Here is a 288,358-nt window from a genome sequence, read left to right on the forward strand (position 1 = left end):
TAATACCAGATATATTTACATTTTTCCTTATATTACATTGTAAAGTTTCAGCTGCTAAAACATAGAGAAGAGCACTTATTGGACACCCTTGTCTTATCCCATTATCAACACAAAAATAGGGTGTCAAAAATCCATTGCATTTTACACAGCTATTAATTCTTGTATAGAAAATCTCTATCCACTTGATAAATACATCACCAAACCCAAATTTCTTTAATGTTTTAAAAATAAACTCATGACTTTCTCTGTCAAAAGCTTTCTCTTGGTCAATTTTAACAATATAGCCTTCAAGTTCATCATTTTCAACTAAAGTAATTATATCTCTTACATTAGCAATATTATTACTAATATCTCTACCAATAATACAGCAAGTTTGGTTTTCTGATATAATAGTTGGTAATACCTTTTTAAATCTATTTGCCATTATTCTTGCCAATATTTTATAGTCAACTTGTAACAAAGATATTGGTCTATAATTTTTCAAAATTCTTCTATCACCTTTTTTCTTATAAATTAAGCTTAAAACTCCTGCTCTCATAGACCTTGACAAAATATTTTCATCATAAATACTATTATAAACATGACATAATATATTTCTTAAACAATCATAAAATTTACAGTAAAACTCTGTTGTAAGCCCATCTGTACCAGGACTTTTGTTTTTTGACATAGCCATCAAAGCTTCAGTAATTTCATCATATAATATTTCTGCATCACACATATCTTTATCATTTTGATTTATTTTTACATCAATAGAACTAATGAATTCTTCCATTTTCACATTATCTACATTAACACAAGAATATAAATTTTTATAAAAAGAATATTCAATATCTAGTATACCATCAGTATCACCAATGACATCACCTTTGTCATTTATAAGCTCTTTTACAGCATTATTTTCTTGCTTGTATTTTTCTAAATTTAAAAAAAATTTAGTATTCTTATCACTTTCAGAAGCCCATGTTGCTTTGGATCGTAGAACTGCTCCTTTGCATTTTTCTAACTCATAATTATTTAACTCAAGCTTTAAGTTTTCTAATTTCGTTACATCTATAGCAATACCGTCTGCTTGCATGGCACATATTCTTTGGATTTTATTTTGCAATTTAAAAAAATCTTTCTTTTTTTCTTTTGCTAAATTAACTGAAAAAACTTGTGAGAACTTTTTGATTCTAAACTTAAGATTATCCCACCATACAAGAGGTTCAACAGTATACAATGAACTTTGAACAGCTTCATTAATTATATTTCTTACTTTTTGAACATATTCATCATTATGTAATAAGGTGTTATTTAAAACCCATAATCCAGGTCCTTTTTCAACAGTACAAAAATTGAAATTCATTATAACATAAGTATGGTCACTAAAACTAGTTTCGTTATAAAACACATTTTGTACATTAGATGACAACATTCGACTAATAAGAAAATAGTCAATACGACTTTGTTGTAACATACCATTTGTAATTCTTTTCCAAGAAAATATCTTTTTATTTTCATTTCTACTTCTCCATACATCATATACATTACATGAATGAATTATTTCAAATAACTCTTTATAAGCTTCATCACAGACATGTTTTGATAAACCACCTCTATCTAAACTACTTAAAGTGGTATTAAAATCACCTCCAACAATGAGGTTTTCTAAACTTGATATATATTCTCTAACAAACATAAAAAAATCTTTTCTTTCTGAATAATTATTTGGAGCATATAAAGATACTAAATTATACACTTTTCCTAGATAATCATATGTAACATGTATAAAACGACCATTGTCATCTTTAAAAACTAACTTAGAACTTTCTTTATAGTTATTACTTATCATAATAGCTACACCTTGTCGACAATTTTTACCATTACTTTCATATATTACACCTTCATACATATGTCTTATTCCATTAACATAGTCATCATCCCAAAATGTTTCCTGTAACAGGGAAAAGCTTATATGCCTATCGTATAATACAGACACATAATTCTGAAAATTATTTACATTTTTCAGACCATTACAATTATGTGTACATATTAATACCATTTTTAAAAGTAAGAACAGTAATATAAATTTAAACATTGCCATCATTTTAAGTATCTGAGGCCTTCTTACCAGCATCATGTTTCCCATCTAATTTTGACTTAACCCTTTCATTCCTTCTTGCTTTTTTACGAACTCTTCTTAATTGTTTGGCAGTTAATGCCTTTGTGTTTTTTGAAATTACCTCTATCTCATTATTCTTAACAAAACCTCCTCCGTCCGAGCTTTCATCTCCATCACAGACGGAGGAGTCTACATTCTCTACCCCGGCTGTGACCTCATCACAACCCGAGGCATAATCACCACAAGTGTCACTGTCCTCTCCCCCTGTATCCATTTTTTCACCAGAAGGAGAGGCTTCTCTTCTAACCTTTTTATTGTCTATATGCTCATCTCTCCCTGTGTCATTTACTTCACACAGAGAGATGACATCATTCATCTCTGTCTGACAAACAGCCTCAACATTATCATCATTACAATTTTCATCAGAAATTACAATTTTCCTTTTTCTACTGTCTACATTTTCAGAGTTATGATTTTCAATAACAACATTCAAAGATACATCATTTTTACATAATTCATTTTGTTCATTCATAGGTTCATTGATATTTTCAACAGTTCCATCAAAAATCAGTACAAAAAACTATACCTGATTACTTCAAAAATAAAGCTACACCTGTTATTTCTTATACCTACACCAAGTCTATTGCATCTAAGATTTTCAACCACAAGAGAGTTTTAGAGGCTTTTAACCTCAAAGATACAAAATCCAAGCCTCCGGATTGCTCATGTGCATCTTCTCAATACAATTATAGTCCAGCTGGTCATATTATTACTGGTGACCTTGGTATTGTTACCAATGAACAACTAAGAGAGTTGCTAGCCAAGGGACCAAAGTATAGAATCCCCCAGCCCATCAACTGGAAAAAGAATTTCAAGTTACTGATGGATGCAGTTGAGGACTATGCAAGAAAATGGGTAAAGCGCGAACCAGACGAACCCGAACTGGACACTTTGTCTGAATGGATCAAAGCCATTCGATCATGCATTCAGAGGCGCATACAAAAACTACGATGTAACATGAGTACTAGAGTTTCTAACCCTTTCAAGAATCCGGAGGTTGTGGATGCTTTATCCTCTTTGCATGACAAATATGTCGTTGTTCCGGCAGATAAAGCCTCCAATAATATTGTCTTCATATGTAAAAAACATTATTTGCAATGTCTCACTACAGAGCTTGGAATTGATAAAACTACTGGTAATCCTACATATTCTTTAACATCATTTACCAAGGATGAAATTTTACAAAATCATAAATCTGTCCTTCTTTCTTTTGGTATCAACATCAAAGAAAACGAAGAAAACTTGCCCTCATTATACTGGATACCTAAATTACACAAAACTCCATATAAAGAACGATACATAGCTGGGTCTTCAAAATGTTCGACTAAACATCTTTCTAAAGTATTGACTACTATTCTTTCTACAGTTAAAGATGGGCTGCAAAAATATTGTGAGGAGATATATTCTACCAGTGGTGTTAACCAGATGTGGATTCTCAAAAATTCGAAAGATCTACTGCTTAACCTTCGATCACAATCTTTGCAATTTTGCAGCAACATAAAAACTTTTGATTTTTCTACGCTATACACTACTATTCCCCATGCTCAGTTGAAAGATCGACTTCACCATCTCATAAAACAGAGCTTTTTCTATAAAAATGGGAATCGTAGATACAAATTTCTTGTTTTGGGATACAATAATTCATATTTTGTAAAGAATCACACTGAATCTTCCAGAAAATATACTGAAGATGATATTATTAAAATGCTGGACTTTTTGATCGACAATATATTTGTTGAGTTTGGAGGATTTATATTTCAACAGACAGTCGGTATTCCAATGGGTACTAATTGTGCACCCCTGCTGGCTGATTTGTTTTTGTATTCGTATGAAGCAGAATTTATTCAGAACCTTCTAAAAGACAAAAAGAAAAAGCACCTTGCGAAATTCTTTAATTTTACTTTCCGATATATTGATGATGTTTTATCATTGAACAACCCATACTTCAGCCAATACTTACATCTCATATATCCTAGTGAACTTGAAATTAAGGATACTACTGATACTAGAAGGACTGCTTCATACCTTGATCTTTTTCTAAATATTGACGTAGATGGACGACTTCACACGAAAATCTATGATAAACGGGACGATTTCAACTTCCCAATTATCAATTTCCCATTTCTTAGCAGTAACATACCCTCTGCCCCTTCGTATGGTGTTTACATATCACAATTGATACGTTATTCACGTGCTTGTTCACACTATACGGACTTCATATACAGGAGTGTGCTCCTTACGCAGAAACTGCTCCAACAAAGTTATGAGGAGGACAGATTAAAATTGACACTTCGTAAATTTTATGGACACCCTCACGAATTGGTGGATCCATATGATGTCTCTTTAACCAAACTAGCTAAGGACATTTTTACCACATGGTAGATTGTGGTTTGTCATTATTTCGTCTTATCTTTTAATTACCAAACGTGACTTATTCCCGATTGTGACTGTTTTGCTGTATGTGAATTCGTATTACTATAAGACGTGTTTCTGTACTTGTTTATCCCAAATTCATGTATTTAGTTTATATGTTTAATGTTATATTTGTAATTCTCATCTTCTCATTTTGTCAAATGTGTTGACGTCTTTTTATTATATTTAGGTGTTACGGATAGAAAAATTAATCACCGCCTTTATTAATTATATTTAATTTTGTACGTTTAATTACGTTTGAAGTTGGATTCATAACAAACTGGACATATATATATTACAGTTAATTGCTATTAATATGTATTGCAATATGCATTTTGTTTTAATGAATTATCAGTATTTAGTTTTAATATAATCTTAAAGCAATCCTAATTCTAGCTCACTTTTAAATTATAGTTTTTCATAGTTATCAAAAGTACCAGGATTCATGTGTGACGTCATGCTGTTTCTAAATTTTATAAATTCAAATGTAGCATAACGTTTGCCTTTTCGCCATCGTATGTGACGTCATTTTTTTAATTGCGTCAACGCCTGGACTGATTCTGGTGTGTCTATGCTGTATTGAACTTGGCATTATGTATTCGGGTTTAGTTTTCTGTAATAAGTTAATACTTTAGTTTCATTATGAATATATCTTTCACATTCATTTGTTAAAATTTACTGTTTGCAATAGCATGAATCGTTCTATATAATAGGGTTCTTATCCCGGGCACAATACAATGCCGTATTTAGTAAAACCTTTTCAACTTTTGATCTTCAGTGCTGTACAACTTTGTACTTTTTTCACTTTCGATCTTGTATATCTGGGCGTTATGTATTCGGGTTTAGTTTTCTGTAATTAGTTTTTACTTCAGTTTCATTATGTATATCTCTTTCATATTCATTTGTTAAAATTTACTGTTTGCAATAGTGTGAATTGTTTTATATAATATGAATGTTCTTATCCTGGGCATACAAACAATGCCGTATTTGGCAAAACCTTTTCAACTTTTGATCTTCAGTGCTGTACAATTTTGTATTTTTTTCGTCACTGGTGAGTCTCGTGTGGACTAGACGCGTTTTTGGCGTATTGAATTTTAAACCTGATGCTTTTTGTTATCTATTGATCATGCTTTTCTTTGTCTAATATGTTCTGCTTTTTATTTGTATTGTAGTCCTGTAATTTTTTGTTTTCATTTTAATGTTATATTTAACTGTGCCATTAAAGTGCGAGGTTTGGCATGCCTTAAAACCAGGTTTAACCCACCACTTTTATTTCCCTTTAAAAGTGTCCTGTACCAAGTCAGGAAGATGGCCATTGTTATAATATTGTTCGTTTCTGTGTGTGTGTGTTGCATTTTAACGTTGAGTCGTTTCTGTTTTCTCTTATTTTTGAGATAAGACGTGGCACGGTACTTGTCTATCCCATATTCATGTATTTGGTTTTGATGTTATATTTGTTATTCTCGTGGTGTATTGTCTGTTGCTTGGTCCGTTTCTGTGTGCTGTTGCGTTTCGGTGTTGTGTCGTTGTTCTCCTCTTATATTTAATGCGTTTCCCTCGGTTTTGGTTTGTTGCCCCGATTTTGTTTTTTGTCCATGGATTTATGAGTTTTGAACAGCGGTATACTACTGTTGCCTTTATTCATCATTTTTAAATGCTACTTCTGTGTCTTCGTTTTCATCAGAGTTTATACAATTACAAACAGTTTGTTTACATTTTTCACATACACACTCACAAGGAGCATGTTTACAATCTGGACATGGACATACACATGGATCATTATTACAATGATAACAAACATTACTACATTGACATGGAAATTTTTCACATTTTCCACAAGGGCAAGTGCATTCAGCATTACCACAGCTGGTGCACTCACAAATACATACCAAATGCCCACAGTATGGACAATCATTCTCATGACCTTGATTGTTTGCATCTTTTTTTGGGGGTCTCCCAAAACCTTGTCTATCATCTTTGTCAAAGAAATCGTTGGCTCCTACATGTACCTCATCCTTATTTCCACCATTAGAATTACCATTTACGTCAACTGCTTCACATACGCACTTTAAAGGCAGATTTTTGCAGCCATCACATTTTTTAGCTCTACATTTCCGAACTGAGTGTCCATGATTGCCACAACCATCGCAGACATAATGCGGACAGTCACGTTGAATATGATCAGGCGATAGGCAAAGTGAACAGACCTTAGTCTGATTATTATGAACAACACGGTAGTATTTCATTGTTGTACCAATCTCGAATCCCATTGTCCATGGTAAGGCAACAAATCCTGGTGGGAATTTACATTTCACAAACCTTGTTCCATCTGCTACTTGCGTTCCCGGTATAGCACGGCGATAGATGGGAGATTTAATAAGTATTCCCTTTTGACGTAATTTGTCTCTAATTTCATCATCTTCAATAAACGACGGTAATTTCATGAATGAAACAACGGTTGTATCAGAAAAGATAAGACTACAGTTGTAGTCACATCTATTGATCTCTATTCCATTTAATAATTTCACGGCATCCTCTTTCGAATCAAGAGTTACATCATAAGACAATGCATCATTTTGAACAACTGCCAAAACAGTATTCAGACCTGTGACTTCCTCAATTGATTCAATAACAGTAATATTTTTCACATTCTGAGTTTGTATACCTTCAATTCGAACAGTACAATCTTTAGAATATTGTTTCTTTCCAGTGACATATGCTTGGTTCCCTTTTGAACTCATATTTCTACTTATTCCATTATTTGAATTCCGATTTTGGCTATCTGACAATTCACCGGCACTTTGCATTGTTTATCCGAATGCACCGGTTAAAATGTTGGTATTAGGATAAACCCGTATTAAAAAGGTGCCTTATCCATTGGGCCACGGAGGCGTATGTAGTTGTGCATTTTAATACCCATGTCATTCGTGGACGTCGTTCCTGAAATTCGCACATATCCTTGAAATCAACATTCTAGTGAACTTGAAAATTAATAATAATGAGGACAGAAACTACAAATACAAACTGTATTTCATCGATTGATCTCATATCTGTATCAATTTCATCAGTTTCAGAAGTTTTCTGTATAAAAATCTCATGCCGAAATTAATCAGATTCTATTTTCAATATCAAAGTGATGATTCCATATACATGATATACTTCCGGCGTTCTTAGCTTTATATGCCTTTATTTTAGTCACTTTAGGAGGCCGGTGCCTTTTTTTTTATCATTAAAATTATTTATTTACTATTTACATAAAAACACCAAGAGACAAACCTCTTTGGTGCCATCTTTGGTATGTACAGAGTTGTTAGTATTAACCTTTTTGTTAGTAATGATTTCCATCTAGATATATTCTTTAAAAGACAAGTGTTTGTAAAACAATGGCAATAAATTCAATGTATATCCAAAGAGAGATAACTCTAATGTTTTCTCAAAAGTCAAAAAAATTTGACAGCGATTTTTCGGACACTTCCTTTTTCCTTTTTTTCAAAAATTATAATGTTCTTTGAACGGTTCTAAATAAAATGTTCAGAAACTGCTAGTTAACAATTGTTATCAGTTTGATATAGATTTATAGATATAAATTGACACTAGTGACACCAAATGAACTTTTGTGCTAAATTTTCACTTCTGTTTAACAAAACTCAATTTTGTCTACACAAAAATAAACACAAAATTGGACTGTGTCATGACAAAAATGAATTTTGTCTACAAAAGTGAATTTTGTCTACAAAAATGAATTTTGTCTACAAAAATGAATTTTGTCTACAAAAATGAATTATGTCTACAAGAAGGAATTTTGTGATTACAAAATTCAACTTTGTGCCAAAAAAAATTTTTTGTCATAAAAGTCAATTTTTTCAACACAAAAATAAACACAAAACTGAATTTTGTCATGATAAACATGAATTTTGTCTTCAATAATGAATTATGTAATGCAATTTTGTATTTATTTTTGTGTAGACAAAATTTACTTTTGGACACGAAATTTACTTTTGGACACAAAATTTACTTTTGTGCTAAATTTTCACTTATGTTTAACAAATCTCAATTTTGTCTACACAAGAATAAACAAAAAATTTAATTTTGTGACAAAATCTCAGTTTTCTATGCAAGTTAGTTCACAGAATCCAAACTATACTAATTTGCATACAAAATTGACTTTTGCCACCAATTTTTCAAATTAGTTAATAAAAGCGAAGTCTGTGTTACAAAAATGAATTTTGTCATGACAAAACTAACTTTTGTCCACTGAAAGATAATTTTGTATGACAAAATTTAAATTTGCAGTATGCTTCTTTTGTTCAACTGAACTAATTTTGTTAAACAAAATTGAATCTCGAGTCCCATTCGGCGCCCCGTACGTAGCGACGTTATGTAATAATGTAATGTCTCGAAGGTTTATATATAATATAGAACCTTTCTTGTAATAATCAAATATATAACAGTCATCCTCAACTTTGAATTAAAAAGGAATATAAATTGAAATTGAAAAGTCAGAAATAAAATGTGTATAAAGAATTGTATCTTTGTAATGTTCACTTATACTTTTGTTATTGAAATAAAGTTCATCTATTTTCTGTTATTCACCTGTAATCACATAACATAATCTTCAAAATGTGGAGGTGCGCATCCTTCTGTTTCTGGTCTAGCATCTTGTTCTTCTTGTTAAGTTTCTTATAAACCCTAAACCACTAATTTGACAGTGTTTGTTTTCTCTCTACTTGTCTGAAGAAGTTTGTGGAGGTGGTTAATTACCTTTGTCGTCCGCTCCTTCTTGCACCTTTCTTTTAGGGGACCATTTTATTTATCTTTTTAACCTCTTTATTCTTATCTTCATTTTTATTTTAATTCTTGTCAAATTTATTTCGGTATATCCCATAATTTTGTCCTAATAGGTCTGTTTGTTTTAGGCCTTTGCACTGTGATATATTGTTGTATCTAGGTGAGGTGTTGACCGGTTATCCATACGTATCTCCAATTTTAGTTGTTGCACTATTGATCGCTTGGGTTTTTTTTGCTCTTTAGTCTGTTTAATTGATGATTTTCTTGATTTCTTTATTTTTGTGATTTTACTTTCTGGAGTTTACACAATTTGATTTTGATTGTTTTCTACACTGGCCTCCCCTATATATTTTTTAAAACTTGAATAAATTAACTCATTATAGATACAATGATTTTGTATTTGCACCAGACACGCTTTTCGTCTACCAAAAGACTCAGCAGTGACGCTCGAGTAAAAAAGTAGTTAAAAAATCCCAATAGAGTACAAGGTTAAAGAGCATTGAGGACCAACAACTCTTTAAAGGTTTGCCAAATATAGCTAAGGTTATCTATACTCGAAGTAGAAAAGCTTTAATATTTCAAAAAATATAAGTTTTGAAAACATTTAATTTATAAATTTGACCTTACCAATGCAAACTATAATGAGTTGGTGATTCTCTTGGGGAATAAAAACTCAACCAGCGTCGGCATCGACCCACTAGTTTCTCGTCATTTACTTACTTTCATATCTGTTCTACAATAGATTTCCACCATATCATCAACATCATTCCATGTATGGCCTCCACTTTGTGTATTTTCATTATGTGCTTGGTTGTTTCTCAAAAATAATCTTCGTCTTCTCGTTATGTGATATTATCTGCATTTGAATCTTCCGTTTTTTCTTCCAATTTCTTCTTCTTTTAGATCTGTTCTGTTCATGATTATTTTATTTTATTTACTTTACTTTTCTATCCAGCATCCTTTTGGAAATTGCTATTTCTTCCACATTTTTTTCCATATTCTTGACATCGCCATCATCAGCCCCACAATAACTAAATTCAACCGGTGTCGTCATATAATCATCACTTTATAGATTCTAATATGTTTAGATACCTGATATCTGTTATAAAACATGTTGATCTGTATTTCATTTTCTAAACTTATGATGTGATTTCTTTTTTCCGTGTCCATCATCTTTAAGGAAATGTCATCTGTTTGTCCTGCTTCGATAAATGTATCAAGAGTACAACCTTTGCTTAAAACTCTCTTTTTTAATTCCTGGTTGATTATAAAACTGAGAATGGTAAAGGGGAATGTGTCGAAGAGACAACAACCTGACCAAAGTGGAGAAACCAGTCAACGATCGCCAATGGGTTTTCAATACAGCGAGAATGGTAAAGGGGAATGTGTCGAAGAGACAACAATCTGACCAAAGTGGAGAAACCAGTCAACGATCGCCAATGGGTCTTCAACACAGCGAGAATGTCCCACACCCAGAGGCCAGTTTCAGCTGGTCCCTAAACAACAATTGGTACTATTCATCAATCCAATGTATAAAAACAAACACACAGCAATGCGTACAGTAAAACTAAGTTTAAAAGAAGTCAGAGTCCGATGTAAGAATAGGAAACAAAAGACACCACTAGTATATAATAAGCGATATGATAATGATACATTTTAATTAACAAAGGACTATCCGTTACTGACATGCCAGCTCCAGACCTCAATTAAATATATTAAAAGATTATTTTAAGACTGGTTTTAGAATAAAAGGTCCGATGCAAAGACCAAGTATATATAAGTGAATCAATATTTAGTCAAAACATGCCATCTTTAGTGATCGGACAATAGCACGTAACTATATCCCTTCTTAATAAATCTTTTGAAAGGTTTGGTTAGCTTTAGAGTTGAACGCATACATTGTTGTGCTCTGCAAAGAACATTACCATAAAAGATTGGATATGAAATACATGAACGTATAAGATGTCTGCATGTCGATTTATATTCACGAATGATGTCCTTGTACAGTCTGAATATTGATTCAGGAGGTCGTTATTTTTTGTTATTTTACCTTTTTCTTCACATGCTGCTTCATACTAACATTCATGTGCCTTTTCTCTGAGCCTTGTCACATATGTCACTGTATTGTAATCTCTTATTGGCGTCATTTTCGAAAAAAAAATACCTGGCGTGATAACTGTTCCTTTTTGCCATAGTTTGATGTAACCTAGCATTTATTTAAGTTGTTATTCAATATGGTATATTCATTGCCTCCTTCTTCGTCCTAAATCAAAAGAGAGGCGAAAGATACCAGAGGGAAATTTAAACGCATAGATCGAAAACAAACTGACAACATCATGGCTATAAAAGAAAATGACAAACAGAAGAATGATAAGTAATCAAGACACAAAATAGAAAACTAAAGACTAAGCAACACGAAACGCACCAAAAACAGGGCGTGATCTCAGGTGCTAAAGAAGTGTAAGCAGATCATGCTCCATCATGTGGCACCCGTCGTGTTGCGTATGCTATTACAAACCCGATAAATAGTCTAATTCGGTAGGTCATATTCGTGATAAGAGAACGAGATTGTAGTTTCTACATAAGGAACATATCTGATATAATCTGTGAAACGGATATTCCGAAACCAACTAGTGATGACAAACTTGACTGTATCTGTTGTATCCTTTATCCCTAGTTCGATGGGATAAATGCGTTCAAAATAGTCATCAATTTTTTAACAATTTAGTGAGAGAACATCATCTATAAAGCGGAAAATTAAATTAAAGGATATTGCTAAAAAAAATCTTTCTTCCTAAGAAGTTCCTGTGTGACGTCAGCCTCATAAGAATAAAAGAACTAGTAGGCAAGAAGAGGTGCACTATTGGTTTCCATGTAAATGCCGAAAACACGTCCCCCAAACGTAACAAATATGTTGTCAATCAAGAAATCAAGCATCTTGATAATGTCAGTAATCAAGTATTGCTCCAATCTCGTCGTAATTGTACAATCGGTTAGTTTAACAAATATAAAATGTGTAAAGCAGTAGCAACGTAACAAATGCATGCATGCATGACCCATTTATTTTTTGCTTGTTACCTTATTTGAATTAGCAGATGCACCAAATGATCCACAAATCACTACACAACAACAAAATGGTCAAAATATAAAATACTTAGACACAAACAATAAGCAACAAAACACAAAACACTAAAAAGATGCAAAATTGTCGAAAGATAAAATACGCAGACAAAAACAACAAGCCACAAAACACAAAACAGAAGCAAAATTGTCGAAAGATAAAATAAAGCTACAAAACACTAAAATGCAAAGTTAAGATTGAGCAACACAAACCCTATTTTTAATCGACTCTGAAAGCATAAGAAGTTCCTGCTTAACTCAGCATGGTGATCATAACCATTCAAATCCAGATGGTAAATCACATTTGAAGCCTTATTCTGAAATGAGTTAATGACATAAACTTAATCATTAAAGATCCAAGGTATTTCGTCAGAAGCAACCCTAATTTAGTAGTTGTGAAGTTCTTAAAATGGTATCAAGATACGCTGATTATCTGCCTATAAATGCAACGCTTTGACGAATGAATATAACAACAAATAATGAGTGTCAGTTATGTTCCTCAAATGCGATTGAGGATATCTTTCACGTTATGTTAGATTGTCCTTCTTTTTCTTCTATCAGAAAAAGAACAAGTACTAACATACAAGCATATTTCGAGAGTTGTCACCCTTATCACAAATACAGTTCATGATAGGTGATCTGGGCTACTTGTTTTCTTCGGACTCAGGTAATAGTTTAGATAAGATCGTTAAAAAATACCTTGTAGACGTAATGAATGAACGTTCTTTTCAAATTGATATTTCCATTGTATAATATCTTTAACTGTGTTCGAACGTATTTAGTTTCAAGTTTGATTTTTTTTAATCTTTTATGGATGAAAGATCTCCAAGTATTTATGCATATGAAATCGTCACTGTAATGTGCTTTTACGAAATATTATGATATTTTAGCTTTAATGTATTTATAAGACTTTAAAATACAGCCTTTTGCAAGTATCTTATACCATTTTAACTAAAATCATATAATGTTGTTTGTAAATACTATGATGTGCATTTTTGATGGCGCAAGTGTCAGTACAACACTGGCGCTTGCCCCCGTTGTAAAGGGGTACTTTCACAATAATATATATTCAATGCTAGGCGGTGTTGTCGTAGAAGTTAGAAAAAAAGTACAGGTTTCAGTCCCGGCGCCGAGGAGTAAGTTACGAATCAAATCTACTCTAACATCGTTTAAACATCAACCCAACAATGTTAGAACTGTAAATTTGCTTTCGCAAGTTTTTTTGTTCTTCCCTCGAAGGGATTCGAACCCATGCTACTGAGATATCGTGACACCAAATCGCCTGCACTGCAGCCGTCCCGCTACACTACACGTCCACCTGGGCTTCACAAAAATAAAGCTTTCGGTGGCCGTGTGTTAGGCTTTCCTCGTCAGTTTTAATCTAGCGGCGTACTACAGTACGTGATATATTAGGCATGGAGATGTTATTGTTACAGATCAGCTCAATTATCTATAGTAAAGGATCCTACAAATTAATGCAAGATACAGTAACAGAAGATAATTGTATTATGTATATCTATCATATATTTAGTACAAAATACAGCTATTTTGTATATCTAATAAAGGTTCTTTTTTCCAGTCTTTATCGCCTACCCTGTATCGCATATAAACCCGTATCGCATACCCCGTATCGCATGGTAAAACCCGTATCGCATACCTTTTTTTTTTTTTTTTTTTTTTTGCTTCAGATTTTTTTTTCTAAAAATAGGTATTTTTTTGGAATGACGTCATTGTTTTGTATGTAACGTCACGTACATCAAGTTTTCATATTGTATGTGACGTCACGAACATCAAGTTTTTACAACAAATTTTTTGGCACACTCAATGCAACTATAAAAAATACAAAACACTTAAATATATACAATAATAAACAAAATATTTTCAAAACAACAGATTGTAAGGTAACCTAGGTGCTTCGTATAAATAATTGAGCAGTTATTTTAAAGCTTTGAAACAAGACAAAAGCAGAACTGAAGGTAACCCAGTGCTATGGATCAGAAAACATTTCATATACTATAATACTCTTCTGTTGAAATATATGATAAAGCGTATAATACATGGCAAAATCCGTATCACATGCCGTATCACCCTCGACCAATATCATCCCTCGGGCCTAAAGGCCCTCGGGCTGATATTGATGTCTCGGGATGATACGAAATATGATACGGATTTTGCCATGTATTATTCTCTATATATACGAGTCTAAATTGAAAACTACGTTCAAAACTATGATTGCGTTGGATAAAAAACGCAATTTTTATACGTGTGCAGTTAAAACAAATTCGTCGTAGAAGGTTTAATACAGCACAAACAACATTTCAAAAGACCAAAAAAGTGAAAAAAGAATATTTAAACAAAACGCATTTGACTAACAGGTCGAACAACTGATGTTCTTTAGCTGACTGCCATTGGCGATTGCCAAATAAAATTGATCACGAGATGTAACAAAATGGATCTTAATATAAATTTAATACTAAACAGAAAACGATAAACTTGTGGCTTAGATGTTATGCCACAAAGACAAGGTGTCAATATTTTTTTGTACACCAGATCTAGATTTCGACAATATATGTCTCTGCAGTGATGTTAGGGATCGAAACGGCATTTGGAAGGCCATATAATGTACCCTCAATTTCAAATAGACTCTTGAATTTGAAGAGTCAATATAGGATGAACGGATCATATAAACTGAAGGGAAAATGTGATACAAGCCCAAACGAAAAAATATAAACGAGTCTAAATTGAAAACTACATTCAAACCTATGATTGCGTTGGATAAAAACCGCAATTTTTATACGTGTGCATGTAAAACAAATTCGTTGTAGAAGGGTCTAAATATATATATATATATTTAACATCTTCATGCCGTATATATCATGTACTGTAGTACGCCGCTAGATTAAAAAATGGCGTGGAAAGGTAACACATGCCCACCGAAAGCTTTATTTTTGTGAAGCCCAGGTGGTCGTGTGGTCTAGCGGGACGGCTGCAGTGCAGGCGATTTGGTGTCACGATATCACAGTAACATGGGTTCGAATCCCGGCGAGGGAAGAACGAAAAATTTAAATTTGCGAAAGCAATTTTACAGATCTAACATTGTTGGGTTGATGTTTAGACGAGTTGTATATATATATATCCTTTGTTCTGCTAGTATAGTTGCCTGTTGTAAAAAATGTAAGTAAATAAAAGTGGGGAAAATAGCTTCGTATAGCCATATTGAGCTATCGATTTGTTGCAAATGATTAGTTCGATTGGATCATTTCAACAAGAGAACCAAAGGCAGGGTTATTTCAAACTGGTCAGGTATAATTTTCAAAATGTGTATGACCTTTACTGAAATATACAGTATGCTAGCTTCGTTTGGGTCTTTTGTATAAACGATTAAAGATTGCATCTTTGGAAAATTTCAGAATAGTTTTTAGTTTACAAAATCATTTTTATTTTCATTTAACTTAATACATTTCATCGACACAAAAACTCTTTCAAGATGAATTTCAAAAATTGAACGCCTCCTCTTGAAAACGAATTCCAACCAAAGGAGTGGAGAAACAACCCCTTGACGGTTGAAAATACCTTATGAGCAAATCAATATTGATATCAAAATTTGCCATCTTACTGAATAAGTCTGGTTAGCTTTTGAGGTGAATGTCGAAAGTTTGTGCTTTTGTATAGAATGTTATTATAAAAGATTTGATGTGAAATCGACAAATGAACGTAGAAGATGTCTCCACATTGATTTATATTTACCGAATTGTTTCCTTGTATAAATGATAGAATTTAGTAAATGTTTTGAATACCCTGGTGTAATAATTTTTCAGTAATACAGAGATTGCTTTGGTTAAAATCAAATACGTTGTTACAAATGTGCATACACGAGCGAATCGATCAAGTTGAGATATAAATACCAAAAAATGAAAAGGGAACGTCCCCATCTAAAAATTGATAATTTACAATAGAGAATGAAAATTCGTCGACTTTATCATTCATTTTGGTATAAAGCTTCCTATAAACTAGATATAGATGTCAAGATCTAGGAAAGGGCAGGGTTCATTACTAGTATAAGCGTTACTTAACTTGAAGTCAGTTCAGTGGATAAATCTCTTTAGTGTACATACTGAAGTCGCCATTATTGAGAGCCAATATATCATCCAATTATATAACAGTTTTATTAACTTTTTGTACCGCGGGCCTTTGTTTATTTTAGTCATAAATTATGACTCATAGCAATACAAAAACAGGGCTTCAATTAGTGGTTCGCAGTTAATTGCCATTGGAATTCCGATAACTCAACATTGACGATAATATACGAAATCTCCATTGCGAACAAGAATGTCATCTAGTAAAAATGCAATGGCATCAAACATGTCAAAGCAGGTATAATTGATAGTTCTTTTGTTTGTTTTTACTAAAAAAAAATACCTAAAAGAGTTTGAACATATTTATTCGCTTTCTGACTTTTAAAATCCCCATTTGATAAGGAGAGTGATTTTTTTTCTTCATAAAAGTATGAGGCAAAGTGGTATATAGGGTCAGGGTATAGTAGAGAAAGTCCCTGATACGGTAGAAAAATCTAAATTTCGTTTCGAAATCACCATAATAAGAAAGCAATTTATCAAGTACAGGCAAACCTGTTTTAAGAGTTGGCGCAAAAAGGTGGTCTTTTAAGACAGGTAGAGTGGGATGCCCATTTTCGCCACATCTTTCCATGTTTTCTACAGTTTATGCTCAGGTCTATATGTTTTTGAAGTATACTGATATTTCTATATGAAGATAACTACAAATGCAAAAAATTCCTAAGCTTAAAAACATGTTTGTTTGAAAATAATTATCTATAAAGTTCGAACAAAGGGTGTTTGAAATTTCCTGATATTTTGTCAATGGGGGACACATATTCGCCGTTTTTACACATATATTTAAAACCAAATAACTGCAGCTTTATATAATATTTATCAAATAAATTTCATTATAGATGAACAGCAGACATTTCAAAGGTGTAAAAAACAGAAATTTAGGCCAATCAGTCAAAAAATTACTAAGAAAAAATTCTTTGAAAATCCTGTTTTTCATTCAAGAAATTGACCGAAAATCGTTGTCCGTTTTTTGGCCCTCTTGCAGTAAGTCCTGTTATTTTGTTTAAGTTTAAAAAATAATCATATTTGTTATAAAATCATTATTTATCGGCATATTTTTTCCATTTCAGCCATCCTTTGAAGAGTTTACACCCCAAAATCATAAAACGGCGAAATTGTGTCCACGGCGAATATGAGCCCCCCACTCTATTCTTTAAATACAGGTTCAATTTATACGAAGTACTCCAGAGGTATCTTTTAAAAAAATGTACTTCCAACGACTTTTCGACACTCAAATACTATTTTCAAAGCCTAAATTGAACAATGTATTAGTATTATCATATTTTTTTTTTATTATACCTACATTTATTCATCATATTATTTGTCTCTGATCAGACCATCGATTGTAAATGATTTTTTGGCAAATGATAAGAAAAGACACGTTAACTCGAAAAATTCAAGCCCTTTACGTGTCCGATTTTCTCCCACACGTTAATGTAGCCTTGGGATCAGCGGAATCATAACGACTGAATTATTTGGGTTAAAGACACGTAAACTTTTACATATTTCTGTTAAAAGTAGTAAGAGTTATTGTTCTTATGTTAACGCAATACGTTGCATGTGTCATTTTCTCTGGTTAACCAACGATAAACTTTTGTCACAAACTTAACCAATTCAAAAATCAATATTTTGAAACAATGTTTATTCAAATCAGAGACATATAAATTATATGTCTCTGTTCAAATGTATAAGTTTATATCTTAACACATTTCTTAGCTTGATGAGGAAATGTATTTAGAGGTCTTATCGAGAAAACGACGAAATTTATATTGTTGTGTACCTATTTATATTAAGCCAAATACTAATAACTGCATGATTTTCAAATTTCCGACCATTTTATTCTCTGTTGAACCTGCGAATAATATAACCTAAGAATACCATATCTTTTTTTATGTATCTGAGGGTAAACCAATGATTTGTTAAGTGTCTCACTATATAAATCCTTGATTGAACTAGTTCCAGACTGAAACTGTATATAGCCCGGACCAGCATTTAGTATTGAAATGCAAGCATTATTGTGTATTGCCGTATATTTTGTTTTAATGTTTACTTGTAGATGTGTTTTGATCTACCAAAGTATCTCAATTGTCTATGTGACGAGAGAGAACCACCACGAACAAAGCTCAAGAAACGAGACTCGATCCATCCATTCATTTCAACTTGGCGATTTTTATAAAATTGAGAGACAAAAATAATTTTGTAAATCATATATAATTGTATAATCACCTTATTGTAAGACTCAGTCGGATCAAACTGAAAGCCATAAGCATAAAAAAGAATAACATGAAACCGCCGATTATATAAAATTATATAATTCTTTCAAAATAAAACAGAAGGTTCACAACAACTTTATGGGTTAAATTGTGAGAAAGTTTCAGTAAGTTGTAATGTGTACTAAGATAAGATTTTTTTTTATTAGTACAAAATGTAAGTGTCACCATTCATTACAGTATCTTCATATATATAATACGGCAACGCATAAAGTCAGTAATTAAGAACCTAACATTTAGGAAAAGGATGCCAGCCGAAAACGACTTATTACAGACAATAGCATTAAAAAACCCCATCTAATACCTACATAAAAGGCCAGCTATTTTACATTTAAAAAGTATTTCGTAAATAAAGCAAAATAAAAAAGATATATAATTTCTAGATGACATGTTTTCGTTGGTAAAACATAGAATAAAGGGAACTAGCTAAAGGAGTAACCACATTTTCATTACACTTAAGATAACGAAGCTTTTCAATATCGCATAAATACTCATAATCAACATTTAAGAGACAGGCATATGGATTATAATTCATGTCTGATATCAGATAAAAACAACAATTACAAAGAAAGTGTTTTTTATCTTCAATTTGGCCACTATCACAAAAAATACATAAAGATATGCGGTCTTGGAGGCCTATCATATCGACATGCATGTTTTAACTTTAATTTGTAACGAACCAGCTCTGAAACGCGAAAAATACGTCGGTGGCATCGTTTATCAACAACATTTGCTGAAGGCTCCGTGCAAATACAAGTTTTGAACAATCTTTAAAATCTTACTTAAATACCAGAATCTTATCCCAATGTAAACCCCATACATTAGGCTATGATTCAGCATGCATACATCACTGAAGAATGAAAAAGACTGAAATAAAAACTCGGCTAGTACATCATTAATATTCTTTGAAAGCTTAGCAAATTCTGTCACAATATAGTGGCTCGTGAGTTCGAATCCCGGCCAGGAAGAGCAAAAATTTGTTCCGTATAATTATACTATATTATATGTATACTGAAAGAATTGTCTGCCTATATTCTAATCTGCATGTTATGTATATATATATATATATATATATATATGTAGCCCCCCCCCCCAGTATATCATAAATATTATTCTAAATTCGGCAAAAGGCTCCAAAGAGTCTGAGCTTATGTTGATCTCTATGTTTGTATTGTTATACATTTGTGTATATGTGAACCTAACCAAAATAAAACTTTCGTATAGGCACAAAAGGTAGATATTATATATCCCACTTTATATTACCGTTCACATTAAAAAGGGGGTATATATTTTTCCATTGATGTAATTTTGTTTATTTTTTTTTCTGTATCAAAGATTATTCCACTTATCAATCAAGAAGTTTACATTAAACCTGTGTCACGTATAAATGTGCTCGTCACTAGTCGGAAGCCACTTACTAAGATCTTACATGTGATTATTTTTGTATTTTAAAAAAAGAAGTTATTTTCAATCTTTGTCATCACCAGTCAGCTTAATAATGTGTGCAATATCATCAGAAACTGGTAACAATGATAACTAAAAAAAAATACATGAAAGAAATAAATATAACAAGTTTAATAACTTCGGGGAAATTTGAGATATAAATAGTACTACACATACGGAGTGCGACCTTTGACACATTTGCCGTCATAAATATCAGCCAATCAAACATCACCACATCTGGTTTCGGTCGTTTGTAAACATTGGAATATTCCATTACAGTCATACTTTTTTAATCATTATTTTTATAAAAGAGCCAACGCAAAAATTTAAGGATCAAATTAACAAATTCGTATTGGCTTAGATATTGAAAAATACACAAAAAATTACATAATTACTCCCAAAAAAAATTTTCGCAGTTAACTCCCCCTTTTTGATGACGTAGATTCTTCCTTTACCTAACACGGCAGCGATTCTGCGATACCAGTGTACGGTGCTCCACTGTTCTACATCGAAAACTCAAGCCAGAAATTATAAAATTTCTCGCTTGAATTTTCAATAAGCTTCCATTACATCAATACTGCAGGAAAAGGTCCACCAAAGTAACAAATTCTATGATTTGAAAGGATTTTCGTGAATGTTCTGACTTGTCTTTCGTAAAAACTGATTTACATTTCACCGAAGTATGGAAGCTTCACATACAAAATCCGTGGAGGAAGTGTTGGATTTTTTTAATGTTGGGGAAGAAACCGGATACACAGATGATCAAGTTAAAGCTGGAATAGAAAAATATGGCCCAAACGGTAAGAATTTATTAAATCGTCATTCACACATGTGTTTGTCAAAATTCTCCATTACTCGAGTACAAAGTAAATACACAAGTTTTTTATGACACGTTGTCGCGATACCATATACCATGTGTATGTTTTTTTATTGGGTTAGATTTTCATGTTTAACAAAATGAATTTTAATTTCTCTTTCAGAATTACCAGCAGAGGAAGGTATGTATTGTCACATGTTATCTTTTAGTTTGTGCTAAATAAATCGACTTCCTATTTATAAAAAAATATGACAACATTTCAGTGCACATGTTCACAATTATATGTCCTGTAGCTTGGGAGTAAAGAGTTGTTAACAAGTGTATGTTTCCCTATTGTAAACTATCAAAATTGGCATGAAATACAAATTAAGTTGTAACAGTATGTGTGTACAGTGTATTCTTGTAGGCTGAGGGGGTCTCTATTTTTTAAAGTGCAGAGGACAGTACTAGAACGACAAAGAGGGATACACAGATTTTGTGTATTCAGAAAAAAATAGTATTCTGATGCTTATTTGATTTTTTGGATTAACTCAAATTATGCAACCAAGTCTATGGTATATTTTTTTCAAATTGTGAGTTGTCCATTGGCACTCATACTACATCTTCTTATACATTTATCTATAGAAAGATAATATTGGGTCTCCAAGGAATTTACCAATGAAATCTGTCAAATTAAGCAATAATTAATGCACAAATAAGTATGAATCCACAGTTTTCAATTGTAGAAAATGCATCAAATATTTAAATATATACTAAACAATTTAGTGAATTTTTGTAAAGAAAATGAGAAGGTTAATGTATATTTGATTTTATAACATTCATTTCAATTTTTACTGGCATACACAGCAGTGGCGGATGCAGGAATTTTCGAAAGGGGGGGTGCTAGCCCAGGGCAAAGGGGGGGTGCAGGGGGGGGTGCAAAATTATCCCGATTCAAATGCATTGATCGGCCAAAATAAAGGGGGGGTGCGGACCCCCGGAACCCCCCCTCTGGATCCGCCACTGCACAGTTTACCTAAATGAAGTTGGATACAAACTCAGCTGCTTTGTTACATCTTTAAACTGGAATGAACATCAATAAGATATTTAGAATAATTACCTTTGCTTTAGAGTACCTTGAAATGGCTCATTCATCAAGATAAATTTATGTAATGTCTTTTGCAGGTAAACCTCTATGGGAATTAATTCTAGAACAGTTTGATGATTTATTAGTCAAAATTCTTTTATTAGCAGCTGTAATATCTTTTGTAAGTATATCTTGTTAATTAAGCTAGAACAGGAATCAGCATTTCCATAATGAAGTCTGGTTATGCCAAACTCAAAACAAAATGCTTGTCTGGTGATACATTTCTTGTACAATGTACATTTTATCTGAATAGGTTGGTAGGTACATTGTAGATACATTTACCCCTACATAAAAATATGCTCACTTTGGTGTTTTCTGTCAAGACAGACAGTAAAAAGCTTGAACCAAGTAAGGTCTCTGTTTTGGGATGTGCACTGCTACATCTCGCAGAACAGGACACTTAATCTGATGCCCTGTGTAAAGAGTGCAAGGCTATCACATTTAATTATTGGCCACTAAACAGTAATTTGTAATTCAGTTTACTGTCATATTAGGATTTCTTAAAATGATCTTTTTTTGCCATGGTATGTTCAACAGAAAGCATACTAACTAAAAATCAATGGCTTATGAAAAAATAGAGTAGTCATAAATGACAGCTGATCCCCACAGTCATAATTATTATTATTTTATTCAAATCATTAATGAAGCTAATGATGGCTTAATTTTGTTGTAGATATTATTTGTCACTAAATTAGCTAAGAAAATGCCATTGCTCTATGATTTAAGTTGCTTAAATCTGAATTTCAAGGTAAAAGTTACAGGGTTGGATGGAGAAAACACTTCATTGTGATGTATATATATCTTGGACAATGAGATAATTATGCCTATTGGTCAAGGCAGAGCAAGACTAGTATATGTAGGGTAATCTTATTATAGATAAACAAATTTAATCAATTTATTAAAAAAAAAACGCTTAGATTCAGATTGAGGAAAAATTTTGAATATTTTAGGTATTAGCTTGGTTTGAGGAAAGTGAGGAACAAGTAACAGCATTCGTAGAACCATTTGTGATATTGACTATTTTAATTTGTAATGCTGTAGTAGGAGTTTGGCAGGTAAGTCAAATTTAAGCACATGTACATGTATATACACAGTAACAGTAGTGCATGTGCCGATTTTGCATTTGTTTACACCCTATTGATGTATTTAATAACTCAGGAAAAATCATTAACAATTAAAAAGGAATAGATTTAAGATGTATGACACATGCTTGCTTTAAAGACCTTTTTTTTAATAAAAGATTGTCACTTTTCTCATTCCTACAGTGGGTCGGGTTATGAAAACACATTTGGGATGATCAAATTCTGCAGAATTTCCATATCATTGTCAAGTCATTCTGATGAAGGACGGTAAAGATGAATTCATTCTTTTCAAGAAAGGACTCAAGTAATTTGTATTATATAATGGATACAAGATATAACATAAATAAATAAATGAAATGTGATATTATGATTTGGTTACAACAATCCTTCCATGATTCCCTCTGTCAGGGACACTTATATAAAACATCTTCTGAAAGTATACATGTAGGCAGAGTAACATTCTCAATAATGAAGAAGTCTGCCTTTGCGGAAAGATTTAAAGTGTATATTATTCTCACTAAGGATTTTTGAAGGCGAGTCCAGGGACTCGTCATTTTTGGCCATGGTGAGTCCAACAGCAATAAGAAGATATTTTATTGCAATATAATGTAATATTTTAGTCTCCATGGCCTAACAGAGCAATGAAATGACATTAAATTCAGATTACTTTTTAACTTTTTCTATAAAATGAAGACATTTGTGTTCAGTTTATTCAAAATGTTTCAATCTTATTGCATCTCATGATCTGTGGACTCACCAGTTTTGAAAATGGTGAGTCCAGACAGATTTTGATGAGTCCAGGACTCATGGACTCGCCTTAGTGAGAACCCTGGTATATATATCATATGAACTGCTTGTTTCAAGTTCTTTAAGTCATCAGAATGGGTACAGATTTTATTTTATTTCTTTTAATTTGGTGAAAAATTTAAATTAGGTACTTGGACAAATAAATTATAAAACGTTATTAGACTTGTTTAACTTTATGAATGACATTAGCATGTATAAGAAGTCTGGTGCGAAAAACGTTTTTTGATAGGTGTTTCTTTAAGAATACATGTATCCCAGAAAAATTATTCCAATAGATTTGATTACAATGTATCTCTTATTGTTAAATGTTAATTTAAAGTTCAACACATGTACATTTTTATGTTGATTGGAGATTTATATCTACTAGTCACATTCAATGTATTAAAGGGGTTTAACAAAATAATAAACAGCTTTTGAAAACAATTTAAATTATTGTCAAAATAACATCGTTTTAAAATAGTGTTCCAAAGCTTTGATAATGTTATTGTTATACACACTGAAAAAAAGTATTATTTATACTGTATATACGGTTTATGATTAATAATAAAAAGATTGATTACAAAAAATGACAAAGGAACTAGTACATTTTTTTGTACATACATATATTAATAAATCATCTTAAACATTAATGTTACATAAATGCAAAAGATACAATAAATATACGTTAGTAAAATGTGTGTTAGGCAGATTGAAAACAAAATAATTGAAATTTAAAGATACATAAATTCCTTCATTAAATTTTGAATCAGTCATGATCAATGCAAGTATGGTCAGGGCACATTGTAAATATACATGGATTGTCTTGAAGGTCTTCATGAGTTTTGAATAATGTCAAGATAAATAAGTGGTGTACATACATGTACAAACTAACCACACATTTTGTGTTATTTTTTTTTGGATTGAATAAAGGATAAAACTTAAGTTAATGTTGGACATAAATACAGCCTGTATGTCTTTTTCAACCTAATTCCTTAGGCTACACAAGTTGTACAAAAATATTAATTAAAACTGAGTGAACTAACAAATTTATATGTACAAATGTAAAAGATTTGTTCTTAGGAATTTGTTTAGACATTTTTGTTTTAAATAATGAAATCAGAAAAAGTGCTGAGCAATTGCAGTTATTAATTTGCTTCTAAGGTTTATGCTGCTTTCCTTATCTTTGCGAAGAAGATGGAAAGTTCATTAGAGGGACAAATATATGTGCTTACACATGACCAGGATGGTATCATAGCAACCTAAATATAAACAACATTTTTACACCTAACCAATTTGCAAAGTTAATTTGCTTTTCACTTACTATTACAAACAATGCACCAGTAAGAACATGCGAGCGAGGATCAGAGAATAATATACGACAAGTGTCTGGAAAAGTCATTTGATTACATGTATACAAGATGGAATCAATGACGTAATTATTGTATGCCACATACATTGTACATGTATGTGACAGATTTTAAGTCATATCTAAATGGAATTTCCTATTTCCGTTTAATTTCAAGTTTCCTACCACCAGGTCTTTGTGAAGTTTAATTTGTATAAGGAACAACTTCCCTGTGATTAAGCTAAAAAGTTTACCAATAGTTTTTGAAAGCGTTATGAGATGACATAAATGTTAAACCAAATGCTAGAAGACCCTTTTATTGCTTGTTAGTGTTTAACTTTAATTTTTATGTAGAGCTACATGTGACATTGAAAAATATTTGGCCTGAACATGCATGAAATATTTGCCACTGGACGTTTAGCAATTAACAATCAATCAATCTATAAAAGCTACATGTACAAAATAAAAGAAGAACTGAATATCCACCACTTCGAAATGTAAACAAATTTGTTAAATTAAGAATTTATTTGTATAAAGCTCAATACTGCAAAATATTATCTTAATTTTACTACCTTTTACTGGCCCACCTCAAATTTCAATGGCCATGTGCCAGTGCTTACATCCACCCCTGATCAACTACTAATAGTTAAGAATGCAAAATTTGCAAACATAAGGGAAACTTCCTATCTAAATGTATTACATCATAACTGATATTTGGAAGCTAATACAGTCTTTTGAAGAAGTGCAGACTTCAGAAATTGAACTTTACATGTGTTACTTGTTACATAAATAAACATTTTCTGACAGATAGTATCAGACAGTATAACAGATGTTCATTATGACTTCATATTAATGAGTTTGATAAATAAAAAAAAATGGATAACAATATAGATATATTCAACATATTGGGAATTTGATTTAGTTCTTCTCAAGTAGCTTACATGGTCAAAGTTAAGGGCCCAATTTACATGTTTGCATTATTGTGTTCCTTTTTCTTTTAACTTGATACATTGTGAAACCTTCAATAAAGCCAAGTTTAAGAATTATAGTCCTTAATAAAATGATACCAGTGCTTATTCAATGCTCTTTTTGTATGCATTTCAAAATCTTTTTAACATAATTTTCATAAGTGGGCTTCAAAACCAACATAAATAAAGGACAAGAACAACTGAAAAACAATTAACCGAAAAATGTTAGCAAAAAGATTTGCTAGAACCAGCTAAGGATCATTGAATAAAAACATTACATCTTTGTTACCTGATCAAATTCTCAATTATTATAATGAATTTATTAAGATTATGTATAAGTATGGTCTAAATCATTTGTTTAACAACTATTTGGTACCCTTCAGAGACCTAACACTCCATCAGAAGTGGTATATAGTCTATAGACTTAGATTTTCTAGGCTTTGATTGGATGCGCCTTATGCATCAATGGCTGGAACAGGATTCATTTTTGGTGCATCACAAGATTAAATGTTTAATCAATGGCCAGAAATGTTTAAAGCCAATTATCTTTGATAATATCAATATGATCTGTTATCCAGCTGAGAGGAACTTCTGTAGATAATTCAATTACTAGATAGAAATGTATTATCAGATTATTGGCCTTTTATTGATGAGGGTCATCATAGAAGTTCTAAAAAATGTGTTGGACAGTTTACCAACAAGTTTGAAAAAATGTATCCAAGAGAATGAACTCGCAGTTTTACACTTTACTAAATTTAATGTGTCCGAAGCCATGAAGGTTGGGTTGGACAAAGTCCAAAAGCATTGTCTGGAATTGCGATTGGCAGCCAGGAAAGTGTGTACCCAACACTTCCATATGTTAATAATTTGTGTACAACTAGTTTTCAAACCAGATCCCTGAAACTCGCAGGAAGAATGCAAATAAATTTGAAGTTGCATTGTGCACTGGCTATGTATATGTATGAATTTATTTCTCATTTTTTTCCAGACTTGAGAACTTAATATTTTCAACATTGATTAGTCTTTCTCAAATATTGGGACCCAGCCATTTGAGGCTTTGACCCATTTTCAGGATTTTTCATCATCAGGTACACTTGGTGAATTTGGTTAGACTTTGTAATTTTTTTGGATAGAAATGTTATTGGCTAAATCAATGTCTGAAATTTGAGTCTAATGACAAAAAGGTAAATTTTAGATTGTTTAAATTCACTGTTAATAATCCTTTCTGTTGAGTTGAGACTCATCACAGATGTATTAGAACACATTTCTTTGATATTTGATGATACTGCTCTGTATGTCTGATTGACTTTGAAATGAACCATCAAGGTTGTAGAAATTATTGCTGATTGCATGTGCTTTCTCTGTATGTTTTCATGCTTTTGTATGATGCATTTTCTGACATTTCAAGGTGATCAGAATACATTAGTATACACACAAGCCACTGTTACAGAAATAGTACACCTGATAAGATTACTGTCTTAATTTGTTGCATTCTTTACTCTGCAATTTGACGTCATTGTTCTTAGTGTAATGATAAAGATATGAGAAATTATGACCCAGGCAGGCAAATTTTACAATTTTGACGTCAACTCTGTTAAGTATAGTCATAAATATTCATGAATTGTATTTGTTTAAAACCTATATACATGATCTAGTTAAGATTATCCTGTGCAGAGATTTAATTTTATACCCTGATGTTTATTTTCATGGAAAGTTTTTATTTATTAGTCTATTCATCTTTATTTATAGTACCTACATGTACCCTGCAGTCATCCTAAACTTATTGCCAGGTCTACCATTAGTCAGGGTGTGGTCATTGGAATATTCAATTACTGCTGATCTGGTGAACCATTGATTTATTTGGGGTCAATTTCTAATAAATTCATCAAAGTAGAGAGTTCATGAATAACCTAGATTTATCTTTAAAATAAAAATAAAAGATATTTAACTCATGGGGGACTATAAATCTACAGGTTGTACATGTACAAACAAGTACAATGCATTTTGATAAATGCAATTTAAATAAATAAATCCTTTTTTCTCAATTTTGCTGGTTTTAATTTTAAAAATCTTAGAGGGAATCAGGGTTAAATTGGCATTGCAGCAAGCATGATTCAGGGAATTCTACACAATAATTATAAAACCTTCTATCGCAATTAGAAGTGAAAAGCAAAAATGTAATTGTTCCAGTTTAGCTTTAATAGTTTAATCATTAAAGAACAATACCATTTCAATATTAAGCTTTCAAGCATGAAAGTTAAACAGCTCTTATTTCAAGCATGTAATTAACACACTTGTAGTTTGTTAAAAAGCTCTAGATGGAATATAGAATTAGAAACGGTGAATAGTTTTTGTCTAGTTATGCCATTGGTCTTAGAGTATTGGAAACCTATTTGTTTAATTTTAAAGAAGCTCAATATTTTAAAGCTAATATCTTCCCCCTTTCAAAGTCAATAAATTATTTCAGAAATAATGAAACAAAATGAAAAGAGTTAACTTTTTTGTCTGCCCAGATATTTATTACTAATATTCTAATGAGCATGTGTTTTAATGATGATTAGAAGGAACAGTTTATATTCTCATCAGATATGTAATTGTGAATGTTGGCAGAGGTTTATATTGGCCAGGTTATTACTGTCCAGAAATATGTTGTCTAAGCACACAACAGTCCAGTTTATTTATCCAGTACATTGTAATTTGTTCAAGCACAATGACCTACAATGTAAATAAATGCAAAATGTGTATAACACAGTAGTAAAGATTTGACTTGCATTTACAATATAATTTGTTTAGTCAGTCATGTTTTATCTTATCAGGTCTTTTCCTGGTTTATTTAAGGCAAATTTCTAATTTTATAGACCCAACTACTGAATTTTTTCATATGAAATATCTACCTCACAATTCACAATGACAGAAGATTATGGTTGTATACAGACATATTCCTACTTTCTTTTAATATGTCAACTCAGAATATTGATTATTAAATTCAATACTGAATATCCACTGTAAAGAAGATGTGTTGTCTGTTAGAACTTCTGAAAATCATTACTTTTATCCACATTGTTTCATTTTGAGTATCTCTTATCAAAAGTCAAATTAATGCCTTTAATTAAAATATTCTTTATACTATTTATGATGTATACTAAAATTATTGTCTTATTGGTTGCCAAGGTGAAACAGTTCTAGCGTTTCAAACTGAATAGATGTAGAAAATGTATAGCTCGCTACTTTCCCAATGAAAATAACTTGACTGCAGGGAAAGAAAAATAGAATAAAACCATTTTTTGATGCAGCAACTTCTTGATTTTTTTCAGTTAATAATAAATATATGTATTTTGATATAAGTTAAGGCCTTGTATTCAGCTCTTTTTTTATGACAAGAGAAACAGTCTCGTTAATAAGGTGAAGGAAAAATTGTATTCTAGAGGTGGGACTCTAATTTATTACAAGAAAACATTGTTTTTTTTAAGTATCAAGGTGGTTCTGAACGTTTGGGAAGACAACTACAAGGTGTAAAATGTATTTCTGTGGAAAAATTATCACATTCTTTGATTGGTAATAATTTTAGTGACACTTTATCTTTCTTTTTGTCTCTGATTCTCACAAGTTTTTCTTGATATTTATATCTTTTGTAAACATAAAACTGTAGACAACGACAGAAAGATTGATAATATTTGAAGAAAGTTAGTGTAAATTTACACCTGGTTTGTCTTTGAAAACGGGTTTTCTGTTAGTTCATGCCTGTAAACCAGCACTGATTATTTTCTGTATTGATTTTAATCATCTTTGGTTTTATATTTTGACGCTCCATGGTAACCCCTCACTTGGACATGATTGTGAGCTGCACATTTGATATAAAAAGACAAGTATAAGGACCATTTCAGTGTTCCTTATATTTGCTTCTTTGTAACTGAAAGCTATATATTAAGTTATCATTAGAAAGTCAATATATTGTTCCACTTGGTGAATCAATGTTAATTTATATATATATGGTTGAGTTTCTGGATAATTTTGCACCAATCTGAAGTTTATAATACACTGAAATAATGCAATAAGTTGACTATTTATAGTAGGTGGTGCAATTGTTGTACTTATCTACCCAACATATAGTTCTTGTTTGTTCATAGATTTTCAAGGTCCTAAATATAAATAAATTGTAATATAACTTTGTAAATTGTCTTGTTTTAAATGAAAAATTTCTATCTCAAGTATTATTGAACATTTGAGTACACATATATGATAAAAACTAATTTTCAATTGACAAAGTTGTGTGGATAGATTTCTAAATATGAACCTATGAAATAAATTAGGTTCCCGCCCAACCAGTTTTACTGCTGAATTATTTATGAATTATTTTCAAGCCTTAGATCTATGTCAACTGATTTTCATCAAACTTTTATAAGGACACTTAATAAAATTAACAGCAATACCTATATAGAAAAATATTGTGTTGGTTGGGGAAGTTATATTTATTTTTAACAAGTCATTGTCAGCAATAAGCTTCATATAGTGAACTACACCTCACAAATATTTTGGATTAAGCATTGTTTATGAGTCTTGGAATAATAAATATCCACCCTTTCCCAGGGATCTTTTAGTATTGTACAAATGCAATGTTTAAATGTTTTTGAATCAAAAGTATGAAGCATCCAGGTCTTATAAAGCTTTTAAAAAGTTAGCTAACACCGCCGCCATTGTAGCCGCCGGATCACTGTCCCTATGTCGTGTTTTCTGCAACAAAAGAAGCAGTCTCGACAAAAACCAAGTATCATATTTTAAAAGCAGTACTAGTATTTACTATGAATTGTAAGACTTTGACCTTTCATACAAATCTATAGACAGGTGTGAAAACAATCTTTACAAAACAAGTAGGTGACATTGATTTTCAATTCCAAGAAATCAGATCTAATATCAGTAAGGGTATCATTATTAACAACATATATATCAGTGTTAGAACTTATATGGCAGAAATTAATTCAAATGAAATGGAAATTAATATTGTTCACATGATTTAATTTGCACTGATATATATTGAACAGCCACAAAATGTTTGCAAGTGTAACATGGGTTTTGTTCAAATCTAAATTTAAGAGTTAACAATAGATGTTTAAGAGTTTACCTTTATTATTTAAAGACTTCAAAGAACTTATTTTATTTGCTTTATGATCTACAACTGGTATTTTAAAATTGCTACCTTCAGATGTCTTTTTCATGTAAAACCTGTAATTTGTGTTGTAAATTATGTTTTTGATATCCAGTTCTATATTAGATATTTCATATCCAGTTTGATACAGAATACATTTTGTAAACAGGTTTAATGATAAAAAGATAAAGTTGTTGATGTAGATGAGTTGAAAACCACCAAATTTGCTGTGTTCAAAGTGTTTTCAATGTAGAGTTGTATTGCTCAGAATAAATGTTGAACAAGCCAAAGTTGTATAAACACATGCATGTATGGGTATAGATACTTGTATGTCTCATAATTAGATAATCTTGATAGATAAGGATGCTTTAGAATTCAATAGGGAGATTAGTATACTGATAAATATATATATGTTAAATATGACTGATTTCAATGGACTAATGGCATACTGGGTGGAGAAATCATTGCTAAATAGTACATGTACATGCATATTCTTGACAGATAACTGAATTTCTATATGCTATCACACACTAATTAGTTTGATTAGCATGTGTTTGTACATGTTTTATAAATAAATGATCTTGTGGCATTACACAGTGATTGCCTCATACAATGTAATACTGTTTAAGGCCACATGTCAAGATGTACCTGATCAAGTCAGGTTATTATTTTTATATAATCATATTTATGGTTACATGAATGAAAGTACCTACTTTAAAATTAAAAAAATCTGTTAAAGAAAATGTAAGCAACACTATAAATTTCATGTGTTGGAAGGTTTTTTCTAGATACTTGGTTTTGTTGTTTTGCCAAAGTCAGCATAGAAGCCTATAAAAAATGTGTCCTGCATTGAACATTAAATTTGTGGCTCACAAAATAATGAAACCACAGTATTGCATTTTCCCAATGTCTTATAATGTTTTTCTAGATATCAAGTGTTTGGTCCTGACAGGAATATCTTAAACCATAGCAACCACATAAACATTACATAAATATAGGCTTAGAAATATGTCTTCTTAACATGTGTTACATGTATAAGGTTACTGGGTAAATTTATTTCTGGGATCATCTACAATAGTTAGTGATTTTACATGTGCATACTGCACCAATTGTGAGCGCAATGTAATAATAACTATCCTCATGTTTATTTTTGTCTACGAAATATTCACATTTTATTGACAGAGATCACCATGATATCTACAATATTATGTTTGTAAGATGATGGTGAGAAAAAGATTTTTCTTTGAGGAGCAAATTAACAAATGACGTCAGGAGTGTCTTAAATTTCTGCTTACAGTATTATGTTGTTAGATATTTAAATAAAGATAATAATAAAGTAGCCAAGAGTACCATTAAACAACACATAAAAGAAAAATATAGTTTCTTTGTCTATTTTCAGGAAAAAAATGCAGAAAGTGCCATTGAAGCATTAAAAGAATATGAACCAGAAATAGCTAAAGTAGTAAGAAAAAGTCATAGAGGAATCCAAAGAATAAGAGCTAGTAACTTAGTCCCTGGAGATATTGTAGAAGTCTCGGGTAGGTGTTTAGTGATAAGTATGGGAGCTAGTAACTTAGTCCCTGGAGATATTGTAGAAGTCTCGGGTAGGTGTTTAGTGATAAGTATGGGAGCTGGTAACTTAGTCCCTGGAGATATCGTAGAAGTCTCGGGTAGGTGTTTAGTGATAAGTATGGGAGCTGGTAACTTAGTCCCTGGAGATATCGTAGAAGTCTCGGGTAGGTGTTTAGTGATAAGTATGGGAGCTGGTAACTTAGTCCCTGGAGATATCGTAGAAGTCTCGGGTAGGTGTTTAGTGATAAGTATGGGAGCTGGTAACTTAGTCCCTGGAGATATAGTAGAAGTCTCGTGTAGGTGTTTAGGGATAAGTATGGGATTGCATATAAAATCATGTTTACATAATACTGACATTACAAACAAATACTTGCCATTATTTTTAATAAAAAACCAATTGTCACATTTTTCTAGACAGCTACATAGTACCTTAAATGTGTTATATGGCTTCATGTCAACATCCTTTTCTGTGTTATGTGATTTCAAAATAATTTCTAGTCAACTTCCTATTATAAAGAGTACTTGGAAGCAGGTGTATCATTATTGGGCATCAAGTGCTTTCAATAAAGTTATTATTGAGCCAAAGCTCACATTTCTACATATTCACTGAGTAAATCAAGGATATAATGGACATACAAATAATTATGTGTTTTGTTGTCAAATCCTTGAAGTTCTTATTAGTTATCACATCCAAAAACATAGTTTGAATATATTTTGGTGTGATCATTAATGGTAATTTTTAAAACTATTCTGAATGAATATCTTTTTAATATCAAATCTATGTACATTTAGATAGCCCCTAATTCATAGCAGAAGAAAGGGATCATATATGTATGGAAATAAAACATAATAAAATGTCTTTTAAAATGCAATGGGCCGAAAAAATATCACAATACATGTAATTTATCTATGCCAGTTATATACTTGTTCTTGGGTTTTCAAAATAACTCACCATATTTCATACAGTTGAACAAATAACCTCAAACTTATTTGCATATATATATAATATAAAACCCAGTTCTATTAGATGAGTTCGATGATTTTAAAATTTGTACAATGCAATTTGTGAATGCTACGTCTGCAGGAAGTTTTATTCTGCATTGTATAACAGTAAAAATGAAATGGCTCAATAGTCTCAAATTTGAGTATCTTTCTAGAACAGACAGTTTATTATAAAGCTATGACTGTATATTACAGAGATGATTGAAAGATAAAATTCAAATAATATTTAAAATTTCTATTTATTTTCATGTTTGAATCAAAGTTATCTTGTCTTTTTCAGTGGGAGATAAAGTACCTGCAGATATCAGAATTAGCACAATTCATTCCACTACTCTTAGAATAGATCAGTCCATTCTCACAGGTAAGATATCAGAATTAGCACAATCCATTCCACTACTCTTATAATAGATTAGTCCATTGTCACAGGTAAGATATCAGAATTAGCACAATACATACCACTACTCTTAGAATAGAACCACTCATTCTCACAGCTAAGACTCCTCAAGAACGGGTAGAGAAGTCCATATCTATACTGATCCTAATGGTACAAGTAATGGCTTTGGGGATTATTATAACTGAGGACTAATCAGTTCTTAAAAATAACATAATATATTTAAGAACATTACTACTTTTTAAATATTTCACATACAGGTAGCACTAAAATTATTACTAAAATGGGTAGTAGGCTTCCTTTCTGAAACTACATTTTATATTTATTTTTTTAATCTTTAAAAAGTAAACATTCTAAAGACACGATGTAAAAAAGTTCTATGTTGACTGATTTCTGACCGTCCTAGAATTTTCTATTCTGGTCCTGGTAATATCCCCATTAGATTTTTATGGAGTAAAGTTTTTACACGTGTATATCCATTTTAAAAATACTATTTTTTCATGCAGCTCTGTACTTTACCACAATCTTTATAATCATTGAAATCTTCTGGATTATATTGCATCATTACAGACTTATCAATTTGTTGTCAGATCATTGAAATACACTTTCTTTTAAGAGATTTTAAAGTGATTTTGATATTTTCTAACAGCAAGCCTATTAAAATATTACAATCTCTTCTAAAAAATATTTTACCCAATTTTTTTGTTGTATGTAATTTAGACAAGTGTTTAAATATAAGTTCTCAAGTCTGATAAATCTTAGTTTTTGCTAAAGTATCATGTAAATATTTAATGATGCTATTTTTCTTGCTTATAATAGATTGAGAATTGATTGTGAAGTAAAGGGCCAAATGAGCTTTTCTCATCTGTTAAAGTCTGTCATCCAAAAACTTTTACAAAAATCTTCTCCTTTGAAAGAACTTGGTGAAATGAATTGTTGTAAATAAAAAAATCCTGTTGTTCTGTATTTTACTTATAAATGGACTTAGTTTTCTACCAGGAAACATTATATTCACTCTGTGGTTACAATTTTAAAACTTTCTTTAACTATTCTGGATTTCTACCAAACTTGGACAGAAGCATCTGTGTACTTGTTCACATTCTTGTTACAACGTTTATTAGATTTATAAACGTATAACTATCCTGGATTTTTACCAAACTTGAACAGAAAGTTCTTACAATCAAAATATAGTATTGAGAGGAATATTTTTATTAATTCTTTCCTCAATTTTTTGTTGAGCCTGAAATCAACAGAAAAGTATGTGAGACACTGGGTTCCGGGGAACCGTTACAAATTTTAAAAAATATTATAGATAGAAACTTTAAAAAAAAATGAACTTCAAATAGGTCAGCATGATGAAATATCAATATAGATGGTATTGCTTTTCCATAAATGATATATATAGTAAAAAAAATATTAATGTAAAAAGAGCTTTTGTTTTAAAACATTTACTAATTCACTGTTCTTTATTCACAGGAGAAAGTGTCAGTGTAATCAAGCACACAGATCCCATACCAGATCCGAGAGCCGTCAATCAAGACAAGAAGAATATTCTCTTTTCTGTAAGTTTAATTGTCCAAATAGGTCTCCTTCAAACAGAAAATTACTTAAAAGTATAAATAAGAGTGAACTATATAATATATATATACTACTTAGCATGGACAGGTCAAATATTTTTTACAAGAAAGTTATGAGAAAAATTCAACTGGAAAAATAAAAGTGTGACTTCGGTCACAAACATTTATGGATTTCTTTGAAATCAACATTGCAATAAATTGTTTAACTCAATAGACATATCATTCAAGGCATGATTTGATTATATTTCTGTAGAAAAATCTGTTTTATTGATGGAGTGTTATGCATTAATGTTAGCCTTTACTTCAATTAGTCAAATATTCATGATTTTATTTAGATGAAAAATAGATTTGTCTAGACATTTGGATGACACCTTATTTGTATTTGCTAATGTTTTAATCATTGCAGGGAACAAATATTGCAGCAGGAAAATGCAGAGGAATTGTAATTGGTACCGGACTCAATACAGAAATTGGTAGGTAGTCTTGTGCAATATCAAATGAATGTTTAGAATTGAGCATTGTCACAAGTGATCTTTTCAAAAGATCATTTTGTAAATCTAGTGACAAGCTTCTTCATTTATACCTGTCTTATCTAATTATAATTTCTTCACATATTTGTTGAACTATTGGACAAGAACTAATAGTATGTACTGGAAGTTATTTGAAAGAGATCCACAGAAAACATTGAATAAGTTTTGGTTTAATTCTTGCAAACTTGTAGGTTGTGTGAAATAGTAGTAAGGACCAATATTTTAAAAGCAGACAGATTGATTGTTTCATTTCACAACTGGATTATATGTATTCTACATGTATGTAACCTCTCCAGGGAATATGTTCTGCATATGTGAAGAACTTACAAAATCCTAGTCCTAAATGGACTTTGTAATATAGTGCACACTTTATTGCTGTAGCATTTGACTTGGAGATTATAAAATGGTTAATATGTTTGTAGACTAGTTATTCACTATTGTCAGTAAGAGCTTTATTGGCAAGTAGTTATTGCTTGTGTGATTAAGGGTCCATAATGTAACTACTCCTGTTGTCTGGTAAGACTTAAGTAAGCACTGCCATATTGATAATAGTTTAAAGTAAGAACTTATTACTTGTGTCAGTTGAAAATAAAAGGATAGGATTTTATTTTTGGTGTAAATTAATTGATGAGGATTTATGTATCACCTTGATTAATTGATACATACCATGATCTAAGCTGGTATTTGATTGATTTTTTACTTAAATTTAAGCACTCAAAACTGGCTTTAATTTTACCAATAACTCATGTTTCAAATTAATTCTAAGAGATTAATAAATAGTTACATCATATTTTATACTTTTAAAAGCACCCACAAAAAGAGAAATATTTTCTTTTATGCCCTGATAATGATTAGATAATATTGAACAATTGATTGTTATTTTTTGTAAAACACATGGCTACAATTATATACCAGGTGGTCTACTTGCGTCATTGTTACACAAATGATTGCCATAGGTGCCCTGGTGTAATCAAGATGTCTAAATATTACAAGGAGCTTTCTTCCCTGTGTGCATTTGGTTACAAGGCAAATTTATTGAAAGATTGAAGATGTCTTCTGCATGTTTTATTTGATGTTTATGTTAGCTTCCTTTGAAGTAGCTGATAAGTGTAAACAAAAAAAGAAGATTAAAACATGCTTGTTCATAAAGTGCAGATAGCTTTGTATTCTTTTGGTTGGTAGTTGAAGCAAAATGACTGTCAATGGTTGTTTATCTTATTATATCTACTCTACCTTAATTCAATATATTTATTTGAACAGCCAAAAAATTGTAAAAGAACTGGCCTGTTCCTAAGAAAATGTTTAATGGGTTGTGGGTCTCTTTTTATTAACCTTTGATCAACCATAATTTAAAATGTTCATATATTTCATGTTGACCATAAATAATTTCTTATTGAAAATACAACACCAACTTTTATTCATTCCATTGACCTGCTTCAATGTTTCTGGGGAATATCTCTTAAAGTTAAGTGTCATTTATTTCAATGTATGGAACAATATTTGAAGATTTTACAATCAATATAAAGTAAATTCATTCCCTCTTTGTTATGTCGAGGTGATTTTTTGGTTTCAAATGTTAATTTCATTACAACTCATCATATTGATAATGAAAGACATAAGGGCTTCTATCTTAAATGGTTTTTTGGCTTTAATGAAGGCTTAACAAGATTTATTCACAGATTTTTATAGCAAGAAATTATTTACATTGGATTAATTTGCAAAGCAAGTAAGAAAATGCCAATGCTTCTATTACGTAACAAAATACCTCTTTATATCTCCTGGAATGTTGTAATGTTTTCAGGATACATTGATTCTTATAATGCATAACATATTTTAAAGTCCCATAAGAAATGTTTACTGAAATAACTCTCCTTAAGCACACTCCTGGTCTGATGTCCAGAAAGCTGAAAAATTTGAAGAATACAATATTTTTCTAAATCATTATTGTTGGGTCTTGAAATGTGAAAAAAGAAAGCAGGTGCAAATTAAAAATAAATTGATAGATGTGGACCTGAACCACACTATGACTCATATTGTAATGAACCCATGGTTATGTTTATAGGATTGTACAATGACAAACTTGGAGAAAAGAATGAACAAAAAAAAACTTGCTTGTTTCTGAACAAAACCATAACTGAAAACAAATATAACAGACATCATCTTATATAAATAAGCATTGTTAACTGACCCCCCAGATTGAATGGATATGTTTCCAAAAAAAGTAATAGCAAGTTTATTTTGGCAGATTATGTTGTTTTGTTAAATAAGATTCTGTTGTTTTTTCTTGAATAATTGAAATGCTTATACATAGTACCTCAGCTAACAGCCTGTAATACCTTGAAGGTTTCAAATGTATTTAAGAATTATGCTGACTTGCATTAGATTACAGGAGATCTCATTAAGTTTTCTGATGATGTAAAAACTGGTTGCTTGTGTTGACAGACTTGGATCAGTCAGGTAACAGATACATTCTTCACAATGATGATAGATTGTTAGGTGAAGAAGCCAAGCAAATCATCTGTAGCAATCATTGCTTTAATTTCTCTATTTTTTCTATGTATATGCTTAGTGAATGGATATGGGCCTTAGTAGGATCTATGGAAAAACATTTAAAGTCAGCAGATCTTACTGCAGAATCAAAAAAATTATCAAGAACCTATTCAAAATGTCCTAGCTTTTTCATCTCTATAATTTGAACTTGCTAAACCATGTTGATGTTAAAGCTCTGTCTAGAAAAATAGTCCTGTGTTTCAAGATGTGTTGTTTAATCTTCCAAATCATAACATTGTCTGGGTAGATGTAAACAGTAAAATAATCAAGTCTGGTACAGATAGATCATCTTTCACATGAACAGATGTCACAGATTTCTAAATGAAAGGTCATGGTATTTTCTAACAACACTTAATGATGGTCCACTTCCGGTTGATTCTTTCATTGCCACCATGAACGACCAACTTCTTACTACCTCAATTTTACTAGATTTTTCTACAAATATTGAATTCATATGAATTTAAATATTAGATTATTCAATTATTAAAATGAAGGAAAAGAAATGACATGCGCAATTAGGGCAGTTTCTCAAATGTTTTGATGTTTTGCCTCCTTCCACTGTTGTAGTTCTTACTTTCTAGAAGTTTTGCCCACTCCTAACATTGTACGTTGAAATGATCAAATTCACTTGCCCTGCACAGATCAAAACTGGATGTTCTAAAATTTTGTCAGAAATAGAATGTGAAAATCAAAACAAGCATTTGAAGAAAATTTGATGCATTCTACCAGATTTTCTGTTGTCAGATATTAAATCATCATCAATTAAGTTGCAATATTGTTTGACCTTGAAAGAAATCAATAAACATAGATATGTAGTATGTGTCTTGAAAAGTAATTCATATTGATTGTAGGTAACTATGGAATCTCACAGAATATTTCTTGCTTTATTTTAGTTCTGAGAATGTTAACAAAGCTCTACAGAGTTGTTCATGTGTTTTGATTTTTGTAATCAAATCCTTGCTCTTTGAAGACCTCACTGTCTCATCCTAAGTATTGCTAGTGAATTAAGAGATTTCATAGGTGTTTTTATTAATCTTGCATGATTTCTTATTGTGAATATCAGTCTTATAATATAAATCCACATACATCAAAAGAAATATGATGAATTAAATTAAGATCAGTGATGGATTAGTTAATAAAGTACCCAGTCTTATCTTTACATAAACAATATTTATTAATATTTATGTGGATGGGGGAAAGACTATTTTAAGGATTTTTTTTATCCAAGTAATAGCTTGTCAAAACATAAAATGGTAAATGAACAGACATAGTGTTTTGTTTAAATATTAATACTTTATGTCATAGTATGACATTCAATAATGAGCATAGCCAATACCACATATTTTTTGCAGTAAAACTGTTCATCTTGTGTATGCCTTTTAACTACTTTGTACTGTTTTAGGTTTGTTATTTTAGTAAAATTAGGGGTAGAAATTATGATTCAAGCAGAAATTAAAATCACTACAGCATTATTATTATTACAGGTTTTAGCAGATTAATGAAAATAACAAATTATCTAGATTTATGTTGGATTGCCAAAGGCTTGAAAAATTTCTGATTAAAAATATTGGATTGTAATTGTGGTCCTTGCCAATTTCAAGCTGATATATAAATTCATGAAATGAAAATGATTGCTTTAAATTTACTGATATTAAAGGCAATGATTTTGATATTTATAAAGACATAAAATGATAAATGATTACAATTTTGTGAGAATTCCTATCTTCACACATTGTATGTAGAGAAAGTAGATTTTTTATTACATTTAGTTATTTCATTTGTTAATTTTAAGCTATGAGACAGTTGCAGTGTTGGATGTCTTTTGGATGGAAAGAGTACTTTAATTTGTACTTTTGAAATGAGATTAAATAGCAAAAACAGTAGGAATGAACAAACTGTTGAATTTAATTTGTCAAGCTACATTGTATTACAACTAAAACTGTTGGTACTACATTATTTATTTTTTTAAACATTAAGTTCTAAGTAAAATGGAATGTAGAATTGGTTGTTTTATTTAAATAGAATTGAAAATGTAAATTCAATGATAAGACTAGGACAATTGTGACTTAGAAATAAATTAGATTTCCAATGTAGAACAAACATCTTTAGAAAATAAGTGCCATAAAGTTTCAGGCAGCAGTCAGCAAAATTGAATGGAGCCTTGTCAAAATGTTTTGGAGCCAAGAATTGAAGAGACAACAGTCTTAACCATGTTTACAACTCTACAGAGATATGTCAGACTTGAGAGAGTTTACACATAAGAAGTCTGAATCGAACATGAATGTTTTTCATTATTTATATGATTAGGAATCAAATTATGTTGGCAAAACATTCAGGCATTTAATAGCAAGACTTGTTCAGGGATTCAAACACATTTGATTGTGATAAAAGACTTTCAAAGAAAAAAAGTTTACATTTAAAAACCCAGAGTATCATGAAATGACATAAAATCAAACATCAGTGTTTCAGAGATGGAAGAAAATCTTATCCCAGGGTAGCATATACATGTATGTTTATCCGTCTTGCACTCTTGTCATTTAATTCTTTTTGACACCCAATCAACTCAAATTATAATTTAGGAAAAAGCATGAGTGTTATTTACACTATCTCTATTATATGAGTTAAAAATCTACAATCAGGTTATATTTTACATTTTGAAAGAAGGGAGGACATTTTATATTGAGTTGAAAATTTGTTTAATATGATATATACCCTATTTGTATTTTAACCGATAGCTGGTGAGAAGATTCCAGTCTTGTAAAGAAATGGGGTAAAAATGTGTTTTTGAGACAGCAATAAGAAAAATAATATGTAAAAATATTAATAGCAAGGTTTTTCAGTGCCAAACAAGTGTCCATATCCAATTGTCAAACTTTGTCTTAAATTGTCCCCCTCCCCCTTGAATCTAGAGTAAGCTTTGACTGAAATAAATACTACAAACCTATAACAAACTTGGAGTACTCTATCTTAGGCATTCTTGTATACTAACAATTGGCTGGCATACTTCTATAGATTGCAGAATGCAGAAGCACATGTCATTGTGCAATGTCCACGTACATTCATCTTCTACTTCAGATGAGTACCATTCTGCTAACCCAGAATAATGGTGGCAATAAAATCTAAACATGAAAACAAGAGTAGTTAACAAAAAAACATTTATGTTTTGAGTTGAACATCAAGGTGATTTGCTTCAGTGGAGAGATGGTAAACTTAGATACTGTTAATGATTTGCAATTAGTAAAAGGTGGAATAGTACTCAACAGAACTGTTGAAAGTGTAAAACACATCACTGTAGAGGCATTGACTACCTAGAACCAGTTGTGATGAAATTGGCAAGTGTTTTGGTTTAATGAAGGAAGAGCTAAAGTATAACATGTTACTGAAAGAGAGCAATATCTATCTAATTTGATGAAGATTTAATTAAAATAATATTGTAATCTTTTCTCTGCAGGGAGGAAATATGTCTTTTTCTAATGTTTATGGCACAATTTGTTACAAAAATAACAAGGTGAAAATTTGGGTACGTCTGAAATTTGCTGTTGTTATGATGGGTTACTGACATAATAGATAATATATTAGATAATTGTAAAAATTTATGCATGAAAAAAATGAAATGTCAAAAATTATTCCTGATTTCTCTGTTTAATGAGGATTCTTCTCGTTACAAGTTTTTATTTGTTTTCTCTACTTGGAACTTTGTCTATTTAATTGATTTATTCTTTAAGTGAGAAAATAATAAGCATGTGGACATAGGAACTGTTTACAGGCGTGGACTAAACATTTTGGATAGATGGACATGTCCCTTTAATTGAATGATGATCATGAGGAGGAGTTTATATATCTAATTTTTTTGTTTGTTTGATGAAAAAAATCAGTGCTCTCAATTTGCTTTAAACATGTCTCACATCTTTAATGTATATATGGTCAATGGTCAATAAAAATTTTCATGGTCTACAGTAGATTTGTAAAGGCTATTATTTATATATTTCTAAAATACCAATTGTAAATCACTTCGAAAGGTCATAGATAGCAGCACACTGAACTTAGATATTAAATTCAACTGGATCTGGAAACTGCAATGTATAAGTTATTAAATTTTGTCATACATTTGAACCTTAATTCATGCATTTACATTCATTAAAACAATTAAAATCTGGATCACCAGCATAATGTTACTTGAATACAAACTATTGATAAATGTTATAATAAAAAAATTGTATAGAATATGAACAGACATATCTTGTAAAAAATAATATTTGGTGTGTAATAGGAGTGGGAGGGATGTCACAGATGTCTATATCTATGTATATACACGTACATGTACATCTCAATGAATAATTTATATCCATTGGTCTCTGTTAACTTTTCAATAGTTGCAGCTTTTTTTTCAAATTTCCTGTTATATTTAACATATTACAATGATTTTGTTCTTGAGATGTACTGTTACACCACTGTCCCATGTTAGGGTAACTCACCATACTCTGTAAGTGCCTGTCCCATGTCAGGAGCAGCTTACTCAGTGTTTGTTATTTGTTGCTATGTAGCATATTTGTTTTTCATTCGTTATTTTGTACAACGGTTAGTGGTTAGTTTTCTCATTTGAATTGTTTGACATTTATCATTTATGGGCCCTTTGTAGCTGACTGTGCATTATGGACTTTTATTAGTGAAGACCATAAGGTCACCTTTTATTGTTTATTTCTGTGTTATTTGGTTTGGTCTCTTGTGGAGAGTTGTCCCATTGGCAATTATACCACATTTTCCTGTGAAATTAGTCACATCATTTTATGTTTATGTTAGTTCTTTTATTTGAAAATAAAGTATTCCAAGAGGGCTTCTAAAATATGTTTTCATATATTTAATTGTTAGTTCAAAATACTTGTGTAATGTTATTTTGTGTTGCTCATTGGCATTTCATAGAGAAGACCATTTATTAAAAGTATTTTAATGATTGGCCAAAGGTGAAAAAATGGAATTCATAAGACATAATGAATAAAGAAATCAAAGTTCAAGATCACTTTACTTTTCTAAAAAGAAATGTTTACATGATAGCAGGTTATATTGAGTAGTTTGTTAACAACAGCATCCTATAATAGATGTTTGATTTATCAGAATTTAAATGTCAGCAAACTGATCTTCTTTATCATACAACTGTCAGTGAGATTTGTAGTCAGACATCTGGGCAACATGTGGTCAATATAATCTGGTAGTAATTGTTGAAGAACCAGCTTATGCTTAAAACCAGCCATTTTTGGGCAGGCCTATACTTTTGGGTATATACAAGAGAAGGCTATTTGGACATGTTTCACAGATGGTATCTGACAGATTTATTTGATCTATGAGCTTGAATTTCCCTCTGTAATCTTTCGCCCCTCTTTTCCAAATATTTTTATCATTATTTTTCTGTTGGAAATCCATTGACTATCTTTTCTTAATCAAGATTTAAGAAATGGGTATAATCTTAATCTTAGTACAAATATACCTTTGATCTGATCTTCTTTTCTTTATTTAAAAGAACTTTTGACAGAAAGGAATTTGGCAAGGGGAACATGTATACAAAGTGCTGATTCAGGAAAACAATCAAACTTCAGTGAACTGATGCAACCATTGATGTATGCAGGGTTAAATATATTTTTGTCAGAAAGGCCACTTTTCATTTGGAAATCAAGAGAAATCTATCAATCTATAAATAGCAGTATGCTGCATAACTTTGATGTGTATTTAACTTTGAGTATGAATAAGAAAGTGCAATGAGCTATTAACTGGTAAATTGTTTCAGATGTCATATTTCAGACATTGTTGCATAGTTATCATGCCAGAAAGATAGACTCTGAACCTGCTATTCATATCAATATGTACTAACTGCATGTGCTGGTTTTTATAAGGTGACTAGATAATACTGGAGAATCCTTGCATATTACAATATGCTTCAGTCAGTCATGGGTATTAATGTTTAAATTGCATATTATTAGTTGGTGAAAAAAAATATACAGATTTTTCTATAGAGGGTACAAATTATGAAAAAGAGAACCTTCTGTTGGGTAAATTTTGGCTTGAAAGATAAGTGATTGCGATTGGAAGCTGTTTAAGTTTCTCTACAGTAACCGTTTCTAAATGCAATGTTAATAAATAACCCTGTTTATTAGGTAAAGCAACACATAGATCTTTGATATCTTTTTTCATAGAACAGGTTAAAATCACATTTGGCAAACCAAATTTATTACATATCTTACTTAAAATCAAATGCATTATTATGATGACGATATATTTTGAAAAATAGTTGTTGATTATGCAGCTGTAATGAAGTTACATATACATTATCATGATGAAGTATTCCTATCACATTATGTGTTTATAAGTGCCAAGATCATTTACTCTGATTAGACATTTTTAATCACTTGGCTCAGGAAAGAGGAATTTTCTTTCCTTTGTACCTGTTGCAACAAGAATAGTCAATAAAGTTTTAGATGCATTTTACCAATATTAAGTTTTATAGATGTGTTATGAAAACTACTGAAATTGAAATTTTAAATGTTTTGAAAAGGTTCATTATTTAAATTGAAACAAATTGTCATCTAGGGGTGTGAGAGAATAGTAGAAAATAATAATTTTATCAACTAGTGTAACATTGGTGGTTTGGATGGCATTTGAATAAACTCATTCATTATGAGAATTGTTAAAATATCCAGCTGAAAGGCTATCATTTATGACTTAATTTAATTTGTCCTTTTATCTTGCTAAGATTTCAATAAGAAAAACATGACTAAGATACATTATTTCTTTTAAGTAATTGTCTTCCAAAGAACTATCATTTCAAAAGTTATCAGATACATCGCTTTTATTCTGATAATATTTAGGACATATTTGTTTACAAAATTGCATGTGTAAACTCTCTATGAACCTAACAGAAATGATGCAGTTGCTGTCTGATTTATCAGCTAATTATTATCTTAATGTTTAATGTAATAAATATGTTTAAATTTAGAAAATAAGATTAAAAAGATTTTTTATATATTTCAAGAATCAGAACTTCTGTTTTATTGGTAGATTTAGATATACATATATATCAAAATTTGTTTTATCAAAGAAACCAAATAATCTGTTAACTATAAAATCATTTTTTTACCTTCACCCTAATATATTTTGGTTATAATGGGGATTAAAACACTATGTATTACTTCAATGATTTACAAAGTACTATTCTTGGTTTAGGAGGTGAAGGAGACTGTTTGTATCAGCAGTTATGACCATACAACCTTGTGACTGACAGGTGTTATAGTCAGTTAATTACCAATTATCTGGACATCTTATCTATAAGCCAAATATCTTTTTTCTATAATAATATTTTATAACCCAAATTATTCCTTTCAGAATGTTAGGAATTATTGCATGGTCTTCATAAATAATGATGAGGAAATGACCTTCCTTTAACCTCAGTTCATGCCTATGCATTTCCTGTCATGCTATATACAACAATGCTCTATTCCATATTTCTAGATTACACATTAACTAAAAACTGCTATTCTAAAAGCATTTTACATATATCAAAATTTTAAACTGAAAGACACCTCCAGGGGTGCAGGAGTTTCTCGCTGCATTGAAGACCCTTTGGTGGCCTTTGGTTGCTGTCTGCCTTATGGTCAGGTTGTTGACACTTTGACACATTCCCCATTTCCATTCTCAATTATACATGTTTCTGTCTGAAAAGAACAAAGAACATGATCATGATAACCAAAAAGAAGTGACAAAAATTAAAAATAGATATTCATAGGACAACAACATAAATTGTTCAAATTGACATATGTTCAAACTGTAGATAAAATGCTTGATCTTCCTATCTGTGTTTAGAATTAGAATTGAGAATGGAAATGGGGAATATGTCAAAGAGACAACAACCTATCAAAGTGCAGACAACATCAGAAGGCCATCAAAAGTCTTCAATATGCATATGACAACTTTTTTTTTTTTTTATTGTTAAAGGTTTCTTGCAAATTTTCAATTTCTGTGAATCTTTATTTGCTGAAATGATATATTTGTATGTTATAGAAAACCTACAAAGTGGAAAGGGATAAACATAAGTTGCAATAACTTGTTTCCCAATCCACTATAAATAATTCTAACATGACGTCCTTCAAACGCTTTGAGTACACACCCGTGGTAAAATATGAATATATTGCATTGGCTGTTCCGATCGTACTCCCACGTCATATTTTTTTTATGAATGAAGTACCCGACGTCATAGAATGATGACGTTATGATTTAAGATCATTTAAGCATTTTACGGGAAAATACACGCTTTTGATACCAAAAATCATCACAACAAGTAAACGTAAACAAACGATGCTAAAATGTGGTATAAGCCCATTGTTTTATATACATAGACGACATATGATCACATATAAGTGAGTTATCATTAGAATTCATCCAAATCTATCTAAATATGATTTGTGAATAGTTTGAGCATGTCACTTATTCTGTTTGCTCTGTTCTTTTACGCCAATCTAAAAGTGCGTTAATTTATGGGAACGGCAAATAATGGCCTCCACCTAGAGCGCTTCGATCCAATAAAATTGCCGTATTTGTCCTATTAGAATCGAAATAATTCATGGGGGCTTGAATATATCTAGATTTTACCACGGGTTGTCCCTTTATGCCGATATTTTACCCCCGCTATCGCTCAGGGTAAAATATTTGTCAGAAAGGGCCAACCCGTGGTAAAATAACGATATATTCAAGATCCCATGAATTATTTCTTAAATATAATTAAACAAGTATACCATGCCTTCAAATTTTGCCTTACTTCTTTGTGTGTATCAAACAGAGAAATATGAAGTAAAGAAGGATTTATTTTGATATTGTAACTTTTTTTCAAAGCCATGTTTTATTACAGTAATCCTTCCAATTACTCCACACATAGGCAAACAAATAGTTGCTTTTCGTAGCTGCAATTAGTAGCTACTGTTCCTATTAAATTGTGATTAAAAGATTTGTGAAGCATTACTTCCAGTAATTACAAAGCTGTTAAGTTTACAGAGAAAACAGAATCAGAGGATTAAGTAGTACAACATAACTTGGTGTCTGATCCATATTTATGGATGATAAAATTTTAAAGCAACTGAACTTACCAGAGGTGCTTGAAGTCTCTAAATAGGTATTACAAATTGTGTTATTGCTGCATTGATTCTGTATTTCAAAAGAGAATCAGTTTGCCTATCTCTATGTTTTCAAAGTTAAAATGATGGTTATGTACGATTCTCTCATTCTGACCACTCAAATTCTTTGCTAATCCTTTTTAATGTTCAAATTGACATCACTAAAAACTGAAAATATGAATGGAAAGCTGATGACCAAATGTATAATAGATTAATGTAAAAAGTGTGTTTTTCCTATGGGATATAAACATGCCTTATGGAAAGTTTGGGAAAATATGTTGTGACAAATCATTTATTTAATAAAATTGAGCATGGAACACTTTAAACACACTTCATATTTATTTTATTGATAGTTTAAATAAAATATCAAGCTCTGGTAATTGTTATTCAAATTCTGCTATTCTGTTAGGAAATTATAATTTTATTTTGTGATTTTTTTCATGATCTTATAGTGTCAGTTGTTTGCCCTCTATGGCAATAAAGTCAGTTTGGAGAAACTGAAGCCAGAAGGTCATTGACATGCGTGTGTCCTTGATTTAGCACATATTTGATACGTCAGCCTTGCTATTCAGATCCCTATATAACAGATTGTTATGAAAAACTGCCAACAGTTCTCAATGATAGGAGTTAAATTGCCAATTAGACTTCTAGAATTCAAGCACATAGTAATTTTCCCCTGTTGAATACCCCAAATTGTGATGGCATTGAATTCTTCTTTTTGCAGAAAGGTAATAAGCTGTGAAATAGGTAGAGGTTACCTAAGGATAACATTCCAGAAAAGATTATTTTAGTTTATATAATCATGTTGATTTAATTAGCAAACCTTGCAGCATGCATTGGGCATCTTTCTCTCACAACATTGCCACCTCTGGCTAGGAAAACATATGTTTTATATATCCTATTCTAATTTGTTGTGTCAGAAACTGTTGGTTTTTCTTCGACAGATGTATTATATATCTGTGTACATCATTTCTCCATATTTAGGTGTGACGTAGCTGATTCTTGTGGTTTATTGGGTACTCATTTTTTTTCTTTCACATAATTGTTTTGATAAACTGTCCAGATTCAATAGCTTATTTTAGAAATATCATCTAACTTTGTTTGTAGTATCTACATTCAGATCATTTGAAAGCTTTTTTTATATCAAGGGGTCTCATACACTTTCGAGATGTAAAGCTTCTAATCTTAGAACCGCTTTAATAATAAATTCTTCTCCAAGGTTAAAGAAAACTATGCTTACAGAAAAATTTCTTGGAGTGCAGAAACAAAAAAAACCTGATAGAATGGGATTGATAAACTTGTTAAATTAAGATAATACAGATGAAAGTGTGCCTCCACAACAGTTGTATTTGAAATGGAACATAGCAACTATTGCTCATTTATTGTACATTACCTATACAGTAATGGAGAAATCAAGGTCATCTCAGTGTTGATGATGTATAATTGATTTGAATCTCTGCATCAGTAAGGGATTACAGATGAGAAGTAAAAAGATTGCTTGTTGATCGTGTCATATCAGAATATTAGACCACTGGTCTAAGATGTATGGGCCTGTTAGACAGTAGGAATTTCTTGAATTTTTTAGAAGGAATTAAAAAGAAATTGTGCTGATTTAAAATACATATCTGTTTTGCCATTTGTTGTCACAATATTATAAGTTATATGGTTCGCTACTGACCCCCTACGGATCCATAGAGGGTTAGTAAAACCCATAGGGGGTGAGGCCGGAGGCCGAGTCCCCTATGGATTTTACTAACCCTCTATGGATCTGTAGGGGGTCAGTAGTTAACCGTATAACGAATTTATCCCACTCCAGACTTTTTCTGCTGCGTTTTGTTGTAAAATAAACAACGAAACACAACAATATTAATAGATGACGTCACCATTACCGCGTCACGAACCCCCTATGAAACTTACTAACCCCCTACGGGCTCATAGGGGGTCACCACGTGACGGCATTAAACCAATCACAATGTGATAATTTACCTGCAGTGCGATAAACATGTATATATATTAGGAGTATATGGTACTATTTTATTTCAACAGCCCACCAAAAAAGTAGAGAAATTTAATATGAATGTTTGTCTCAAGATTGCAAATATCATCATTGTTTTCATGCTAGGTTGAATCATGTACCTTCTCATCAGTTGTATGTGTGTTTTTCAATCAAAACCCCATCACCTTATATTTATACAATTCTAGTGACAATCCTGGAATTAAACTGTAATTGGCATAAATTGGCAGAAAAAAAATCTATGAGACTGTTGAAGTTTGATCTTGGTCTTGTTTATTAGAGATCATAACCTATGGCAAACATCCCTGATTGGTTGTAAACAGTTATAAACCATTACTTGATAGGTCTAATCTGGTTATAGGTGAGATTCAATGATTCCCACCTGTAATCACCTGTAAGGTATATCTTTTCTGTACAGATTATTACTGAGATATGATTGATTTTTTATTGGGAATTAAGCAATGAGAATACCTGTATTAAGATTGATTTTAGAAAAGTGCTGAATCTGTCTTTAAAAAAAATCATTATAAAAATGTAATCAAGTTTATTAGTTTTTGATGGACTTATCTCCATAAAATTGGGATTTTTCTCAATTTTGAAGTTTTCAGCTAGAATGTTATCATCAGTAACTTTAAAATATTTTATTTTGATTTTTAATTAGTCAGTATAGGAGGAAACTACTACATTGTATTTGTTTTCATAAAAAGGTTTAAAGATTTAGGTGACATTAAAATACTTTGGCAATCAGTTGGGGCTCTGTATTTAACAGATTATACTGTTTCAGCTGTTAAAATATACAGACATCAACAAAGGCTTGTTAACAACAGGAGATGTAGAAATTAAGTTGGAAAACTTGTGTTATTATTTTATCAAGATAATCTATACCAGAACATCCCCTAGTTAATGTGTGGTAAAAATGTCAAAGTTGATTATAGACAATTAGCAATTTAAACTTAAGTAATCAGTAAGGCATTTAGCAGGAGATACCTGTGGTGTTTAGATGGGAAATTACATCACTGATTATTTAGACATTTACATGTAATTTTTTTCAGCTTTGGAAGTCTTTGATACTAAGAAAATTAATTTCATGGTCTGAAGTTTGCATCTGTAATTTTACTGTCTTTCCTAGTGAATCCAATTATTTTGTCAAATGTGAAAGTTACTTCTGATTTTTGTGTGGTCAAAGAGAGATAACCTCAGTTTTTCAAATACAAAAATACTATTTTTTTAATTGATTGGGCAAGATCCAACAGTTTACATACATTTAACCCAGAAAACACATTGCTAAATTACAAATGTGATTTATGGTCGATATTCAAAAGAAATTTTGGTTCTTTTTAGGAAAAATCAGAGACGAAATGATGGATACAGAAACAGAGAAGACACCACTGCAACAGAAATTAGACGAATTTGGACAACAATTGTCTAAGGTATTTCTCACAAAAAATATGTCATATTTATATATAATTAAGACTAGACCAACTAATTGTGGCATACAATAAATGATCACACCTTGATTAACAGTTTGAAATAAAGACTGCTTGTTTCCTGCTGGGATAATGCTTATCTGCTGTTCTGATTGGCTGATTGACGAGGGTGATATAAAAATATATAATCCAGGTGTGAAAAAACAATCTGTATCTCATGTGGTGTAATTAGTTCAGTAAATAATTGTCTGGTCTGTTTCATAGCTGATGTTCCCAATCAGTTTGATCTGCAAGCTAAATAGTATCATATTAGAACCTACAAGGTTACGTCCTTCAATATGAGAATCCAGCATGATATATATCTACCATGCAGTTCAATGCCCTGATTACCATGCTACCTTATAATAACATCTTATTGGTTTGTGATTCAGCTCCAACTGATTGATTTGATTCTTATTTGAAATTACAGAATTGATTTTAATACATTGTTATGACAAAATAAAGATATGAATTGTTTTCCCCTTAATTACAAATATACCTTGGAATTTTGCCCTACCTGTAAAAAATATTAAGTATATATGATATAAGTGATTTTTTTCTTTATCAGCATTTAAATTTTGATTATGAAAATAAGAATGTGAATTGTTTCTCCCTAATAACCTATCTGCAATGCACCTTAGCATTATTTGCCTTTCAAGAGATTTTTTCACCATAATCATTTAAATTCTGATTAGTATGGAAAATAGAATGTAGCTTGTTTCCCTCTAATTAACTGTCTGCAATGCACCCTAGTAGTACATCGATCTACATGTATGTCAACCTTGCATGAATGTTCCTATTTAAGAAAAAAAATTCAAAATCATTAAAGCTTAAAAAAAATGCACTGAAATTCTGATTATAGTACAAATGTAGTATATATATATATATCGGTTGAAAAAATACTTCCATACCTGTGCAAAATTATTTTGAAAGTGAAAAGCAATTGATACTTTTTAATATCAACTTAGTAGAGGTCCAATGCACATATAGGTTTACTTTTCTTTTAAATATTTTCTTCCAAATATATATTTAATTATCAGTACTTCTTTGACCCTTAAATCTGACCTGCAGATGATTGTTTTTTTGGGTAAGATCACAATAAGGATCATTTGTACTACTGTACACAGGTTAAACTGTGTATCTGTTTACTGATAACAAATTATCTGTAAGCATACTGTGGTGGTTTTGCATGGTCACTGAAAAAGTTCTGATGACCAGGAACACCAGTAGGTCAACAGAAATGAGGAGGTTGTCTTGGTTAACCAGTTTAAGATTAAAGGTGGAAACTGCTTTCTTTTGTTAAATCACCTATAAATGAACTTTTCAAATATTGGAGAAAATTACACGAGTTACACTAAATATAAGGAGACAAATAAACAATTCAATTTCAAAGAAAATGGTTTGAATAATGTTTTGGTGATTGTTTTAAGATTTTTACTCCACTGAATGTAAACAAATTTAAATCAATCTGAATCTAAGGGGCAGAAGTTCAAATCAAGTAAAGATAGGATTGGTATTGTTTTCTGGTCGGTTGTCCATGTGACAAATAAAGGCTTTGATCTTCATAACGCTGAACTTGAATGTTATTGATGTAAAAGTTATTGTTCGCTAGCCATGTAATAGTTATTTAGTTAAATGAACTTCATCCTTGCAGAAGTTGTTGATTGAATATCTCCATTTTCTCAGTGTTTGATTGGCTCTCTCAAAAGTACCACTACCTATTATTCTGTCGGAAATTATAGATTTTGACAATGTCTAATATCTAAATGAAAAGAGGGACCATATAAATTCTTTTTTGTATAACTCTTCAATATGTCATCAGATCTAGAGTTTTAGATAAATTGATTTTCAAAATGGATAAAACCTAAACCTAAAACACAACACACTGACAATGTTAATGAATGAAAAGAGAAGTGTGTAACAAATGGAAGAGACAAGCAATGAGTTGACCCTCGGGAGTCGACCAAGTCTATCAATTCAGCTGTGTGTTCATTCTTGATAAATTTTCATTTATTAAAACGAGAAAAAATTATATCAATCACAGTCAATGGTGTTGGTAAATATTATTATTTTGGTTAATAAAATCTTGTCTATTCAAAGTTATGCCTTTAAAACATTATGGTACATTGATACATAAAAGACACACATCTGATAAACGTCTTGTTCTATATAGATGTCTCATTCAGTTAAAACCTATTTCGTGCTTGTTATCACTAGTGACCAATCCAGTGTAGATAATATAAATTGCAAATTTTCCATACAAAAGGGAAAACAGAATTTCAGAAATCAATTATAAATAGTTTGATTGGATTTGAAGTATTAAGACTTAGATTCTGTTATATATCATGTATATTGATCTGAAATAGATATACAGAATGTATAATCTTCATATTGTTGGATTTAGCAGAATATCGTTCAAGTTTATGAATTTTTATCTTTTCTGTTTGCATTTCATTTCTTGTTAGCTTTTTTCTGATTAATATTTTATTCAGTGGTCAATATTTATTTCTTCAGTCATGAATATGCATGAAAATGTTTGCTGCTAGCATAAGAAATTCAATTAATGTCTGTAAGCAGATCAATGTAAACTAACTCCTCTTCAACTGGTAAACACAAGTATATATAATCTAGTGTTGCACATTATTCCTTTGCTTGTCTATTACTTGAGGGTTTTGTATCTTATGCATACACCTCACATGAATAGTTAATGCATTATTTTTTAGCTCACCTGGTCGTCGTCCGTCGTCCTGCGTCCGTCGTCGTTAACTTTTACAAAAATCTTCTCCTCTGAAACTGCTGGGCCAAATTACTCCAAACTTTACCATAATCATCATTGGGGTATCTAGTTTAAAAATTGTGTGGCGTGACCCCGCCACCTAACCAAGATGGCCGCCAAGGCTAAAAATAGAACATAGGGGTAAAATGCAGTTTTTGGCTTATAACTCAAAAACCAAAGCATTTAGAGCAAATCTGACATGGGGTAAAAATGTTCATCAGGTCAAGATCTATCTGCCCTGAAATTTTCAGATGAATCAGACAACCCGTTGTTGGGTTGCTGCCCCTAAATTGTTAATTTTAAGGAAATTTTGCTGTTTTAGGTTATTATCTTGAATATTATTATAGATAGAGACAAACTGTAAATAGCAATAATGTTCAGCAAAGTAAGATCTACAAAAAAGTTAACATATCCGAAATAGTCAAATGACCCCTTTAGGAGTTATTGCCCTTTATAGTCAATTTTTAACCATTTTTTGTAGATCTTAGTAATCTTTTACAAAAATCTTCTCCTCTGAAACAACTTCGCCAAATTAAACCAACCTTGGCCACAACAATCATTGGGGTATTTAGTTTAAAAAATGTGTGGCGTGACCCCGCCAACCAACCAAGATGGCCGCCACAACTAAAAATAGAACATAGGGGTAAAATGCAGTTTTTGGCTTATTACTCAAAAACCAAAGCATTTAGAGCAAATCTGACAGTGGTATAATTATTCATCAGGTCAATATCTTTCAGCCCTGAATTTTTCAGGTGAATTGGACAACCCGTTGTTGGGTTGCTGTCCCTGAATTGGCAATTTCAAGGAAATTTTGCTGTTTTTGGTTATTATCTTGAATATTATTATAGATAGAGATAAACTGTAAACAGCAATAATGTTAAGCAAAGTAAGATCTACAAATAAGTTAACAGGACCGAAATGGTCAGTTGACCCCTTAAGGAGTTATTGCCCTTTATAGTGAATTTTTAACCATTTTTTCGTAAATCTTAGTAATCTTATACAAAAATCTTCTCTGAAACTACTGGGCCAAGTTAATTATAGATAGCGATAATTGTAAGCAGCTAGAATGTTCAGTAAAGTAAGATGAACAAACACATCACCATCACCAAAACACAATTTTGTCATGAATCCATCTACGTCCTTTGTTTAATATTCACAAAAACCTAGGTGAGCGACACAGGCTCTTTAGAGCCTCTAGTTTATTTCTGGGAAGAGTCCTTTGAAGAGAATTAAAACATAATAAAAAAATACATGTTTCTAAGTTTCTTCATTTTATTAAACCTTTCAGCAAATATTCAGAAAAACTTTTAATCAATTTGATACCGAACCTTCTTTGATCTTGTGGATATCCATTAAATTTTATTTATTAGAAGTCATAATTTCATCTTCATCAAATATGATGATCTTTAATAACCAAATTTTCTTTGAAATTATACACCTGGATTATGGGAGAAAGTCATTGATATTGGTTTGTTTCTTTTGAAATGAAGAGTAAGAGTTTTTTGCCATGTTATGAGGAATATTTAATGAGATATGAAGAGATATCTTGTCTGAACATTTATTACCAAGATTATATGACTGAAGCAATGATAACTCTTGGCTGTTGTCTATACCATTTATTAGTTTCTATGGTAAATAATTGCAGTAGAAGTTTTGTAATGACAATTATGTTTTGCATCTGCATTCCTCTTGTATATCTTCTGTATATATTTGAAGTCTTTGATAAGGTACATTTATATTCAAAAGCTTTGTCAGTGCTTTTATTTGAGAAGAACATGCTTAGAGCTAGTATTAGCTACTTAATATTAAAGTAATCTTAGTAATCTCAGAGTTAACAAAATGTTCTCTAGTCAAATACCCATTTTCCTTTTTTTTACTACAGGATATATAGGATTAGAAAACACTGGTCTATCTTTGTTGTCAGATAAGAAAAGTCTTTGTCATTCTACCATTGGGTAGTTGGATAGTCCATCAGCTGTCTACCTATGAACATTAGGATAGGGAAACAATTGTCTATCTTTGTTGTCAGATAAGAAAAGTCTTTGTCATTCTACCATTGGGCAGTAGGATAGTCCAACACTTGTCTACCTATGAACATTAGGATAGGGAAACACTGGTCTATCTTTGGCAAGTTGAACATTTCAATATTAGTATTGATGGTCACAAAGATAGCTTAACAAGTGTATGCAACTGTTTCTGAATCAATAAAACTCATTTAGAATAATTTTTATTTCTTACAGCAGTCAAGTTTTGCCGGAGGCCTTTATTTCAAAAGACAACAATGTTTATAAGAATTGACTTTGAATGAGTATGTTTGCATATGCTGTAGATGTGTTTCACTTTTAAATGTTATTTTTACCATTTGATTTTTTCAGGTGATCACTATTATTTGTATTGCTGTATGGGCCATCAACATCGGACATTTCAATGATCCAGCTCACGGTGGATCATGGGTCAAGGTAAGCTGTTGTGATTCATTTGTAAATAATGTCACCATAATAGTCAAAATCAGATCACTGTTATAATATGGACACAATATTCAGTAATCTGACTTTACTCCAACACAGTAAAAAAAACATAACGACAGATAAAAAGCTCCCAATATGTAATAATACATAAAGATTTAGTTCTGATATTGAAAATTCATCATTTACAAATAATAACACTTCCATTGCTTCTGTTGTTGTAATATAAAAGGCTAAATTGGTATAAAGAATATGCATGTAACACTTAGTTTTTTCTAAAAGACACTATTTTCTGAAGGTATTGAAAGAATTTAATTTAATAGATCAGTAAGAGAATATTGATTTCACGGCAACAGTTTACAGAATATTGACACAATTGTTTTAAATCACCTATATTTCTGAAGGACGTCAGTGTTACTTAGTTTTAAATGGTCAATAAATAGTGTACAGAGTCCTGACTAAAAATCTAAAAGGGAAAATGTAAAGATAAATTGCCTTTTAACAGACTAAACAAATAAATGTTGTGACAGTGGTTATTGTCCATGTTAAGTGGTCAGTCATATATATATTGATATATCTGCAAAGTTTCATTTGCATCCAAGCAAAAGATGACATAAATGGTAAAGTGATAAGTTCCAGAATCTGACTTGAAGTCATAATTGTGTTTAAACAGGAAGTTAATGTATGATAGGTTACACTCTCAGGGGAACAGTGCTGCATTAAAGGCTCAATATTCCAATATATACTGACCATAAACAGATAGATTTAGTAGATTTTTGCATGTTATATGTAAAAGATGTTATTGGTTAGGATATTTGTGAAACTTAAGACTTACTATTATATCCATATTAAATAAACTTTTAAGGGGTAGAATGAATAATTAATCAGGAAGCTAGATATAAGAAGATGTGGTGTGAATGCCAATAAATCAACTCTCCATCCAAGTTACAATTTGTAAAGTAAACCATTATAGTCATAGATTTACTTGAATGTTCATTTATTTTGATATTTATTTATTTGTAGGGAGCTATCTATTATTTCAAAATTGCTGTAGCTTTGGCTGTGGCTGCTATCCCAGAAGGTTTACCCGCTGTCATTACAACTTGTCTAGCCTTAGGTTTGTATGTGAATACCAGTGGTCATTCCCTTTCTTAGAACTGTCATATATATATTCTTCTTAATATCATTACACTTTTAACTAGTCTCTGGTTGGCTAGAAATTATACATATCATACTCCCCTGTATCCCATGCAATACACATTTTTCACAACTTTTGTAAAAAGAATATCCATGATTTTTGGGTCCATGAGTGAAAGAAACTCTTATGAAAGTAAGCTAAAATTCAATCAATTGTTTATTCCAATCTAACTGAAAAGATTTGCAAAATCAAAATATGATGTGAGAATACTTGAGGTCAAAGGCAGTAAGGCTATATCACAGATGTTGGTTAAAATTTGCATTTATCTATGGCTTGTTGGTTTTAAGGGAAAAATGTTTACCAAAATCTGTGACATAGCCAACTTACTGTAACTTGAACTTAGCACAAAAAGACCAAGACTGACAGAACAGCAATTACATGTGATAGGCAAAACATTCTAAATACAACAGACATGAAAATAAGTACATAGCAAAATGAAAAAAAAAAAAATGTTTTCTTTCTATTACAATAATCAGTAAGACATATAACAATCGATGTTTCTCTTACAAGTCTAGGCCTCACACTAGGTCATACAACTTACAACCAGTTGAAAACTTTTCATATTGTGTACAAAATACAAGTATTTCTGAAGTAGTGGTCAATCCTAGCAGGTTTAGTTGAATGACTATACAGCTTTAGAATATTTCAAAATAATCATTTTAAAGGTCATTGTGAACCCATCACTATAATAAAAACTTTTACAATATATACTGTGGATTCGTTTATAATTGTGGATACCAGTTTTGTTGATTGAGGAAAAATTATACTTTCATAAATACTTGATTTTGTGGTTTTGCCAAAGTTTGCATACACGCTGAAATTATGTTTTTTTTCAATGAACACTTAAATATGTAAATTCCACAAGTGAAAATGAATCCACAGTAATAAAAAGACAACCTAAAATTTTACTAATTCATACTGTATTTTGTATTTCAGGTACACGAAGAATGGCAAAGAAAAATGCAATTGTGAGAAGTTTACCCTCAGTAGAGACTCTTGGTTGTACTTCAGTAATCTGTTCTGATAAAACTGGTACCCTGACAACCAATCAGATGTCTGTTTGTAGGGTATGTAGATTGAACCAGTCATCTTGCAGAATACACAAATTTTTTTTTTCTATTTAAGAAAAGCCTAAATCACTCAAGAAATAGGTGACTGGAAATAACAAGAAGGTTAAAAGATAAACAATTACACAAACAAACAAAAACAACTGAGAATGGAATATGTTTTGTCAAAGTAAAAAATATTTTGAATTTCTGCATTTTAATATTTGAGGTTTGGGTGCTTTGTTTCTCGATCAGACTGATTAATGAGATTACATAAGATGGTATAAGTCATTAGTACATATGTACATTAGTGCCAGGAATGTTATAACATTGGGTTATTTAATGTTTCCTATGTTCATCACTACACATGGTACCAATTAGTTTACAGTAGATAATGAGCAGTAATAAATTAGTGTTTATCTTATTGTCAAAACATCACTCCTTTAATATTTTGTATCACTTAAGTTACAAATGACATTCTATTTTTGTCTCAAGATGATGGCAAATATTTGCATCTATTCTTAATATAAACTTACTGAAGTACTAAATGTGAAATGTAAAACACAATATCAGATTACTTTATAATTATTTGATCAATGACGACAAAAGGGCATGTGTTGAATGATTTGAGTTAATGAAACAGAATAACATCCATTTCAGAATGAAACATTCAAATCTGCTTAGCTTTGTTTGAAGTCCTTTCTGACTTTTTCCCCCCTAGGAGTTAGACAACAGCTTATGTCACACATTTATCTTGACTCATCTGAATTCAAAGCTATAAATGTTTTTGTTGATCATGAAAAATGAGTACAAATTTTGTATATGTTTATTTTAGATGCTCACATTTGCCAAAATCGAAGGAAATGATGTTAAAACAGATCAGTTTGAAATCACAGGATCAACTTATGCCCCTGAAGGTGACATGTAAGTACTCACAACAAAAAATCTTCTGTTTAGACACAATATAAAATACCTGAAGTTGCAATATCAAATCATCAGTCTACTCATTTCCAATTTAGACAACATAAAGCATACCATTGTTTAAGAAAGAATTGATGCAAACTATACTCTATTGTAGTTTCAACATAGGTAAGCATTATATTCGTGATTATTTTTGCCTGAGCAATAGTGAGGAATAAAATAACATGAATATATAATATATAACTACAATAAAGTATAGCTTGCATCAACTATTTCGATTCTGAATAGGACAATTAAGGTAATTTTTATGTCCGATAAGTGTAAAAGCATTTGTGTAGGCTCTTCGAAGAACCTCCCTTTTTTGTTTGTAAAGAAGCAAACAACTGGCACTGTGATTTTTCAGAGGAAGGAGTTTGAACATCCAGCATGAACGGTTGTTGTATCTAGGTCAAATATGTGACCACCAATAAATGTCAATTTCAGACTGCAACACATTACAGTCATAATAAATGAATAAGTAACATCATGTGCACCTGGGCCCAAAACATACATTTTGATAGTTTCAGGATAGGTGCATGGATCTCTTTGAAATATGTACCACAATGTTCAATTTAACAAATGGAAGGCTGGGATTGAGTTTGGGGTTAATTGCTTAAAACATGTAGGAATTGGGGGGGGGGGGGGGGGGGGAGGGGCAATAAGAAGATTTTTTTGAGTTTCCAGACAATAACTTGTGTTTAAATGTATGGATCTCTCTGAAATTGTACTACAAGATTTCATACTACAAAGGAAAGGCTAAGATTGAGATTTAGGCTTATTGCCCAAAGAAGGTGGGATTTTTTGTTTACAGTTTATTTTAGGGGATTCATATTTTTTATTTCAAATTTCAAATTTTTGAGAAGTTTCAAGAAGAAATCTTCAATCGCACAGTATTGTGCAACAGATTTGTAAGATCTTTGACCACATTTATTTTGTGTCAGAAGCCTATACTATGTCAAAAATTTGATCACAATCCAAATTCAGACAGTCTCAAGCTTGAATATTGTGTCCAAATTCCCCAACTGTTCAGGGTTATACCTCTGCGTTCATATCAGGCTGCACTCAGCGAAGCATTTTATTTTATTTATTCAATTATCAAAACCATTTTTCAGGTTTATAAATTTAAAAAAAACAAAGTGATAGGGATTGACAATTTAAAATTTTGGCGTTTCTATATACTGCAGTGTAGAATTTGAAAACCATGCACAGCAAGAACACCAAAACACAAAGATCTTTAATTCAGCAATCTTTTCATTGATCATGTTCATCTAATACTAAGACTCCAAAATTCAAAAAAATCTAATCCATTTGAGATGCTGAAATAAATGCAATGTTTCTTTGATATATATGTAATTTGAAATATCTGATGGGATGATTGCCTCATGTATATCTACCACTTTCCTGCCATGAACTTGCTACCACAACCATTAGCTTATATCAGACTTTTGTTATTGCAGTTACAGAGAAGGAAAGAAAGTAAAGACTGGTGATTATCCTGGATTAGAAGAATTAGCTACAGTGTGTGTAATGTGTAATGATTCTAGTGTTGATTACAATGATGTAAGTGTGTACAGTGTGTGTAATGTGTAATGATTCTAGTGTTGATTACAATGATGTAAGTGTGTACAGTGTGTGTAATGTGTAATGATTCTAGTGTTGTTCATTTTGTATGTCAATTTATTGAATGAAAACCTTAGGGTGGAGCAGTACATCAACAGTGGTATTGATGATAGAAAATCTAATTGAAAAATAACAGATATGCTGGCTTTTAGAATATTTCTGAATAAGTCATCAGTAAGTCAATACATGGAGGGCAGTATAAACAAAATTTTCTTGGGAAAAATTGCCCTAATCATCTGAGGTCAGGTTTGTCTGAGGTATTGGGAGTTAAAGATTTTATAATTACCAAAATTGTAAGTAACTGGATGGAAGGATACATTTTTATAAATATCCAAGTCAAAAGTTGTAGTTACATTTTTTAGATTAATATATATATATATATATATATATTGAGTCAAATCTTATTCAAGGGACATAACAAGTATTTAGTACTGATGAACATAGATTATCCCCCTTTACCCATTCTATGATAAATGATAATGGTTATTTCTTGCATTCTGAAAGTCCGACAGAAGTTCTCTCTATTTCTATGCTAATTAAGTAAAGCACAACAAATAAATAAGTCCACAAAGTTAGTCAACCATGAATGTAAGTAACAATTAAAACAGACAATATAGGCAGCATGACTTAGTGCAGACAAGAGAAATGATAATGTTTATTTATTTCTTAGGAACATTGAAAATAAGAATTCACTTTTGAAGCATAAGTCAGCTTTAAGCATAAGTCAGCTCTTATTTTATTTACAGACAAAGGGAGTGTATGAAAAGGTTGGTGAAGCAACAGAAACAGCTTTAACTGTGTTAGTAGAGAAGATGGATTATTATAATACAGACAAATCAGGACTGAACAAACGGGAAAAGGGTACAGCTTGTAATCATGTCATCTCTCAAATGTGGAAAAAGGAATTCACATTGGAGTTTTCCCGTGACAGGAAATCTATGAGTGTGTATTGTTCACCTAACAAACCCACCAGGACTGCTCAAGGATGTAAAATGTTTGCAAAGGTATGTTTGTCATTCACCAAAAAAGAATTTATACATTTGTGAATATAGAAATGCAGTTAAACATCAGCATGTCAATAATTAATTTAAATCCCAAAGGGGAGTTATTTAAGCTACAATAGATATTTCATAATGACAATAATCATTATTTTAAAAATAAATAGTGAAAAAAGGGTATTCAAGATCACATGCATAATATTAACATATATGATCTGTACATTGTCTGTGGAAAACAAGTTCTTGAAGAGAAACTGGCTTAAATCAATCGATGATATGAAAAAGGTTGCAATAGTCCAGTCAAACTAAGATTTTACCTCAAACTAATTGCAACAGAAAATGTTTTAGTTCTAATCTATAGCATTATGCCCTTTTTAATTTCCTATGGAAATTAACATTGGAAGGGGAGATAACTCTTACAAAAAAGAGTCATTTTCGGTAAGTCTTTGGTTGTTTTTCTTGAAATTTAGGTATAGTATGATACTTTGATGGGGTTGTAAGTTTGTAATTGACTAAATTATATAATCTTCTACTCATGAAATGTACAAAACCGAAATGTTATGGGTAGTTTTATTTTTTTCGTGCATTTTTCATTAAAGAAATTGCACATTTGAAGCTTTGTGACCATTTTGAAAAAAAAATGTGAAAAAATGGTATTGTTTATACCTGCATATTGCATTTTTTCAGCAACTTACCTATCTTAAGAAACTTTAAACCACAAAAAAGAAGAATACATGCTTAATTATTTTAATTAAATTTGCGATTCTTTACCTTGACATGTTGAAAAATTCAATAAATGGTGAACTAATGAATTAAGAAATCGAGATTATAGCTTGATAAAAGATATGAAAACACCTTTAGAGTTTTTTGTTATACTCTAAAGACCGCTAAAAAATCAAGTATACATACATTCTGATGAACAGAAGTGGTAAAAATATAATTTTGTATCAATTTTAATTGATATTACTGCCTTTTTTGCAAGAGTTATCTCCCTTTTCAATGCAAATCTCCATAGGAATTTTAAATGGTGATTTTTTTAGTTTTCCTCAAGTTAGATTTTATGGGACTTTTTTCTGTGTACATTTGGGGTATAATGCTAAAGATTACAACTTTAAAATCTTCTGTTGCAATTACTTTCAGGTTAGGGTCAAATTTATGCTAGATTGACTAGACTACAATGAGATATTTTATACATTATTAAACTAATGATTGTTACAGTTGTTAAAGAGAAACAATCAGTTTGGAAATTTATTTCTTAACCTCACCTTACTCCTCAAAACCAGCCAATGAACACATGTCAATTTAGAGATTAACATGTTACCAGTACATTTCATAAGAATGAGTAGTAAAGGGATATCATGCTAGTACAAAATAAGATGTCATTTGTAAAATGTAGAATTGACCACAATCTGTGTTTGTAGGGAGCACCAGAAGGAGTATTGGACAGATGTACCCATGTCAGAGTTGGTAGTACTAAAGTACCCATGTCTCCTGCAATCAAAAATGATATCATGAAACATGTAGCAGCCTATGGAACAGGTATGTTAACTGTAAATCTTGTATCCATATAGATTATCAGGTTGGCTGAAAACAAAACATTACTACAAAAGAGATGATTTCAGCTTCCCAATTTTGAACTTTCCATTTCTATGTAGTAACTTTCCAGCAGTGCCTGCATATGGAGTATATATCTCCCAAGTAATATGATATTCCCAGGCTTGTATTTCCTATCATGACTTCCTCGATAGAGGGTTGCTGCTAACAAAGAAGCTTTTAAACCAAGAGTTCCAAATGGTGAAGTTGAAATCATCCCTTTGTAAATGTTACGGACACCATCACAAGTTGTTTGAACTTTATGGAATAACAGTTTCACAAATGATATCAGATATGTTCCTATGTTGTATCTACAATCCACTTCTCTTTTCACCATGAATGTGACCTACTGAATTAGACTACTTTCTGGGTTTGTTATAACATGAGCAACACTACGACAGGTGCAACATGTGGAGCAGGATCTGGTTACCCTTATTTGTCTGTTTGTCTTTATTTTTTAGCCACGGCGTTGTCAGTTTATTTTTGATTTATGAGTTTGACTGTCCCTCTGGTATCTTTCGTTCCTCTTTTGTTGGGTTTTCTACACATTGATATTGTAAAATATCAGTTGATAGTAGCAATGTGAACTTTTTTGGCAAGTGAGTCCAGTGATTGAGCGCCTGATATTTTATAATAAATTCATGAAGAAAACCTGATCATTTGTTTATCCTTCTATAACTGGTCTTTGTCCCCTCCCTAAGACAGTTTTACGCTTGACAAAAGCAAGCTTCATAAGGTCTCTTTATATTGTGACATCACTTATTATTTCTCCTCCGACATAGTGACATTGCTGATAATGCCTGGTCTGGCTTCAAAGGCTTGATACAAGAATGGCGAAGCTACTGTGATATAGGCTTATGGAAGGACGATATATATATAAAAAAAATAGCAGCAATAATTTACTTTATAATATTGAAGGGGAAAAATTGGAATGATACAATGTGTTCAGTGGAATTATTTTTATTTTCAATTTGAATAAAATTGAGAATGGAAATAGGGAATGTGTCAAAGAGACAACAACCAGACCATAGAACAATGAACTAGATAAGTTCTTGCTTGGACCATCACTCCATAATCTAGTATATTATAAGAGCATAAACTTGAAGCCTATTTCAGGCTGATATTTATAAAAGGTGATGTTACAGTCTGTGACATTAGCCACAACTAGCCTGATGCTCAAAACAGTTGAACTTCAGCTCATATCGGACTTCACTAGTAACAACTATTTCCTTTTCATATTCTTACACATATCTGAAGTTCAAATAATCAAGTACTGCATTAATAATGACAAATTTTAAGACTATATCAGGTCGGCAAGTCAAACTTCTTTTCAGGAACTCGTGGAGAGCTTACTCTGGGGCTTATTAGTTGACTTCAGTAGTGTAGGTTCAATTAAATTTTTAGTCACAAATTAGAATAACAAACTTGTCTTAATTTTCAAGGACGTGACACCCTACGATGCTTGGCATTAGCCACCATTGATAACCCACCACGTAGAGAAGATATGGACTTGGAAGATGCTAGGAAGTTTATTGAGTATGAGGTATGTTTCTTTAGATCTAAAAAAGGGACAACATGAAGCATATTTATAGTCTTGCTAAAATTATGTTTTAGAAAAAAAAGATTTAAAATATAAACATACAGTAGCCTAAGTAAATAATTTTTTTTTTTCAGTTTGGAATTCTGAAACTTTTTAAAGGAAATAAGTAACTTTCAGATACGAGTCAGAATTTCACTTTGTTGAAACATTTATGTGAAAAAAATAAAACTTTAACAGCTACAAATTATTTTGGTTATCAACAATTTAAAAAACAACTTTTCCCATATTCCTTAATGTTATATAAAGGCTTGAACTTCATAGCTCATAATTAATGTGTTTACACATTGATAAAATATGCTTGTTAAACATTATAAACCTCTAACAGGATATAAGACTATACATATACAACCCGTTTGCTTGCATTAACTTACCAAAATAGATATTTATTAAAAGCCTAAATATTTCAACATATTGTTTACATTTTATATATTTTGGAATTCTAATTGTATCACAAATTCCAGTTAAGAATTGACTAAATACCAATATCCTAATATCGTCGGGTAACTATGCTATAATTCATTTTCATAGGTTTAAGGTGACTAAAAGTTTAAACTGTTATACAAAATCTTTGTTCATGAATATATTTGCTAAGGTTTTGTACAATGAAAATTTATAAAAGTAATAATTGTTTGATCTTGTTTTACAGACAAATATGACCTTTGTTGGTATTGTTGGAATGTTGGACCCTCCACGTACTGAAGTAAAGGAAGCCATTGAACGTTGCCGCGATGCTGGAATCAGAGTCATTGTCATCACTGGAGATAACAAGGTACTTTATCCTATATGAATGTACAACAACAAAAAGTTCTGTTCTCTAACTTTAGTTTGACTCAACCAAATATTATGAAACTAATACACAATGCTTATAACCACAAAACACAGACCAATTTTGAATTTTGGTGGAGTCACATAAATCGTACAAAAGCTATGTTCCTTTATAAAGGAAAAATAGCCAAAGTTTTAGTTTTTGGAAGTGGCACTTTAACCATTCTAGAGTTATGCCCCTTTATAAATGAAAAATGCTGATGTTTTAGTTTCTGTTTACTTCCTTTAGTTTGCCTCAAAAAAAAATTTTGAAACTTAAACACATTGCTATTTATCACAAAACACAGAATTTCAGTGGGGTCACTTTAACTGTTCTATGCCTCTTTATAAATGAAAAATTACTGAATTTTTTGTTTCCGTTATTTAACTTAAGTATGCCTCAAGGAAATGTTTTGAAACTTGTACACAATACTTATTACCAAAAAACTCAGATCAAGTACAAAGTTAGGTAGCTTTTACAGTTCTTCAGTTATGTTCCTTTATAACTTTATATTATGATATGCAAGCGAGGGCATCTGACACATTCCCCATTTATTTTGTTGATGAATAAACCAATGTTTATTATTTATTTATTAACTTCATTCTTCTAATTTAAACATAGGCTACTGCTGAGGCAATCTGCAGAAGAATTGGTGTATTTGGTGAGAATGAAGCAACCGAAGGTTTATCATTTACTGGACGAGAGTTTGATGACCTGTCTATAGAAGAACAAAGAAGGGCTGTTATGAAGGCTCGTCTATTTGCACGTGTAGAACCATCTCACAAGAGTAAAATTATTGAGTTTCTGCAGGCAGAAGGAGAAGTCTCAGCTATGGTATGTATCAAGTTGTAAAATATAGGTTGCAAAGAAGAAAACATTGCAATATTGTTGACTGAAATGTTGAGCGACATTTAATAAGAAGAAAAGCTATCAGATATATATGATTTTATAGCATTTTGAACATTCAATTAAGTCACCTACTTCTTGAATATTTCAGTTGTGAAATCAAAAAAAAAACATGGAAATTATAGAAGAGAAAACATGAAAAAATCACTTATGACTTGTATGTTAATCAAAGATTACAGATAGATTTATAAAAGTTTAAATAAGGGAAACAAACACAATAAGCCAACATGTCAATAAAAAAAAATGAGGTAACAAAAATTTCTTTTTATTTGATTATCCATTTATCAAATATTAATTAAAACATTTTTTCCATTAAATATAATTGTAGAATATGATTTCTCTCTTTAGACAGGTGATGGTGTAAACGATGCCCCTGCTCTGAAGAAAGCTGAAATTGGAATTGCTATGGGTTCTGGTACTGCTGTGGCAAAGTCAGCTTCTGATATCCTTTATTACTTGTTCAAAGTTTTATTTTGTGAACATATTTGTAGCATGATATAAATATTGCTAACATTGGCTAGAAGTAGTATTGATTTGAATGAAAAAACATGTGAAAAAAATCTGTTGATGAAGGTAATTTTTGAGAATTAAATGCAATGCAGTTAAGGAAATTGTTAATTGATTGCAGTTTGGAAAATAATTGATAGTCTAGTCAAAAATATCTTGGGTGAAAACTTAAGGGTAAATGAATGAATGTACTCTCAAGCTTTGAACAAGATGTTCACAACACCAGCAAATATATAGTCACCGATAAATTTTTTTGCCTGCTTTAGAAGCCTTTTCTCTTGAAATGTCTATGCATCTGTTATATTTGACTTGTGACCATTGGGCATTGTAAGCCTTTATCTAAAAGGCCCTGTTGACCATTCATTTTGAATTCTTTATTTCAAATCCTTCATCCAGGAACTATGTCCTCCTGATTCTTAGAATTACATTAAAGTATAAATCCTTGACAGATGTTTACAGATGGTATTGGCAGACGACAACTTCTCTTCAATTGTAGCTGCAGTAGAAGAAGGCAGAGCCATCTACAACAACATGAAACAATTTATTCGTTACTTGATCTCATCAAACATTGGAGAAGTTGTATGGTATGTATTACTATTTATTTTACTTGTTGTGGATAATTTTGACACGTTCATTGATATCTTTACTAACTAAGGCAATGGTTTACTTTTTAAATAGTTATTTGGATGGAGAGTTGTCTCATTGGCACTCACACCACATCTTCCTATATCTATATAAGGCATAAGCTATGCATGTGTTGACCAATTTTCTTGCAATTTATTCAACTCTGTTTCTATTGACAGTATTTTCCTGACAGCTGCCCTTGGTATCCCAGAAGCCTTGATTCCAGTACAGTTGTTATGGGTAAACTTGGTAACTGATGGTTTACCAGCCACAGCTTTAGGATTTAATCCTCCAGATCTTGACATCATGAAGAAACAACCAAGAAGTGCCAAAGACAGTCTCATCTCAGGATGGTTGTTCTTCAGATATATGGCTATTGGAAGTAAGTACATATCTCTTATTGTTGGAACTTATGTTTACTGTTGGTAATCTCTAATGAAAAACATTGAAACGAACTAAATAAAACTTTGTCAATGATAAGTTGATTAATAAACTCATAAAATACACGAGTCATGAAAAATGAAAACCCAGAAAAAGAACCATTTGATGGTGGTTTTATTAGAAATAATGGCATTTCAGAATAGAATTCTACAAGTATTTCCTTGCTCTATGTAAATGATTTCTAATCTGTCGCAAAATGTTGGTAAAACATTGAGCAAGAGGAAGAACAGAGACCAAAAAGTTATATACTGATACTCTTGAAGGCTATTTTTGAGTTCTCTGAATTATGTGTGATGACATTAATTCCAGTAAGATTATTTAAGTCTAAAACGTTCTATAAATATGTTTTGTGTTTTCAGTCTATGTTGGTTGTGCTACAGTAGGAGCAGCCGCTTGGTGGTTTATGGTTTATGATCATGGACCTCAACTCAACTATTACCAACTTGTAAGTATTAGTGCTACATGCTTTCTTACACATAACTTGTACTGGACTTAATAATTAATCAATCAAACATACTGAATTAAAGAGATATTGGGTAGCCATCAATAAGACAGTAAACTCAACAACACAAAAAAAAAAGACATTTTAACAGGTTAACATATGGTCCTCAACATAAAGAAATTGTTTATACATCCTTTCAACACAGCTGTGGATTTCATCTAATTTTCCTGGATAAAGGAAAGTCTGATTTTTGTGGATATTTAAATTTGTAGTGTTACAAAAAATCTACATAAAAACTTCAAGAAAATATGTACTGTGTTGAACTTTCAATCTTTGTAATCACAAAATCTGTGATAATTGGTATCCAATGGATAATTAAGATGTGTCAAGAGTGTAGAAACGATGTGAATAGAATTTATATAGATGAAGGCCGTACTTTAACCTATAATGGTTTAATTTTTAAATTGTTATTTGGATGGAGAGTTGTCTCATTGGCACTCACACCACATCTTCCTATATCTATCCAAGATTTGCCATCAACACTAAATTCCTAAAATAACCAAAAAACATATAAAAAAAACCTATCAAGATAAAACAATTGATGAGGTTCCTTACTGGTCGTAATGCATCTTGCAACTGACTTTTTACACAAATATTCATTAAAGAAATTTATATTCTTCAGTTTCTGTTATTTTCATGGAGAAATTGTTATTTGAAAAAAAATTAATATATATATTTCAATTGTAAGACCAACTAATCTAATTACTAAAACTATAAGGTGAAAAATCTTTTTCTCTTTTCACAATTTAAAGGATGCTGGTATATATGGGTCTATATAAATCTTTGTCAAATTGCTGAGTAATACAAAAAAAATGCATCTTGATTTTGAAATATAACATTAATATAAGATCTCTTTTTAAAGATATATTTCTGAATATAGAATGAGTACATATAATTAATGCATACTGAGTACCAGTAATATATTGAGAAAAACATACCTTACAATTAGTTTTTTTTTATATCAGATTTATTAACTGAAATTATAAAAACAAAATTAACAATTTTCTTGATTTTCATAGCATAAACAGAAAAGAGGATTCCATCAAACTTTTAATTTAGAAACTTTTCTTAAAAGATAAGCCTTAACTTTTCTTTTGAAATACGCCTATCTATCTATATAAGATATGTATCGTAAGTAAGTAACTATCTTTTATGAATAATATTACAAGTTAAACTTGCAAATTAGTTGGGTCATTCAATTTATGAAAGAACAGATGAATAAGCATCCACATGACTGAGCTATGTGAAAAGATTTGACTATTTACTGACTATATTACAGACCCACCATATGCAATGTCCAGCTGAGCCAGGAATGTTCAAAGATGTTAGTTGTCATATATTTAATGATCCTCATCCAATGACAATGGCCCTGTCTGTACTGGTCACTATTGAAATGCTCAATGCATTAAACAGGTAACCAGGGCACAATTTTCAAGTACAAGGTGTTGGTTTTATATCTGTTTTATATAGACACTTATGATAGATACATGTTTGAAATCATTGCTTAAAAAGGCTCATAGAATTCAAACAATTTGAAAAGAAGTATTTCTTCATAGCAAATAAAGTTTAATATTTTACTAGATATTATTAAGACAGTGGATAAACAGTGGTATATTTCATAAGTGTCTATATTATCCTAATATCAATGTATCAAGAAACTATGGCATTAATATTCAAATAGAAAGTTTTGACCAAAATTTTAATAAAGAAATTGATTAAAAAGAATGTGGGAATCTTATTACATGATTCCATAGTTTCTTGGTTGCATTTTATTTTCTCTCCTTACAGGCTATCCAGACATCTGGTGGTGGTCCTACCAGTATACAACATACTTTTCTATTTCATAGCAGAATATTCACATAGATGTTTTAATTTATACCAAAATCAATGAAAAGCATCAAATATTTCATTCTTTATAAATTTGAGTGACATGTACTGTAACTTGAAACAGTCTTTTGAGGACACGTTTACATTTACTGGTAATATTTGTTTCTTATGGGGTTTTGAATTATATTCTGTTTCTTCTGTTCTTTAGAAGAGAACAGTCTTAATTATTGGTGCTATAGTACTTCTAACAAGAACAGTTAGTGTAATATTTTGATATCTGATATCAGGAGACTGCTATGTTTATATTCTGCTATGAAAAGTCTTGTTTTACTTTCATCCTTTTATTTGAAATCATTACTATGTTATTCCTTACACTTTCTCCTTAGACCCACCATTCCCAGTGTTTGGCCCAGGACGAAATGTTTAAAGGCATCAACTGTAATATCTTTGACAGTCCCCATCCAATGACCATGGCTTTGTCCGTGCTGGTTGTCATTGAAATGTTGAATGCTTTGAACAGGTAAGGAGCTGCAGGCATAGCAACAGGAATGTACACTGAATCACAAAGGGCAGCATATTAGTTCCCACTCCTGTCAAATGTTGCATGACTGATGCAGATAAGCCTGTACTACATACGGGATTCTGGACTCTTCTCAACCAAAATATTTCTCTGTTTATTGGAAAAAACAAAAAACTTTTATGAATCTTCATGACATATTTTTACATTTTATTGATAAATTTGTCAGGCTAAAAGCTTTCTGTTACATTTAATAATAAAGTAATACAAAATGAAGCATGTAAATCTGCATCTGGGTGCATTTAAGTCCAGGCTTTATATCCCTTTGTGGTACAGGGTTACAGCAAACACAGGATAAGTGTAAACCATTCTTCTGACTGGCTTTAAATAAACTGAAAGCTGTTGAAATTAAACTTGTGCATCTTGTTGGGTAACTAGTTCAGTGCATTTTGTGATTTCAACAGCTGTCAGTTGTTTAAAATGCCTTGCCTAACAGGCTAAATTCCTTGACCAGTTTCATGGAACACACTTCTCGAATGTTTGCTGTTCTTATTATCCCAGACAATCTGGAGTAATAAGTTAATATTCCTGCATGCTATATATCTGTATGCTTCTTATCTTGTTTAAGAATCAGAATAGATTGCTAAAATGTGGTATCATGATTTATTTCAGCTTAAATATTATTTTGCTATTTGTATTAAATTGAGTTTGCTATTTTAAGGGTTACATTTTCATTTAATTTAACAATTATGAAGTTGGTATTTGGTTTTATGATAAATAAAAGATCAGCTTTGACTCCCAGCACTCCTGCTATTATTGACCTTGGCTTGTTGTCTTCACGAGCAAACAGTTTGTTTACTTTATTACAGTTCACATAATTTTGCTGAGGACTTGATATTAAATTACAAATTTGTCAAGTTAAGGAATCACACTCGTGTGTCATTGACCATTTGCTTAGGACAAGTTGTGATCTGTGCTTCTTTTAATTTGATGTGATACTGAGTGCTAACAGAAAAGTAACTTATCTTATTTCTATAATGTACCTTGATTTCATAGTTCGTTGAAATTCATACTCAGTAGTAGATTTTTCCAAAAGGACTAGAAATTTGTTGATTTATCCCCCTTTCAATTAGATTCAAATTAATAACTGGAAATATATTTTAAGGCAGGTTATATTGCAGAAATTTTTAGCAATGAACTTTGCTCAAACTCAACTGAATGATTGATATATTAGAAATAAGTGTTTTTCATCATAGTTTTAGATACACTTGTACTTAATGATTATGATTGATATTAACCTGAAAGTTTTAGTAGTCAGTCTAGTGTAGATAGTAATTATCATCATATTTGTAGTGCTAATATGTACTAAATAAAGTTGTTATTGTGTGCTTTTAGAAATAATAACAAACTTATATTTTACAATGTGTGGATGATATTTGTTAGTCATAACCTTTTAATGAATATTCATAAACATAGGCTTTTATCATATCTAAGGCAATTCCAGCACATTTGTCAGTGTTGGATAACAACTATGGAATATAATTGAGAATGGAAATGGGGAATGTGTTGAAAGAGATAACAATCCAACCAAAGAGCAGCAAAAAGTTGAAAGCCACAATAAGCCTCTTCAACACTGAGAAAATCTCACACAGCTGCTAACCCCTTAACAAAAATGTGTACTAGTTCAGTGATAATGGATGTCATACAAAACTCTGAAATATTTAAATGAACTACAATTAGAAATTATACAAGATTAACAAAGGACAGAGGCTCCTGACTTGGGACAGGTGCAAAAAATGGAAGTCTTACCTTAAATCCTTTATTTATTTACTGGGGATTCATTTATTGTTGTTTATACAAAATTCGGTTCATTGAGAAAAAAATGTATATTTGTTATTTGGACAGTTTTGCACAATTAAATTTCAAATTTACAATTCCCCAATAAGTCATTAATAAAAGTAAATCCACAGTATATGTAAACATTTCATTCATCATTTTATGTGATAACTTTGTATAGAAATATTAACTAATGTTTATGACTCCAACTTGCAAATGTAGCGAAAATTACATGTATATATGCAGCTGTGGTTTATGTGCTTAAAGCCCAAAATAAAAATACCTTTACCTGTACCTACACTGCTGTGTATTGGCTGTGAATTATCTTTGGTAATTTTCTAATGGAGTGTTCTAAAGACACTTGCTTGTCACCAGAATCACCTTCCCTGTATATTTTTGGAAAAATGTTGATATTTTCTTAGTAGTTTTAGCCATAATTTTACCCTGATTCTTGGAACACTCATACATTTAACTCTGTAGTTATTTAGTAATATGATTGTCATTTTATTACTATTTTTGTATGAATTTTTTAGCCTAAAATGATTAATTACTTGAATTAGCCTTTAAATATGGAAAGCAATAGATAACTGAAATGAGGAGAAAAAAAACTGCTTTTATATATAAACAAAGTTGAACATAAACCATGCTATGACTTTTTATGAAGGACAATTCTAGCTGCTTTTTGTTTTTGTGCATGTTATGATATGTAATGTTGATTTTATTTTCAGTTTGAGTGAGAACCAGTCATTGATAGCCATGCCTCCATGGTCCAACCCTTGGTTGTTGGGTGCCATTGCTCTATCCATGTCTCTTCATTTCCTTATTTTGTACACAGAAGTAATGTCTGTAAGTATTAAACTATTAAGATGATATTTCATGTTATTCAATTAAAAATGTTTAATTTTATTTCCTGTTAAGTTAGGGCATAAAATGGTTGATTGTTACTAAAGTAAATCATTTAAAGTTACTTGACGCTTCATAATTAACAATTTTTTTTTCATATTTATAAGGTCCTTTCATGTTCTTGATGTTCAATTTCCACATATAGATTTCCAATATTAAAGATTATGTGTACAACAATATTGTCATGAGATCAAATTTTCAATTTTGTTGTTCTCAAGGTTAAATAAATATATATAGAAATAAATATGTATTGGCAATCATACAACATCTCTTTATTTGATATGTTATGATTTTGTTACATATCTATAAATATATTGATTGATTCTTTTGCAGACAATTTTCCAGATCACACCATTGAACTTCGCAGAGTGGTCAGCAGTGTTAAAGATATCTATCCCAGTCATCATACTGGACGAAACATTGAAGTTCGTTGCCAGAAAGTTTACTGATGGTAAAAAAAATATTTTCCTTGGTTCAGTAACAATGCTCCTCGTCTGGGTTGTGTACATTGGACTGGCATACTTATCTCCTATATGATGATTGTTCCCATTAGATTTTAAACATTTTCCTACCTTGTCATGCATCTCCCCAACAACCATTGTTCCCCAAAATAACCTGATTACCACAGAAATAGCATTGACTTAATCTCATTAATATCAGGAAATTATTGATAACATTGTTTATTGTTGTCATATTAATATTTTGTCTAGAAACATTTTGAAAAAAAATAGGAATTGTTTTATTTATTAATTTTTCAGATGGTTTTATTTCTTTAAAAGAAACATCAATTTCATTTATTAAAACCTTCCTGTTTTAAATTACCCCAAGTTTTAATTTTTCAATATTAATAATGGATGACATTTAAGTTAGAAAGTAACTTTCACCAAATTACTGTGGTATAATAAAATCAAATTGGTGATAATACTCTATAGCAATAATCCAAAAATCTGAACTATTTTATTTATTTTAAGTTGCCATGCTATGATTTGTTTCCCCCATTTCTTACTTTATGTGATAAAGTATTTCCAAGAATTTCATCATAATGTGTGAGTGTGTGTTGTTATATTTCATTTTGTCATAAACATTGTATCTGTAAACTCATTGTCCGAAATAGTATATTGTATTTATTTAGAGAGGGCCACTACTAAAACCAAGCAGAGATCAAGTAATTTACAATTTCTGTCATACAAATCCATTTAAATTCATTAAAGTTTGGTGATTTCATACAATGAAACTTATTATCTAAGTTATTTATTCTGACTATAATGCAGTTCTTTGAGCTCCATTTTTAAAGTGAATTTTAGTTAGTACTTTTTTATGAATGTTGTGAAAATGACAATAAGATATAAGGTGTTCAACATATATAGTCCATACTTTGAATGCCATCTTTGTTTTTGTTTTTGTTTTCATGCATGTCTTTGTCATTTTTTTTCTTGGTGATGTGTGATTGTATGGTGAGGTTTTGCTTTTAAAAGACTAGTTCATATGAACATATGCTGTAATCCCTCTTTGGTTGCACTTTGTTGCAGGTCAAAAATATATATTTCAATAGTTAAATGGTTTTAGAAAAAGGCTGTACATTGACCTATAATGGTTTACTTTTTTAAAAATTGTTATTTGGATGGAGAGTTGTTTCATTGGCACTCACACCACATCTTCCTATATCTATTAGAAAATATTAATGTTTGGACATATAGCATGTTAAATGCATATAAGATAACATGCAAAAAATATATTTAATATTTGAAGAGGAAAAAAATGGGAGAGGGGGATTAAAATTCAAGAAATTATAGTGTATGTTCATAAGCAAACTCCTGAAACTATACCTTAGAATCCTGCTTGGTATTAGTAGTGACAAAGTTATTTCAACAGTTAGGACAAAGTTTTTATTAGTGTTTTTATTTATTTAAACATAGATTGTCTATTACAGATTTTAACTTGTGACTACATTAACATTGAATACTGAATCTTTTCACTGTCCATTCTAACTACACTACACATGTGTCTTGTGACTTGGCACCTTATTTCTACACCAAATACTAACCAAAAAGCAAAAGTTAGAGACACATAAATTCCCTAAGCATAATATAATTGGTGTAAAAAGGGCTTTATTTTGAATGCATTAATGGTAAAGACCATTTAAATAAATAACACAAAACCAAGAACATTTATATTGGAATACAATATTTAAATCTACAAACATGAATAATTAACGTTTTTGGATGGACAGTGAAAATAAACGATAAACTATGTGAAGATTTGCTTATTTCACATTCAATCTTGTGCAGCAGTAATGCTTATCAAAGACAAGGTAAAGGTGTAGCCACATGCTTACAACTTGTACATGTAACTTGAATAAAGTTAACATTATTTTTATGATACCTCTATGATAAGTGCTTTCTGCATTGCTGAACCAAGTTCATAATGTCAATACTGTCATTTTATAATATCCAGATTGTTTATATAGTTTTTCATTCCTTTTTTCATTATTTAAAGGATTAGATAGGTTGTTATCTTTTCAATCGAAATTCAATTGTTATGAAAATTTCAGCATTGCACAGGCATATATAATTTTAGTTTCAAATTTATAAAGCAATATTCTAAATTGTAAGACAAATTTTTCAGTGGACTAAAACTTAACTGGTTTACACAGCAAATTGACAACAAAAATGGTAACAATAATAATTGTATATATGCCTTTCTAGTGATCTCTATATTTTTCTACTTTAAGAAATCCATTCAAAACTAATTTTTACCTGAAGTTTGTCAGGTTTTCAAAATAGTTTGTCAATTTGAAATTTAACTGTAGTGATCACAGGTTATCTTGCATGATCAAAGTTATAAGCTTCTCTTGCTATATTCAACTTTCTTATGTAGTTAATCTGTGTGCAGCTGTATAAAACATATCTGCAAAACTTCAGCATACCTTCTGATATATAATAATTTCAGTAATGCAGAATTTTCTTTAGAAATGTAGTCCAGTAAGATAATTTCCACCAAAATTTGTTGCCTAAAAACAATATGAAAGCTGCAAACTACTTGAAAATGTGGCATTTTTTGTCATGTCTATATTTTGATATTTTACTCTTTTTAATTGGAAAACACTACAGTAAATTGCTCATAATTTCATTTTTTTTGCTTGAATTTACCATTATTATATGTTACTGTTGCTGGACAACTTCCACAATATTTCATTTGATATTTTCTTGGATTGAAATATTCTCATTTTTGTTTTCATTATCTTTTTTATCCATTGATTATGTCACCAATGAAGGACATTTAAATATTGGCAGTATAAAAATGAAAGGTTGTGGTAGGTGTCCAAAACCATTCACAAAGTGTGTGTGCTGTCCAAGTTACATTCCATAATATCTACATGATGAAATTGTATTGAGGGTACTTTTTGCAATAATTAAATGATAGAATATATTATTGTGAAAAAATCTTTTATAAATTAAAGTGTACAAAAATTGCATGGTGTGTTTTGCCTTCTCCTTTTCTGCCAGGTAGACTACATGTAATATAAACATATCTTGTTGATGTGTGGCTTACAACTGTATATAGTCATTACTAATATGTAATCCCATCAATAACTCTCAAGTAGGAGTTGAAACAAATACACATCTTCCAGCTTCCAGTTAAACCAGATTCATTTAATTATTTGGGGCTTTATTCATGTATTGCATGGATTTAATTTTAATGTGCATGCTTGTGTATTTGTTTTAAAATTATTCTATATATGTTGAACATTTATATATGTATAAAGGAATATATAGATATGCTTTCCTTTTTCACAAAGCCTTCTCTATATTTCATGTTTGAAACTAAATTATGTAACATGAAAGACAGATTATAACAAGAAGATTAGTATTGTCAATTTAAATAGTCCCCATTACAAGATTTTATACACACAGAAGAAAGGCAGATATAGTAAATAAACATACTTTTAAGCAGAAGATATGTTTCATTTGGCTTTTGTGTCCATTATTTGAACTTTTTATCATAAGGGAATTGTGACAAACTTGCTATATGAGTTTGAAAAAAAAGGTATTGGAGCCTACCATTAAAACGCACACACATTAAGAATTACTATTCTATTTCTTTATATTCTAAAATAAAGTATTTTAATCTCTAAGTTCAATACATTTCTTTTTGCAACTAGAGATTTTATATATTATGATACATATTTTGATTTTAAATCATGCATGAGATTGAAGTCAATGCTATTATCAAGAATATGTGGTGAATTAGGTTAAGTCAAAGGAAACAATTTGAGTATGGGAAAAAAGAACATCTGTATACAACTTGCAAGTTTAATTTAATGAGCATAAACACTTATTCATTAAATAAAACACATTGAAAACACTCTGAAGCATTTATGAAGGAAGCAAAACATAGATGAGAAATCAGTCAATAATTGATGTATTGGAATAAAATAGAAGCTATTTCATGTACATCACACACTTATTTTAAAACACAAAAAAACAAAGAAAGAAAGAAGCAGTCATTTGATATTATCAAAACATCAAGGGTATAATCAAATGTATGTTGCAAGTGAGATACATTTCAGATTAAAGTACAAATATATGACTTAAGTTAACACAAAAATACAATGATTAGTTATGTTGTTTAAAATATGTACAAAAAATAAAGTACCATTGTACTTTCTTCACTTACAAGATTGGGTTAACTTTTGTGTTCTTGTTTTATTTGCATGTTACACCATGAATATAATATCTCTTTGTTGCATTTGATTGTGCATGGAATGTTAATGAATGAGCTTAAAATTTAATTTTTGCACCTATATTCATGCATTTTAATGACCCGGTACTTTCCTTCTAGCCTTGGTACTTTACTAATATATGCTCATGAGCAAAACTATAATTTTTCAACCAGTGTGTCAAGCTTTTCCTCATCTAACTATCTACGACTTTGGAAAGACTGTCTTTTCATTCCTTACCAGTAATTTCCATTTTATGAAATGCTGGCCCTTTTACCTGTCATCTTCTCCCAATACCTTGCACTTTGGAAGAACTAGCCTTTTTTGTCTATCATTCCTTCCCGGTACTTTTTGGAAATGATTATCTGTATATGTCTGCTTTGCCTTCCCAGTCTCTGAAATACTACCCTTACCTGCTTTTCACTTGTAGAAAAGTTAATTCCATTCTTGTAAGTGTTCTATTTGTTGAATAGATTTGACACAAGACAAAGTATACGTCAGTTATGATGCAGCTACAAAAGTACTCACAAGAATAGTAACTTGAACATATTGTCAAATACAAACAATAATTGTATTTTCGTTGAAGGTATTTTGAGTTTAAGAATCGTATGAAAGCTAGGCTCATAGGGTGCTGATTCTCAAAATCATTTCATTTATTGATTGTCTAAACTTGTGACGTCCTGTTCCTATAATGAGATTCTTTTAGAAACATGTTTCTTTGGTCTTAAAATTGGTATCATTTGTTTAAAGGAAAGGGGAGAGTTAGTGGATTGGGACTCGTTTTTGTTATTTGATGCATTTATTGAAGGTTGACGATTTACATATCTGGTAGATTAAAATAAGATTATAGCAAATAAATCATCAAATATACCAGGCATATTTGGAGAGATTGAGATGGTAGAAAAATATCTGAAGATTATGGCCTAAACTTTCCTTTCAAAAATCCACAACTTGTAAAAAGAGCCATAAAATGATAATTTATAATTTCTGATTTTATAATTCCATTTGTAACAACAATTTCCAACATTCCATTACTCGTCTTTTGCTTTGAAGATGTGCTTGACGAAAAAATTGTTTAAGGGAACTCGATGCACAGTAAAGATATGAAATGGCATGATTAATGTCAGAATAGCAGCTTCATAGATTGCTATTGAAAGGAAAATGAGCTTTCATAAATGTATTTTCTTAAACTAAAGAATAATTGATAAGTTTCTGTTACTTTCGATGCTTATTTATGTGCAGGTGCAGAGATAGTGTCATGTCTAGGAAGCATGTACTGTCAACACACCTAGCTAACTTAACTAACAAATTAATCAACGAATGCTTAATGTATTCGTCATATTTTCAGACTACCCAAACTTCTTCTGAAAAGATTGGACGAAAAAGATGAATCCAAGATGTTACCTGCGAAGGACATGTATAAAAGCTCCGTCCAATTTTGTCATCCCTAAATATGAGTCCTTTGGAATGGATTAAAATGGCGATTACCTATATTTCTTGGAATTTGGAATTTAAATGCTCTTTATTTATGCAAAGCTCATGTTGCTGTATCTACTTGGAAGAGCTCATGTTTATTTTAACATTTTTTGTTTATTTTCGTATAATATATATGTATTTGTGTGTGCTTGCTATAGATTGTGGTTATTGTAGTACATAGAAGATTGCATAAATTATATATTATACGTTGATGATTAGCTGCTAAAAAGTTCATGAATGCTTCTTTTCATGCGGACTTGACTTATTTGCATGTGATGTACAGAACATGCAGAACGTTGATCGCTTCCTTCAACGTCTAGCTGATCTACTGTTAAATAACTCGTCATATTATTTACAGTTCCGCCAAACTCAGGATACGACCCATATAGATAAGGAATATAGGTAAACAGTTCCATCGCCATTTAGTAGCTATATAATTGACTGTGTTGTATAATACAAGGACTACCGGAAGTGTGCAACTACCCATTACCGTTTCGGCAGAATATTTCGCATTATCCATTTTTTTCGAAAAAAGTGCGGACTATCTGTTCCTGTTGTCGATTTGAATCACTGTGTAGTTGTTCGATAGAAATTGTGTGTCAGTCTTCTTCAAGAAATCCTATTTGTTACGCGCTATGTGCTATCTTTTTTATGTGTGATTTATTAGAATAGTCTTCGGATGTCGATTATGCAAATTACATGCATCACGAGAAATTAATGTCAGGTCATTTTGTACTTTGTTCATTCGTTCAAGTGTGTATATAGATGAAATGTTTGTGTTTTGTGAGTCCTACCTATTGAAACGGTCATTTGATCTAATGAGGCCCAGCTCATATGACCGTTTCATCCATTATACTGTGGCATTGAGACATTGCTTCATTGACCCCTAGGGGAGTTATTTTGTATATAAATCGCCATTTACGTAGTAATTGTAGATATTTATTGAGGTGTTAGCATTCATTATTACTATTTAAGAATTTATTAAGCATATTTATAAATATTGATAAAAAAAGAAAATATTAATGAATCTCCTTAACTTTTATTCAATTGAAAAATTGTCTTTAAAGATAAAACGATTAATATATTAAATTCTAGATTTAAAACATAAAAGTTATAATATACACAGCTCTAAAAATTACATCACAAAGCATTTCACTAGCATGCCACAGTATTTTAAACCATTGAGCTATGGTCAGTTGACTTTGCCAAAATTAAAGTTCCTAGTGTCCAAAATAAACATATCAAATTCGGCATTCATGACATTACATTCATAAAAGTTTGTTATTGAACCTTTTTGTTTTACGATTTGAAGAACCCACCCTATTGTACCTCAATTTTTGCCATTTCATCGGGCAGATTAACTGTTTTAATGTGAAATATTGTTGGTGTATTGAGAAGTATTTATTTTTCCAAATATCTATTTATACAATTGTTTCTATGACAAACTTGGCAGTTCAAATGATATCAAGCAGCATTTAATAATTGTTGATCTAAACACAAGATTATCTAAAACTTCCATATCTTATGGTAGATTATGCAAGCTGCTTAACGAAATAATTTATAACAGCATTTTGTTGCAAAGGAGAAAAGACCAAAGTCAATAATATGTTGTTGATGACTTTTTAGTATTGTTTAGTCTTCAAGCTGTATTGTTGTGTAAATGATTTTATCAGATAGGTGTTGTGAAAAGCGATTTGTTAGGTAGCGAAGTTTTCTGCTCGATGATTAGGCACAACATTAACTGTTATTGTGTTTGAGCAAATTATTTGTGTTAGCAACATTTTTTGCTCGATAATAAAGCACAACGACGATTAACTGCCAGGTTTTTATACATTTCCTATAGAAATAAAATATTTTGTTTGTAATTATAGTTTTTCATTGGCCTCTTTCAAAAATTATCAGGGAGGCGAAAACATAATCCAAAAAGCCCATAATTGATAAATACATGTAAATACAAGTAAAAAATCAAAGACGAATCAGTAAAACAAGATACGAATCAGCGAATATGACCAATATCCGAGTTGTTTGTCGCAGACACTTACACAAAATCTGCACTGTGATGCATACAGAATCAAAAGACTAATAGATGTTGAAGATATAAGCAAAACTATCATCAATGTACATTTTTGTTTATGGGTCAGCTTAAGCACGCCTCCAGGTTCGAGCTTTTTTCACTGCATTGACGACCCACTGGTGGCCTTCGGTTGTTATCTGCTCTTTGCTTGGGTTGTTGTCTCTTTGATTAATTACCCGTTTCCATTCTCAATTTTACAGAAAATGCGAATAAAGATTTAGTTGACCGGTCAAAGTTGAACACTATTTAATGGGTTGGCCTGGACTATCCCAAATAATTGTACTAGTACGCAACGCTCGGCATCTTCTCTGATGCAAGCTCTTCTGACGTTTTTTTTTTAACATGTATCCAATCCTGCTGATGACTTGTTATACATTTGTTCCGCTTATGAATTGTCTTCTTTATGTCATGGCAAATATCACGGACTTTGGAATATTCATCACGCTTGGCTGCACGCTTAATCCTGAATGATATGATTTCAGCTGTTTAACAACTTTGTCTGATTTATTCCTCGTGTCTTCGTTAAGTTTCCTCTTAATGCTGCCAATTTCAATTACAAAATTTCCACAATAAAAAAAATCTTATGTTTGATTCGTCTACGCTCTACACTGCTTTTCATGAAGCTAAACGGAAAAATCGACTACACCGTTTCATGAAAAAAATATCAAAATTGGAATCAAAGATGAGAATTCCTTGTTTTAGATCATTTAAAATCTGACTTCGTGAAAACCATATGATCCCAACAACAGATACAACGGAAATGACATAAACAAAATGCTGGCAGTTTTGACCGAAAACATATTTGTTGAGTTTGGATGATCATGTGTTCAAGGGAGAGGCGAAATATACCAAAGAAACATTTAACTCACAAGTTGTACGTTTTACACGATAACGTAGGACATTTCATCACAAACTTATTCACCATAACTATATGTCTGTGTTTAAACAATGCGCTGCCTATTCACGAACACACAGATAAAAGCGATTTCCCAGTTTTTTTTAATAACTTTGATTTGTATCTCCCTAATGGGATTTGAACAACAACTGTTGCCTCTAATTCAAGGCCATACAGTAAAATGATACTACGATTTCGTCTCCTTTTCTCAAATGTGACCTTCCGAATTGAACTTATCACCGGGTTTGTACTAGTTATCAAAGGTAACAGAATTATAATTTGGTAATTTGATTTAAATTTCCGAAGTGTTGACTACTGGGCTGGTGATACGCTTGGGGACGAAATGTATCTAATGTACCATAATTATAATTAAATACACCAGACTCGCGTTTTGTCTACATAAGACTTATGAGTGACCCTCAGATCAAAATATATATTAAACCAAACAAGTACAGAGTTAAAGAGCATTGAGGGCCAAATACAACTACGGTAATCTATGCCTGGGTTACGAAAATCCGCAGTATTCCGAAAAATTCATACTTTCGTTAACAGGACATTTATAAAAATGACTACACAGTTAATATTCATGTCAAGAAGTAGTGTTGACTACTGGGTTAGTGAAACCATCGGTGACGAACCTTCCACCAGCAGTGGCTTCGACCCAGTGGTGTAAGTAGTTATCAAAGGTATCAGAATTATAATTTAATACGTCAGACGCGCGTTTCGTCTTCATAAGACTCATCAGTGACGCTCAGATCAAGATCATTATTTAGCTAAACAAGCACAGACTTGGAGAGCAATGAGGACCAAAAATTCCAAAAAAAGTCTAATACTGCTAAGGTAATCTATGCCTGGGAAAAGAAAATCCTTAGTATTTCGAAAAATTCATACTTTTGTTAACAGGAAATTTATATTATGACCACATGATCGATATTCATGTCAATATCGAAGTGTTGACTACTGGGCTATAGATACCCTCGGGGACGAAATGACGGGCTTCACATGTGGAACAGGACCTGCTTATCCTTCCACAACACCTTTGATCACCCACAGTTTTGGGTAGGGTTCGTTTTGCTCACTCTTTGTTTTTTATACTGTTGTTGTTCGTCTGTTGTTGTTTGTCTGTTTTTATTTTCATTTTTAGTCATGGAATTGTCAGTTTATTTCGACTTATGAGTTTAATGTCCCTTTTGTATCTTTCGCCTCTTTTTTAGAGAATTGAAATGATTGAGAAATTAATTCTAGAATTATTTGATAATTGCTGCTTATGTCTATCTTAAAAAAATCATTATTGATATTGTAAACTTTACGTTTGAAATATAACTTACTAGGTTAAACAGGAATAGGATGTACTGGATATATTAATATATATTTATATCCATGAATAATCCTTTTGAAGGATGTTTGCGGTTTACAACATAAAAAGTAAAATCACAAAAATACTGAACTCCGAGGAATTTCAAAACGTAAAGTCCCTAATCAAATGGCAAAGTCAAATGATAATACACATCAAACGAATGGACAACTTTTACATTCCTGACTTGGTACAAGGATGTTCAAATGTAGAAAATGGTGGATTGAACCTTAGTTTACAAATGTTTTCATTGAATCGTTCATTGGTCTCTGAATCTAAGAGAGCAAGATGAATAAAATCTAATATGATGGAAAAATAATTGACGATCCCCGGCTGACTTATTAAGTAACCATAAAGCTAACAGTCAAACCTTTCAAATGACAAAATATATAATAATGGTTCGTCCGTTAAAGGGTTATCAAAAACCATTAAATATTGACATTGATACAACAGATGTACATTACGTCAAATCAAGCCTCATCTAATATAAACAGCTGGAAGGCCTAATCAAATTCGAAGTATTGACAACGAAACGTTTCAAAAAGGCTTCTAAGATATGAGCATTATACATTCATATCCCGGGTGCAAATAAATACATTGTTGTACTATATCTTCGTCATATGACTACTGGTGGATAATTATTTGTCTCGTTGACAATCATTCACATACATCTCTTTTTTTTATATTGGTGTTACAAATTTATTTTACATCCGTGACATTTCATGAATGGTTATTCAAATCAGCCTCGGATCATCAAATATGTTAACAAGATCTTCAGCTGCTTCCATCAAGTTATATTTTATTCATATTGCTCTTTTAGTTTCAGAGACCAATGCACGATTTAATATAAATCATTTCCTAGTGGTTGTAAATAAAGGCAACAGTAGTATACTGGCGCTTTAAATTCACAAATCGATGGAGAAATTACAAATCAAGGTTACAAACCACTGAAAACCGAGGGAAAGACATCAACTATGTGAGGAAAACAAAGAAACAACAGGAGCACCGAAGTGTAACAAAAACAAACGCCAACAGACATAGAAAAGAACTATTTGATAAAAACTCCCATTGTCCTGACTTGGTACAGGACATTTTAAGAATAAATATAGGGTTGAACCTGGTTTAATGGCATGACAAACCTCCCGCTTTATGACAATGTTAAAAACAACATTATTTATACACTATGTGCTAAAAAAAAAACTAATATATTCCATCTATCACTACGATATATCAAATACAGTGACGTACTTACGTTACTAACATGCAATCTGGAACTTTATACAATTACATCACAATATTCGTCCAAAAAATTGTAAAGCTCGTTAAAGGTAGCAGCTCCATCATTCCTGTTCTTCAAGGCGTTTTACGGGTTATGTTACAATGTTCCTATAACGATTATTAAATGCTTAGCTTAACCAATGGCCTGTACATACTTTTTTTCGCTCCGAAAGGCAACAAGTATATATAAAAAGAAGATGTAGTATGATTGCCAATGAGACAACTCTCCACAAGAGACCAAAATGACATAGAAATAAATAACTACATGTCACCGTATGGCCTTCAACAATGAACAATGCCAATACACAAAATCAGGTTAAAAAGACCCCGAAATAACAATGTAAAACATTTAAACGAGATACTAACTACCTAATTAATGTACAAAGAAGGAACGAAAAACAAATATGAACAAATAAACAAATGACAACAACTGAATTCCTGACTTGGGACAGGCACATACATACAGAATGTGGCAGGGTTAAAACATGTTAGCGGGATCCCAATCCTCCTCGTAACCTAGGACAGTGGCGTAACAGTACAGCATAAGATTATAGTCAATCACGCTTTATTTTCAACATTTGTGCTATGTCAGGTTTCCAATACAGTATTATTCTACATGAAACTATTATATAAACTATGTAGTACTAAATTTCTTTCAGAAAGGCTTAACATTTACTGTTTAATTAATTCGTGATTTCTATCATAATTTGTTTTTAAAACAATGAATTTCAATGTTGAATATTAGATGAATACATAATGGTATGTAATTTTCTTTGGTTTTATTCAGGTTGCAATCAAACTCAGTTTATTTCAGAAGGTAAAGTGTATCGGAATCCCAAATAAGGGAATTTATATGTCAGACATTGAAGCATAATTTAGAATTATACTAAGAGGTTTTACGTTTTCCGTATTTTAGTTTCAAGAATAAACAATCAATGACATGTGCCAAAACTGCTTTCTATTCACATGCAAACTTACAAACACTGTTGACCCCTGCAGCTGCAGAACAAATATATGTTTGTAGTTTATTTATAACGATGGGATCGATGCCACTACTGATGGAGGTATCAAGTAGTCAGTCAGAGTTCAGTGTTGACATGACTTTATGATTGATTTAGTCATAATGACGAAATTATTTGTTTTTAAACATGTTAAAAACCTTGAATTTTTCAAAAAGGAATTTTTACACTTGAAATAAATGTATGCGTTGTCGCTGTTTTGTTTTTTTGGCACTTCAGTATAGATATATAGATGGAAAATATAAACGAAACCTTTCGGTTTAAGTTTGTAACCCGAATTTGTTTTCTCTCAATCGATTTATGACTTTTGAACAGCGGTATACTCAGTAATGTTGCCTTTTTATATTAAATAATATCACCTTTGTTGTATTTGGGAAAACCATTCGAGATTTCTGGGTCATCAGAGCTCTTCAACTTAGTACTTTATTCCGGTATTAACTTTTTTTTTACTTTTTATTCGAGCCTCACCAATGAGTCTTTTGAAGACGAAACACGCATTTGACGTTTTTAATCCTGGGATCTTGGATGAGTTTATTTCCATGTTTCATTAATTCAATTTGCAATAGGACACAACAGCCTTATAAAATGATAATTTTGAAAACATCAGTTTATTTCGTACAATTCTTCGATGGCTCCTTTGTGATATGATGCAATTAATATATTCAGCTACTTTCCAGAATAGTCAAACACATCCGGACATGACAAAACACAACCACTAATATTTATAAGTCTGGTCATGAAATGCGTACCGCTCTTAAATAATTACATGCTAAATAACTGAAATGAAAGTACATTAAAAAAACTTGAACTACACAATATACTATACGATACAGTTTAAAATATCGGTCGGTCGGAGTTACCGGATTCGACTATACTGTATCAATGTTTGGATTTAATTCAATCAGACTAAATTTGAATACTTATCTAGCTTCTCTAGTTTTACAGTCACCAAGTTCAATATGATTGGTTGTCAGTAAATATATGAAAAGCCCAAAAATGCTTACGATGTTTCGGATCAATTTAGCTCTACAGTTTAAGGGAACAGACTGTCTAATATTTAAATATATTGAGTTGTTTAATGGTCATTGGCGATGATTGTCCCTTCTCAGTCGATACAGTTGATAAGGTTTGCACACACTTAAAATTACAAACCTGTCACTCAACAAGTTTCCCTTCAATTTTCTGCCATTCTTTATGTATATATAAATAAAATAAATATGTATTGCTGAAAGTGTATTTATTATTCATCAGCTTTGTTTCTTCGCATTCAAAGGGTTGGTCAACGATTAAACAATGTGTTGTTTAGGTACAGAAAATCTTCATTCGCCTTTTCTATGGTAGGAACCTCGTCAATGTTGTTTATGTCACATCTTTAAATGTTTTATGCTATATAAAAGATGATGTTGATGGCAGAAATTTAGTGGTTTCTGTAAAGTTGATTCACACATTACATAAACTCGATATGATTTATAACTTACAAACAATATAAGAAGGTGGAGTTAAGTCTGAGTTAGGTAAATTTTATAATTTGAAAATTTTCAATCAAATTTAAATATAATGTATACAAGTTTAAAACCGTCTTTTTATATTGTTTTTCTGGATTACAAAACTTGAGCAAACATTAATACAAACAAAGCAAACAAGAAAAAACAAGCCTTAAAATTGTTAGCATTATGAAAAGGGCTATAACATATGGTATGCACGTCTGTCTTTTGTTGAAGACTATATTACAAATTATCACGTGTCATAATGATATTCATATTTAAGTCTGAATGCTTAGTTCGTTTCCGTGTGTGTTACATTTTAATGTTGTGTCATTGTTCTCATCTTATAGTTAATGCGTTTCCCTCAGTTTGAGTTGATAAATAAAGGCAACAGTAGTATACCGTTGTTCAAAATTCAAAAATCGATAGAAAAAAAACAAATCCGGGTTACAAACTAAACTTGAGGGAAACGTAACAAATATAAGAGAACTACGACACTACAGAGACACAACACCGAAGCGTAACACACACATAAACGAACTATGATGTAATAATGGCCATTTCCTAACTTGGTACAGTGCATTTTATGAAAAAATGGTGGGTTGAACCTGGTTTTGTGGCATGCCAAACCTCCCGCTTTAATGGCAGTGTTAATTATAACAATAAAATGACAACATTACACGTCAGGGTTGCAATGAATAAACAGATAAATGGGAGAAAATATAGGACAGAGAAACAAACGAATAATAGCAATCAAAAGGTAACAGGTTAAAAAAAAATATTATACACCAGACGCTCGCTACGTCCACACAAAATTATGCTGACATGTAAAAAGTTTGAAATTAGTTATCAAAGGTACCAGGATTATAATTTAGTACGCCAGACGCGCGTTTCGTCTACATAAGACTCATCAGTGACGCTCATATCAAAATATTTATAAAGCCAAACAATTAAAAAGTTGAGGAGCATAGAGGATCCAAAATTCCGAAAAGTTTTGCCAAATACGGCTAAGGTAATCTATGCCTGGAATAAGAAAATCCTTAGTTTTTGGAAAAAATCAAAGTTTTGTAACAGGAAATTTATTTAAATGACCACATAATCGATATTCATGTCAACACCGAAGTGTTGGCTACTGGGCTGGTGATACCCTCGGGGGCGAAACGTCCACCAGCAGTGGCAAAGTCATTACAACTACAAAGTTGAAGATCGCCGAGGACCAAAAGTTCCAAAAAGTTTGTGAGGCCAGGCCTGGGACAAAAAACATCATTATTATCAAGAATAATACAGAGTTTTGCAAACAGTAAATTTTATAAAGTGACTATACAATAGATATACATGATTAAACTGAAGTGATGACTAGCTATAGAATAAAAACGAACACATTACAAAATCACAACCCAGTTAGCCATAGTCAAAATATAACCAAAGTCGGAAAATTGCAGGGTATAATGATGTCATACGTTGCACCACACATTAAAAAGTGTTATAATTATTTGGACCTTTGTTTAATATTAACCGTTATAGTTATATAAAATCTTATCGGAAAAAGGATGACAATTACTCTCATAAAATATTCACTACAAGTATAACACATTAAAACCAATGAAAACAAACTTAAATTATTTTCTTCATATCACAAACAACGAAAAGCTACACCAAAAAGTAAAATAAGAATAGATTTGACGAAAAATAAAAGCTGTTCTTAACAACGAGTGAAAACACTTAAAATTCTACTGTTGGAACTTTTCATACAGGAATTTTCCTGGAAATTTAGTATTATAAATCTTTAACTACAATGCAGATGTAATAATTGCATACTTACTTCAACTAAAGCTGCAAATCGTATATTTTGGCAAACTGCAGAATAAATACTAAATGGTTCTCTTTTATATAAGATACAAGAAAACTTTGTCAGAAATTAATAAGTAGTGTTGTAAAACGTCAAACTATCGGCAAACAGGAAATAGCCACACTGCAGATGTTAAAATTGTTTCCTCGCTTCAGCTCAAGATAATCATACCAATGATGAACCTACAGACCAAATATTAAATCATAACCTTTCAAAGAAGAGATAATATTAACGAAAAGTGACCTTGTACAATGAGTGTTTTCAAATATTAATCTATCGGCAAACAGGCAGATTTAGAACTAGAGGCTCTCAAGAGCCTGTGTCGCTCACCTATGTGCATATTAAAGAATGGACACAGATAAATTCATGACACAATTGTGTTTTGGTGATGGTGATGTGTTTGTAAATCTTACTATACTGAACATTCTTGTTGCTTCAATTATTTCTATCTATAATGAACTTGACCCAGTAATGACTGGAGAATATTTGGTAAAAATTTACAAAACTTTACAAACATTTATGACACTTGTTTAAAATTTACTATAAAGGGCAATAACTCCTTAAGGGTTCAATTGACAATTTTGGTCATGGAACTTATTTATAGAATTTACTTTGCTGAACATTATTGCTGTTTGCAGTTTATCTCTATCTATAATAATATTCAAAATGAACAAAATCTGCAAAATTTCATTAAAATTACTAATTCGGGGGCAGCAGCCCAATAATGGGTTGTCAAATTTGTCTGAAAAATTCAGGGCAGATAGATCTGGACCTTATAAACAATTTTACCTCACGTCAGATTTGCTCTAAATGCTTTGGTTTCAGAGATATAAGCCAAAATCTAGATTTTACCCTTATGTAATATTTTTAGCCATGGCTACCATCTTGGTAAGTTGGCCGAGTCATCGGACACATTTTGAAAACAAGATACTCCAATGATGATTGTGGCAGAGTTTGGTTAAATTTGGCCTAGATGTTTCAGAGGAGAAGATTTTTGTAAAAGATTAAAAAAAATTACGTAAAATTGGTAAAAAATTACTATAAAGGGCAATTACTCCTTAAGGGGTCTACTGATCATTTTGGTCATGTTGACTAATTATTTGATCTTACGTTGCTGAACATTATTGCTGTTTACAGTTTATCTCCTATGTTCTATTTTTAGGTCGATGCCACTGCTGGTGGACGTTTCGTCCCCGAGGGTATCACCAGCCCAGTAGTCAACGCTTTTTTTTTTGAAAAAAACTTAGGATTTTCTTATCCCAGGCATAGATAACTATAGCCGTATTTGGCATAACTTTTTGGAATTTTGGATCCTCAATGCTCTTCATCTTTGTACGTGTTTGGCTTTATAAATATTTTGATATGAACGTCACTGATGTAGACGAAACGCGCGTCTGTTGTACTAAATGATGATCCTGGTACCTTTGATAACTATTTAGCCATGGTGGCCATTTTTTGGTTGGTTGGCTAGATACCCCAATGATGATTGTAGTTTCAGAGGAGAAGATTTTTCTAAAAGTTTACAGACGACGAAAGCCAAGTGATGAGGAAAGCTCACTTAACCTTTAAGGTCAGGTGAGCTCAAAAAAGGGTAAGTCGTTATAACTCAACATTATTCATTCCCCTTTATGGCAGCAAAGAAAACTGAAACTGTAATTTTCATCGTACAATGAGTGTCATCAAAATTCAAATTATCGACAAACAGAAGGTTTAAATAGATAACTTACTTCAACATCGTTATGCTGCAGACCAAAAAATCAAATCATTCCATTTCATAGAAAATATTGACGTAAATAATCCTAGTATACTAAAAGAGGGACGAAAGATACCAAAGGGATAGTCAAACTCATAAATCTAAAACAAACTGACAAAGCCATGGCTAAAAATGAAAAAGACAAACAGAAAAACAATAGTACACATGACACAACATAGATAACTAAAGAATAAACAACACGAACCCCACCAAAAACTAGGGGTGATCTCAGGTGCTCCGGAAGGGTAAGCAGATCCTGCTCCACATGTGGCACCCGTCGTGTTGCTTATGTGATTACAAATCAGGTAAATAGTCCAATTCGGTAGGTCATATTCATGAAGAGGAAGGGGATTGTAGTTACGACGTAAGGAACATATCCGATATCATTTGCGAAACGGTTATTCCATAACGGTCAACCAACTCGTGATGGCGTCCGTAAAATTTACGAAGGGATGATTTCAACTTCACCATTTGGAACTCTTGGTTTAATAGCTTTCTTGAAAGCAGCACCCCTCTATCAAGAAAATCATGATAGGACATGCAAGCATGGGAATAATCAATTGGGAGATATATACCCTGTATGCAGGTGCTGCTGCAATGTTGCTACTTAGAAATGGAAAGTTCACAATTGGAAAGCTGAAATCATCTCTTTTGTCGTAAAGTTTTGTTATCAACTGACCCTCATTGTCAATTTCTAGATGTAAGTCAAGATATGAAGCCAACTTAACTGTATCTGTAGTATCCTTTATCTCTAGTTCGATGGGATAGATGCGTTCCACATAGTCACCAAATTTTGAATTGTTTAGTGAAAGAACATCATCTATATAGCGGAAAGTAGAGTTAAAGGATATTGCTAACTTCTTATCTTTCTTCCTAAGAAGTTCCTGCATGAAGTCAGCCTCATAATAATAAAGAAAGTCGGCAGGTAGAGGGGCACAGTTTGTTCCCATTGGAATGCCGACAGTCTGTTGAAAAACACGTCCTCCCACCGTAACAAATATATTGTCAATCAAGAAATCAAGCATCTTGATAATATCAGTTTCAGAGAATTTTTTGTTTGAATCAGAGTGATTCTTTATAAAGTAGGATTTATCCCTCCCTAAGACAAGATACTTCTATCTACTTTGGCCATTCTTTTTTATGAAGCAAAGTAATACCAACTCTTTCAATTTGTCTTTTAGTTTGGAATGTGGAATATTTGTGTAAAGATTAGAAAAGTCAAATGTTTTAATACTGTTACAAGATGAAAGAGAGTTAGATTGTATGTACTCTAAAAGATCTTTGGAATTTATAAGTATCCACAACTGATTCACGCCACCTCTAGAATAGGCAGTTTCACAATAACTTTGAAGCCCGTCTTTGATTGCTGATAAAATAGATGTTAATAATTTAGAAAGAGGTTTCGTGGAGCACTTAGAAGACCCAGCAATATACCGTTGTTTGTAAGGACACTTATGTAGTTTAGGTATCCAATACAGTGATGAAAGATCCAGTTCGTCATCTTTGGTTGAAATTCCAAAGGAACATAGAACAGACCTATGATTATCCTGGATTTCCTCGTTGGTAAGTGTCGTGAGGGTATATGTTGAGTTTCCAGGTGAGTTGTCAATACCTAATTCGTTTATCAAGCAGTTAATGTAATGACTTTTACACACAAAAACGATGTTATTTGGGGCTTTATCAGCGGGGACAACAACATATTTGTCATGGAGGTCGGATAGGTCTTTTGCAACATTTGGGTCTTTAAAGATTGACGTAGCATGGGCATTGATGGACCCATTCAGTTTCTTAATTCTGATTTGTATCAACGACCTCACTGCCTTAATCCATTCGGAAAGAGTGTCTACGTCTTCCTTCTCGCGCTTAGCCCATTGCCTGGCATAATCTTCGACTGAATCCATCAAAATTATAAAGTTGTATTTCCAATTAATGCATTTAGGCTCACGATATTTAGGACCTTTCGATAACACATTTCGTAGAGAAGTGTTATTAACAATGTTAAGGTCACCGGTAATAACGTGGCCAGCAGGATTATATGTGAGTTGGGAACTAGTACTAAGTGTATGGTGATAAAACTTCAAACAATTGGCAAACATTAAGATGATTAACTTGGCCGTATTTGGCAGAACTTTTTGGAATTTCTAACTATTTTGATCTGAGCGTTACTGGTGAGTCTTGTGTAGACGAATGCCCGTCTGGTGTATCAAATTATAAGCCTGGCACCTTTGATAACTATTTACACCACTGAGTCGATGGCATTGCTGTTGGACGTTTCCTCCCGGAGTATAACACAAGCCCAGTAATCGACACTTCGGTGTTTAAATAAATATCAATCTATGGTCATTTCTATTAGTTTATTGTTTGCAAAAGTATGAATTCTCTTAATCCAGGTATACATAGGTTACCAAAGACTAATTTGACTCTTTTTTGAATTTTGGGTCTTCAATGCTCTTCAACTTTATACTTGTTTGGCTTTCTAAATATTTTGATCCGAGTGTCACTGGTGAGTCTTATGTAGACGAAATGCGCGCCTGGCGTATCAAATTATATCATAATTTCATTGAAGCCAAGAAAACTTTAACAGAAATTTCCTTGTACAAAAGGCAGTGAAATGGGATTTTTCTTTTTTATATTGAGATCCATTTACAAGTGACAAATGTTACTAAATGCTATACACTTTCTGTATCTCAAAGACAAATCCGCAGTATAACTTGCTTGCGAACACATTAACACATAAACAACGTAGATTTTCAGCGCATTCAACTCTCCAAACCACATAAGCATATTTGATAAAAATTTGGCTGACGCTTATAGCAACAGTCAACATGACAGTGCCAATTAGACACCAAATATGCCCAAAATAAAAGATTTAAATACAGTTATATTCAGGATATCAAATAACAAGATTGTGTACAGATGGATTGAAAAACAGAAAGACAGACCAAGTTGAGCGCATACTAGACCTGATTAACCAAATTATGCCCTCTGCTAAGCAGCTAAAAAGGGAAATGTCAAACGCTTATTAGGGACAAACTCTGGAGATGTAAAATGTATCTACATGTATTTAAATCCAACTACTCATAATTAATGAATTGTGGCTATGTAATAAATAAAACAATTAAGTTATTGATTGTATGGAAACCATCAGGAAAACCCAGATGTTCTGACAAGGACAAAACATAACAATACAGAAACAAGTAAGTTGATTAATCAGTATTAAAGTAGCTCTCTTTGTATGTACCACATGTATAACCTTTCTGTTGTATTAGGTTTCAGCCAAGTTCAGAAATAGGTTTGAAGGATGTCAAAGAGGTAAAATGACCGTCCTGCAACATTGTAAAAACATAAATATGCTCAGCCTTAATTTTAAATCTAGTCACTACTGTTTGCAATTTTAAATGTCAAACAGAATCAAAGTAGCAACACAAGGTATGAAATATTTTGGTATGCCTCTGTTTCAGGTTGCTACAGTGTGTGTTCTAAAATTATGTTTTTCAACACATTCCTTTCGGCTATGATATATAACTTAATCATTGTTAGTGCAATGGTAGCAAGGAACAATGAAATGTTCCGTGGGCGCAGCTTTATATAACTGCAGAGGTTGGACCTTGAAACAAATGTCTTTGAACAACAAAACAGACATCCCAATAACATAATACGAATGCAAAAATGTGTGATGATATAAAACTAGAGACTTTAAAGAGCCAGTGTTGCTCACCTTTGTCTATGTGCATATTAAACAAAGGACACAGATGGATTCAGGACAACATTGTGTTTTGGTGATAGTGATGTGTTTGTAGATCTTACTTTACTGAACATTCTAAGACGAACTTTTGACTATAAGGGGTCAATTGACTATTTTTAATCATGTTGACTTATTTGTAGGTCTTATTTTGCTGTATATTATTCCGGCTTACAGTTCATCTCTATCTATAATAATATTCAAGACAAAAACCAAAAGCTGCAATTTTTTCTTAAAATTACCAATTCTTAGGCAGCAACCAATCAAAGGGTTGCCTGATTGATCTGAAAATTTCAGGGCAGATATATCTTCACCTAATAAACAATTTTATTCTGCAAAAACATCATTTTACCCTATGTACTGTTTTTAGCCAAGTCGGCCATCTTGGTTCGCGGTAGGGGTCATCGCACACAATTTTTAAACTCACCTCACCTCACCTATCCCCTTCATGCCGGTCGGCATTTAAGGCCCTGATACATTGTTTCCATCTCACACGGTCTTTAGCTACTGTTCTTGCTGAAGCCCAATTGTTCCATCCAAGTGATGTTCGTTCTATTTCTACAGTCCGTCTCCTGGTGGTTTTGAGACGTCCAACTTTCCGTTTTCCCTCTGGTTTCCATGTAAGTGCAACTGAACATATACTGTTGGTTTCCATCCTAAGTACATATCCAATCCATCTCCAACGCCGTTCTATAACATCATCACTTAGCTTCTTTGTTCCAGCTCTTATGTGGAGGTTTTCATTTGAAATTGTATTGGGCCATCTTATTTTCAATATCTGTCTCAGACATCTATTTTGAAAGGGTTTTAATTTCTTCTTGTCTTGTTCAGTTGTTTTCCAGGTTTCACATCCATGCAGTAGGACTGATATGACTTAGCTGTTAAATAATCTGACCTTGGTTTTAAAAGACAGTACCGATGATCTCCATATTTTCCATAACCTGCTGAAATGGCCTTTAGCTTTCTTGAACCTGTTGTCCATATCATTGTCACAGCCACCTTTTGTTGTAACTATTCCTCATAGGTAAGTGAAAGTATCGACATCCTCTAGGTCTTTCTCATTTAACTTCACTGGGTTGTTATTTGTGGTGTTCATCCGCATTACTTTTGTTTTGGATGCGTTTATCTTTAGTCCTATTTTGCTGGCATTTTCTTGAAGTTTACTTGTTTTTAACTGCATATGTTGAAAGCTGGAAGATAGTAATGCTAGGTCATCCGCAAAATCAAGGTCTTCTAGTTTGGTGGTAAATTTCAATCTAGTTCTTGTTTCTTGATCTTTTATTGTTTGCTTCATGACATAGTCAATGGCTAACAGAAATAAGAAGCCAGACATTATGTATCCTTGTTTTACTCCTGTTTTTACTTTGAACCATTCTGATTGTATTCCTTCATCTATGATTGCACACTCAAATGAATCGTAAAAGAGTTTTATTACTGTGATGAGTTTGTCTGGAATGTGATACGCTTTTAAGATGGACCATAAGCTTTCCCTGTGTATGGAATAAAACGCCTTTTCAAAGTCTACAAAGTTGATGTATAAGGAAACATTCCATTCAGAACATTGTCTGTGATGTTTCTTAAAGCAAATAGTTGTTCAGTAGTGCTTTTCTCCCTTCTGAAGACAGCTTGCTCTTCATATATTCCTCCTTGTATTCTTTGGATGATAATCTTAGTGAATACCTTATTTGGCACATAAAGTAGTGTTATGCCTCTGTAGTTGTCACAACATGTCCAGTCTCCTTTCTTTACAATTTTAACAATTAGGCATTTACTCCACTCCTTTGGTATTTCGTTTCCAACCCATATCATATTGTAGAGCTTTAGCAAATACTTAGTGGTTGTTATTGTATCTGCTTTTAGAATCTCAGCTGTAATGTCATCTATGCCTCCTGACTTCCCATTTTTTAATCTTTTCAAGGCTTTTGTAATTTCCTCTTTTCTGATTGGACCAGTATCTATCTCTCTTTCCTCAATTGCATAGTTTAAATTGATGTAAAGTGCTATTTATGGTTCAGGTCTATCCAAGACTTCTTGAAAGTGTTCTTTCCATCTTTTAAGTTTTTCCTCATGGTTTGATAATAAAATTCCAGACTTCTCTTTGATGACTTGAGGTGGTTTCTGTTTTTCATTGCAAATTGTTCTAGTAACCTGATATACTGTTTTCATCATACCATTGCTTGGTGCGTTTTCTGCTTCTTCAATTAAGTTGTCTGTCCATTGGCTTTTGTCATTTCTCATACTTTTCTTTACCTCCTTGTCTTTGTCGCTATACTTGGCATTTAAATTGTTCTTAACTCTTTCTGATCTACTGTTGTTAGTTCTTTCCTTTAGTTGTCTTCTCTCGTCTACAAGTTTCCATGACTCATTGGAGATCCAGGGCGTATGCCCATGCTCTTTAAAACCTAAGATTTTAGTTGCTGTTTCTTTATATAGCATTTTGTTACTCCTTCCCAGAATGTTTCTATGTCCTCTAGTTCATCTAAGAGATCTAATTTTTAAACTAAATATTCTTATAATGATTGTGGACAAGTTTGGTAAAATTTGTCTTAGTAGTTTAAGAAAAGAAAATTTTTGTTAAAGATTACAAAAATTTATGAAAAAATTGTTAAAAATTGACTGTAAAGAGCAATAACTCCTTAAGGGGTCAACTGACCATTTTGGTCATGGTGACTTATTTGTAGATCTTACTTTGCTGAACATTATTGCTGTTTACATTTTATCTCTATCTATAACTATATTCCATTACCAATTCAGGGGCAAGCAACCCAAACAGCAGGTCGTCCAAATCATCTAAAAATTTCAGGGCAGATAGATCTTCACCTTATGAAGAATATTACCCGTTAGATTTGCTCTAAATGCTTTAGTTTCGGATTTATAATTCAAAAACTGCATTTTAGCCATGTCAGCCATGTTAGTTGGCAGGCCTGGTCATCTAACACATTCTTAAAACTAGATACCCCAATGATGATTGTGGCAATGTTTGATTAAATTTGGCCTAGTAGTTTCAGAGGAGAAGATTTTTGTAAAAGTTAACGACGGACAACAGATGACAGATCACAACAGATGAGGGATGCCAAGCGATGAGAAAAGCTCACTTGGCCCTTTGGTCCAGATGAGCTAAAAACGTGTAAGTGACCTACTATTGCATGTTTGTCTTTTCTCTTTTTTATATCCTATGTGGGTCATTAAATAGATTTTTTGTATAAGATCCCTTTGTCATACAGTTAACTCGGCTGACTTGAAATTTCGGATGAGCTGAAGTTTTCACGTGGTCACAAACTTTGTTCCATATAAATGTATGTAAATCGACTCCTTATGAGTCGAAATTGGATGAGTCAAAATTTCGGTTGAGTTGAACTAAATTTACCATCCCAAGGTTAACAAAAGCATTAAAAATTCATTATTTATCTCGAACTAATACACATATGTCAAAACATGACCTCCGGCATTTAAATGGATTGAAGAGTTAATCTGACAATACACATGTAGTTAAATTTCCAGTCACTGACCACTGTATTGATTTATGACATGCTATTTCTAGGTGTGTGTACCTCAGATTATCTTTTATAGAATTTTTATAAATAATTAGTGATGCATTGTTAATGTTCATGAAAAAGTATTTAATATGTTTACAAAACAATTAATTGTGATCTACACTAGAACCTTGGGTGTATATAAAGTAAGGATTATGACTTCTGTTGATGATCACCTAAAAGCTACTCAATCGGTGTCTTTAATCTTGTTGTATTTTCTTTTGAAAAGAAAGAGTGAGATAAAACAAAATGAAGAGGAATCTAAATTTTCTAAAGTCTCTTGTATCTGAGAATAAACCATTTTGTCAACTATAAATTACCTGAATAACGGAACTATCGATTGGAAATTACTATCTCAGATAAAAGCCATAGTAAAAGGTTGTAACTGAAACAATTGAATAAGTAAAAATAATGTTATTATAATAATGAAAGACCATGACATACAATAACATTGATCTGATACCAGAATATTGATCCCCTTCAAATATTCACCCTGATTTATTTTAGCTTTAGCAAGCTAAGCAAGAGTTGTGTCCCTTGTTCTGTGAAACTTCAAGTTTTCGTTTGAGTTGAACTATGTGTATCTCGAAATATTTCTCTGGTCCGGCTGACTTCGAGATAACGAGAGTCGACTGTATTTTACTTAAATGAAATGAGTGTGTTAAAGAAGATCTTTTTAAAGTTTCAGCCAGCGACAACAGCGTATTTTGACCATAGTGGTTAAGTTTGTAACTGATATCTGACTGGAGGCACATAAATAAACTTAAGTACAACTAAAACTGATATATTGCTATTTCTATCAACCTTCATCTTGTTGACTGATGCATTACCTTTTTTAACAAATTAAATAAATGATGAGATTATCATAGATGAAAGATTTCAAACCATTTTCATTTGATTTTAATATACAAAATATATAGCTATATATAACAGCTTTGTCTATGTATTTTGTCCAGCAAAGTCTCCTGAATCAAATCATTTGTACCATATGACACAATCAGAACTCTCCTGATCAAATCATGTCTTCCAATGTTATTTAAGTAGTTCTTGAATAACCTTCTGCCAGGAATGAGCCTGGTTCCCAGTACACTTATGTCACCATCAGATACCAGCATAGCAAGTTCAAACTGAGGCAGCACAAGCTTTCCTTACACTCATTTCCTTAAAATACAATCATACATTCATTATACTGAGACAGTCAATGTTATTATAATGATTTGCTTCATAGCATATATCTTGTGAATGTCTATGTTATTTTCAAAATATTGGTGTTGTTTTAATCTGCTGTCTAAAATTATATCCAATCAGTACCTGAATGTCTTTTTGCAATTGAGACTTTGCATTATAGTGACAACCTATGTCCCCCTCAAATAAATCAATCATAGATATGTTGTCTAAAATGTTCATATCTTTAATAAAAAATATCTGAGACATTATTGCAAAAAAGTTAAGTTAAGACATATTTCACAGTTTAATTAAGATTTACTAACAATCTCAAAATGAAGAAATATACATTACCCATTTATCAAGCAGCTCTGTAAATGTGTATCTGTTTGGCATTCTCAGTAATAAAACAGACATGGATTGATGAACTGATTTCAGGAAAGCATTTGTTTCTAAAAAAAATAAAATAACTCAATTTATTACTGTAAATTAAAACATGCTATGTTTTTTGTTTTATGGCTGCAGTCGTTTGAATCAATGTGCATTTGAAGTTCTGGCTTGTGATGTCATACATTAGTTGTTATAATGATAATGATCCAATAAAACAGCTTTATTATATAACAAATGTTACATCACTAATTGTTTTGATTAGGAACAGGTAAATGATATGGCCATGAGAATTAGGGGAATGTTTCTACCACTATTCTCAGATAACATTTAAATAAATACCATGCCATGAGATTCCCAATGCACGTCATCTTTGGACACATTAACTTGAATGTACCGATGGTGTGCCAACAATGCTAAATGTCCTTGATTTTATTGAAATAATGCAGAAATTAACACTAAAATTTAGTACCTGTGTGCTATGATGGGATTGAAAGACAAGAATAAACATTACAATGTGCAAATTTTCAATATAATTTTATTTACACAAACATTTAATTCATGAAATACTGCTACTGTGTTCCCTTTTATTTCATATATTCAAATGTGTTAGCTACAATAAGGGGACCTTATGTTTATAGCTGAGTGTTGTAAGTAGTTCATCTACTGTATCTCTAGCCAGTTATAACTGAGGTTGTGAGTCTGAACCTTGAACAATACAGGTGCAGTATACTCCTAGGTCAGTTGAACACTGCATGACAGGCATGTACACCCAACAATTATTCTGTACATCAAATATAATAGTTGACCTGTTATCCATAGGATCTGAGAAACAGTCCCTATTTCAAGTCAGGACTTATCATTGATTGTTTCTATATATCTAACATGACTTGATTGTTGATGGCAAATCTTTTGTATCCTTAGTCTCTGTTTATTTTATTCACAACTTTTTTTAAGAATGAGTGATTAAAAATTGATATATTGTATAGCAAACTGTCCTTTGTTGACCTCTTGATGTGGGTAATTTTATGCCCCATTTATGGCCATTATTATTTCTGGTCTGTGCGTTTGTTCGTCTGTTCGTTCATTTGTCCTTCTGTCCCACTTCAGGCTAAAGTTTTTGGTCTAGTCAATCAACTATATAGAAACTTATCACACATGTTCCCTCTGATATGATCTTTCTAATTCTAATGCCAAATTAGAGATTTTACCCCTATTTCATGGTCCACTGAACATAGAAAATAATAGTGTGTGTGGGGCATTCGTGTACTTGGTACACATTCTTGTTTTAAGTACTTTTAATAACTAACAGTACACACAGCATATTTGATATGTATTTTTTAATTGCAGTAATTGGACAACTTTTTTTTTCTTAGTATCAGAGAGAAACATGGTTATATTACTTATATATATATAAGTTTATTGCATAACATGTTAGAGCTGTCTTTGAATAGTTTGGCAGTTGTTCCCAAGATGATGCTAAAAATGATAACTTGGTCAATTAATAAATAATAAGTTAAACACTTAATGTGATTTAACTAACAGACGGTTGTCACTGGTGATTAAGTTTGCATGATTTATTACGTTCATAACTAGGAATAAAGAAAGATTAAAGATAAATAAAACCCAAGAATGTGTCCCAAGTACACGAATCCCCCATCCACACTATCATTTTCTATGTTCAGTGGCTATGATATAGGGTAAAAATTCTAAAACTCTACAAGTTTCAAGTTGAATGGACTTCAACTTCATCAAAAACTACCTTGACCAAAAAGTTTAACCTGAAGCAGGATGAATGGACGGACAAACGAACAGACCCACAAATGAAGGGACACACAGACCAGAAAACATAATGCCCCTCCACTATCGTAGGTGGGCATAAAAATGCATTGCTAAAACGTCTATAACTTATGAAACAATATGGATTTTTTTATGCAATATTGTATATTTTAATAACATCTAAGATAATTACAAAAGGAAATACAATGCAAATTTTCAAACAAATGTTTGCAAGGAAAATGTAATATTGTTAACTATCAAGTAACACTAAACCAAATAGATTTTTATTCCATCAATTTCTTTTCATGCCAACTAGTCGTTTAAATAAATAAATCTGCTGAAACCAAGTGACTAATACATCTTAATCCTGATTACTGTATAATTACCACCTGAGGGATTCATTTAATTAGTCAATGTCAAATCAAATTTGTGTCTGTCTGGCACTCATTTGAGGAATAAATTTTGCAACAGTTTTGATCTATTTCAAAATAAAGAATGTTAGAATTAATAAATTGTGTTCATATGACTATTTTTTTTAACCTATCTGAAAGAGAGAAAACATGGAGTGCTTCACTTCTACAACTGATTATTACCCAGACATACAGTGCAGTTATTCAGGAATAGTAATTAACACTGTTACTAAGCATAACCCCAAGTAATAGGTGCATATTTGTGTGTATCTGATTGGGGTGACTTATCTTTAGTTTGTGGAGGATTCACTGTAAAATATATGGGTTTGAATTAAATGTGCAGGATTGAAGAGAAATTGCCACAAATTTTGTCTTAATTTTCCCTTTAAAAAAATAAGAAGTAAAAATCATGGAAAAATCTTTAGTTTAAACATATATATTTATTTATAGTGGATTGGGAAACAAGTTTTGCAATCTTTAAAAGTACAACTAATCATGCTTTCCAAGTGATGAGTTTCAGGCAAAGAAAAAACTTTACTTCTGGATAATTTCACTATACATTTGGCATCAAATTATAATATTTTTCTGCAGGAAGCTGGAATTTGGTATAATTTCTGTTATAAGTACTAATTGCATTAGCTGTTATAGAAAAACAAACAAATCTTCACCAGCACCCTTGTAATGTTAACAAACAAACCTGAACAAGTGAACACTTATCCAGAAAGCTTCTATAAAAAGAATGTAACATGTTTCTGTCTGCACCTCCTGACTCCCTTACAACCTGATATGTTATTGTTACTGTTCACAAATAAACTTCTATATAAACTGTCTATCATCTGCCAATTTTAAATAAAATGATCAACAAAATTGAAGTAAATCTTCCAGTCTGCTTACATAAGCAGCAAATATTTATAAATGAAGCACAGTTACACAAATTTGATTCCTGGAAATTTTTCAATTTGCTATTCGAAACAAATTAAGTCTAAGGCAAATGTTTAGACGATCTTACACTGTTGTGGAAACAATTGCCAGAATATAAGATAAATGTTCAAGTGGTGAAAAGAGGGGTGAAAAATACCAGAGGGGCAGTCAAACTCATAGATCGAAAGATAACTGACAACGCCATGCCTAAAAATGAAAGACAACCAGACATATAATAGTACACATGACACAACATAGAAACTAAAATGTGAGAGGAAGAAAACAGCAATTTTGGTAAACAAATTACGACCCATCATGATAACTACAAACCATAAAGTTTTCAAAACTACTGTATAAACAAGAGGCACACAGGTGCTCGAAATACTCACCTGGCCAATATGGAATATAATTATATTCCTATTAAAATTTTAAAAAAAACAGGAAACACTATGGAATATTTAGACAAACTTGTTTGTTTGGTTAACAGTATTCATAAAAGCAAATATGGCTCATAATTACGAGGCAAGTATTTTAAAATGATTTTGCTTGCAATAAGACGATAAATTGCTTCATTGAGTGCAGAGGTTTAAACCCTGAACAGTTTGGTCAAATTTGGACACAACATTCAAGCTTGATACTGTCTGAATTTTTGACATAATATAGGTTTCTGACACACAAAAAATGTGGTCAAAGATCTTACAAATCTATTGCCCAATACTGTGCAAGTGAAGGTCTCTTATTTCTTCTTGAAACTTTTCAAAAACTTGAAATTTTGAAAAATTTTGAAAAAAAATATGAACATCTTAAAAAAATCCCCCCACCCAAACTTTTTGAATCCCTCCTTGGACTAATTAACCCAAACTCAATCCAAGCCTTTGCAGTATGGAACCTTGTAGTACAATTTTAAAGAGATTCTTTTATTTAAACCCAAGTTATTGTCTGGAAAACTAACATGCTTGTTTTTTGCTTTTTTTAGGCCCGTTATTCCTGCATGTTTGGGGCAATTCAACCTCCAGAATTCCCTTCGCGATATGGAACTTTGTGGTATAATTTCAGAGAGATCCATACACTTATGCACAAGTTATTGTATGGAAACTACAAAAATGCTTGTTTTTGGTTATAAATTCCTAAACAGTGGGCACTATAACCCCGAAAAATGAATCCCAATCTATGGTATTGAAATATTGCGGTACAATTTTAGAGCATTAAAAGTACTTGTACACAAGTTATTATCCTAAAACTCGAAAAATTTTGTGCCCCTTTTGTTCTCCTAATCTCTCAATGATTGGGACCATCATCCCCAAAATCAATCCCAACCTTCCTTTAGTGGTATTGAACCTTCTTAATGAATTTCATAGAGATCCATTTATTTAAACTAAAGTTATTGTCCGTAACCCAAATGTGTCTTCGGGTGACGATGCAGATATACGATCTCAAAATTTTTTGGGAATCATATAAAAATGTAATTTTACCATAGTGTTCTTTTTTAAGCAAAATTTGTCCTGTTTGTTATTATGGATCACAACCCCTGATACAATTATTAGACTAAATTCCTTTAAGATAATTGTGATAAAGTTTGGTAATATTTGGCTCAGTTGTTCGAAGTAAGGAGGTTTTTTTTAAAAGTTTAAGGTGGTGCCAAACACTTTAACTTAAATTAATTCAGCTCATTTAATTTTAAAACTAGAGGCTCTAAAGAGCCTGTGTCGCTCACCTTGGTCTATGTGCATATTAAACAAAGGACACAAATGGATTCATGACAAAATTGTATTTTGGTGATGGTGATGTGTTTGAAGTTCTTACTTTACTGAACGATTTTGCTTCTTACAATTATATCTATCATGAACTTTGCCCATTAGTAACAGAGAACTATATTTGGTAAAAATTTACATAAATTTACCAAATTAATGAAAATTGTTAAAAATTGACTATAAAGGGCAATAACTCCTTAAGGGGTCAATTGACCATTTAGGTCATGTTGACTTATTTGTAGATCTTACTTTGCTGAACATTATTGCTGTTTACAGTTTATCGCTATCTATAATAGTATTCAAAATAACCAAAAACGGCAAAATTTCTTCAAAAATTACCAATTGGAGGGCAGCAACCCAACAACCAGTTGTCCAATTCATCTGAAAAATTCAGGGCAGATAGATATTGACTTGATTAACAATTTAACTTCTTGTCAGATTTGCTCTAGATGCTTTGGTTTCATAGTTATAAGCAAAAAACTGCATTTTACCCCTATGTTCTATTTTTAGCCGTGGCGGCCATCTTGGTTGAATGGCCAGGTCATCGGACACATTTTTCAAACTAGATACCCCAAAGATGATTGTGGCCTAGTAGTTTCAGTGGAGATTTTGTAAAAGATTACTTAGATTTATGAAAAATGGTTAAAGATTGCCTATAAAGGGCAATAACTCCTAAAGGGGTCAACTGACCATTTTGGTCATGTTGACTTATTTGTAGATCTTACTTTGCTGAACATTATTGCTGTTTACAGTTTATCTCTAACTATAATAATATTCAAGATAATAACCAAAAACAGCAAAATTTCTTCAAAATTACCAATTCAGGGGCAGCAACCCAACGACCGATTGACCGATTCATCTGAAAATTTCAAGGCAGATAGATCTTGACCTGATAAACATTTTTACCCCATGTCAGATTTGCTCTAAATGCTTTGGTTTTTGAGTTATAAGCCAAAAACTGCATTTTACCCCTATGTTCTTTTTTTTAGCCGTGGCGGCCATCTTGGTTGGTTGACCAGGTCACGCCACACATTTTTTAAACTAGATACCCCAATGATGATTGTGGCCAAGTTTGGTTTGATTTGGCCCAGTAGTTTCAGAGGAGAAGATTTTTGTAAAAGATTACTTTAATTTACGAAAAATGGTTAAAAATTGACTATAAAGGGCAATAACTCCTAAACGGGTCAACTGACCATTTTGGTCATGTTGACTTATTTGTAGATCTTACTTTGCCGAACATTATTGCTGTTTACAGTTTATCTCTAACTATAATAATATTCAAGATAATAACCAAAAACAGCAAAATTTCTTCAAAATTACCAATTCAGGGGCAGCAACCCAACAACTGATTGACCGATTCATCTGAAAATTTCAGGGCAGATAGATCTTGACCTGATAAACATTTTTACCCCATGTCAGATTTGCTCTAAATGCTTTGGTTTTTGAGTTATAAGCCAAAAACTGCATTTTACCCCTATGTTCTATTTTTAGCTGTGGCGGCCATCTTGGTTGGTTGACCAGGTCACGCCACACATTTTTTAAACTAGATACCCCAATGATGATTGTGGCCAAGTTTGGTTTGATTTGGCCCAGTAGTTTCAGAGGAGAAGATTTTTGTAAAAGTTAACGACGACGGACGACGACGACGGACGACGACGGACGCCAAGTGATGAGAAAAGCTCACTTGGCCCTTCGGGCCAGGTGAGCTAAAAATGGTTGACTAAATATTTACTTTGACCCCTTTGACAAAAATATCAAAATTTCAAAAAATTTGAACCAGACACATTATGGGAAAAAAATGGTTGACAAACACTAATTTTGATCATTGAGAAGCTTTATATTTACTTAACAATATAACAAGATTAAAACATTCAGCTGAATTTACAGAGTTATCTCCCTGTAGTCTTTTGTACCACCTTAATATGACAGACAGACAGATGTACTAGATGGAATTTTGCTTCGTGAAGAGATTTTTTAAAGATACAACGTAGGGCCATGGACAATGATGGCAAAAGCTCACTAGATCAAATAAACTAATGAATTAGTTTGAGGTATGAAAGGGCATTATTCAATGAAATTTTTGGAATAAAAAATATGAAAGACAAGAAGATATGAACAAATTACAATTCAGACAGCTTCTAATGAATTGTTGTCTTATTGGCTATCATACCACATCTCCTTTCAACGTTTTTAGAAATTGGGAATATGTCACAGAGATAACAAATTGACCAAAGAGCAGAAAACAGCCAAAAGCCAACTATTAGTCTTCAGCGCAGCGATATAATCCTACACCTGGAGGTGGGCCTTAGCTGGCCCCTAAATAAAAATGTGCACTAGTTCAGTGAAAATGGACTTCCTACTGATTTCTAAACCATACCAATGAACTCAAATTTAAAAAAAAAACCATACAAGATTAACAAAGGCCAGAGACTCCTCACTATGGAAAGACACAAAAATGTGGCAAGGTTAAATATGTTTTGTGAGATCACAAACCTCCCCTGTACCTCTACCCAATGTAGAATATAACAAAACACATAGCAATGTGCACAGTTCAACTCAGTGTAAAGGAAGTCAGAGTCCGATGTCAGAATAGGTTACAAAGCCTACAATTGGCAGACACTTACCATATTCAGGAAGTTTTGAGTCACATTCTGGACTGGTATCTGGATAGTTTTCTGGTACTGTCACAGTTATAGGAGGCACACTGGGTAAATTTTTATCATCTGCAAATAAAAATAGTTTAAATATGACCGGAAGTCAAATAATTAAAATTATACTATTGATTCTAAACTTTTCAAAAAGCTTTTAATTTTTTTACATTTGAGATGATAGAAGATTTTATTGGATAAAATTTTAAAAAGTCCTCTCAAATTCCATTAATATTTAAGGAGAGATGTCCTGATAAATATTTTCACATCCTACCAAAATCATTCTTCTCTCCAAACTGTCATGAAGAGAACTCATCTTTGGTCAATTTCAAGCTTTTAATAATAAAAATCGTTAAGTTTAAAGAGTGAAAAACATCCTTCAAGGAAATATGATTGGAAGTATCATCTTCAGGTAAGAATTTGTATCCTTGTTTAAAACAACTCTCCTAAGAGAAGGCATGAATATAAACCTAAATAGATCTCTAAATTTCCTGCCAATATTGTCAATGTTAAGTTTTGTCATGTCTCAGGTAATCAGGAACTGTATCCAACATCTTGGGAAATAGTCAGCAATACTAAGATTTTATGCAGAGTTGTAACAATTTTGTACTTTTTACATACAAAGGGAGGTAAATCTAATGTATTGTTATCATTTCCTGACACATATTTGTTGGCAGAGGAGATTCTCAACCTTAACACTAAGTCATTGCAGGCCATACAATTTTGTTAATTTGAATAAATCAATCTTTTTTGACAAAATGAGGACATTTTTAAAATAAATTATAGCCACCCTTCTTAAATGCTCAATAAGTCATTCATGAAAAAGTGTAATTACAATGAAAACAAACTTGGCTAGTTATGTTGATAAAGAACAAAATCTACCATTTAAAACTTTATGTTCAGATAATTTTTAACAAATAGGAAAGTCAAATAAGATTATTTCTAGTTTTTTTCTAGCTACAATTTCAAAGAAGAATTTATTAACCAATATTAAATAAATAAGCTAGTACAATGACTTAAAAGGAGATGTCTTTTTGTTGTGAAAATTTACATACTTGCATTCTATTCATGACATCATTTTTACTTTCCATGTAATTTTAATGAAAACCAGTAAATTTTCTATTGATTTTTTTTACAATTCTTTTACAACTGCATACCAAATATTGCTTAGCTTTCACTGGTGGTTCTACAAAATTAATATAACTGTGCAAACTGACATAACCACAAACTTATATATGCTGCCACTGACCTTAGGAAAAAAAAGCCTAGTTTTTTCATTCATTTCAAGGCAAGACAAAAACCACATTCAGTTTAAAATAGCTTAAAATTTCCCTTTAAACAGATTGAAAATGTGGAATATGCCAAGCAATACCTAGGCTTATAGAAGTTCTAGAAGAAATGGAAGGGATGAAGTGTGACATTTTTCCCAAATCTTTTTAAAACCATTTGAATGAATCTTTCCTTAATATAAATTTCTACTTTTGCAAGTGAGATTTATCTACTGTTTCCTTACAAAAATTCCCTTAAGCCATTCAAAATCTGACATGTATTGATTCTGTTATCAAATTCTGCTAATGTATTTCATCATTCAATTTTTCTGAAATTTTTTCTTCTGGAAACAAAAAAATAATTGATTAATAAAAGTCTAAATAAGCTAACAACATAATTGGTATTTTAAACTGCAGTTGCTTCAAGTAGTTTCAAAAGGTTACCAAAAATGTTAGAAAAAAAATAAATATTGATTTTAAAAGTTTCCCTATAAATAATTTTTCTTAGCCATCTTTTAGATATGTTTAATGCATCCTGTTAGGGAATTAAAGTCCACCAGGTTGGAAAATATTCCTTTCAGTTGCATATCAAAAACACAACAATAATAAAATGAAATATCAAGATGGTTTTCAATCAGAAGTTATAAAATATCTGACAAACAGTCTCATTACTTTAGCATAAATAAATAGAGAATGAATGTGTCCATGGGATAATGATGCCCCTGCTTGCATATAATGTTATAAAGGGAAACAACTAGAGACCTGTAAAACTTTTAAGTGAAGCCACTTAAATTTGCACTTGATCTGTGTTTTATGATAATAAACAGAAAGGAATTTCTTTTATTCAAGTAAAATGTTTGAGTAAATCAATCTTGACATACTCTAGTTAATGTGTGATATGTGTTATATGTGAATATTGACTTAAATCTGATGGTTAATGCCCAGTAACTATAGAAAGACAGTTTTAAACAACAATCAAAATCAGAAGGGAGCCTTCTTTTATCAATCCCAAAAAAACAGGTATAATTTTTTTTAAATGAGTTAAACTCAAGTCAAATGTAAAAAAAAATGACTAAAATTGATAAAGTCTTGTTTCTCTGGAACCACAAACAATTCAAAATGTAAAAGGAGTTCACTTATATCTGTGATAAACACCTAGCTCCTTCACTGACATCATTCATGATTTTAGATGAGAATTCTTGTCTTCTCTTAATGTCTCAATCAAAGGAATAATTAAGCGCATTGAGAAAAATACATTATAAACACCAACACAGTAATTTTCAAACATAATGTGCCTTCTTAGTGTTTAGATATTCATAGTACTTTTACTTCAACATCCCTCAGGTTTTACTTAATTGTTCAGTTTACTAGTGTAATCAAAAAGTTTTATTTGTATTCTGTATTTAATATAAAGAATATTGGAACTCTTGAAGTTATTCTGCTTTTGTGACTTACCTAATTTACATATTAAGTGTACTGCCTTAGATTTACTGTTAAATAAAGGATTTAAGTTGACTTTAAATCGTGCCCCCAGTCTAGCTATCTCTCCCTGTAAGATATGTGGAATGTCATCCTCATCATCAGATTCCTCTATCTTCCTCCTCTTTCTAGGAGGAGGACTCGGTGCTCTATAAATATATAAATCATTAAGAAATAATATAAGGTTTCTACACAAAAACATGTTCATATGAGGGCTAGATAATTTGAAGAAGATCCTTGAAAATTTAAAAACAATGTCCCTGATATCAGGCGAGTTGTTGATACTTTTACTCAGATTAAACAGTCTTTAATCAATAAAATAACTTTCTTACTGAAAAATACAAAAATTACAGAACCACCATAGGAAAGTTAGCAGAGTTATGATCTTTATCAATTTGAGGTAGAAAAAAACTTATTTTTTGTGTGGTATGTGTTGTATTTTTAATGATGAAAACTGTAATTGATAGCAATATGTCAAATAATGGAAACCAAACTATTACTTTAATTAAGTAGATATATGGAGATGAGGTATGAGTGCCAACGAGACAACTCTCCATCCAAGTAACAATTTATAAAAGTAAACCATTATAGGTCAAGGTATGGCCTTCAACAAGGATCCTTGGCTCACATCGAAAAACAGCAACCTATAAAGGGCCCCTAAGATTTGCTACTGTGACCTTAATATTTGACAAAATGACCTTAAATCCAATATGGCTCTTTTCACCCGGAGACACAATTTCAAGCAAAGATTGGAAAAGAAATTGGTGTGGATATCAATAGCCAACTTTTATAGCCTTATTAAAATCTTTTAAAAAATGTCTAAACTTGTTTGTCTTTTGAAAAAGACAATATGTTGATCTCTTGATATATCTTTAAACTTTTTATATGGTATCAATGTATATCTCCTACCTTATTGGAGCACCATAAAGAGCTGTCATTGCAGGACCAAATGTTCTGTGTAGGGAGTGGTTAAACATTGGAGACATGATGTGTGCTGTTACAGCCTCCAGCAATGGAGCACATATGTGTGAACTAACTGTTGTGACTGTTGTTGTACTACTAGGAGTCTGCAAAGAAAAATAAATCATTTAAAATAATTGATCAGTTTCTTTGGCCTTTTATAAAAATCCTCCCAGCACAATTAACTATGAAGGATGACATATTCCAAAATTCCAGCATATCATTGTGATTTTTTTTAGTTGTATACAGATTGGTATAATAACAACTATGTGATTCACTGTTTACATATTACCTGAAAGAAATTATTCAGAGTATTCTTTTTTTTGATTGGTCAGGGTGTTTGTTACCTGGATATAGGACGCTCATATATATTTCTTTGTTTCTGAACACGGCACATTTGCAATTTCTTTTTGAAATTATTTACCCTCCTGCCTGCAGTTTACAACTGTGTTAGTTGTCATTTATGTATTTATGGCTAGCTCAAATGTGCATTCGATCCATTTGGCTTATTATATTTTTTCATTTCTAATGGCTTTGTCACTAATTTGCTCATTAACAATTTTGAAGTGACTGTCAGCTGGATTCTTTATCCTGTATAGTGAAATATATTAAATTGTGTCTTGTTAAAACATTATACAGTATATATCCCTCTATTGTATACTTACAGTTCTTGTACTACTGTGATGTAGTTCTAATTTTTCCAGGACTTGTTCACATTTCAATAAGGTTGCCATTGGCAATCTAAAAATAAAATAAAAGATTAGGTACAATGACATTACACATAGATAAAATGACATTTAAACATAGATATAAAGACATTACACAGACAGTCCAAATACAAAAGGGTGTAAATATCCCCCAGTTAAATGAAAATCATGATTTATCTTCATCAATCATTTACAAAGTTAGCAACAACTTACCTTTTTGATGGATCTGTTAGAATTTCCAGTAAATTTTTCATTTTGCTTATGTCTTTCTTATGATCTGGAAAAAAAATATCTCAATAAATGATTATTACATGTTTTGAAGTTATAGTCACCAAGGCTTTTGTTTTCTGTTTTACAGTAGAATTATGTTTTCTACAAAATTGTGGAAAGAGACATTAAGAAGCTGTAAATGAGCAACATGTCAGAAAAGTTTTAGTTATGTTTTTCCACTGCTATTTTTCATGTTGCAATTTTTTTGAAAGTCTTCAACCTAACTAAAAAACTCCAACCCTACAGAAATACCACGATGGACACTAGCTTTATATAGTACTACCTAATAACTATTATTCAGCTAAGTTAAATTTTGACGATACCCTCTGGAATGATAATCAACTAGCAGAGTATCAACCCAGTGTTAGTAAATGAAATAACACCGTATAAATTAAGTGTGCTCAAAGCTCTTATCTAGATTAACCATTATCAGAAAGCCAGGGATGTGAAAAAAAGTACAGAAACATTAGAAGCTATATATATGACAAACATGAACACGGAGTAATGTGTCCATAGTTGGGGGCCGAACTCTAATTTGGCATTAAAATTATAAAGATGATATCAAAGGAAACATCTGTTCAAAGTTTAAAGTTGATCAAATTTATTAAAAACTACCTTGACCAAAATATTTAATCTGAAGCAGGACAGATGGACAGATGAACAGATGAACAAACAAACAGACTCACAGAACAAACTAGAGGCTCTAAAGAGCCTGTGTCGCTCACCTTGGTATATGTGAATTAAACAAAGGAAGCAGACAGTTCATGACAAAATTGTGTTTAGGTGATTTTGATGTGTTTGTACATCTTACTTTACTAAACATTCTTGCTGCTTACAATCATCTCTATCTATAATGAACTTGTCCGTGTAGTTTCAGTGGAAAATGTTAGTAAAAATTCACAAATTTTATGAAAATTGTTAAAAATTTATTATAAAAACGATAACTTCATAGGGGGTCAATTGACCATTTTGGTCATTTTGACCTATTTTTTAGTCTTAAATTGCTGTATATTATTGCTGTTTACAGTTTATCTCTATCTATAATAATATTCAAGATAATAACCCAAAACAGCAAAATTTCCTTAAAATTACCAATTTAGGGGCAGCAACCTTACAACCAGTTGACCCATTCATCTTAAAATTTCAGGGCAGATAGATTTTGACCAGATAAACAATTTTGCCCCTTGTCAGATTTGCTCTAAATGCTTTGGTTTTTGAGATATAAGCCAAAAACTGCATTTTACCCCTATGTTCTATTTTTAGCCATGGCGGCCATCCTGGTTGGTTGGCCGGGTAAAAAAACACAAATTTTAAACTAGATACATCAATGTTGATTGTTGCTTATTTTGGTTTGATTTGGCCCAGTAGTTTCAGAGGAGAAGATTTTTGTAAAAGATATGGAAATTTACGAAAAAAGGTTAAAAATTGACTATAAAGGGCAATAACTCCTAAAGGGGTCAACTGACCAATTTGGTCATGTTGACATATTTGTAAATCTTACTTTGCTGAACATTATTGCTGTTTACAGTTTATCTCCATCTATAATAATATTCAAGATAATGACCAAAAACAGTAAAATTTCCTTAAAATTACCAATTCAGGGGCAGCAACCCAACAACGGGTTGTCTGATTCATCTGAAAATTTCATGGCAAATAGATCTTCACCTGATAAACAATTTTACCCCATGTCAGATTTGCTCTAAATGCTTTGGTTTTTGAGTTATAAGCCAAAAACTGCATTTTACCCCTATGTTCTATTTATAGCCATGGCGGCCATCTTGGTTGGTTGGCCGGGTAAAAAAACACAAATTTTAAACTAGATACATTAATGATGATTGTGGCCAAGTTTGGTTTAATTTGGCCCAGTAGTTTCAGAGGAGAAGATTTTTGTAAAAGTTAACGCAGGACGACGACGACGGACGACGACGGATGACGACGGACGACGGACGCAAAGTGATGAGAAAAGCTCACTTGGCCCTTTGGGCCAGGTGAGCTAAAAACATAATGTAACTAAGTTGGGCATAAAGAGGAATAGCCAAATTCATCTAAGGTCAACTTTGCCTGTGAAAAGTGGAACCTTAGTTTTTCAATAACTTCTAAATTCATCAACATGGAATTTTTGAAATAATGTCAAAAATCATGTCAGTACAAAATTTAATATTCACCAAAAACCAATGTAAATTCTCTTGAATGTTTATAAATTTATTACATGTAAATCTGATCCTCATTAAATAATGTCATTGGTAGGCAACAACACAACAGTATTATAGTTTTAAACCAGATGCTCCGCAGGGTGTAGCTTTATACGACCGCAGAGGTTGAACCCTGAACGGTTGGAGCAAGTATGGACACAACATTCAAGCTGGATTCAGCTCTAAATTTGGATTGTGATTAAAAGTTGACACAGCATAGGTTTCTGACACAGAATGAATGTGTTCTAATGAACTTAAAATTTTTGTTTTCTCTTAGAGCAATTCACTATGCTGTTGAATATTAATCCTCTCAAAAAAATGTTTGAAGAAATTTTCTTTTTATTTATGAAATTTCAAATGAGCAAAAATTGAACCCAATTTTTTTAATCACATCCCCCTTTCCCTTATTCCAAAACTAATCTCAATTAAAATTTCTAATGGAGTTTGCAACAATAACTACTCATTTAAATACATCATTAAATATTAAGATGTCAAAAAACTGCTTGTTATCACTGAATGGTAAAGATTATTTTAATTTATCAGTTGGTAGTAAAAAGTGAACATACATTGTATATTGTATATAACAAAGATTTAAGTTGATTCTGGACAAAGAAAGATAACTCCAATTAAAAAAAATTCTTGCTATTGCATTATATTTTGCAATTAGATATTTCTTGCTTACTATTCTGGACAAAGAAAGATAACTCTAATTAAAAAAAAAATTTGCTATTTCACAATATTGTGCAATTAGATATTTCTTGCCATTGTGCAATACTTTGCAATTGAAAAGACTTGCTATTGCACAATACTTAATATAATAATTTAAGATCCTGATTTGGACCAACTTGAAAACTGGGCCCATAATCAAAAATCTAAGTACATGTTTGGATTCAGCATATCAAAGAACCCCAAGATTTCAATTTTTGTTAAAATCAAACTAAGTTTTATTTTGGACCCTTTGGACTTTAATGTAGACCAATTTGAAAACAGGACCAAAAATGAAGAATCTACATACACAGTTAGATTTGGCATATCAAAGAACCCCATTTATTCAATTTTTGATGAAATCAAACAAATTTTAATTTAGACCCCGATTTGGACCAACTTGAAAACTGGGCCAATAATCAAGAATCTAAGTACATTTTTAGATTCAGCATCTCAAAAAACCCAACCAATTCATTTTTTGTCAAAATCAAACTAAGTTTAATTTTGGACCCTTTGGACCTTAATGTAGACCAATATGAAAACTGGACCAAAAGTTAAGAATCTACATACTCAGTTAGATTCGGCATATCAAAGAACCCAGATTATTCAATTTTGATGAAATCAAACAAAGTTTAATTTTGGACCCTTTGCGCTTCTTCCTTAACTGTTAGGACCAAAACTCCCAAAATCAATACCAACCTTCCTTTTATGGTCATAAACCTTGTGTTTAAATTTCATAGATTTCTATTTACTTATACTAACCCTATGGTGCGAAAACCAAGAAAAATGCTTATTTGGGTCCCTTTTTGGCCCCTAATTCCTAAACTGTTGGGACCTAAACTCCCATTATCAATGCCAACTTTCCTTTTGTGGTCATAAACATTGTGTTTAGTTTTCATTGATTTCTATTTACTTAAACTTAAGTTATTGTGCGAAAACCAAGAATAATGCTTATTTGGGCCCTTTTTTGGCCCCTAATTCCTAAACTGTTGAAACCAAAACTCCCAAAATCAATCCCAACCTTTCTTTTGTGGTCATAAACCTTGTGTCAAAATGTCATAGATTTCTATTCACTTTTACTAAAGTTAGAGTGCGAAAACTAAAAGTATTCGGACGCCGACGACGACGCCAACGTGATAGCAAGATACGACGAAAAATTTGAGCGGTTGTATAAAAACTTTTGTAATTTAGTATTTAGAGATAACGTAGGCTATCTGTTTTTATTTTTTTACATTTGAACATACACGTTTTAATGTTTTTACTGTTCTATTGTTAAAATAAACTTTAGACTGTTGGTTGCATATTGTCCAGTTGCAAGTGTTTCATGCATATTTAGAGAAAACATACAAGTTTTGATGTTTTTCTCAGTTCTAATGAATAACTTTAAAGACTGTTGATTGCGAATTGTCCAGTTGCCAGTAATGCATAATTAGAGAGAACACTAAAGTTTTAATGCACAGAGAAAGGGACACTTTGACTCGTTAACTGTATAGTTTAACTAAACATGTTTGCTTACAATTTACATACAATATAGCAGAAATGACGCTCGCACTTAAACTCAATTTTATTCTGCCGGTTTGAAAAAGTACTAACGTGCCTTATTTAAATTTTAAATGAAACGGTAAAATTAGTATACGTTAATGAAATAGCAATAACAAAATAAGGCTTTATATGGACACGTTTGGGGTTTAGTTGAGAAATGGACACGTTTGGGCGTTTTTACAAATGACACGCTTTGGCGCTGTTTCCAACTAGACATGTTTGGGGGAATCGGACATGTTTGGGGGGCACGTTTCTGAGTGTTACATATATAACTGGAAAGAGAACTTTGGTCTATAAATTACCTTCATCTTTATCAGTAGACAATCTCTTTATCATTCTTCGTAATGGTTCTACATAACGTGACAGTTTCTGTAGTTTGTCCAAGTAAGCTTGTTCTTCAACAGATCGTGGAGCAGGACTTGCATGACTCATTGCTTAAATATACAATAGATTTATACATTGAATACAGATAGCTATATTATTAGAAAAAGTTAAATAGCAAAAATACTGAGCTGCAGGGATATCTTAAATCAGAAAGTACCTAATTAAATAGCAAAATTAAAAACTCAAACACATAAAACGAATGGAAAACAAGTCATATAACTGATTTTGTGCATTTTCTCACACAGAATATTTTGACAAAACTTGAAACTACAAATCCGAATTTTAACATTTTATCTTATTCTTTGTCCATAATCTGAAACATACTATAATTCTTGAATAATTCATAGAAAAGTCACCAGAAGAGATAACCTAAAAAAATTGTTAAATTAAGGGGAGATCATTGAACTGGATATTACTATACAATAACAAAATTTTGCGCTCAATTTGTATTTTGTGTAAGTGAGAGAAAAACAAGAAAATAAATGGAAAATATACCTTTATTTTGTTTATATTCCTGAAATTAATTTACATTAAACGTCCCTCCAATATATAGTGGGACTAGAACACATGATTCTGTGAAATCATGGCAAGTCTTTCTGTAATTACTCTAGCCAACTAAGCAGTGTACAAATAAACCTTTAAATAGTCAGGCTATACCTTTTCTTGTAAGCCTTAACTAAGGCTGCTACACAGGGCATGATGTATTGTGGCATGAACTGACCTCATACTTTTATATATATTATTTTTTTGTTTGTCAGGATTTAGACCCATGCTTCTGTGACATCTTGGCAACACCATCTGCAAGAGGGGATTGAACACAGTGCAGGTATTATTGCAAGGATTTCACAGAGCCAATAGTTTAAATCCATGAGAATGAAGAACAAAACCTATTGCTTATGTCATTTGAAAAACAGGCAGAAACACAAAACTTAATGTTGAATTGTTAAAATGAGGTCAAGATCAGATGAGGCCTACCTGACTGAAATGTACACCTTACAAGAATTCCAAGCAACATGTATCATGGTTAAATTTACTTAAGAAATGGACATAATCATGTAACTTTAACCTGGATTGCCAATCCAGGAAATGAGGTTGACATTGGGTGCGACCTGTCTGATGATCTTGTAGACCTTGCAAGAACAAATATACCAAATATATTTGATTACTTATAATAAGTGAGAAACTCGCACATAAAGAAAAACTTTTATGAAGCATTTGCTGAGCCATGAAGATGAGGTGAAGGACAATGGACATAAGAAAGATGAAACATAAGGCATATATGTACAAGGTATGCAGCATCCATGTCTTTCTGAAATATTATGCTTCATACAAAGAGTTTAAGCTGCCACTGAATAGAAATAACTATGTCATGTTTACTTTGACTTTCCTAGCAGACAAGACAAAAACCTGTTTAGCTGTGTCTATCCACCTGAATTCATAACTAGAGGCTCCAAAGAGCCTGTGTCGCTCACCTTGGTCTATGTGAATATTAAACAAAGGAAGCAGATGGATTCATGACAAAATTGTGTTTTGGTGATGGTGATGTGTTTGTAAATCTTACTTTACTAGTCTTGCTGCTAGTTTACATTTATCTCTATCTATAATGAACTTGGCCCAGTAGTTTCAGTGGAAAATGTTAATAAAAATTTACAAATTTTATGAAAATTGTTAAAAATTGACTATAAAGGACAATAACTCCTTAGGGGGTCAATTGACAATTTCGGTCATGTTGACTTATTTGTAAATCTTACTTTGCTGAACATAATTGCTGTTTACAGTTTATCTCTATCTATAATAAAATTTAAGATAATAACCAAAAACAGCAAAATTTCCTTAAAATTACCGATTCAGGGGCAGCAACCCAACAATGGGTTGTCAGATTCATCTGAAAATTATAGGGCAGATAGATCTTGATCTGATTAATAATTTTACCCCCGTGTTGGATTTGCTCTAAATGCTTTGGTTTTTGAGTTATAAGCCAAAAACTGCATTTTACCCCTATGTTCTATTTTTAGCTGTGGCGGCCATCTTGATTTGATAGTCGGGTCACCGGACACATTTTTAAAACAAGATACCCCAAAGATGATGATTGCCAAGTCTGGATTAATTTGGCCCAGTAGTTTCAGAGGAGAAGATTTTTGTAAAAGATAACTAAGATTTACGAAAAATGGTTAAAAATTGACTATAAAGGGCAATAACTCCTAAACGGGTCAATTGACCATTTCGGTCATGTTGACTTATTTGTAAATCCTACTTTACTAAATAGTATTGCTGTTTACAGTTTATCTCTATCTATAATAATATTCAAGATAATAACCAAAAACTGCAAAATTTCCACAAAATTACCAATTCAGGGGCAGCAACCCAACAACCGGTTGACCGATTCATCTGAAAATTTCAGGGCAGATAGATCTTGACCTGATAAACATTTTTACCCCCATGTCAGATTTCCTCTAAATGCTTTGGTTTTTGAGTTATAAGCCAAAAACTGCATTTTACCCCTATGTTCTATTTTTTGCCGTGGCGGCCATCTTGGTTGGATGACAGGGTCACGCCACACATTTTTTAAACTAGATACCCCAATGATGATTGTGGCCAAGTTTGGTTCAATTTGGCCCAGTAGTTTCAGAGGAGAAGATTTTTGTAAAAGATAACTAAGATTTACGAAAAATGGTTAAAAATTGACTATAAAGGGCAATAACTCCTATACAGGTCAACTGACCAATTCGGTCATGTTGACTTATTTGTAAATCCTACTTTACTAAACATTATTGCTGTTTACAGTTTATCTCTATCTATAATAATATTCAAGATAATAACCAAAAACTGCAAAATTTCCACAAAATTACCAATTCAGGGGCAGCAACCCAACAACGGGTTGACCGATTCATCTGAAAATTTCAGGGCAGATAGATCTTGACCTGATAAACATTTTTACCCCATGTCAGATTTCCTCTAAATGCTTTGGTTTTTGAGTTATAAGCCAAAAACTGCAGTTTACCCCTATGTTCTATTTTTAGCCGTGGCAGCCATCTTGGTTGGTTGACCGGGTCACGCCACACATTTTTTAAACTAGATACTCCAATGATGATTGTGGCCAAGTTTGGTTCAATTTGGCCCAGTAGTTTCAGAGGAGAAGATTTTTGTAAAAGATAACTAAGATTTACGAAAAATGGTTAAAAATTGACTATAAAGGGCAATAACTCCTAAACGAGTCAACTGACCATTTCGGTCATGTTGACTTATTTGTAAATCCTACTTTACTAAACATTATTGCTGTTTACAGTTTATCTCTATCTATAATAATATTCAAGATAATAACCAAAAACTGCATAATTTCCACAAAATTACCAATTCAGGGGCAGCAACCCAACAACGGGTTGACCGATTCATCTGAAAATTTCAGGGCAGATAGATCTTGACCTGATAAACATTTTTACCCCATGTCAGATTTCCTCTAAATGCTTTGGTTTTTGAGTTATAAGCCAAAAACTGCAGTTTACCCCTATGTTCTATTTTTAGCCGTGGCGGCCATCTTGGTTGGTTGATTGGGTCACGCCACACATTTTTTAAACTAGATACCCCAATGATGATTGTGGCCAAGTTTGGTTCAATTTGGCCCAGTAGTTTCAGAGGAGAAGATTTTTGTAAAAGATAACTAAGATTTACGAAAAATGGTTAAAAATTGACTATAAAGGGCAATAACTCCTAAACGGGTCAACTGACCATTTCGGTCATGTGACTTATTTGTAAATTCTACTTTACTAAACATTATCGCTGTTTACAGTTTATCTCTATCTATAATAATATTCAAGATAATAACCAAAAACTGCATAATTTCCACAAAATTACCAATTCAGGGGCAGCAACCCAACAACCGGTTGACCGATTCATCTGAAAATTTCAGGGCAGATAGATCTTGACCTGATAAAACATTTTTACCCCATGTCAGATTTCCTCTAAATGCTTTGGTTTTTGAGTTATAAGCCAAAACCTGCATTTTACCCCTATGTTCTATTTTTAGCCGTGGCGGCCATCTTGGTTGGTTGACCGGGTCACGCCACACATTTTTTAAACTAGATACCCCAATGATGATTGTGGCCAAGTTTGGTTCAATTTGGCCCAGTAGTTTCAGAGGAGAAGATTTTTGTAATAGATAACTAAGATTTACGAAAAATGGTTAAAAATTGACTATAAAGGGCAATAACTCCTAAACGGGTCAACTGACCATTTCGGTCATGTTGACTTATTTGTAAATTCTACTTTACTAAACATTATTGCTGTTTACAGTTTATCTCTATCTATAATAATATTCAAGATAATAACCAAAAACTGCAAAATTTCCACAAAATTACCAATTCAGGGGCAGCAACCCAACAACGGGTTGACCGATTCATCTGAAAATTTCATGGCAGATAGATCTTGACCTGATAAACATTTTTACCCCATGTCAGATTTCCTCTAAATGCTTTGGTTTTTGAGTTATAAGCCAAAAACTGCATTTTACCCCTATGTTCTATTTTTAGCCGTGGCGGCCATCTTGGTTGGTTGACCGGGTCACGCCACACATTTTTTAAACTAGATACCCCAATGATGATTGTGGCCAAGTTTGGTTCAATTTGGCCCAGTAGTTTCAGAGGAGAAGATTTTTGTAAAAGTTAACGACGACGGACGACGGACGACAGACGACGGACGACGGACGACGGACGACGGACGACGGACGCAAAGTGATGGGAAAAGCTCACTTGGCCCTTCGGGCCAGGTGAGCTAATAATAAATTGGTTTGCCCATTACTTGTTGATCCTATTGACTGCTATGAAGTATAATCTACAAACCTGGTGTGTTCATGTTGCTACTGGGGGAGGGAACTCCGTACATCCCTTGACCTCTGGCAGCTGGAGAAGGAGGTACCGGTGATGGGGTCATCATAGACATTGGGGAAGATGCTATTTGTGACCTGTGAAGATAATATAAAGTTTTTATGACTATTGACTTACAAATATAATTGTGCATGTACAACATATGTTGTCATTATGAATATAGACACTTACAACTAATTTAAAATGAAAAAAAAACTTTGTTACACAAAACATGCTGATTTTTGGAGAGAACTTGTTTGGCATTATATAGCCCTGTAATAAAAAATATTGTAAAATGTTGTATTTTATCTGCAACATCTCATTGACAAATATTTAAGTCTGCTAAAGATGTCATCAGTAACATGCCAAATCATGTTAAAACCAGATGCTCCACAGGCACAGCGTTATACGACCGCAGAGATCGAACCCTGAACAGTTGGGGCAAGTATGGACACAACATTTAAGCTTGATACAGCTCTGAATTTGGATTCTGATTAAATAGTTAACACAACATAGGTTTCTGACACAGAATGACTGTGGTCTAAGAACTTAAACTTAAAAACTTTAAAATTTTAAATTGGACATTTACCTATTATAGTCCAATATCCAAAATCTAAATACATGGTTAGATTCAGCATATCATAGAACTCCAAGAATTCATTTTTTGATGAAATCAAATAATATTCAATTTTAGACCCTTTAGACCTCAATGTGGACCAATTTGATAACCGGGCCCACATATTAAAAAATCTGAATACATGGTTAGATTCAGCATATTGAAGAACCCCATATATTCAATTTTTGTTCAAATTTGGACCAACTTGAAAACTGGGGCTATAATAAATATTCTAAGTACATGTTTAGATTCAGCATATCAAAGAACCCCAAGAATTCAACTTTTGTTAAAATCAAACTAAGTTTAATTTTGGACCCTTTGGTCCTTAATGTAAAACAATTTGAAAACAGGACCAAAAATTAAGAATCAGAACACACGGTTAGATTTGCCATATCAAAGAACCCCAATAATTATTTTTTTTATGAAATCAAACAAAGTTTAATTTTGGCCCCTTTTGGCCCCTAATTCCTAAACTGTTAGGATCAAAACTCTCAAAATCAATCCCAACCTTCCTTTTGTGGTCATAAACCTTGTGTTAAAATTTCATAGATTTCTATTTACTTATACTAAAGTTATTGTGCAAAAACCAAAAAAAATGCTTGTGTTTAAATTTCATAGATTTCTTTTAACTTATACTAAAGTTATAGTGCGAAAACCAAATGTCTTCTGACGACGCCAACGTCATACCAATAAACAACCAACAAATTTTCAATATATGCGGTCGTATAAAAATTGAGAGAGAGAAAACCTGCAAAATAATTTGTTTGAGATCGTATAAAGTGCTACTTATTGCAAGGCCTTTTTTTAAGCAAGTCAGTGCTTTTAGGTATTTCTTATCAAATATAGTCTTTTTGATCATGAAATATCTGCCAATTAAATTAAAACAAATAAAAAAAGTAAATCAATTAATTAATTAATCTGCTCTAATACAATTTATGTTTTAACAGACTATAAAAAAGTCTGATAAAATGTAAATTGTATAAGAGCAGATTAAATAAAACGTTTGTAAAGTTGAAGACACATTTTTAAAACGTATTATAGCCAATCTAAAAAATAAGGAAATGAGACAATTACCCACCATAGTTCAAATGACAAGGATATAAGCAATTATCAGTCACTGTGCAGCTTCAACAATGAAAAAAAACCCATAAAGTATAGTCAAATTGCACAGTTCATTTTAAGAGGGTAAGCTAGGTCTTTTATCAAATGGTACAAATACAATATCATTTCGACAGATATTCTGGAAAGGACAATTGACCATTAGCCTTAACAGCAAAGTCAGTTAGCATCCAATAAATTGAGAATGGAAATGGGGAATGTGTCAAAGAGACAACAACCCGACCATAGAACAGACAACAGCAGAAGATCACCAACAGGTCTTCAATGCAGTGAGAAATTCAAATTCATTTTGACCATTAGTAAAGGTCAATGATATAAAAAAAATAACCAACATAACACCATAGACACAGTTTCACATATAAATATTTGACTTGACATTTTACATATACATTTTTCATGTCTTTCCTCCCGAAACATATCACACAAGAAAGAACAGAAAAACAAGGATAAATAAAAGTATAAAAATAAAAATAAAAATAGAAAAGAGAATGTTTTTTCCAAGTTTACCCATGCTGTTCAAACACACTTGTTTACCGATAATGAAATCTGCAGCTATGAAAACTGTAAAAGTATAATTTCTTCAAAATATTGTGTAGTTTTATAATTGTAAGTAAAATGGTGTTCAACCCTATGTCATTTTAATCCTATGTAATTTAAATCCAATTTCTTAGCATGGAGTATTTTTTTCTTATTAAACCATTATAATTCATGTGGCCTTATTAAAGTTAAATAATCTAGATCATTTTTTTCTGTGTTCTTGGTTTTTTTCTATCATGCATTGATTTATTCTGGGTTATTCTGTTGTTGAAGAGAAGTACAATGAATAACAATTTGTTTACTGTTTTTCAGGTTGCAAGTTATTTAACAATAATAAATACTTTATTCTCTGGACTACTTCCAGTTATCTGTACCATATATATAATATATAACCTACATAGGTGGCGCTGGTGAGTGGACCATAGATTGTGGGTTCTGAGACTGCATGGTCTGTTGTGGTCCTGCAGCTGCATTCTGATTCATATTCTGTAATAAATAAAGTCATGATTCCATAATTTTTATCAAAGATTTGATTGAGATATATTTGCTGAAAGAATTTTTTGTAAACTAGAGGGTAAATAAACTCATCATAGATACCAGGATTAAAATTTGTCTGTACGCCAGACACAAGTTTCGTCTACAAAAGACTCACCATTGACGCTCAAATCCCCAAAAAATTAAAAAGGCCAAATAAAATATGAAGTTGAAGAGCATTGGGGACTTAATTCCTAAAAGTTTTGCCAAATACATTTTAAACCATTCCAATTGCGGTGGTGACACTGCTATAATTTTTATTGTGCAAGAGAAGACAGGTTCAAAGTTTTACACAACTTCAACCTATGCACCATTTTCATGTCAAGTTGTGGAGATCTGGGATGAAAAGTATAGGAAATTTAAGAAACCCACTTTCAACCTCCCGCCTGCTCATCTGCCTACACCACCATACATACTAAATGTCAGTTTTGAACTTCATCCAACCCAGCCAAAACAGTTTGATGTGGACATATTACAGTGGTTTGGCTCACATGTGCCCAGTACAATATGTAATAAAGTTCGCAGATAAACCCAGGTCCTTGTACTGATGTTTACACTTACTGAATAACTCATTACTGAGATGGGTGTCCTAGTTGTCCAATGCATGATATTCTTAACACTCCAAAGCACCTGTTGTAATTCTTGGTGTTTGTTATGAAAATTTGTACATCCCAAAACTTAAGTTAAAACGTTAGGTATATGTTTTTTTTTCTTTTTCTTGTATATTTCAAATCTATTTATCTGTTACTTAGATGTAAGTCTTATGCTTAACCATCCAAAACATCTGCTATCCTGGTTAACTTAAATATTGTGTGGCCTCTCAATTTTTCAATGACTTATTCAAATTTGTTAATTTAGTTTGTCTAATCAAACTTTGATGACATAACATTAAATGATCAGACTTATTGGATGACAAAAATTATAATTTTAATTGTAGTACATGCTTTACTTAGTTTAATATGTAGTATATAACATAGTACATATCATATCCACTTACAAGTTTTATGTCATTTATAAATTGTACAGAAATATGATAATCAAATGAAAACATATCTGATAACCACTTCATTTTATTTCTAATTATATTTAAGACCAAAAAATGTATTCATTATGATCAGTTTCAATGACAATGTTTAAATATTAAATAAAATAACAAATTTATTAAAAAAAAACTTAGATTGAAAGTAGGGGTTTTGCATGTAGGTACATTATATCTAGATAATAATTCTGAAACCCCTATTCTAGTGTTTTTAAATTTTTTTTCAATTTTGATTTCTTTTAAATAAAATTTACTTCAAACAGCATCCTTCTTAAACTTAAATAACAAACTGTTGACACAGAGGTATGTCTCGCCTGAATGCATATACAGAAATCATAATGGCAATACTCATGAAACTGTTGTGAACATATTTTGGTACATGATCGTTGTCTGGTGTTTAGATAAACTGTGATGTTTTGAATATAAATTCAGTGGTGAAAGAAGTTTAGTCTATTTAAAAATATAATATTGATGTGATCACTTTGTACTTTATTAGTTTCTATAATTGCAAAAACCTGAAAATGCTAAGGTAAAAGCATACTTTTAATAAATTCGCCAAAGTTCATTACAAACTTTCGTGTATGAGTTATCCTTTCTGGAATGGTAAATACTCCATGAATAAACCCTTTAAATGTGTGTTCAATGTTGTTTGAATATTGTATGATAAATTGTCTGAATTAACTTATGTTAGTCTGTGAATTACTTCAGTTACTTTCATTTCATCTTGATATAAATTCTGTGAGTCATATTGGAAAAGAGTGTGTTTTGACGTAAGTCGGGACTTTGGAATAAAAACTTGGAAAGCAAAACTTGAATGCCCAGCTGATCGGATGTTTTTCCGATAGCAAAGCCTTTTTCTAAACTCAAGATCAATTTAGATCCATTATTCAATGAGTGTAAGCTTGTTAAGTTAAAGAACATATGTTTATGTTATATACAGAGATCCAGTAATTATTTTGTCATAAAACAATAAAATTTGTGTCTGAGTCAATGTTATTTAAATCTAGGGGGTTTCCACATTTATATTTGGCAACCTATTGATATTCTATTGATATTAATAAATATTTAAGGTATTTAACACAGATGATTTGATTATATAACTGTTGTATTAAGATTGATTGTTATATTTTATGTTTTCATGAAAGTCTGAAGTAATAATAATGATTAAGAAATTGCAGAACTTTCTTTACTTTTTATTTGCATTTTGAATAGTTTTGACAAACCGCTTGCAAAACGCATACATTCAAAATAAAACTATAAAATGTATAATATGCAAATTATTGAGAGTTTATGAAGCATGACTAAAGGTAAAGGGCCAAATAATTCCATTAAAATAAGATGTGCCCATGCTTATACAACTGCATACTACATACCAGACATGCATTGACTTAACTTCTACCATTCAGGCGAGATATTTTTTTTACTTTTTGGAGAAAAACTGAGAATGGTGTACTTATTTGCTAACCAGCAACTTATAGAAAGTACAATGTGATTCCTATTGTTAAACACTATATGATAGCAAATATTATTTTAATTATAAATCTATATTAGATTTGTAAGAGATTTGTAAGATGAACAATTGATTTCCACCTAGCTTTCATTTAGGTAAAAGTCTAATCAATGCTGGTATCAGTATTTATTATACAAAGTTAGATCAAATTCCCAATATAAAATTGACAATATTGCAACTGTAATTCTATAAAAAGAAATCAATTTATCATCATCATCTTTTGCATTTAAAAATACAATTCTTCATGCGAAATTCTTTATTTTTAATGTCTAAAAAAATCATCTCCTCTTTTAAATTTTTAGGTTTACTTCCCAAGAAGAATATCAAAGATGTGAAAAACAGCTTTCTGGTCAATTAAAAATGTTCCTTGAAACAAAAGGAAAGGTCATACAATTTAAAAAAAAAAGTCTTCAGGTATTAAAGATTGATAATAAAGTCTAAAATCCTTATAATTGACAATATTAAGTCAGAAAACACCTGGTATCACTTTGTAATACTTCAACAATATCATGTAGAAACTTACATAAACTGCAGGAATAAATTTGTTGCATCTTTTTTGACTAGAATGATTTTACAAAACTTAACATGCTTTTGCTGCAACAGCTGCCTTTTTGTCTGATTTCCCTTAAAAAAATAGCTAACCATGGGACCTTGGCATTGTCATTAATACCATCATTGTATGGAATAAAACATAAATCCAATTTTCAATATAAAGGGGCATAAGTCTAAAACAGTAACTGAGTATGGGACTCACTGCCCAAATTTTAACTCTCTATCTGTGAGTTTTTATTTTTAGCACTGAGTATGTGTTTCATATATATAGATTGCATGAGGAAAACTAAATTAAGATTGCCAAAACAAAAAAGGGACAGACAGAAGGACAGATGGTCTGGTTGCAGGGCATAAAAAACATGGGAGAAAACTCTTTTTACAGAAATGATTCATCAAGTCATAAAACGTACAAAAAATAAATTGCAGACGCCGCACAAAACCAGGTTCAAATTTTCCTGCTATTAGTAAGCAATCTTTTATTTGTTTTCTTTTTTTAATTATTTCTGTTTCTTAGTATTTCTGGAGGAAGGGTGGGTTATACAGCATTGAGATTTAATTATTAAAATAAACTGTTTGGATTTCTGTACAAAAAGTCATTTACAAAAATACTTCAGAATTTCAATAGTTCTTAAATGCTGCAGGATCTAAGAAGATGTCAGATAATACTGGGCAGACTGAGTAGGATTTGACAGGTAAGCCAGGGGAATTAAATCATCTTTGGAATACATTTGCATGTCAATCTATTGATTGTTTTAACTACAAAATCTTCATATAACAGTTTAAGTATGCCTCACTTGTTACCAGTATGGTATTATATTATAAGTTGAGGAGTATAACTATCTGAAAAATCCATATGAGACCAAAAAATAGGAATTAAAACAACAACATGATCTGCTGTTTTGTAGTCTGGTGGTTTTATGATTCAAAATATTGCATAAGTCTTGTAATACTGTATCCCACGGAATATAACTGTCGTCTCAGCTTTAACTTTATAATGCAAGTTTAAAAGTATGAAGGAAATCAATTTGTCTGCCTACATATAAAAGGTAGTTCATTAACATTCAGACAAGGAAATGATTGCCATAAAGTGGGAGGTTTGGCATGCCATTAAACCAGGTTCAACCTACCATTTTTCTTTTAATGTATTGTACCAATTCAGGAATATGGCTATTGTTATCAAATACTTTGTTTCTATGTGTATTGTCGTTTGTTCTTGTTGCACTTCAATGTGCCTGTTGTTCCTTTGTTTTCCTCTAATAGTCTTATGTGTTTCCCCATGATTTTGGTTTGTAACCGGATTTATTTTCTCTATTTATTTTATGTCTTTTGAATACCAGTATACTACTCATAGGATGGAGGGATGACTCCGCAAACCTATAGCGCAGGATATAACAAGAGGCTCCCTAGAACCTTATTCACTCCCCTTGTAAAACATGCAATTTAAAAATTTATTTTACTTCAATTACGTTTGCCTATTCTTCCAGTTAATGATTTTTGAAATAATTGGCAAAGTTATAGAAATCAATTAAATGAAAAATTGTTCATAAAAAGGCAATGTATCCTGCAAGGAGTCAAATGATTTGGCCTTGTTGACATAATTACTTGTAGATATCAAATTATTAATCTATTTACTTTTCAAAGTGTTTTTTAGCTGATAATGTTTTTTAAGATAGGTAAAATTCATCACTTTAGGAAAATTAACTCCTATAAGGACAAAATTGACAATTTCAGCTGTACTGAACATTCTTACTGTTCACAGAACCTCTCGATTTTTGTATCAGCAAAATACTAATAAATAGATAAAAAAACATCTTTCAAATATTTTCACTATTTAAACGCTCTTATAAATGTATCTGTTTAAGTAGTCACAGGCTATTTGAGAACTCCAACATAAGCTTAATTTAAGTCAGTGTAAAATCAGTGCAACTTGCTTGTATTTATACTCCCCAAGACAATCTTTTCTGACAGCTATGATTGTAGGCCAATTTATAGTCTAGATCATAACTCAATATGTAAATCTGAGTATAAGACAATTAAGTGTAAGCTGCACAATATAGTGACCTCCTATTTACAGGATGATCCTATACTTTCATAGATGCACTTGTAAATCTTTAATATTATAGGATAAAAGGAAGCTTAGTGTATGAAAACTGAAATTGCAAGTAAAACTAACAAATAAGTATGGAAGCTTCAACATTTAATCACAGCAACTGAAATACTGAGCATGTGACCCTCATTTAAGCACATGTATTTTAAAATGTGGGAGTCTTTCATAGAAGACTTGTGTTACCTGTCATCTCCATCTCCTTTCTTGGAATGTTTGCAAAGTGTTCATGAGTAAAATCACTCCTCATGAATATGCATGAAATATTTCTACTGGATGTTAAGCTTATTATAATAATCAACCAATCAATTTACATACACTAAAAAGTCATTTACAATTATGTTCTTTGGTCTATGACAGATATTAGTTCTTTCATTTGCAATCATACCAGATCTTCTTGTACTATCATTTTATAATCAAAAACATTTTAATGTTTGAGATGAGTAGAAGGATGAAACTGGTTTTAGTCTAATCTTTGTCCAAATGATTTCCATTTTTTTTACCAAAAGTGAGATGCAGATGAAGGGGTACAATTCATAGATGTAAACAATTCCCAGAGTTAGAATTCTTACCTGTCTTTGCATTCCTGGCTGTACCTGCTGGTTGAAACCCATTTGCTACAACGAAATAAGAACAAATAAACTATAATACAAATAAGGATAACTCCTTAACGTTGCTTTAAATGCTGATGTCAATGCTGGTTGCCTTCAGCTTGTTTACAGATCTGACAAATTTATCCCATATTTGGGGGGAAAAACATGAACTAGGAGTCTCAGTTAATAACCTCTATATACATTGAAATATCTTAGCTCAAATCTATATCAAAGTCCAACACTGGTCACTTATAAAACCAGTTTAGTAACATTTGGTAGGCACCTACTCAAGTGCAACCATACAATACGATAAACTTCATAGGAAAAAGAATTTTCACACAATCCCCATTTCTTCATATCTTTTTATAGGTTACCACTGAGTTTAAGGTTACAAATCTAATGCCTGTGATCATATTGGTTGGTTAAAGAACCACAATGGTAAACATTATTTTTCATTTTGATTAAAATAGAACTATTTTTTTACATTGTCATTTTGTCATTACTTATCAGCAACACAAGCAACAAGGCAAGTTTTTGATTTCATCTTCTTTAGTAGTAATAAGGGAAATTCAGATTACAATGTTTACTGCCAATGTGATGGAAATCTAGGCTCTTTACTACTAAAAATTTGTAAGGGTTCCGCAGAACCCAGTGTCTCGCCTATATTTGCTGTAAATCGCAGGCTCAACAACAATGAGGAAAAAAATCAATAAAAATATTCCTCTTGTTACTATTTTATGATTGTAAGAAAATCTAAGTCCATTTAAAAGTAAATTACAGAAAAAAACGGAGTAATCTTTTTACAAACTTTACTTCTGGATACAATCTTATGATCATAAATAAGCTTCTGTCCAAGTTTGGTACAAACCCAGGATAGTTTAAGAAAGTTATAAAAATTTTAAAAACTTTAACCACAGAGTGAATGTAATGGTTCCCTGCAGAAAAACTAAGTCCATTTAAAAGTAAAATATGGAAAAAATGGATTTATTTATTTACAAAATTTACTTCTGGATACTATCTTATGATCATAAACAAGCTTCTGTCCAAGTTTGGTACAAACCCAGGATAGTTTAAGAAAGTTATTAAAATTCTAAAAACTTTAACCACAGAGTGAATGTAATGTTTCCCCGCAGAAAAATCTAAGTCCATTTATAAGTAAAATACGGAAAAAATGGAATTTTATTTTTACAAAATTTACTTCGGGATACTATCTTATGATCATAAAAATTCTGTCCAAGTTTGGTACAAACCCATGATACTTGGAGAAAGTTATTAAAATTCTAAAAACTTTAACCACAGAGTGAATGTTTTGTTTCCCAGCAGAAAAAACTAAGTCCATTTATAGTAAAATACGGAAAAAATGGAATTAAATTTTTAAAAAATTTACTTCTGGATACTAACTTATGATCATAAACAAGCTTCTGTCAAAGTTTGGTAGACATCCAGTATAGTTTAAGAAAGTTATTAAAATTGCAAAAACTTTAACCACAGAGTGAATATTTGTTGACGCCGACGCCGACGGAATGTAGGATCGCTTTGTCTCGCTTTTTCGACTAAAGTCGAAAGCTCGACAAAAACTGAAAATACCCATAGAGATTAGGTAAGACAAAAATGTTTAAATATTGTTGCTCTGGTAACAGAATTAAAATAGACCAAGGTACAAACTGGTATCATTTGTACTCTATATTTTTTTAACAGGTAAGGGTAGGACATTCTGGTACTCTGTCAAGTAAAGAAATTAAATCCAGCTAATACTCCATAAAATTTGGGGGGAAATTCACTGTTTATATTTTCTATACACAACATAACCATCAGAAAACTGAACTTTTCCCCCAAATTGCACCGGTTATATATTTGATTTTTCAAAATTTTCTGCATCAATGTATGTATTCAAAATGCAGTTTCACATATTACATCTAAATAAACAGAAAATAACTGGAAAATATTATGCGTTTTCACAAGCTCCACTTTTGAAAATGAACAAATTAAAATAAACAAATTCAACAAATTCAATCCACGATTTTTAGTTGGAACAGGTTGTGAGTGTACTTTGCAGTTTTCATGTACCTGGTTTGTATCTAGCTTAATGAACTAGTGCATTCAAAGAATAATAGCAACAATAAATTATGGGTGACGGTCAAAGTTTAAAGGGTGTAACTAGTGCATTCAAGGATTAATAGGAACAATAAATTAAAGGTGAAGGTCAAAGTTTACAGGGTGTAACAAGAGCATTCAATGAATAATAGAAACAATAAATAAATTATAGGTAAAGGTCAAAGTTGAAAGGGTGTAACTAGTGCATTCAAGGAATAGCAGAAACAATAAATTAAAGGTGAAGGTCAAAGTTTACAGGGTGTAACAAGTGCATTCAAGAATAATAGAAACAATAAATTATAAGTGAAGGTCAAAGTTTACAGGGTGTAACAAGTGCATTCAATTAATAATAGGAACACTAAGTTATGTGAAGGTCAAAGTATACAGGGTGTAACAAAGTAAAGAGCTTACAGAAGCAGCTGGTAGGACCTGAGATACCTGTTGTTGTGGTACATGCTGAGCTGAGGTTACAATGAAAGCATCTTGTCTCTACAATGTAAAATATAATGTCAGCCCAAACAAGAGTGCACACACTGAAATGTCTCGCCTTCTTTACTAATCATTGATATTATGTTGATAGTCCTAAAAATAAAGCTTTATTACAACTGTCCCATAAACTCATCATTAACTAAGAAGACTAAACATTGATCAATGAATCATGAAAAAGGGGATCAAGGTCAGATGAACCATGCCAGGCTGACATATACAGCTAAGAATTCTTCCATACAACAAATATAGTTGACCTATTGCTTATAAATTAAGAAAAACAGACCAAAACACAAAAAGTTAACAGAGCAATGAACCCTGAAAATGAGGTCAAGGTCAAATAAAACTTGCATGACTGACATATAGATCATAAAATATTTCCATACACCAAATATAGTTGACCTTTTGCATATAGTATTAGAAAAATAGACAAAAACTCAAAAACTTAACTATAACCACTGGACCATGAAAATGAGGTCAAGGTCAGATGACATCTGCCAGTTGGACATGTTCACCTTACAGTCCTTCCATACACCAAATATACTAGACCTATTGCTTATAGTATCTGAGATATGGACTTGACAGCCAAAACTTAACCTTGTTCCCTGATCCATTGAAATGAGGTAGAGGTCAAGTGAAAACTGTCTGACGGGCATGAGGACCTTGCACATACCAAATAAAGTTATCCTTTAACTTATAATAAAAGAGAATTTAACATTACAAAAAATCTTAACTTTTTTTTCAAGAAGCCACTGAACCATGAAAATGAGGTCAAGGACATTGGACATGTGACTGACGGAAACTTTGTAACATAAGGCATCTATATACAAAGTATGAAGCATCCAGGTCTTCAACCTACCAAAATATAAAGCTTTTAAGAAGTTAGCTAACGCTGCCACCACTGCTGCCAGATCACTATCCTTATGTTGAGCTTTCTGCAACAAAAGTTGCAGGCTGGACAAAAACTAGGGTGTTAAAAGAGTGCTTTGTTGTTCACAAGTATTGTAATGAAGGGTTTTTGAAGAATCTAAAAAGGTTAAGGTTTACACATATTCTAACTTTGGACTCAGTATTACTGCGTGTATTGCTGTCTGTTTGTTTATTAAATACTGGCTAGAGGTGTATAGCGAGGGCGGAGTTCTCAGTAACACATATTTAACCCTGCAGCTTTTTTTGTGCCTGTCCCAAGTTAGGAATCTTGTTGGTCTTGTGTGTTTTTTAATTTTAGTTCATTTATATGTTTTGAAGTTTAGTGTTACCTCCATTTTCACTGTACTAGTACACATTTTGTTAAGAGCCATCTGAAGCCTGCCTACTGGGTGCCAGATTTTCTCACTTTGTTGAAGACCTATTGGTGTCCTCAAGCTTTTTTCTGCTATTTGGTTAGGTTGTTGTCTCTTAAAACATTCTCTGTTTCAATTCGCTGTTTTAAAATGTCATGTTTGACAAACAAAAAAATCTCTTAAAATTCTTTTTTTCCCCCTAGTAATGAGGATCAGAACATGACCAAAATGTATGTGGAAAGTGTGCAGTGTGGGTTGTTCTGAATCACTCATATAAAAACTACAAACTTAAGGGGCTTCAGCTTTAACTTAACAGTGAAATACATTAAGGTATTACAGACATCAAATATGCTGTATATAATGCTGTAGTTGAACTGGATTGTAAAACATCACAATTTCTATTAAATCACTTCTTAAGGTGTGAATATATCGGTCACTTGGCTTAAGGATATTCCCTGAGAAATGTTAGACACATGATTTGTTTTAGAATACTTCTAATCTTCCTGTTCAAATTTATGCTCATTGTAGTGAGAAAAAAAAAATGAAATTGAACAATACATAAAAAAAGATAACAGGAATTGTTTTTAAAAATGTTTCCCTGAACTGATTATTACTATTAATTAGGCATATTAGATAACTGATAAATTGATCAGCTGTTATGGTACATACATACCTCCTTTACATGAGTTATCTTTTACTTAATTTAATCAGTGTCATTTTTGGAGAAGGTGTTTGATAGAAGTTGATTTTCTAAATGATAATTCCTTAAAAGAGGTAAAGTCGAGAAATTTTTCCTAAATAAAATTGAGAAAGGAAATGGTGAATGTAACAAAGCGACAACAACCCGACTATAAAGCAGACAACAGCTGAAAGCCACAAATGGGTCTTCAATGTAGAGAGAATTCCCACACCGGTAGGTGTCCTTCAGCTGGACCCTAAAAAATATGTATACTAGTACAGTCATGACAGTGATAATAGACGTCATACTTAACTCCGAATTTAATACACAAGTAACTAAAATTTTAAAACATACAAGACTAACAAAGGCAAGAGGCTCCTTACTTGGGACAGGCGCAAAATTGCGGCGGGGTTAAACATGTTTATGAGATCTCAACCCTAAGCTACCGATCCTTAAACCCTTTTGGAATCCTTTATATTTTTTATTATTCTTAGTAACAATGGTGGTACTATGGTGATCATATTTTATTGCAGCTTTAAAATACACTATTCAAAAACAAATAATTAAATACTAATACATCATGTATCCCCAATAAAATAAAAAAGAAAACAATACATCGTGTTGTTATGATTATCTCTCTGATTTATCAAAGTACTAATTGCAAATGTATTTGCCCATACAAGTTTATTAAAATAAAATCTGATTGAAAAAAAAAAAACAGCTTGAAAGCAATATATCATGAAACTGATGGCGTTACACAATGCTTTGGTTAGTTTCTCTCTCATTACATCACCAGAAATGTCAAAGTGCTAAACAGAAAGATCATCGAAAATCAACAATTTCTATCAATTCTACTGATGAAACTACTCCTAACTATTCCTTACATTAAAGTACATTGAAATCATGTACTTTTAACTGCACTCTTAAGGACAATGTTGGCTAACACAATACATGTAAAACAGGTAAATATCATGTAATAAGTATGAAAAGTCTGCAGGAAAATCCTTGATTTATTATTAAAATGTTTTTAAAAGTTTTTTAATTACAGCTAGCCTTTTCAAGTGTTTTATAAGAGGACTAATTTAAGTAGAAATGATTCAGATATTACATAATTTCTAGGAAGTAATGAAATTAACTGAATATAAAGATACCAATTACTCAATTCTATGTGGAGATTTACATCTTAGCTATCATATTTTGTTCTCCTAGTCAGACTCAAAATTATGGCTGGGCTGCATTTGAAGTTAACAATGGTTTATATCCTTGTTTTATACATATATGTACTTAAATAAGACAACAGTGCACACACTGAAATGTCAACTTCTTTACTGACCATTGAATTTATGCTAATAGTCCTAAATATAAAGATTAACAACAAGTATCACATAAACATTATCAAAGAAAATGAGGTCAAAGTCAGATAAACCAAACTGGAAATATATGAACACCTTATCATTCATATCGTTCCATAAACCAGGAAAACTTAACACTGACCAAAGAATCGTGGAAATGTAAAAAAGAAAGCCATGCCAGAAATGTACACCTAGCAATCAATATCTGCATTAAATACACATCTAGTATCTAGGAAACAAACTTAACCTTGAAAAGTTAATATTGAACAATGAACCATGAAGATCTGGGACAAATAAGCATATAAATTTCCTGAATTCCTTGGATTTTATATATACAATGTACTAATAAGGTTCCCTAAAGTAAATTTCTGCATTGCTAATATACTAGATAAATTATCAGCCTGAAGTAAAGTTTTAAGTTGTTAGCAAAGCCTTACAGCAATCTATAGTTGCTAACTTTACATCATTTGGTCTCTAGTGGATAGTCGTCTCATTGGCAATCATGTCACATATCTTTATTAAATCCTATGATAATTTTACCTGAAGAGGAGGCCTTGGTTGAGACTGTGCCAAAGCATTGGCTCTATTCATTATCTGTTGTTGTTGATTGAATAGTTGTTGTTGTCTTACATTCAGCTGAGCATGCTGTTGTGGAGTCATCATGGCTACAATACAAAACCTAGTTATACAAAATCTTTCACACCTGACCTTTAAGTACCATCTCCAAATAAAAAATGACTTTTTGAAAACTGTCAGACACTTAATGAATGAAACACTGGTATATGATTGGTGACAATGATTCATTCAGTTCGATGATAGTAAGAGTTTCCTCAATCATAGTGTTTCCACTTTAAAGTTTAGGTTTCATCAAACATCTAAGCAAGTATTCTATGAGTTTCTGTCTGGTTTGACAGTTTATAAGAATGTTTTGCAAGACTTGTTAATTCCATGTAAAACTGTCTCACACATTTCTACATTTATAAAAGGAATTTCAATGGATTTTCCCAATAAATTAGCAACTGTTTAAGGTCAAGGCAACAAAGTGACTTTACCTGCTAAGATCTGCCCTTTAAAACAGTAAAGACTATTTGCTTGAGTTGAAAATTAAAATTAATTTTGACACAAAAACATAAGTTTACCATTTACGTGTTGCTAAATCATATTATTGTACTTGATGTTAAAATGACAGATTTGGATTGGCTAATAACTCTATGCCATGGTTCAGCAGGGGACAACTTTTTTAAGTTCACCCTCTAGGGTAGACCAATCAAAATCAATAATTTAAAGGACAATAATATTGTTTTACTTCAATTATTTTGAAATTCTAAGTTTGGGCCTCAGAAATTTGACATAGACTGTCAAAATAAAAGATACATCTTTCTTTACTTATTTTTCTCAATAAATAGCTGGGAAAAAGAGCTAAATTAAGAGTCAGGTTAATGTGAGTGGATATGGAAACCTGTCTACCTATGGACTTCACCATCTTGCAAACTAGCAGGTCAAACTTCCTTAGAATTTTTGTCTACTACATTAACACCATATTGTCCGGAATTTGAGGCTGGACATTAAACATGTATCAATAAATCAATCAAATCTAGTCAGGGTAGCAGAAATACTTAATAATAATTTTGAACTGAATTACTGAACACTAATGAGTGTTTTAATGATGGTTTCTATCTCTATATAAGATAAAATGTGGACATTTCATCCAAGACGACTAATATAACAAAAGGATATTGGCTATTTTGCAGATAAAATGTATTAATTTTGTCCTAATGATGATCCAAATTGAATATGAGGTCAATGTTCTTGGTAAACTGAGAGTGGAGACTAAATCAATACTGAACCATACTGGACAGAACTGTCAGGTTAAAATCATCTCATTGTTCTTGGTAACCTCAGATATAAGAAATACATGTACATTCTATTGTTTATGCACTGATAAATTTATCAAAGAGGACATTTTCTTTAACTAGGGAACATTGAAAATTACACGATTCTTATACAGATCTTAGACCTAACACATGAAATATAATAATTCAAAATACAGATAATTAAAAAAAAAACTATGATCTATCATATTGCAAATATCATTGCTAGCATATATCATCTGATTTTCAAAAGAGCTTTTAGATCTAATAAACATATGGAACATCTGCTACTCAAACTGAAAAAAAAACTTAGCTTATAATCAAAGCCATAAAGCTTAAATTGTATAACATTTAGCTCAGAATCAGGATAATGTGTCTGGGTATAGATATGAAATATGCGTTCAAGTGGACTTTAAAGTTTGAAATAACAATGATAACCCTTACCATGTGGGGGCAGAAATATTATGGCAGTGCCCAAAATACCGTTATTCGGTTCCAATGGATCTCAATACTTTTGGAGGTCAACTTTATGTCATTTATCATATAAGTATATGCATGTTACCTCAATCTCATACTATTTATTGTCATGTTTCTCAGTTTCAATATCTTTTAAGAGGTCAAATCTCACTTCTAAAATCGAAATCCAATAAAACTGGTGTTTTTTTGGATGGGTGAGCTGAACCTTTTGATGTCTGACACAGGAAGTTCAGAAATAGTGCAAATCCAGGTCATATTTCAACTGTCAGATAATGTTTATTGTTGAAATTAGCATAGGAAATGACTACTTTCAGTTGCACGTCCAGTTTAAGTAAAAAATTGTAGAAAATCAGAAAATTTGATTTTTTTTGTACCCAGATCAGTTTCACTCTATCCTAACTGTTGTGGTTAATATGTTCACCAGGGTCCAATTTACATGCATTCTACAGATTGATACATCTATCAGCTTCCTTCAGTCTTCCAGGTCAAGAAATAGGACGAAAAATCATCAAAATTGATGTTTTTTGCACCATAAGAGACCAACTTAGGGGCAAATGAAATACTCTACTCTAAATATTTTGTTTTGTTATTCTATTGATGTATATTGAGTGTACAAATGTATATTGCCACATACAGTGACAATAAAACTGATTTATTTAAACATTGGAACATTATTTGTTTCATTTAAAACTCTTGACCCTTAAGGTTTATATTCTATTTCCTGACCACAATCTTATTTGAAATGAAGCCAAGGTTGACTAAAATGGAGGAGTTTGCTCAAGACAGCCACAACTAAGGTAGAGCAATCCCGTTTTTCATTAATTGTAACTTGAGACATCAAATAAATTGCATCAACTCAAACATATATACCACATGTTCTTTATAGCATGTATATCCTGTAGATTCTATAGTATTCAAAACATTGCATCATCAGGGATAGAAATATATATTTCAATTGTGTTCATTTTATTTTAAAACTTCTTATTTACAGGAAATGTGCCTGTGAGGAGATTATTTAATTTAGTGTTGAATACAATCCTGTTTACACAAAGATATTGTTAAATGAAATTGGATACCCTGCATTTACCATATGTTACTATAACATCAAATCTATGTAGGACCTCCCCCTCCCTACTCATTGAAAACTATAATTCTCCATTGACAATAATATCTTGGTGTAAATTGTACACCCAGTTTGGTTAAACCTCGAGGGTTAAACACCCTCAATGTGTATCGTGTACATAATATTCCACACATATCTCTGTGCAGTGTCCTGACAAGACATAATAACTGTTTCCAAGTCAACAAGTTTTATCAAAGTTTTGATGATTAAACTGTTTAATTGTATTGCACTAGTTGGTATAAATATGTTAATTAGGTGATATGGAAACAATTATTGAGGTGAAGAAAGTACTATTCATCACAAATATATTATTTAAACCACACCCTTCAAATTATATGTAAAATTTCCTTCTTGTCAAATTATTTTCATACATAAAACATGTAAAATATACAAAATAAACAAACCTGTTTTCCTATTGAACATTTTCAATCAAATTAAAATTTCCTGACAATTTTTACATGTACATATTATTCATAAAACATGTGATACAATTTTTGGGGAAGTATTAAAAGATAGAATAGATACTGTAACTTGATGTTTAATAGATTTTCTTTATGCAATATTTCATCATAATATATCAATTATTCAACCAATATTGACTTCTAAAGCTGATCATAAATTATAAAAATCTAATATACATGTACATGTATCATTTAAATAACAAACAGTTACTGTGGATTCATTTATTTTCGTGGGTACCAATTTTCGTAGATTAAGGAAAACTTGCATGATCATGAATATTTAATTTCGTGGTCTTGCCGAATTCTGTATACAAGCCTATATAAAATGTGGTATTCTTTGAACATTTTAATTCGTTGTTCTTCTGTACCCACGAAATCCAAAAAAATTGGTATTCAACGAATAATAATGAATCCACAGTATTAGAAAAACATAAATGTTCTTTGTATTGTCATGTGTTTCATTCAGAGGTGCATAAATCTCAAAAGTGTTTCTTTCAGGTGTATAAATTTCTAGTGTTTCATTTGGAGTTGTATAAATCTCCAGACTGTTTCATTGAGAGGTGTATAAATCTCCAGACTGTTTCATTGAGGTGTATAAATCTCCAGAGTGTTTCATTTAGAGGTGAATGAATCTCCAGAGTGTTTCATTTAGAGGTGTATAAATCTCCAGAGTGTTTCATTTAGAGGTGTACAAGTCTCTATGTCTTTCATTCAGAGGTGTATAAATCTCCATATGTTTCATTCAGAGTTGTATAAATCTCCAGTGTTTCATTTGGAAATTTATAAATCTCCTTGTGTTTCATTTAGAGGTGTATGAATCTCCAGAGTGTTTCATTTAGAGGTGTATAAATCTCCAGAGTGTTTCATTTAGAGGTGAACAAATCGTGTATAAATCTCTATGTGTTTCATTCAGAGGTGTATAAATCTCCATGTGTTTCATTCAGAGGTGTATAAATCTCCATGTGTTTCATTTGGAAATGTATAAATCTCTATGTGTTTCTATCAGGTGTGTACATCGCTATGTGTTTCAATCAGAGGTGTATACATCTCTATGTGTTTCAATCAAAGGTGTATAAATCTCTATGTGTTTCAATCAGAGGTGTATAAATCTCTATGTGTTTCATTCAGAGGTGTATAAATTGCTAGATGTGTTTCATTCAGAGGTGTATTAATCCCATTTGTTTCATTTAGGTGTATGAATCTCCATGTGTTTCATTTAGAGGTGTATTAATCTCCATGTGTTTCATTTGGAACTGTATGAATCTCTATGAGTTTCATTTAGAGGAGTATAAATCTCTATGTACTTCTATCAGAGGTGTATAAATCTCTATGTGTTTCTAACAGAGGTGTGTAAATTGCTATGTGTTTTATTCAGAGGTGTATTAATCCCATTTGTTTCATTCAGAGGTGTATAAATCTCCATGTATTTCATTCAGAGGTGTATAAATTGCTAGATGTGTTTCATACAGAGGTGTTTAAATCTCCATGTGTTTCATTCAGAGGTGTATAAATCTTCATGTGTTTCATTCAGAGGTGTATAAATCTCCAGTGTTTCATTAAGAGGTGTATAAATCTCCATGTGTTTCATTCAGATGTGTATAAATCTCCATGTATTTCATTCAGAGGTGTATAAATCTCCATGTATTTCATTTAGAGGTGTATAAATCTCCATGTATTTCATTCAGAGGTGTATAAATCTCCATGTATTTCATTTAGAGGTGTATAAATCTTCATGTGTTTCCTTCAGAGGTGAATAAATCTCCATGTGTTTCATTCAGAAGGTGTATAAGTCTCCATGTATTTCCTTAAGAGGTGTATAAATCTCCATGTATTTCATTCAGATGTGTATAAATCTCCATGTATTTCATTCAGAGGTGTTTAAATCTCCATGTGTTTCATTCAGAGGTGTATTTATCCCATTTGTTTCATTCAGAGGTGTATAAATCTCCATGTATTTCATTGAGAGGTGTATAAATTGCTAGATGTGTTTCATACAGAGGTGTTTAAATCTCCATGTGTTTCATTCAGAGGTGTATAAATCTTCATGTGTTTCATTCAGAGGTGTATGAATCTCCAGTGTTTCATTAAGAGGTGTATAAATCTCCATGTGTTTCATTCAGATGTGTATAAATCTCCATGTATTTCATTCAGAGGTGTATAAATCTCCATGTATTTCATTTAGAGTTGTATAAATCTCCATGTATTTCATTCAGAGGTGTATAAATCTCCACGTATTTCATTCAGAGGTGTTTAAATCTCCATGAGTTTCATTCAGAGGTGTATTAATCCCATTTGTTTAATTTAGAGGTGTATAAATCTCCATGTATTTCATTCAGAGCTGTATAAATTGCTAGATGTGTTTCATACAGAGGTGAATAAATCTCCATGTGTTTCATTTAGAGGTGTTTAAATCTCCATGTGTTTCATTCAGAGGTGTATTAATCTTCATGTGTTTCATTCAGAGGTGTATAAATCTCCAGTGTTTCATTAAGAGGTGCATAAATCTCTAGAGTGATTCATTTAGAGGTGTATCTCCAGATTGTTTCAATTAGGGGTGAATAAACTCTTAGAGTGTTTCCTTCAGAAGTGTAAAAATCCCCTATGTGTTTCATACAGGGGTGCATAAATCCTGAGGGTGAGAACATTTCATTCAGAGGCTTACCCATGCATCATTTGTTTCTCTCAAACAGTCACTGAACCATGATATGAGGTCAAGGAGAATGAAGATATGACCAGATTGTAATCTCTATATCTTGCATTCTGCAACTTTCATTGGAGTGAGTTTAAAACTAGATGTATCAAAGCGACATGAATGACTTTTCTCAAAAAGTTGAATCTGCAATTTCAATAACAAATGTGAACACAAACATGATAGTTTTCTCACATGTCAAAAAATCAGCTCAAAATCTGGAGGCGTATAGACAAAAAGTCTGTATATCTATGATTTTCAACAATTTTCCAAGTTGTTAACACTTAATTTTGGCAAATATTACCGGAGCAAAAAGAAATTTAAACTAGATTTGCAACTCATCATAGTTAGCTCACAAAATCAGCCCAATATCTGAAAGCATTTAGAAAAAAAGTCCATATAAATGGGATTTTTCAAAAATTAATCAAAGTCCAAAGCCCAAAATTACAGCAAAAATTAGCCAAATGAAAAACTTAAACTTGATCTGTAATTCATCATGGGTACCTCACATACCAAAAATCAGCCCAATATCTGAAATCGTTTAGAACAAAAGTCTGTATAACTGTGATTTTAAACAATTTATCAAAGTCTATTATATTAAGCCCGTAATTTTGACAAAAATTAGCCAAGGAGAACAAAACTTAAACTTGATCTTAACTCATCTTGGTTAACTCACTTGCCAAAAATTATCACAACTTCTGAAAGCTTATAGAAAAAAATCTGTATAACTGTGCTTTTCAACAGTTTATCAGGTCCAAAACCCGTAATTTTGGTATAAATAAGCGCCAAAAATCAACTCAGTATCTGTAAGTGTTTAGAAAAATGTTTGTATAACTGTGATTTTCAACCATTTATCAAAGTCCATTATCCCGTAATTTCAGCAAAAATTAGCCAAGCAGAACAAAACTTCAACTTGATTTGAAACTCATCTTGGTTAACTCACTTGCCAAAAATTATCACAATATCTGAAAGCGTATAGAAAAAAATCTGTATAACTGTGCTTTTCAACAATTTATCAAAGTATCAAAGCCTGTAATTTGGGTAAAAATTAGTGGAGCGGAACAAAACTTAAACTTGATCTGTAACATATCATGGGTAACTTACATTCCAAAAATCAGCCCAATATCTGAAGGTGTTTAGAAAAAAAGTCTGCATAATGGTTTGTTGTGGAATGACCGAATGACCGAATTAAGGAATTACGGAACTTCAGAATTACGGAATTACGGACAAGGGAAAAACTATGGCACCAACCTTTGTTGCGGGGCCATAAAAACATATCAAGGCAAATGTATAAACAGACAGAATGTAATTGAAAGATGTCCCTTTTAATCTATTCAGAGGTGTACTTTAAAACAGATGTCGCTTTTTGAATGAATCAGCATAAGATATTTCCTTGCATAAATAGCCTTAAAGATGTAATGTTTCATTTTTTCGTTGCGTAGCCTAAATGATATAATATTTCGTGTTTTTTCATTGATTGTCAATAACTGCTGGATGTATTCATTTGAATAATAAGTTATATTGGTTACATGATTAATGATTTAATACCTATTGATGTAGACACACACACCTGTATACATGTACACCTGTTGCAGTAATTTTATCTTTTTCTTGTTAATAAGCCAGTTAATGACAATAATGTACACCTGATTGCCTTTTATGATTTTTCAATAACTTTGGATAGAAAAAATAAACTTTCATAAATTACAATGCAAGAAAAGGAATAAAAGTATTGTGTATTATCTATGTGCCTGTTTCCTAAGGAGCCATAAAATTTGTCATCTCAATGTAATATCCACATTGGTCAATGAAAACAAGTTGCATACATACTTAGAATACAGCAGTGTCTGCTTCAAACACTTCAGTGGTATGGGACCAAATTTAGACTTGTTTTCATATGCCCCTAAAAGCTCCTGATATCAAACTTAATTTTAAAATAAAGTATATAAAGTCTTAGGAAATTTATCAAATAATAAATATGACTTCAGATAGTGACAATATCAAACTACAGTAAGTGAGTTGCCTTATTTACAATGGTATCAACACTTTTCTCATGTATTCAATGTATGTTTCTTCTCACTTGTGTATATTATATATGTTTGTATTTTAACATGTCAGGGTTTCACATTTTGCAATATAGAAAGTTTATAATTTTTGCAATATAGAAAGTTTATAATTATCAGGAACATAAAAAATTCAATAGAGAAAGGACATATAAAAAAATTGGTTATTTTAAACTCAACATTTGAAATGCCAACTATTCCTACATCTAAAAAAACCCAGATGCTCAACAGGGCGCAGCTTTATACGAACGCAGAGGTCAAACCCTGAACAGTTTGGGATAGTATTGACACAACATTCAAGCTGGACACAGCTCTGAATTTGGATTGTGGTCGATTAGATAATTGACACAGCAATTCACTATGCAGTTAAATATTAATCCTCTCAAAAAATGTTTGAAGAAATTTTCTTTTTATTTATGAAATCTGAAATGAGAAAAATTGACCCCCCCCCCCCCCCACATTTTTTTTTCACATCCCCCTTTCCCTTATTCCAAAACTGATCTCAATTCAAATTTCTAATGGAGTTTGCAACAATAACTACTCATTTAAATACTTGTTATCACTGAATGGTAAAGATTGTTTTAATTTTTTTTTTTAATTTATCAGTAGTAAAAGTAAATATACATTGTATATTATATAAAACAATGATTTAAGTTGATTCAACTACTATTCTGGACAAAAAAGATAACTCCAATTAAAAAATTCTTGCTATATTGTGCAATATTGTGCAATTACATATTTCTTGCTATTGCGCAATACTGTGCAATTGAAAATACTTGCTATTGCACAATACTGTGCAATTGAAGATTTCTTGCTATTACGCAATACTGTGCAATTGAAATTTTCTTGCTGTTGCACAATACTGTGCAATTGAAGATTCCTTGCTATTGCTGAATACTGTGCAATTGAAAATTTCTTGATATTGCACAATACTTAATATAATAATTTTTATAAATTTATAATCAAAAATCTAAGTACATGTTTAGAGTCAGCACATCAAAGAAGCCCAAGAATTCAATTTTTGTTAAAATCAAACTTAGTTTAATTTTGAACCCTTTGGACCTTAAAGTAGACCAATTTGAAAACGGGACCAAAATTTAAGAATCTACATACACACTTAGAATTGGCACATCAAAGAACACCAATAATTCAATTTTTGATGAAATCAAACAAAGTTTAATTTTGGACCCCGATTTGGACCAACTTACTTGAAAACTGGGACAATAATAAAAAATCTAAGTATACTTTTAGATTAAGAATATCAAAGAACCCCTAAGGATTCAATTATTGTTAAAATCCAACGAAGTTTAATTTTCAGACGATGACAACGCGACGACGCAGCCAACGTGATACCAATGTTCGACCAAAAATTTTCCATTTTTGCAGTCGTGTAAAAATCATTGTTTTAATCTGTGAAAACATACTGAAAAATTGTGTTAAAGCTTGCTGAAGAATATCTCAAGAAGGTCTTGCGACACTCCCAGCTAGGACCGGTAACTTTGTAATTGTTTTGCATGAAAATATGAATGGTTTCTCATATCCAATCTTTTAGAAAAATTGATTTTTTACAGAAGAGTATGCACTTGCACTGCACTATAATTAGAATAGTAGAATAGAATGATAGATACAAATGGATGAAAATTATATATACATGTAACTGTTATATTAATATAATATATAACAACAAACAAGTGTATTCTCTGGGACTATTACTATATTAGTATAATAGTCCTAGGTATACTGATTTGTATCACTACAATATAATAGTTATTATGGTGCAGTTGAATTTCATGTCATTTATTCATCATCCAGGCATGAACTTGTCTCAAAAAAAATAATATAAATAAATAATAATTTAAAAAAATAATTTGTTTATTAAAGTGTCACATATTGATTGCAATAAAATAATTCATACACAATATACATACATAATAAAACAACCAATATCCAGCCAAAAACTGACTTACGAGACACTGTTATACCAAATACATATTTACAAATTAAAATAGCGAAAAAATAAAATATTAAAAATAATATATATATATACATTTTTTCCCAAAATAAATAATCCTCAGCTTAAAACTCTAATAATTAGTTTTATATAAAACATATACTTATGTCACAAAAATGAAAAAAATTCTCAAAGATTTCCAAATAACTTAATATCAGTTCATGAATCATATTGTCTAATAAATAAAATAAAAATTTAACTATTTATAGAATATAAACTTATAAAATAAATAAAACCTCTTAATTTGTCTAAATTAGGCATACAAAAAAAAGACGTTGAATCATTATAAAAATAATTTTCTTCGGATAAAAAATTTGTGTAGACTTTTACAAAAATTATGCTGGATTTCAGTGCCATTCATAATACTTAAAAATTTGTCATTAATGTTCAGATTGTCAAAATTCGTAATGTGTTTACAACATTCGTAAAATAAGTCTTATCTTAGGTCACTATACAAAGGACATTCCAGTAGGAAATGTTTTTCATCTTCAATTGCTCTAGCATCACACAATACACATAATCGTTCCTCTGTAGGAATAGGAGTATCTCCCTACTTCAATTGCGAGAGGAAGAGAGCCTGAGCGGAAGAGGGCCATAGTTCGTCTCTCCATTCTCGAAATGTTTAATTTAACGTATGTTTCAGTGTTCACAGAGTTTTTGTTCATACGAAATGTCCGAAGTTTGTTCCCATTTCGTGTGTTGTATCTGTCATTAAAAAGTTCTGTGTACCATTCTGTATTGTCAAGGTCGACAAGTTTATCACTAACCAATCGCATGGCACATTTTGATGATATAGATAAGTCATTAACCGTATCTTTAACATACAACCGATTAATGGTCTTTTCAACTTTGAAAGTCCATCCTTTTTTTCGACGTGAAATCCACTTGAAGATTTTATATGATTTTCTAGTTTCATTAGTACGTGAAAGTCTGCACAGAAGTCGACAAATGTTTATGCGTTGCTTAGTCCAACACGATATCCATCCCATATCACCTCTTGTCGCAATATTTGATGTATGCTTTCCGACAGAAAGAAAGTATTTACAAGCTCTATTTTGGACAGCAGTGATACAACTGAACTCCTTTGTGCCCCAAATACCGCTTCCGTACATCAATATCGGTTCTACTGTAGAGGAGTATAGTTTGGTATATACTTTATGCGTCATACCTCCCGTCTCTACTACTTTAGCAAATAACGTTCCTAACGCACGACTAGCAGCCTTTGACAATTCTTTTGCGTTTTTTAAAAAAGTCAAATGTTCATCAAACCAAACTCCAAGATACTTGTAACTGTCACTATAATCGATTACTTTATCAGAACATTGGAATATAAAGTTTGATTTACTACAGGATTGTGGTCGAAAATGAACAATCTTAGTCTTATTAATGTTGATACACAATTTCCACTCTGAACACCAATCTGTCACCACATTTAGCATACTTTGTAAACTGTTCTCATCTGGTGCTATCAATGCGATATCGTCTGCGTACAAGAGAATACTCAATTTGAAGTCATCTATATTCACGCCACAGTTTAGAGAGTTTATACGTTCAGTCAAATCGTTTATGTACACAGAAAAAAGTGTGGGCGACAAAATACAGCCCTGTTTCACACCAGCCTCTACTTCGAACCACGGTGTTAGGTTGTCATTAACACGAACAGTACATCTTAAATCGTTATAAAGTGATTGAACGGCGGTTAAGTATTTTCCTCGTACACCAGCCCTCTGTAGCTTGTACCACAATAAATAATGTTCAACGGTGTGGAACGCCTTCCGCATGTCAACGAAACACACATAAGATGATTTCCTTGATATTTTTCTGTCATTTAATACGGAGTGAAGCGAATGTATATGTTCCTCACAACTGCGCCCACCTCTAAAACCATTCTGCTCATCGCAAACAATGTCATTTTGATCAAGCCAAACACTTAAAAGTTGATTCAATATGTAGCAATATATTTTGCACGGAACGGAAATCAGAGTTATTCCATGATAGTTCAAAGGTTGTCTATCGTCATCTGCTCCTGGCTTTAATATCGGATTGATAATTCCACTATTCCATTGAGAGGGTACCTTTCCTAGGTTGAAGCATCCGCTTATAATTTTAAAAAGTAAATCAATTGCTGCTTCATTTTTCAGGACCTCGGCAGGAATACCATCTATTCCTGCTGCTTTACAAAGTTTAGCATGAATAACGGCTTTTACGACTTCCTCTCTAGAAATTGCTTCATTTAAACCTGACACATCTATTTCCGTATTACATATTGTTGTGTCTAAATGATCATTTATATCTTCGTTACGTTTGAATAAAGTTTCAAAGTCATTCTTCCATATGTTTAAAACATTACTTTTGTCATTTGTCACCTTCCCGCAGTTATCGACCACTGCTAATGGAATCGCTCGTTTTCTTTCGTTCGCAATTCCGATTTTTCCGATCGACTTCCAAAAATCTTTTTGATTCATGTTACTTTATTTGTCTTCTAGAGTTTGCTGTTGTTGTAATTGATACTGTCGCTTATACTTTCTATTCAGTCTATCAAATGTTTTTCGGTTATGACAGTAATCTTCCTTTAATGTTCGCATTCTGCTGCTATGACCAATAAAACGCAGCCATATTTTTTCCGTTTCACATACTTTTTCCAAAGGCTCCCTAATTCTTCATTCCAATAGGGCTTATATTTCCTACGTTTGGTGCCTTCATGGCTTTTATGCGTGGAGAGTTTGTCTTTCATTTCAGTTTTAATCAAAGATTCAAATTCATCGTAAGCGTGCTGAATGTCATTTTCTGCTATGATATAATTTTCTATTCTAGCTATAGTTTGCATAACATCATGTCTTATTTCCGCGGTCGATAGAAAATCATGAGGCATTGATTTAACGTTAAATTTAGGAGACACTTTGTTGGCATTTGTCTCTATATCCAAGTTCAATGAAGTTTTAAAATCACAATATAGCAGAGAATGATCCGGAATGCTTTCAGGAATATGAGCGGTACCATTTATTATACTTGTCATTGGTAAAATTTTGAAGTCACTAACATAGTCTAATTCCTCGTATGGAACACACATGTAGTCTACTACTGATTTTCCTGTTGTAGAAATACATGTAAATTCATTTTCGCTAAAGCGGCCATTTAACATACAAAAATTAACATCACTTAGGAAGTTTGCAAATGAGTCTCCGTGCTTATTTTCGCCAAAGTCAATAACGCTACGTGCTTTTACTAAATCAACTCCTTCTATGTAATCATAATTTAATCCCATTCGCGCATTCATGTCACCACAGATAAACACTTTTCCCTTACGTTGATAACAGTATGTTTGCCGTAATAAGTTTTGGAAGAATACCTCGGAATCGACAGGTTTACATGTATCAGCTGGCGGTAAATAGCATACGGCTACGCAAAAACAAAATGTTGACACCATTGACGAAAATTCTAACCATAATATGCCTTCTATCTCATCATCGATAACGTTAATGTTAAATAAATTCAGTAGATCATTTTTTACTAAAATACCTACTCCTCCAGATCCCCTGGTTGCTTTTTTGTGTAAAACTCGTCTATTATTTCCATAAAATCTAAAACCTTCAACACATAAAATATCGTCTCCCCGTAAAAAAGTCTCACACAGACCTAAAATATCACAGTTGCTGTAATCTAGTACATTCTTTCGAAATTTTGAGTTATCTTTCGTTTTGATAGACCAACCCATATATATATCTCTGTACATTAACCTCAGTTTTATGTGATCTTTTTCTGTGACATGTGCTTTTGACCATCCACAAGAACTTGTGGTCATCCCATGTTCAGTACTTCAGTACTTTGATATCTATACACAACCATAATTCATTAAAATAACTTAAAACTTTTCAAAAGTTAATAGATCATTTAATACATCAAAGTTTACTAACAGCGACATTATTATCTTCTGTTATAGAACACAATGATGAAAGAAAACTAAATGTCAAAAGGAAATGAGTAATACCCTTAAAATACAGTAACAAGAAACCAAGTGAAGTACAAAGTATACTAACCTTGTTGGCCCATGCCTGGTGTGCCTTGCATTGCTAGATTCTGTAGGGCATTAATAGGGTCCTGCATGCCAACCTGAGGCATTACACCAGGTGCTGCTCTCCTTTCTCTTTGAGAATCTGTCAAAATACAAGGTAAATCAGATTGAGAAACAATCATCATGTTTTATCAATCTCTGGCATCAAGTGTAATTTGTTTCTACACAAATCTTTCTAAACAAACTTTTTCATTGATTTTAACATTTTCCTCATAACAATGCTTTCAGAACATTAATTTTCTAATTTTTGTAACTGTGAATGATTGGCAGTATCATGCTTTGCCAATTTTTGCAAACAAAACTATTTTATATTTTCTAAAAACAATCTCTCATCAAGTGTTTATAGATTTCCAGCTCTGCATTTTTATAAATTTATAGATCCTGTAAATAAAATATTTTTTTAGGTTAAATGCAATGTTTTTATTAACTGTCAAGGTTTGTTTAATATTGGCACATTTCATGAGGCATTGTGTTTTTCATAATTATAAATTTGTCTCATGTAATCCATAATTTAAAAGAAGTGGACTTTTCATCTTTTCCTCATCAAATCTATTTGGTTTTCAGCTGAATAACACTAAGGTTTGGATTGTTGGATCTGTAGTGATCTTGGTCTGTTCATCTAAATACATGTTGACTGGTTTCTTACAGTTTGTTCTTTAAATATGAGAAAAGAGCTGTTGTTCTCAAACAAGACAAATTGTATGTTACTTTTTGTTTAAAAAGAAAAGAAAAAGAAGCTTAATGTCAGATCAATATGTGCTTTGATTAAATTAAAACGCAATACATAATATTTCATCACTCAACAAGAACAATTTACTCCTCTGTTTTATCTACAATTATAAAGAATGGTCCATTTTATAAGGGCTAGCTGCTAGTATAAAGAATGGTCCATTTTATAAGGGCTGCTAGTATAAAGAATGGTCCATTTTATAAGGGCTGCTAGTATAAAGAATGGTCCATTTTATAAGGGCTGCTAGTATAAAGAATGGTCCATGTTATAAGGGCTGCTAGTATGAAGAATGGTCCATTTAATAGGGATGCTATTACATTGTATAAAGTATGTGTAGGATAAACCAAATGCACCAAACTGTCCAAACAAGAACAAAGGACGACACAAAATGGGCATGATTCAGTTATATGTCTTTCCTTATAGTTTCAACTGTTAAAATTCATAGCTAAATATACTTTGTCATCATAATTTGGATGATTTAGAGGTCAAACCACATGTATAGCATTATTATGATGTAACTTATCAATTTCAATGATCTTTTCCTTACAAAATACAATTGCTTTAGGCTGAATTACTTTTGATGTTGTCTCTTGACTATATATAGAGTGTACCAAAAGGGGAGCAGGGTTGTTAAACATTTCAGGAAAACAAAATCTTATTTCTATTTTCTTTCATGATGACCAACATGATTTAATTACAAGGAACAGGCTTTCATCCTTCAAAACAATAATAGTAAAGCTTTCATTATAGTCTGTATTAAATAAATATGTTCTAGGATCAAATCTTCCTACTTCTACCCAGATAATAAATTCAATAAAACAATACAGTTCTGCCAACAGTTTTTGTTCAATTTTGTCTATCAGACAACATTACAATTGTAGAACATGTTGTATTTAATCATTTAATGACATTTAACTTCAGAGCAGGGTTCATACCAATGGTGGAAAAATATAAAATCAAGTCTATATGATGCAGAGGTGGACTTTTTTTTTTAAAATAAGTTGTTATTGGCTTTGAACTAGCTGTCAGGAACTGCAAGTACACTCAGATTTGTACTTTTGTCGAGATAAACAAGTTACCTGGACATGTCCACTCTGTGTTTTTGTTATATATATTTCTATTTGTATCAATCTGATGGGTTATTTAGCCCTTTTTAACTGATATTTATAGTTTGTTCTTATGTTGTACTGTTACACCACTGCCACAGGTTAGCGGAGGGTTGGTTGGGTGCCAGCTATCATGTTTATAACCCTGCCACATTCGATATGTGCCTGTCCCAAGTCTTTAGTTTGTTTATTGTTTTCTGTTGCACCACTGTCCCAGATGTAGGTGGAATGTTGGGCACCAGCTAACATTCTGTATGTGACTGCCTCAAGTCGGGGGGGGGGGGGGGGGGGGGGGGGGGTCTGTAATTCAGTTAATGACATTTGTTGCTGTGTTATATTACATGTATTTGTTTTCGTTCATCATTTCATCACAAGTTAAAAGTGTTGACCCTCAGATAATTAATAAGACAGTGAGTGTTATGGGTTTTGCTCAATTGAGTGTCATTTTATCTCTGGTAGATAGTTATCTCATTGGCAATCATACCACATCTCCTTACTTTATATAAACAAAAAATCTCTTTCACAGGTTACTGTCAGAAATATTAGATTATGATAACTGAGATTAAAAAGGCAGGAAAACTAATAGGTATACGTTGGTAAGTACCATACTTTGTGCTAAAACAAGCCTTTTCAACCTATAAATAATATGAAAAATGTGCAAACAAAAGTGTTTTAAATACTGATTTCCACAAAGTCTATAGCAATTTTGGCATCCATTACGAATTTGTTGCCATTTTCTACCTATAATAATGTGCCTGTAAGTATGTGCTTATCACATATTTCCATAATGTCTAGGGTTGTATAAGCTTCGGAACTAAATATTCCTATGGTTTATTTTCCATCAGACTGTAAATTATTTAATGAAGAATAATCTAATAGTCTATTGCTAGAGGTAAATATCTATTAAGTCAAGAGTTCACTTTTGTTAAGGATCAGATTGTCATGCATTATCATAGCAAATCTTTAATAATCATTTTATCTTTTTGTTCTTCTTTTTTTAAAATGAAGTGAACATGATGAGTGATCTGTATGTAGGTTTCAGCAATGTCAATTGGCAGTTTAAAATGCACAAAAATAACATCCTTCTCCTCTCTCTACCAGTCAATAATAAATATTTAAAAAGCAGGTTAGTTTCATGTTTTACATTAAAGAATTGAACTGTCTCAAGTTGAGAAATATTGCTGATCCCACTCAATGTAGTTGGAGAATTTTCCATGTAACACTTCGAAGACTGGACACTACTTATTAACCTCTAAATCAAAGTTTCTATTTTTATAGAGTAAACTATAATAGTTGGTAGTTTTGTCAGCACACATTTATAGATCCAAATGATATTACAACATTTCTTCAGATATTCAAAGAACAGCTGTAAAATGATCAACAGCTACCAAAGAGTTCAGCTTAGTCTTGAAACTTCATGGAGTGATTCAGTTTACTCTGAAGGTCTCACTGTTATTGACTTGAAATGGTGAGTTTTTTTAGTATGAGCAGGGAATATGTGTCCTGAATATTTATGCTTCATATCCTTTCTTTCATATGATTTTTTGAGCAGTAATTTATCCTTTCCATTTTCATGTTATATGTATTTGACTCTTATACTTAAAGAGTCAGGGCAAAAATTACCATACTAGAATCGAACTTTTATTTAGTACTGTGTGGATTCATTTATTTTGTGGATACATGTACCAATTTAAGTGGATTGGGTACAAAGGAGTAAGTTCGGTAAGTGCCATATTTGGCCCCAATTGTAAAGTTCATAGTTACAAGACTATAATTGTTTTAAGTTGCCTTAAAGACATGTGAGATAGTTAAACATGGCTGTTTTTTGTCAAAGTTTAATTCTAACACGTTGATTTTTACATCCCAAAAAAGTCAAGATAAGGGATTTTGGTGAAATTTGACAAAGTCAGCTGAATTTCAACCATATAAATGACCAGGAAACATAGAGCGCAGGAGTCAACAAGCTTAATATTCAAATAAGACATGTTAAATGTCTTCACAAACATTATTTTAAAAGATCTTTGTTGTCGAGGTATGAGCTCTATGTTTCCTGTCAAATAATCTTTGGAAATTTACCCAATTTCGTCGATTTTTAGTGAAAAATCAATATGAGTACAACTTGTGACGTCATAATGAAAAGCGGAAACGTAAAATTTTCAACAGAATGGCTTATATCCTATCTAGTCAATGTATTAGCTATAATTTATTGTGATATTGGTCAATAAATCCGAATTTGAAATTTACGCTAAAAAAGGGGGCCATTTTAGGACCTTATCAAACATACTCCTTTTATGGATATTTGATTTCCTAGTTTTTAAGTCAGCATGCACTTTAGTTAGCCTGTAGCAAATTTGTATTTCAATGAACAGCGAAATTTTCAATTTTAACCTATTACATGTACCCCCAAAATCCCTGGAAATGTGTATCCTATGGATAATAATGAATCCACAATTAATATGAATGACATATTTTTTCAAAAATAAAATAACATGTTTTAGTGTTATCACTTCATGCAGATCATTCACATGGCTTCACATAGAAACATCATATCAATGTAATAACCGCATGATTAATAAAATGTCCTTGATGACACATATACTTGACTGCTAACAGTGCTGTTCACATCAGTATTATTTCTGTAAATCATCTCAGTCAATACATTGGCATCTGTTTCAATATTTGTTCATTAATGATTTCAGAGTTTGTCTTAATTTTCTTTTTTTTTAAATCCTAGTCCACTATGATTTGGAAAATAAATGATTGTTAATGGGCAATGTTTGATCCAGATTCATAATGCAGTTAATTAGAGATGGTCCTCGCATGGATACAACCTTTAAAATATGACAGCAAGGTATGTATTATGAACAATTTTTGTCAAATGTCAGAAAAACATTCAAGTCCAAGCAAATCCTAAAGGCAGGATTTATAGTCAAACCAGTGGCGGATCCTGAACTTTACCTAAGGGGGGGGGGGGGGGGGGGGGCGCTTCAGTCAAGCTTCTGTGATTCCCTATATTATCAAGCAAATTTTTCCCACAAAAGGGGGGGACCAGGCTTTCAAAGAAAAAGAATGTATGTTTGAACAGGGGCATAACTATTATGTTGCCTTGCAGAGGTGGATCCAGCCATTTTAACCAGGGGGAAGGGTCCCAACCCTGGACATAGGGGGGTTCCAACTATATGACCCTATTCAAATGCATTGATCTTCCCAAAATAGGGGGGTTCCAACCCCAAGTACCCTCCCTCTGAATCCGCCACTGCCTTGAATGTTGAAAAGATTACCTCAAATTTCATAAATTTCTTTTTACTTATACTAAAGTTATTATCGGGAAACCATCTGTCTTCGGACGACGCTGATGACCACAACAACATGAACCCTATATACGACTGCAAAAATGTTTTGCGGCCGTATAAAAAATGGAACCCTGATTACTAAATAAATAAGCAATTGGAAATATGTCTTGTATTTTATCTCTAAAAATTAAAGGTGGATTGATTTGGGGAGGGGGGGGGGGGTCAGGGGCCATGGGGCACAGCCCCCTTTTGTGGGCTGTTTAAATAGGGAAAATACGGAATATCTAAGGCATGAATAGAGTGGGCACCCTCTTCTGCAGTCTGATGCAGCAGAGCCACCCCCCCCCCCCCCCCCCCTTTTATAATAATTTCTGGATCCTAATCCACTGTAAATGACATATAGAATAGATTTACTATAGTGTTATATAGTTTGTTTTCTCTAATGATGAGACTAACAAATGTTTTGAGATGTCAACAGTATTCATTTAACCATCCATCATAATACATAACTATTATTGTGTTTTATCCTTGACCAGAAGTGACCTCAATAGTACTATTTATACAATTTCAATAAATATCATGGTTTCACAAATAAACAATTACTCATGAGGTTTTTTTTTCAAGGGCAGTAACTTGCCAGCCTTCATTATTGATTTCAAGTGCATCATTGGATTATTTTAAGACTATTAATTTGGTCTTAAAAGGTAAAAGTAAAAGCCATCAGCCATTTGATGGTAAAAGAATGGGTGATTGCTATGGATTTCTATCAACTCAGAATTTAAAAAAATCTCCCTTGTTAAAGAATATACATTAATAATTTTTGTTTTTTAAAGATTTGAGGTTACTTTTCATGATGTCCTACACTATGTTAGTCTGTAGTGCTATCTAAACTTAAACTTAATACTTTTGAAATACAACTCTTAGTAGCAAAAATCAACTTAATGTATAGATACAAGAAGATGTGGTATGAGTACCAATGAGACAAAATCAGACAACTCTCCATCCAAGTCACAATTTATAAAAGTAACCCATTATAGTTCAAAGTATGGACTTCATTTCGAAGCCTTGGCTCACACCAAACAGCAAGCTATAAAAGGACATAAAATGTAACATTAAAAGCTCAGTGAACTTGTTGATGTTTCAAATTTTTATGCATCCTAAATGTACCTCTTATAAAGGTATCTGATAAGTTTTCTAATAAATTGTGTATAAATCCTGCATTAAAATAGAAACAATTCAAGAGAAATCAGTGGACAACAGATTTTCTGTCACTTTACTTTCCATAAAAATCCCATAATCTTGGTGTATATCAATCAATTTCAGTTTCCTTAAATAGAATCATTGATTGATATTCTTTATTTGTCACTTGATAACATAAACTGCCCATTGGGTGTTATCTGCTCTAAATCAAGTAGTTAAACAGTTTGCATGGATAAAATAACTTGTTCACTTCCAACTGCAGCTTTCTATGAAAAGAAAATAAGCTCTGATATCAATGAAGCCTTTAGAAATCTGTGTTTTATATAAATAAGGGGTAAAGCTCATTAATGATTCCACCGCTAGAAAGCATACAGTTATCCAGAAGTGGCAGCAGCAATAGAAAGCAATGACAGTACACCATATGTAGTAGCAATTACTCATATAAAGCTTAGTAATACAAAAAACTCAGGAATCTAAGATTCTTAGGTCTTTTGAAAAATGCAAAAATATCCATACAATGCAAATCATATTTTATTAGTTACGTGGTGTGTTAGTGACCTAATAAGATATATACATGTACAGGGTCAGTAAATTCCTGATTGGTTGAGAGTAAAGCTGGAATCCCCATATGGAACTTTAACTGACCCCATATATATTGTGTTAGGTTATTAGCACACTGTGTAACGAATTTATCTTACTGACTATCTTCACATGTGGTGTCAAGACTACCAGGTTATCAAAGTGATTTAAAAGACTTCAATTCTTAGTTTTAATATGTTTAAGAACCTATTTCCATTTGTCTATACAAAAAACAAATGCAAACAGTAACGACGTGTTAGCTTTAAATTAGTTTTTTTTTAATGTATTTTAATCGTTTATTATCAGTTTCTTTTTCTGTTTAAACCGTTCAGATGGAATTTTTGTTTTGAAAGGAATGAAACTATTTACTTACCCCATATTGTTCCTAACCCTATATGGTAACTTAGACCATGTATTTTTTTGGACACCCTATTTGAAATATACATTATAGTCATCACACGTACATTAACCAATCATATCCCCATAAATCTATAGAAGGTAAGATAAATATATATATATATATATAATATATCAGCAGGGTTTAAGAACATCAGTTGTTCAAACCACTAGCCAAATATGTGTTTTGTTAAAAAATACTATTTATAACTTTTGTGGTCTTTTGGAAAATGTTGTTTGTGCTGTATTTAAACCCCTTCTCCAAGTAATTTGCTTTGCATGCACATGATAAAAAAAATAATCCAATGCAATCATAGGTTTTAACGTTGCTTTCAATTAAGACTAATATATACAGTAAGAATGTTGTTAACAACCCTCACCCTGATTTATCCTGTGTTAGGGACACACCCACCCACCCCCTTTTTTTTTTATAAAAGGCTGGGTCTGCCACTGCTTCCACATTTCCTTATTTCATTCATAAAAAGATTGGTTCATTGTAACCAATGGTAACATATTCTTTTCTTCTGGAGTTCCCAATCATTATTTAAGGTGAACTGAGCAAGACATGCAAGGATATGATTATCTTTAATATTCTCCAGCAAGAAAAATTTGTTATGCTCACACAAGTTTTTCAGATCAAATATAACATTTGTAATTTTTGTCCTATGAATGCTTAAAATGGGAGAATTAATTAAGAATCTTGCCCTCCAGTTGATGTAGTGATAAATAAGTACAAATAAGGTTCAGGTGAGGTGTTTGTTATATATTTCTAAGAGATGCTGGTATAAGGTTCAGCCAAGGTCCCTGATATATATTTCTAAGAGATGCTGGTATAAGGTTCAGCCAAGGTCTCTGATATATATTTCTAAGAGATGCTGGTATAAGGTTCAGCCAAAGTCCCTGATATATATTTCTATAAAGAGATGCTGGTATAAGGTTCAGCCATTAGTCCCTGATATATATTTCTATTAGATGCTGGTATAAGGTTCAGCCAAGGTTCCTGATATATATTTCTAAGAGATGCTGGTAAAAGGTTCATGACATGACAACAAATCACAGTACTAACCAGCAGCAAAGTATTTTCATAAATAAATTTTCTATTTTATCATAATTACTTCAGGAAATTAATATACTAGACCTACTAGTGTACATTATCTACGTGAGAAGGTCAAAAGATCATTAGTCATTTTGATGGTCTGTCAGATTGACAAAAGTCAGTAGTTAAATAACAAGTGATAATTGATTCCCTATTGAGACCTTTGGAATCTACACATGAAATTTCAACATCCTATTGTCCTTTTTTAAACATACTTTTATTTATTGGCTCTAAAGTTTATCTCACATTGTATAAATTTGTATTCATAACTGACGCCCAGCAGCCTTAAGTTTTGATAGATTATGGTACAACATATTATTCCCCAATACACATTTCATCAATAAATATAATGATTATTTACAGAGGTTTATCACCTATGGTTATTGACAAGATCATCATAAAACTTTACAATCAAGTAAACAAGTAAAATGGTACGTACATGTGTAATAGTACATCTGTGGATTCCATCCCATGCTATAAGGTGGTCCAGACATTTCTCTCCTAGAATGCATGCTGTTTTGATTAAATCCTGATATTTTTTTCTGTCGCTATCCAATGACTTGAGGACAGTTATATATTGATGGATGAATAATTGAATCTACTCCTAGTATGGACAATAGTTTTCAATTCCAACCTTCTGTGGTTTTTCTTACAACGCATTAACATATATTTGCAAAACGAAAAAATTTGCACACAATCAAAAATATGACGTCAATAAGTTTTTTGACAATTTAAGAAAGTCATTCCATAAAGCAATCAATTTTGAGTTTTTCTACAATCTGCTTGTCCTTTCCCTGCAGTAATTCTAATTTTTCTTCAGCATCAAATGTTCACTTAAGATGCTTCACAATCCGATGAAAAAAGATTTTCAAGATGAAAAACCAAAATCATTATTTAGACGTTAAGTTAGACATAATGTACTTTCAATACAATTTGCCAGAATTGTTAACTTATAAGCAAACACTTGTGAAAAAAACAGTATTTCAAAATAACAATTATCAATGATTTATTATATTTGATTTCGTTTTTTTTAACTAAAATTAACCTCATAAGATAAAACTGTCAAAATATATTTTTTAAGAAGTTCAATATGAGAGCTTTTCCCTAAATAAATCCCATTTATTATTTGTATTCCAAAAAAACTTATAATATATATTAGCTTAAAGTAACAATCCAATACACAAAAACAATAAACAAATCAAAACTTTTCTTTTTCGTTTAACACAAACAACTTTTATCCACTGTGGAAATAAATCACAAAGTTTGTTCAAAACTGACGCTGCATGTCTTTTTTAAAATCTGAAGCAGAAATACACATGTATGATTTTAACTTCCCCTCAAAATGTAAATGATATATCTGGAATTAATAACAACAAACAATGGATCCCGGCAGTTGGAAAACTAAACTCAGCATACAGGCTGTGACATATTCAGGTTCAATTTCATCCATTTATTAGAATGATACAGTTACAATCAATATTATATAATAAGCAATAATTCCCGTCATTTAATCCCTTGAAAAATATCCATATATTTAGCATCTTTATCAGACAAACAGTAGTTGACAACTAGTTTAAAGGTTTTCATTTCTTACTCATGGAATACATCATTTTATACATAAATACATTGTCAAGGCCTGTCACCTTTGATTTATAGAAATTATAAATAACAAAGGACTTGTTTGACAGTCTAAACATCTTTACATGTTCAATGTTTAAAAATAAGTCAAATTTCTATAATCAAACAATTTTTTGAAAACAGGTAAGTATTTGATTAGTCTGCATGTAGAATTAGCATCGGAAAATAGAAATTAGTATTATCACTAATATGAATAAAAATCATATTCACTAAAAAAAATAAGAGTTACCGGGGTAATACCTGCCTGGTGCAGAGAACCTAGGTTGTAAATAAGGAAACAAAATGAGAATTCATGTATCCATAATAAAATTGAGAATGGAAATGGGGAATGTGTCAAAGAGACAACAACCCGACCAAATAAAAAAATAACAGCAGAAGGTCACCAACAGGTCTTCAATGTAGCGAGAAATTCCTGCACCCGGAGGCATCCTTCAGCTGGCCCCTAAACAAATATATACTAGTTCAGTGATAATGAACGCCATACTAAATTCCAAATTGTATACAAGAAACTAAAATTAAAATAATACAAGACTAACAAAGGCCAGAGGCTCCTGACTTGGGACAGGCGCAAAAATGCTGCGGGGTTAAACATGTTTGTGAGATCTCAACCCTCCCCGTATACCTCTAACCAATGTAGAAAAAGAAAACGCATAGACATTAGACATTAGACATTAGACATTAGACATTATTTTATTTTTCCAATCATGGGCTCTTGTCAGGCAAGATACAAAAACATCATAAGACAATGATTATATAAACATTAGTGAAATACACAATAAGTAATACACAAATAATAAATTGATAATATGAGCAATGTAGGATATAATTATAGTAAGAGACATTGAGTGCAATGAGGCCGATTTAATATTAAAAGGATATGATATTAAGTTTTTTTTAAAATACGGAAACTAAAAAATAGCAAAAATAGAACCGAGAATATAGTATCTCAATCTGCAGTAGTTCTCCTCATGACCAGTGCACAGTAGTGAGGGACTTCATCACAACAATGCAAAGGTCATCAAGGGGGGATCCTTCAGTCTCAGAACTAGCTACAGATACATGAGATTACTCCAGTAGTGATTCTCCTCATGACTAATGCATAATAGCAAGGGTTAACATTGCTACTGGACAATATTCATCAAGGGACGGTGCTCTAGAACTTACTATGGAGAAAATATAAAGTTCAAATTACAAGTAGTAGAGGGAAATAAATCCCATTAAAACTTTTCATATTTCTTAATGAACATGCATAATTCTGATAATAAATTCTCATCTTCATTATTCATTAACCATATCAGTTTTTGTTTAGGGTCAAGATATTGAAAATTCTTGCAGCAATTATTTATCATTGTTATCATGTCTTTCCTTTGATCTGATAAACTATCACAGTTAAAAAGAAAATGTGTTTCATCTTCGACCTCATTACTACAACATCTCTTTAATACATATTATCAATATACATTCACGAAGACACCCTAGGGTGTTAGTCCTATAAGGTGAAATTGATATACATCTTGATATTATGGTTATTGCAAATGGTTTATTTTAACAATTTTGTAGTGTTTTCAGAACTTTGACCTTAAGTTAATAAGGAAAATATGATAAATACAGGATTTCCAATAACATCCTTAATGACAGTGCAACATTATAAAGAGCAAACTGTAAAAATCAGTTAAATAAGACTCCTCAGATTAACATAAAGCACAAACAAGAGGCTCCAGAGAGTCTGTAGCTCAGATGGATCAATGTGTATCTCCAACAGTGGCCTAACTCTCTTACATTGGAGCACTCATACTACATCTTCTTATTTCTATAGACAATAATTCAGGACAAAAATCTTTATTAATTGTCTGCATCTTATCTTGCTGACTTCTGTCTTCTCTCTATCTTCTATTTGCCAACACACAACCAGATACTCCGCAGGGCACAGCTGTATACGACCGCAGATTTACCCTGAACAGTTGGGGCAGGTATGGAAACAACATTCAAGCTTGATACAGCTCTGAATTAGGGTTGAGATTGAATAGTTGACACAACATAGGTTTCTGACACAAAATGAATGTGGTCTAAGAACTTAAACTTCAAAACTTAAAAATTTAAAATTGGACATTTACCTATTATTGTCAAATATCCAAAATCTAAATACATGGTTAGATTCAGCATATTAAATAACTCCAAGAATTCAATTTTTGATGAAATCAAATAAAGTTCAATTTTGGACCCTTTAGACCTCAATGTGAACCAATTTTATAGCTGGGCCCAAATATTAAAAATCTAAATATTTAATCTGATTTGATTCAGCATATATATCAAAGAACCCCATATATTCAATTTTTGTTGAAATCAAACAAAGTTAAATTTTGGACCCAGTGTCATATGGTATTTTGAACCCCCTAAAAATTGACCCCCGGGTCATTTTTCACATATGGTATTTTGAACCCCCCTGTTTTTGAGAAATAGTGTTGCAGATAATCAAATTTACAATTTATTGGCTATTATTTTTTTTAATTTGAGGTTTTGAGTAGGGGGGTCAAAATACCATGGCTAAGTTAAATTTTCAAAATATCTTTTCCAGCATGTTAAATGCATACAAACTACTTATGTTTAGGAGTTAGAATAGCAAGAATTTTTGAAATTTAAGGTCTATGGTAGGGGGTTCAATATACCGCAGGGTGGTCAAAATACCATGGAAATTATTTATTTTCCTAATACCTTTTCCAGCATGTTAAAAATACATACAAACTACTTATTGGAGTATTAAAACTATGTTAAGAAGGTTGAATAGCTATAATTATTGAAATTTAAGATCTATAGTAGGGGTTCCATATACCACAGGGGGTTTAAAATACCATGGCTAAGTAAAATTTTCAAAATATCTTTTCAAGCATTTTTAATACATACAAACTACTTATTGGAGTATTAAAACAATGTAAAGGAGTTAGAATAGCTTGGATTTTTGAAATTCAAGGTCTATAGTAGGGGGTTCAATATACCGCAGGGGGTAATTTTCAAAATATCTTTTCAAGCATTTTGAATACATACAAACTACTTATTGGAGTATTAAAACAATGTTAAGGAGTAAGAATAGCTTGGATTTTTGGAATTCAAGGTCTATAGTAGGGGGTTCAATGTACCACAGGGGGGGGGGGGGGTCAAAATACCATGGCTAGGTAAAATTTTCAAAATATCTTTTCCAGCATGTTAAATACATACAAACTACTTGTTGGAGTATTATTACTATTAAAGGAGTTTGAATAACTAGAATTTTTGAAATTTAATGTCTATAGTAGGGGGTTCGATATACCGCAGGGGGGTCAAAATACCATGGAAATTTTTTTTTCTTTCAAAATATCTTCTCCAGCATGTTAAATGCATACAAACTACTTATTAGAGTATTATAACTATGTTTAGAAGTTAGAATAGCAAGAATTTTTTAAATTTAAGGTCTATGGTAGGGGGTTCAAAATACCGCAGGGGGGTCAAAATACCATGGGAATCATTTTTTTTCGAAATATCTTTGCCAGCATGTTAAATGCATACAAACTGCTTATTGGAGTATTATTACCTTGTTTAGGAGTTGGAATAGCAAGAATTTTTGAAATTTAAGGTCTATGGTAGGGGGTTCAATATACCGCAGCGGGGTCAAAATACCATGGAACTTAATTTTTTTCAAAATATCTTTTCCAGCATGTTAAATGCATACAAACTACTTATTAGAGTATTATAACTATGTTTAGAAGTTAGAATAGCAAGAATTTTTTTAATTTAAGGTCTATGGTAGGGGGTTCAAAATACCGCAGGGGGGTCAAAATACCATGGGAATCATTTTTTTTCGAAATATCTTTGCCAGCATGTTAAATGCATACAAACTGCTTATTGGACTATTACCACCTTGTTTAGGAGTTGGAATAGCAAGAATTTTTGAAATTTAAGGTCTATGGTAGGGGGTTCAATATACCGCAGCGGGGTCAAAATACCATGGAACTTAATTTTTTTCAAAATATCTTTTCCAGCATGTTAAATGCATACAAACTACTTATTGGAGTATTATTATCATGTTTAGGAGTTAGAATAGCAAGAATTTTTTTAAATTTAAGGTCTATGGTAGGGGGTTCAATATACCGCAGGGGGGTCAAAATACCATGGAAATTATTTATTTTCCTAATATCTTTTCCAGCATGTTAAAAAAATACATACAAACTACTTATTGGAGTATTAAAACTATGTTAAGAAGGTTGAATAGCTATAATTATTGAAATTTAAGATCTATAGTAGGGGTTCCATATACCACAGGGGGTTTAAAATACCATGGCTAAGTAAAATTTTCAAAATATCTTTTCAAGCATTTTTAATACATACAAACTACTTATTGGAGTATTAAAACAATGTAAAGGAGTTAGAATAGCTTGGATTTTTGAAATTCAAGGTCTATAGTAGGGGGTTCAATATACCGCAGGGGGGTAATTTTCAAAATATCTTTTCAAGCATTTTGAATACATACAAACTACTTATTGGAGTATTAAAACAATGTTAAGGAGTAAGAATAGCTTGGATTTTTGGAATTCAAGGTCTATAGTAGGGGGTTCAATGTACCACAGGGGGGGGGGGGGGGGTCAAAATACCATGGCTAGGTAAAATTTTCAAAATATCTTTTCCAGCATGATAAATACATACAAACTACTTGTTGGAGTATTATTACTATTTAAGGAGTTTGAATAACTAGAATTTTTGAAATTTAAGGTCTATGGTAGGGGGTTCAATATACCGCAGCGGGGTCAAAATACCATGGAACTTAATTTTTTTCAAAATATCTTCTCCAGCATGTTAAATGCATACAAACTACTTATAAGAGTATTATAACTATGTTTAGAAGTTAGAATAGCAAGAATTTTTTAAATTTAAGGTCTATGGTAGGGGGTTCAAAATACCGCAGGGGGGTCAAAATACGGCTATTGGTACTTTACGGAACGGAACGGAACGGAACAGAATTTCATTTAAGGTATCCAAAGGGGGCATTTATCAAAATTTCTAAAATCTTTAAAACAAAACAAACTTTAAAATTTCTGTGTTTTACGGTTTTCCATATACAAATAAAACAAATGTATACTTAATCTCATCTTCACAGGTGAAATGTGCAATAATGTATAACATTGGGAACTATTCTGTAAATGAATATGTCGGATTGTCCTGAAAAATTATCATGAAATTAACGCATTTGCAAGTCATGCATTATGATATATAGACTGACCTCACGTCGTCCTTTCCGACGATGATTAGAAACATTGGTTCTGATTTTAACTTTTTAAATTTATTATTCCGTTCCGTTCCGTTCCGCATAGTACCAATTGCTCTGAGGAATTGGTATTTAACGGAATCGAACGGAAACAGACATCTTTAATGTAATCAAAGCAGTATGATAAAAAAAATTTGTCCGACACCTCTTTTTGCATAAGTGGTATGTGTTTTAGATAGCATTTTCGACTTGATCAATAATAAAAAATTTAACACAAAGGCAGGTTACACAAAAAGTCTGTCTCCTTCCATCGGTAATTATATTTTAAAAAAGAGGCCTACAACAGCCCGTTCCGACGATGATTAGAGACAGTGATCAAGTTGAATCTGATTTAAACTTTTTAATTTATTATTCCGTTCCGTTCCGTTCCGCAAAGTACCAATTGCTCTGAGGAATTGGTATTTAACGGAATCGAACGGAAACAGACATTTATGAGGGTATGGATGGGGGGGGGGGGGGGGGGGGGGGGTGTCTGTTATTCTGTAAACTTTTAATTTTCACGCCATTTTTCTCTAATCTTTAAAAAATTAACCCCTTTTTCTCTAAACTTCCAAAAGTTTACCCTTTTATTCTCTAATCTTCTATTTTTTGGCTCATTATTCTCTAATCTTCATTTTTTAAGGGCATTATTCTTTAATCATTTAACCCCATCCAAACCCTCATTTATAATGTAGTAAAAGCAGTATGATAAAAAAAAATGTGTCTGGCACCCCTTTTTGCACGAGAAATAAGTGTTTTAGATAGCATTCCCGACCTGATAAATAATTAAGAATTTAAAACAAAGGCAGCTTAGACAAAAAGTCTTACTCCTTCCATTGGTAATTATATTTTTTAAAAGAGGCCTTCCACCTCTCGTGCAGACGAGGATTAGAAACAGTTATCAAGTTGAATCTGATTTAAACTTTTTAATTTATTATTCCGTTCCGTTCCGTTCCGCAAAGTACCAATTGCTCTGAGGAATTGGTATTTAACGGAATCAAACGGAACCAGACATTTATAATGTAATAAAAGCAGTATGATAAAAAAAAATGTGTCTGACACCCCTTTTTGCAGAAGAAATAAGTGTTTTAGATAGCATTCCTGACCAGATAAATAATTAAGAATTTAAAACAAAGGCAGCTTAGACAAAAAGTCTTACTCCTTCCATTGGTAATTATATTTTTTAAAAGAGGCCTTCCACCTCTCGTGCCGACGAGGATTAGAAACAGTTATCAAGTTGAATCTGATTTAAACTTTTTAATTTATTATTCCGTTCCGTTCCGTTCCGCAAAGTACCAATTGCTCTGAGGAATTGGTATTTAACGGAATCGAACGGAACCAGACATTTATAATGTAATAAAAGCAGTATGATAAAAAAAAATGTGTCTGACACCCCTTTTTGCAGAAGAAATAAGTGTTTTAGATAGCATTCCCGACCAGATAAATAATTAAGAATTTAAAACAAAGGCAGCTTAGACAAAAAGTCTTACTCCTTCCATTGGTAATTATATTTTTTAAAAGAGGCCTTCCACCTCTCGTGCCGACGAGGATTAGAAACAGTTATCAAGTTGAATCTGATTTAAACTTTTTAATTTATTATTCCGTTCCGTTCCGTTCCGCAAAGTACCAATTGCTCTGAGGAATTGGTATTTAACGGAATCGAACGGAACCAGACATTTATAATGTAATAAAAGCAGTATGATAAAAAAAATGTGTCTGACACCCCTTTTTGCAGAAGAAATAAGTGTTTTAGATAGCATTCCCGACCAGATAAATAATTAAGAATTTAAAACAAAGGCAGCTTAGACAAAAAGTCTTACTCCTTCCATTGGTAATTATATTTTTTAAAAGAGGCCTTCCACCTCTCGTGCCGACAAGGATTAAAAACAGTAATCAAGTTGAATCTGATTTAAACTTTTTAATTTATAATTCCGTTCCGTTCCGTTCCGCAAAGTACCAATTGCTCTGAGGAATTGGTATTTAACGGAATCTAACGGAACCAGACATTTATAATGTAATAAAAACCTGTTCTTTATATTCCTTATAAATTTTCTATTTGTAGACTGCTTACGGATTTATATTGCTCTTATGGGACCCGAGATTAAGGGGGCCATTGGGGGGGGGGGGGGGGGGGGGGGGGGGGCTGAAAAATTGAAAAATATATTTGTTTTTTATTTCAAGTCCGATTTTGATGAGTTTTTTTACATTAAATTCCTGATAAAAAGCCATGCCTGCCGGGCATTTTTCACATTGCACGTTCCGCAAAGTATCAATTGGTCTGAGGAATTGGTATTTAACGGAATCGAACGGAAACAGACATCTACAAATGTAATAAAATCAGTATGATAAAAAAAGGCTGACACTTCTTTTTTTGAATGAGTGGTAATTGTTTTAGATAGCATTCTCGACCTGATCATTAATAAATAATTTAACACAAATGCAGGTTACCCAAAATCCATCCATTCCTTATTATATTTTTAAATTTTATAATTATTAAAGTTCGGAATGAGTTGCTACATTTGTATGTCTAAAGTAATGTTGATCCTCTTGGAATTCATTTGAATGTAAGTTTTAAATTGTGCTAATGAATATCATGCATGTGTATTTAAGTTAAAAAAAAATGAAAAAAATGTCTTGAATAAAAACAAAGCTCTCGTCAATTATACCCGGCGTCATTACAAATGAAAATATCAAAATCAACCTTTTATTAAATTAGAAGTCCGCAACTTTGACAATATACAGTGCGAATGACATAAGCTTTTGATGTAGAAATACAAGTGTACTTAAACTATGACAGTGTCAATTTTTTAATTACTGTAACGGTTATTGGGTTCGGGATTGTGTACTTGTTTTTATGTTGTTCGTTCTATAAATAAAGTTTGAGTACTGCAGACGTCTTTTTGTCACAGCCAAGCTTTTTGTAGATCTCTGCTATTTGTGGTGCCAAATAGGACCCACGTTGCTTGAGAAATGTTTCAGGCATCACACTGGTGTCAGAAGTGTCGACTATTGTGAATTTATTCGACTGAGAAGTTTGGAAATTCATCGGAAAGTTGCCAGTTTGGAAAACCACGTGAGTCGACGATTGGGCGATCCAGAAGCGGATCCCCGTCAATCACAACCCAAACATAATTATTCCGGTGAGATCGTATGATTTTTATACTTCAAATACTGAAAATTGTTTTAATTTTACAAAAAATTTAGCTGACGAAAATTTGCATTTGAAAAAAAATAATTCCGGTGGCTCCGACCTCGTCACCAAATTACCGGACATACAAAAACATTTTTATTTTTTAATTTTAATTTTATTTTAGTCAAGATTTGCATTTTGTATCATAATAATTTGCATATTTTTATACTGTTTCATGTAATACGTGTTTTTTAAGTATTACAGATCGAATTTAGAAAATAAAGGACTTATGAGTGAAACTGATCTACACAACTATCTCAGGTCTATTCCACTCGTCATCACACAACAGACAAAATATTAATTTTCACCTGCTAAGAGACGGGCTTCATCCTAAAAGAATATGGGCACAAAAGTGGTTTAGAAGATTACTACTTGACATATGCCAAGAGTATTGGTTAGATAGGGAATCATTTTCAGTACACGTCGATCCACAGGATTGAAAATTACAATCTTTTATAAATTGCAATTTAATGATAAACATGAATGACGATACAGTAGTAGAGACGGGTTCTGATCGAAAAGTCAGCGAAGATTCCCCGCCAAATGGTGATCAGTTGGGCATAAAAATGCTTAACGTGTTAGAAAGAATGGGGAACGACATGGGAACCTTGGCTGACACCATGACATATGTTTAGAAGACAGGATGAGGTTTCTGCCAATACAATGCAGCTACTCTACCAACAAAGTAGAAGTATAGAAGAATTGAACAATACGTTTTTGCAGAACCGGGAGACATCGAAATCCGACATTAAGAGCACAGGAACTAATACTTCCGGTTACACAGTTGACGATTTTTCTGGGTCTTCTATTTGTCCAAAGTAAAAGTATGGATTATATGATGGAAATAATGAACACCTAGACCCTAAGTTAGGCGAAAACAAACCAGTTGACAGTTTTCAGGTTGGCCAAGAGAACAGTCACAGACAATCTCTGTTCGGTCAAGATAGCAAGCCGAAATCGGATTTACAGTTCGGTCGTGGGAACAGTCCCAGACCACCTTCATTTAGTTTAGATAATCAACCAATAGGATATTTGCAGTTCGGTCGAGGGAACAGTCCCAGGCCATCGTCCCAGAATACAGATGATGACATACAGACCGGAAGTTTGCAGTTTGGTCGCGGGAACAGTCCCAGACCAAATGCAAATTCACACACACCATTGTCATCAACACAAAGGGATACAACAACACAGAATTTAGATGATGACAGACAGAACGGGAGTTTGCAGTTTGGTCGCGGGAACAGTCCCAGACCAAATGCTAATTCACACACACCATTGTCATCAACACCAAGGGATACCACAACACTCCCCCCTTTTAAACCGTTGTTAAGCACTATAGAAAGATGGGAGTCTAGGTCGAGTTCTATGAACACAAATAATAGACAAGATTTGATAAGAAACATACAACCTTCGTTTTCTAGTGATATTGAAGCTATGCACAGTAGTAACAATACACAGCAGACAAGACAAAAAGTACCAAAGAGTGACGTTCCCCACCAAAAACTTCCAACATTCGACGGGAAGGATGATTATGAGGGGTTTATTATCCCATTCAACAGGGCAGCTAGGAGAAACGAATGGACAGAGGAGGAAAAGTTAGATAGGTACATTGAATGCCTGCGAGGACAGGCGAGTAAATTTATGACCGCAATTCCTCGACAGGAAAGAGATAGTTTTGAATCCATTTCGCGTCACATGGAAAACAGGTTCAACCGAAAAGAGCCCCCATCCACTGCACGAAAAAAAACAACGTGTATCTGATTTAAGACAACAAAATGAAAAGAATGAAGAGTTTGCTGAAGAAGTAAGACGATTAGTGTCAAGAGCATACCCAACAAGTAGTATCGAGTTACAAGAGGAACTTGCAGCGGAACACTTTTTGAAGGGCCACAAGAACGCCAAAATAGCATATGAAGCTTTAAACCACCAACCTAAGACTGTATCTTCAGCACTAGATATTGTTGTACAACTACAACACAATTATCATGCTACGTTGGGCAGGGATGTTGATTATAATACAAAACAAAGGACCAGACGCGTTACGTGGAAAGATGAAGAGGAAAACAGTACTGACCAATATGAAGGGATGGACAGCGTTAGGCAGTTGGTAAATTCATTTCGGAAACCAGATACTAGTAATCAAACATTACAGAATGAAATCAAAGCACTAAGAGATCTTTTAGAAAGGGCCATGCTGCATGATTCAAAACCAGCTACCTTGACAGCACAGTCAACGGGATGTTATTTTTGTGGCGATAAAAGCCATTTCAAACGTGATTGTCCAAAAAGATCACGATCCCCCAGCCCTATGAGAAGACAAGATACTGGTGCTGATTGTGAAAGGAGATATATTATCAAATTGGCAGAGGACAAGATTTACTCATTCCAATTCAAGTCAATGACAATAAGATCGATGCTATTGTTGATACAGGAGCAGATGTAACGGTACTTTCAAGATCCTTTGCAAATTGTATTGGTTTGAGCGGTACTACCGGTATAAAAGCTTGCTTATTGAATGCAGAAAATGGGAAAGAAATGGAGGCTGACATGAATATTGTTGCAAAGCTTCAACTGGGTAAAAAGGAGATAATTTGGAAAGTATGTATTGCCCCCATAAGAGATGATATTTTGATTGGAATAGACTTACTGAAAGAAGTAGATGGTATCATAATGGCCAAACAAGGTGATCTGCTGATAAATAATGAGCTGATACCAGGACGGTATCGAAAAGAAAATGATTGCCAAATATCAAGAGTGACGGCTGAAATGGAACCCACTTTAGATACTTTAAAGCCCATGGACGAGACAGATGTATATGGAGGAGTTGAAAGTCTAAAAGAAAGTATTGTTGATGTTTTAGACCCAGCTTCCTTACAAGACAATAACAACACTGGGTCGGTTTTAGTGGAAACTCGCCTACAGGATAATCTTGAAAAAGATAATGTTTCAGACATGGACGAGGTAAGTGCGATTGGTTCAAATGTGCCACATGAGCCGAGGACACAGGCTCCAGACTCAGGTGGGTTTGAGAACAAGAATATTAAGCTATCGCAAGAATTTGTTGTCGAAATTTCAGATGCTTATGATGCGGCTAACGACGATAAATCTGATAGTCCAAAGAAAGAGAATTCACTATTTGAAGACTATATCATATGTTCATTAGAACAGACGATACAAAGTTTAGATTCGGGCAAGAATTCAACCAAACAAGATGATGAATCAGAACAGAAGGAGATTATATCACGTGATTCGGGGACACTGAGTCCAGTCTCAAGTGGTAGTAAGACCCATGAAAACGTAACCAAGAAGATAGGGTCTCTCAATGATGCCTTAAATCCAAAGATTTCACCCAAGATGGATGACAGTTCAGATTCCAGTGAGTCGAGGACACAGGCTCCAGACTTACCTGGGAATCATCAGATGACAAAAGAAAAGCACCCACCTAAAATCAGTCGATATGGACGCATAATAAACCAACCCTTACGTTTCAAAGATTGACAAAACATTTGTGCAAAAAAAAAAGAGATATTCTTATTGAGAACTGTCTGTTTATAAAGAAAAGGGGGGATAGTGTAACGGTTATTAGGTTCGGGATTGTGTACTTGTTTTTATGTTGTTCGTTCTATAAATAAAGTTTGAGTACTGCAGACGTCTCTTTGTCACAGCCAAGCTTTTTGTAGATCTCTGCTATTTTTGGTGCCAAATAGGACCCACGTTGCTTGAGAAGTGTTTCAGGCATCACATTACATTGTGTTAAACTCGCACGTCAATCTTTTGTCTGTCAAGTTTTGATCACTGTTTCTAATCATCTTCGGAAGGCCTCTTTTTTAATTTATAATTACCAATGGAAGTAGAAAGACCTTTTGTCTAACCTGTCTTTGTGTTATTTTTTATACGTCCGTCAATTTTGACGGGACGTATTATGGTATACAAATGTCCAGTGTCCGTCCGCCCGTCTGTCCGTCTGTCCGGTGTAAACATGTCGCACCGTAACTTGAGAACGACTTATCCAAATTTCATGAAACTTAACATAGTTGTTTCTTATGATGGTCAAATGATCTGTATACTTTTTTGTGAAAATAAGATTACAACTTTTTGAGTTACGGCACTTTGTAACTAAAACAGGGGTGTGTTTTTTTCACATGTCTCACCGTATCTCAAAAACGATTCTTGATTATGGCTTAAAACTTTAAATACTTCTTAGTTATATTAATCTTAATATCTGTATACTTTTTGGTGATGATTCAAAATTTAATTTTTGAGTTATTGAGTATTTTGTAAAAAAGGGGGAGGGTTTTTTTTTACATGTCGCACCATATCTCAAAAACGATTTATGATTATTACTTAAAACTTTACACATGTCTTTGTTATATTAATCTTAAGATCTGTATACGTTTTGATGATGATTCAAAATTTCATTTTTGAGTTATTGAGTATTTTGTAAAAAAAAAAAAAAAAAGGGGGGTTTACATGTCGCACCATATCTCAAAAACGATTTATGATTATTGCTTAAAACTTTACATATGTCTTTGTTATATTAATCTTAAGATCTGTATACGTTTTGGTGATGATTCAAAATTTCATTTTTGAGTTATTGAGTATTTTGTAAAAAAAAAAGGGGGGTTTACATGTCGCACCATATCTCAAAAACGATTTATGATTATTGCTTAAAACTTTACACACTTCTTTGTTATATTAATCTAAAGATCTGTATACTTTTTGGTGATGATTCATTTTAACATTTTCGAGTTATTGAGTTTTTTGTAAAAAAAGAGGGTTTTTTTCACATGTTGCGCTGTATCTCTATTGCTTAAAACTTAACAGGCTAATGTTGCGTCGGGTTTCCAAATACATCTTGTACAATCTTCCTAATGAGCGGGAATAAGGAAGGAGTCAGGATATACTAAGCATGACATCCTGTACAACCCTGTGTTATTCAAAAAAGATTTATGTTTTTTCACAAGACGACGGGCGTATCATGCGCTCATGGCGCAGCTGTTTATTTAAATATTGATCAAGTTGAAATGCTATCTAAAACACTTACCACTCATTCAAAAAAGAATGGTCTGACTTGTTTTTATCATACTGCTTTTATTACATTATAAATGTCTGGTTCCGTTCGATTCCGTTAAATACCAATTCCTCAGAGCAATTGGTACTTTGCGGAACGGAACGGAACGGAATAATAAATTAAAAAGTTTAAATCAGATTCAACTTGATCACTGTTTCTAATCCTCGTCGGAACGAGAGATGGAAGGCCTCTTTTAAAAAATATAATTACCAATGGAAGAAGTAAGACTTTTTGTCTATCCGGCCTTTGTGTTAAATTCTTAATTATTTATCTGGTCGGGAATGCTATCTAAAACACTTATTTCTTCTGCAAAAAGGGGTGTCAGACACATTTTTTTTTATCATACTGCTTTTATTACATTATAAATGTCTGGTTCCGTTCGATTCCGTTAAATACCAATTCCTCAGAGCAATTGGTACTTTGCGGAACGGAACGGAACGAAATAATAAATTAAAAAGTTTAAATCAGATTCAACTTGATTACTGTTTCTAATCCTCGTCGGCACGAGAGGTGGAAGGCCTCTTTTAAAAAATATAATTACCAATGGAAGGAGTAAGACTTTTTGTCTAAGCTGCCTTTGTTTTAAATTCTTAATTATTTATCTGGTCGGGAATGCTATCTAAAACACTTATTTCTTCTGCAAAAAGGGGTGTCAGACACATTTTTTTTTTATCATACTGCTTTTATTACATTATAAATGTCTGGTTCCGTTCGATTCCGTTAAATACCAATTCCTCCGAGCAATTGGTACTTTGCGGAACGGAACGGAACGGAACGGAATAATAAATTAAAAAGTTTGAATCAGATTCAACTTGATTACTGTTTCTAATCCTCGTCGGCACGAGAGGTGGAAGGCCTCTTTTAAAAAATATAATTACCAATGGAAGGAGTAAGATTTTTTGTCTAAGCTGCCTTTGTTTTAAATTCTTAATTATTTATCTGGTCGGGAATGCTATCTAAAACACTTATTTCTTCTGCAAAAAGGGGTGTCAGACACATTTTTTTTATCATACTGCTTTTATTACATTATAAATGTCTGGTTCCGTTCGATTCCGTTAAATACCAATTCCTCAGAGCAATTGGTACTTTGCGGAACGGAACGGCACGGAACGGAACGGAATAATAAATTAAAAAGTTTAAATCAGATTCAACTTGATTACTGTTTCTAATCCTCGTCGGCACGAGAGGTGGAAGGCCTCTTTTAGAAAATATAATTACCAATCGAAGGAGTAAGATTTTTTGTCTAAGCTGCCTTTGTTTTAAATTCTTAATTATTTATCTGGTCGGGAATGCTATCTAAAACACTTATTTCTTCTGCAAAAAGGGGTGTCAGACACATTTTTTTTTTATCATACTGCTTTTATTACATTATAAATATCTGGTTCCGTTCGATTCCGTTAAATACCAATTCCTCAGAGCAATTGGTACTTTGCGGAACGGAACGGAACGGAATAATAAATTAAAAAGTTTAAATCAGATTCAACTTGATAACTGTTTCTAATCCTCGTCTGCACGAGAGGTGGAAGGCCTCTTTTAAAAAATATAATTACCAATGGAAGGAGTAAGACTTTTTGTCTAAGCTGCCTTTGTTTTAAATTCTTAATTATTTATCAGGTCGGGAATGCTATCTAAAACACTTATTTCTCGTGCAAAAAGGGGTGCCAGACACATTTCTTTTTATCATACTGCTTTTACTACATTATAAATGAGGGTTTGGATGGGGTTAAATGATTAAAGAATAATGCCCTTAAAAAATGAAGATTAGAGAATAATGAGCCAAAAAATAGAAGATTAGGAATAAAAGGGTTAATTTTTGGAAGTTTAGAGAAAAAAAGGGGTTAATTTTTTAAAGATTAGAGAAAAATGGGGTGAAAATTTAATGTTTACAGAATAACAGACCCCCCCATCCATACCCTCATAAATGTCTGTTTCCGTTCGATTCCGTTAAATACCAATTCCTCAGAGCAATTGGTACTTTGCGGAACGGAACGGAACGGAATAATAAATTAAAAAGTTTAAATCAGATTCAACTTGATCACTGTCTCTAATCATCGTCGGAACGGGCTGTTGTAGGCCTCTTTTTTAAAATATAATTACCGATGGAAGGAGAAAGACTTTTTGTGTAACCTGCCTTTGTGTTAAATTTTTTATTATTGATCAAGTCGAAAATGCTATCTAAAACACATACCACTTATGCAAAAAGAGGTGTCAAACAATTTTTTTTTATCATACTGCTTTGATTACATTAAAGATGTCTGTTTCCATTCGATTCCGTTAAATACCAATTCCTCAGAGCAATTGGTACTTTGCGGAACGGAACGGAACGGAATAATAAATTTAAAAAGTTAAAATCAGAACCAATGTTTCTAATCATCGTCGGAAAGGACGACGTGAGGTCAGTTCTATATATCATAATGCATGACTTGCAAATGCGTTAATTTCATGATAATTTATCAGGACAATCCGACATATTCATTTACAGAATAGTTCCCGATGTTATACATTATTGCACATTTCACCTGTGAAGATGAGATTAAGTATACATTTGTTTTATTTGTATATGGAAAACCGTAAAACACAGAAATTTTAAAGTTTGTTTTGTTTTAAAGATTTTTCGAAATTTTGATAAATGCCCCCTTTGGATACCTTAAATGAAATTCTGTTCCGTTCCGTTCCGTTCCGTAAAGTACCAATAGCCCAAAATACCATGGGAATCATTTTTTTTCGAAATATCTTTTCCAGCATGTTAAATACATACAAACTACTTGTTGGAGTATTATTACTATTTAAGGAGTTTGAATAACTAGAATTTTTGAAATTTAATGTCTATAGTAGGGGGTTCGATATACCGCAGGGGGGTCAAAATACCATGGAAATTTTTTTTTCTTTCAAAATATCTTCTCCAGCATGTTAAATGCATACAAACTACTTATTAGAGTCTTATAACTATGTTTAGAAGTTAGAATAGCAAGAATTTTTTTAATTTAAGGTCTATGGTAGGGGGTTCAAAATACCGCAGGGGGGTCAAAATACCATGGGAATCATTTTTTTTCAAAATATCTTTGCCAGCATGTTAAATGCATACAAACTGCTTATTGGAGTATTATTACCTTGTTTAGGAGTTGGAATAGCAAGAATTTTTGAAATTTAAGGTCTATGGTAGGGGGTTCAATATACCGCAGCGGGGTCAAAATACCATGGAAATTATTTTTTTTTCAAAATATCTTTTCCAGCATGTTAAATGCATACAAACTACTTATTGGAGTATTATTTTCATGTTTAGGAGTTAGAATAGCAAGATTTTTTGAAATTTAAGGTCTATGGTAGGGGGTTTAATATACCACAGGGGGTCAAAATACCATGGAAATTATTTATTTACTTAATATCTTTTCCAGCATGTTAAATACATACAAACTACTTGTTGGAGTATCAAAACTATGTTAAGAAGGTTGAATAGCTAGAATTTTTGAAATTTAAGATCTATAGTAGGGGGTTCAATATACCACAGGGGGTTCAAAATACCATGGCTAAGTAAAATTTTCAAAATATCTTTTCAAGCATTTTTAATACAAACAAACTACTTATTGGAGTATTATTACTATATTAAGAAGTTTGAAAAGCTTAAATTTTTGAAATTCAAGGTCTATAGTAGGGGGTTCAATATACCGCAGGGGGGTCAAAATACCATGGCCAAGTTAAATTTTCAAAATATCTTTTCCAGCATGTTGAATACATGCAAATTACTTATTGGAGTATTTTGACCCCGGGGTCATTTTACGATGGGGTTCAAAATATCATGACACCGGATTTGGACCAACTTGAGAACTGGGTATATGAAATCAAACAATGTTTAATTTAGGACCTCGATATGGAACAATTTGAAAACTGGGTCCATAATCAACCAGATGCTCCGCAGGGCGTAGCTTTATACGACCGCAGAGGTTGAACCCTGAACGGTTGGGGCAAGTATGGACACAACATTCAAGCTGGATTCCGCTCTAAATTTGGATTGTGATTAAATAGTTGACACAGCATAGGTTTCTGACACAGAATGAATGTATTCAAATGAACTTAAAATTTGTGTTTTCTCTTAGAGCAATTCACTATGCTGTTGAATATTAATCCTCTCAAAAAAATGTTTGAAGAAATTTTCTTTTTATTTATGAAATTTCAAATGAGAAAAATTGAACCCAATTTTTTAATCACATCCCCCTTTCCCTTATTCCAAAACTAATTTCAATTAAAATATTCTGATGGAGTTTGCAACAATTACTACTCATTTAAATACATCATAAAATATTAAGATGTAAAAAAACTGCTTGTTATCACTGAATGGTAAAGATTATTTAAATTTATCAGTTGGTAGTAAAAAGTGAATATACATTGTATATTGTATATAACAAAGATTTAAGTTGATTCTGGACAAAGAAAGATAACTCCAATTAAAAAAAATTCTTGCAGATATTTCTTGCTTACTATACTGGACAAAGAAAGATAACTCTTAATTAAAAAAAAATTTGCTATTTCACAATATTGTGAAATTAGATATTTCTTGCCATTGCACAATACTGTGCAATTGAAAAGACTTGCTATTGCACAATACTTAATATAATAATTTTAGATCCTAATTTGGACCAACTTGAAAACTGGGCCCATAATCAAAAATCTAAGTACATGTTTAGATTCAGCATATCAAAGAGGCCCAAGAATTTAATTTTTGTTAAAATCAAACTTAGTTTAATTTTGGACCCTTTGCACTTTAATTTAGACCAATTTTAAAACTGGACCAAAAATTAAGAATCTACATACACAGTTAGATTTGGCATATCAAAGAACCCCAATTATTAAATTTTTGATGAAATCAAACAATGTTTAATTTTGGACCTCGATTTGGGCCAACTTGAAAACTGGGCCAATAATCAAAAATCTAAGTACATTTTTAGATTCAGCATATCAAAGAACCCAAAGGTTTCAATTTTTGTTAAAATCAAACTAAGTTTAATTTTGGACCCTTTGGACCTTAATGTAGACCAATTTGAAAACCGGACCAAAAATTAAGAATCTACATACACAGTTAGATTCGGCATATTAAAGAACCCCAATTATTCAATTTTGATGAAATCAAACAAAATTTAATTTTGGACCCTTTGGGCCCCTTTTTCCTTAACTGTTGGGACCAAAACTTCCAAAATCAATACCAAGCTTCCTTTAATAGTCATAAACCTTGTGTTTAAATTTCATAGATTTCTATTTACTTATACTAACGCTATGGTGCGAAAACCAAGAAAAATGCTTATTTGGGTCCCTTTTTGGCCCCTAATTCCTAAACTGTTTGGACCGAAACTCCCAAAATCAATACCAACCTTCCTTTTGTGGTCATAAACATTGTGTTTAAATTTCATTGATTTCTATTTACTTTAACTAAAGTTATTGTGCGAAAACCAAGAATAATTATAATTTGGGCCCTTTTTTGGCCCCTAATTCCTAAACTGTTGAAACCAAAACTCCCAAAATCAATCCCAACCTTTCTTTTGTGGTCATAAACCTTGTGTCAAAATTTCATAGATTTCTATTAACTTAAACTAAAGTTATAGTGCGAAAACCAAGAAAATGCTTATTTGGGCCCTTTTTGGCCCCTAATTCCTAAAATGTTGGGACCAATTTTTGTTAAAATCAAACTTAGTTTAATTTTGGACCCTTTGCACTTTAATTTAGACCAATTTTAAAACTGGGCCAAAAATTAAGAATCTACATACACAGTTAGATTTGGCATATCAAAGAACCCCAATTATTCAATTTTTGATGAAATCAAACAATGTTTAATTTTGGACCTCGATTTGGGCCAACTTGAAAACTGGGCCAATAATCAAAAATCTAAGTACATTTTTAGATTCAGCATATCAAAGAACCCCAAGGTTTCAATTTTTGTTAAAATCAAACTAAGTTTAATTTTGGACCCTTTGGACCTTAATGTAGACCAATTTGAAAACGGGACCAAAAATTAAGAATCTACATACACAGTTAGATTCGACATATTAAAGAACCCCAATTATTCAATTTTGATGAAATCAAACAAAGTTTAATTTTGGACCCTTTGGGCCCCTTTTTCCGTAACTGTTGGGACCAAAACTCCCAAAATCAATACCAACCTTCCTTTTATAGTCATAAACCTTATGTTTAAATTTCATAGATTTCTATTTACTTATACTAACGCTATGGTGCGAAAACCAAGAAAAATGCTTATTTGGGTCCCTTTTTGGCCCCTAATTCCTAAACTATTGGGACCGAAACTCCCAAAATCAATACTAACCTTCCTTTTGTGGTCATAAACATTGTGTTTAAATTTCATTGATTTCTATTCACTTTAACTAAAGTTATTGTGCGAAAACCAAGAATAATGCTTATTTGGGCCCTTTTTTGGCCCCCAATTCCTAAACTGTTGAAACCAAAACTCCCAAAATCAATCCCAACCTTTCTTTTGTGGTCATAAACCTTGTGTCAAAATTTCATAGATTTCTATTAACTTAAACTAAAGTTATAGTGCGAAAACCAAGAAAATGCTTATTTGGGCCCTTTTTGGCCCCTAATTCCTAAAATGTTGGGACCAAAACTCCCAAAATCAATACCAGCCTTCCTTTTATGGTCATAAACCTTGTGTTAAAATTTCATAGATTTCTATTCACTTTTACTAAAGTTAGAGTGCGAAAAACTAAAAGTATTCGGACGACGAATACGACGACGACGACGACGACGACGACGACGACGCCAACGTGATAGCAATATACGACGAAAATTTTTTCAAAATTTGCGTAATTTGCGGTCGTATAAAAATCTAAGTACATGTATAGATTCGGCATATAAAAAAAACCCAAGATTCAATTTTTATTGAAATCAAACATTATTACATAGAATAGTTTCTCCATATCTTCTATGATTTTTGCCCTATTTAACAACTAACAAAAAGACTAAAAAACAAAAGTACTGATCATTGAGTACTTTTTTAACAAACTGTCAAGACTAATTTGAGATGTGGTGTAGTGGTTAGTGCATCGGACTACTAACACAAAGGGTTCTGGTTCGATTCCCATTTCGGGATGAAAATTTAAGGGACTGAATTTTCAGCTCTCCCTTAACACCATTTGCAGGTATGGTCTTGAGGAAATAATGATACTCTGTCGGAAGGAGACGATAAATGGCTAACCTGTGTTAAGAGAGAGCCATATCTCTTGCACGTAAAAGACACCTTTAAAAAAAAGTAGGCTAACACAGCAGAAAGGGATTGATATAAGTTGCAAAACTTGTTTCCTAATCAACTATAAATAAATATGTTTAAAGTCATAAGAAACCTCAAACTAAAAAAGATAATGCATATGTTTTTTTATAACAGTTAATTTACCTCAATGGATAGTTTTCATTATAAAACTTATGTACATATAATTTTTGTGAAGAAAATTCTTTAATTTATTCATATTTAGAAGAAGTTTACTTTATTTTGATTGCTTCCTTTCCCCCCAACATATTTTCCGTATGCAAAGTGACCTCGGTGTGACCAATCTCGTAAAAATCCGGTGATCGCAATATGCATGAATGTCCTTAAAATAAACTATTATCTGAATTCACATGTTAAACATGTGCTCAATTTCCATGCTTTTTTATTGATTTTTTGTTGATTGTTGACAAACTGTTGACAATCGTTAAACTTCAGCTTCAAAACACAATCTTTAATTACCTGCCATATTTTCACAACAACACTGACTGATTGAAAAAAAAAATTAACGATTTTACGAAATTTACACGTAAAAAAAGACAAATTCTTGCACAGAAGACTAAGTTTATGATGTTTGTATGCATTGGTTCAAGAATTGGAAGAACATTACTTTTCACCAGTCACTCGTTTCTTATGACTTTAAACTAATTAGAACTTTTGTTGTTTTTATTTTATTTTGCAGTGTTGTTGAAAGTCATTGATGTAATTAAAAAATCTTTTGATATTCACAGTAGAGAAAATTTATTTGAAATCTCTAGTTTTATATGTTCTACTTGTATATCAATCATAATGCCTGTCATTAGAAATGCATGTGTATAATTTTACATGTTACATAGGAACATAGAACTATAAATCTACATATTTCAAAAACAATTTCCATATTAATCATACAATATATATGAAGCTCTAGTGATTTGAGCTAATTCATAATCATACTATAATCTGTGTTATTTAGTGTGAACAAGTCTAAACATGCAAACAAAATTACTGCAGAATTATGTAAGCCCCTCTAGGGACAATCCTTCTTCTTTACTTTGATATTGTATAAAACCAAAAACATAAATCTATGCATTAATCAAGTGCAATTCACTTTCCAGTTATAAGTTTGTGACCATCCTGTTGGTAGATGCACTGTACAAATTTTTATGCCCCACGTACAATAGTAGAGGGGCATTATGTTTTCTGGTATGTGGCTCCGTTCGTTCGTTCCTCCGTCCGCCCGTTCGCAGGTTAAAGTTTTTGGTCAAGGTAGTTTTTGATGAAGCCGAAGTACAATCAACTTGAAACTTAGTACACTTGATGCTTATGATATGATCTTTCTAATTTTAAAGCCAAAATAGACTTTTGACCGCAATTTCACGGTCCACTGAACATAGAAAATAAAAGTGGGAGTTTCAGGTTAAAGTTTTTGGTCAAGGTAGTTTTTGATGAAGCTGAGGTCCAATCAACCTGAAACTTAGTACACTTGATGCTTATGATATGAACTTTTTAATTTTAAAGCTGAATTAGACTTTTGACCCATTTTAACGGTTCATGGAATATGGAAAATAATAGTGCCAGTGGTACTTTGGACACAATCTTGTTCATTTGAGTTTTTCTTTCTGTAAAGATGGGTGAAAGTTGTCAAAATCTTAACAGCCAAAAAAATTTCATAATCTGTATTAAAATTGAGCAGTATTTCTGAAACTTTTGTGAATGTAGAAAGACAAAAGGTTGCAATTTGCACATGCAATACAGAATCACAAATTTAACCATGTCACATACCAAGTCAGACTCACTGTGGACTATGTAGGTTTTTTATTATCTTATTTTATTATAATTCTTCCTTTTTAGAAGTAGTACTTTGTTACTGGTTAATTTGGTTTTGGTCTGTCGTACCATTTAAAATTTTTGGTAATTCCGTTGTATTTATTTGAAATAGATAAAAAAAAAATATCATTGGCTAAATATTTTAGTTAATATAAGATTGATAGTAAGTACTTAGGACTGAGCAGTAAAAATAAAGATGGATTACCTGTTTACACATTATCATTATGAAACCTGCTTTGAGTGACAGCTGTGTATCTTTAAATATACTATCTCATTTGAGATACATATTTCATGATTTCAAAAGTGGGGCGAAAAATACTAGAGGGACATTTAAACTCATAATTTCAAAATAAACCAACAAGGCCATAGTTTAAAAATAGAAAAACAAACAAATCACAGTACACAAAACACAACATGGAAACAACACAAACCCCATCAAAAACTTGGGGTGATCTCAGGTGCTCCGGAAGGGTAAGCAGATCCTGATCCACATGTGGCATCCATCATGTTGCTAATATGTTAGTACAAACCTAGTAATAAGTCTAATGAAGTGGGTCAGATTTGTGACATCAGTAGTTAGGACATTCACATATCTGCTATCATCATAATCATCTTTGAAAAGGATATTCCAAAACGGTCATCTATAAAATTTATGTAGTGATGATTCAAACTTCACCATATGGAACTCTTGGTTTAAGTCTTAAAATACTCAGCTCATTGTGAGCAACAAATCTCTATCTTGGAAATCATGATTGGAAATATAAGTCCTGGAATAATGTATCAATTGGGAGATATATCCTCTGTATGCAGGAGCTGCTGGAATTTTGCTGCATAGAAATGGAAAGTTCACAATTGGGAAGCTGAATTCCTCTCTTTTGTCATAAAGTTTTGATTTCAACTGACCCTCATTGTCAATTTCCATATGTAAATCAAGATATGAGGCAAGCTTATAACTGTATCTGTTGTATCGGTTATCTCTAGTTTGATTGGATAGATGCGTTCAATAAAGTCACAAAAATTTTAATTATTTAGTAAGAGAACATCATCTATCAGCTCATGATGATGGCTATAACGGTTACCTATACTTGTTAATTTCTGTGTCATTTGGTCTCATTGGTAATCATACCACATCTTCTTATTTATATATATATATATATATATGACATGTTCTGATTGTTTTCAGCTGTTTTGTTTTCTTTATCACATACATTTTTTATCAAATATTTAACAAAACATATGCTATAAATCCCTGTGTTCCATTTTAAGCAACATATACCATATTTTTTATTGGATGAAATTCCTTGAAAAAATTTACAAACAAGATGCCCGAAGAAACATTCAGGTAAGTATGTTCAGAATATTTTTGAAAGGGCTAAATTAATGAAGACAAAAACTCCAACCACAACGACACAAGAAGACTAAAGATGAGGGAAAACTTATAATTAGGTTAAAAAAAAGAGCTAATTTTTCACAAATGTATATTTGTGATGAATAACTAAAGTGCTACTAGTTATACATGACACATTTATAGGACAGCATCCATCACAATAATCAATTATTTACTTGGTCTAAGGTGGTTATGTTCTAATGAAGCCATCAGATTTTCTCCATCATTTTCTGTGGTAATTAAGAAATAAATAATCTCATCATCAATCCTTCCCTAGTGGGAAACCATATTTGACAAAGCTGTGCTTGTAATAACTCATCAATTCTAGTAGCATTGCACACTATTTTACTGAGACTATTACAGGGAGAGACCTCTGCCATTATTAACAGGGAAGACTAGGAATATTGTCCCAAAGGTTTTAATCATCTACATTCAATGGGGGAATCTAGCCTATATTCTTAAAATTTTCCTCAGTATATCATCAAGTACCAAGACATTTTTAATACATTCTGAGTAAATTTAAGATGACTTGAAAGTCTTGGTCCTTTTTTCCAACTATAGAAATTATTCATAGAGTCATGGCATCAACAAACTTGACGGTTTCTCAGTATTTATTTCCCATTTTTCTTTTAAAAAAGTTCAAGAAATAAGTATGAAAAGCAACAGTTAAAAATTTAAATGATTCAAGTTACTTTAGATTCATTATTATCCCTTGGATAACAATTTTCATGTGTTTCATGGTTACAGGTATGCCACAAATTCAAATATTCTACGAATTACAAATTTTATAATGGCTTTGTATGCAGAGATTGGAAAAAAAACAGGAAATCAAATCTCCAGGAAATTGCAAATCTTTTCTAAATCTACGAAAATTGGTACCCACAAAAATAAATGAATACTTAAAACAGTATTAACTAGTATTCTGTGAGTATTGCATGGCAATACATATTTCCCTTCCAGTTAAAAATTCATTGTATTGGAACGAAATTCGAACTTGATCTATAACTTGTCATGGTGTAAAAAATAACAAAAATCAAGTCAATATCTTCAAGCATCATGACAAATAAAATTGTCGAAAACTGATTATATGAGTGAATTTTTTAAGTCCACGGATCATAACTTTGCATGAAATCATCAGACCAGAACAAAATTCAAACTTGAACTGTAACATATCATGATAAAACTTTATCCCTATTATCAAATCAAGTATTCAAGAACGACAAAAAAACTTTTTCTTATGCATTATTTCAAGTGATATATCTATGAATAAACAGGGATTGACTTTGCTGTGAGGAATAACAGGGTATCTTGACTCATCATAATTCTATTGTTGGCCCCCATGCTTGATATTTGATCTATGTTTAGGTGTACCAGGCTCCACACCCAAATCAAAGGGCTCCTGGTAATATTTGTAAAGATCTAGGCTCCAAAGGAACCTGTTATTACCCATTAGCTATTCTGTTAAGTATTAGTCTTTAAAAGTCTTGATAGCATTAGCAGCTATCAAACTCAAGACATTTTTGCTGGGGTTTGTATCAGGATTACTTTGTGTTGAGCTTTTCATCATTCTTTAAATGCTAAATGTTTACAATTCACGAAAATTATATCTCTTTTATATAAAACTCTATTAATAATTTGTTCCATTTTGTCTCAATGAAATACCATTTACAATCTCATTAGTGATTACAACACAAATATGCCTAAGATTTTAAAGTAAAACAAATATGTCACAGATTTTTAAGTAAAACAAATATGTCACAGATTTTAAAGTAAAACAAACCAAAACAGCAATAATTTATTTTGCTGTTAAAGTACATTGCCTGAAGATGATGATTTTAATGAGAATCAGTGCAATCTATCTACAGCTGTAGGATGTATCTATCAAATAACAAATCATTTTCTTTATTACTCCATGTAAAGACAAACATCTGCTATTCAACTAGATTATTATTGAACATTGCAGTAAAACCCAAATGTGGTCATTAAACTCTTAGTTCTGACACCTATATATAGCTAGCTAATAGTATACATGTACCCAACTTTCAAAGAATATTGTTTTAATCAAAGAGCAGATTGCTCTGAGGGATACAATTGCCATTGTTTTCATTGATAATATGTATCAGTATTATTTTCAAAAATTATTCAACTGCACATGTAAAATACTTGTAAAATGTAATTTACGTAATCTGAATAGTTATTCAACTTTAAAAATAGCCAATCCTATACAAGTGTACGAACAAAGCTTTCAATGTTGAGTGAATAACTCATGAACATAATAAATTCAATTTGATAAATTTGATATATATATTTTGATGTTGCTGTTTACTTTAAAATATATATACTACATGTAATAGTTTTTGGAGGAACAAACTTGATGTTTAAAAGAGCCTGTGTCGCTCACTTTGGTCTATGTGAATATTTAACAAAGGAAGCAGATGGATTCATGACAAAATTGTGTTTTGGTGATGGTGATGTGTTTGTACATCTTACCTTACTGAACGTTCTTGCTGCTTAGAATTATCTCTATCTATAATGAACTTGGCCGAGTAGTTTCAGTGGAAAATGTTAGTAAAAATTTACAAATTTTATGAAAATTGTTAAAAATTTACTATAAAGGACAATAAGGTTGGTTAATTAGGCCCAGTAGTTTCAGAGGAGGAGATTTTTGTAAAAGTAAACTAAGATTTTCGAAAAAATGGTTCAAATTGACTATAAAGGGCAATAACTCCTAAAGGGGTCATCTGACCATTTTGGTCATATTGACTTATTTGTAAATCTTACTTTGCTGAACATTATTGCTGTTTACAGTTGATCTCTATCTATAATAATATTCAAGATAATAACCAAAAACAGCAAAATTTCCCTAAAATTACCAATTCAGGGGCAGCAACCCAACAACGGGTTGTCAGATTTATCTGAAAATTTCAGGGCAGATAGATCTTGACCTGATCAACAATTTTACCCAATTTCAGATTTGCTCTAAATGCTTTGGTTTTTGAGTTATGAGCCAAAAACTGCATTTTACCCCTATGTACTATTTTTAGCCGTGGCGGCCATCTTGGTTGGTTAATTTGGCCCTGTAGTTTCAGAGGAGAAGATTTTTGTAAAAGATAACTAAGATTTACGAAAAAATTGTTAAAAATTGACTATAAAGGGCAATAACTCCTAAAGGGGTCAACTGACCATTTTGGTAATGTTGACTTATTTGTAAATCTTACTTTGCTGAACATTATTGCTGTTTACAGTTGATCTCTATCTATAATAATATTCAAGATAATAACCAAAAACAGCAAAATTTCCCTAAAATTACCAATTCAGGGGCAGCAACCCAACAACGGGTTGTTGGATTTATCTGAAAATTTCAGGGCAGATAGATCTTGACCTGATAAACAATTTTACCCAATTTCAGATTTGCTCTAAATGCTTTGGTTTTTGAGTTATGAGCCAAAAACTGCATTTTATCCCTATGTTCTATTTTTAGCCATGGCGGCCATCTTGGTTGGTTAATTTGGCCCAGTAGTTTCAGAGGAGCATATTTTGTAAAAGTTAACGACGACGACGGATGGCGGATGCCAAGTGATGAGAAAAGCTCACTTGGCCTTTTAGGCCAGGTGAGCTAAAAATAGAGCAATTCTTATCCATATCACTTTTCAGTAAAAAGATATTTAATTTTTAGCTTAACAGGTAACTCATATAAGCATAGCAGACATTTATTCAACTGATTTTAATTTGATTTGTAGGAAGAACAAGTAGACATTAATTCAAAACTAACTTTAATAATACAATTGGAGAGGAAAGATACCATTGAGTGATAAAACTACAAGATTAAGAACATTGGTCAATATGACAGTAGGCTATTTTTCAATTTATATGGTTAGTCATTCTTTTGGTAGCATCCTATAGAGAATTTGTTTTGCTCAGTGTTAATGGCCATACAGTGCTCTTCAGTAATGGTAACGTTCTCGGTATTTGTCCTCTTGTGGATAGTTGTCTCTGACATCGGCAATCATACCACTAAACTACCACTACTACCATTGGACATGGTGTTGTCAACTGAAATCTTGTTTTTGACCTTGACCTTTGACCTAAGAAGTGTACATAAATTATGAGACATCCTCTGGTATTGGTTTATATACATGACAAGTATAAACTTTGAAATTATAACAGTTCCCAAGATATAGAGCGGACAGGATCTTTACCATAGGACATGGGGTTGTCAAGTAAAACCTAAGTTGTTGACCTTGACATTTGACCACGTAGTTGTACATTCATATTAATGACTAACCCTTTGGTTATGGTTAATATACATGTTTGGTATAAACTTTGATATCATATGAATTCTCTAGATAGAGGGAGGGACGTACAGACAGATGGACAGACAGGCTGATCACTATAGGGCAGGGCCTTAATAAAAGTCAACCTTTCAATGGATTGCTGTCTCTTGATAAATAAACTCAATGTAATCTTTCAAACATTTATATAACAATCTTCCAGGTTTATATTGTTTCCCAAATAATCTTACTGACAAAACCAATTCTAATTACAATATATACCACAAATATCTGTGGACTTGAAAAGTGAAGTCTGGTAAAGGAAGCCAATGATAAATCAATATCAATATATTGGACAGCTTAATTAAATATAGAGTAACCATCTATGAGACAAATAATCTCTCAAGGTTACCATTGTATGGTTTGACATCAACACTTTCAGGTGAGGATATAAAATAATTCCTTTTGTATCCATTCAATAATGATGTATTTTTTTCTTGCTTCCATTACTCAGATTATTTTTTGTATAAACAATATTTTATTCAAATTAAAATAAATAAAACAAATTGGATTTTGTAATAGGCTTAGCCTATGTAAGCCTGTTATACAATATAACACTTACACAAATATAATGACAAAATAACATTATTCACATTAAAACAAATTTCATAGTCGGATGACTGTCTTCAGTTATTACTTTACTCATTTGCATGAAAAATAATCAATAATATTCATTCATATGCTTTGATACAACTAATGACGGTCAGATATAAATAAAGTGACGCAACGCAACGTCAGATATTGCTAGCTACCATTCAGTGTAACAGAGAAATGACATTAAATTGGAAATGTGCACTATCTAATATTTTCTCTTTTCCTTGTTGAGTTAATGCAAAGTCATCAATTTTGTGTTTTTTGGGGAAATGTTTCTGCATTATATATATTCAACCAGAATATAATTTTATTAAAGTGGTGGTACAAGAGACAAAACAATGGCTAATCGTATGATACTGAAGTTTTCTTACTTTTTGATCGTCTTATAGATGTGCATTCTTTGTAATATGTGCATCATTTCCTTTAGTTGAAAACAGGACATTTATAGTAAGCAGAGGGAGGATCATGTGAATGTAGTTCATGCCATCCCTTGCATATAACAGTTGTTGTGATGTCAAATAATGTTAACAGACAACATTGCTAGACATATTCATTTATCCATATTTTTTAATAGATAACCTGTAAAATACTATTTGGTGTACCAGCTACATGTTTAAAGCACTTTTAATTGCTATAGTTTTCATAGCCGAAAAATTATCTTCAGGAAATTAAGTCTAATAATAAACTCTGCCTTTTTAAGCTGTAAAATATTTTTGAAAGCATGATTAAAATTGAGAATGGAAATGGGGAATGTGTCAAAGAGACAACAAAATAAAACTAGAGGCTCCAAAGAGCCTGTGTCGCTCACCTTGGTCTATGTGAATTATAAACAAAGGAAGCAGATGGATTCATGACAAAATTGTGGTTTGGTGATGGTGATGTGTTTGTAAATCTTACTTTACTAGTCTTGCTGCTTACATTTATCTCTATCTATAATGAACTTGGCCCAGTAGTTTCAGTGGAAAATGTTAATAAAAAATTAACAAATTTTATGAAAATTGTTAAAAATTGACTATAAAGGACAATAACTCCTTAGGGGGTCAATTGACCATTTCGGTCATGTTGACTTATTTGTAAATCTTACTTTGCTGAACATAATTGCTGTTTACAGTTTATCTCTATCTATAATAAAATTTAAGATAATAACCAAAAACAGCAAAATTTCCTTAAAATTACCGATTCAGGGGCAGCAACCCAACAATGGGTTGTCAGATTCATCTGAAAATTATAGGGCAGATAGATCTTGATCTGTTAATAATTTTACCCCGTGTTGGATTTGCTCTAAATGCTTTGGTTTTTGAGTTAAAAGCCAAAAACTGCATTTTACCCCTATGTTCTATTAGCTGTGGCGGCCATCTTGATTTGATAGTCGGGTCACCGGACACATTTTTAAAACTAGATACCCCTATGATGATTATTGCCAAGTCTGGATTAATTTGGCCCAGTTGTTTCAGAGAGGAGAAGATTTTTGTAAAAGATAACTAAGATTTACGAAAAATGGTTAAAAATTGACTATAAAGGGCAATAACTCCTAAACGGGTCAACTGACCATTTCGGTCATGTTGACTTATTTGTAAATCCTACTTTGCTAAACATTATTGCTGTTTACAGTTTATCTCTATCTATAATAATATTCAAGATAATAACCAAAAACTGCAAAATTTCCACAAAATTACCAATTCAGGGGCAGGAACCCAACAACGGGTTGACCGATTCATCTGAAAATTTCAGGGCAGATAGATCTTGACCTGATAAACATTTTACCCCATGTCAGATTTCCTCTAAATGCTTTGGTTTTTGAGTTATAAGCCAAAAACTGCATTTTACCCCTATGTTCTATTTTTAGCCGTGGCGGCCATCTTGGTTGGTTGACCGGGTCACGCCACACATTTTTTAAACTAGATACCCCAATGATGATTGTGGCCAAGTTTGGTTCAATTTGGCCCAGTAGTTTCAGAGGAGAAGATTTTTGTAAAAGTTAACAACGACGACGGACGCCGGACGACGGACGCAAAGTGATGGGAAAAGCTCACCTGGCCCGACAACAGCAGAAGAAAATTGCATAGATATTTTGAAAAGAATATGATGGCACGATTGGACATTTCGCCAAGACCTATTGTTTTGAATTGAATATGTAGCTTAATTTATTTGATAATTTGAGTTTTTGAAGCTTACACTTAGTACAAATGATCATGCTTACAATTTGATAAATTATCTGTCAATATTTTATTTTTTTCACTGAAATATTTCAAGTTTCCAAACTGAATTTCTCCCGGGACATTTTATTTCATCATATTCTTTCAAAATATCTATGCAAAATTTAAATGGAGACAGCCATGTAAACCATTACTAAATGATATATCAGGTCACAGAAAGTTCATGAATAATACAGAAGAGTTGCGTGAACATTTCACCATCTTTTTCTCAAGTTTTATGTTTGAATTTGTTTCATGGGACAACCTTAAGTAAACCTTTTTTCTGATATTGTGTCTTCCGATGCCTATGAATATTATATTTTTATTCTTTCTCTATCATAATGTGAAAATTTAAGAAGCAATCTTTATTTCCATATATTATTCACATATTTATTTCAGCATTTGTAAGAAAATTTTCTTGTCAAATATCTACCTAATTCTATTTTCATGGTAGTAGCCTAGCAGAGTCAATCCATAGATAAGACTCTGTTTATGACATATTTCATTGGAATCTACTATTTCACATCTAGATATTTGTTGTTATGAAAGCTAAGAAATGAAAAGTACATGAGAAATATGAATACTCAATACATCAGACATTATTCAAGAAAATTGTCAGATCATGTCAAATAAAGATATTCAAGACAACATTATCTTATTTTTAGCTTTTTGACATATGAACAGTTCACAATGTTATCATTATATATCTTGTCATGCTAGAGACACAAGTAAATCTTTATTTTATAGTTATTGGTCTTATGTGGTAAAGTGGAAACATACATATGTATACAGATATATACAAATGTGTACTGTACATACTGGCACTCATATATGTAATAGTTATCAAAGGTATCAGGATTATAATTTAGTACGCCAGACGCGCGTTTCGTCTTCATAAGACTCATCAGTGACGCTCATGTCAAAATATTTATATGACCCCATTATTGATATTCATGTCAAACCAAAGTGTTGACTACTGGGCTGGTGATATCCTCGGGGACGAAACGTCCACCAGCAGTGGCATAAATACATAATATTTAAACATATAAACCAAACATGAATGCATTTAGATATATGTACATTGTGTACACATCTAAATGCATGCATGTTGGGTAACACAAACAGATTTGATATTTCATTCACTGATATATACACATGTCACATTGATGTGTACTGTACATACATGCACTTTGATATGTACACATATGTACTGTACATGGACACATTAAAAATGTACATATACATGTATGTCCAATACATGCATACACTGAGATAAGTTCACATATATGTACTGTTAGTAGTCACACTTAGAAATGTACATATAAACAACAGCCCATGTCGATTTTGCTTTTTCCACCTCCCCACAGTGCCCACTCTAGCTACAATCTCTTTTTTGTAAAAATATTGATTACAAATGCTTATCTGCTTTTTTCAATTGAATGTATATGCAAGTCTTTTGATTAAACAAAAGAAATTGCATGCCCACTCCTATGGGTGGGCAGAGTGGACAAGCTAGAAAAATTACCTTGGACCAAAACTTTACCCTGATACAGGAGATGGACAAACTGACAGGAATACATAATGCCCCTATTCTACTGTAGGCATGGGATATACATCCACTTAAAAATAAATTGTAACTAGTCTTTCTTAATTCTTTTTGTATCTTTGATATCGTTAATTGACAACTTCTTAAAACATTGGAAGAATTTAGAGCACTTCTACTCAATTCACTCGCATAGAAGCTTTACTTGTAATTTTTTTTAAAATGTAAATAAATCTACTAATAATCTGAAAATTGTTTGTTATATCACTTATATGTACAATACATTACATGATATATGTATGTCAAGATTCTACTTTCTGCTGGTCTTTAAGTGTGGCCCAGGTTAAAATTTACATCTTTGTAAAGGAATGTCCACCAATCAAGTACTGTCATTTGATCTTGAAATAATTTGTATATATATATATAATGTTATTGAGTTTAAAAAAAAAAAAAAAGTATTGGGTATTGTAATCGTTACTTACTGATTTCTTTAACATGAAGTATTAGTCTGGCTACAAGAGCTAAATATTCTTCCTGAAATGGGGAAAATGATTATATCAAATAATTAGCAATTTAGTTTTTCTCAAAATTCAATTATCTTGCTACATTTTGTATCAAAATTTTTACAAAAACCAGTTTGTTGTTCTGACCACTTTTTCACCCAGAAATTATACAAATATATTTGAGTCAAATTCATAAAAAAGAATTTTACAGATAACCTTTAAAATTTACATATTTAAAAAATTCTTCCAATAATGCCATAACCAGAGCAAGAAAACTGCATTAACAATTCACAAAATATGCCATTCTTGCTTAAAAGTTTTTGTGGGAAGGTGATATATTAATCGTATATGTTTAAAGACAGAACACACTAACTCTATTTAACATAAAGAGGCAGCAACTAGCCCAATTGATTAATTTTTATATAACACTTTGTTGTCTTTAGGAATAACTCTTCTGCACTGAAAAAAATGTCACCTTCAATTTAGTTATAAACATCCCAAATATCAATTTCATTGGGCTGAGTTTTTTCACTTGTGTAAGTACCCTTAGTTTTTCAGATATAAAGAATGATCCCTTCATCTTTTATCATAAATTTTATACAACTTACACATCAAATAATTAGTTCAGTTTCTACAGATTTAAATCATTTTTACACATATTTTGTGTATATTTTTTACAATAATCTAGATCTATTGTCACAGAGATATGTCTCACTTTTTTTTTAATTTTGATTATGCAAATGTTGAAATTAAAACAGCAATACTTTAACATGTAAGTTAGGTAAAAATTCACCCAGTCAATGAAAATCAAACCATGACTGAGGTACTTGGCTAAACAATCACCATGGAAATGAGATGAGCCAAATTAGCTCAGCCAATGCTAATACAACTGCATACTAAATACCATTGACTTGTTATACATTTTGTAAGTCGTTCCCTTTAAACAAACCAAAACACAAACATTAATTTGTAAACTATGAAAAAGTTTCTAAGTCAATGAACCATGAAGAGGAGTGGGGTAATATAAGCTCAATGGAAATTATAACACTTGCAAATACCAATAAATTTGAATACCAAATATCATTGACTTAAAATTAGCAGTTCATCTTATACTGATATACTCACAAACTAATACATGTAAACTAAAACAAAGTTTCAAAGTCGATAGATTCAAACTGAGAGGGCAGGGCCAAATATTCTCCATGATAATGAGATGGGCTAATGCTTATTCAACTGAATACCAATTAATATTGGCCTGCCACTAGTGGTTCCCCTTCAACTAACCTAATCACATACTTGTACATGTAAAATAAGCAAAAGTTTCAAAGTCAATAGACCATGACTGAGGGGCAGGGCCAAATAATATTCATGGAAATGAGATGTTCTTCAGCTTAGACAACAGTCTGCATACCAAATATGATGACCTACCACTTGTACATGTAGTTCACCATAAACTAGACCTAATGACTAACTTATAAATTGTTGACGCCGCCACTGGAAACAGCATACCTATGTCACCCTTTTTGACTCCGTCTAGCAAGACAAAAATGTATACATTGCATGGTATATAATGCTCTTAATTCACTTTGTGAACAAACCCTTGATTTTATTCAAATAGAATTACGGGATTTAAGTTATTGATGTCACAATAACAAATATATATGTCAGTTGTATTTTATAGAAAGCCAGCTGAGACAATATACTGTTGATACCAAGATATATGTCTTCCTATCCATTCTATTATGTAGTTTTGAGAGTTAAATCTGAAGGTTAAAATTGTGATACATGAACATATAAAATTTGCAAAATAAATTAAGTCAATAAACCATGACTGAAGGCGCCATTAGGTAATTATATATATATATAAGGGTCAAATTTTTTTCATGATAACAAGATATATATATGCAAATCCAAAAACAGCTTCATACAAATATCTTTGACTTATCAAAGTGATTCACCTTCAACTGACCCAATCACAAACTTTAACATGTAAACTACTACTGAGTTCTAGTATACAAAAGTTTAAGTTTTTAAGTCAAGTCAATATGCCTGATGGACAGGGTCAATTATTTCCCTGGAAACTATATATATTTGTCACTGCTTTTACCAAATATCACTAATATTATGATAAGTGGTTCCTCTCAAACTGACCTTAACTCACATTTTAAACATGAAAAATATGCAAAAGTTTTAAAGTCAATAGACTAAACTAAAGGGTAATAAAAAAATGCATGTAAAATGTAAACAAATAATTACGCTCTTGTAACCTTACAAACCAGCTTCTAGTTATGGAATATCTATTTTTACAGGTGATGACAAATACATGTCACAATCCATCTTCTTTTCCTAGATCTACATACTCTGACTTATCATTTGGTTTGTACTCATAAGAGCAACAGGACAGGTGCCACATATGGGGCAGAATTAGCTTACCCTTCCTACACCTGATATGATAATTATCACTCCAGTTTTTGGGTGGTTCGATTCCATGTAATTCAGTTAATAGTTTTTTATGTCATGTTTTGTATACTGTTGTGTGTCTTTTGGTAATTTTTCTTTTTTTGTTTACTGTTTGACTTTTCTTTAGGTATCTTGTGATATATGCCTTAAGCTTATAGGTCCGTTTACAAAGTTATTATTTTTCCAAGTACATGTAGAAGACATATTATTCTATCGTGCCACACTCTATACTCATTCTAACATTGTAGGCATTATATTAATATTTTACACCTGACTTCACTTGGTATAAGGATATTGTCACACTTACATAGATCATCGATTGAAAGTATTATTTCTTCAATATGACCAAACTTACCCTAGATTTAGCCTTCATGAAGACATGGTTTTCCATTTCTAGGCTGGATTTAGTCATTGGTGTGGCTGATTGTCTCACTGCCTCATCTCTGTAAGAAAATAAATGTTCCTTCATTAGCTAATATAATCCTGATTTGGACCAACTTGAAAACTGGGCCAATAATCAAAAATCTAAGTTCATTTTTAGATTCAGCATATCAAAGAACCCCAAGGATTCAATTTTTGTCAAAATCAAACTAAGTTTAATTTTGGACCCTTTTGACCTTAATGTAGACCAATTTGAAAACGAGACCAAAAATTAAGAATCTATATACACAGTTAGATTCGGCATATCAAACAACCCCAATAATTCAATTTTTGATGAAATCAAACAAAGTTTAATTTAGGACCCTTTGGGCCCCTTATTCCTAAACTGTTATGACCAAAACTCCCAAAATCAATACCAACCTTCCTTTTATGGTCATAAACCTTGTGTTTAAATTTTATAGATTTCTATTTACTTATACTAAAGTTATGGTACGAAAACCAAAAAAAATATGCTTATTTGGACCCCTTTTTGGCCCCTAATTCCTACACTGTTAGGACCAAAACTCCCAAAATCAATACTAATCTTCCTTTTGTGGTCATACACCTTCTAATTAAATTTCATAGATTTCCATTCACTAATACTAAAGTTGTGGTGCAAAAAAGTTGATTCAACTACTATTCTATACAAAGAAAGATAACTCCAATTGATTTCTATTTACTTAAAAACCAAGAAAAATGCTTATTTGGCCCCCTTTTTGGCCCCTCATTTCTAAACTGTTAGAACAAAAAGTCCCAAAATCAATCCCAACCTTCCTTTTGTGGTTATAAACCTTGTGTCAAAATTTCATAGATTTCTATTTACTTAAACTAAAGTTACTGTGTGAAAAAAAAGAATATGCTTATTTGGGCCCTTTTTGGCCCCTAATTCCTAAAATGTTGGGTTCAAAACTCCCAAAATCAATCCCAACCTTCCTTTTGTGGTCATATACCTTGTGTTAAAATTTAATAGATTTCTATTCCCTTTTACTAAAGTTAGAGTGCGAAAACTAAAAGTATTTGGACGACGACGACAACGACGCAGACGACGACGCCAACGTGATAACAATATACCAACAAGTGGAATGTCAATAAATTAGTGTTTTATATTAAATTTATGGTAGTTTTGCATCATTTGAATTTAGTTTATCAGCCATGCTCTTATTCTTAAGCTGTGTAAGAACATCATTGCAGATGCCTGCCATGTTCACGATTTTACAATTCTGACTAACACACAGAGGAATATATTAACACACAAGTTCAAAATCTAGCATGTTAGAATAATCTTGAGAGAAAACGTTTTTGATTGGCTTATCAATTTGATCAGGATTGTCTGCTCTTGGAAACACTTCAAAATCTGGAACAGTGATAATTTTTGTGTAGATTTTCACAAAATTGTGTTTTAGAGGTTTTTTTCACAAAATCCTGTTTTAGATTTTTTTTTCACGATCATAATCGTCATGATCCTTTAAATCAAATTTTGGTTGTGAAAAATATCTTAATATTGTATTTGTTACAAAATTTGAAGATAGACGGAGTCTAACAAGATTTTGCATATCTGCTCACCATTTACTTATAGAGAGAGGTACATGTAGATAAAGTAATACTCCCCGACACAATAGAATATGTAAGAGATGTTGTAGTAATGAGGTCGAAGATGAAACACATGTTCTTTTTCAATGTGATAGTTTATCGGACCAAAGTAAGGATGTGATAACAATGATAAATAATTGCTGCAAGAATTTTTAAAATCTTGACTCTACCCAAAAACTGATATGGTTAATGAATAATGAAGATGAGAATTTATTATCAGAATTATGCATGTTCATTAAGAAATATGAAAAGTTTTAATGGGATTTATCTCCCTCTTCTACTTGTAATTTGAACTTTATATTTTCTCTATAGTGAGTTCGAGAGGACCGTCCCTTGATGAATATTGCCCAGTAGCAATGTCAACCCTTGCTGCTGCACATTAATCATGAGGAGAATCACTTTTGGAGTAATCTCATATCTCACATGTTTCTGTAGCTAGTTCTTAAGGATCTCCCCTTGATGACCTTTGCATTGTTGTGATGTAAAAGTCCCTCACTGCTGTGCACTGATCATGAGGAGAACTACTGCAGAATGAGATACTATATTCCTGGTTCTATTTTTACTCTTTTTTGTTTTCCTATTAATAAACTTTATATCATATTCTTTTAATATTAAATAGGCCTCATTACACTCAATGCCTCTTACCATAATTACATCCTACATTGCTCATACAAATGTATTATCAAATTCATTATTTGTGTATTACGTATTGTGTATTTCACTAATGACAATGTTTATATAATCATTGTGTTATGATGTTTTTGTATATTGCCCAACAAAGGCCCATGATTGGTATATTAAATAATGTCTAATGTCCAATGTCTAATGTAGAAGAGCAATAGTACTAAGAGAGTTTCGTTTATTAAGATAAAGACATAGGGGAAAGAGCAGCAATATTGAGAGCCTGTTGAGCTAACTATTTGAGATAGAAGTATTGTGAGCCAGTGGAGCTAAAGCCCTAGTGACACCGTGTATCATCGTACAGCGGATATAGGTACTAACCAAGCAGCCGTGAGTGATTTTGATCTTACACGGTAACGAACAATCTTTGTTTTGTTCACAAAATATCAATGTGTATTTCAATCTTAACATAATTGCTGTTTTAAGAAATGATTTGGTCGTAGGTTGATGATTAGAGATGTCTCATTATTGCCCAAAACAAGAGGGATTACTAAAAGCATGTGCAAATACTTGAAAAAGATGTTGGCCCTCGTCTTTTTCGATATAATTCTATATTCATTTCAACTCTTTTTCTGATAGACGGTCAATGTGTGTGTGTAATAAGTATAGCTGTTTAAATAATTGGCATTGGAATCCTTCATACATAGGTTATTTTTCGAAATTTTATCCCTCAACATAAATCCTGATGTATGGTGCATAGTTAACTTGTACACCGTACACATAACCAAATTGTCATACTCGTTTATTACCCAAAATATTTCAAGGAATGAGTAATCACAGGTAGGTTTATGATTGGTAACTATTACTTTTGCCCTGTATTAGGTTTGTTTCAGATAAAACTTGTAAACGTCTCAACAAATGTATTGAAATTGAAAGTTGGTGTTGACATTCACAACTATTTGAGCATGTACAAGTTAATGGTTCTTATTAGAAGATTAAAGTTGTTTTATGAATAGGAAAAAATCGATGCAAAATTATTTGGGAGGAGGAATTTCAAATGTTAAGAAATGTACATTGAATATTGATAAAGCAAAACAAAGATTTTTGTTACCATGTAAGGTCAAAATCAATTATGCCCACTTGGTTAGTACCTATATCCAGTGTACTGATGATACACAGTGAGTAAGTCTGTTGAGCCAAGAGCTACTATACAAGTAGATCTTGCTATTTATTTGACCTATATATAGAGCCAGTAAGCCAGTTTGGCTGAATATTTATTAGAGCTGGAGGATTTTTAATGAGTTGAAAACACATTTTAGACAAAAGTAAACTATACATTAATTAAGTCTCAGATCTTGAGAATACATTCCTTGCTACAATGGGATTCTGTGGCTGGAATTACCCTGTGGCTGGAGCATTTTTTGATTATATTAATTAAAAATTCAGATCTTATCCATTTAATGTAGGCACTGGCTACGGTTACATGGAAATGTAACAATAATAAAAATATAATTGTTACACAGGAGACTAAATGCCGGAGTGCATGGTTGGGTAAGGACCTGTTTAATTACGAATGTAACAAGAATTATTGAGGCTACGGTTACATTGCGTTATTGTTACATGAAAAGCAGCAATGCACGATGGGACAAGTAATATGTACTAAATAATAAAAGTTGAAGATATTTATTTTTTATTTACAATACATACATTTATTACATACAATTTATTTACTGTAATTTTTTATTTATACAATGACAATTTCTGCAAATCAAGTAAGTGGTTTTTAAAGTCCGACACATTTTTAATGTACGAAATTACGTCCTCCACGGATACGTGTACATAGACGTTCTTAGTATTTAAGCTGCAGATATCAAACTTTGCTTTTGATGTATCCATTTGCGTCAAGTTGTATAGCTGTATGAAATTTATGTCTTGATATTGATTCAGTTTCGTTTAAAACGCATCCCAAGTCGTTTAATTTTTTCAACCTAAACAAAATTGGTTCAAAGTATAATGACAGTAGTAAGAGCAGTCAGAGCTCAGACATAAACAAGTCGTTTTTTGTTTTTGACTTAAATAAGTCAAAACATGTATTTATTATAAAAATATAGTTTCAAATTTAGACTTATCTAAGTCAGAAAATGACAGACTTGTTTAGGTCTTTTTATGTTGGTGAAAAAACTTAATGTTACTTTGTGGCCAAACTACACCACCTATGACAGCAAAAACCTGTATGAGAGTTCACAAGGACTTGAGCTATCTATATTTAATTATCTAATTGAATATCCTTACTAAACACAGATGCTTTACCTCATTAAGTGTGAATCCAGGTGGTAGCATTGTAAGGTTAATTAACATTATCTCCGATTTTTTAGACTCTCATTCATATTTTTCTTTAGAAGACAAAGCATTGGCTTTCAATGTTGTCATTATTTGATTTAGATGCATGACCTCCTTATAAGTATGCGTGGGTCTTGAAGTTAACCAATTTTGATCACTCATCGACTTGTAGGAGTCGATATTTGCAACTTTTTGATTCTGGTCAATTATTTCTTGTTTCACAAAATTGGACTTATTCAAGTCGTATTTTGTCTTATATTAAAGGGAGACAAATCCTAAAACTTACAAACTTAGACCTCTATGAGTCAAAAGCAGATTCAGACTTATTTATGTCTGAGCTCTGACTGAAGAGTAGGTGTGCAGTTAAATACTTAAAAAAGTGAAACCATTGAACTATATTTTCTCCTTTGTCACTCATAATCTTGAGTAGTATCTTTAAGACTACGAACATCTAAACCATTAATACGTAAAACTATTCAAGTTATACACCATTTGTTGAATAATAATATTTATTATTTATCAGTATTGCAAGTATTGTTTAGTAAATATGAAAGAATTAAGGAATACAAAGTTCTGTAAAAGATTTAAGTTTAATAAATCTATCGTGCATTGCTGTTTTTCATGTAACAATAACGCAATGTAGCCGTAGTCTCAGTAATTATTGTTACATTCGTAATTAATCGGTTTGGATTCCGACAATTAGTCTCCAATTAGTCCAAATAATTAGGACGTCTGGGAAGGCTATTTTAATTTTTTTCTGGGACGCCTTCCTTCGTAGGAAGGCGTCCCAGAAAAAAAATAAAATAGCCGTCCTAGACGTCATAATTATTTGGACTAGTCTCCAATGTAACAATAATATTTTTATTATTGTTACATTTCCATGTAACCGTAGCCAGTGCCTTTAATGTATACAAGGATTTCAAGAGAAGATACAGTGAAAGGTGTATATAAGATATAATACACTGTTAACAGTTATGAATCTAGACTTCCTGAAAACATGTCATTCTAATTTGTCTATATTTTTTATAAATGAGATGTTTTCATCTTGTAAAAAAGGGTAAGCACTGAAACCCGGACCGGACCGGACTCCGGACCCGGACTTGGGTATGAAACCCGGACCCGGACCCGGACTGGTCGCCGGACCCGGACTGTGGTTTTTTTACCACTTTCAAAAATATTTTTTTAAGATTTATGCTGTCATATAATAAAAGTAAGGAAGAGATAAAATAACTCTCTTGTCGTTATTGTTTTATGGAAATTAATAAAATCTTTTTATTATCAATGAAAGCAAATTAATTTTTTATTCAAAGGAAGAGTGAAGCGCAACAGTTTGAAACATTCGAGGATTATATTTCTTTGTTTGTTTTCTTCTTCTAGACATAAAGGGAAAAATAGAATTCCTGCTTTTCTAAATAATGCGCCCGTGTATTTATATTTCTCTAAGAAACTGTATAAATAATTTTTTTGAGTTATTACGACTTTTTTGTCTTATGACTCAATGTCTTACTTCTATAAATATATACTTGATATATGACGGTTATTTTCTCCCTCTTCATAAACATTTATCGAAATTTACGAATTTAGCCTTAACTTGTGCTTTACATGCAATTGGACAAGAAATTAGATCTTTCTTGTTTTGGCAGTCTTAATTAGTCACTTTTAATATTAGTTCACTTTCATGAGAACATTAATTAAGCGTTGTTATGTCACTGTGTAATGAAAGTCTCGTGTTTTATTGGGTGTTTGACATTTACGCCGATTTTTAAAAGTTTCGATCTTTCATTTGCGCCGATTGTGCACAGGTAAATTGCAGGTGAATATCACTTTCTATTCATCAATATAAACCTCTTTCGTTAGCGAGTTGTACATATCAGAATTGTCAACTAGTATCATAAGAATTCCTATGATCTATTATTGTTCCTCCGAATGTTTATGTTATCTTATGTTCTTCCAAATTCTTATAATATCTTATTGTTCCTCATAATTCTTATGACTTTTTATTGTTCCTCCGAATTCTTATGACTTGATTTTTCCTCCGAATTCTTATGACCTCTTGCTGTTCCTCAGAAGCCTTGTGACTTTTTATTGTTCATCCGAGTTATTATAATCTCTAAGACTTATCGTTCCTACGAATTTGTATGTCTTTTAATTGTTCCTCTTAATTCTTATGATCTTTTACTGTTCCTCATATTGTATTATTGGCAAAGTTTTACACAGACTCGCTTTAGGATATTGAAAGAAAACGAAAAAAGAAGACACAACCAGGAATTACTTACAAGATACGTTAAGGCTGTTGGCAATTCAGTGTTTAAATAACCAAAATATAAACCATGATGGATTGCTTTTTACCTTTAGTTGTTGGCCATGTACTAGCTGTGATCAGTAACTGCGAGCATTCTCATATTTGTAGTTGGTGTCGTTATGTTGTGTGGCTGTATAAGTATTAGTACCAACCCAAGTATACTCTGTTTTTGTAAATCTATTTGTATCCATCTGATGAGTTAATATTTTTTTCAACTGATTTTAATAGTTTGTTCTTATTTTACAGCACTGCCCCAAGTTAAGGGGGGGGGGGGGGGGGGGTCGCCTTCAAACGAGTTAAAACTGGCAACATTAAGTATGTGCCTGTCCCAAGTCAGGAGCCAATTTAGTGGTTGTCGTTTGTTGATGTGTAATACATTTGTATATCTTTCATTATAGCGATTTCTTTTCCTTTTGTCATTATTAGGGCCTTCTATAGCTGACTTTCCGGTATGTAATTTGCTCAGTTTTGAAGGTCGTACTGTGACCTATAGTTGTATATGTCTGTGTCATTTGGTCTTATTTGTCAGCTCTCATTTGCAATCACATCACATCACATCATTCTCCGGACCGTGACCTTAAATAACTCCGGACTGGGAGTATACGGATTGTATATAAATATACCAAATTATTGGCTAATTTGAAAGATTTTTTTTTCCCGTTTTGCTTTTGGCTTTTCCTTTATTCATTTTTCTATTTCTTAAATTATTCGATAGTCATCGGAAAAATCTATAAACGTCATTTAAGCAGCGATCACCCATGTAATACACAATGTTGAACAGGTGAGTCCGGACTGTGACCTGACATAACCCCGGACTAGTTTGAAGTTTACTATACCTGCGTGTATTGCATTACGACGACTAACTGTATGTACACTGTTTATTGTCGTAATGTATATTGACGGGACCTTTGATCAAACATGTAATACAGAAAACAATTATAAGATATTTATCCGACATTTAACGAAACAATTACATGTACTAGCCGAGTCCGGATGGTGACCTGAAGTTACCCCGGACTAGGTGTATTCGCAAACTATAGACATCGATAGAGATATAAAACTTCACAAATTATTTGATGAAACGAACTTTATCAATTTGATTCATTCATTTTTTTGCTTACTGGATTATCGTCTGAAACATTAATAAAAGACGTTCACCCAAAAATCAACAAAAAAATACTAGGCGAGTCCGGACCGTGACCTTAAATAACCCCGGACTGGGAGTATACGGATTGTATATAAATATACCAAATTATTTGCTAATTTGAAAGATTTTTTTTTCCCGTTTTGCTTTTGGCTTTTCCTTTATTCATTTTTCTATTTCTTAAATTATTCGATAGTCATCGGAAAAATCTATAAACGTCATTTAAGCAGCGATCACCCATGTAATACACAATGTTGAACAGGTGAGTCCGGACTGTGACCTGACATAACCCCGGACTAGTTTGAAGTTTACTATACCTGCGTGTATTGCATTACGACGACTAACTGTATGTACACTGTTTATTGTCGTAATGTATATTGACGGGACCTTTGATCAAACATGTAATACAGAAAACAATTATAAGATATTTATCCGACATTTAACGAAACAATTACATGTACTAGCCGAGTCCGGATGGTGACCTGAAGTTACCCCGGACTAGGTGTATTCGCAAACTATAGACATCGATAGAGATATAAAACTTCACAAATTATTTGATGAAACGAACTTTATCAATTTGATTCATTCATTTTTTTGCTTACTGGATTATCGTCTGAAACATTAATAAAAGACGTTCACCCGAGAATCAACAAAAAAATACTAGGCGAGTCCGGACCGTGACCTTAAATAACCCCGGACTGGGAGTATACGGATTGTATATAAATATACCAAATTATTTGCTAATTTGAAAGATTTTTTTTTCCCGTTTTGCTTTTGGCTTTTCCTTTATTCATTTTTCTATTTCTTAAATTATTCGATAGTCATCGGAAAAATCTATAAACGTCATTTAAGCAGCGATCACCCATGTAATACACAATGTTGAACAGGTGAGTCCGGACTGTGACCTGACATAACCCCGGACTAGTTTGAAGTTTACTATACCTGCGTGTATTGCATTACGACGACTAACTGTATGTACACTGTTAATTGTCGTAATGTATATTGACGGGACCTCTGATCAAACATGTAATACAGAAAACAATTATAAGATATTTATCCGACATTTAACGAAACAATTACATGTACTAGCCGAGTCCGGATGGTGACCTGAAGTTACCCCGGACTAGGTGTATTCGCAAACTATAGACATCGATAGAGATATAAAACTTCACAAATTATTTGATGAAACGAACTTTATCAATTTGATTCATTCATTTTTTTGCTTACTGGATTATCGTCTGAAACATTAATAAAAGACGTTCACCCAAAAATCAACAAAAAAATACTAGGCGAGTCCGGACCGTGACCTTAAATAACCCCGGACTGGGAGTATACGGATTGTATATAAATATACCAAATTATTTGCTAATTTGAAAGATTTTTTTTTCCCGTTTTGCTTTTGGCTTTTCCTTTATTCATTTTTCTATTTCTTAAATTATTCGATAGTCATCGGAAAAATCTATAAACGTCATTTAAGCAGCGATCACCCATGTAATACACAATGTTGAACAGGTGAGTCCGGACTGTGACCTGACATAACCCCGGACTAGTTTGAAGTTTACTGTACCTGCGTGTATTGCATTACGACGACTAACTGTATGTACACTGTTTATTGTCGTAATGTATATTGACGGGACCTTTGATCAAACATGTAATACAGAAAACAATTATAAGATATTTGTCCGACATTTAACGAAACAATTACATGTACTAGCCGAGTCCGGATGGTGACCTGAAGTTACCCCGGACTAGGTGTATTCGCAAACTATAGACATCGATAGAGATATAAAACTTCACAAATTATTTGATGAAACGAACTTTATCAATTTGATTCATTCATTTTTTTGCTTACTGGATTATCGTCTGAAACATTAATACAAGACGTTCACCCAAAAAATCAACAAAAAAATACTAGGCGAGTCCGGACCGTGACCTTAAATAACCCCGGACTGGGAGTATACGGATTGTATATAAATATACCAAATTATTTGCTAATTTGAAAGATTTTTTTTTCCCGTTTTGCTTTTGGCTTTTCCTTTATTCATTTTTCTATTTCTTAAATTATTCGATAGTCATCGGAAAAATCTATAAACGTCATTTAAGCAGCGATCACCCATGTAATACACAATGTTGAACAGGTGAGTCCGGACTGTGACCTGACATAACCCCGGACTAGTTTGAAGTTTACTATACCTGCGTGTATTGCATTACGACGACTAACTGTATGTACACTGTTTATTGTCGTAATGTATATTGACGGGACCTTTGATCAAACATGTAATACAGAAAACAATTATAAGATATTTATCCGACATTTAACGAAACAATTACATGTACTAGCCGAGTCCGGATGGTGACCTGAAGTTACCCCGGACTAGGTGTATTCGCAAACTATAGACATCGATAGAGATATAAAACTTTACAAATTATTTGATGAAACGAACTTTATCAATTTGATTGATTCATTTTTTTGCTTACTGGATTATCGTCTGAAACATTAATAAAAGACGTTCACCCGAGAATCAACAAAAAAATACTAGGCGAGTCCGGACCGTGACCTTAAATAACCCCGGACTGGGAGTATACGGATTGTATATAAATATACCAAATTATTTGCTAATTTGAAAGATTTTTTTTTCCCGTTTTGCTTTTGGCTTTTCCTTTATTCATTTTTCTATTTCTTAAATTATTCGATAGTCATCGGAAAAATCTATAAACGTCATTTAAGCAGCGATCACCCATGTAATACACAATGTTGAACAGGTGAGTCCGGACTGTGACCTGACATAACCCCGGACTAGTTTGAAGTTTACTATACCTGCGTGTATTGCATTACGACGACTAACTGTATGTACACTGTTAATTGTCGTAATGTATATTGACGGGACCTCTGATCAAACATGTAATACAGAAAACAATTATAAGATATTTATCCGACATTTAACGAAACAATTACATGTACTAGCCGAGTCCGGATGGTGACCTGAAGTTACCCCGGACTAGGTGTATTCGCAAACTATAGACATCGATAGAGATATAAAACTTCACAAATTATTTGATGAAACGAACTTTATCAATTTGATTCATTCATTTTTTTGCTTACTGGATTATCGTCTGAAACATTAATAAAAGACGTTCACCCAAAAATCAACAAAAAAATACTAGGCGAGTCCGGACCGTGACCTTAAATAACCCCGGACTGGGAGTATACGGATTGTATATAAATATACCAAATTATTTGCTAATTTGAAAGATTTTTTTTTCCCGTTTTGCTTTTGGCTTTTCCTTTATTCATTTTTCTATTTCTTAAATTATTCGATAGTCATCGGAAAAATCTATAAACGTCATTTAAGCAGCGATCACCCATGTAATACACAATGTTGAACAGGTGAGTCCGGACTGTGACCTGACATAACCCCGGACTAGTTTGAAGTTTACTATACCTGCGTGTATTGCATTACGACGACTAACTGTATGTACACTGTTTATTGTCGTAATGTATATTGACGGGACCTTTGATCAAACATGTAATACAGAAAACAATTATAAGATATTTATCCGACATTTAACGAAACAATTACATGTACTAGCCGAGTCCGGATGGTGACCTGAAGTTACCCCGGACTAGGTGTATTCGCAAACTATAGACATCGATAGAGATATAAAACTTTACAAATTATTTGATGAAACGAACTTTATCAATTTGATTCATTCATTTTTTTGCTTACTGGATTATCGTCTGAAACATTAATAAAAGACGTTCACCCGAGAATCAACAAAAAAATACTAGGCGAGTCCGGACCGTGACCTTAAATAACCCCGGACTGGGAGTATACGGATTGTATATAAATATACCAAATTATTTGCTAATTTGAAAGATTTTTTTTTTCCCGTTTTGCTTTTGGCTTTTCCTTTATTCATTTTTCTATTTCTTAAATTATTCGATAGTCATCGGAAAAATCTATAAACGTCATTTAATAATAAGCAGCGATCACCCATGTAATACACAATGTTGAACAGGTGAGTCCGGACTGTGACCTGACATAACCCCGGACTAGTTTGAAGTTTACTATACCTGCGTGTATTGCATTACGACGACTAACTGTATGTACACTGTTTATTGTCGTTAAGTTTGTTGACTGAACATTTTATTACACATGTAATACATCGGAAATTCCATTAGAAGTTATAGCTTATAATACACAGATATACCATTTGAAATTATACCACATCTTTCTTTTTGGTTAGTGTTTATTGGCCTAGACGTTTTTTTGTTGTTTTGTGAATAGCTACCACCATTCAACATTCAAATTCCTTAATCAAGTTAAAATATCCCGATCAAGCTGCATGTGATAACACATATTTTGTTGTATTGTCCAAATACGTAAATATATATTTTTTTGGAATTGATGGAAAATAATAAATTAAGTAAACTTCACTATGCTTATCCTTCAAGAGCATACAGCCACCTTTCGGTATATATAAATATTTTTTTATTTTGTACGAGGATTATTTAAATTTTAGTAATTTCTTTACATTTGCACTGTACCTTTATTTTGTCTTGTATACTTATTGTACGAGTTTTGTCTCTGATATAGACACCTGAAACAGGTTCCTTGAATGATATAATCGTAATTGGCAAAATTAGTGATTTTGAGTTCATTTTCATTTCAAATACCATAGATGAATATTTTAGGACAGACAAGGAACAACAAATGAAATGCATATGCGATGTTTTTGATAAAACTCGGTCGATCGTGTATGAATGCTCCAAGTGATTGTACAGTATATTTGCAAGCGATTGTACTGTCAATAAAAATATCTGACATAGAGAAAAGGAATATATTTGGAATTCTCCTTGAACAATGGCTTTGAAACATTCAGACAGGTGAAATTATATATCAGAAAAGGTACACGTGAAAATTTTGGTAGAAACGATTGGTTTTTCGATGTTTATTTGACAGTTTTGATCGCTGATGTGAGACAGCTTTAATCGTTCTACTCGGATCTCCACCATTCTAAGAAACACGTTTTTTTATTATTTAATTGGTTCATAGTTACATAGAAAATTATTAAGCGATCAAAATTTGAAGCAGAAACGTCATAAAGTAATATTAGAGTTCATCAAAGTTTCCATCAAGCAACTTGTAATTTTCAAAATGTCGGATCCATGCTTGACAGTCTCCAGAATGACAAAAATATTAGAAAACCGTACAGTTCTGTTCCCACACTGTGTATACACAATTCTTAATAATATTAACACAAAACACAGATCAAGTTTAATTTTTTTAAGTGTCATTTAAACCACTCTAAAGTAAGATTCCTTTACAAATGGAAAAAAATGCTGAAATTTTGGTTTCCGTTCTCTTACATACACGAAGGTTTGACTTTACCAAATGTTATGAAACTTATACACAACAAAGAGATCAAGTTCGAATGTTGGTAATGTCAATGAAACCTTTCTGGAGCTGTTATACTACGTAAAAAATAAAAAATAAATGATATATGATATGCAAGCGGGTACATGGGACACATTCCCCATTTACTCTGAAACATGCTATCTTCATACTGCTGCTGAGTTTCACAATTTAATATATGTAGTAGTTTGTCGCTTGCCTATTTTGTAAACGGAACCTACAAATATTGAAGGATGGGATCCATAAACAGTTCAACGTTTTTATTGAAAAATGCCTCTACTCCATTTATAGTTGTACATCTTGCGGTAAGGATACCCTTCAAAAACATTAACTGGCACAAAAGGACTACTGCCAACTATAGTCGTTTTTAAAATATTTTTTCCTACGTTTATGAAACAAATAAATGTCTGAGAATATAAATAAGATTATTGCTTAAATCATTTCATAGTTTAAAGTCAAACTAGCGGTGTTCCGTGTAAAAACAGTTTTCAAAATATCATTTTGGTCATAACACTTTTTACATTTGTTTATAATTCGGTCCTTCCCTAATTTACCAGCATGACTAATGGTATTATTGCCAGAGTTATTGTGAGGTGACATGACTAGATATTCTTGCCATTTCCTATCGGACTTTTATACACTTATTACACAATTACGTAATGCAGGTTCATGCATCGCGTCACTTATGCCCATATAAACTACTGTCACGGTATGTATCAGGTCTGGTTATACAGGTCTGATTCATTTTCATAATTATTATAGATGTAATGCATCTTGTATATTTCTGCCAAAATAAACTTCCTTCTGGATAGTTTCAGAAACATAATAATTGTATTATATGTCTCTGATAGATGAACAAAAAAAGGAAAAAATAATTTTAAGAAAATCCACTTTCTCCCTATAATTTATAAAAAAAATATTTCTATGGCTTTTTTTAAAGTCATTTGTAAACATTGATACATATATATATATATATATTTTTAAAGTCATTTGTAAACATTTTTTTTTTATTTGGTCGGGTTGTTGTCTCTTTGACACATTCCCCATTTCCATTCTCAATTTTATTGATACATATATATATATATATTTTTTAAAGTAGTTGCACAACTGTAAATTGAAGATTCAGAATCATTGCAAGTCTAACTTGCATGCTAGACTATACAAGAGTAAGAGCAAAATTTGATGATCTCATAATTAATATAATGTGTTACAGTTCTCCAAAAATTATCTTCCTTCCACTTAATAAAAAAAGAAAAGGTATTTATAAGAAAATTCACAATTTTTACCCAGTCCGGGTCCGGCATTCAGTCCGGGTCCGGCGTTCAGTCCGGGTCCGGGTCCGGGTTTCATACCCAAGTCCGGGTCCGGAGTCCGGTCCGGTCCGGGTTTCAGTGCGTACCGTAAAAAAGGAGCTAAATCGACATGACGGAGTTCCATAATCCAAAGATTGTTTTCATGAGAGTTTAATACATGATTATCTGTTAAATTTCACTGTTTGTGTGATTCTGTTATTCTTACATCTGCTGTATAACTTTTCGGCGAAAAGTTTCGCTTCTCCAATCGTTTTGGTCTGCCATCTTTTATGAAATGAAGATTCCATAAAGGGGAGCTAATTCAAACAAACAAGAGGCGAACAAATTCCTTACAATTTTTTTTATAACTTCTGTTGGAATCATTTATCAATAAACAGTGGCCGCTACCTGAGGCCGCTACTGAGGTCGATCATCCAGATATTTTCATAAGAGGGGCACTGACATTTTTAAAACAAATGTAGGACAAATTGAGAAAGTTACAGGACAATTTAAACTCCCAATTCAGACTATCATTATTGTCACGGTATGTTTTATTTCATGGTATGAGGGGGGATAGGACCTTTATCGGGACTCCAGGAAATACCAGGAAAATAGAAAAAATACAAGAACGAGCGCTTCGATTTATTTATGAAGACCATCAGGGCTCATACAAAACACTCCTGCAGATTTCGAACCTTCCATCACTAAAAACTCATAGAATGCGCTCAATTGCCTTGGAGACCTTTTAAATAATTAATAAAAAATGTCCTTTATTTATTCAAGATTTAGTTGTAATAAAAAATAGTTCATATAATTTCAGGTATGTAAACACTGCTGAGGTACCTAGACCTAGAACCTCCAGTTATGGTAAAAGATCCTTTAGATTTGAGGCAGCACAAGTATATGCAGAGACATGTCTCTGGTATATGGAACTCACTTCCTAATGAGGATAGACTCATGACTTATTTTGACCAGTTTAGGAATTATATAAATTCCTGGTGTGGGGGTCAAAAATGCTACTGCAGTTCATGTCGTTTCCATCCAGTGCTGTCTCAATGCTGAAATTTATTTATTTCTTTTTATAATGGCCTTTTGCTCTGCTTTTTATGCATTTTTTTTAATAATATTTGCCGGCACTTAAATTTCTTATGCTTATAATTATTTATTTATTGTTTTTATGCTTCTAGTCGGTTATATTTTATAATCTCAAATGATTTGCTGATTCCCCCGTTTCAATGCACATAGAGGCACTTGCCACATGAGCTTTGACTCTGGAGGCTCACAAATCAAATAGATTTGCTTTCACTATATTGCATGTTTTTTTAGTTTTATTTGGTAGATTTGCATGATGCTGCATGTTTTTTTATGTGATAGTCGGTTAAAGAGCTCACCAGAGCTCATGTTTTCTCTGTTATTATGTATATATATGCCACTCTAAATGAAATCTACTTACTTACTTACTTACTTACTTACTTACTCCGGGATCGGGTGTTTTTAAGCTCGCTGCGGGATTTCGGGATCAGGACCCTTCCTATCCCCTTCATGTATGTATATATGTTGTGTTATTAATATATGATGGTCATAAACTGTAAAGTTTATATGACAATAAAATATTTGATTAAAGTAATATATTTGAAACAATCGTTTGCAATTTAAAAAAAAAATATTGAATGAATACAATAAAGATTAAATTATTGTTATGAAAACAAAGTGTCACAATGTCTTGGTACTTATATAGGTTCATTGCGCCAAGAAAAGTATCCTTTGCATGTTTAAAATTAACTAACTTCAGTCAATGGATTTGTATAGTATGTACACTGAAATCTTGCTCAGTTTCATTTTCCGTCAAAGCTTATTATTCGGAACTATTTCCTAATTAAATATAAATATTTGCAGAAGTCCACTGATTTGATAACTAATCGACTTCTGATATTGTGTAATAAAAAAGAAAACATTTCAAAATCTTTGTCTTATATATTCAAAAAATTATTTGTGACTTTTTGTCCTATCAAATTAGTTTATGATTCGTTTAATACTATATGTCCTGAGACTTTTTCAAGTGAATTAAGGTGGTACCCAACACTTTACTAAAATTAATTTGGCTCGTTTAATTTTCTTAAATTTTCTTAAAATATAACTTGAAATTTTAGAAAATTTGAACAAACCATTTTATCAAACAAAAATACACTGGTTATACAGCAGTTTGACAAACTTTTATTTTGATATGACGTTACGCCACGAGTTATCGTTCCTGACGTTATCAAATAACGTTCACACATTCAAGCCAATGCATCAGGTTTTACAATCTCAAAGTGATAAAATTATAAAAAAAAATATTGGGTATTTATGTGACATTTTTAATGGTAACTTTTTCTGGATACTTATAGAGTAAAGGAAAATAGTCTCGGAACGGAAACGATTACTGTACGGAGTTTGAATAATGTCCTGACAACCTGACAAAGAAATGAAAATGCTAAATACTTTTTTTTATTATTGGAAGGATTAACTTGAAATTTGGAACCAAGCAAGATGAGAACTTATATTTAATAAATAAAAGGAAAAATTGAATAACATATTTATAAGAGTTAGAAAACTTGACATGACCAAATTGATTTTGAAACTTCTTATGCAGTCCTGACAGCTATGAACCAGCGATTTTTTTTATCATTGGCTGGATAGACTTCAAATTCAATACCGTGGCAGATTAAAACATTTAATACAATAATACAAGAAAAAAAAAGAAAAAAAATGTTTTTTTGGAGTTAGAAAACTTGACCTGACCAAATTGACTTTGAAACTTGTTATATCCTGACAGCTATGAACTATGACGGAAGATACCCAGAACTTGTTGATAAATATTCCGTATCAACTTCACAAATAATACAAGATGGTCTTGAAGTATAGATTTTGCGTACTGACGTTTGTTATCATCTTAATTACGTATAGTATTCTTTTATATGTCTTTTTTAGATATTCATTTGAAGTGACTCTGTGGTTATGTAAAACCACATACTTTGAACGGCAAAATTATTTCATTTATTGATATTACTTTTACTTAAGGATCTTGACATACTATGAATGACAAAACTATTTTATTCAATAATACTACTTTTCTGTTTAGTCTGTTTTTTTATGATATACATTTGACGTGAAACTGTACTTATGTATCCCGTCATACTTTGAACCACACCATTATTTTATTTATTATTATTACTGTTACTGTTAAGTCTGGTTTTTGTTATATCTACTTTACGTGAGTCTGCATTTATGTATGCCGTCATACGACAAAATTAATTTTATGTCTACCTGTGGGAAATAAAAGATAATTGATCGGTTTTACAAAATTATTCGACTCGCTATACAGCGATGTAAATGGTGGGAGATATGTTCAAAGCAAGAGAAGTTGAGAAAGGCCTTTACAATTTTGCATGTCTAACTAAATGAAATTTAACTAAAAGTTTTTTTCTCTCAAAAAAACAAAAAATAAATTTTGCACACTTAGGGAGGGGGAGGGGGGGGTTGAGGCTTCAAACTTGAAGTGGGGATGTTGGAAATATGATTATAAAAAGTGGGGGTATTGAAATACACGGGACAACAAAGATTGGATCAGGAGAAAAAATAGAAATTGGGAAAAGGAGCACACCGTGTCATCCGACCCCCTCACGTCATTTTTTTTAAATGTTTTTTTTTTTTGGGGGGGGGGGGGGCATTATAGAAAAATATCTCACCTTTCACTCAAAATCTGGATAACTTTGTGACAAGGGGTCTATAATTCTCTTTGACAGCTACAGACATAATAATTTGGTACCTCTTTCAGCTAGACGCTAACTTAAATGCACGAGTCAAACACTACCCAAATTTGTTTTACAAGTAATTTCTTCTCTCTTCTTGTATTAAAAATATAGGATATTTTATGATTTTTTTCGATGCATCGTTTATCCACATTGGACTATATACTAGTATGAAGGAAAAAACATCAGTTACTAGTAACAAGATTAGGCCCTAGTACTTAAGATTACAAACATGTGTTACTGAAGATAATATTACACGCACACACTAAGATATAGTGACATGCGCATTGTATTGGCCGGACAAATAGTCCTCGTACTATTCGTCCGGCTAGCCGGACAAATAGCAACTGCCTTTTTTGTTATATCTACTTTACGTGAGTCTGCATTTATGTATGCCGTCATGCGACAAAATTATTTTTATGTCTAACTGTGTGAATTTCAAACGCGCAATTTTACACCAGTAATGAAAACCTTCTATCATTTATGGGTAGACTTTACATAGATAAATTCAGCCGTATAAGAAAAGCAAAATGAGAATGTTTAATTTGATGTATGCCTTTTTGTGTTTCTTCGTTACATTTGTTGTTTATGTAGGGATATTAAGATGATAACACAATATTTACTGTTGTACCCCTATTTTTGACATTTTTACTCTTTGAGTATGTTTGCTTTGTTCATGCATCGTTGACAATGTAATGGAATTTGATGCCGCGGACTGTCATACAAGTGAGAGGTTTAGCTAGCTATAAAACCAGGTTCAATCCACCATTTTCTACATTTAGAAAATGCCTGTATACCAAGTCAGGAATATGACAGTTGTTATCCATTCGTTTGATGTGTTTGGACTTTTGATTTTGCCTTTTGATTTTTGATTTTCCTTTTTGAATTTTCCTCGGAGTTCAGTATTTTTGTGTTTTTATTTTTTATAGCAAATTAAAATAAAGTTACCAAATATTACAAGAACTATTTTCATGGTATTTCATTACAACTACCTACATTTTGACAAAAAACATAATTCAGTGCAAGGAAGACCCTGCTCCTTGCAAACACGTGCTGCCTAGCATGTTTTCCCCCTTACATGAACTAATAAGATCTTGATGAAAGTCCGATATCATTTGTCCCTCAAAGAAAACTGGCTCTAACGTGTCATGTTGCGCAGTTTTCCAACAAAGGCACATGGGGAGCCATTACTTCGGTTGGCTAGACATGTTCCGAAAACCAAACTTTGCTTTGCCACATTGTACGTAGTACGTGATGCTTAAATACAAATTCACATGCCGAAAGCTTTTCGGTTGAATTGTTTTACACTGTCTTATCGGGGCCTTTTATAGCTGACTGCGGTATGGCCATTTGGGCTTTGCTCATTGTTGAAGGCCGTAAGGTGACATAAGGCTACATGATTACCGAAACGGCTTGGTTTTATCCTAAAGAGGTTGAATACCGACTTTTAACCGATTCCAAAAAAAACTTGAAGTGAAGTCACACCAACCCTTAGCATGAACGACCGTCCGGCATAATAAGACTTTAAATGGAGTAATTATGTTATTACAATTTGACACCAGGCACTCTGCGAGAGTAGCACATTTTCTCCGAATGTCATGCGAAATATTCATTGATACTGAAGAAAATGTTTCAAAAGACTTTGTCAAGAGACAAGTAACAAAACTTATCAAATAGGTTGACAACATTGCTTCTGACATTTCCAACGATATGCATTTGTACTTGGTTATTTGCACGATAAAAATCCCTAGATATTTAAATATTTTCCATTTTTTGTCATAAAATTGAGGCTGCTTCATAAAGTACATGCATACCGATTTGTCGTTGGTTTTGGTGGAGCTACATGTACTTAGGTCGGCTTTTATCTCAACTATTGTTATGCCCCACCTACGATAGTAGAAAGGCATTATGTTTTCTGGTCTGTGGCTCCGTTCGTTCATCCGTCCGTCCGTCCGTCCGTCCGTTCGTTCGTCCGCAGGTTAACATTTTTGGTCAAGGTAGTTTTTGATGAAGATGAAGTCCAATCAACTTGAAACTTAGTACACTTGTTGCTTATAATATGATCTTTCTAATTTTAAAGCCAAATTAGACTTTTGACTCCAATTTCACGGTCAACTGAACATTTAAAATGAAAGTGGGATTTTCAGGTTAAAGTTTTTGGTCAAGGTAGTTTTTGATGAAGCTTAAGTCCAATCAACTTGAAACTTAGTACACTTGATGCTTATGATATGATATTTCTAATTTTAAAGTCAAATTAGACTTTTGACCCCAATTTCACGGTCCATGGAACATGGAAAATGATAGTGCCAGTGGGGCATCCGTGTACTTTGGACACATTCTTGTTAATTATGCTTTGATGTTATTCGCTGTCTTAACAGCCTCTTCAATGAAAATATCGCTAGCAAATACAATGCTAGATTTATATTGTCCTTGTTGAGCAAAAAAGGCAATGGCATCCCTGTAGTACCTCTCAAGTTTAGCCTTATGTTTAGAGGAATTACAGTATGTCTTACTTATTTTATCAGGTAAAAAGACTGATACCTTGTCAAAAGTGATGATTAAACAAGATACTTTTTGTCAAGAATAAGGTCTTTTTTGGCATCTAGAGGGACCCGTTTTAACGAGATTGTTAAATTGTCTATGTGATTGAATAAAAAAAACAAATCAAACACACCTGAAAACCAAACGAACCCTAAAATGAAATTCACTTTCCCAGTTCAATTCAACAAAAACGAGTATGCAACAATACCAAACAACATAAATTTATCACAAGGCTTTGGAAATTATAAAATGAACAAGAAATATGCTTAAAAATGACTACAAATGACCTTCGCTAAATTGCTGAATGTGTGACTATAACTACAAACCACAACAATGTCGGTAAATCTGTGACAACTATTCGGACTTGAAATCTGGATAAAAAGCAGATATTTAGTCAAATATTTATATTTTTAGGAATTAACTTCAAAAAGTAAATCGGGTCGATTGAAGTATTATACGGCGGCTTCATTGTTGTGCCTTTAAATCATACCTACACTGCACGTGCAAATAAAGCTAGATGAAAAACGATGATTTTTACAGTGTTATTTTCAACCATTTTCAGATGCATTAAGCATTTAATTTAGGACTATTTGGAAATGTCCTTACATCATATGAAGTTCACGAATAACTTTTATTTACCAATTCAATTCAAAAATTATTTTTTAGAACGGGTTTGTTGTGAAATTTGACTACCGAATCGGCAGTGGGGTATGCGATGTAAGTTGGGTATTAAACGTCAGTAAAGGATATTTTTAACGTCATTTGTACCACATTTGATATTGACGACAAATATTTTTCTAAAGCTGAATAATCGATAAACATTTTAGGACCTTAAAATTCCATGAGGTACTTAGGTAATTTAAAATCGTTAACTACATTCGCCGCTCCACTACTATGGGAGATAAACCTGTTTGCCTTACATGGAAATGTGTGTTGTTTCCCTTTGGTAAAGTTATCAAACTATTTTGAATATTATATAAGTGATATCAGAAAATCCGTAAATCCGATTTTCTGATATGTTTTTATAACACATGTTTGTTTTCATATTTTAGATACCAGTATCTGTGTGTTTGCTATCTTCGTGTACATTATTATTTAACAGTCTTTCAACACAAATTCTTATGCAAAACATGAGGCAAAACAATGTTTTTTTTAATGTATCGCCAAAATCGCTAAATTATCATTGCATATTTTCACAAAAATGTTTGAGGTTTCAGGTCACTTTTTTATTGGTTTCGATTTCTGAAAATTTTTAAAACTGAAAAGGTTCCACTGGATGTCACAACGCGTATTAACCGTTCAATTAAAGCAGACTAACAATTGATATTTTATTACTGAGGCCTCCACTCTTAAAGTTAATGCTTTTTAGAAATTAATCATAATTGTTTTAATTTCAATGTCACTATTCAGTGGTATATGTGTGAATCACTTCTCATTAGATTATGGTATGTATTAAATTATTAATTGAAAAACCTGCAACCCAAGATAACCCATATGAAAGCTAGTACTGTAATATATAATTGCACATCCTGTCTCATCCAGACCACACAGGCTAGTAACTGAGGTAATCTGACAAACAAAGGGGCATACAGATAACTTATAAGATATATATATGTGGTTCAAATCCAATTTGCATACGGAGTTTTAATCAAGTGATTGTCATTTACATCAGCATGAAGTTTTATAAGGTTTTCTAATGTAACCTAATTTGAACTTCTCTATGAAATTAAGTACCCATAGAATAAGAATAAGAATTTTATTAGTTTGAAATCCAAACAATAGGATTGTTACTAAAATACACAACAAAAAAACAAACAAACAGGCATATTAAAATTACAAAACGATAGTCAATAAACAGTTACACTACAAACATGTATACCCATAAGATGTTACCATATAAAATATACTTTGATAGTCTCTGCTACCACGTTCTCCTATATAGTAAGTTGACTCGTCAAAATTAATAAGTTTGACACATTATAAACTGGCAGAACATAGTCACATCCTTCAATTTAACGGTACATTATTTGTCCTCATTTCATTTGTAAAAATCTCATTTTCACTCTATAAAAAATTAAAATACCACTTTTAAGAATGTGTATATAATGATTTAATTAAGCATGGCATGTATACACTCGGTGCAGTTTTATGCAACTTATGATTGATATTTTCAGACTCGGGGGTGATTTAGTGAATATTTTCTAAAATGTTGCAAGGATCAGACTCGATGGTATAAATGTGTACTTATATAATTTACGAACAACCAAAAATGAACAATTGGTGGTTGACTGGAATAGTGGTGGTACATGTATTTCCAACAATTTCGAGAAATGTATCTTTATGATATACATGTAAATACTGTTATTTCAATTTAGTAGGATATGCATTATGTATTGACAGAAGCTCTTTCCGTAGGTGTTCTGTTGCAAATTAGCATGAATGTCTATCCAACATAGTTATATCCTCTTTTTCAAGTATCAGTGTATGCATGGTTTTCATCAATCGACTGTGCAGAATCTACCCGTTGGATTTATTTTCTCCGTGAAAATGCATGAAATAGTTGCCATCGAAGTTTAAGCAAACAACAGTCAATCAATTAACAGTTACAACCGATGTTTTCGTTTTCAGGATAAGGACGTTTGTCACAGAATTATATAATGGAACCTGAGCTCCCGGTTAAATACAAAGTCTTGAAACAAACAAAAACAATAACAAATATTTATTGTTTTTTTGTAAGAAAAATATTACCATTTTCTGACCGCTTTAATTTTAATTAATGATTTCTTGGTCATGTTTGTGTTCCTATTAAACCATTACCTTAATCAATCATTTTTTTTCAAATGTCACTTTATCAAATGAAACATTGTTAAATAAATAAAATAAAAAATGAATATACAAATAATCTGTACTATGGTGACAGTTGCCTGTTAAAAGAACTCGACCTTTGTTATATTTTATTTATGCGAGCGAGTAAAATAGACAATTCATTAATAAAAATGCTTAAAGCGTTAATAAAAATGTTATTATATCTTTTAAATATCATGTATCCTAATGTAAGTTCCAATTTTGGCATCAAATTTCTTCTGTACTTTTGAAGTTTAACGTAAATCGCTCATCTGGGAAGACCCATGGGGTGTGCTCTTTTGGCTCTAAGACACCGATTACAATTTATGGTTTAGCGATTCCATTTTTCTGCTGACAGTTATTTTAATCACATTCATTTAAATATAGAGAGAATGGTAACTCAATACTGATTTATATACCATCAATTAAGTCAGTTTTTTTTCTTTTCTTTCAGATTTTATATGACCAGACGTTAACTACAAAGAAATTCACAAGAACGTCCTCAAGTTTTCATACCTAAAAAAAAAGAAAATATATTTGATCTGTCAAGACTCATTATAATATAAGTCGGTATCGCTTCCGAACTTTAAGTATACGTTAAGTGTAAAATATAGATTTTCTGTAAGAGTATTTTAAGATTGAGAGAATATCCATGAATGAACAGTTTTCCCATATGATCGTTTGTATTACATAATATAAGATATGCGTTATACAGAAATAGCTGCATTAATTATATAGTCTGTATACAGACAGTGACATTACTTGTAAAGGTCGATGCCATTACCTTTATGATACTAAGTAAGCAATGAATAAAGGCAACAGTAGTATATCGCTGCTCAAAATTCATAAATCGAGTTAAACAAAAAAACAAATCCGGCCGGTTACAAACTAAAACTAAGGGAAACACGTCAAATATAAGAGAACTACGACACAACAGAAACACACATTAAAATGTGACACACACATAAACTGACTATATATAATATAACAATGGCAATTTTCATGACTTGGTACTGGACATTTTATGAAATAAATGGTGGGTTGAACCTGATTTTGTGGTTAGCCAAATCTCCCGCTTTTATGTCAATGTTAAATATAACATTAAAATGACAACATTACATTACAGGACTACAATACAAATAATTGGGATAACATATAGGACAGAGAAACACACGAATAACAGTTAATCGAATGTAAAATGTTTAAAATTCATTATGCCAGACGCGTTTCGTCCACACAAGACTAACCAGTGACGCTCAGGTAAAAAAAAAATGAAAGCCAAAACAAGTACAAAGTTGAAGAGCATAGAGGACAAAAAGTTCCCAAAAGTTGTGCCTTATACGGTTAACAATGAACGTGTTTGTTATATTTGATATATGCTTTTTGTGCTTCTTTGTTCTTTGTTTCCATGAGTGAAGAAAATAAATTTGATTTTATATTTTCCTGCGAAGAATGTGATATTTTACTTATCATTGTTAACTACATAAGTGAAATGTATAATGAGAGAAACAATTATAATGTCAGTATATGAACTGTGTAATGTATATTATAACATTTTTTTCATACATAAGCATAATATTTTTATACATAACTTTAAAGAGGAGGCATGCTGTCAAAAATAGTATTATAATTAATACTATTAATCTATGTTTCTGTTTTTCTTTCAATGCTACATGTTTGTAGTGTAACTGTTTATTGACTATCGTTTTGTAATTCTAATATGCCTGTTTGTTTGTTTTTTTTTGTTGTGTATTTTAGTAACAATCATATTGCTTGGATTTCAAACTAATAAAATTCTTATTCTTATTCTTATTCTTATTCTTGTTAATTTTTTTTTTTTCGGATTGAGATTGTGACACAGTGATGAATGCTGTACCCCTATTATGACAAGTTTACCTAAACTATGTCTGTTTGTTCACGCATCATTGCCAATATGGTGGAATTGACGCGACTATGATACAAGTGAGAGATTTTGCGCTATTAAAAAACAGGTTCAGTCCACCATTTTCTATATAAGAGAATACCTGTACCAAGTTAGAAATATGACAGTTGTCCATTCTTTTGATGTTTTTTATCTTTTGATTTTGCGATTTGATTAGAGCCTTTCCGTTTTGAATTTTACTCAGAGTTCAGAATTTTTATGGTTTTACTTTTTATTTGTGGGCAGTGGCATTATCCATTTGAAACAATCTTCCATTTGAAGCTAAAAGAGGGACGAAAGATACCAAAGGGACAGTCAAACTCGTAAATCTAAAACAAACTGACAACGCCATGGATTAAAATGAAAAAGACAAACAGAAAAACAATAGTACACATGACACAACATAGAAAACTAAAGAATAAACAACACGAACCCCACCAAAAACTAGGGGTGATCTCAGGTGCTCCGGAAGGGTAAGCAGATCCTGCTCCACATGCGGCACCCGTCGTGTTGCTTATGTGATTACAAATCCGGTAAATAGTCTAATTCTGTAGGTCAAATTCATGAAAGGGAAGGGGATTGTAGTTACGACGTAATGAACATATCCGATATCACGTGTGAAACGGTTATTCCATAACGGTCAACCAACTCGTGATGGCGTCCGTAAAATTTACGAAGGGATGATTTCAACTTCACCATTTGGAACTCTTGGTTTAATAGCTTCCTTGTAAGCAGTAACCCTCTATCAAGAAAATCATGATAGGAAATGCAAGCACGGGAATATCGTATCAATTGGGAGATATATACCCCGTATGCAGGTGCTGCTGGAATGTTGCTACTTAGAAATGGAAAGTTCACAATTGGAAAGCTGAAATCATCTCTTTTGTCGTAAAGTTTTGTCTTCAACCGACCCTCATTGTCAATTTCTAGAAGTAAGTCAAGATATGAAGCCGACTTAATTGTATCTGTAGTATCCTTTATCTCCAATTCGATGGGATAGATGCGATCCACATAGTCACCAAATTTTGAATTGTTTAGTGAAAGAACGTCATCTATATAGCGGAAAGTAGAGTTAAAGGATATTGCTAACTTCTTATCTTTCTTCCTAAGAAGTTCCTGCATGAAGTCAGCCTCATAATAATAAAGAAACAAGTCAGCAAGTAGAGGGGCACAGTTTGTTCCCATTGGGATGCCGACAGTCTGTTGGAAAACACGTCCTCCGAATGTAACAAATATGTTGTCAATCAAGAAATCAAGCATCTTGATAATATCGGTTTCAGAGAATTTTTGTTTGAATCAGAATGATTCTTTACAAAGTAGGATTTATCCCTCCCTAAGACAAGATACTTGTATCTACGTTGGCCATTCTTTTTTATGAAGCAAAGTAATACCAACTCTTTTAATTTGTCTTTTAGTTTGGAATGTGGAATACTTGTGTAAAGAGTAGAAAAGTCAAATGTTTTAATACTGTTACAAGATGAAAGAGAGTTAGATTGTATGTACTCTAAAAGGTCTTTGGAATTTTTAAGTATCCACATCTGAGTCACGCCACCTCTAGAATAGGCAGTTTCACAATAACTTTGAAGCCCGTCTTTGATTGCTGATAAAATGGATGTTAATAATTTAGAAAGTGGTTTCGTGGAGCACTTGGAAGACCCAGCAATATACCGTTGTTTGTAAGGACACTTATGTAGTTTAGGTATCCAATACAGTGATGGAAGATCCAGTTCTTCATCTTTGGTTGAAATACCAAAGGAACAAAGAACAGACCTATGATTATCCAGGATTTCCTCTTTGGTGAGTGTCGTGAGGGTATATGTTGGGTTTCCAAGTGAATTGTCTATACCTAATTCGTTTATCAAGCAATTAATGTAATGACTTTTACAGACAAAAACGATGTTATTTGGGGCTTTGTCTGCGGGGACAACAACATATTTATCATGGAGGTCAGATAGGTGTTTAGCAACATTTGGATCTTTGAAGATAGACGTAGCATGGGCATTGATGGACCCATTCAGTTTCTTAATTCTGATTTGTATTAACGACCTCACTGCCTTAATCCATTCGGATAGAGTGTCTACGTCTTCCTTCTCGCGCTTAGCCCATTGCCTGGCATAATCCTCGACTGAATCCATCAAAATTTTAAAGTTGTATTTCCAATTGATGGATTTAGGCTCACGATATTTCGGACCTTTAGATAACACGTTTCGTAGAGAAGTGTTATTAACAATGTTAAGGTCACCGGTAATAACGTGGCCAGCAGGATTATATGTGAATTGGGAAATAGCACAAGTGCAATCAGGAGGTTTAGACTTGAAGTCGTCAATATCGAGATCCTGCAAAACGCGTTTGTAATTGAAAATTTTAGTTGCAATAGGTTTGGTATAGGTATAAGAAATTATTGGTACAGACTGGTCTTTGAAATAAGGAGGTATTTTCGATTGAACTAATTTATGATGAAGGGTATTGCCAAGGTTGACGCCATCGAGACCTTTATTGGCAAAGGAAAGATTTAGAAAAGATCTTTTCTCTTTTTCATCTTTTCCAATGCGAACTGGCTTGAAAAGTCTGTGACTAGCAATATCCGAAATTATAGCTTGTAGTTTGTATTGGTTTGAATGAGGGTTTGTTACAGTGGATTCCAAACATAAATTGAACAGAGAATGAAGTTTTGAAAGGGGTAATGAATAAAGTTTCGTGCGAATGTGATGAATACCTAACGGTTTTTGTATGCATGGCAGCAAGTCATTTATAGAGACATCATGCAGAGAGGGTGATGTATAATGACGATGGCCATGACTACGTCTACGTCGAGGAGTCGAGTTGAAAATATTCATCACATTCACCGAGTTACACGAAGGACTAGATAGAATACCTATACCATCAATTTTGTCATTGCAGCCATACGGTGTTGCAGTTCCCAATTGCCTAATCCAGTAGTCTTCTTTTTGTCTACGGAGAGTCGTTGAAAGATTAGGATTGTTCGAGCTATGGTATATTTTTTCGATAATTCGAACTGTCATAGAAACGATGGAATGATCGGGCTGATTGAAATGCTGGTATAGAATGTCGTTAGCATTGAGGTTAATGTCTGATCTATGACCGCACATACGTTTGTTTAGCCTTCCTTTCGTTTCACCGACGTATACCAATCCGCAAAGGTTGCACTCTAATCCGTAGACGACATTTATCGATTTACAATTCAGATCATCGTAACTTCTGGTAAAATATGACTTTTTCGTCAAATTGCTAGTGAATTCAGCATCTGTAATTAAAATAGCACAAGTTTTGCAGCCTTTGGTCTCACATTTTGAAATGCGACAGTGTTATACTGTGTCATCAAAAACCAAAATGTCTTTAAGGAGAACTGAACAAGGCTGTATATGTGTAATATTGCTGTTGTTACTAGGACGATGATCTGAATGAGACGTGTTTGGGATATTTGTCATGTCTGGTGATGAGGGGACACCTGCCGTATCAGACGACACCGTGTCCATGGTGACGTCTGTTTCGGACCTTTTTATACTGGGCGACGTCCGAGCCAGTTTCCTGTTAGTTCTTCGTGAGTTCATGCAATTGTAGTTTTGCTACTGGGCGGATGATGTCCTCGGGGACAAAATGTCCACCAGCAGAGACATCGACCCAGTGGTAATAAAAGAGGGACGAAAGATACCAAAGGATAGTCACAATAGATTTATTGATAGACAAGACATTTATCATATTTTTTTTGTATCATTGACATTAGCATGCGTTTTACTTTGTAGTTGACAGTAGCATTCCCCTAATTTTCTAGGCAGCAAAATTGTTTTAAAAATCTGTACTATGAATACTGATAAACTATATAGTTGTTCATGTACAGTGACATAACACAACAGTTATAGATGAACAGTGATATAACCTGTGTAAAGGGGAAGTGACATTAATCATTTGGATTAAAAGTGACATTACTGTTATATAGACGGACAGTGACATTACCTTCTCAATGAACAGTGACATGACCGGTATAAATGTACAGTGACATTATCTGTATGAACGAATAGCGAAATAACCTGTATAAATGAACAGTAACATCACATGTATGAACGAACAGTAACCTTACATGTCTAAATGAGTAGTGACATAACCTTTTGCCTATAATATAAAGTAAAAAAACAGTTTCAAAGTAACAAGCTTTCATAACATTTGTATATATTGATAGGGGATTAATATAGCAAACAAAAAAGAAAAAAATATATATAGGTCAATGTGCTTGTTTTCGAGATAAAAGCCATTGAAGTTTTGGCGGGAAAAAATTCTCTCTTGACTTTTCACTGCTTTATCATTGACAAGTTTAAATTCTCAAAAACTCTTAAAATATAACAAAGATTTTATAAAACTTTTACAGATGGCTTAGAATCATACATGTAAAAGATTTATTAAAAGAAAAATAGGGTCAATGGGCAAAAATTGTTAAGGCATTCAAATTGATAAAACCAGAGGATTTCGAAAATCTGAGAAAATTTCAAAAGATGACAAGCGAATATCCTTCATATTGACAAATGAACCATAAAAATGAGATAAAGGCCAAATGAAACATGTCAGACATTAAAATAATTCCTTAGACCAAATATAGTTTATCTTTTACTTCAAGCATCAGTAGGGTTTATAGATAAATTACTGTAAATAACAAAATTACTCAAAACAGATGTACTAATGCAAAGGTAGATAACTCTATCAAAAAGGTCTACAAAATTTCTTCAACTTAATACCATGGTTCATTTGACGATTACCACCCAGGGATTAACCTATATTGAACACTGTATAAGGAGAGTTGTTAACAACTAGATACTGATGCAAAAAAAGAATTAGTTAATGTTAAAAAATTATATAGTATATATAAGTAGGTTACTAGTCTACAGACACTTAACATTGACAAATCAACTTTGTAAAATAAGGAATCTTCATTAATGTATAAGCATCCAGGGCTTCTACTTTCTGAAATACGAAGCTAAATAAAAAATATTTAATCTTATTCCGGGATATGCCGAAACACAAAAAAATACCAATGACCAGATTGGGTCAAAGTCATAAGTAAAGGGTCAGACTGAGATGACCTCCTTACAATCATTCCTCACACCACACATTCTTTATCTATTGCTGATAGTCTCTGAAAAACACAATCGCGTAATCTTGACCACTGATCAATCAAAAGAGGCGAAAGATATCAGAGGGACACTCAAACTTTTAAGTCGAAAAAAAACTGACAACGCCATGGCTGAAAAAGTTAAAAAAAAAAAAAAAGAAGACTAACAGACAAACAATAGTGCACACAACACAATATAGAAAACTAAATACTCTGCAACACGAACCCAACCAAACATCGGAGGGATCTCAGGTGCCCCGTAAAGGTTACTGTTCTGCATGTGACACCCATTATCATGCTCTTATTAGTACATATCAGATAATTGGTCTAATTTGGAAGCTCGCATTCGAGAAAAATGGACGACATTAGGAACAAATTCGATACCATCTGTGAAACAGATATTCCATAACAGTAAATCAATTCGTAGTTGCGTTTGTAAAGTTTGCCAAGGGATGATTTTAACTTCACCCGTCTTGGAACTCTTAGTTCAATAGCTTCCATATGAGCATCATCTCTTTATCAAGGAAATTAGGACAGGAAATACAAGCCACGGAATATTGTATCAAATGGGAGATATATACTGCGTATGCAGGCGCTGCCTTGATGTTACTATATATAGAAATAGAATTTCACAATTTGGAAGCTAAAATCATCACATTTGTTGTAAAGCTTTGTTTTCAACCGACCCTGATTGTCAATGTCTGGATGTAAGTGGAGATATGAGGCATACTTAAATGTATCTGTTGTATCCTTTATATCAAGTTCGATGGGACAGATGAGTTCAACATAGTCCCCAAATTTTGAAGTAATTAGTGCGATAACATCATGCCTATATAGCGGAAATTCTTTCGTCCTATGAAGTTCCTGTATGAAGTGAGTCTCATATGAAAAAAGGAACAAGTCAGCAAGAAAAGGGACACAGTTTGTTCACAAGGAAATATCGGTGTTTGTTGAAAACTTGCCCTAATAAATAATAATAAATATGCTATCATTTAAGAAATAGTCGTAGATGGCATGTACTAGTACTCTATAAGAAATTGGAAATTTTTTAGAACACAAAATCTGATTCACACCATCTTTGGAATAGGTTGTCTAACAATAACGTTGAATAAGGTCGGTGTCTTTAAACTCTAACTGGTCGACACGTAGTTCATATACCAAGTATCCTATCAAAATAAATATGAATTCACATGACAAAAACACAAACTAATAATATTCAAACAGCCGCTGGACCATATAAATGTGGTCAGGACAATGGACATATAACAGACGTAATCTCCGGTAACATAAAATATCTGCGTACAAGGATTACTCATCTATGTCTTTTACCTTCTGGAATTTGAAGCCTTATACAAATAGTTTGCACAGCCGCCGCCGAATAGCATCGCGAAGGCTCGCATTCTGAGACTTTCATAGAAGGTCTAAAAGACAGACAGTTGAATTAGAGTAGTAGTGTACAATGAAATTACTAACATGAACATATGTCTCATTGGTACCATAGATGGCTCATTTGTCCTATATGTGTACAATGACATTTCAATTATAATGAACAATGATATATCTAACATTGATAGCTGGCTCATTTGTCCTATATATGTACAATGGCATTTCAATTATCATTTTTTTTTTCAAATCAACAATGAAATAACTTACATGGATAGCTGGCTGATTGTCCCTATATATGTACAATGACAATTTAATTATCTTTTTTTCAAATCAACAATGAAATAACTTACATGGATAGCTTGCTCATTGGCCCTATATATGTACAATGGCATTTCAATTATAATGAACAATGAAATAACTTACATGGATAGCTTGCTCATTGGCCCTATATATGTACAATGACTTTTCAATTATAATGAACAATGAAATAACTTACATGGATAGCTTGCTCATTTGCCCTATATATTTACAATGACATTTCAATTATAATGAATAATGAAATAACTTACACGGAGAGCTAGCGCATTGGCTATATACATATATAATGACATTTCAATTATAATGAACATTGAAATAACTAACATGGCAGCTGGCTCATTGGTCCTATATTTGTACAATGACATTTCAATTATAATGAACAATGAAATAACTTACATGGATATCTGGCTCATTAGCCCTATAGTTGTACAATGACATTTCAATTATAATGAACAATGAAATAATTTACATGGATAGCTGCATGATTTGCTCTATATGTGTACAATGACATTTCAATTATAATGAACAATGAAATAACTTACATGGATAGCTGCATGATTTGCCCTATATGTGTACAATGAAATTTCAATTATAATGAACAATGAAATAACTTACATGGAGAGCTGGCTCATTAGCCCTATATTTGTACAATGACATTTCAATTATAAGGATCAATGAAATAACTTACATGGATAGCTGCATGATTTGCCCTATATATGTACAATGTCATTTCAATTATAATGAACAATGAAACAACTTAAATGGATAGCTGGCTCATTAGATTATATGTGTACAATGACATTTCAATTATAATGAACAATGAAATAACTTACATGGATAGCTGGCTCATTAGCCCTATATTTGTACAATGACATTTCAATTATAATGCACAATAAAATAACTTACATGGATAGCTGGCTCATTCGCCCTATATGTGTACAATGACATTTCTATCATAATGAACCATTAAATAACCAGCATGGATACCTACATGTCTCATTGGCCCTATATATGTACAATGACATTACAATTATAGTGAACACTGAAATAATCAACATGAATAGTTGGCTAATTGGTATTAAAGATGAAAATTGACATTCAGGTATAAGGAACAAAGCTCTGTCATTTGGTGTGTTTTTTATGTGGGGCATGTACTGATTCTGTGCCATGTATGAATACCCAATATAATTTCTTTTTTGCTAATGAATTTAATAACATGAAGATTTTTCATTGGCCTAATAGATGAACAATGGCATGGTATTTGTAGTGGATAGCTGTAACACTTCCCTTATAAATGAATAGAGATTATAACGGCATAAATTAACAATGACATTACCTTCATAAACAGTTGTCAATTTCCCGTTAATTTCTTAGAAGAACGATTCCAAAAATTAAAATATAAATAGCTGCAAAATGGCTTTATAAACTGACGTTGACAAACTAGTTACTAGTATAAATTAACAATGCCATGGTGAATACGCAATCTGTGAAACTACCTCTATGGATAGATATAGACGTTACAGTTATAGTTGAACTGAGATTACCGTTTTAGTTAAAATGACATAACCATTAATGAAAACTATCTCTTTCGATTAACAGTTGGACAGCAACATTACAGTTGTTTACGAATAATGGTGTTACCAACGTTGATTGAGAGGCGAAAGATACCAAAGGAATATTCAGTCGTAAATAAACTGACAATACCATGTACGAAAAGACAACCAACAGAACACAAAACCGAACATTAACGACTGAGCAGTACAAACCCCACCTAAAACGGAAGATGATTATATGTTGTGCATCATAAACGAATCACATGCTCCACATGTAGCACCCTTATGTAGATCACATTCGAGAAATAGAGGACGGGATTTTGGTTATGACAACTGAAACATATATCAATGTCTCATTCGCGTTACAAGTTGACAGTGACATTACAGTTATAATAAACAATGAATTTAACAACGGGGATGGTTGGCTATTGGCCTTCAGGCGTCCAAGTATTTCTACCTTTTGAAATTTATAGCTTTATACAAAGAGTAAGCACAAACACCGCCGAAAAGCATCTCGATGTCACGCATTAATCGACTTACGTACTAGGTATATAAGACGGACAGTGGCATTAAAGTGATAATGTACAATGAAATTACCAACACGAATAGCTAACTGTCTCATTGGCCTTATAGATGGACGGTGACATTTTAGTTATTTTATACAATGAAATTATCAATAAGGGGAGTTGTAAATGAACAGCCGCAATCAAGTTAAAAATGAGCAATGAATTGATGAGCTGTCTCGTTTGCCTTGTAGATGGATAGTGAAATAGAGTTACATAACCTTTAAAATGAACATTCAATTACAAACATGGATAGCTGACACATTTGCCTTGTAGATAGACGATACTTATACAATTATAATGAACAATGAAATTACCAATATAGAGAGCTACACATTAGCCTTATATATGGCGATTGACATTACAGTCATAACGAACACTGCCAACTAACAATCAAAACCAAGGAGTAAACAAAGACTAAAAAAAACAAAGGACATTTACATCAACAGTTATAAATAAGAAATAAGAAATAACATGAACTCCACTAGTAAAACCCGGGAGTGAAATCCAGTGCTCCGGAAGGGTAAGCATTTCCTACACCGTATACGACGCCCGTCGTGTTATTTATTTGTTCAGTTCGGAAATGATGGAAGGTTATTATGACTGATGAACTTTTATGTATAGCTGTACCATTGTCTTTTTAGATATACAGTGACATTACAGATACGGATAGCAGTCTTATTGGTCTTATGGATGGAGTGACATTACAGTTATCACATACGTGAATAGTTTTATTGACCCTTACAGATGGACAATGAGAATACACGACACGAATTACCACAATATCAGCTTAAAAAATAAACAATACCATTATAAATTTTATATGTTTGAATACTTTTCAATTTTAAGTCTAGAAGTAAAAGTACGCACACAGGAATTAGGTAAATTCAAGTTATTATACAAGTAAACATTACTTACGGGGTTCTAGATTGGATAGTGAAGAAAGACATTGCCAATAAGGCAAAGCACATGGTTACAGTGTTTTTGTAGAACAAACAGTCTTTTCCATCAATGTCATAGGTGTGTATTCAAAACTAGTCTGTTTCTATTGTATCCTACAGTTGCACCAAAACCATAACACTTTAAGTATTTATAACTATAAACATGCATTGCAGGACTTTGACTTAGAACAATACCTTGAAAAAAACTCAAACATGTGACTGTTCCCACTCGCCTGATACCGGTAATTACAGCCTCTTTGGTCATGTTATAACTGGGGATCTAAACATAATTCAACATGAAAATCTCCGAAAGGTGATTTCACATGGTCCCAAGTTTAGAGAACCCCAACACATCAATTGAAACCATAACTTCAAAATAATTATGGATTCCATTGCGGACTACGCCAGAGCATGGGCTAAGCGAGAAAAAAGTTGAACTGGACACTTTGTCAGAATGGGTTAAAACTATCAGGTATCTGAGTAAACGTCGCATTCACAAGTTGAAAAACTGTGTGAACGATCGACCAAAGTCCGTTTTTAGAGACATAGAGGCAATGAAATGTCTATCATCTCTTCATGATATGCTGTTGTTTCTGCGGACAAAGTTTCAAATACTATTGGCTTTGTATGAAAATCGTATAACTACGAATGTCTTGTGGAAATATAGGTATAAAAGCTCACTTAGATAATCCCACATACAAAGACATATCCTTTGTCAAGGATGGAATTTAAGCAAATCACAAGTCCTTCATGTCTACAATAAACATTACACTGAACACCAAATCGGAGGACTTACCTTGATTAGATATAGGAAGATGTGGTGTTAGTGCCAATGAGACAACTCTCCATCTAAATAACAATTTATAAAAGTAAACCATTATAGGTCAATGTACGGCCTTCAACACGGAGCCTTGGCTCAAACCGAACAAAAAGCTATAAAGGGCCTTAAAATTACTAGTGTAAAACCACTCAAAGGGGAAAACCAACGGTCTAATCTATATAAAAAAAACAGAAACGAGAAACACGTATAAATTAAGTAAACAAAGAACAACTACTGTACATCAGATTCCTGACTAAGGACAGGTGCAAACATTCGCAGCGGGATTAAAGGTTTTAATGGTACCAAACCTACCCCTTTTTTCTGAAACAATAGCATAACATCACAACATAGAAAAACACACGATAAATATCAATTCGTAGGCTTAACTCAATCAAAAAACGTAAATTAACACAATATGAACGAATAAATTTGATCTGCGAAATCTGAATGCAAATATATTGGATACCAATAAAAATTCTTAAAAATTCTAAAGAACTTCTAGACAATTTTATATCTAGGTCGTTTTCTGAAATTAGTTCTATCAAAACTTTTGATTTTTCAACCCTGTATACCACCATTCCCCAAATAAAATTCGCCTGAAAGAAATAATTTACAATGCCTTTCAACATAAAAATGGTAGCATACGCTATAAATTTATTACTTTGGGATGTCATAAGGCATATTTCGTGAATAGTGACAAACAAAAAGGTAAAACATGTTACACAGAAGAACAAGTGATCAGTATGCTGGATTTTCTTATCGACAACATATTTGTTGAGCTTGGATGTAGACTTTTTCAACAAATTGTCGACAGTCCTATGGGAACAAACTGTGCGCCTCTTCTTGCCGACCTCTTCTTATTTACATATGAATCTGAGTTCCTTCAAACACTTGTCAAAACAAGAGGATCCAGAATATTTAATTTCACTTCCATAAACAATCCGAACTTTTCTGATTGGGTTCCATTAATATATCCCTTAGAACTAGAAATATAAGAAACAACAAACACGGCTTCATCCGCTTCATTTTTAGACTTATATCTCGAATTTGACTTACACAGTCATCTCAGTATCATAATCTATAACAAACGAGACGATTTCAATTTTAAAATTATACCCCCCCCCCCCCAACATAAGTAGCAATATCCCAACTTAACCGGCATTTAGGATATATATTTCCCAACTTATTCTATATTCCAGAGCTTGCAGCTCCTACTCAGACTTTGTAAAACGTCATCAGTGTCTGAGCAGAAAGTTGATGAACCAGGTGTATGTCAAAGAACGTATCGCCTTTTTTCTAAAAAAAAAGTTCATCAAAAGGTACCAAGACATTGTTGATAAATATTCCTTATCAACTTCACATAATGGTCTTGATTTATAGATTCTGCGCACTGGTGTTGTTTATCATCGTTACAACGTTTTATATTGTTCTTTCGTTTGTCTTTGTTCTATTATTAATATTACTTTTACTGTTGGATTGCTTTATGTGATATTCATTTAACGTGGCTCGGTACTTAAACATCCCGTCAATGTGTTTGAATTATCTTTCATGTTTTGCTGGTGTGTTTTGTATATACGACTTTTTGTGTTTCTTTGTGTCTTAGAACGTGACTCTGTATTTTAAAAGATTCCCTCAGTATGGTGTTGTTCTATCATATGTTATTATGATATATTTCTATTATGGATTAGAAAATACGTTGAACCGCAAACGTCAAAATTATTCATCGCGTCTGTGAAATTCTTAAATTGTTTGTATAAACATTGAACGACAAAAATATGTGACGTATATAATTTTCTGACGTCAGACACGCGAATTAATAAATGTGTTTGTAGATAGATGTTTTCGTGTTCTGTTTAAGTGTTCCCTTTAAAATTGTTAGAAAATGATGACTGCTGTACCCATATTTTTACTATAATATTTATTATGTCTGTTCAGTCACGCATCATTGTAAATATAACGGAATTTGAGACTTTCAACAAAGTGAGAGGTTTAGCACTATAAAACAAGGTTTAATCCACCGTTTTATACATTTGAAAATGCCTGTACCAAGTCAGGAATATGACAGTTTTTGACAATTCGTTTTTGATGTGTTTTGACATTTGATTTTGCCATGTCATTATGGACTTTCCGATTGGATTTTCCTCTGAGTTCAGTATTTTTTGTGTTTTACTTCTTTGATAAAAAAAAGATGTAAAAGGAAAAGATATAATACGCATTGAAAACCTAAAGTAGTTATTCGAAAATTTCAACATTTTAGACAGCTTATTTATCGTTTATTGACTATATCAATGGTTATCGATGATGTTTCAGGTCAACACATAATTGCTTAATAATGCAGGTTACACTTTCCTTTGTATCAATTATTAAAACCGGAATTTCTTACATGAAGCAAAAAAATCGGATTCGTTTAGCCATTTGTTAATAAGGTATGGTTTGGTAGTTTGACAGGAGAAAGATTTACTGCAAAACAGATCTTATGGCTCTATTTGATCACAAGATTTGGTGGGATACTAAGCTAATACTTGTTCATATATCATTAATCTAAATGAGAAATGTGCACCTATTATGTACACAAATAGATAAAAAGACTTAATTGTGCAAAAGATAGCTTTGAAGTGTCAACTGATAAGTAACAGAATTAGTATATTTATTCAAATCTGGTAGTCCTTGTTGCCAAATGATAAAAAGCAATATAATAGATGGTTATATTACTAACATAGACAACACAGAAGCTTTCTTTGTTCCTACAGGTTGAAATATCGAATACTTTATGTTCCTCATTGTGATTTTAACCCATGTTTTATTATGTCATTTATTTGTTTTCCCCGGTCGATATTTTTTAACATTGCTATATACACATAAACTATCTATCATAAGCTGAGGGCTGGGGCTAGCCCACCGTTCCCTTTCTTAAAATGTCATGATCCAAGTCAGTTGTTGTCAAATAGTCCGTTTCTATGTATGACGGCGTTGGGGTTTTTTTTTTTGCACTTCATACTTTCTTTTTCAGTTGTTTTCCTCGGTTTTAGCTTGTTACCAGTATTTGTTTCTCTAAATCGATTTATGACTTTTGAACAGCGGTTTACTACTGTTACCTTTAATTATAGAATGTTTGGTTACTTAATCAATTTTCTTATTATACGTATTGTGAATGTTCAGCGCACTAAAATATCCATTAATATGCAAAGAGCCATTCACGAATTTCTTCTTCTTGTAATCTTAGTTTTCAGTTTCAAATAACTTTCTGCTTTTTTTTAAAATACTTTATGACAAAACTTTCTCCTTGGTCAACTTGGACTTTAAATCGGCATTAAAATCACTTTTCATGGTGCGTACTTCAATATAAACATTGAGTAAATATAATCAAAATTTGAACTGTTAAAAAGATATTAATAATCTTTTATAGAATTGCGTTTATTACCCTATGATATTTTTACAGTATATGTGAACTGTACGGAGTTGACACTGTAACATTAAATTCCAAGCCTGTCACAGGAGCAAAGTCTTAAATCACCAGATATTAATTGAGATTTACTAATTAATATTTTGCCTGTATGAGTACATTGTATTTTTATGGTTGAACGAAATTGAACGATTGTGAATGTGTTTGTCGGGTCATTAATTGTGTTAATGAGTTGATTTGGTTGATAACAATGACAATCAATTATTTTCTAGAGATGTAGATAAGAATGAACTATGATAAATATAAACCACTGTGCTTATCAACTGGAAAAATGGTGAAAAGAGGTTATTTATCAAGATCTGTTCTTATTTACCTAAAATTACAAATAATAATTTATTGCATTCTCAAGTCTTTGAAACATAAAAAAAATATATATATTTACCTTTAAAAGAAAAAAATGTCTGGTGAAAAGTTTATCAAAAGAGATTTTACTATAAATGTAAAAACAATTCACTCGCCCTTATCATAATTTTGACTTAAAGAAGTACTTGAAAAAAATCCAATATCATCCAATCATTTTGATTGTCAATGGATTTGAATACAGAAATCTACTGTTATCTGTCAATCTTCTCAAGTGCATGGATGTTCAAAGATTCCTCTAAATTTGTCACTGTTTATATCACATACATTCTCCATGTAAGTTTTCAATCTAATCTTTTTTTAACTGGACAAAGGTGGCGACTCTACTCCATCAACAGTATGACCCATCTATGCAACAAAACCTTAGTTTCCATTAGACATGTGGAACAAAGAAACTGACAAACATGTCAATAATCGGTTCTAAGGTCTGCTGAACAGTTGAGGTTAACAGAAACAAAGGAGAAGGTCAATTTTTGCTCAAGAATCTTTATTTTCATCCAACATCACAATCCATCTTATTGTTTGGTAATTACTGATTTGTTACACTGTTGTTATTGAGTAGTAGTTCCTTTTTTGTTTGATGTACTTAAGTATACCTTGTATTTGTACTCGAACTGAATAATAAAGAGCATTGCTTTCCTATAGTATAATAATTCTAATATTTTCTACGTCAAGAAAAATGCTTTCACTGACTGCAATCATTCTTTAGAAAGGTATTGTCTAGTTTTGTGTTGAATGTGGCTTTTTTCTGGAGTCTACCTCTAGCATTTTAGAGTTTCTTCTAGAATGATGGGATTTTTTATATCCTTTTTTCTCTCAACTGAAATAATGATGGGTGAAGAACTCATAAATCTACATAATCCCCATATCAGCGATTCTATACATTCGAAACATCATAAATGTTGTGTATATGACCATTCAGGACTAACTTTTTATATCAAATTCTTGGTAGTGCATGTTTTTACACGCCTATAATCCAGTCATTTTATTGTGCTACATAAAACATTGCCATAAAAACAAGAGGTTTGGCTAGCCAAAAAACCAATTTGAACCCACCATTTTATCTTAAAATAACATGTATCGAGTCAGGAAAATGGCAGTTGTTATAGTATGGTACGTTTCTGTCTGTGCTGCATTGTCATTTATTTTTTGTTGCACTTCAGTGTTTCTGTTGTTAAGTTGTTCTCTTAAAGTTGATGTGTTGCCCTCGGTTTTAGTTTGTAAACCGGATTTGGTTCTCCCTACTGATTTATGACTTTCGAACAGCAGTAAACTACTGTTGTCTTTATTAATGTGCTCGACTCACAATTCATTTAGATATAGGAAGATGTGGTGTGAGTGCCAATGAGACAACTCTCCATCCAAATAACAATTTAAAAATTAAACCATTATAGGTTAAAGTACGGCCTTCAACACGGAGCCTTGGCTCACACCGAACAACAAGCTATAAAGGGCCCCAAAATTACTAGTGTAAAACCATTCAAACGGGAAAACCAACGGTCTAATCTATATAAATTTTTTTTTTATTAATTTGCCTGTTTTTTATTGAACCGGACTTTTAGTCTGCTTATGAAGGAGAGTGTCTGTAACTTCTTGTTCATCATGCCATTATTCATGTGTTTCTTTGTCTAATATGTTCTCCTATTTATTTGTTTTGTAGTCCTGTTAAATTATGTTGTCATTTCAATGTTATATTTAACATTGCCATTAAAGTGCGAGGATTGGCATGCCACAAAACCAGGTTCAACCCACCATTTTTTCCTTTAAAAATGTCCTGTACCAAGTCAGGAAGATGGCCATTGTTATATTATTGTTCGTTTCTGTGTGTGTTACATTTTAACGTTGCGTTGTTTGTTTTCTCTTATTGTTGAGTGTTAATTCACATTGCGATAAGACGTGTCACGGTATTTGTCTATCCCAAATTCATGTATTTGGTTTTGATGTTATATTTGTTATTCTCGTGGGATTTTGTCTGATGCTTGGTCCGTTTCTGTGTGTGTTACATTTCAGTGCTGTGTCGTTGTTCTCCTCTTATATTTAATGCGTTTCCCTCGGTTTTAGTTTGTTACCCCTATTTTGTTTTTTGTCCATGGATTTATGAGTTCTGAACAGCAGTATACTACTGTTGCCTCTATTCATCAACATTTGCAGAATATTAAAAAAACAAGTGTGAAATAAATGTATTTATTACTGTTTAAAAGTCCATTTAGTGTATAAAACTGAAATGCTGAGTTATTTACACAATATATAACAGGACAGAGGCTAATATCTACCCCTATATTTATATATGCTAGACATGCTAGTATAAACAATGGCATCAAAAATTTAGAGAAAATATTTACAAATATCTGTACAAAAGAATAATTCTATAGCCTAGATGTACATGATTTGCTACACTGCACATGACTACACGAAATGAAAAATAAAAGTTTATTACCACTCCTTGAATTTCTTCTTGCAATTAAAATAAATCAAATACAAAAGACTCTGGTCACTTTTGAAAGAATATTAGGGGTTACCTTGAAAAACTCCATAATGATGTAGCATTTCTGTATGAAGTTGTAGGCATGTCAAAATTTGGAAATCCAAGTTTGTGAAAACTGATTCAATGAATGAAGATCAAAGGGGACACATACAACATTTAGGGGATTTCCCAGACATGTGGGATACAAATGTGTGCCTCTCAGATCAATTGTGTGGGATTTGAGAGATTTGAAATTATAATATTAAGTACAAAAAACTTTATGTGAAGAAAGTTTTAATTATATTCCCTGTATTTCCACTTTGTCGACCATCTTTTGGCCTTTCCCCCAAATGTTTACATATTATCATATTTTATCAGCATTCATTGTCTTCATCCTTCTTAAAACTACACATATCCTCTTTACTTTCTTACAGTAATTTATCACCACTCTTGCATATTCCTATACTGTTGAAAACCTGAAAGATAGCTTAGATAGAAAGCTCTTGATTTATGGGTATATAGAATGTCGCCTTCATATCAGAAACTCAACATTAAAACCCTTTTGGAGGTATGTGTGTACAAACAATGTTCAAGCAAACTACCATGGATTTCCTATTTTTACCTGAAGAATGTAGTTCCTGTTCATGCCGAGTTCATTATTTAGATATATGTGACCATAAACAGATAATCACCCATTATTCAAGTATGGTATCATAGTGATATTCAAGTTAGTGATAAAAATCTACTACAAACATTTTCAACAAAACGTTAAAAAATTATTTCAAATTAAATCTATGTTGATATCTATATATGCTTTGATACAATTATATTACATAAACAAAATCTCAAATAATCTGCTTGTTTTAACAATATTTTCCCTTGCCACTGACATTTCAAGAACCCATTTAATTTTTAATATAAATTGGTAAAATCTTTAAGTCTGTTAAACTCAAACTTTTTAACCAAGAGTCAATTAGAGAGAAAAAAAATCACTCATTTTGGTTTACCAGTTTCACAGAGAAGAAGAGAACAAGTTCTTTGTTGACATTAACAATTTAGGAAATATTTTAGTTTTAAAATGTACAATTATGACGATTGCATCAAAAAAGATGTTTAAATCATCAAATTGGTGTATTTTGTGATAAAAGTATGTAAACTAAACAATAATAACATATTTAACATAACTATGAGATAGATCTTGCATTTGATTAAACAAATTCTTGCTATAATTCAGATCTAAAATTAACTTATATGAATATACAAAAGATTTCAATGTATTGATATAATGCACAATTGGTACTGAAAACACAAGACATATATGACGTCTAATACAAAACTCAACATAAAGAGTGGCTCATCATTCAATGTTTGTGACTCATTGAAATTAACAAAAAGAGAGGCAAATTGTACACAAATGCCTTGAGTAAATCATTTATATTTTATAGGACATTGAGACCTTCTTAAGAGTAATGAAGTTATTTGTCAAACAACTTGCACACTGTTTGTGAAAGTATGTAAAAAGACAACTTGCACAATGAGTGTGGAACAATGATAATAAGATAACTTGTATGTTAAGTGTGAAAATTTATGTCAGAAAACATGTGAATTTCATGGGAAGAAGGTGAATCAGATAACTTGTACACAGCGCTGTGAAAACAACTAAGTCATACAACTTGCATACTGACATGTTAAGTTATGTGAGTTTGACAATTTGTACACCGAGTTGAGAAGTTATGTGAGTATATCTCAGACTTTAACATTTAATGTAGATCATGAGCATGCAATATAGGTTACACACAGGAACATTAAACATGGCTATATGTACCACTCAAGTCTACATCTAATGTGATTCTAATTAATAAAATTATAAATAACAGACAACCTAATTACTGCTGCTTCACACCAGATAGCAAAACAAGTAAAATTCACATTCACAATTTTAAGTTGACTCATCTATGACTATACAAGCCAATATTGCTATAAAAGACACAATATTTCAAATTATTATAATTTTGAACATATACTCTCCAGAAAAGATGCACATAAAAAGAGATAAAATTACTGGCCAATTAAATTTTCATGGTGAAGCTATAACATTACCATAACAAATGTAAAATATTACTACAGCTGAATATCTCAACAATACATGAAGTATTTTACACAATGCAAAATGTATCATCAAAAGCAGTCTTCACGATGAACTGTTAAATCTACAGGCCCGGAGCTCAATTTTAATTTTATTTTAGTTAGATTCTGTTGGCCTGTAGATATGATTTTTACAGGCCAGAGAGCAATTTTACAAGCCTGGGGCTGCTGGGCTGCCACTCAGCGCGAAGACTGCAAAAGTGTTTACAAAGATGGTCAAATTGCATTCTCATTGAACAATATTGTGGTTCATGAATTTTTGCGCTGGATGTAAAGATCTAGGGAGAGTTTATTAAATGTTAGACCCCAAAAATGCATCTTATTACTACCAGTTTGAGAATTGTGACATCTTTGTTTTTCTCTTAAATATAATATATAAAGCCTTAGCTAATATTTCTTACTATAGATCTGCTCCTATCTTCAACAATTTAGTGAGAAGAAAAAGATGGCTTGGGGTGTATAAATTTGAGGTCAAATATCATGATTCTATTTTATGTGTTCAAAGTTTAAGAAAAAAACTTTATTGTATTAGTTGGCATATTTGAGGGTTACATACCAAGTTTTCTAGTCACAAATTAATCACAACAGTAGCACTAAATTCTGATAGGTTATTTGTAATATTTGTAGCATACATTTTTTAACCAATAAATGGTATGTATTAAGACTTTAAAATGTTTGGAGTAAAAATTAGAGGATTATCATAAATCTTATCCTTATTTTGATTAAATTACAAACAAATACCAAAATAATAAAATACTCTGTAAAGAAATATCATTAAAAAAACCATTCTAAATTCAAAAAAAAGTTTGGATGCACAAAAATCTTTACAGTTAAAACCATTCAACCAATTTGACATACAAGTACAAGTCTCCAAGTATCTCAAGTACACTGATCTTTTTTCCTTAAGATGATTTCATATACAAGTTTATAAAAACCAAGAGCTTAGATGAAGATGAAATCTTTGTTTTGGTGAACATTACAGGTGCAAGCTCTGTCAATAGTTTTCAGCTCCCATTTTCCACTGCAGTGAGGTACATCAATGGCTCTCCAGCGGGTAACCTTTCCGGGTACACCATGTCCTTTGCATCTCATTCCAAAATGTTTATGCATGGCAAATGGCTGACATTCTGCACAAACTTCAGCATTTATTTTCAACACATTAGCCCAGCTATGATTATCTTGTGTAGTATTGGTACATTTACTGGAGGATTCTGTTATTTTGTAGGTTCCACAGTATCTGTAAAATAAAATAAATCGATTATACTTGGTGATTAGAAAATATCCAGCTTTGAAAGTTCAGGTATTCAAAAAGCTATTCTTATTTGAATATGCTCTTTATTGGATCAACTGAACAAAATGCAGGTTTTTGAAATTATCTTACACAGTAATTATTAAACACATTCAATCTATAAACAATTTCAGGTACCTATTTTTATTCAAAAGAATTAATTTTTTTAAATGCAACTATTTCAGTCAACAATTTTGATGAACTTCAAATCTGCTGATCAGCTGTCTTTAATGAAAAATCATTATGTGTAATCTTTACCATAAGCTTTTAAAATCCTCTCTTAGTTGGTCAAGTCAGTTCCTTGAAACAACACAACAAATCTATATCTGATGTGGTGGAAAAAAGCAAGAACAATCCATTGAAAATTATCTAAATATTAAACTACTTCTTGAATGATTGCCAAAAGGCCAGTGTAACCTATTGTTACTATTATAGCATCCATCTTCCTTTAATTTTTGCCATCATCATCTTTCCCAAGAAAAACATTAACTGGAACTAATAGGAATAAAAAGAACATGAGAAAAAAACCAAGAATGAATAAAAGCCTATACAGACAAAGAAAGACAACACTATAGACAAAAGAAAACAGGCAAGAAGACCAACAACTGTCAATAAAACTCCACATAGAAAAAAAAATTAAGATTGGGAAAACAAACCCCACCAATAGATGTGCTTCTGAAGGTTTAGCAATTTTGTTCCACAAGTGGAACCAGTCATATACAGAAGGACCTTGGATTTGAAAAAAAAAATGCACCCAATAAAAGCCAAAATCTTTTCAGATATTTATAATTTTAAGCAAACTTAAAAACTTTATAATAAAGACTTTGAGTGAATCATAAGAACTTACAGATAAAATTTCTTTGAAAACATTTATATGTAAAGATGAACATGAGGTATTTCTAGAGAGGACTCTAAACAAAGTTGTAAGTAGTTGTATAATTTGGGGTGATCTAAAGTGGAAAAACATTTTTTTACCTTTAAATAGCATATTTTTTAACATGAAGGAGGTATATATGACTGTAACACTCCCTATCTGTCCTTAATGAGCTAATTACCCAGGTGTGACTACACCTGTATGAATTGGAACTGGAACAAAAATACAGACTAAAGTACACCCTTAACAGTTGGAACATCTGGTGCCTTGTCAACTTTTTAACTTCAATTTGTCTTATTTTATTGTTATTATTTAAAAAGGTGATAAATCATTAATAAAAGTACATAATTGATTGGAGGCCAATTTAATAAATGCAAAGGATGTAATATAAAATTAAGTACCAGTATGCATAATATCTTAATCAGCAGAATATATAATGTATATATTAAAGGGACCATAAATAACATGGCTATTTGAATATGGCATAAAATCCTTTTATAATGTGAAGCTATCTATGGCCTCTGTTCTATGCACCACAGAGAGACATTAGTACACTTTGTGTGAGTTTCTGGTATACAGTAGGATATGTGTATCTTACAAAATCTATTGACCTGTCTTTTTGTCCTTCTTTGAGGTTAACTATCTCATATTTTACAAAGTCTAATGACCTTTTTACTAACAATATACAAAACTCAATCATTCAGAGAAGAAATATGAGACTTTTCAGTACAATTGAAACCCTGTGGTTCTGACATAATAGATTGGTAAATGGTCATACCTTAAAAGATCTGACATAATGGATATAAGTAAATGGTCACACATTCAAAGATTATGGAGACATCTTGTAAAACGATAATTGATATGAAAATTGCCTATCAAAAAGTGAGTCAGAAAAGTGTCAATCTTACCACTGTTATACCGCCACAATTACACAATTATCTTCCCTCAATCTCATATTTTGTTATTTCTGTAAACAACTGGTCTTGGTGAGGAACATTGACTGAATTCATAATTTTCATTTTAAACCTTCTTTTGTTCATAGTACAATACACTTATTGAACCAATTTTTACATGGGCCTTCAATCAGGGAAATGACCTTATAATATCAGATCAGTATGATTTCTTGATGTGTGTGTGTTATTTTCCAGACTAAATTCTGAATCTGTATAAGTTTTTATTTTTATTCCACCTTCATAACTTAATAATTTACCATACCAACATGTGTTTCTCTCACTGACAGAGAAAATAGGGGAAGGTCCTGTGCCCATCACTGACAGAGATAGATAATAGAGGGTGGGTTGGGTGACCATTTGTGTGTGTGTGTCAATTTTAGTTAGATAAATGAATCGAACCTTTGCTCAGTCTAGAACTAGTGCCATTTAGATGTCTATTGTTAATGGTATACATGTGTAGTTAGGTTGCTGCCAATACTAACATTTATTTCATATCTCTCGTGACTAATTGTGTATGTGTATGTATGTTACTAAGACTTTAACTACTTCTTTTAAGAAAAATAAAAGTTTGGCCAGACATATTACAATATGTCATTACTAATTACCAATTATAGCTTCCAAAAATATTTAAATAGCCTACTAATTACTTATGTCTAAAATTTAATGTTTATTTTTATAACATAACATTAATTTCTCTACATTAAATCATTTTCATGTTACTATAGTGATCAATATTTTAACCTTAAGGTGTCTCTAGCATGTTACAAAGTTTGTCCCGACAGAATATGACCTAGACATCCTTATTGAAAGAAATTATAACATTAACATAAATTTGTAAAAGATATAAATACATATATTTATCCCGATTCCCAAGTCTTCCTTAAATTATTCTTAAGGATATTTTTTTTTATTTCTATAGCTACTAAAAACACAGAGACTCTAACGTTTCACAAAATTATTTCAAAAGAATTGTAACTCATGTACAAACAAGGAATTAACAGAATCTGGAATAAATTTGAACTATTGAAAATTGATAAGAAATAACATTATTCTAATCTTTTTGTGGCATTTTTTTTTTACACCTTTTCAAAAATATTAATACTAGACTTTTTCAAAATGAAAGTCATATATAACAGAAAATGAAGTCTGCAAAATATTATTAGCAACAAAATGATCTACAATTACTGAGAAATAACATTTAAAAAGGTATTTGGCAGATCAAGTGATTTATAACTGACAGTAAAAGTGAAATTGTACCCTAGCAAGATATATAGGTTAGTTGGACACCTTCATTTTTCATTGTCCTTACTTTTATAAATAACCCAATATCATATTTCAATACATACAGTATTTTAAAATGTTTATTCAATCAAATAAACCACAAATTAGTGTCATTTCAGGACTTTTAACATACGTTTTCTCACATTCTGATCTGTAAAGATGTTCAATGTTTCTAAACCTAATCACATTTAAAATGGAATGCCAAGACTACCTATGCCTAATCCCTGTCTAATACAACATTCATTTATTCAAGAAAGTTTTCAAATTTTCAAACACTGCAATTATTTCTTCTAAATTATTCATCCTTTCAAAAATGTCTATGCACAAATCAATTTGCATTTATACATTATTGATGGACTTTTGTAATAAAGCTAATTTATTTCTATATTCTCTAGATGTCTTTTCTATCTATTTCAAAAGAAGCAATATGCAGTTCATTCAACTCCAATCTGGACTAGGACAGCAACTGAGAAATGTGAAGTACCCCTTGGCCCAGATTATTAGATGAAGTGTTATCCTAATACCCAAAATGAAAAAGTTTACCTTTAGGTATCTTTGAAGTATACTTATATAGATAGGCATAAGTATTCCCTTCACATCAATTGTTTTTTACACAGTGCAAATCCCTCATTATCAGGAAGGGTATGATTGGGTTCTCAATAAACAGTAAATCAAATACTTCAAACAACAAATATGACACATATGAGGCCTGAATGAGTGAGTGTTTTGACAAACGGCAGACCATGGGTCTAAAGTTTCCTGCTCTTTCTTCGCACCTTTTTGTCTCTTTTCTTGCACAGATATTGACTTCATGTCCAGTTGTACTCTCAGTGGTCCTATAGCAGATCTGTGATCACTAGTTTTGTCTCTGTCTGATTTATGGTTTAATTTCAAAAATATATTTTCTCCATAAATTACGATGAACCAAATGATAGTGTAGTTTAAGAAAGGTGAGTAATCCCAAACTCGACTTTTAATGCTAGAAAATAGATACATAAAGAATCAACAGACATTATACCTATGTATTCCTTCTTAGACAATGTACACCCCTCCTTGTACTCTTTTTCTGTTCTTAAGCTTTAGCACAACATATGATATATAGAAATTGATGGTACCATATTTTGAACTTTTGTCTATCGTCATATTATTGTATTTTACTTATCCCAACCCTTCACAATCTAATAAAGTTTTTTAGTTTACACATTTTTCGAGATGGGACATATGTGTGGCAACCATTAATTCTACACAAAAGGAAACATCTAAATAAACAAATGAAATAGAAAAATCCATTTCCTAATTTTATAAATATATTATAAATATCTAATTTTGCATAATAGTTGATTTGTAATAGGATCTAACTAAACTAATTATTCAGCTCCCTACAAGAATTTCAAAATTACATCGATTTCTAATTGTTATTACAAAAAGACATTAGGCAGGTGATCTGGATAAATTAGATCTAGTAAATGAAAATCACACTTCCAGAACTGGGAGAGACGAAATCACATTGTTAGAAATGTCTTTGATCTTTACATTTGGTACTCTTAGTCATAATTCACATTAACCAAACAATGTAAATTTGAACAGGCTGCATGTGCAGGCATCATGCATAAAGAATTAAGAGTGTCTTTGTTGTTTATGCTATTAGGTCTTCAAAATAAATCTAGGTTGGTACTTGGACTAAATAGCCCCAAAATCCTTTGAAAATATCTGTATTTTGTAAAAATTTAAAGCTTCTTAATATTTTAGGATACAATATACAACTAACTATATCACTTTTTTTGTCAGGTATTTTTGATCTGAAAACTCTCTATATTCACAGATCTAAAAGCATAGTATCAAAGCATTGTTCATTTCTGTACTCATATTAGCTTTCTATATTCTTACAGTACTTACTTGAAAAAGTCAGCTTAAATTTTGACATATATTTACTTAATGAAAATTGCGAACTATAAACACTTGAGGTCTGGGAAAAAAATAATTTATCAAAATACCTGATCTATCAAAAATTCTTATCTGACAAAGTGTGGTGTTTATCCAGTAAAAAGCCAAGCACCAGCTGTAGATGCAGACGTTTCAAAGAAATACATGTACTGACATATTTTCAAATCAAGCATCAATATTTTTTTTTTTTTTTTTTAATCTAAAGAGTCATATTAACAAATTTAAAAGTATTATTCAGGACTGAATGGTTATGATTATATCAAATATTGGTGACATAATTTCATTTCTTAGAGGACACTTGTTAAAATATCATTCATGTTCTATAGAAAATAAATTGTTTTGAAATGAATCAGCAAGGTACTGATTTAAAGGAAGCAGAAGAGACAGGTTGACTTCAAACAGATGGAAAAAGATGTTAATGGACCAATGTTGATATTATCTTCATAATTTCTTACACTAAACAATCTTTTAGTTTGTGAATTTTATCAAAATAAGTTCTCAAAGAATAATTTTTGCATTTAAGTGCAGATTGACCTTTTTAGAGTAGTGCTTGAAATTAACTGACTGATGAATCACTATGCAACCTCATACTTGTGTCAAGAATATTATGACTTTTAAAATAGTACTTTAGCATATTAATTTTTTTTTTATAATGGATAATTTCATACTTTTTTGAACTTTCAGACACTATTCATAATTATTGCATTATAAATTTGATACTTTTTCCGAAATCTTTCATCAACATAACCTTTTGGACTTTTTAGATGAAACATAATAAAGCCACTATTTTCTGATAAAGCAATAAACATTTCTGTTGTTAAATCAAATTACATGACTTTTTACACAGTGTTGTCACTGAGTCATTCAATATTTCACCCTAAACAATGAATTACATAATCCATAATAACACTTTCTTCCAAATAAGGCTTTTTAATCTTCTCTTACTGAATCAATATCTTTATCAGCTTGTGTGACAGATTTTCACCCAAATTCTATCTCACACTTTAATCTCAAATTTTGTCATAAAATTTCACAATTTGATTTCAAAATTGCAATTCAAGTTTTAAGATAGTGTTATATAATTATGGGTAATGACAAAGTGTACCTTGAAAAATTACTATAACTAAACACATAACTATCTTTTACTATAAAATTGCATCAAATGAAATAAATAACTAAGTATGATCAGTTGGTTTACATTCATTTCTTTTTAAAAAGCCAAAGTGACTGGATCGGATCGTGATAAGTGCCTTAATTGAGATAAATTAAAGATTCCTTTATATGTTATGAAAGTTCCTGTATCTATATGGTGTGAGAAAGAGCAGCCCAACTTTTTAATTTGCATAGAAACCAGTCTTGCCAAAAGAACCAAATGTTTTCAAATTCTCTGCCATTACAAGATATTAAGATAACAAAGAAAGAATTTGATAGAGTTTTCATAAATCCCCAGACATGGCACTATCTATTTCTACATTGATAAGATAGGCAACAAATTAGTTTATTATTGATCTGGCAGACAAAACTTTCATTATTTACATCATAATTTGCCAACTGATTTATGTTCTATGAATCAAAATTATTCCAATTCATGTAACTGTGAAATTTCCGGTGCTTATCTTTAACAAGTTGAATAATGCATGAAACTAGTTATTGATAGGAATATAGTTTGTTCTGTCTGACTTGAAGCTCATCAAACTTTTCAGGTTCTAAAATAGAAAGTGTGATAGAACTGTAATGGGACCAAAAAACATCCTATTCTCTGTAGTTAATCAAATTTGATCACTATCAGTCTACATTTGAATTTTAAATGTGGTTAAATTATAGGTGGGAAAACAATTATGCAATTCCCTTGTTTAATATTGACTGAAAATAACAATATCAGAGTTACTGAATATTCATCAAAATAAACTAGTTCAAAAAACATCTTTGTACTACAAAACTGTAATGAAATGACCACTGTCAATTCATGATTTGACGTCTACAAGATACTTTTAATTCAGTCAGCAAACCGTCCAAGATAGTACACTTAATAAATGACAACCAATAGTTTACATTTGTTTAATGTTCTTCTGAATGAAATTCAGGGATTTTGTTTGCCGAATTTTGTACATGGGTGAAATATCTCATTCTCCAGTACAGAATAGGTCAATTAATTATTTGTCTTTTATGCCATAATTGAAATAAACAGCTGTGCCAAAAGTGATGATAAACTTTTATTGCCCATATTGAAATTGTTGCAAAAATAAAATTGATAATAAATAATAATCCATTAAACTAGAAGCAAATAAAAAATAGCTTTGAAGAATAACATGCAGGAGGATATCCTTAGACGCATAAATATTGTTTCAAATATGACTGTTGAAAGTTTGCATGGCTACATTAAGTGACCTATCAATGAAGTTTTCCAATGAACATTTATGATGCACTGAAAAGCAATGACGAAACTGACTTATATGAACTCTGCTGTGTGGACATGGGAAAATCAGTCATTTGTTACTTTTTCAGTATCTTCTGTTTTTAATACCATTCATTAAACATTACCAAAAATACTAATATTCTATATGTGGGTGACTTCCTTGAAATCCAGTAATTTAAGATACAACTTTACAGACAGTGGGTGGTAGTTACCAGTGAACTGGTAAAAAATATCACATTAAATAATATCTCTATTCAATCGAAATATGGATGATTATAACTAATGGTCTATATTACTCCAATAACCTATTTTCAGAGTTCAATAGATAAAAGATATATTCAGTTTCAGTCTTTTGTATAGAAAATATTATATAGAGACCACATTAATTTGATTATACCCTTTTCCCTTCGTTTTTAAATTTACTGAGCACGCTCTTTATAAATAAAAAAAATAACAAATCTTTAAATCAATTAAACTAGAGGCTCCAAGGAGCCTGTGTCGCTCACCTTGGTCTATGTGAATATTAAACAAAGGACGCATTTGAATTCATGACAAAATTGTGTTTTGGTGATGGTGATGTGTTTGTATATCTTACTTTACTGAACATTATTGCTGCTTTATACAATCATTCTATCTATATTTAACTTGGCCTAAGAGCTTCAGTGGAAAATGTTAGTTAAAATTTACAAATTTTATGAAAATTGTTAAAAATTGACTATAAAGGGCAATAACTCCTCATGGGGTCAATTGACCATTTAGGTCATGTTGAATTATTTTTAGGTGTTACTTTGCTGTACATTGTATCCCTTTACAGTTTATCTCTATCTATAATAATATTCAAGATAATAACAAAAAACGGCAAAATTTCCTTAAAATGACTAATTCAGGGGCAGCAACCTAACAGCAGTTTGTCCAATCCATCTGAAAATTTCATGGCAAATAGATCTTGACCTGATTAACAATTTTACTCCCTGTTAGATTTGCTCTAAATGCTTTGGTTTTTGAGTTATAAGCAAAAAACTGCATTTTACCCCTATGTTCTATTTTTAGCCATGGCGGCCATCTTTGTTGGTTGGCCGGGTCACACCACACAATTTTTAAACTAGATACCCCAATGATGATTGCGGCCAAGTTTGTTTAAATTTGGCCTGGTAGTTTCAGAGAAGAAGATTTTTGTAAAAGATTACCAAGATTTACGAAAAATGGTTAAAAATTGACTATAAAGGACAATAACTCCTAAAGTGGTCAACTGACCATTTTGGTTATGTTGACTTATTTGTAGATTTTTCTTTGCTGAACATTATTGCTGTTTACAGTTTATCTCTATCTATAATAATATTCAAGATAATAACAAAAAACAGCAAAATTTCCCTAAAATTACCAATTCAGGGGCAGCAACCCAACAACAGGTTGTCCGATTCATCTGAAAATTTCAGGGCATTTAGATCTTGACCTGATGAACATTTTTACCCCATGTCAGATTTGCTCTAAATGCTTTGGTTTTTGAGTTATAAGCCAAAAACTGCATTTTACCCCTATGTTCTATTTTTAGCCGTGGCGGCCATCTTGGTTGGTTGGCGGGGTCACCAGACACAATTTTTAAACTAGATACCCCAATGATGATTATGGCCAAGTTTGGATTAATTTGGCCCAGCAGTTTCAGAGGAGAAGATTTTTGTAAAAGTTAACGACGACGGACGCAGGACGACGGACGACGACGGACGCCGGACGCCAAGTGATGAGAAAAGCTCACTTGGCCCTTCGGGCCAGGTGAGCTAAAAAAAATAACAAGCATTACAGTTGCCAAACTTGTGATTAGTGGGAGCATACCTGGAAATTTTTTATGTGTTTCATGCCTGAATCCTCCTCTGCTTTGAAATATAATTCAGACGTTATTATAGTTCACAAGAATTTTTTTTATTTCAACAATATCTTAGTAAGAGGTCATTTTTCTTTGAATTTAAATCTTGGAAGATTAAAATCCCCAAGCACAAAAAAGCTGGTTCTATAAAACTTTCAACTTTTCTTTTAAAAAATTCTAATGAGCAAAATTAGACATGGTTTTAAAATTATCTCTACCATGCATCAAAACTGAACACACAAAAAAAATCTGTCTCAGAAAATCAGAAAAATGTATGACAAATATCTTAAAAAGCCTGCCGTAACAAATAAATGACTATCTGTGCAGTAGCTTAATACTTTTTATGTAAATCACTTTTTAATACCAAATAATCAAAGAAAAGTTACTTTGATATAGATATTTATATTTTTGTGATAACATCTGTATAGATTATAGAGTCATGCTAACACCTCTATTTAAGGTTAATGCTCAAAAGAATTCGACCTTGTGGCAGAAAATTAACCATATTCGTGCTCTGATCAGAGGTAATAAGTTATATTGTCTACCCTTTGGGTGGCTTTAGATCATTTTCAACTAAATAAGACAATGACTGTTTGTTGATACATGCGTGAGCAATTAATGGCCAATGGTAGATAAAACCATTCATTTTACTTGCCTTTGTCAGTCACATCACAAATATTTTTATTTTTTTTATTGTCCATTTGTCTTAAATAAAAAAAAAAATCACTGTTTATTAAAACCAGTTAATTATAGTTCATGTATAAATTTAATATTTGCTTTTGATCTTGAAAATTTTATTAGTGACACATACTGTTATAAAGTTTATGATTTATAACATTTTTCGCTATCACTAGGCTGCCAAAAATCTGATTGGGACATCTTAATACCTAAATCTTAAATTTCTGTAACTTTAAAATCATTTGAATCATTAAATGTTATAATATATTTCAAACATTTTAAAACCATATATATTTTCATATATTTATTTCAGGATAAAAATGATAAAGTCAATTTATCTAAGATTAGAAGACAGATAAACTAGTTTTTAAAGTTTAAATATCGTCTTTATCTTGTACATTTAAAGGGGCTGAAATGTTATCAAACTAAAAACTGCTGACCTTACAAGTTTTATACCATAAGATATGTGTACTTTGTTAATATAGGCAGGTAGTTACTACACTGTTATCTGATGAAAGGTAAAGGGAGTTCAGAGATGCAGAATCTTTTCCTTAAAGTCAATATAAGGATGTACATAAAAAGCTTCAAATATTTGCTCACAGCAAAGCTTGAAAATACTTAGGGTCAAAATGAAATTAAGCAAAGATATATTAACCCCCTTTCAAGGGAAATTTCCATGCTGTGATATTGCTTCTTGAGTTTTGTAGCTTAGTTATCCCTGCATCACACTTAAAATTAATATTCCAAAGACTCATTAGCTTGGACAAACTATGTTAAAAGTACACAGTTCATGCCATATTCACTGAAATTTTAAGGCTTAATAGATATGCTTTTATTTCAGGTAATCTACCATCAATTCTAAAATAACACCTTCAGCAATTAACCTTGACATTTAATAAAGGTGGGTCTTAATGTAGCTCAACCGAGTCTAAAATCAAACACTTTTAAAATTAATTTTTAAGTATCAGGTTTACCCTAACTGGTCAATGCTATATCTTTTATGCTCGCCCCTGGGTATCAATTTGCTGTTGAAAATATTCATTAAATTTTAAAGTAAAATAATCTTTAAGACCAGCAATTTGATTGTGATAAATAAAGCTTTTGTTAAAAGAAGTTGCCAATAAATGGCCACTGTCCAGTTTTATTGTCCATAATGATAGTGTTTAGTTCAGTTGTCATGTTCTGTGTCAGAGAAGACAGTGATGTCCAAGTCAAATAATGAATCTTTTTTTAATACCACAATCTGATGACAATAAATGTCCTCAACTCGAAAAGCCAATAACTTCTAGTTAATACATGGTTGAATAATGTCACAAAAAGTCTTTCAAACTAAAGATAATGGTAACACCTATTCCCATCTGGCATGTCCAATTCTATGCTCAATCTTACTTATTGGAGTACACTAATTAACGAAACTCAATTTACAAATTTAGAAATCTCTGACAAAATGTATAAATTTCTTTCATCTTGTCAACCACTCAAGATCATTTTTGTATGTAAAAGGTTTTCAAAGTCCTCAAATATGTCAACCCTACAGTAAAAAGTATATTTTCCAGGGCATGGTGATCTAAAATGATCTTAATACTTACGCTGTGACAGTGGGTACTTCATTCTTTAGATCTGTGAAGAATGGTAAATTCTTTCTGATGCCTTTAAGTGGATTATAGACTTCACTTGTTCTGTAAATACCAAACTCTGCTGGCAGTATTCTTCCTACTTCTGTAATATAATAACAAAAAGAAAGTTTAGAAAATGGTTCTGACCAGTAAAACATTTAATTAACAATAGCGAGATAATAAGCACTGGAACTATACTCAACAAAAAACAGTAGCTTAAATCACATAAAGTCTTCCATGTATCATGTCAGCAAATATAAGTGTAGATCTAATGTTTTATAGTACATGTTACATAAGTACATGTCAGACAGAGAACTCCAGACATTAGCCATAATCAAAACTCTAACATCTTTCTGGAACACTTCAATCTGTTTACAATATCAAAATGATTAACAAGTTATTCTCATTAACGTTCTAAGGCTCCTTCCTGCATTTTAATGAACATTTTTCAAACCTATTATAAATACTATCCACCTAACCTTTCACTGCTGTTTTTCAAGAAATTCAAGATCACCATCACAGTCAAAATGCCAAAATGGCTTAACTACTGCAGCATAACAGTCAAATGTTAATGAGCAAACAATAGTCAATTTACTCTAAAGGCTTATTTAATAGTCACATCTTATTGGACACACATCAGTCAAACTTTAATAGACAATTCAAGCAATGTAAGAAATTGTTCTTTTCAACTGCCAAAAACATAAGATTCTTTATTAAACCATTATTTTATTGGACAGATCAACAATTTCAAAGATGCATTCAAATAAAAAAAAATCTACTTAAAAATCATGTGCTCCAATTTCTTTAATTTTACGGAAAAATGATAAAAAAACATAGTAATCTAGCAAATTTGCAATTGAAATACTTTAAAAGTCTTGTAAATGTTTATTTTGGATTATTGAATTATAACAATGTATTGTAAAACGTATAGTGCACAAGGTGCATAATTACTGCACAACAATTTTAACCTGTCTACCCCGGTACAATCTGGCATAATGACCCATATTCTGCTAAATGTTTTTATCTCACGTTTATCTGTTCTATCAAAGTAATTTATCATTTGGAAAAAAATCTGTTCTTTCACATAAAAGAGAAGGGTGGGTAAAGGGTCCTGACAAATTGGGCTATCGTCTGTCTTGTCTTTTATCATATTTCTGACCTTTTAATTCTGTTTATGTCTTCTTTGTACTCTACCCTATTTTATATTTTCCGTATATGATCTTAAATCTTTCATTAATATTCCAACACACATGAAAACAGGGATTTATATGTCTACTATATACTTTACCATTGTCATGGGTTTAATGTTTACATTCATAAAAATCCATTTAATAGCCTGTTTTAGCCTGTGGTCTGGTTGGTCTTTTGAAGGCTATTATAGACACATTTTCAAAGCTTTTTAAAAAAAACATTCCACTTTTATCCATATAAAAATTAGCCAAACAACTAAATTTACAATTTCTAAGCAAAGACAATTTGTGGCCATCAATTGTTATTTCAAAAAAGTTTATACAAAATATGAAGTAGCTGTTTCCTCAGGATTACTGTTATCAAGTAGTCTGTCTCTCTAAGAGTACATGTAATATGAGGGTGCAAGTTACCAACTTAAATATGCAGCTAAGATTAAGTCAGAATGAGACATATCAATCAAAAACAAGTAGTGTTTGGCTCACTTTATTTTTTGTAACAATACTTCAGTAGCAATATCTGAGACTGTCTGTTGAAAAAGAAAAAAATAGTTTCAACTCTAATGATCTATTGATTTATCTGGTGGGAAATAAATAAAAACAAGTTTAATATGAGATCTTAATACCCTGGTCTAAACCTAAACATTTATCTATTACTTTCTTTTCTTGAGTTATTCAGCCCGCTCTTACAAATTGTTTTTTTTGTGTGTTTTTTTTTTAAATATTTGAGTATCTTTAATCTACATATAGTTAGTCAGACATTTACATAATGTATAACAATTACAGCTGTTAGAGGAATTCAGTTTAATGAAAAACAATCTATGAAACATTTTGAGAGAATATTTTATATTAATTTCTCTTCAAAATGGCTGATACAGCATCTAAACTTAGGGGTGCTTTCAGTTGTGTTATAATAATTGCTGCATAAAAGCGATTTTAGTGGCTTCATTTTATTCAGTCCATCTAATTTTCCAAACGTTTGCATTGATGAATATTTTCTAATAATTTCCTAGAATAAGTCAATATTTTCTTTTATCTTTTAATCAAATTGTGTTAAATTATTCACAACCTCTATATGCAAGTCTATACAGTACACTAATTAATATCATGGATATTCATCAGCTTATTTTGAAAAAAATCAGGTAAATGTCATCATTTCCAACTATCAACCACATCGACCTACAGTAAACAAACATACTTGGGACAAAGCATGTCCTGGAATAAGTATGTGTTCAGTTAAACATATTTCTTCATAATGAAAACTTTTTCCTTTTTTTTCAAAAATAACACCAGATAGCTCAATTAAATTTTCAAAATATGACTTGAGTGTTTAATATTTAACTACTTTTAAAAATGTTTAAATTTTGTGGTGTGGTTTTCCTTGTAAAACAAACTTAACCTTCAAAGTAGAAAAAAAATATCCTTACTTTTAACATTTATACAAGTCAATTATTTAAATTGTCTAAATAAGGTTACAATTTAAAAGTGATTTTGTTCAGCTAAGAAACTATAAATCACTGTTAACGATATTTATCACTGGAGTGAAGTTTTACAAGATATATACCAGTTAGTCAAGTTATAGACCGATTAATACTGGTTCTTGTATCTGATATTGCCAAGCAATAATACTGAGTGATGAATTTGATTTTAGCCATCATAATGTTCAGTGATAAAAAGATAACATAAAACCATACAATACACTGGGAAATCACAACTAACAATCAAACAACAATTTGACTGATATTTTTCTACTCAGTTGCTGAAACAATTGTGTTAAAACAACAAATATAAAGCATCAATGCGTTATTCTAATATTGAAAACTTGTGTTTAAACCAGTTTTTTCTTTTGATTCCTTTGTTTATTAGTTCAGTCAAATCCAAATAAACTTTCAAGTTACTGGGAGCTTTTACAATTTGTTTCTCTCGAGACTTGCAGTTTCAATATTTCTTTAAATTCTTTAACGTATCTCTTTTGGAATCTCAAGCTTTTAATATTTATTATCACAGTTCTTGCATAACAATTCAACACAACTATCAATCCATTATTTTTTCACTTCTATTTAATGTAAAAGTTCTGTTTTAATGTTTTGTTTCTGAGAAATATTCATTTATAATTTAAGCAGGAAGCATGCATACTGGTCTGTCTCAACAATCTACCTCAATTTTTATTGAAAAGTGTTATGATCAAAAGACTAATTCACCGTATTGCACTGAATTATTTATATCTATTGCAAAATATCCACTGAGTATAGCTAATGTCATTGGTTATCATAAGTATTTCATTTTTCATATTTGTCTACGATTTCTGTTTTTTCCAAATTACTGAAAAGACTAAATTACAAGTAGATCAGCAGAATTTAACAACAGAAGTTATCAGAGGGACTCCAATAACCTGGTCCATCTGAAGCATTATGGTCCAGACACCTTAAAAAAATCTGTTTCATTAAAGAAAAAAATTGGTTGTTTTCAAGTATTTAAAAAAAGGAAGTTAAAATTCTTTAGCAAAAGTGATTTTTTTTTTAATTAAAAGAAAAAGTATAAATCTAAAGATATATTATAACTGGGTTACAATCTTATGCACAGGAAAAATCCACTAAAGAATCAGATATAACATGACTTTTGTATCCAAGTTCAATCTCATTTCCGCCTCAATGACTATGTTATATAGTTCTAGGAATGTTAATTTTGCAAATTAAATGTTTGCCTTGTGATTATATCATTTTGGCAGTCACTTTCATAAAGAATCTGACAAATGTAGGAATGTTCCACTGTGCATGTTTTGAATTCTCTCAATCACTGCATTTTTAGTATGCAAACATCTGAGCTATCAGATTGTCCACCTGACAAGTTTACAGGTGTGACCAGGTGCTGGACAGGTAAACTAATTACATCACCAGGAGGTTGTTACCTACTTCACACCTACCCAATATCAATTAACTGACAAGTTTATGTTATTTACCTCATTACATAAAACAAATGGTCTTCAGATATGTTAGCAGTGTCCTCACAGGGACATGTCTCAACAAACCTTCCTGTAAGGTAGTACTGTGACAAAAAATTCAGATTATATGCTATTTTTGGTTAACAGTTTTGAATGCAATCATTAGCTCTCAATTATATAGCACAAATCATACTGTTCATGATGGATCCTAATTTTTCAAATCCTTAAATTGCTATTGTGTAATACATGTACACTTCTACTATATCAGCTGAACAGGTATGAATGTTGAAGCATAAGTTTAAGTTTGACCACAATTTAGGTAAATACACTGGACTAAATAACCCTAATGTGAACTAACATCTTTCTGGGTACCCTTCTTTTCAGTCCAATAATTTGCCAAAATAAAGAGGTCGTGTAAATCTTGCTTTAGTCACCTCTTACATCTCTTTTAATGAAAACATGACAAAGAAATCAATGTAAGCCTGCTTCCAACCTGTAACTATTATGGATACTTAATATCATTAACAGACACTAAAACTTAATGAAAATAACAGCTAAATTATTCCTTTATTTTCTAAAACGAATTATATTCAAATTTAACAAAGCAGTTAATACAATCATCATAAACACACCTTTTAGTTGTCCAAAATTTATGATGTGCATCTGGCAGGATATTAAAATTTCCTTTAATGATATTAAAGTACATAATAAAAATACTGAGATCTTTGTCGTTTTTATGGTCAAATATTATCATAAATACATGCATAAAAGTAAAAAATGTTACAATAAAATTTTAACTTTCATTCCACAAATAAGGTTAGCCAATAAAAAGATCCTAAACTTTTACAAGGGTACAAGAATGGTGTCATTGTGTTTTTTTTGACTGAAATATGAACAATCTGTTTCCTTGTTTATTTCTGAAGACTCAGAGCAAATCTCTGATTTATCTTTCCCAAAGATGCCATTTGTATGTGATGCCAGTATGGATATATAAATGCACCTTAGTGTGTAAGAAAATAGTTTATAGTGTGGTTTTATTGAATCTTTGTAAAATAATTTAGTTACCCTGACAAACAACTATAAGTGAACTCTTTCAATAATTTTACTTTTTGTGTTGCTGAGAATAGTCACAACTTTTTCAATTAAATTATTATCATCAGCAGATTACTACCACTTGTAAAAGCAGAAGATATTCAAACAGCCAAAAGTAAAATTGAAAAAATATTGAACTCTAGGGAAAATTCAAAATGGAAAGTCCATAAACAAATTGCAAAATCAAAAGCTCAAACACATCAAACGAATGGAAACAACTGTAATATTCCTGACTTGGTACAGGCATTTTAAAAAAGAAGAAAATGATATACAACCAACTGTTCTGAAAAGCTTCAGTATACAATGATAGTGACATTCGATTATTTGTTGCTGTGATGTCCCACTTTAGTGACATTGGGTACAGTACTTTTCATTGCTGTGACGTCTTCTTTTACTGACATTGGGTGCAGTAATTTTCATTGCTGTTATGTCCCCTTTTACTGACATTGGGTGCAGTACTTTTGATTGCTGTGATGTCCCCTTTTACTGACATTGGGTGCAGTACTTTTCATTGCTGTGATGTCCCCTTTTACTGACATTGGGTGCAGTACTTTTGATTGCTGTGATGTCCCCTTTTACTGACATTATGTGTAGTACTTTTCATTGCTGTGATGTCCTCTTATACTGACATTGGGTGCAGTACTTTTGATTGCTGTTATGTCCCCTTTTACTGACATTGGGTGCAGTACTTTTCATTGCTGTGATGTCCCCTTTTACTTACATTGGGTGCAGTACTTTTCATTGCTGTTATGTCCCCTTTAACTGACATTGTGTGCAGTACTTTTGGTTGCTGTTATGTCCCCTTTAACTGACATTGTGTGCAGTACTTTTGGTTGCTGTTATGTCCCCTTTTACTGACATTGTGTGCAGTACTTTCCATTGCCGTGATGTCCCAGTGTTTACTGACATTGAGTGTAATATTTTTGCTGTGATGTCTCTGTTTACGGACACTGAGTGTACTTTGAATTGCTGTGATGTCCCTGTTTACTGATACTAGGTGTACTATTTATTGCTGTGATCGGCCAGTTTACTGACATTTGGTGGACTTTTTATTGCTGTGATTGCCCTGTATGGTGACATTGTGTGTACTTTTTATTGCTGTGATTGCCCTGTATGGTGACATTGAGTGTAATTTTTATTGCTGTGATTACCCTATATGGTGACATTGAGTGTACTTTTTATTGCTGTGATTGCCCTGAATGGTGACATTGAATGTACTTTTTATTGCTGTGATTGCCCTGTATGGTGACATTGAGTGTAATTTTTATTGCTGTGATTACCCTATATGGTGACATTGAGTGTACTTTTTATTGCTGTGATTGCCCTGAATGGTGACATTGAGTGTACTTTTTATTGCTGTGATTGCCCTGTATGGTGACATTGAGTGTACTTTTTATTGTTGTGATTGCTCTGTATGGTGACATTAAGTGTACATTTTATGGCTGTGATGTTCCATAAATTACAACTGGATTTCTTCTTTTGAGTAAATTTTTGTTTGAACGATAACTGTTTATTCACTGAAAATAGAACATCCTTAGATCTGAACTACCATAAATTATAAGTTTTAACTCTTGACTTCTGTCCTCTATCAAGAACCACAATAATTTTACTGGTTAATATAAAATATAGTGTTATTAGCCTTACTATTATTTCCCACTTAATTTTTGTGCAAAAGCCAAATGACTTCATGAAGATCCACTTCCACCCCCTCGTTACATTTCAAGACATTGCTCTTAGTAAATGATCTGCTTGTAATTAACTGATTAAACCTGACCTACATAAAAAAATACAGTAAATTGGTAGAATGGCAAACTATTCAAATGATTTTATGGTTCATTTAACCACAATGCTATCTTAGATAATCAAACATGTTAGATTTTTTCTGATATGTATTGGATGAAAACAGTATCAAACATACCCGCTGTCATGATAGCTATATACCTCACTGATAATATCTATAGATCTGAACAAATGAGACTTTTTTTCTTTAAAATGTTGCAATTAAAGAAAACTGGATGAATGAAATTTTCATTGACATAACATGATGTCCCTTGCACCCAAGTCGTAAATCAGCAAGAAATGTCAGTTTATGCACAATCTCTATACAATATGTGCATTGTGCAAAGGTTTCTTTTTTTAAAGGGACCAATATTTTAAAAGATCTTGCACTAATTGTGAAAGGCAAATTATTTTTTCTCCACCTGGTTAGCATATTTTCTTACAGATATAAATTAAATAAGTATTATTGAATTTGACAGCTGACAAAATATATTTTAAAAGATATACATAATGCACACCTGTGAATCTCATATCAATAGAAAAATAATATGAATCAGCAAATGATTTTTTAGTAAATTTAAATGTTTTAACATACAACATTTCCTAAAACTTTAAGTAAATGAAGATTGTCTTTAATGGACTAATGATCACTGAAGTGTTCCAGTCCCTCAAATGTCAATTAAACTGAAATTATGAAGTTCTAATAAGGGAACAGGATGTTTCGTGATACATTATCTCCTCTACCTATACACTGATATTGTTGTTACTAGATTCTGGTAAATGTTGCAGTTTTCATTCTCTCATAAAATAGCTGGCAGTAAAGCAAATCCCAACTGCAATTAATCTGATAGTTTCTGGCTGTCATTTACTTTACTGGTACCCAACCCATATAGGACTGTATGCTTAACAAATTCACCCTAATTCTAACTTTGACATCCCTTAAACCTCAATACCTTAAACATGTCCAAACCCAAAATTAAAGTCATAACCTAAAAAAAACTTTAAAAAAACTTGACCTATAATAGTTTACTTTTATAAATTGTTGATGGATGGAGAGTTGTCTCATTGGCACCCATACCACATCTTCCTTTATCTATTATCTACCCCTTGACCTTAATGCAACCCAACCCTTATACTTCAGGGTATAAAAGGACCGTTTAAATAGAACTTATTTTACAAAAAATATCTAATATATATTGCCTATGTTTACAAAAATTAATTAAGGTAAACAGACCATACTCCTGGATACCCCTAAAAGGATGTCTAAACCTACCAGATCTTGAGATGTTTTGAGATGTCCCCTACTTTTTGTGCTAATCTTAAGACAGAATTACCTTTGACTCACATTTTACTTTATCTTTACACCCATTCAACACAGAATTGAATTAATTAAGTAGGGGAGGAATATGAAATGAGGTAAATGTAATCTTTGGACAATAGTATAATTCACTAACATCAGCAGGGGTATCCAGGAAGCCCTCCTCAATAGATCACATTTACTTTAACTCTATAGTTGTATGTTAATTGAGCATAAAAATATTTAGTTTTTTGGCATTGACATCTTTCAGCCTTCAGTCAATGTAAGACAACTGACCACTTTATATTCAGATGAAATACACTTGACCAGCAAACTTCACTTTTGCATCCACCCTTAAAATACATGAGAATGTGTAGAAGTCTGTAGTGTACATACTGTCAATGAACTAATGGTTGCTAGGTTGCATACTTTTCACAAAAAGGGACAATCTTTCCTGGTTTCAAAAACTAATGACTAATAAAAAACAACTAAGAACTGACAATATAAAAGTCAATTACAATTTTATGATTTTTTTATTATATTTTGTGCCAAAAATTTTGGAGTATTTTCTATAATGCCACCTATTTTAAAGCAAAGGTATAAAATCTAGCAGGAATTAAATTAAATATTACAATTAAACAGCTTATCTAAAGATATAATTGAATATAGCCAAAAATAAAAATCTATAACAAGGAATATAAATTACAAATTTGTACTGTTGTAATGCAAGGATAGTTAGAGGTAAATGTTTGAAGCGATCTACATACATTTACTGTATTTTGGTATGTTCCATACTCACGTCTTAGTCTTAATGCTGAAACTTTTGTAAAAAATATGATTAGTATGACTAAAAGGATAGATTGGGACTCTGTGTCCATGAGACAGCAACCAATTGGAACGCAAAAAATAACCATGGCAAAATCTATAATGTCAATCCCAACTTAGAGGGGGAAAATAAGCTTTTGAATTTCATTATGAATAGTTAGTTTTAATTCTATATTTATCAAACACCAACGGAATCAAACCTTAGAAATATAAGTACACCAAAAACAAGTAACTATATGCCTCCTCCCCTTCTAAAAACTATTCTCCAATGACACTTCTCATTAATTTTACGCTGTATCAGCAGGTTGGGGCCTTGGTCAACATGAAGAGCGATAAAATATATCCAGTTGAAATGTTTTTAATTAATCTATTTAATTTGCTTTTTACCTCTACGTTAAAAAGCTTTATACATCTTGAAAATTTTAATATTGCTAAAAATTTGTAAGTAAAAATGATCTCAACATTTTTTTCTGCTTTGAATTTTTGTATTTTCTTGTTCAGTATTACATTTGTAATACATGCTTTTTTTCTTTTGGAACTGTATAGGAGCCATTAGTAACACCTCAAGTCTAACACTGAGTAGAAGACAGTGAATTCAATTATGGTGTAAATTTGATCACAAGTTGCTAATAACATAATACTTAGCTAATACTATCTTGCAACTTCGATTAGCTACTCTATTCTTCATTTATCCTTAGACATATCTCAATAATTAAGGTACTAATCAACAGTACCATGGTGTAACTAATGACCAACATCTCATATCATTAAACAATCTATCATAACTAAGGGTGGTCATTGCATGTCTCTGGTGACAAATGATTTTCTTCCTAATCAATTTGGACATATCACAGGCTAATCTCAAAAGTTTTTGATTAATTGTACAAATTACAGGGGAAATCTCAAAGGTAAATCAGGTTCATCTAAATTCATCACATGCAAATCAGTGTTCTGTTACAGTCTGAGTCAGATATTATTTGATTATGGTCTTCAGATGTTGCAGAACAACGACATGAATTCTAAATCTTCCTGCTTCAAGTATTCTTCATAAAAGGAAAATAAAGATGTGCACCAAATTTTTTTTATATTTTCCTTTTTAAGATTTTTAAAAGTTCCAACTTAAATGAAATATTGAGAAGGCATAAATATAAGTTTAGATGTGTCCAGATCGCAGTGCTCACTGGTCCCGCCCTGTGGCCCCATCCAAACTGCATTTCCTCATGATGCTGCCAAATTACAAAAGGACCCAATCTTTCTATTCACATTAAGTGGTCAGAAGGTGAAAATATAATTTTAGATGGCTTAAATGCACTGCTCACACCTCAATTCTAACTTAATCGGGAAAAAAAGAGAAGATTACTAAAGTGTATACAAATCTGAGGTTTCCACACACAAGAATCTGATCAATATAAAAAATAAAAATTTCAGTCATTAACAACTTGAACTAACTGTTGAGTTTCTCTGCTCCAATTAACAAAGATCATCACTTGAGATCTGTAACAGGTTATAATTATCCTCATATCTATCTTATACCTGGGCTTTTCTTTCATCTCTCAAGTGGTAAATTATCCTGATCATGTATATTTCACACAGAACACCTTGAGAAGTGAGAAATATGTATAGGTTTATGACAAAGTACTAAAGGTGTGTGTATGAGATCAGATATTGAATGAAAGCCATCTAGAGCATTGGTTGGCTATATAGCTGTGTAATGCAACAAAAGCATTCAATCCTGTAAATCATTGGTTGATTGTTGTTTAACACCAAATTAATCAGAATATCATTGTGGTTAAGAGAGAGCAAATGATGTGAACATTAGTTCCTTCAGCACAAAAACTGACAATACTAGCTAATAGCAATGGGAGTTGAGAATGAAATGGAAATTTATCAAACTTCTGATCAATTTTACTTTGTTTATAAACCACTGTTTCTGATTGGCCTGCAACATTAAAGTCATATTATCACAATTAGATAATAATAGTATTGGGTTTATATTTGAAGCCCCTTTATTATTTTTTTTTCTTTTAATATGCATTGCTTACAGTAACTGTCAATAACCTGAAGAAAATGTTATGTGTACCATGTAATTTTGCACAATGCACAGAACAATTTTGAAATTAAAAAAGTCTCTTAAAAAAAAAGAAAAACTTTTTAATGATAGTTAACAGGATAACATAACTCGAAGCAACACATTAAACCAAACGAAGCAATTCATTATAACCCAATCTCGAAAAAAACGATTTTCCAATCAATTTTCCCATCAGGCACGACAATGTCTGTGATTCATGGCTTACAATAATTTTTGTTGACTTTTTAATTTAATACATTTTTACATTAAATAGATTTTCATCTCTTTGAAAGAAATTAGTTCAAGAAGGTTTTGAATGAAGAGTTATTAAAAAGCTTGTCTGATATTGACTTTTTCATTAAAAAGTACATTAACAATCTATATGACAATTACCAACAACCAATTTTTCAGACATTTCACTTTATACCTCTTTTTCTTCCAAGATTAATAGGGTATTAATTTTTCAGTATAGCAAATTTTATAGGGACCCTTTTTCAAATGAAAGGAAAAGCATTTGCAACTTAATGACAAAACATATGAAAATGCAAAGTAAATCATGCCAATGACAGACTCATGAAATGATATATGATCATAAATTAATGCAAAATTTCAAATTTAATTTCGAATTTGCTATATCAACAAAACTTAAAATCAGTGGCATGTGAAAAATTTCAATTAAATTCACAAATATTATTTAAAAACTCCTAAATAAATATTTTTATCTTATCCAGTAAAATTCTCTGCATAATCCTCCTTTCAAAACATGATAATAAAGCTTCACTTCTTTTGTATGATATGCAAAGAAGTGATAATCCTGTTTGAGTTGGTAACAACCATTGATTATATAATTATGGGCTATCAAAAGGTTATCTTATGTTACTTATAACAGATGAGACACCTTACTTCCGATGTCACCAATGTTATCAACTAAACAATGCTACATTTTTCGACAGACACCTTTCTTCCGCTGTTGCCAATACTATCAACAATGCCACATTTTACAACAGACACCTTTCTTCCGCTGTTGCCAATACTATCAACAATGCCACATTTTACGACACCTTACTTCTGCTGAGGCCAATACTATCAACAATGCCACATTTTACGACACCTTACTTCTCCTGAGGCCAATACTATCAACAATGCCACATTTTACGACACCTTACTTCCGCTGTCGCCAATACTATCAACAATGCCACCTTTTACGACACCTTACTTCCGCTGTCGCCAATACTATCAACAATGCCACCTTTTATGACACCTTACTTCCGCTGTTGCCAATACTATCAACAATGCCACATTTTACGACGCCTTACTTCCGAGGTTGCCAATATTATCAACTTGAATGCTACAATTAACCAATGGATATTGTGTGATTTTTGCTTGATAATGTTGCCTCCAACTTTTAACAGAAATTAATATCTTTCTGAATATTTTTTTTTCCTCTTGCTTCTATCTTATAATGTTAAAAAAATGAACTGATTGAGAGAAAAAACTTGAAAGTTCCAAAAGAGAGAAAAAGTGTTGTAAAATTGCTTTTGGCTGGGATTTTTTCAAGTGGTAGGATTATTATAATTAAAAAACATCAAAAACATGACAGGGGCATAAAATCTTTTACAGTACAAGTCTACAAATATGAAACAAATAGCTGTAACAATGCCAAAGCCTCTCTGATCACATCAAAAAGAAAAATTCTTTAACATGTAAAAGAATGAAAATAAGCATTAAAACACAAGGTTTAATATATAAAGCCACACTGTTTTCAGGCCGGACAACACATTTATATAAATTGTCTTATCATTAATATGAGTAAAAAGAAAAGCAGGTATATGTCAAGGTGATGGGACTCTTTTTAAATAGAGTCTGTTTTTTGTGGATTATTATTTCATACTATTTATGAATAAAAGAAGATGTACACAGAAGTTTTCTGCATAACTAATTACATATAACCTCTGCAAGCTAAAAATCATCTAACAATATAAACCTTTTACTTTTTAAATTGTTATTTGGATGGAGAGTTGTCTCATTGGCACTCACACCACATCTTCTTATATCTATCTACTTATAATTTTTTTCAATGCCTTATAAAATTTGACCACACTAAAAAGGTTATTGTCCTTCAACAGATTTCACATATAACTGTTATTGAAAGGTCACAAAAGCTATAGTTATTAAAAGGTCATAAAACTGATACCAAAGTTTGGGTCATCATCAATAACTTTTTTATTGGGAAATTAAAAGTTTAACTTAAAGAAATGACCTGTCAAGAGTTTCACACAAGTTTTAAGATTTAGTATCAACTTTCATACTACACCCATTCTCTATATATATATGTCCAGTAGCTAAAACTGGTAATAAAATATCAATTCAAAAGCCCAAGGAGATAGCTATTAATTCTTGTCTAATCTATTATTTAGCAGTGTCATGTCTTATACAAGCTCTACACTTCCAATACACATATATGTTGTACTTGCATATTTTAAGGCAGGTTATGGTATCTTTATATAATGTATACAGAATAGTAAATGGAATCATTAGCTGTCATTTTCATTGTCTTCCAGTTTTGAAACCATTATACTTGATTACTGGTTATCATCCAACCACAACTTCATTTACAAATGGGGCAACAATTTAACTACGATTTAGATTCTAATGAACAGATGTGTTTTTGGATGAATGGAAGTGAACTTCACTGAAACATCTGATAAGCCAGAATGACATCCCTTCTTTAAACAAAACAGGTTAAAACAGACCAGAAATGCTTAACTCAGCTGATCCGGTATAAATAAATAAGTTCAAAGACATGTAGGGATGTAAAAATAATTAACGTTTCTTAGCTATAGAGAATGTAGTCTTTTAAAGCAAATATTATTTTAAGGATGTACTTAGGTGGGGTTTTGGAATTTGTGTTAAATGTTCGGACTCCTTGGTGTTTTTCCATACAATACCTGGTAAAATATTTTGCACCATAACACCCATTTATTTTTTTGAGTAAGATTTAATAGCTCATGAAAGGTCATTTACCAAAATTTTAGACGATTCTTGATTTTCTTTCTTTTGTTTTGAGACCCAAATAATACCAATGCAAATGTAAGGTGAAGATCTCAGTCAGCCTTTTCCCGCCATATTTTAAATCTCAACTATCTCGAAATGGAGGTCCATGACCTATCATTATTTATAGCTAATTTTCATCCTTAATGAATGCTCTAATGACTAATAGTATCAATTTAAATTCTTAATTTATTAATTTTCACCTAACCTCACCTAAGTTCATCCTTAATAAAAATATGTATGAACTGATTATTTAAAATTGTTTAAAGATTTTGGTTTTGGGTATAAATTTTCACAAAACTTAATAAATAACTTTGTGTTAATAATTATTAATCAAATGCCCAGTAAATCTAATAAGAACCTAAGAAATAAGAATCATTTAGTCACAATATACAGCTTATTGAGTTAGTTATGTGTGTAATGAGCTTAATATAACTGGTTAGCTACAAGATCTAAATTGATTTAATCTAACCAAATATATTTCCTATTACAGAGACCAAAAGATCTGCCAACATAACATTTGTAAGTATGTTTCTTTGATATACCACCATGGTGACTCCAGCAGCAAATAAGAACTTATACTTAAAACCAATATCTGTTATATAAATAGTTTTTCTTTTAATATTAATTTTTCAATAGATTGTGAAGTTGAATTAAGCCCATCATGTGTTCAAAACCTTCAATTAGATCTGTATGCTTCAGACTATTAAAGTATGAAGTTGCACACAGTTCAATACTTTTTTAATGAAATTTCCCCATCTTCTTTCCAACAGTGTCGATAGCAAATAATAATTGTAATGAAATAACAAGATGTAACAAAGAAAGAAACAGACAAACCACAGGGAGCTGTTGAATTAGTCTAGATTTAATGAAGTTAACACAGAAATAATAAGTCATGTCAGGTACTTTGCTGACTGCTGGATAAAAGATAATATCAAGCCAAGTGTCAATGCAGTCCTTCAAGTTTAAACTAAAATAGCTAAACATTTGGCATAAATACCATAGATAGAGTACTGCGAAAAATCGTATATCTTTTATTGACCGTCATAAGTTTCTGTAGTGTTGAAGTAAACACAACGACTTTAAGGTGAAGCAAGGACTCAGTGGTGGCAAAACATTTAGTGGGTGCATAATTTGATTTTAAGACCAGAAACCTTTAAATTGTATGTCTCTGCATCAAATAAGACTAATAAACCTAATTTGTAACCACATTTTTAAAAAAGACACTAAATTTGATGTATAAAGTGTTTAATTTCTCACTTAACTTTATAGATTATATTTATTATGGTGTATTGATGAACCTGATGACACCAAAAACCACAAAGACCAACCAGGAACAACAAAGATCTCTGAAGTGTGTTTGTAATGATGTAACTTTCTCTATATATTACATTTTGACAGTCCTTACCATATTAAATTCAATCTTATTTGTATACCATTGTTTACAGTCTTTGTTTACTGAATTTTCATGACGTGATTAAGTAAATTAATTTTTCAAATGTATACAAATGTACCAGGTTTCACTACTTTTGTGGTTTATATTACAGTGATGTTATCCTGGAGATTGATAAATTATTGTCCCTGCTGGTTTGAACAAATCATTTCCAATAATGGATGTCATTTTGAAGTATACAATAGCACAATAGTCTGTACTTAAAGTATAACTTTTAAACTGTGAAGTTGGAGATGGTCTATGGAACAGAGAATATATAGTGTCAAAACAAGCCCATCTACAGGGGAGACCACAAAGAACACAAAAATGCACCGATTCTTACATGTTTTACTTGACCAACTTTTCATATCATTAAGTTGACATCAGCCATCCTCGAGTGATCACCAAAAAAAAATCCATCACATTACATGCATCACATTCATTCATTGAAAGAAATTAACCTTTTTAAACAAAAAAAATACTAGTTTTCTGCTAGAGTAAATCTGCACTTGTCAAACATTAGTCTCTTACATAAACTTAACCAGTTCTGTGGCTTTCTGTTTTCCTGTTTCTTGTTGTAATTGACACATATAGAAAGGATAACTTGGTGCAACATTCCATTATTGGTAATATCTATTGGTTCACTGATTATGCCTGCAGGCTGACAACAAATAGAACATTGAGTTATTGGTTTAGAAGCTCAACAAATCATTCATTTCTGGTTGTGATCTAAGTGGCTTTATTGACAGGAGAAAGTCATACACAACTAATGAAAAAGTATGTAAGATAAACAACTAATGAAAAAGTATGTAAGATAAACAACTTTGTGATAGCAACAGAACAACACAGATTATATCAGATGGACATCCAGAAGTCAGCATAATTATGTAGGTGTATAGAGTTGATGCTAAATGTGCATTAAATATCTGCAACTGGTTGTAAAGATCAAATCAATAAATCAACATTTCAGTCAATTGCCTTCACCATAAAGAAGACTTATAAGTCTTATAGGATATACCTATGAACATGTGAAGCTGAGGCTATCCAAGAATTGTTGTTATGAGATGATCATGTTCCTACATTGTATGTTTAATTTGATATAAATTTGAAAATGTCAATTTGGGGAAAAAGGGGGGAAATGTGCATGAGGCACCATACATACTATCCCAAAATAAGTACATGTATATATATACAGTGTAAACATACCTATAACAAAATGACCAGACAATCACTGATAGGGGTTGATTTGATTTAGATTGTTGACTTTCCACTGTCTTACAGTTATTGTGTTCATGTAAATTTCTAAGTGGCCTGAAGATCATTGTCCATTTTCAACTATCATTTACATGTTATAAAAGTTAAGTACCCACCAAACACTTTATCTATTATCTTGGTTGTTTAGATTCCATAAATCATTTCAGACAAAGTTTGACAAGGTTTGTTATTCTTGTGTCAAGAAGTGACAGTCTGCTTTGATCCAGAGAAATATTTTAATACAAATATGTCTTTTCAAGGAACCCACACCTGCAGAATGCCAGTAGCAAGGTGAAAATCACAACTATATTAAAATTCTAAAAATACTGATGGTCATTTTGATATCAATATACAACATTTAAACCATCATTTTGTTATTATACTGCCCAACAAGTCCTTCGTCCTAACAATGTACCATTTTAGTTTTTAAAAAAACTTAGAAAAATAAGCAATGCCGATCTTGATTTGACAATTACACAAAATTTGTCAAATGAACTTTTTTGGATACAAACTTGAAGGAAGGCCTCAATATAAAAAAATTCTGAATTTATTCAAGCAAGGTAGTTTTATCTCTTTCGAGGTGTTAATAATTGTATTGGTTTTTCAGTGTACTCTTTTCAGTGTACTCGTTATCTCTTATATTCAATCTAGAAAACTGTCAGAAGTTGTATTTGTTTTCTAATGGAAGCAAAATCCATTTTTGAATAATTTAATTTGTGTAGGAAAGGAAAACTGTCTTTTACCAAACATTTTTGGTCAATATTCAACCAGGCCGTACCAGAATGGAAATAGAACAAATTTGCTGGGTAAATATTGATGCTTCATTTCCAGAGGGACTCAATCAAAGAAGAAATAACAACAATATGCAAATTTACCCATGAGTCTATAGACTTAAATCAGGATGCAAATCACTGCAAAATACAATTGTAAATACAAATTGTTGAAAAAGTGCTTACAATTACCCTATTGAGAAATTTAACTACTCTTAAATGTGAAAACCATAGTGAATTATTGATATTGATGCAAACATAGTTGGGTATTAATTAGTTTTCAATTGCTAATGGGTGCAAACTGCAGATTAAAACAGCTGACAGGAGATGATACTGATTATCATCCAGGGGTAAATATTACATGCATATCAGGACATAACACATTTATTTGATATGAATATGAACCCTGCCTTGTTTTAGACCAACACAATGAGCATTGGTAATGTTGGGAAAAGTTTCCAAAACAATTGTTCAGATCTCTTTCTTCTGTCCCAAACATTTAGTAGCATTTTCTTCAAAAGTTTTTTGCTAACATTTATTTTTAATCAATTCATATAATTGTCAAGAGGATTGAAACAACACAATTTATCAGTTAAAGAATAAATTCTCCAACATTCAACTGAAAGTACTAAATTTTGCTCATAATGAACAAAAAAATGTAACCAGCAATCTTAGTTAACTTTAAGTCACCCTTAATAAAACAATCTTGCAAACCTGACAATTGTATATAATTCTAAAAGAAAATGCAGTATTTATTTATATTGAAAAGAGCACCTGTTTATAACTAGTCAATGAAGAAAATTGCTAAACTTAACCAACATAATTACTATCAGAGGTTTGATTAGTAGGGCCAGGTCAATGAACTAATTACCAAAACACTTGTAAACACAGTGCCATAATGTTTCCCCTTTTACCAGTAATCAACATAGTGATAGAAACGATATGTCAGATAACATTTTTTTTTGTATGTTATACACAGTTTTCTTTAACATCTCGGTCTTAGCTTCTAATGACCTTCTTACAAAGAAAAACATTTAAAACGTAATAAGTTTTGGCATCAAAGAGCACAAACCAAGTCAACAAGTCATGTACAATGTAAGTTATGCTCAAAATGGTGCCACAATGAAAAACATTTATATGTAAATACGCAAAACATAAACAGTCACTGGTATTGCCTCATTCTGAAGATTATACACCGCTGTTATCTGCGTCATTATATTTTCACTTGACCAAGTTTTTCACTTTACCATCATAGTATACTTCATTAGTACACGACGTCAGTACACCACCAATAAACTTTCCCTCTAGATCTACACCTTGCTCATTGTAAACTTAAGTGTCTTTTAATGCTCTTGTTTTTAACTATCACATTAAAATCATGCCACCTTTTAAACAAGTTACTGTACTGTTTAGAAAAATTCATGTTAATGTAACAATATTTTGATGCCATGTTTATCTTTGTATTAGTTTATATAAAAACTGAAAATTATGCACTACTATTATACCCCTACTGTTGATAATTCATTAATTTAAACATTTAAGCATTATGAATTGTTTTTCTTGTTTTATAAATGTATTACCAGATTGTTTTACTTAAGTTCTCTCTGTCGAACTAAATCACTTCAAAGACTACAGAGATTTGTTATTGTTGGCATAATGCAAGTCGGAAGTATAATGCAAGTCGGAAGTTCAGAAGAAAAACAACAGCAAAACCTGTAAGTCATCCTCAAGTACATGTATCAACATCAAAATGAAATAAAGAAATTCATTTTAAAACCGCTTCAACATGTGCAAAGACTGGTACAAGATATACAAATCTAGATGAATATGCAGGGACTGGAAGACATAACTAGAGGCTCTAAAGAGCCTGTGTCGCTCACCTTGGTCTATGTGCATATTAAACAAAGGACACAAATGGATTCATGACAAAATTGTATTTTGGTGATGGTGATGTGTTTGAAGTTCTTACTTTACTGAACGTTCTTGCTTCTTACAATTATATCTATAATGAACCTTGCCCATTAGTAACAGAGAAAAATATTTGGTGAAAATTTACATAAATTTACCGAATTAATGAAAATTGTAAAAAATTGACTATAAAGGGCAATAACTCCTTAAGGGGTCAATTGACCATTTAGGTCATGTTGACTTATTTGTAGATCTTACTTTGCTGAACATTATTGCTGTTTACAGTTTATCTCTATCTATAATAGTATTCAAGATAATAACCAAAAACGGCAAAATTTCTTTAAAAATTACCAATTGGAGGGCAGCAAGCCAACAACCGATTGTCCAATTCATCTGAAAATTTCAGGGCAGATAGATATTGACCTGATAAACATTTTTATCCCATGTCAAATTTCCTCAAAATGCTTTGGTTTTTGAGTTATAAGCCAAAAACTGCATTTTACCCCTATGTTTTATTTTTAGCCGTGGCGGCCATCTTGGTTGGTTGACCGGGTCACGCCACACATTTTTTAAACTAGATACCCCAAAGATGATTGTGGCCAAGTTTGGATTAATTTGGCTCAGTAGTTTCAGAGGAGAAGATTTTTGTAAAAGATTACTTAGATTTATGAAAAATGGTTAAAAATTGACTATAAAGGGTAATAACTCCTAAAGGGGTCAACTGACCATTTCGGTCATGTTGACTTATTTGTAAATCTAACTTTGCTGAACATTATTACTGTTTACAGTTTATCTCTATCTAAAATAATATTCAAGATAATAACCAAAAACAGCAAAATTTCCTCAAAATTACCAATTCAGGGGCAGCAACCCAACAACAGGTTAACCGATTCATCTGAAAATTTCAGGGCAGATAGATCTTGACCTGATAAGCATTTTTACCCCATGTCAGATTTCCTCTAAATGCTTTGGTTTTTGAGTTATTAGCCAAAAACTGCATTTTACCCCTATGTTCTATTTTTAGCCGTGGCGGCCATCTTGGTTGGATGACCGGGTCACGCCACACATTTTTTAAACTAGATACCCCAATGATGATTGTGGCCAAGGTTGGTTTGATTTGGCCCAGTAGTTTCAGAGGAGAAGATTTTTGTAAAAGCTAACGCCGGACGACGGACACCGGATGCCAAGTGATGAGAAAAGCTCACTTGGCCCTTTGGGCCAGGTGAGCTAAAAACTGTTGAGTGCTTCTTGCTTATAGATGAATACCAAAGGGCTTACCATTAGATGTGAAAACATGTATAAGTCTTGGTCAAATGTAGATAGATAAATTAAATTATATAGATTTAGTTTCTTGTCACAAATCTTAATCAAGGGTTAAATTTTTAATTTTTTTTTTCTCCTTTTGATTATTTTGATGGTATTTCTTCACATCTCACAACTCTGGTAGAATTATTGGGTTATTTTTTCTTTATCTTAAAAATAAACCGTCTCAATATGTGTGCTATACAAATTTGCATTTCTTTGATTAGAATGAATATACATAGTGGCTTGTCTGTGATGTTTACATATACAAAGAACTATTGTGTTATGATATACAGCATTCATTCCAAGTGCACTGGTGCTTAGATAACTGAAAATAAATTATGGGCGTGTGCCTAATTAGGAGGGGAAGATTAAAATAATAGTAAAATTATACATCCATTTAAAATGTTTTTAAATTCTGGAAAGGATTGTGAAGTCTTGAATGTATACATGATATAATAAATCAAAACATTTCTCGGAACAATTTGGACAGGGACACTAATATAAAGGTTAATAATTTCCCACCAGGTGTGACCCCAATTTTTTGTCTACAAAATTAACAATCCCCCTCCCCAAAACTAGTACAAAATATAGTAGTTGTAACATCTCCTTTATTTCATGGGTTGTTACATGACCATACTGTAATTTGATTTTATCTGTTCAGGATGAATGCTGCTATCCCTATCTTTAACCACTAACCTCTCAATTCTCTGGCTGAGTATTCTACACTTTGTATATCTTCACAGTTTTCGTTATAACAGACCCTCTTCTGTCTCTGATGACCACAGGGTTTGCCACCATGGGCTGCTGACTCTTTGACATGACGTTTACGTTTCTGGATACCCTTGCCACATTGACTGTCACACTTTGACCATTCAGTCCATGTACTCAGCACACAGTCTTGTCCTGCAAAGGAAAACAATTTAAACAAACGGTTTCTTCTAGAATTATACTCAACACAAGTTAGTAGAATTATACTCAACACAAGTTAGTAGAATTATACTCAACACAAGTTAGTAGAATTATACTCAACAAAGGATAAGTAAGACAAAATATATTTATGGACAACAGCAAAAATACATCTTCTGCTTTAATTCATGACCATTACCAATAACTTTTTTATCCATAATCCTTGATATCTTGTGAAGTTCAAGGTCATTTCTTATTTGGATAGATCACTACTTCACCAACAACAAATGGAAAGATGACCTTCATGATCATCATAAACACGTCTCTTCAACTGTTTCAGTTGTTATGTATTCTTGGCATTCAAATATCTGACTTTGAGTGTTCCTGATATAGGAAAATCCAGGAAAGCACTTCGGAAGCAGGAAATTTATATAACTGACATTACTTCCAATTTTTTCTTGGTCAAATGAATAGAAGGTATAAATTCAGTAAATGTGTCTCTATATGTTATATATAAAGCTTTTAAATGTTTCTTCATAAGGGGATACTAGTACAATTATTTAAGTTTTCTGTTTTCTTCCAAAAATATCAATGCATACTATTTAGTCTTAGTATGCAATGTTTTAACAAGTAGTACCTGAATGACCATACCCATCTCTATTTAATAAGTCTGGTTTATATAGTTTACCCAGTTGTATACATGTCTATAACCCTTATATTATGGAAACATTTGAATTCACACACAATCCCTACTTCAACCTGACTCAAAAGACCACTTTACTGTTAAACAAATATTGGCCCAGCATAATTAATAGGGATTAAAAGTCAACACCCTAATAGTTATAGACAACTTAGGTAATAAATGATTGTGTAATTATGATAAGATTAATGAAGTTTGACAGGTAACCTTGATTACAGGTGAGAAACATAACAGGTAACCTATGTCAACATGTAACACCTGTGTTTAGCTAGTAAGACATCTTATTTAGGCACAGTACATGTCCTGTATTGATACCCTGCATTTTTGCATATGATTAATACAATGTAACAAGAATATTATAGTGCTAAATGAACAATTTATGGGCCAAAATCTTATCTTACTGATCTTTGTGAGCCAAAATCATGTCTACTGATCTTTGTAGGCCAAAATCTTGTCATACTGAACTTTAAGGGTCAAAATCTTGTCTTACTGATCTTTGAGGGTCAAAATATTGTCTTACTGATCTTTAAAGGTCAAAATATTGTCTTACTGATCATTTCTGCTGTTTACCATTTCTCTCTATAAACCAAAGATTGATCATCAATAGTTTTCTAAAATAAACTTAATTGTCCTATAAGGTATCAACTGACAATTTTGACCAAGTCAACTTTGAGAAGGATGGTAAAGCTGAACATTTTTGCTTTATTGATTTGCTAAACTCTATCTAACATTGTTTTTAAGTTTAAGGGGGTTTGCAGGTCTAAATCATTTATATAGGATTTCTCTATATTTTTCTATACATGAACTTTATTTTAAAATTAATAGAAAAATAAAATAAGAAAGTGGGGTCAATGTTCATTTGCGCTCCCAATCTGCCTTCGAAAGAAGCATACATTTTTGTAAAAGTGTTTTTTTTCTGTTGAAGTAATAGGAGAAATAAAGTTAATATCGAAATAAAAAAAGAAAGGAGTAGGGGCTTTAATGGCCTAAAATGGCCCCAGATTTACAAGATAATAAAAATTCTAACAGAGCAGATTGTTCTCCATAAATTATTAGAATATGAGTAAATGATTTAAAAAAAATGTTTTTATTTAGCTAAAAAAGGTGCAATGACGTCACAATGGTAGGTGCAAATGACGTCATAATTGGGAAAATAAGCAAAAATACCGAAAATTTTATGGTTTTTCTAAATTTTGACCACCGCACCATGCTTGCACCAATTAGAAATTTTAACATTTTGACAAGTTCATACATATCAAACTTCGGATAAAAAATCTTTTTGGTGCAAGGTTGGTGCGATAGTTTATTTTATATTTTTCATAGCCAAGCGGAGCAATAAAAAGCTGAAATTTGCCGTCCAAATTGGACCTTTTCATCTGACAAAGTTTAGTTTATACATTCTTATACCTATAGAAACTTACTATTTTTTGTTTATGAATGTAAAGTGTAATCCGAATTATATTTCCGTAAGTTTATCTAGTTAAATTTCTTTAAAAAATCCGACAGCAATAGACTTCATGTGTAAGGGAGTCAATAACAACTTTGAAGACAATTTTTTTAATTATGAAATTTTAGATAGACCTTCAATATAACAAAATCTGTACATTTCTGGTGCTTTTGCTAATTATAAATTCAAAATTTGTTGTTTGAATGGGGCAATCTTCTCACTCTGGTATTAGGGTCAGATCCATGATTTATGTAACGAAAAGTGGGGGGTGGTATTTTACTTAAATTTCCATAATTGGCGAGAAACACAAGATCTATTTCGAAAATGAAACTACCTATATTCCAATTGGATGTGTCTTTGTGGGTAATGTGCATAGAGAACATGTTCTATAAAATTTGATGGTAAAAAAACGGAAACGGCCTAAGGTAGTCTATCCATATATCCGTATAAACATGTATATATTATTATATAAGTACGCCTGAGCCTGTGACAATTCTACAACAGATTTATTCATTGGATCACCAGCAGTGATGGTGATACATGGCTGTGTACATTATGTATATACAACTCGTTTAAACATCAACCCAACAATGTAAGATCTGTAAATTTGCAGATAGATATAGGAAGATGTGGTGTGAGTGCCAATGAGACAACTCTCCATCCAAATAACAATTTGAAAAGTAAACCATTATAGGTTAAAGTACGGCCTTCAACACGGAGCCTTGGCTCACACCGAACAACAAGCTATAAAGGGCCCCAAAATTACTAGTGTACTATATGGATAATTGACCTTTCCATGCATAGAAACAAGAGCATGAAGTCTGTAAGCATACTATATGTCTGTTACCTTTTTAAAGGTTATGTTTTGAATAGTTTTATAATCATGCGTAAAAATGAAGTGTAAATTTTAAAATGTGACCCGGCTTTGTTGTTAAGCCCCATTTGTGAGCATTATGTTTTCTGGTCTATGCGTCTGTTCGTCCGTGCGTATGTCAGTCTGTTTGTCCGATTGTCCTTGTGTCTCGCTTTAGGTTTAAGTGTTTGGTCAAGGTAGTTGAATCTGACATCAGACTCAGACTTTTTTTGAAGTAAATTTTACTGTTTGTATTGTGTGTTTAATTTTTTCTACTTTGCCTAGAGGTAAAGGGAGAGGGGGTTTGAGATCGCAAAAATAACATGTTTAAAAGGGGGTGCCGCTGTTTTGTCACCTTTTAAAAATATATACCTTTTCATAAATTGCGTAGAAAAAAAAGTTATATTATATATATCTGATAGTTTTCTCAACTTTTCACTTATTTTTAAGCTTAAAAATGTGTAAATAGAAGTGCCCCCTTCAACCCCAACCCCTTCCGGACACATAACTACTGTGATTGAAATACACTGACTTTTGAAAACACCCTTTAATGCATGTGTCTGTATCTATTTATTTAAGATAATCAATATTAAGATTTCTAAGCGCTAAATGTGTCTTGTTTTTATATTATTCTTCTTGTCGCTGATAAGTGAGACCCCATCCAGCATCAGATGCACAATTGGTATATATCAGCAATACCCGGTGTTTTGTTTTGTTTGTTGGTGTTTCAATATTGCTTCCCCCCTTAATATTTACCTTGGAGTTTGTTTCTTTTTACAATTTACATCTTAAATTGCCTTTCTGTTTCAATATATTTAAAATTAAATCTTGTAAATAGAAAACAAATCGCTGTTGCCATGGGCACATATATGTTGCTAGGGAGAAACAACAGTGAATTGGCAAAAAAGTGCAATTAATTATGTAAATAGTGTACAAGTGTAAAGTTCACTACATGCTAAACAGGTTCAATTTCAAATATATATATATTTAAGCTGTATAAAAATCATATTTGCTGAGTTTAACTCCGCCATTTTAGTGGTTGCTAGGCAACAGAATAAACGAGCTAGACCCAAAATTCGATTATTTTCAGAAGGTCTATGGTATAGACCTACAACATGACAAATTAAATGGAATTTGGGGGTGGGGCCAAAAATGGCCCTTATAGCCCCTAGTCCTTTATTACAGAAATCACTCAAATTTTACAATAATTTAGTTTAAGTGCAGCTTATATGGAAATTATATAAAAAAAATATAGGTCACAGATGAGTTGAAAAAGATATTTCAATTTTAAAGCCAAAAATGGCATTATTCCACCAAAGGGAGATAATTTGGAACTTTTTCAATGATGGATACATTTTAAAAGTCATCTGGGGCCAACATGAATTGATTGTTTTGAATGATTTGTGTACCATATGATAAAGTAACACCTACAAAAGGTAACAAATGAAATTTGTAATGAAAAACAAATGTTTATTTTTTTCTGAAATTTTTATACCCTCGAGTCTCCTTAAAGCCGAAAAAAATTGAAGGCAAATAACTCTCAACAAGCAGTTGCTTGGGGTTTTTGATCTTTATGTCTTAGTTTATAGATCTTGTGTTTAGCTACTATAGATCAATTTAGGATATCACCATATCCAGTGTCATTGCCTGCAGTATTAAGGAAAAAATGGTATGAAAAAGTGGCCAGCATTACATGTAAAAATTTCAGAATACAATGCTCTAGTTAAGGCTCAAACTTCGGTGTCCTTAGTACTCTTTTGTTGTCTAGCTAAGCCTTCTAGTAAAATAAATGAATGGCCTTATCCTCATGCTTCACATATTCTACAGTTCACATTCCAGACACAACAGTATATTGATAAATCTAAATTAATTTTGGAAATATGGTCTTTTGATAAATGATAGTTAAATCTTAAAAGCACCTGCTGAAGTTAATTTTCAATATAGCAGTCTATAAAATCTTATTAAAATTCTCTAACTATGATTGGATTTCAAAAATACAGATTTACTGTAAGATGACCCTTTAACCACATACCAAGATTTGAGAGAAAAGGAACTTCTTAAATTTCTCATACAACCTTTAATAAACAATTTGTCAATTGAGACTTTGTTAAAATTATGAGCTGTTAAATTTGATGGTTTTTATTAAGTATTTTTGTGGTTATAGGGTAAACCACATTAATGTAATGAATCATTATATCAAGGAGGATTTATTATTATAGTAAAATAAATTTAATCCTTGATCAAAATTTTGCATAATTTTGCTTCTGTTTGAAAACATAAAACAGAAAGGAAAGACTTGAGGCATTTTCTTTTAACTATCATAAGTAAAGTAATTACTATTAAACTCAGATCAATAGCACTATATTGTCAGGCGCGGATCCATAGGGGGGGTTCCGGGGGTTGGAACCCCCCCTTTTTTTTGGACGATCAATGTATTTGAATGGGAACAAGTGATTGGAACCCCCCCCCCCCTTTGTCCTGGGTTAGGAACCCTCCCTTTTTAAAATGGCTGGATCCGCCCCTAATTGTACAGGTTAACTGATCAGTTATACATTTGAATAAAATTTGACAAACATAAGTTTTTAATGATATGCTAGTGTAACAGTGAATCTTTTACCACTGTACCTTATCCTTTGAAAGAAATACACTAGTTTAACCCCACCCCCACCCGACCCACCCCCCAAAACAACAACATAATTTTCTTAGAGTTTCAAATTACAGAAGAAGGAAGAAGATAAATAATCATGCAGTTCACTACCATCAGTTCTACATGTGGGAATGAAAGTACACATGCACAAGGAAAGGGCTAAATCTAATCAGATGTAAGAGTTACAAGAGCACTTGTGTACATGTAAATATAGATCGTGATGAGGAATTGTGCCAGATTTATAAGCATTCAGGTAGCTAGGATTTTCTGTAACCATTTCCACTATAGACAATAAGTAAACGTAATAACCCAAGATCATATCCCAAAAATACAAGTATGCTTTTTAAATGAACACCTTGAACATGTTGAAAGTATTATCCATACATCAAAATAACAGATTGAGATGGGGTAAGATATAAATTCAAATTATGATCAGATTATGTCATTTACTGCAATTTCCAAATAAATCTTACAGGTGTAATATAAGGCCAGGCTTATTCATTTCCTGGTATGTTCCCAAGTTATTATTTAGACAAGCTTGCAAACTGATAGTAAACTACCTATGGTGACAGTTGTATAAATCAATATCGGAAATACACCTTCCTGCCCCCCCCCCCCCCCACACACACACACACCAACACACAGATGGGCCTAATTTTAGGGATTTCTCTTTAGAAAGATATATTTAGATATACTAATGAGCATGAATCAGATTCATATGTAGACTTAGTTATTTCATATGCAGACTGTATGTAATGCTAACTGGAAGAAAATCTAAGTCCATTTAAAAGTAAAATACAGAAAAAATGGAGTTATTTTTTTACAAAATTTACTTCTGGATACTATCTTAATAAGCTTCTGTCCAAGTTTGGTGTGAACCCAGGATAGTTTAAGAAAGTTATTAAAATTTTAAAAACTTTAACCACAGAGTGAATGTAAAGTTTGACCCTGCAAAAAAACTATAAGTCCATTAAAAAGTAAAATACAGAAAAAATGGATTAATTTTTTTACAAAATTTACTTCTGGATACTATCTTATGATCATAAACAAGCTTCTGTCCAAGTTTGGTACAAATCCAGGATAGTTTAAGAAAGTAATTAAAATTCTAAAAACTTTAACCACAGAGTGAATGTTATGTTTCTTGCAGAAAAACTAAGTCCATTTATAAGTAAAATACGGAAAAAAATGGAATTTTATTTTTACAAAATTTACTTCTGGATACTATCTTATGATCATAAACAACGATCTGTCCATGTTTGGTAGAAATCCAGTATAGTTATTACAACTTCAAAAACTTTAACCACAGAGTGAATATTTGTGGATGCCGCCGCCGCCTCCGCCGAGGACGGAATGTAGGATCGCTTTGTCTCGCTTTTTCGACTAAAGTCGAAGGCTCAACAAAAATCAGCAAGTAATTCACTTGCACTTTAAATAACATTATAAACTACATTCAGGTAACTTTGGAGTTTAAGTTGAGCCCTTTGCCATGGCATTTATACTGTTGACACCAGGAAACTTATGAAATATTGTAATTATACCCTACTCAGACACACTCATCAACAAACTGCTCAAATAAAAACATAATTTAATATGACACTTTGTGTAAAAGCTGAGTTTATTCATTTAACAGCTGCTTAAAAGTCTAAAAAGATATCTGTTAATTACCCAAGAGAGGTCATTTACATTTGGTAAGCTTTGTTCATTTGAGAGTATCTACAGACAGATAATTTATGTGTAACTTGCAGGTGGTGGAAAATATATCAAACTTAAAATGGCATTTAATTGTACCCAGATATATACCTTTTATATACCTTGACATATTTAAAGACTTCACACAGTCACATAACTTCTGTATAAACTCACGTAGCGAGATTTCCATTCATAAAACCTACTACTCAGTAATGCACTGTGTTTCACCTAATAAACCCAACATTCATGAATATATCTATCCTTGAAACCAAGGTTTATCAGGCATGTATATCACAAAATATAACCTTAACAGAAGACGTGTTCAGATATATATTAACAAGACAGCAACCTAAATACACAAAAATCAGGAAAAACATACAACATCTAAACTTAACAAATGGTTACTTGTTTAATAAGTACAGTAATTAATGGGCGTAATTTTTTTATTTCTAACATATTTTAACTTATATCAGTACATTAAATTCAAGATTGTTTTTCACATTATATCAAATTATGGTTATTGGAGTCTAATAGTTACAACCTTAATGCATTTTGGAAGCCTATTTAAAGTATTAGTTGCCATGTTGATAATAGACCTTCAATACATTACAAAATGGAGTTTTTACTGTGAAAAGCAAATGAATGACTCACAAAGTTGGATTTTGTTTAGGAAGAGGTTTACCAACAGAAGTTAATGACAGTAGCAAAAGTTGAAAACCCACCAAAGTAACGATTAGCTTTAAAGTTTAACAGTCGCACATGCACACAAACACACACACTCTCTTTAAACATGCAGAAGATAAGTGTAATTTTAACAGGTGTTTGGGAGTGTTTATACACCTCTACTTATTAGTTAACCATGTGGAAGTCATGTTTTATTAGCTTATCTGTCTGGAAATCAAATAAATTGAGGCTTCAGAAGATGGGGTGATGGTGCACACAGTATTAACTAAATTACAGACATTTGCTGTGATGATAAATTGTTGTGAACATTGAAATAAAGGGCTTATGACCTCCAAACATTTTTTTTAAATGAAATTACTTTTTAATACTTGCAAGGTTGAATGATTTTTTTTCTGAAACTGAACTTGCTATGGTCATGTTATGATAAAGCATCACATATTTCAAACTTTTCAGGATTTTTTTTACTGATTTTGTTTTCATAAATATTTTTCTACATCTTTAATAAACTTTTTAAAACCTATACATGTATTTAAACAAAACATAAATGAGATCTGAAAGGCCTGTCTACCTAAGCTGTTAGTACCTCCACGACCTTCCTAAATATTTAGATTTTCTTATCACTGACACAACTTGTAAAAAAAAATCCATTACTTATAATGTCATCACTTTAATATACATCATAAATCATAAAAGATCTAAATATTATGAAGATAATAAAATATTTACAATTTAGCATGCATGGATTATGTCCTCTTTCATCTTGACTACACTTATCATTAAGATTTTATCACTTTTACTTTAAGTATATTTTTCCTGTTTGGAAGTGCCAGGCATTGGGAAAATATTTTCCATCCAAATAAATACCAACTTTACCAACTTAAAAATCTATAAACAGTGTTTCCTTTGTTGGCCAATTGAATGTTACTGACCACACTTATTTCTGTATGTCTATCTACATTGTGTATGTATATTTATTTTATTGAACTTACTAAGTATGAGAGTTATTTCCCTTACATTTTTCATTTTGGTTTATCTCCCCTCTGCTTCATACCACAGACATGTACTGACATAATTTAAATTTTGCTGACAGGGGCGTAACTGCCGTTAGGCACTTTAGGCATGTGCCTACACATAATTTTTCACAAATATTTTTTTTTTATCCAAAAAAATAAAAAAATGATAAACAACGTTATCTGTAGATGAACGCCAGTTAAGTTCTCAAAACTCTTTGATTATCGAATGTCAAGTGCACACTAGTCTCTCGTTCTTAGTGAATGGAATGTTGGAAAGAAATGAATGTTATTATGTTTTTACCTTATATAGAATCTATAAACTAGAACTTAGTTGGTTCAGATCATTTCACTTCTATCAACAAAAACTTGAATGAACCTCAACTTAGACACATGCATGAGTGTTTTACTTTAATTAGTTGTTAGTTTTCAACTAGCTTTCCATTTTGCCCTCACCCGACTTGCCAATGTTGGTTGTCCGTTTGGCTGTGCAGGATGTATAAATACGCAGTCACGTTAGGTCAAAATGGGGACATTAAATCCGATGCCTAGTTGTAGAGAGAATGCCACTCTTTGGGGAGTTCGTAGTTGGTCTACTCAAAGGCAGAATTTCTGCTCTTTTCCAATAATCCCTCATTTTCAAATTTCCAGACCTTCGTTCTGGACGATACCTATTACAGGACCTAGCTCCCTGTTGTATGTATTTATTGTAAAAAAAAAATTGTCCAAATTCCTAACCCGGTA

General features: G+C 32.0%; 3 protein-coding genes across 12 annotated transcripts in view; 1 reads left to right on the plus strand and 2 right to left on the minus strand.

The window, feature by feature from the left end:
* Positions 1-20,631: 20,631 nt before the first annotated feature.
* On the plus strand, positions 20,632-83,033 carry LOC134681023 (calcium-transporting ATPase sarcoplasmic/endoplasmic reticulum type-like). 6 transcript variants are annotated; one of them, XM_063540392.1, is made up of 28 exons: positions 20,636-21,127; positions 21,308-21,325; positions 22,309-22,391; positions 23,221-23,325; positions 32,994-33,132; positions 34,449-34,529; positions 36,036-36,121; positions 36,543-36,609; positions 51,724-51,812; positions 57,000-57,083; positions 58,113-58,206; positions 59,224-59,354; positions 60,169-60,257; positions 61,751-61,853; positions 62,660-62,917; positions 64,333-64,450; positions 65,947-66,047; positions 66,751-66,873; positions 67,531-67,743; positions 68,164-68,257; positions 68,780-68,906; positions 69,126-69,328; positions 69,747-69,832; positions 71,169-71,302; positions 74,798-74,915; positions 75,306-75,423; positions 77,598-77,644; positions 81,041-83,033. In XM_063540392.1, the coding sequence occupies exons 1-27, from the start codon at positions 21,010-21,012 to the stop codon at positions 77,603-77,605; spliced, it is 2,988 nt and encodes a 995-aa protein (XP_063396462.1). In that variant the 5' UTR covers positions 20,636-21,009; the 3' UTR covers positions 77,606-77,644; positions 81,041-83,033. The 6 variants fall into 6 exon arrangements, 5 of the variants coding, with proteins under 5 accessions (XP_063396459.1, XP_063396458.1, XP_063396462.1 ...); XR_010100554.1 differs by having other exon boundaries at positions 20,635-21,127; positions 75,306-77,644; XM_063540391.1 differs by lacking the exon at positions 77,598-77,644.
* An 18,143-nt stretch (positions 83,034-101,176) lies between these two features.
* LOC134681024 (mediator of RNA polymerase II transcription subunit 15-like) lies at positions 101,177-213,992 on the minus strand. 5 transcript variants are annotated; one of them, XM_063540394.1, is made up of 17 exons: positions 213,853-213,992; positions 198,856-198,943; positions 196,020-196,071; positions 152,806-152,922; positions 138,614-138,738; positions 134,685-134,762; positions 132,159-132,203; positions 126,245-126,333; positions 123,552-123,673; positions 118,635-118,766; positions 113,837-113,900; positions 113,582-113,657; positions 112,866-113,023; positions 111,933-112,105; positions 109,186-109,284; positions 101,668-101,765; positions 101,177-101,310 (listed from the first exon to the last, which is right to left on the minus strand). In XM_063540394.1, the coding sequence occupies exons 1-17, from the start codon at positions 213,909-213,911 to the stop codon at positions 101,272-101,274; spliced, it is 1,614 nt and encodes a 537-aa protein (XP_063396464.1). In that variant the 5' UTR covers positions 213,912-213,992; the 3' UTR covers positions 101,177-101,271. The 5 variants fall into 5 exon arrangements, with proteins under 5 accessions (XP_063396464.1, XP_063396465.1, XP_063396466.1 ...); XM_063540395.1 differs by having other exon boundaries at positions 101,183-101,310; positions 134,712-134,762; XM_063540396.1 differs by lacking the exon at positions 134,685-134,762 and having other exon boundaries at positions 101,183-101,310.
* A 27,427-nt stretch (positions 213,993-241,419) lies between these two features.
* LOC134681025 (somatomedin-B and thrombospondin type-1 domain-containing protein-like) overlaps positions 241,420-288,358 on the minus strand; it is a 58,832-nt gene continuing 11,893 nt past the window's right edge. Inside the window, exons 2-4 of the mRNA XM_063540399.1 lie at positions 278,375-278,581; positions 256,743-256,872; positions 241,420-245,095 (exon numbers count right to left, since the gene is read on the minus strand). Coding sequence (XP_063396469.1) covers positions 244,801-245,095; positions 256,743-256,872; positions 278,375-278,581 — 632 coding nt within the window. The 3' untranslated portion in view covers positions 241,420-244,800. The remainder of the gene's footprint in view (positions 245,096-256,742; positions 256,873-278,374; positions 278,582-288,358) is intronic.

This window comes from Mytilus trossulus, chromosome 8 (assembly GCF_036588685.1).
Source record: "Mytilus trossulus isolate FHL-02 chromosome 8, PNRI_Mtr1.1.1.hap1, whole genome shotgun sequence".
NCBI lineage: Eukaryota > Metazoa > Mollusca > Bivalvia > Mytilida > Mytilidae > Mytilus > Mytilus trossulus.

Bases quoted from the DNA above. Each gene is read 5' to 3' on its own strand.
- LOC134681023 (XM_063540389.1), top strand. From the start codon at position 21,010: ATGGAAGCTTCACATACAAAATCCGTGGAGGAAGTGTTGGATTTTTTT. The intron at 23,326-32,993 runs GTAAGTCAAATT...GTCTATTTTCAG, and splicing joins CTGTAGTAGGAGTTTGGCAG to GAAAAAAATGCAGAAAGTGC. The intron at 69,329-69,746 runs GTAAGTACATAT...TTGTGTTTTCAG, and splicing joins CAGATATATGGCTATTGGAA to TCTATGTTGGTTGTGCTACA.
- LOC134681024 (XM_063540394.1), bottom strand. From the start codon at position 213,911: ATGGCAGACCAAAACGATTGGAGAAGCGAAACTTTTCGCCGAAAAGTT. The intron at 132,204-134,684 runs GTAAGCTCTTTA...ATTTCGTTGTAG, and splicing joins AGGTCCTACCAGCTGCTTCT to CAAATGGGTTTCAACCAGCA. The intron at 118,767-123,551 runs GTTTGTAGATTA...TGTATATTTAAG, and splicing joins TAGCAACATGAACACACCAG to CAATGAGTCATGCAAGTCCT.